A 288,358-nucleotide genomic window follows, 5' to 3' on the forward strand; every position below is an offset into this window, starting at 1 on the left:
ACGTAATCAATAAATAATGACAGAGAAAATAATTTTTTCTTAATTATACCTTCCTATTTTTTGACATTGGTAAAATGATCCAAATTAAAAAAACAAAAAAAAACACATCCTTTTCATTAACAATGAAAAAATTGTTTCTCTATTTGGAGTCTACCTTAATACAGCAGAACTATGTAGGGAAAAAAACAGCGCTTATGATCATGTGCTCAATTAGATTTATTGTACGTTTTTGTACTTTTTGGCATTAGCATGAAAGCATATTGGTTATTATTCTTTATAACCTAATTGGAGGCTTTGTATCTAGTTACGCCTCTGTTCTCTGCTTCATCTACTACCCTGTTTCCCCAAAAATAAGACCTAGCCGGACAATCAGCTCTAATGCGTCTTTTGGAGCAAAAATTAATATAAGACCCGATCTTATATTATTATATTATGTTATATTATATTATATTATATTATATTATATTATATTATATTATATTATATTATAAAGACCCAGTCTTATATTATAGTAAAATAAGACTGGGTCTTATATGAATTTTTGCTCCAAAAGATGCATTAGAGCTGATGGTTTGGCTAGGTCTTATTTTTGGGGAAACATGGCAGTTTGTTGATTGCAAACATTACGTTTCTGTGACTTTAAAGTCCTAGAACTAGGATTGTCATTGAAAGTTGGAGATTCAGCCTGGTGTTTGGAAGGCAGGGACCATGTGCCCTCGGGTGAGAGGAGGTAGGCAACTGGGAACAATTGTCTGTCCCCTGCAGGGTTCAGGGGCATTAACAGCGTGTTGGCACGATAAACTTTGCCTTCATTTCACGGGCTCAAACAATTAGTGGGATTGAATCAGAGTTCTCCTGGATCATAGTTTATTATATGTTATTAAATTCCATTATTCAAGAAGTTGCTGCTCTGATTATAAAACTTCCCAACATTTCCTACAATGCCCCCATCTCCATTCCTTATGTATTTTCTGATACGTTTATCTTGTACTTCTCTGATAGACAAGTTTTGTTTTTCGTTTTTTTCTTTTCTTTCTCCTTCCCCTTGGTACTTATTTAGAGAGCTAAGGGCTAATTTGAAAATACATCTTTGAAAGGATAACAGAAATGAGATGTGAAAAAAAAATGGATGAAGATTCTTAATTAGTCCATTATTTGACACGCACGATTTAACATGGTATGCTTAGCATTGTGCATTCCCCAAAAGAACAAGGCTCTTTTTTTTTTATCCCAAACTTTAACTCCCTCTCATTCATTATATCCCTTCTTGTCACTTTCCATTAGCTGATTGTGACATCCTTTGCTGGAAGGGCGAGCAAGCAGATTACTTCCAAACTGGTGTAAGTGACACTCAAAAGACTGGCCTAAAGGGGGTTCTGTGATAGCAACAAGCTCCTCAGCCCCTGGAGTTGGAGAATGTCATTTCAATAATATACTGGAATCTATTGTCACATCATTTTTGTAGCAACTTGTTAACTTCCCAGAACTGGCAGGAATGGGTCTTTGCTGGAACGTATGCATTATAGCATCCAATGTTATCACTGTTTCTGATAATAATAATAATTTATTGTGCCAATCCAATGCTTCTAACTAGCATCTTGCATTTTACAGATGAGGAAACTGAGGGTCAAAGTTAAACAGATTGTCTTGTGGTCACACAGCTAGCTGATAAGTAGCAGAACTAAGATTTTAATTGAGGTCTGGTGGGTGGACTCCAAGCTATGCCTCTTTCCATTAGAGCAGGCTACATGCATCGGACCAACTTCAAGGAAACTTAAGTGTGTCTCCCTAAATCTAAAGTGTAAAGAAATGATCAAAAGATTATTTAATTTAATGCATTGAAAGATATCGTCACTAGGCACTTCTAAATGGTGGTGAGGGATGACTGAATGAGTCAGCCAGGGTTCAAACACACATGGATAGATTGTGCTGACTAAGAAAAGTAGAGACTCTGATGCTCTGATCAGATCAGCCCTGGAGATGTGAACTGTTACCCAGCCATCATCCCTGTCCCCTGCTATGCCTCCCCTACTCCCAAAAGTCCATCCTTGGGAACCATCCTCCGCCTTGGAAGGGGGTTGACCTGGGAAGAGCTGAATGGTTGTGGATCAAAGATACATCCCCATCGGTCACAGACGACAGCAAACTCTGATATGAACAGCACCAGGACCAATCCTGCTGCCACTCAGACACGCAACCCAGCCTTTGGTCTCACATGGTCTTCTGCTCCTGAAAAAAACAAGTTTTCTTCATTGATTAAATTTCAGCTTCGTTCCTTCATTAAGCAAGTTTTAGCTTCTTTCCCCAGTAACGCTGGAAACTTTTTGATTATAGAGAATAGGGAAATACAGAGCAATGCATTAAATAAAAGTCACCTGTTATTCTACCACCAGGGGAAAATTGGTAGTTTCATGGTATATATCTTTCTAGTCTGGGCTACACATACGCATACTAGGCAGTAAAATGTGGTGGTTATAGGGATAGACTCTGAAATCAGACCACTCGTCTTTAAATCTAGACATGGTCACCTAACCTCTCTGGACCCGTTTTCTCAGATGTGAAGTACTCCCACATAGAGTTGTGACCATGACCTAATACATGTGAGGTAGCTGGCCCATGGGAACCACTTCATTCTACTTACCGTTACAGGTGTGACGATCCAGTTCTTGTCTCACTCGCTGTTTCTGACCATGCTCCAGGCTCCTTGATTCCAAGCCCATAGATAACTCCATCTTCAGCTGTGATTCTGTCCCTTCTCAGTCCATGTACTTTGACCAGCCTGTCCCTTACACCGCATCAGTCAGTTTCTAGGTCTCAATTCCTGTCCATTTAGCCATACTCTTATATAAGCATTGCCAGCATCTTCTACTTCTGTCTGATGGACATGTTTCTGCCTGGATGCCCTGCTTACCTTGCCTGGCACCAAGGCAAAGCCCGACCAGTCCTCTGTGTTCTCACCTGTCATGAACTCCTTGAAGGGAGCGCAGATGGAAGCAACATCAGGAGTCTGTGATGCTAAAGACAGGAGCAGTATCAACCCACAATTTTTGGACCTCTGGAATGTCAATGACACACTAGATTCCAGATATATATACACACACACACACACATATATATATATGTGTGGTTATGTGTGTGTGTGTGTATATATATACACATATACACATACACAATATATATACACAATACAAGGGCAAGTGTATTTGTTTAAACCATTTTAAACATAAAAAAGAAGGATCTTAAAAATACTTTCTTTTTAAAAGCCCTCTGTTGTCAAGTCCATTTTCTCAGAGATCTCTTTGCACCACTGAGAAAAGGAAAAAAAAAAAAATATATATATATATATAAAATTATTGTTATTATTTTTTAACTGGGAGAATGTAAGATCAGAGAGTAGATGGCCAGTGGCGAGCATGAAGGGAGGGGGATTACACTTAATGAATCTGGGAGTTCACATGGACCTTTCATCCTTAAAAAACAAAAAAAATGTTGATTTTACATGCCAAAGTCTTGAAAGGGGCTTGACGGCTCACGTCTTTGGTGTATTTTTCCAGATGGCAGATGCCATTTTGTGTTTTGCATAAACTGACTAAATTTGCTTGCTCTTTGTACTTATTTCAGAGGCAACCATTCTTTGCTTTCAATAGGACAGAAGCGCTCCTTGGCACTGGAACCCTCCTGGTCTGGTGAGGGAGGAACTACGGACTGTTCTGAGGCTACACAGGCATCACCCAACACTTCCTCCGTTCAGACTGAGGAAAGAGCTTGGGCTGGGGCTTTGGATTCCCGTTACCTAAGGAGGATTCTGACTGTGTGAACAAATCAGACGGTAAGCTATGCTGAAGAACTTTCTAGAGTTATCCTTCCAATTTGCCCTTCTTATCTTCATGGAGGACAAATAGGTTCATTATGCTCTTATTTCAATTCCTCTATATCCTGCTAATTGCCAGTTGTGTGATCCTGTACCTTAATTCCTCTGTGCCTCAGTTTCCGCAAAAAAAAAAAAAAAGGATATAATAACAAATAGCATTTATCTCTTAGGATTGTTGTGATGATTCCATGGATTCTAAATCCATGTAAAGGATTTAACATGTACTCAAGAAATGTTGGTAATTATTATTGTTGTTGTGATTAATTTCCATGGGAATTTGCATGTTTTTCTTATTTTCTGCTGATTTGACCCTGCCCTACTCCCACCATCATTATGTTAATTCTTTGGGTAGTTTTTATGGAAATAGACTGGTAATAAAGTAGTTAAGCTACAGGCTTTGCGGTCAGAATCAAGTTAAAGTTCTTAAAGTAACATTCAATAGCTCAATGAAGGACGCAATTTCTCCCAGCCTCAGTGTTCTCATCTTTAAAATAGGGATGATAGTAACAAAACCTGCCTTGTAACATTTTTGAGAGGATTAAATGAGACGATACTTGAACAGTGTCTGGCAAGTAGATAAAGCATGTTATGTACTGCTAGTATTTCTGCTCTTATCCTCAAAAGTGCCTCTAGAAGCTTGTCAAGGCTCTGGGACTCTGGCTTCATGTCAGCTCCCCCACCAGAAAAAAGGGCAAACACAGAAATAGAAAGATGCTGTGAGGCCATGACTTTACAGGGACTCTGCCAAATTACAACACAGAATTGAGAGTGTCGAGTCTTTCTCAACATGGATTTCAATTACAGTTAGGAAACTCACATTCCTGAGCAGGTGATTCCCCAACTCATGATACTGGGGGTTACCCCAAACAACAGTAGCTAATGGGATAGGAACCAAAGCCTTATTCTTCTGTTCTACACCCCCCGCCTCAAGAAGGCATAGAATGAGGTAGGTGGTGGGGAAGAAATAGTTACTTGTGCTGGTTACCAATCATAGAGGAATGTGGCATTTGCATATTGCAGAATATTCAAGTTTCACCTTTTCAAAATGTATATTTATTTCTTCCCTCAAACTGAAAATGGATGGAAGTTGCATCTGTGAGTGAAAGAAAATCCCCTAAACAGTATAATTGTGTTATCAGACAGTTAAAAACTGTCTAGATCACTTTTGCCTTCCTCATCCAACCATGACGAGTGATCTCCATTAATAAATGAATAAAGAGAAAACAACTGAACACTTGAAACTTCTAGCCCAAAGCCAGCAGGAAACCTGAAAACATGGAAGAACATGGAACAAGGAAGCGTACAAAGCATCCACGATCTTGCAAATATTTTATTTGCCCTCCTAGATTTGTTTTGAACTCCCCCTTGCACTGCCTATCACTTCTACAGTAAGAATCATATGGGCTTTGAGTTGGAAGGAAAAGGCACAGAAATGACTTCTTTCCAAATTCTGACAAGATGACAAACCCATCTTTTTCTCTTGACCTCTTGCCTAGAAATAGCTCAGAGAGTAGAATGCTACAATTAATGATCATTAACAGCAAAATAAGAGAGGAAAGTAAGGTCAAACAGACAAAAGCAAGTGCATGTCAAAGAAAAAGGAGGAAAGTTGGAAAGAACAGGAGGAAGCTATATTATTAAAGTGGGGGAAAGTATATAATAGCAAAAACCAACCCGCCCCCCAAATCCCCCAAACTTCCTAGTACTGCGACAGAGATGGCCAGCTGGTCAGTGAAGTTCATTCTTCCCTTCCACAGTGTAGAGCTCTTTAAAGGAAAGAATTGCTCAACCAGAGACCACACTTCCCAGCCTCTTTTGCAGTGATTTGGGACCATGTGATTAGTTCTTTTCAGTGGCGTATGAGCTGAATTGAAGAGATGTGTGTCACTTTTGTTCTCAGTTAAGACTGTATATAGTTTCTGTATTCTCCCCCCGCCCACCACCACCACCTCGTCCTCTCTCTCTGTCTTCTGGCTGGACAACCTTGATGTCACCCATATAGAGAAGCTGTAGAACCATTACGTGAAAGGAACCTGGATCCCTGAATGACTGTTTGAAAGAGCCCAGCCAGGACAGCTGCCCACCCAGGAATATCCACATTAGGCTCTTTCTGAGTGAGAAATAAACTAATATATTAAGCCGCTGAGCTTTTTAAGATTGCTTGTTATATCAGCAAGCATCACTTACCTTGACTAATGTAAAAATCAATACCGGAAGGGAGTTCTAGAAGCAGTTGCTTTTTCTTTTCATCTTTGCTTGAGAACCAGTTCATTTTTTCCCGATAATCCTCTTTTTCTTCTATTATCTTGTCAAAAGCAGCCAATAACCACCAACACATGCTATTTTTCACCTACAAGCTCAAGAGTGACGTGGTCGGACGTTCAAGTTACTAAAGGCAGTGGTCTTGCTGAGTGTTTTTCCACGTCATGATGTGGATCTCCCGCCATCCAGCCGAATGCATCTGCTTACAACAACTTCACTACAAAGTCAATGTCCCCTATTTTAGGGTTTTGTTACCAGACACCACATCTGGTACCAAATATAACAGTCTAGTTTAGTCAGAAAAATGGAAGCCCCTTGTGGTAGATGTAAGGCAATCTGTTCACCAAACCATTTCTTCTCTCTGGGCACATGGGAAGACCATGGTCCCCTCTCCCTTGCAATTTAACTGGGGCCACAGGACCAATTCTTTGTAATGCACTGTGAGCAGAAGTACTGTGCCACCTTTGGTCCAGGGAATTAAAAAGTGTGTGTGTTTTCTCTGTGCTCTCTCCTCTTCCACAGGGATCTTGGATGATAGGTGTTCGCTATCTAGTGTAGCTACAAGATAGAAGCCATTCAGCCTATCAAGAAATAACCTGTATGTTTTTATACTATTTTGAGTTTGGGGGTTGTTTATTACCAAATTATACCTATCCTATTCTGACTTATACACTAGAAATATTGCCATGAGAGAGGAATCTAGTGTAAGGAATTAGAAGTTTATGGAATCATTGGGAGAGCCAAGGAGTAAAGGTGAAGGAAGTTGTTACTACCTTTCAGGAAATCTGAAGTGAAGGAATCACTAGGAGGCCAAGTTGCCACTGACAAGCTCAGCGGCTTGCAGGACGGAAGGAGGTGATTCTCAGGAGGATGCTCCGAAGCGGACACCTAGTCCCATGTCTGCTGTCTACCACTGCCCACATTCCTGCTTGTAGCTACTGACAGAGAACCATGGTTTTTTACCTTCCACCTTTCAAAGCTTGCGCCTCTCAGTGGCGGATTATGCCAAGAATCGTACCAGCAAGTGTGCCTGGCAAATGCACTTTGCAGGCTCTCAGACCTTGTGGTACAGAGGGGAGCTTAGAAGGGCAAAGATGGTGTTCCCTGAGTTTCCACAAAAAAATGTCTGGTGCACTGATCCTGTCCTTCCCATAGGAAATTCACGTTGGTCATTCCTCCATAACCCATTTTCTCTTGAAAGCTACATGAGGGCAGATCTTAAACTATTCTCTCCCCTCGGTGCTAGTCAATATCAGGCAATACACCGAATTGATTTGAATGGGAGGACAACAGAATCAACAGCAAGTAAGAAAGTTCTCCCCATGTGTTTAAGTCAGATGTCAAGGACTCCGGTCCATAGAATCTGATAATTCTCCCTAATGACTGCCCTAGATTCTGCCCCAGCTTAAGCAATGTTTCTTTCTAGCCTGCTTAGAAGGACCGTGAAGAACTGCTTGTTCAACAAATGTCCTGCCGGCACAGCCAGAAAGAGGCGGGTTTGACAGTAGCCTGGTTTATTGGATCTATGGAGATTGTCAATCATATATACATATTTTTTTTGTTTTAAACTACATTCTCAATTTGTCTGTGTAGAGTTAGTCAAATTATTTCTATAGTTTGTTCATTTTGTTTGGAACATGACCTTTGTGCTCTGGCAGAGTTGGGATCTCTTTGGGAATGTGGGATTTATGAATTCACTTTGGAGCAGGGTTTGGAGTATTCTCAGTGAAGAGGAGCTGGGGTGGGTTTGGATGTTAGGAAGGACCTGTCCCGCCGTAAGGAAAGGGTCCTCAGGAAAGGGAGGGCCAGACCCTGGTGTGATTTCATCTGAAAAGGCACAACATTAAAACTCAGTGGAAGATGAAAGACATCCTCTGGATATTTATCTTCCTCACCAAACAAGGGTAAGACCATCGTGCTTATGGTAAAAATAATGGTAGAGTGACTCAGACTTATTTACAACCATCAAAGAAATGAAAGATATGGATCATGTCACTAATTAATCTTTTTATCATTATAACGTGGTGACTGTATCCAGCTGAAGAGTGCTGTGTGGATAATAGCACAATTATGGGGGATGTGATGATGTAACCGCTGCCCGTGCCCAGCATTTAGTCTCCCTTTTCCATTCCCACCCACCCTGATCTCTGGCTATATTTAGTTGTTTTACACAGTGTACCTGGACCAAAGTCTATTTTACAAAATGAAAAGAATAGAGAGAATAGTGGAGTCTTCATAGAAAAATCAGGCTTCACAAAGTCTATTTCCCATGGTTACCCATGTTCCTTCTTGGTTGATATATTTTCTCCTACTTTGTACCTAGAATCATGGCTGAAACACAATCATGAGTTTACTTTGTACAAAGGGAAGTAGGGCATTGAGCAATCATCTAATGAATACAGTCAAGATGGTTAGTGAATCTGGAAAATTCCACTCTCAAAAAAATTACTTTCTCTACTCTGTAGCAGATTTCCTCTTGGCCTTAATTATCCACAGAGTTGTCCAATTTTCTGATAGTATTTACTGCTGTTGATATCACCTTAATAATTTATTTAATGGATTTCATTGGGTTTATTTGGGAATCCTTTATTCTAAGTGGCTTCTTTTATTAATTCATTTACTTATTCAGTAAATATAGAACTCTTTTCCAGTTATCTATTGCTATATAACAAACTGGTCAGAACCTAGTGATGAAATACGATCATTTATTATCATCACTCTTGGTTCTTGAAGTTGACGGGCTGAGCTGAGCAGTTTCACTTGGAGTCTCTCGTATGGTTGCAGTCAGCTGGGAGCTGAGGCTAGAGCCATCTAAAGGTTTCTTTAATCAGATGTCTGTTATTGGGCTAGTCAGGAATCTCTCTGTCCAAGTGGGTGTTCTCAGAGCTTGTTGGTAATCAGCCTTCTGACCTTGTGACCAGCTTCCTCCAGCACAAGTGTTCTAAAAAGTTTAGGTAGGAGTTGCAAAGCCTCTCAAGACCCAGCCTTAGAAGTCATGCAGATCACTTCTATCTTCTCTTTGTCAAAGTAGTCACTAGATTCCAGGAGTTAGAGAAATAGATTCCACCTCACTAGAACGGAATTGCTTGTGCGTTCAGGAAGGAAAGAACTGATGGTTGTCATCTTAATGACAAGCTACAAAAACCACCTATTATGTGACAGACAGTAGAGTAGGTGCTGGGGAAAAGTGTTGAACAAAACAGGCACAGCCTCTGCCATTGTGGCGATTAAAATTTAGCCTAATTAACTTTAGTTTAACTTGACAATTTTTACAATCAACCGCGAAACAGTAAATCTCAATATCAAGTATATTTGGTTACGAAGCTAACAAACAGCTATTCTGATAACTTGTGGTCTGGTCATTCTGTGGATCATTTTGTGGGTATCTGATGCGTATCTTGATGACCAACTTGATCAGCTGCTTCGTCCATGTATTCCTTAAAACATGGTCTGATCAAAACGGGAATATTCATCTGTGGCTTAACATGTTGAGTCCCTGCTGTGCAAGGAGGCTGAGACTAGCTTGTTAAACCTATAAGAGGGAATATGAGAGGTGAAAAGTCAGAGTTTGTTCCTGATGAGCTTCCTCTTTTGAGCTATTATGACCCAGTGCAAGTGAAGTAACTTGTAACTATTGTAAAGCAAGAGGGGAACCCAGACAATACCGGATGAACTAGATAGGCAGCGTCTTTCAGTTTCCATCCAGAGAATTATCTTCTGGAGAGAACTATTTGATTATTTGCCTCAGTTTTCTTCTCCCTTGTGTCCTTGAAGGAAGGCGAGCTATATTTGGTAAGTAAAAGGAGATTTCAGCACAGGAATGTTGACAGAAGAATTGGTACTGTTCAGCAATTCTCAGGCCTTATCATTTTTGGCATAGGTCATGTCCATTCAGTGGTAACAGCTCGGAGGGGTTGGGGGAAGGGGCTCATGATGACACAAGAGATACCTTGACATGTCAGAAACAAAGGTCAACACGTGAAAAGGTCCAAGGGCAGGCGGTATTCCTGTGCACACTTGTCAAGTTCCCAGCCAGGAAACTAGTATCATATTGTGCCTTCTTGTGTCTATATATCTATGTTACCTCACATAGCATGAAAGGACATGATAGGGGATATTTTCAGTCAAACAACAATAATAATACATACTTTGCCTTAATTACCTGGGTGTTTCAAACAAAACTAAATTTTGGCTTCATTGTCATGTAACAAGGCTCCCCTATCAATCTATTAACTTTAACTTCATAGCTCATGTTTCATCAATATGGACACTTTTCTCACCCTAGTGAATCTCATGTCCCCTGAGTACGATTTGCTAAATTAAACTTCTTTCCATTTCTCATGCCATTTATTTATGTGTCCGAAATGCCTGTCCCTACTTTCTCTGGAAATTCATAAGAGACTTTAATTATATCCTATTCTTCTTTCGGCCAGCACACACTTACTTGATGTGTTTTGTGTTAACGTTGTTCTTTTGTGCCTACTGATAGATGTATCACTTTGTAACTTTTCATGGGCACCTGATTTACCCAACTAGATAGTAAACTGAATGGCAGGAGTGTCTCTACACACACACACACACACACACACACACATATAAAATGTATATGTAAACATACATACACAGGAGACATCTCTCAGCAGCTGATTGGTAAGCTCCATGCTGTATTTCACTTTGGTTTTATAGGTTAAAATCAAGTAAATCACTTTATAATTACCTGATAAATTAGATCAATACATATGTCTAGTGGATTATTCAGATTGTTAAAGCACCTCAACTTCATAGTCACAAAGATGGAAAAAAAAATCTAGATTGTAGCTCCTCTGGGAAAATTCTTTTCGTAAATGCCTGACAAACATAAGTTCTTGAGGTATGTAAGTACTTGTGATCAATTATTTGGAGCAAAACTGATTTTTTTTTTTCTCCTTGAACAATAGAAGTCTTACTCCTCAACTAGAGTCTGCCTACCAGGCATTTGAATTTCCATGTCAGCCCTGTGGGAGTTTATCAAGGTTTGTTTTTATTGGTCAGGAGAAAGCCACAAGCATGGCTTGGAGGACTCACATCCTTCCTCTATCACATCTAAGTATCTCCCTGCACTGATTCTGTAAATGAACATATAATTTAAGAAGAAATTTAGGGTTGGCTTCAGGAAAAATTGTAGCCAACGCATCATCACCACTCTTCCCTCTTCTAACCAATTTGCTGTCTCTAAAACTATTTTATATTCAAAATTTGGTGCTGCCCATGCCTGTTCACTAGATAAGGGACATACCCACTTGTCTGATTTCAGGGCCACCAGAAAACATTTCCATCTTCCAAATATCACGAATTGTCTTGCTATACCTGATAATGCATTAGCATGAAATAAAGCTTTCTTATCATAATTAGGTGCATACTTAAAATTTGAATCCTGCGGGAAGCACTAATATAATAATGAGTCCTTATTCACATAAGATGATAATAACTGACAGCAGAGCTTTTCTTGCAAACAGGTTTTGATTCGGGCAAGGTGGTAATTGAGTTTGAGAGAATGGCAGGTCGCTGCATTCTTAAAGCAGTGGGTTTGGAAGTAGGATATCCACACCCCATGGAGAATTCAAAATGATCCACTGTATAAAGAAGACATTAAACCTTTTATTTCTTTTAATTTTTTATTTAACCTTAAATAAAGAAATTTTGGTGTGTATATTTTTGATGCACACAATACAGTAATACATATGTAATTATGAGTAAAAATACACAAATTGAATAGGCCTTAAAATTTTTTTATGGATTAGAAGTTTAGACACCACTGCTTACAAAGGATGAATGTGGATAAAAACTTCATGATGCTACACAGAGGAGCACTAAATAGTTACAGAACAAGTGTTTGCAACCTCAGAATTCTGACTCTAGTTATTACTGATTTCAGTTATTTGATCAATAGGGAGTTTACTAACTGTCAACCTGACTCTAGGACAGTCCCTTTTAAGATGTCCAGAAATTGCTCAATTTTAGGATGTTGACCAAAGAAAGTAGATGTTAATCGTGGGTTTTTTTTTTTTTTTTCCATTTTGTTTTCTCAAGGGTCCCACGGGAACAGAAAGTTTTGAGGGAGTTGACTGTTTGTGCAAGATGACTGGTTGGGTAAAGAAGTCCAAAGTTGATTATCTGCAGAACAAATAAAGCCTGGGCAAAGGTAACTGAAATGAATGTCTCCCACCTTGTCCCTTCAGCGTGTCTAAGGGGATGTTTGCGCCAATGATTGCATAATCGAGAACCTAATCTATGCATGTGAAAAGGAGAGGAGGTGCACTGTAGACTCCTACTGGTTAAAAATGATCACTGACTTTTATTATTCTTAGTTCAGTAGGCAATTGATGGTGGTGCCTATAAAAAAATCATTTAAAAAATCTATTTGTTGATGAGATGTTTCTAAATATCCAGGTTTTGTTTGTCAGACAGCATCGGAGTGGCTGCGTTAGAATTTTCATTCTCCTTCCCCAAACGTAGACAAAACACAGCTCTAGGCCCATACTAAAATAAGTTTACTAATTCATGGCTATGTAGTCTGGACTTTCAGTGTTGTTGTTGTTGTTTTTTTAATATTTTTATTGGGGAAGGGGAACAGGACTTTACTGGGGAAGAGTGTGTACTTCCAGGACTTTTTCCAAGTCAAGTTGTTGTCCTTTCAATTTTAGTTGTGGAGGGTGCCGTTCAGCTTCAAGTTGTTGTCCTTTCAGTCTTAGTTGTGGAGGGCGCAGCTCAGCTCCAGGTCCAGTTGCCGTTGCTAGTTGCAGGGGGTGCAGCCCACCATCCCTTGCGGGAGTCGAACCGGCACCCCTGAGGTTGAGAGAGGATGCGCTCCAACCAACTGAGCCATCCGGGAATTCAACGGCAGCTCAGCTCAAGGTGCCGTGTTCAATCTCAGCCGCAGGGGGCGCTGCCCACCATCCCCTGCGGGACTTGAGGAATTGAACTGGCAGCCTTGTGGTTGAGAGCCCACTGGCCCACGTGGGAATCGAACCGGCACCCTTTGGAGTCAGGCGCATGGAGCTCCAACCACCCGAGCTACCTGCTGGGCCCTTTTAGTGTTTTTGATGATTAGAAACACTAAGGGAAATTAGATTGTTTCTGTGACTACGCCATAATTTCTGGCAAATATTCAGAATGGACAAAGATATAGTGTGGGGTTCAACTAGTCTTTTAGAAGGTAACTTTCTATGCAAAAATGTTGACGGTAAAGTAGCATGTGGTTAAGTGGTGAGGTTAAGAACTTATTCTTGGAAAAAAATGCCAATGCTTTGGGTTTCAGAGGTCCTTACTGACAAGATGTTTACTTAACTATTCTCTTTAACTCTTTGTTGTTCTTGCTTTTGTTGGGACTTGAAGTTTATAAAGTTTATAAAATATTTCTCAAAGAAATATTTAAGAAAGTGTTTAGATATTAAGAACTAAAGAATAAGAGTGAGACCCTCTGCCTAATTTTTGAAAAAATTCTCATAGGATTGGTAATGTGTTGTGGGAAAACCACTGAGAATTGTCACTGATAAGGTGAGTGGATAGTATGGATATGCATGTAGCAACTAAAACTAGTTAGTGTCCAGATTATCTCAATAACCATAACAACTACTGCTATAATTGTTTAAAAAGAAAAACATTCTTCCAGTATGGAAAGAAATTCCAATTTCTAAGCTCAAGCCCTGCTATGACCTATGGTTTGGAATTTCACTATGACCAGCTCTATTCAAGTGGAAAAACCAATTATAGTATACATTTAGCTTAGATATTTGGAAATACTTCTACGGACTGTGAGACACTGAACTAGTTGTTAATGGGGTTGGTAGATTCTGGACTCTTTCAAAAGTCCAGAGTAAACAATCATCTTTTCGAATCTGTAAATCTGTAGTTTTTCCTGAAAATAATGATCTTTGGTGGGTCTGTCAAGCTCTACGGTTCTATTGGCCCCCATCCATGTCTTACAACATTGAGTGTGTGGACTGTCTCTTCTACCTTTAAAAGGAGCTACTTGAGGAAAGCTGGTGGTGATGGTGGGAACATGTGAATCTTGACCGTGAAAGTGAACTTCATGAGTTAAGATAATGGAACAGTTTGTGATTCAAGAATGAGGTTTGAAACCTGCATTTGGTAAAGAAGATGACAGAATGGACGAGAAAAAGAAAGAGACAGAGGACAGAGATGTGAGAGTCAGAGTGAGAACACACATGAGGTGCATGGCTGGGGGGTTGGCGGTTCAGAGGGCCTGGTTTTCCAATCTGGCACTAGCCTTGATGAGTCTGTTTATTCAGCCACAGTATCAGACATTCCCTTTTCCTGCCCGAAGAAGTCCCCTTTGAAGAACTGCTCTGCTGGGGAGTAGTTTCCCCTTGGACGGGCTACTCCTGTTTGCAGACCTAAAGGAAAAGAACTGGAAAGGCCACAAGAATGTTCTTTAAAGTGATATTCCAGCGCCACGTGAGGGGAGGATGAAATAGCAGTAAAAGATTTATTTCCTGGTTGAGGTATTTTTTTCCCCTCTCAAGCGAGTTTAGCACTGAACAAAAGTGTCACATGAATGCGGCGGGGGTCAGAGGTGTTTGGGCCCCTCCAGGTTTGTGTGGTCAGGTTGAGGCTGGGGGTGGGAGAGCATTTCAAGCTTCTGTAGGCCTGGAGAGAGCGAAAGCACACCTGTGAGAGTCAGAGAGAATTCAATAGGACAACCTAGTCTTGCAAGTCTTTATCTGTAAAGGAATCAATGGTGGTGACTTATTAGAGGAGCAGCCTACACCTTCAAAGCAGAGCAGCAGAGAAAGCTTTAGTGAGCTGGAGGACAACATTCGTTAACCAAATTGGATAATTCAGAAGTTGAAAATTTTACTTTGGGGCTTTCATGTTAATTTCTTGTATTTCAGGATGACACTTTTTACTTTTCAAAGAAGTTTTTCATCCAGCCCTCACGGTAACCCTGTGAAGTAGTCAGTGTAGATGTCAGTCTCTGGCGTTTTTCTCTTTGGAAAAGGATGTGGCCAAAGAAAGAGAGATGGTTACCTAGCTCATTACTGGCAGGGGCAGAACGACAACCCAGGTCTCCTGACTCCTGGACCAGGTCTCTTTGCTCTGTGTTCTTGCAACCTGTACAAAGTGACGATGGGAGTTGCAGAAAAAAGGAAAGTGACATTCTCCATCTCCTCCCAGGCCCGTAGAAAGTTACTGTGACTTTGAAGCTGCTGCTTTGCTGTGTCCAAATTTTCTCTCCGGGACTGGCCTTAGGGAGGAGATTCAAAGTGAAACCTTCAGAGGGGAAGTCTCGTATTCTAGTCACTGTGGCTGCCCATGCCTCTGGTGGATTTGTTCAATCTATACCTGTACCACATGAAACAGGAGCTCTCCAGAATGAAAAGAGTTCTTTGTTCCATCTCTGAGAGATGCCACCTTGGTGAGGCCTGACTGTCCGGGAAAGGGGATGGGACCCACACTCTCTCCTTGATTCCTGGCTGAGACTCGATGACTCATGTCGACTGTCCAAGCCTAGGAGTGAGGTTTGTGCAGAAGGGAACACAGGGCACTAACGATGAGCGTTTGAGGTGTCAAAGTTAACCAGAGCTTTCTTCCAGGGAATATGGATTTATGTTTGTCAGGGCTCTAGGGAGAAATTCGTAAAGGTCTTACGTATGGGGTACCTTTTCTGCTTTGACACACACAGCCTTATATTTTTTCGATTTCTGGATGTTTGACTTCCTTCTACATGTAAAGCTGAAGCAGATGGACACTGAGCCGTATCTTGTCATTATTTGTATCCTTGAAGGCTTCCGAGTGCTTAAAATATCTAATGAATGAGTCCGAATCCATTTTCAGCCAACCCCTTTGCCCAGTGTTTCTCAGCCTATAGTTTGAATTCAAATCACCTGGGAAACAGGCATGTGCACTTTGAAATAAATCCTGAAATGCATCTCGTGCACCAAAGTTTGAGAATTGTTACCTTAGCCCTTTTCTTCTTGGCTTTGGGAGCGCTTGGTGACTTTAAACAAACACACTCTCAGATTTTGCAGTGTTTTCTAATTTACAAGGCTTATTTCATATTAATGGAGCTAATTTAATAATAGTCCTGTAAGGTAGGACCTTTTCCTACCCACTTCACAGATGCCAAGATAGAGGAGTGATAGTCTTTGGATCACATAGCCAATTTATGGCCAAGCCTGTACTCATAACAAGTCTTGTGATTCCATCTGCTGTGCTCTTTCCCCCACACCTTCCTGCAGCTTTATACCTACCATGTTTCACCCAAAATAAGACCTAATCGGAAAATAAGCCATAGCATGATTTTTCAGGAGGACATCCCCTGAACACAAGCCCTAATGCGTCTTTTGGAGCAAAACTTAGTATAAGACCCAGTCTTATTTTTGGGGAAACATGGTATGCTGTTGTCTGGGTAGAAGGTGACATTCCTGATAATAGCTGGGGACAGTGGCTGTGAGACATATGTGAAGCCAGGAGAAGCTAACACAGTCTGTATTCCTAATGATGTCTCCAGTGGGATAACTGGTTAAGACTAATACTGAAGTGTCCTTTTGTGCACATATTAGAAGCAAGCAAGTTCATTATCAAATTGGAAAAGCAGAGCTGGGACCCGGTGAGAGGTGAGAGTCCTTTCAGAAAAGGACAGGGCATTTGTTTGGTGACCTGTGATTGAAACTATGCTCTCCTGACTTAATTTTCCTGGACATGAAGAAGGCAGATTGAACCCCCAGGACTTGCTTTGTGACCTGGAGACCCAGGGATGACCAGGACAGCTGTGTGGAGGGTGGCTGTTTTAGAGATCAGTGATGTCACAGCAGTGTGAACATGAGGATTGCCGTGAAGGTGAGTAGTTCTCGTCTCACTTAATTTGAAAGGTTCAAAATGCTCCAAAGTTCACTTGATGCTCAAGGGAATACATAGCTATGCCTTCAATGGCAATTTAGTGGTCTCTAGAGTATTCTAAACAGAATTTCTAAACAGTAAACTGGCTGTTTACTCTTGGATTAATTGCAATGCACAGACAGGCATCAGAAACCGAGACTTGTCAACTGAAAGAGAAGGTAGGCTTGAAACTTCTGCTAATACCCACTTCTCTTTCACTTTGCTGGGAAAGGACCTCTTCTTTAATCATGGAGGAATAGATGATTGATATGTCTGTACCCTGATTAGAAAAGGTTTCATTTTACTTGTGCACTGTACATGGAATTAGTTAAGGGTTGCATAGGAAAAGAAGTGACGGACTATTGTTCACATTAAATTATAATGACAGCCTTCCCAACCACTGTGTATTTATTAGGTGAGAAAAGAAAATGTCTGGTAAAATTCTGTATAGGTTAATAACACCTTCATAATATACTCCTTCTTTTCTGTTGACTTGAATAGCCCTCCTACTGACTTTTAATGGATTATTAGAGTTAATTACATCAATTGCAATATAATTGATTCTTAAATACTATGTAGAAACCTCATACAATTATAGAAAAACAAAAGTTATCTAGACATCTCAGATAAAAAAAGATTTGGAATTCCTGCACATTTAATTTCTGATAATCACTAGTCAGTTTGGACGTTAAGATTGCATGGTGTCCTGTTTTCTCTTTGCTAGGTTTTGACAGAATTGATAGTTTTACAACATTTAACTCAATACGCATGGAAATATAAGATTAAAGCTGTGAATGCATTTTTTTTTCCTGAAAAAAAAAAGATCACTTCATGGCTTAAAAGCTGAAATGTGTTACCTGCCTAACATTGACAGAAACAAACTCAGGGGAAAATCAAAAGTGGATTTGATGTTGAGTTTTAGAAATCTCTTCTCCACAGGTGTAAAGATTCCTGTGGGTCTTAGAGTTTGTTACCTGAGGGCTTTAAATGTGACGAGGGGATGAAATGCCTAAAGGGGCAAAAAAAATTCCTCCCATTTTATTACCTAGACACAGGCTATGTGTTCTAATGTCAAAACTACTGGTTGAAAAGTGAAACATCATTAATATCTGTTATTTGATGTCATATAGATCAAAAGAAATCCTTGCAATAGAGTTGTTTGAATGCAACCTTTTCATTTTAACTGATTTGGGGGAACTAGTTTGTAGGTATTGACACAGTTAGAAACGTTAGAGTTTTCTAAAGGACTCTTCTGCTTCACAGATACAGATTTCTAGATCATTCTAAAATAGTCTACAAATAAACGTGTAAAGGAGTGACAGCTGGATGCAGCGGACAGGTCATTTGAATGAGCTTCAGCAGACCTGATGTTTTCTGTTACTGCTTCGCTCCAGGACTTAACCTGACTTAATGTTCTCGTCTGCAAAATAAGAGAGGGAGAGACCCTCTAGGCCCTGACTATGAATCTCCTGCTGTTGAACTTGTGGTGCTTTTATTGTCTACAGTAACTCATCTGATTCTTAATATAAGCTGCCTGATATCAATATGTATATTGTGTATATCAATATGCCTTATATCTGTAAAATGTCTTAGCTAGTTAATTAGGTTTTAAGTTTCCAAGGACAGGGACCATGCTGCATACATCTCATAACATATACTATAGTTTTATAGCATAGGATTGCTACAGTTAGGTTGCATGAGCAGCCAATCCAAAGGAAGTGTTCCCGTTTATCCCCTGAAAGTCTTCATATAACAAGAATAATGACAAAACACCCCATTATATTATAAAGGGTTAACTTTCAAAAGCACTGTAAAATATTTTATTTTTATGAAACTGTAATTGTGCTTTAAATCAGATGCATTTAATATGTAACATTTCATCCAGTTTTTCCATAAGTTGAAATGCAGTCTCATTTTCAACGGTATTTTTAATGGAACTTGAGCAACCTCTTCTGAAGTTCATCTGGAAGGGCAATGCATAACAATAGCCACGAAAAGTAAACAAATAAAATATTAAAATGAGTGGGGACTTACCCAAGCAGTTATCAAAATAAACTATTCATCTCAAACAATATATGACTGTAGCGATGAAATTAATATACAAACGTAGTGATAGAGAAATCAACTAACCAAAAAAAATAGAGTCTGGAAACAGACCTAAGAATATAGAGGAATTTAACAGATAATATTGAGGCATTTCAAATCAGTGGCTGATATATAGACTGTTCAGCAAATGGTATTGAGACAAATGGCTCTCCATCTGGACTCATACCATACACAAAAGTAAATTCCAGATGGAATAAAGCTCTAAACATAGAAATCAAATCTATACAAGCATTAGAAGGAACTATGAATGAACCTTTAAAAAAAAAAATCTTGGATGAGAAGGTCTTTGTAAACAAGATGGGAAATTCAGAGACCATTAAGAAAAACCTGACAGAGTTGACTTTATTAAAAAAATCATAAACAAAGTTAAAAGAGAAATGACAGATTGGGACAAAATATTTAAATTATACATTACAAAAAAAAAAAAGGTTACTACCCATTATTCAAAGAGTGTCCACAAGTTAATGAGAAAAATATAAATCACTCATAAAAATGGGCAAATGATATAAAGTAAGCAATTCCCAGGTGAAATTGCAAATGGCTAGAAAACATTTGAAAAACATGCTCAACCTCATTAGTTGAAATGAATTAGTTGTAAAAGAAATGTAAAACAAAAAAATGTGAGTTGCCTCATTAGTTGTAAAAGAAATGTAAAACAAAAAAATGTGAGTTGCCATTTTCTACCTATCACATTGGCAAAAAATTGAGGGAGTTGATTGGATATATCAGTTAAAATGAATGAATATACTATATAGACTGTGAGGAACAGATGCCAGTATGTTGTTAGGTGAAAGAAGCAAGTTGTATGTAGAATATTGTACAGTATGCCATTTTTTAAGTACTTTCAAAAAGCATGTATATAAAATATATTTTAATAATTGTTAATTATGTATGCATTACAAGTTATGGCATTATCTTGTATATCTCTTGGGATGGCATTAAGATGACTAAGTATACATCTCTATCTTTTGGATTACTTTTCAGCTGGAAGACATTCCTTTTATTGTGCTTTATTTAACCTTCATCAAGGTGAATAATTGATCTTTAGGACACAGATACAAGTCATTAGTTCAGGGGGTGTAATTGAATTAAGTATTATGATATAGAGCAGTATTTTATGGAATCTCAGTCAACTCTGATTAAATTCTTCAAGTCAGTCTTGTTGAATTGGGTCAATTAAATAGGATTCTGGGCCTAACCCATGTCTTTGGTCAAATCTTGTCAAGACCCTTTCAGTCTTTAGGCCTAGTTCTGAGCAAGGGCTGAGGTAGATCTGCCTCCTCTGTCAGCTGTAATTATTCCATATGACATCTGTCCCTGAGTATTAACTGAAGAATAACATTCTGGAACCCAGGTCATCAGCGGGGTTAAACAAGTCAAAGTAAATAAAGTCTTGTGATTAGTCTGAACTTGTATCTAAGTTATTTGTTAGCAAGGAATTAAAAAGTTCAGACCTTTGGTCATATGGGTCTTTAAGGAAAGCTTTTTTCCCCATTCCAATGACTTCCTGTTCATGAGAAAATGAGAGGAAATGAACCTCTGACAGGAGGATGGACCCACCCCTTTCCAGTCGTGTGGCTAATTTGTCAGGTGTACTATTGGCACCTGGTGGCTTGTGTTGGCTTCCTGCCCACCCTTGCTGGGGAAGTATCCAAATACTTGCAATAGGCGGTAGAAGACTTCAAAGCCATTTTGAAGAGAAAGGATATTGTCATTAAAGAACTTAATGGTGAATACTCCCAATCATTTAGTGATGTCAAGATAAAAGGAAAATTTTAAAAACACATTATCTAGAGTTTTTTTCTGATGTATCATATGACCTGTTAAAACAATGTATTTATTTAGTAATAATACATTTTTCAAGGATGTATAACTATTGATTGAATGTCTAGTTTTCCTGTTTTTGAACAATTAGAAAAGAAATCAATTATTTATAAGAAGATTATGAATTGGTTCTTTAAAGATGTTCTTTTTGCTCAGATTCACCTTTAAATAGGTACTCTTTTTGTGTCTGCCAATGGAATTGTTTCCATTGAATCAAAAGAGAAAACTACAAAAATATCAAGTGGATCTGATAAATAAAAAAGGACGATACAGGTTTTCAGAATTTATTAGGTATTTTGGATGGACTCAGCTGGTTCAATTCCACACCTCTCAATTTTCTGCTAGAAATAATTACTACCTTTTGAACAATGGTATATATAATTGTCCAGCAATTCAAGGTAAATTTGTCCATGAATGGGAATTAAGCAAACTATAATCAGTAGTCATTAAATCTTAATAAATTCTATACAACAATGAAACTTCTTTTATAGTTTTTATAATTAATGGAAGCTATATTGGCTCAGTGTACCTAAAACTCACATGGCGTAGTCAGAATTCACAGATGTGGAAAACAGGAATGTTTACTCTTCCTAAAGTATAAATTCATGGTGTCATCGCTTATAAACCTCAATCAGTTAATTGTCATCAAATGATCAAGATTTTATGGAGTTTTTATTGACCTAACACTATCAAAAAGTTTCATAAATTGTTAGTTGAATATCTACTCTGTTCAAGGGTAAATAGTTGGATTGGCTCTGGCAGAGACTAAGGCATAGAGGTCCCTCAATACCAAGAGTTGATGGCAAATTGTTCAACTTTCCAGAGATCTTACTCTTTTACAATTTACCTGTCTGGCTACCTTGAAATACATAAACAATTAGAAATAATACCTTGTGTAATATAAACTGTAAATGGGGTGGGGATCCAGAAAAGGGGAGATCAATGTCTCTTTGTGGAAGAGGATAGCACACTGAATATTAAAAATGAATAGTATTTAGACAACCAAAAAAGGAGAACAGTGGGCATTTGGAGTCAGTGGGAACTAGGAATGAATTTAGAGCTGAGGTAGGTTCTTTGAGAGGTCCAGTTGACTATAGCACTGGTTGCAGTTCCTGGGTGGTGGGAAATAAGGTAGATGGGTCCGGTGGAATTAACATGAAAGATCTTTTAAGCTCAGCAGAGGGATATAGGTTCTCAAAGTGTGAGTTGGGGACAGAGCAATGTGACTTAAATAGTAATTTCAGAAGATTTTTCTGGCAGTGATTTATAGGATGAGTACAGCATGGAGAAGCTGTCAGGAGGGAGATTTGTTAGGGGGCTCTTGCAGGAGATCTGGTTAAAAGACAACCACTGATGGTGATGGTGGAAATGGATGGAGAGAAATGAATTCAAGAGACATTTTGAAGAAAGGAAGGGTGGGACTACATGGCATTAGATATAAGACTTGGGAGAGGAAAAATAAGTCAAAGTTAACTTCAAAATATCTATACTAGAAGGCAGGATGATTGATAACACCAGTGATCACTTGATGAAGAAAAACAATGAATTCTATTGTCAGACAAGTTCTACCTGGGATCAGTTGGGATGTCTGGTGGAACAACCTTATGGGCAATTAAAAACTTGGGACTAGAGAGTAGCTAGGGGGCCAGGGAAAGACACAAATAAACGATGATTGACAGCTATACACCACCTGCAAATCCAAATTCCACAACTTGATTTTTCAAGGCCCTGTCGCCCAGCCCCATCCTACTTATTCAAATACATGTTCAGCTACCCCACAGCCTGTAGCCATCCTCCTGTACAGTCAGTCAGCAAACTACACTCCTCCTCTTCTAATTGTTAACATCTCCCTGTGTGTTAGAGCCCGCTCAGGTCCTTTCCACATGAAGATGTTTTGCAAAACCTCCAGTGCACACCCTTCATTCTCTATTTTGAAGCATTTACAGCTTGCACTGTTTATAAAGTACTCCCTCATATAAAAGCCAGTGCTGGTGTTTAACCAGGTCAGACATAAATGCCTATCTTGTTTTGTCAGCAAAACTATCAGCGTCTTGAGGGTCAGGATCCATGTTCCTCTTCTATCAGTTAGGAATTATACTTGACTGCGAAGAGCAGAGGCTTCTAAACAGTGGTTTAAAAAAAGTAGGAGTTCAGTTTTTCTTGTATATGAGAATTATGGAGGCAGATGTTCCAATGGTGATTTGGCAAATCTTGGTGAGAGCAGAGACCCAGCCTCCCTCTCCCTTTCTACTTAGCCATCCTTAGCATGGATTTGTCACTTCAGAATCACAAACTGGTTGATTCTGTTCAAGTATAGCATCAGTGCTCCAGACAGAGAGAAGTGGACCAGCAAGGGGCAAGTGGGCTTGCCCCCCAATCAGCCCTGCTTCTCACGTGCTACCCTGGAAGCTCCACCTACCAATTCTTACTTCTCATGTTAGCAGTTAGATATGTAGCCACTCCTATTTGCAAGTAATACTGCACATACGGTGTATTTAGTTGGATGTATTGCCGTCCCCCAACAAACCTGGTTATTTTAGTGAAGAGAAGGGCTATTGACAACTCATAAGCAATTATTTGTCTACTCTGAGCCTCTCTCTATCTCTCTGTCTGTCTGTCTGTCTCTCTATATATATTTAAACATTCATATATATTCTTGTTCTGATATGTACACATACATATATAAAATATATGTGGAGAGAGACAGATCATGCTATATGTCTATATTTTTATCTCTACTTGAACAATAATATATAAAAATATATACGAGTATTTAGTATATATGTAGAGAGAGACAGATTTGCTATATCAATCTCTCTATTTGAGCATACATACACAAGCAAGACTGTTAAAATTGAGCAAAGTCAAATATTATAATAAGTATTATAATAAAAATAATCTGATATACGTAATTATTATGCAAATTACTATGCCTATTATAGTTAGGTACAAGTGGAGATATTTTTACATGAATAACTATTGGCATTATTTATGCAAAATTGCGCCAAGTTTTTTTTTCTATTGTTATAGTTGCTTTGATTACTTTTCTTGTGTCTATAGTAACATTACTATTGACAGGAATCTCTGAAAACATTCATAGCCTCACATTTCTGAGAACTTAAAAGTATTCACTTAGTGATTTGGGGTTTAGTTACCCTAACTTTCCCCTTCTGTTCCCTTCCACTTCCGTGATTAAAACCAGTGATCCTCAAACTGCGTTTGTGACATATATTTGAATATTAGAACTATTATCAGCACACATGAAAAGATGACAATACAATGAAAAAGAAATTGGTGATAACTCCACATAGTGATGGCTATTCTAACAGAGTCTCACAGAGCCTGTAGAAGCATCCCCAAATAGTGTGTCTTCCACTTGGCACTGTTTATGCTATGTCACTGTTGACCATCCTAATCTGCTCTCTTATGCATCCCAAGGCAATGACTCAATCAATTTATGAGGAGAGCTGTGATTAGGACTCAGGCAACTTAACTCCTGGTTCAAAGCTCTTTCTATTCTGTTATAACAACAGCAGTTTACGTTTGTGTAGAACTGTACAGAGTGCCTCACCAATCATGCACTATAGACAGAACAAATATTATTGGTCCTTTTTATATAAGGAAATCTTATGCAAAAATCATGACAGCATAGCAGAAAATCAGCAACTGGGACACTGTCTCATACTGGTTTGCCATTGGAGGAGCTTTCCCCACAGATTACACATACTCAACTGGTAGCTGTTAGGCCAACAGATAAGAATGCCCTATCTGAATCTCTTGGATTAATCTGCTGGGATAAAGTGATATTTGCTCATGGGGCCATTTCCTAGCCACTCTTCCTATTATGTAGTGTTAGCCAATGTTCTTATGTCTTGATAGTGAAACAGCCAAATCAATTAAGAAAAATTTACTAAACTATTGTCTATGTCGATGAGTTTTTATTTCTTTATTTGTTTGTCTTATTCCTTCAGTTTTATATCCCACATATGAGTGAAGTCATATGGTTCTTGACTTTTTCCGTCTGACTTATTTCACTTAAAGTAAGGGGGGAGAGGGATGATAGAAGAGGGCAAAGGGCCTTAAATATATGGTGATGGAAGGAGAACTGACTCTGGGTGGTGAGCACATAGTGCAATATATAGATGATGTATTATAGAATTCTACACTTGAAACCTATGTAGTTTTATTGACCGTTGTCACCCTAATAAATTGTAATTTAAAAAAATTTACTGTACTCTCTTGCCATATATCATGTCCTTCGATATGGTATTTGAGCTTTTAATTTTCTAAGACAACATTATTGCTTAGGGCTTTGGCACATCTTAATCTGCTGACTGATGGAGTGTGTGGCAGGTATTTTCACACCAGGACTAAATGTGACATAATTACCTAAGCATCACAAAAGAGATAGGTATAGTACTCGCTGCATCTCTATTAAGCGGATGACAATGCTTAGGATAATAAATGGTAGCACAGATTTGTGGCTGCGAAATAGTTAAGGACAATCAACATTAATTGGAACTCCCTTGTTTGTTTTCTTTTGAAACCTTAAAGTTATCCAAATGGAGTGTGAATTTAAAAAAAAAAAAGAAAGAAATGTTTTCTTGGGAGAAGACAATATTTTGAAATGTTTTTAATTTATAAGAGCCCATTTCCTTCAGTCTCCCATTGCTGCATGAGGTTGAACAAATGTTAGCTGCAACTAATTAATTAAGTTTGCAGAAAGTAGCAGCAGGGGATTGGAAACTTGAAGTGGAAGTGAACATTTTGACTGTAAACATGTTGCCTGCCTGAGAAGCTATATCTGGATTGAGTGGTTGCTGAGTTATCCAAAGAAATGCAGTATCTCTGGGAAAATCAGACTTGGCAAGGAGAAAAAATAACAATGTTTCTTGCTGGCAAATTCATTCTTTCATTTCCTGGGTTCATCTCGTGTTTTGCTTGGTTCCAGCCACACACCATTACTGTGCTATCCTCTCTGTGTATGAAGGTGACATCACAGACTTGCCCTCAGAGGAAAAGGAACTAATATTTGTTCAGTACTTTTTCTGTGTCAGGCTCTTCATATATCTATTAGGTCATTTCTTTCTGTAAGGCAGCTATAACTCTCTCATTTAACAGATAAGGAAACTAAGACTCAGAGAGAATTTAGGAACTCACTCAGGATAAGTTTATAGGAGGTAGAACTGGTATTTGAACCCAGACTGGAACTTTCTTAGGTACATCAGAATGCTTACTTGTGGTACAGGGTGGGGAAGGGCCACTGGGAGCCCTGGGAGCCTCTTGCCTGATTTCCCACATGGTTGAGGGAAATACATAGGGCTGTAGAATGTAGACAAGTGATTCTTAGACCTGAAGGTGGTCTGCAGATCACACTGAGAAAAACTGGGTTAGAGACATTCCTGAGAAGATTTCCTGAACTTGGATCCTTATAGCCTTCAGACTACATTGGGCTAGTCACATTTCCTCTCTCAGGATTTGGAACCCAGACATCATATCAAAAAGAGTGAGGGAATTAAAGCAGGAACATCGTGATACAGGGAGAGGGGCCAAACCAGCCATAATGGACTCTTAAAGATCTAAGGTTATGAGGGAGTAGAATACTCATGATTGATCACAGGAAGCTTATTTTAGAGAGAGGAGGCAATAGCAGAGGTGTAGAGAGAAGCAAGGACAGAGCAAGTTGGGATGGAGTCAACTCTAGACCTTAGAGTTGTTTCATATCCCAGGATCTTTGTGTTCTGATCATGACACAAGGCATGTTGGTCTTGCTATTAAAAGCCTACCACTCCCATTTTGTCACTTTGCTCTTTGCACTGCTGTTTGCATTTCTATAGACATTAGTAACTTGTAGAAGAAATTTGTTAGAAATGCAATAGACCAATTTAGGACACTGGAAAATTCTGGAATATCTGGAGAGATACACACAATTTTCTTAGAAATTAAATAAGACTTAAGTACATATCATCAGTCTTTTATTGAGATTATGATGGACATTCCTGGGGAAAATAGTCATTACAAAGTAAAAATTACAGTATCTAAAACTGTACTTGCTAAACTATATTAGAGTCTAAAAGTTGACTGAAGAATGGAATCTTCTTAACTAAGTTTAGACGTGTAAAATTTGAATGGGTAAAATTAAACTTGGTAGAAACTATGATCACAGATGAAAACTCACAATGGCAGATGCTATGAATGATGTAATTTCCTATGGTTAAAAATACTGATCAATAAATCAAATCTTGGTTGTAAAATTACATGGAAAAACTGAACATGTCAGTAAAATAATAATAAAATGGAAAAATATTGAGGAAAGCTTACTTATTCTATACAGAAAATTATCTGTGAAATTAATTTGGGCTAATGGGAACTTCTGCTTCTCAATAGTATGTTGTGTCAGGCTACTGGCTTCTGCTGTAATAACTAGAAGAAATGAGATAAATTACCATATATATATGTGTGTGTGTGTATATGTATACATACACACACACACACACACACACACACACACACACACACACACACACATATATATATATATTTAAAGACATTGGAGAGCTAGGAAGCAAAAAGTATTAGATAAATTTAAGTTCCAAGGGTTAGTCCCCTTCCTTGGTTAGCTGAGTTTACTGGCCATTTTCTTTCCTGGAGACAATTGCAAATGTGCTCACAGGCTGAGGTTCAGTCAGGCATGGCCTAGACAGAGGGACTAAACTAGAGAAAGACAAAACAGGCAGAGGAACCTGACAAGCTGGGATCTGGAAGAGCTCTAAATATCTTAACCAAGTTTTCCCAAGGGACATTTGCTAAATGCTGGAGTGGCTCAAGAGGCTAAGAGGCTGGGCTGGTAAAGCAGAGTGAAGTGTTTCACTGTCATAGAGTACTTGGAAAACCCTCTGTATAGGTCTACAGAAAACACACAACTCTCCTTGAGCTATTTGAAAACAGAGGTGGACTGTTTTGTTTTGTTTTTTAACTTAATTTACTTTTTAATTTTTTATTATATTAGTTTCAGATGTACAAAAAAACATAATGATTAGATATCTTTACACTCCTCACAAAGTGATAACCCCCCACTCCCAAGTCTACTACCCCTCTGACATTGTATATAGCTATTACTGTTTTTAACTGAAGTTGCAATCTAGCTCCAGTTCAACTCAATTCCTGATTGGATTGAGGTGATCAGTCCCTCTCCCTATCTGCCTTTTAGAGGAAAGTGCAAATCCTCTGGGGGGAAATAAAAGCTTCAGGCACTAAGACTCTTTACACATGATGTTCACTATACAATACAATTTTATAAGGCATGTGAAGAAGCAGAAAAACATGACTAACAATCAAGAGAAAAAGCAAGCAATAGAAGCACACCCATGGATGATCCAGATGTTGTAGTTAGTACAAAGGCTTAAAATAACTATTATAATATATTAAATAAAATGGAGGAAAAGATGTACAAAAGAGATGACAAGATGGAGATGATCGACTGAAAATTTGAATCTACATAAAGGAATCAACCAGATATCCTATAACCTAAAAATATCATATCTGATAATAAGAATACATTGGTTAGGTTTAAGAGCATACTGGATGTAGCAGTATACAGGATTAGTATAGCTAAAGATAGCCCCCCAAAAATAGCTAAACTGAATCACAGAAAGAAAAAGAAAATCAAAAGAACTGGACAGAACAAAAGAGATATGTGGGACACAATCAAATGTTTTAACATATGTGGAACGGGATCCCAGAGGATAGCAGAGAGACAATGAGAAGCAGCAATATTTGAAAATATAATTGTTAAGTACTTTCCGAAAACTGATGAAAGACATCAACCCACAGATTCAAGAGGTTCAGCAAACTCCAAACAGGATAAACACAAAGAAAGTGAAACTTAAGTACATCATAGTGAAACTGTTAAAAACCAGAGATACACAGAACCAGTAAAGTTTGCTCTGGAAAATTGTTTCTCAATGAAAATTTATTGATGTTAGTATTACTCTGATTAAAATGTTTACAGTTACAAATATAAAGGCAACAATTTCTAAATGTAAATAAATTGTTTATTGCCAAATTTCCTCATTAACATTATACACATTTTTAAAAAAACACTGGAATTTCAAATAATTGTTGAGAGTCCAACAGTTAATCATATTTTATTTAAAAAAATACAAAATGACATTAGAAATATTTTGTGAGGAAAAGTGTGTCATCTAACAGCAAAGAAATATGAATCCAGGTAATGACTGGCACAAATACAGCATTTAAAATGCTACTCAGTCACCACCCAGAAATCATTGTCTGAGTTATGAGATAGATTCAGTTCAGGAATTTACACATTCAATTTGTTTCTGAATTAGCCTGTCTTGGTTTTGCCTCTCTTTTAAGAAAAGAGCTAGGTTTTTACTGCTGTTGGGACAAAATGGTGTCCATGAAGTGGACAACAAGGAGGGATTGCCCTTCTCCCCTAGTCCTTGAGGTCAAATTGCAAAAAACCAAACCAAAACAAAAGGCAAGGTTGAAACATCACCTTTTTTTTTCTGGCATGAGTGTGAGTTTGTTCCTTGAAACTGAAAAACCTAACTGAAATCCCATTCTGGGTATTTGTACTTTACCAAGCCTCATCTTCCCTTACCTGATCATTCTAGTTTTTTTGGCTGAAGGTAGGGCTTTTAGTTCTGCTTTTTTTTTTTTTTTTTTTTTTTTTTCCAAATTGAGATCTCTAATTCTGGAATTTCTAGATTTTTAAAGTTGCATTTCTTTGACCATTGCTGCTTTCCAAAGTGAGAGAGCAGCCTGAAGGTTCTGATGAGAGAACCATCTTAGTTCCTGAGCCTGAAAAGCAGGGTCCAGCACCCAATCACTTTTGCCTTTGGGGCTTGTTTGCTTTGGCGGGACCAAGCAATCAGAAGGCAACAATACAGTACATTGTACTCACTTTTCTGTATTTGCTCAAGTGGTTTTTAAAAATAGATGCTACTTATATAGTACAAAATAGGCTGTCCTGAATTTAGGGACACATGGGTAATGGAAGCATACCAAAACACCTGGGGATTGATAGATTTCAACCAGTATCCTATCGTTCATGCAGATGAAGGGATAGCTACGTCTTACCTAATTTGAATATTTGTTAGTGCCTATATTTTTCCAGCTATGTTTTTGCAGGTCTTAAGTTTGCCCTATGCGCCCATAGCCTCCCTTATTATCCGAGCTCTCCCACGGAGTCTGGAGCACTGTTAGGTCTGTGGCCCTTTTATTTGGGGCTTAGATTTCCTTCCTAGTTCTTGACATTTTCTCTCCCGGGAGACAGATGCTGATCTCATGTAACTGGCTTATCTGGGGTTCAGTGCTGCGTATGATGAGTATCATTCATTCAGCATTTCTTTTTTTTTGTTAATTTTATTTTCATTTAAGAAGTTTTTTTTTAATCAGTCATTTACTATGTGCCTGCCACCATGTTAGGTGCAAAAATGCAGTGGTGAACAAAATGGTATAAACCTTATTCTCAGAGACTATGTTTAAGTATATATAAACATATATACTTAAATATATATATATATATATGTATATATATATGTATTTAAACACATATATATTTAAACATATATGTTTCAACATATATATTTAAACATACATCTATATCTATCTATCTATCTATCTATCTATCTATCTATCTATCTATCTTAAATTAACTTCAGTTTGAACTACAAACCAACCTTAGAAGTAGGCCTAGAATTAGGGAAACATGTTAGAAGCCTGTACCCTCTGGAACTCACTATTGTTTCAGCCATGAAAGGGGATTTTTTTTCTTTCTCACCTATCTATGAAAATATTGATTTATTTCAGTGAATATACTTCGGGAAAAATAGGTATTTGGCCTGTCCATATCCCCATGTTTATCAACAGCTTTGGCCATAAGGACAAACATAGCCTTACAACCACGTTGGCATGTCCCTTGGGAGTTATGAGAATGACCATGTAATTTGCTGAGAATTTGATAATCTGAGGAAAAGAGCCAATTTTAGAGAGTTCCTATAAAGCCTCAGTTGCTATTTACTCGTAGATTGACATTTTCAAATGCCAGTTTGAGGGAAATTCTCAAGCCCAACTCACCATTGGGCCATTAGGGACCAATTTGAGGGCAGCCATCTTTGCTTTCACAAATCACTAGGTTGTCTCTGGGGAGGTAAAGATGCAATGATCTCACTTTGGAGGCTGAGGTCTTTTCATGAGCAGATTTACTATTAAGTTGGTGCAAAAGTAATTGCGGTTTAAAAGATCAAAAATAATTGCAAAAACCTCAATTTTTGCACCAACTTTTGCACCAACCTAATAATAGGCTTCATCCACAAGGGCATGACAGTAATACCTGGAAAGTGTAGGTTGTGTTTTTAAGTACGGGAAATATTTAACTGGAATGGGTCCAAGGTCTATGTAGCATCATCCTTCTGATTTTGTGTAACAGCATCTTTAACACAGGGCCACATTCGGTTTCTTACTCCTTATTGCTGGCAATCACCTCATCTGGGGCTGGACATCATGAAAAGATTCAATGAAAACCTAGTGCTTCTTTTGGGAAATCATTCTACCTTCTTTCTCCCTTCCCCCATACCTACCTTCTTGTTGTTTCCATAATTACATGAACCAGGCTATTTCATATCACTTGGTAAAAACACTAAAATGTGTCTGTTTACTAGAGACCTCCCTTTCATTTAAGTACACTTTCATTTATAGAGGCAGGGTGATGGTGTTTTTTCTTGGGTGCTAAGCATGCTCAGTGCTCCAAAAAAGGCTTGAATTTATCATGGCCTCCCTTTCAGAACCCCTTTTTTACATACCCTTCTTTTTCCAAAATCGCAGTTGCATGTCCTGTGAATATCTTGCCTTTTCTCTTGATTATCCCGTCTAAGGGGAAATCCATGAATCACCTGATAATCACAGGTAAGACCTTTATTATCTAGGAAATGGTTTGATTATATCACCTCTAACAAAATGATGGACTTCAGAGTATTCACCCAAGGAGAAAGGATGGAGGGATTAGAATTACTGCCTCCACCATCCCCATGTGGGGTAAAGTACTGAAAACAGTCTCACTCTCAAGCATAAATTCCCCTCTTTCTCCAAAGAGCAGCGAAGTCCGAGCTGTTGGCATGCAAATACTTGCAAAGTGAAAATGGATACACTTCCACAATTCCTCCTCGCTAGCCTCTGGAGCAAGCCTGCCAACCGTGCATGCATGTTGGTTTGGCACTGAGACAAATGTTCCCTGGAGCATAGACTGAAACCACCAACCTGATATCACATGGGACACCAGCCAAATCCTGACCTTGCTCTCTGTAGGTGAGCAGCTGTGGAATTAACCTGTGATGGTCTCCTGCTCCTGCCTGGTTGGTGGTCTGGGTTTGTGTGTGTGTGTTTTTTTTAATACCACATTTGAATCTTGTTGCTCTCCCCAGTCCGCTGGTATCTACCAGCCACAAAGCCACCCTTCTGGTCTCAGTTTGTGAACAGTGGGCAGCTACTTGGCTCCAAGAAATGGGCAAGCCACACAATTTCTTCTTGCCTGGTGTCTTCTTGCCTTTTGTGAGGGAAGGGCCACTAACGGACTGTTCCAAAATCGTGCCTAAGAGGTAGGGTCTGGGGGCTGGCCTCGCTGCCTTCTGTGATTTCTGTCTGCTCCTTTTGCATCCTCCTCTTCTACATTGCCTCCCATGGCTCCAACTCCTCCTAGCCCCTTTTTTGTTTCTAACCCTGATTTATTCAGAGCTTCCAATATTCTAAGTTTTTCATGAATTCAGAGCTTTAATTTAGCATGTGGGGTGCTGGCTCTTCCAGCAAGCTGCTTTGGTCATTATTTCCAACTTGAGGGAATAAAGAGGCAGCAGGGTGTAGTGGAAGGAGTGGGGGCTCAAAGCCAGAAGGCCTGCTATAATCTCAGCTCTGCTTCTAAGTAGCTGTGGGACTGTGGCTGGGACACTCCCTCACCTATGGCAGGGAGAGTTTAGACGAGATGATTCCTAAGGCTCTTCTCGTGCCTGTCATTCTCTGGCGCTCAGTAGCTATGCGAAATCCATATGGGGTTGTGCCAGTCTCACTTTTTCTTTTGAGAAACTTTATTGTTAAATGAATGAATGAGGAGATGTGAGCAGAGTCCCTAAGCTAGATCTCTCAAATGCAGAATAGCGAGGGGAAACTCTTTCTTTAAAGCAGTGTCCAGAGGCTTATAGCTCAGAAGGAAAATTGTCCTTCCCGTCTTGAAATGGAGAACAATGTTTGCCATCATGGTAAGAAAATGATTCAAGTGATATTTTGTTGTTTTCTAAGGATCCTATTTCTGTACTGTAGCGTAAGCGCATAGAATAGTTCAAGTAAAATTGTACATTTGGAAGGAAAAGGTTAAAGTTGGCTACTGATATTCATCAGGAGATGGATATTTAATCTTTAATCTCTTGTCCTAGGCCTCTACTTTGGATCAACTCATTATCCCGAATAAACGATGTGTCATTCCTATTATTTATGTTTCACTGCAGCCAAAGTATCTGGACCTCGGTTTAGTAAGCGCCATTCATTTTGACCCATTCAGTATTAATCTCCCTGCTAACATCTTTCCTGTTCTATGTTCTGTCCCCTATTTGCTTTTATGTTTTCTGCAGAGTGTTTATAAAAGGATAATCTTTTACAAAGCAGACAGAATTTTTGTGTATAAACTGCTCTGTTTGAATGCCTCATTGATATACCATCTAAAAACTGAAGTGTTCAGCAAGATTAGCAAAGCCCTGAGCTACTGAGCTGGGGAAAACATTAGAACAAGTCCCTTCTCGACGGAGGCAAAGGTGACGAAAAGATGCCTTTGCTTCCGCAGTAATAGCAAAAGCAGAGCCATTGCCCACACAGGCCCCCATAGGCCTGGTTGCCTGGAAATGAAAGGGGCACAGAACTCAACAGACCAGAAATCACCTGGAAAGGGGTGAGGGGCATCATGGTCCTATGACTTATTTTCTGGAATTTTCTCAGAAAATGTCATGGATCTACAAACATGGAATTTACATGCTAGTCCCCACTTCAGCTAAACCCTTTTATACTTCCATGAGGTATCTGTGTGCTGTTGCTTGGTTTTTCTTTGAGGTTAAATTGTTTGTGTCATTCTGGTCTACTTTGTAGATAGGACAGTAGGAACTAAGCAAGAATCCATGGAGAGGGACAGTCTCTTTCTGCCGCCTCCATGTCCTGTCTCCAGGGATTGGGACCTCATCCAAACAGCTCTCTTGTACAGAAAGGAGGGAGAAAAGAGATCACTTCATTTTACAATGGACAAAGAAGTTTCCTTTGTGGAATTTTGCATGGCATGGGGTCCCAAATGTGCCACCGATGAAAAGGCCTAACAGATGGACTCTGAGAATAGGAATACGTTCAAGAAAAAAAAAAAATTTTTAAATCAGTGCAAGGAGGTTGCGAGTCTGGCCACTGTGGGAGCTGAGACAGGAAGCCGCGCTGAGCAAATGCTTTGTACCTTAGACAGGGTGAGTTCAGCTGGTAGAAATACATGGGAGCATCTGAAACACAAACTGTGCTTGGGTTTTCAGTTGGCAATGCTGTGGGGGGAAAAATCCCAAGATGCACAGTGCCAAAAACTATACGTGCCTTCAAAGAGTATTTTTTTCCAACAAACTGATCACTTTGATTGCTCAATAGCAAGGCTTGATATTTTCGAAGGAGTGTCCTTTGTATAGATGAGAATTTTTGCCTACATTTTCACATCTATCAGGGAAAAGTTCAAAATAGACCTGTGGCTGTGCCTTTCTCATGGTGTAAACCCTTAAATACAAAGGGCCTGCCAAATCTCTTCTGAAGACCTAAGCTAAAAAAAAAAAAAAAAACACTCACAATTTACCCATCAAGATTCTATCAACAGTAAGCACTGTTCAGGATTTTGTTTTAACTCAAAGCCGTCATTGTCGGCCATGCATTATAGCATTAACAAGGATAGGTGCCCTTGCCGTAATCTGCAATCCATACCGAGATGAGGGCTGATAAACATTGGGAAGAACTTGAATCCAGTGCTTTAGGGCACTCTGTGTGTCCTCTGGGAAAAATGACAACCAAATGACAGCTCTTCCTCAGCACTTGGCAAGAAAGCTGTGTACTCGGGGATAGTGAAGGGGTGGGAAGAAACTGGGAGAGTCTTACAGTGAGCCTGAGTCAACGGTGGTGACCAAAAGAACAGAGACTAGGTTCTCATGACTAGAGGGAAATTCACGGTGTTGTCTCCTTTCACTTTGAAGAGTCACCTTAAGAATATGCAAAATAAGCTCCTCCCGGGAGGGGCTGCTTCCGTTATTCCGGAGGTGTGGATCTCAGTGGTGCCTCGTCTTGAACCTGATTTCGGCTATTTTTCTATTCTTTTCTTCTGTACTTTTATTTTTCTCTTCCCTTCTTTCTCCTTAATTTTCTTTACTTCCCTCCCTTGTTTCTTCCCTCCCTCTCTTTTTCTTTCTCTCTCTGTCATTTCCTGTTTTCATCTTGGAACTATTGGGGGCTATCAGGTATAAAAAAATATAATCCTTGCTTCAAAAGGGTTACAATATAAAGAGGTGAATATGGGCACACAGAGACATGTCTACTATAAGGATGACCGCTCAGGCTCATTTTGCATTTCGGCACCTATCACTTATTAGCAGCTGCCTGGAGCCCTGTGTTGAGAGGAGTCTGAGTTCAGAATTGGGCTCAGAGGGAATGAATGCCCTGATCAACTAGATGTGACAGCAAAGGACATGGGGAGAGTGGGGAGGAGGAGCATTCGTGGCAGAAACTTGCCATCCTGGGTCTAAATCACAGTTTATCAACTGTGGCACTATTGACATTTGGACTGGATAATGCTTTGCTGTGGAGGCTGTCCTCTGCATTGCAGGATGGTTAGCAACATCCCTGGCTTCTACCCACTAGATGCCAGTAGCACCCCCATAGTTGTGACAACAAAAACTGTCCCTACCCATTGCCAAATGTACCCTAGGGGGTAAAATTGCCCCTGTTTTAAAACCATTGGTCTAAATAATTACCACAGGACTAAATATAGGGAAGCAAATGAGAAAGGCAAAGGGGCACAAAGGATACAGAGCTTTTAGGGGGAGGGGAGGCCGTGTGGGAAGTGTAGGATGTGTGACGGCAGAGAAGAAATTCTCAGGCACTGCTGTTGCCTGATAGGCTGCTCACTGGGCTCTGTTTCCACAGTTCTAGGGTCAGAGTCACCACTAGACCAGGACCCTGGGGAATAGAGCCTTGCATCACAGCAGGACGGATTGAAGTTACACTAGTGTATCCGTTGTAAGACTGGTGGAACTCTGGATCATTTTATCAACACAGGTGACGTTTTCTGTGCTGGAGATTTCAATAAACAAGGATGATGACTCTCCTTAAGTCTCATTGGAAAGTGGATTGGCCCAGCGGCAGGGGGACAGGAAGAAAGTTCCCTGGGTGGCCCTGGGAATCTTTGATAGGCAGTGGGCCCTGCGACTCTAGGAGATGAGGGAAATCGGAGTCATATCCGTTATAAATCCCCTTTATGGGAGGTGGGTTTATTCACCCTCAGTTTTGTGACTTGACCCAAGTACTATTGGTAAACAGTGAACAAATGCTAATATATTTGATCAAATAAACTAGTGGCTTCAGGACACATTCAAAGTGACCAAATCAATCCCAGACTCTGTTCCTCATGGAACTGGATTTTAGCACAGGTCGTTTTAGGGGATGAGTGATACAGTGAGAAGGACCGGGTTTGACTTTGAGCTCTGCTCCTTGCTTAGAATCTGTGAAAACAAGGAGAAAGTCATCTCACCTCTTTGACCCCCAGATTGGTTAAGTGGGCATAGTATTTTCTGTCTAACAGGTTGTCATGAGGACTAAATGAAATGATATAAATCAGGGATTGGCACAAATTCGGGGTCTCAAAAAGTGTTGGTTACCTTCAGCACCCTTTTCTGAGTCTTGCGATCATTCTTCTCCAGTAGGTTAAGAAAGTGGGTAAGAACAGAGTCTTCTGGTTTCTCAGAAAGGTTTCCTAGAAGCTGCCTTCTGCCGCACTTCACCCGCTTCCAGAACACTAGTAAAATATGTGTAGGCCTCAGATTGGACTGAAGATTTGGGTGAGTGTGTGTAACCTTTTCTTGAGGCAATAGGTTCTCTGGGCATCACTGGCATTTTGTAGGCAAAATCTCTTTCCTCATCCTGTTCACGTGTAATCAGAAGGCATGTTCTGCAACCATTTCTCTAACACAGTACAGTCTGTGACCGTGAATTAAAAAACAAAAGTCATTTCAACGAACCAAAAGAGAGGACATATCTATCATCTTAGATAATCTCCTCCCAGAAGCTCATAGAACTGAATCACGAAAGCCTCAATATTTAGACAGGGAGGAACTTCACTGAAGGCCTGAAGTTCAGCTCACTCTCTGCCCAGAGGAGGACCTGGGGGGCGTGAGGGGCAGGGACTTGCTCCACGAGCATGCTGTTCTGATAGGAGCAGCCTTGGGACTGGAGCCTCGGCCTCCCACATCTTTTTACCTGAGCGCTCAGCCTGAGCTCACAGTCCATCCTCTCTGCTCGTTCCCTGCTTGGGCTCTGCTTGTTCTCCCCTGGACCAAATGAAAGTTGTGTACGGGCTTCCACCCTGCTTTATGGACTTTGTTCCTGCCTTCCTAACCAGGCCAGGTTCACACATTTATTCAACACTATTTCAGCCATTTCTAGGTAAACATCTACTATATTTATATCACAACTTAACCACATACAAGCTCTGAGATGCTGGGCAAGTTACTTAACCTATAGAGCTTTGTGTTAGTCAACATTCTCCAAAGAAACACTACCAATAGGAGATTATCTGTTTATCTGTCTATCTATCTATCTATCTATCTATCTATCTATCTATCTATCTATCTATCTATCTCTCTATCTATCTATCATCTATCTATCTAGGAATTGGGATTGGCTCACAAGTTCCAAGATTGGCAGTTGGCAAGATGGAGACCCAGGAAGAACTGATATTTTAGTTTGAATCTGAAGGCAGGAAAGACCGATGTCCCAGCTCAAAGGCAGACAGGTAGGGGGAGTTATCCCTTATTCCTCTGAGGCAGGACCAGCTTTTTTGTTCTATTCAGTTCTTCAATTGATGGGATGAGGCCCACTCACATTAGGGAGGGCAATCTACTCTACTCAGTCTAACAATTCAAATGTTAACCTCATCCAGAAACACCCTCACCAACACACCCAGAATAATGTGTGATCAAATATCTGGGCATCCCATATATTTGGCCCAGCGAAGTTGACACAAAAAAATTAACCATCATAAGCTTCAATCTCATTTGTAGAATAGGGGTAATAACTGTACTTACAGGGTTAATGAGAAAAACCTTCTCTTGATCTCGTCAGTGAATGAAAATAAAAGTTAATGAAAATAGAGTGCCTTGGTAGTATCTCAAGAAATGCAATTATTATTATTATTGTTGTTGTTTTTTTATTGAAAGCACCTGCAGATAGAGACTAAGTTCCAGATGGAAAGAGATGAGTGTGGGAAGGTCAGAGAGAGGCAGGCTGTGTGACTTATGCCGTCACACAGGGCCCCATGTGTGGAAAGGCCGCATGTTTGGTTTAATGTACTACTGTTGCTATCTCAAAATGCTTAATAATTTTTAAACAAGGGGACCTGCGTTTTCATTTTGCACTGGGCCTCACAAATTATGTAATGGGTGCTAGACTGAGGAATAAGGAATGTTTAAAAATTGCCCAAAGAGGTGTCAGTGAGCTCTCTGGGCTCTGCCACATGCTAGATTCCCCTCCTTCCACCGCTGAATTCTGCAGGCATGAAAACTGCCACAAGACATTCATTTTTAATGACTTGTTATGGGCTTCTTAGCAATATATCTTTGGGCATTAAGGTGTGGAGTCAGAGACTTAAAATGATTGATGTCTACTCCACACTAGGGTCTCACACACTTACCTAGTGCCAGATATCCACTTGGGAAATTTATGGGCACTCTTGGCAGCCTAAGCGGCCATCAAATATTAATCAAAAATATGTAATAACTAATATATACTTAAAGAATTGAGGAAAATTAATATTCAAGGGGAGCATTCAGGGACCCATAAAAATAACAAATGCTAAAGGGACTCAGTCAAGGTTGGCAGGTTCAGAGCTCACCCTGCTCTTACACTTGCTTTGAGATTCTGGGTTTGCTGGCTGCTGAGATGGCACGAAGGGGGACTTCATGCTTATTCCATTGGATCTGGACTCCCGTTAATGAAAAGAGCAAACTCCTACTTCAAACACTGCATTTGTACTCCCAAGCCTACTTCCCTCTGTACATCTTTCTCATAGCATCCCCCCTCTGCAGCCAATTCTTTGTGGGGTCCTCTTGGGACAGCCTCCTGAGGTTAGACTGTGTCTTATCTCTCTTTGTATTTTCAACACCTAGGACAGTGGTGACACAAAGTACTGGGTTGAATCAGACAATCTTTCCACTTTTATAGGTCAAAAATGCACAATGGCAATTTGACATGGCTCAACTTGAAAAATGCTAAAACTGGACGTGGCCTTTCTCATAGAACTTTCAAGTCAGAACTGAATAACCTCCACAGAGCGGGCTGGAAAAACTCCCATAATTCCCGGTTTCAAGGACTGGAACTTCAGATAATCCCATAGGCAGAAGCACGTCTCATTTTGCCTTTCCATAGCCAAAACAAAAGGGTGTAGAAATGGACCTGCCTGGGGATTGGCAACCTCAGTTCCATTGTCCCCATTTGCTGCTTTTGGTTGAGAACTTCTGTGGTCTTTTCCGCCCGCTCACGATATTGGTTTTCAGCACGTTCTCACCACCACCCTTGTCAGTTCTGATTGCTTTGGCAGCACTGGGTATGCAGAGAGGTTAAGTGATTTGTTTTTATTCACAAAATAAAAATTACTTAGTGGCAGAACTCCGACGAGCAGGGCTGCTGTGTGTGGCTCTCCCGATATTACCCACGCGAAGATGGGCACACTCAGCTTCACCAGGAAACCAGGAACAGGGATGCTCTCTGATCCCCATGGAGGAGTGGATATGGGCAGACCGCGTGTGCTTGGAAGCAAAGAGTTTGTTCGGGTGTTGGACCACCACGGCAGTTGCTGGTCTCTTCTGTTATTGTGGAAAATCAGGAGCAGAGCCTGTCACTTGTCATCTGTTCTTTGAGTGTAACCAACTTTTCTTCCATGGGCCATTTGGTGTGACTATGAATGATGGCTCTGGCTAAATGACACCATCCTGATGGCGGGGTAAACAGAAGTGATGCTGGAACAGGCGCCTTGGATCCAGCCTGTGTTTTCACAAAGCTGCTCAAAGGGCCTGTGATTGAGAGAAATGTGCAGCGTGCTTGCGGCTGAGGTCTTTATGGGCCTCCTTCCTTCTCCCTGAGCTACTGAGGCACAGGCCTGGCTGTTGGCTGGAGAATGACCCTGTACACAACTCACTGCACTAGAGTTTGTATGGAGATTTAGAACACGCCTGAAATGTTGGTATCATTTAACTCAATCCCCTCATTTTCTGATCCAGGAGATGGAGGTTAAGAGAGTCCAGGTGGCTTGTCCCAGGTCACATGGCTGGTACTGGCAAAGCCAAAGTGAGAACCAAGTTTCTTGCCTTCCAATTATGAGCTCCTTGGACTCCACTGTGCATATATCCCCGTACCATTTCCTTTGTTCTCGAGTACCATTGTTTTAATAACAATTGTTTGGATTTTTGAGCATTAGAAAGCCTTTCGCTAGCATAGTAAATGTACACATCAGTTATAAAACTTAATTTAGAAATATAAATATGGGAAAAATATGCATCGAGAGGTAGTATGGAGTACTGGGTAAAAAAGCAAGTTCTGGATTTCAGAAAGACTAGGCTTCAAGTCCAGCTCCATCTCTTACCTCTGATCTTGGGCAAGCTACTCTCCATGGCTCCTTTTTATCATCCTGGGGCTAGAAATACTACCTACTCCAAGGATTGATGCGATGAGTAATTGAGATCACACACGTCAAACACTTGCCATGGTCCTTGGCATATAGTACACAATAAATCTGGATTATTATTATTGTTTGTATATGTGTTTATGTACATATACTCTATCTGCATATGAGGAAGTTGGGGGAGGAGTACTTCAGAGGTGGTCGCAATGCAGTTTTGGGAATGATTGCCCGATTCTCTGTTTCAATTTGCTCGTGAAGATATTTTCTGAGGCAATACTAAAGTCTATCTATTAATATTAATAAGATAGGCTAGTTTTCAAATTTTTGTGTCCTTTTACAAAAGCATCCTCATTCAGAGTTTAATAAGAATTAAGGAAGATAATTCAGGCAAAGTATGATATACAACAAAGCGCACTTGGTGTGTATATATTTGCTTTGCACATATCTGGCATACAGTAACTGCTTGATAAACATCAGCGGCTATTGTTATTATGTAGATCCTATTGTGGAGTTGTATGAGAGAGAAAAGAATAGAATATAATTAATTTTACAAACAAATTTTGGTTCATCTATCTGTATGGCATACTAATTTCCTAAGCATCCTCACAACCCAGTTGGGTGAAATTAGATGTATTCTTTCCATTGTACAGATGGAGTAACCGAGAGACTAAAAAGTGACATCACCAACAGGCAGTGACCTAAGGAATCAGGGCCAGAACCAGGTCTGGAGTACAGACTTCCTGGCTCCTGACCCAGGTTCCCTTCTGCCATGCTGCTTTCACTGGGAGGCTGGAGGACCAGGGAAGGGTTTGCCTCAGGGCTCTCTCAATTGCCCTTGGAAGTTTATCATCTATCGACTGAATGTTGACCCAAAACACACTAATTCCTGAGGAGACCTTACAGGATGTCCTGTTGAGGCTTTTCTTCCTTTTTTGTCAGTGCTTTGCTGGCAGATTAAAATTCAGTGGACCCCATTTGTAGGAAGTCTGATAAAATATTCTCATTGCAATTGCAAACAATTTCTCCATCTGCCACTTGGCTTAGAGGATCAGACTCAAACACCCTCATGAGAGGGGGGAGTAATACCAGGCAGACGAAGGTACAGGAAACAGCAAGGATTTGTGTCTGGACACGATGTCTACCTGGTTTTTATTATCTGATGGAGTCAATTAGTCAGCTCTGTTAAGCAGCTGATTTTCCTTCACCGAAGTGATGAATCTGCCTAAAATTACTTTTGCCTATTATTTGGTATCTTGAAGATGCAGCTCTACATATGCAGTGCATAGATCTAAGAGAAACAACACGTTTGGGTTTTGGCTGTGGGGCATAGATGGGCTAGAGAGGGAAAGGATTGCAGGATTTGGAAAGCAAGATCAAAAAAGCTGATTTGGGAAAGGTGATGGGGTTTGCAAATAACATGGAAAGGAGTCAATGTGTTCCACCTAAGAAGGCATTTATAATTCCTACCATTTGCAAAGAAGTGTTTTGGGCTGCATAGAAAATGAAAAAAGCATGATCGTAGATTGGAATCGGTGAGAGAAACATTTTTTCATTTAATAATCCTTGTAGGTGCCTATTATGTGCCAAGCACCTTGCTGGATGCTGCAGATTACGGGTGAACAAGAAAAACGTGGAGCCTACCCTCTTGGAACTCACATCTTAGTGGGAGAGAGCAACAAGGAAAACGTGACCACAATTTGGGATAAATCCTAAGAAGGGGATAAAGAGGGTGTCGTGATAGAGAGTTTTAGGGTAGGGGAAGGTGGTGCTAGTTTAGATCAAAGAAGCCCTAAAGAAGAGCATTATAGGCAAAGGAAATTTAAAATGTGAAGATTTGAGAAGAGAAATCTTGGCACATTCTAGAAAATACCAGAAAGACTACAGAGTTGGGCTGTAGTAGGGAGAAAGATGACAAAGCCAAAACAGGAATCTAGATGAGAAAATTTATGTGGCACTAGGATGGAGACAAGAGGATAAATTCAAGATCTTTGGGGTGAAGTGTGGAGGGTGGTAAGATCAATGGCCTTGGCTGAGGAATGAGAAATGGGAGTAAAAGACAAACACCCAGATTTCTGGATGAAGAACTGGGTGGTGCCACCTGCCATGACAGAAAGCCCAAAGAGGTGATATCTTTGCAAAGGGTGGAATAAAGAATTCCATTTGGAGGCTGCATAGTTTGAGGGGAATGTCCAAGTAGACATGCTAAGTATAAGTTGTTAGATATGTTGGTCTGGAGCTCAAGAAGAGGTCTGGATTGAAGACATGTAACTGTTAATAGAGAAAGAAAGAGACAAGTGAAATGTCATGCATATTTAGAGAATGAAGCAATTAATCCAGACTAGGGATATATACATGACTTTAGGGGCATGTCATGTTCAGCAAAGACCATAAGCAAAGGAACAGAGAGTGGATAGAGAAAGAATTAGACAAATTCCTTTCTTTGTATAATGCAAAGAAAAGGTTGATGATTAGTGATATCGAAAGGACAATACTTCTAAATCCTTCCCCAAAAGTTATCTGGGTGAAAGAATCAAGTGTGTTCTGCTCCATAATTAAGAAAATGAATATTCAAGCCACAGACTGAGAAAACATATTTATATATATATATGTTTGAGAAAACATATATATATATATATATATGTTTGAGGAAATATATATATATATATATATATATATATATATATATATATAATATGACAAAGATCTCATATCCATAATATTTAAAAACTCCTACAAATCAACAATAAGAACACAATCCAAAAAAAAGGCAAAAATGATAAAGTGATATTTTATAAGAGATCATGTACAAATAGCAAGAAGCAGATGGAAAGCCATTAGTCATTAGGGAAATGCAAATTGAAACCATAGTGAACTACTATTTCACACACATGAAAATGACCAACACCAAAAAGACAGTCAATGCCACATGTGTGGATGTGGGGCAACCAGAACTTTGATATATTTGTTAGTAGGAGTGTAAAATGACCCGACCACTTTGGACAACTATTTGGTAGTTTCTTAAAAAGTTAAATATGTTTCTACTCTATGATCCAGAAATAATAATTCTAGGTATTTATTCAAGAAAAATGAAAACATACATGCATAAAATGACTTGTACAGAAATGATCATAGCAATCTTAGTCATAACAGCTGAAGACTGGGAGGCAACCCAAATTCCCACTGACAAGAGAATGGATAAACGGTAGCCTGTCCATTCAATGGAATATTATTCAGCAATACAAAGGAACCAACCACTATAAATGCAACAACATTTCAAAAACACTATTTGAGTGAAAGAAGCCAGACATTAAAAAGTACATGATCTATAATTCCATTTACATGAAGTTCCAAAACAGACAAAATTACTCTATAGTAATAGAAATCAGAAAGTGCCTGCTAAGGCACGTGGGTAAAGTTTCTGGAGTGAAGGAAATGGTTTATATCTTAATTTAAGTGGTGGTTACATGGGTGTGTACAATTGCTGAAACACATCGCACTGCATGTTCAAAATCTTAAGATCTTGCATTTTATCGTAATATTTTAACTTATACCTCAATTTTAAAAAAATCTGTATAATCTAGCTCCAAAGCCTACATTCTTAAAGTACTTCCCTATTTTAGGAGGGGAAATCAGAAAGTGACTACTTGGGGAAATTTTGTTGAAATAAGTTGGATGAATTTAAATGAGCAGGGTCTAATGGTTTGCTTTCTTGAGTAACGCACATGATCTCAGCCCACAGCTTCTCAGGTGCTCTGTATTTATGTGGACATGTTGATATGTTGCTGAATTAGAGACCTGAAGTTCTTTTGTGGGTACAGTTTAATACGACCTACATCGATGTAGCACCTACTGTAGGCTAGGTCCTGGGTGTATTGTGTTTCCTACAGTAACCCAGGCATTTTGGCGTCTATTTCTCTGGCTTCCTCCACAATATGGCTTTGCTCTTCCCTCGATTGCTCACAGGATGATGTCTGCACAGAGTGGGGGCTGAATAAATATTTGGTATCTGAATGCTTGAAGAAGTGAACGATGAGTATCAAGTGTGTGGCACTAGGTGAATGTAAGCACTCGATGTCTAATTTCTCTTTTAAAAATAAATGTTACCATATATCTGACATTAATTTTTTTTAATAAAAAGCTCAAAAATCTTTCTCTTTACTCTCTGTAAATAAAAGAGTAGAATAGGGAAGAAGATATAGAAAATGGTCTCATTTTCTGTTCCTTTTACTTCTGATACTAGAGGCCAAGCTCATGACAACTGGTCTAGTGGTTGGACTTTGGATTATTAAAAGATATTTTTCAAGAAATAAACTTGGCTTATATAAACCAACAATGAGATAACCTACTTTAGCAAGAATGACAGCAACAGTTGATATTTCTGGAGGAAAACACTAGCCAAAACAAGAACCAAAAAAATCCCTTCCGATCTCAAAGGCAATGGGATATAAAGGAGATTAAATTTAGCTGCAGATGCCAACAGAGAGAGCCTTTGGAAAATGTGTTTAGTGAGGATCTTTTATCAAAATGCCCTGTCAATATTTTTACATGGCATATAAAGTGGCAAAATAAAGCATTTAATGATTTTAAATCTAGAATATAGTATTTATAGAAATAAAACAGAATTAACCTGGGTCAAATGCTTCATCCTTTGAATGCTTCTCTTAACACTATGAATTAGCTTAGTGATAAAAGAAAAGAAATTTAAATAAGTCACTGTGTTGAAAATAGAATGTAATCAATAATTTGTGAGTCAGCAACCTTAGCCTAAAAAGAAAATCTATTCTAATTGTACACATTTGACTTTAGATGGCAGATGAAAACTGATTAAATATTTGGAAATTTAAATGACATTAAATTTTGTGTTCTGATTCAAAAATTTAAAAGCTCAGGTAATATGTATTTATTGAATAGTTTCATAAAAATTTAAAATTAGTTTATTGTAAATTTAATGAAGAAAATGGAGGATGCATTTTATTTGTCTCTTGTCTTTTCCTGGAATTTATGATTTCTTGCAAGAATAACTAGTCTATCATAAAACAGAAAACAAATATTGCTGTCTTGACAATATAAATAGGACACAGGGTGGGATGTGGTAAGAGGAAGAGTTTCAAAAGAGAGAGAATTTGCCGATACGCAGTTTGTAGCATCTTATACTGTTCAACTAACATTGAATCACAAATTTGGTTTTAAGTTTCCTGGTGGACAAATCAAAAAGGAAAACACAATTTGTCGAAATGATTTATAACAAAGTTTACATGAACTGTATTGACCTTAAGCAAAGAGAATCCTAATTAGGAAAACACCACAACTCTTAGGGCTAAAAGAGGAGTGTGTGTGTGTGTGTGTGTGTTGCTTTCAGGAGACTGAATAACAAAATGGACGATGTTCTCAACAATATCCCTTTAACAACTATAATACAGAATTTTGTTTCGAAATTTCTTATCCAATGTCCACTTGGAGGAGGTAATTTATATGAAGAAGCCAAAACAAATAAGAATGGGTTAGGCTGCAAACCATCCGCCAAGTCTTACAGAACATGCTTCTCATGTAAGTTGAGCTGTAAAGAATTGGGGGTCATATTCTCTGACATGGGTCTTCAGTAAGGATATTTGGGGTAATCAGTGAGCTTTAAACATCAACTTAGAGAAGGAGAGTATTGGCAGACTTCAGTGAAAATTGGCAAGCCAAACTAGATAAAGAGGTAGCACATGGGGAGGGTGGAAAATGGCTGATGATTGCAGTGATGATGAAGTCTTCCTGTCCCCGAGAGTCAATCTACATGGGTGACCTGGTATCCTTGGGCTTGGCAGTCGAAAGACTTGATACCACATTTTACTAATTGGGTATCAGAAGCAAAGTCTCTGAACTTCTCTCTGTGTCAGTTTCTTTGCCTCTACAATACAGGGAAGGGGCAGCTTATTCTCCTCCAAATCCTTACATCCTGGTTCAAGGGGCCTGCAGAAACCAGATAAATGCTCCTTTTTGAACAGCTGTCTTTCTGAGACTATGTATAGTGTATTGCTCCTTGGAATGACCCCATTTGTCTTGGCTACCGATGTGGCCCTATCTCAAGATCCTTCCTGATACCATCATCAGGCCAAAGCCTGATGGTGAAAAAGCTTTGTTGGCCTCAAGGTGAAAAATAGGGGTTCTTTAGAAGCAAGTGCCAATTAATACATATTAGGAATGGCCAAGTGTTAAAGATCCTGTTGCACGTGGATGCAGTGTTCAGAGGATGGCGTGGTAGGCTCCCTGGGCAGTTCTGGTTGTTGAAGAACAGGGCTGACACCAACGCCATTTCTAGAAATGTGGTTTTCCAGCATGGCTTCATGTGCCTTCTCCATCTGCTCTGGAAGCATTATTCTGGGCACCTTGACAGCAGGCCTCCAAATGAAAACGGAAAACAAAAAAGTGCATTTTTAAATCATCTCCAAATACCTACAGCTCAGGGATATGAATGAAAAACACTTATTTTGTGACCTTTCAGGCCTACTGCAGGAGGAAGACAGAAAGAGAAAAAAACTTTTGAAACAAACACAAAAGGCACCATCTTGTTTCTTTTCTGTCTTTGTTCGCTCTTTATTTAAAAGGGAAGAAAAAAGAAATCTGGTATTTAAGCCAACCTGTTGACAGACAGTTTGCTTTTATTTGATTTGCACTTCATTTGCATGAATAAAAAGTAGAGGGAGAGTGTTGTGACTTAACAGTAATATAAAAGCTATTAGAGGGGCCTTGATCATTAGCTTCTTTATCATAGGGTGATTGTAGCTTGCTTTTAATCACCAAATGCCATTTAAAACATTCCCCAAAGCTATTGAGATTGACAGAATATACAGATGCCTTCACTTTGGGATGTGCTGAGTCAACTGCAGACTGAAAATCCACCAGATCCCAAAATGAAAAGAAAAGTGACTGCTAGATAAATTAGAGCATCAACTCAGTCAAGGACAAAGGAGAAGGGCAATATCATCTGTCAGAGCCAGAGACCTGGGAGAATCAGGAGAAAGGGCACTGATTTCTGTCTTCATAGAAATCACCCTGTGCTCTGCTCCTTTTGCATGGATGGGACACAGGAAATTTGAGGGTCTCACCTGAGAATGCTGGTGATTCTGCCCCAGAGGTAGCAGCCCTGCCTGGAAAGCCCCACTCTCCTCAAACTGACAAAAGCTGATGAAACTCGCCCCAGGTGTGATTAGAGTGTTGCGACTTAAGAGGTGGATTTCCAGTCAAGATGGTGAAGTAGGTAAATGCCGTGCTCACCTCTTCTCAGGATCACATCAATTACAACTAAACCACAGAATAGCCATCATTGAGAATCACCTGATGTTTAGCTGAACTGAAGTCCTACAGCTGTGGACATACAGAAGAATCCACCATGAGACTGGTAGGAGGGGCAGAGATTCCGAATGGGCTGGTTCCCGACCCTCCTCCCCCCTCTCCCCACCACTGCCCCCGCCTGTGTGTGACCATTAACAATTGAGAGGATGTGGGGATTGAATCCCAAGAGCAGTTTCCAGGCTCTCGGCCTCATGTGGAAAGGTGCTGGCTTGGTTATTAGATGGTCATCAGCTGTAATCACATGGCCATCCACTGTGGCTGGGTGGCCATCAGCTGTTATTGTTTAGCCATTAGTAACTAATAAAACTGCTGTGGCTATACTGGTAAGTGGTTGGGTGGCAGAGAAGCAGACAGCGGGTTGCAGTTAGCAAGTGAGGTTGGTTGACAGAGAAGCGGATGGCAGATTGCAGCTCCTGCTTCCTGTATCTTCCGGTATCTCCAACCCAGCCGCCAGTGAGAAATAGTGGTATGACTCCCCTATCTATGGCTCCGTTGGTTTTCCTTTTTGGCCTCACCATATCCTCCATTCTTGTGCGGGGAGCGGGACTAGAGACCCGGCATGACAGAGGGATATATCAGCTGTGGAGGTTCCCCCCACAAGGAGTGAAGGGTCCCAACCTCTCCCCATCTCAGGGTTTCAATGCCGGGGTTTCAAATTGTGAGAGAAGTCCCCACAATTTCTGGCTGTGAAAACCAGCAGAGATTGTGGCTGAGTGGGATGGAGGGCAGCTACACTCCCAGGCTCTCCTCTTAAAGGGACCACACACAGACTTACTTGCTGATAGACTCACTCACTTCGAGCTCCAGCTCTGGGGCAGCAGCTGGAAAGGTGCCAGGGACATACAGGGAGGAACTGAATTGTCTGGCCTCAGGGTGAAGACTGGCGGGGCAGCTTTCTTCCAGATGGAGGAGCTGTTAGAAGCCAGTATTTCTTCGTTGAGCCCTCCCCCTCCTGTGTGCATACACAAGCAGAGGCCACATCTGAGGCTCCATCAAACTGCCTGTCAGTTTTTGTCTGCCCCTCCCTAGTGATTCCCTGAGACCATGTGTCGTGCGGGGTGTCAGGCAGGGTCTCTGGTCCCGCTCCCCACACAAGAACGCAGGATATGGCTAGGCCAAAAAGGAACACCCACGGAGCCATAGGTAGGGAAGTCATACCACTATGGTCTCGCTGGGTTTACACGACGTGCGTCCTGCTGTCCGCTTTGCTGCCAACCGACCGACTCTCCTCGACTCTCCTCGACTCTCCTCGACTCTCCTCGACTCTCCTCCACTCTCCTCCACTCTCCTCCACTCTCCTCCACTCTCCTCCACTCTCCTCCACTCTCCTCCACTCTCTTCCACTCTCCTCCACTCTCCTCTCTCCTCGACTTCCCTCTGTAGCCGCGGCAGTTATATTAGTGGCCAATGGCTCAATGGTTACAGCTGACGGCCAACCAGCCACAGCTGATGGCCATCTACTACCTGAGCCAGCACCTTTCCACATGAGGCCGAGAGCCTGGAAACTGCTTTCTGGGGCTCTGTCCCCACACCATGCCACATCCAACTTTCAGGCACATGCAAGCCACTTCCAGTGGCTTTTCCATATAAATGGCCTGCCTTGGCTCATGCTGTGGACATTCCTAAAATCTCTCAAAGGTTTACAAATCCTAAACAAGTAGCATCTGGCTTCAGCATGTCCCATATCTCTGGCTGAGCAGCTCTAAGCCCAGCACTAGTGACAGCCGGCCTTGGTTCCTGGCTTGGCCTCTCAAGGCACCTCCAAGCACAGCACAGGTGGCAGCCATCTCTGACTTGCTTTGTGACTCCTGCTGGGTGGCTCTGGGTGAGGCACGAGCTGTGGCTGAATTTGGCCTGCAGTGGGTACCCTCTCAGAGGGCCCCAAGGCTGGCACTCCCAGTGGCCAACTTCTGACTGGACCAGAGTATCAACTGGTCACCTCCAAGGATGGCACACCCAAAGGGCTGACTGGGCAGTTACCAGAGCCCTGAAAAAGTGAACCCTGCTCTATAGGGTCAACCTCTGCATAATAACTCCTCCACTGTAGTCACAGCCAGTCCTCACAACCAATCAACCTGAGGGTCAGTCCCTCCCATTTATGTACAAACAGGAATCAAGTCTCAACTATAACAGGATGACATATACAACCCACACAAGGGACACACCTGCAGCACCCAGCTCTGGTGAATAGGAAGACTGCATCACTGGGTCTCGTAAGACACCTTCTACAGAAGGCCACTCTACTAAGACCTGGAGGCATAGCAGCCTTAGGTAGAAACAAACACAGGGAGGAAGCCAAAATGGGAAGACAAAGAAGCATGTCCCAAATAAAAGAACAGAACAAAGCTCCAGAAAAAGAACTAAATAAAATGGAGACAAGCAATCTACCAGATGCAGAATTCCCAATACTGGTATAAGGATGCTCAATGATCTCAGGGAGAACTTCAACAAAGAGATAGGAAACATAAAAATGGAGATAGAAAACATAAAAAAAAAACAGTCAGAAATAGACTACAATAACTGAAATAAAGAGAACATTAGAGGCAATCAGCAGTAGATTCGATGAAGTAGAGGACTGAATCAATGATTTAGAAGATAAGGTAGCAGAAAACACCCAATCAGAACAGCAAATAAGTAAACAAACAAACAAATAAATAAATAAATATGAGGATTGCTTAAGGGGCCTCTGGAACATCAAGCATACCAATATTCGGGTCATAGGGGTACCAGAAGGAGAAGAGAGAAAGCAAGGAATTGAAAAGTCTATTGGAAGTGTCTTTAGTTGTGCTGTTTTGTCTGCCTTGATGTCCTGAATTGATTTAAAACGTTTACTTTTTATGCTCATTTTGACTTTGGGGAAGAGCCAGAAGATGGTTGGGATAAGTGTGTTTGAAGTGAGGGAGAGTATTTTGAGGAGGATTAATGGCAATGTGTCTTTTACTATAATACATTTTTTAAATTTAAACATTCACCATATGTTTTGATCCCACCTCCATGTTTATTAATTTTAAAAATTTAATTAAAAAAAACCCATATATAATATGATGCCAGGAGGCACCAAAAAGCCTATATATATATATATATATATATATATCTCCAAAAGTTGATTCTTTGAAAACATTAATAAACTTGATAAATATCTAGCAAGACTAATTTTTAAAAATGGATTATTAATATCAGGAATGAATGAAAAACGTGACATTACTACAGATTCTATGGACAATACATAAATAATGAAGCTATAAAAAAAAGAAAGAAAGAAAGAAAAATCTATTGGAAGAAATAATGACTGAAAACTTTCCTAACCTGGTGAAGGAAATAGACACACAAGCCCAGGAAGTGCAGAGAGTCCCAACAAGATGAACCCAAAGAGGCCAACAGCAAGATACATCATAATGAAAATGCCTAAGTTTAAAGACAAAGAGAGAATCTTAAAAGCAACAAGGGAAAAGCAGTTAGTTACCTACAAAGGCACTCCCATAAGACTGTCAGCTGATTTCTCCACAAAAACTTTGCAGGCCATGTCGTGCAGGGTGGCCTGCGGGGCCTCTGGTCCTGCTCCCCACATAAGAATGCAGGATATGGTGAGGCCAAAAAGGAACACCCACGGAGCCATAGTTAGGGGAGTCATACCACTATATTCTCTTTGGCGGCCGGGTGAGACACACAGTAGCCGCCACACGATCCGCAGTCCGCCATTCACGTCTCTGCCTGCCAACCAACCAACCAATGAACGCAGCCCCGCAGTTACATCAGTAGCTAATTGGCTAACCGGTTACAGCTGATGGCCAACCAATCACAGTTGATGGTCATTTACTACCCGAGCCAGTACGTCCCCACGTGAGCCTGAGAGCCTGGAAACTGCTCTCTGGGATTCTGTCCCCACAGGCCAGAAGGGATTGGCAAGAAATACTCAGAGTGATAAAAAAAACAAGGACCTACAACCAAGATTACTCTAACCAGTAAAGAGCTATCATTTAGAATTAAATGACAGGTAAAGACCTTCCCAGACAAGAAAAAGCTAAAGGAGTTCATCACCACTAAACCAGTATTACAAGGAATGTTAAAGGGACTTTTTTGAGACAAATAAAATAAAACAAAATAAATGAATAGTAAAATGGTAATAACTACTTATCAATAATTACTGTTAATGTAAATGGATTAAATGCTCCAATCAAAAGACAGGGTGGCTGAATGGATAAGAAAAGAAGACCCTTAAATATGCTACCTACAAGAGACTTTCAGGGCAAAAGACATATACAGACTGAAAGTAAAGGAATGGGAAAAAGATATTTCGTAAAAGTACAAAGGAAAAAAGAAAAAGTTGTGGTAGCAATACTGACACCAGACAAAACAGACTTTAAAATAAAGGCCATAATTATAAGTGACAAAAAAGGACTCAGTAATCCCACTGATGGGTAATTATCCAAAGAAACCCAAAATGCTACTTTGAGGGAACATGTGCATCCATATGTTCATTACAGCATTAATTATAATGGCCAAGATGTAGAGGCAGCCTGGGTGTTCATAGATGGATGAATGGGTAAAGAGTATGTGGTACATACATATAATGGAATATTGCTTGGCCATAGAAGGGAATGGGTTTTCACCATCTGCAGTGTCATGGATGGACCTGAAAGGTATTGTGCTGAGTGGAGTATGTCAGATAGTGAAAGACAGTTGCAATGTGATTTTGCTTATATGTGGAATCTAAAGAACAAAATAAACAAACAAACAAAACAGATACAAACTCATAGATACAGAGAACATTTTAATGGTTGCCAGATGGGAGGGGGTAGGGGGTGGGTGAAAAAGGGGAAAGTGTTAAGAAGTGCAAATTGGTAGTTGCAAAATAGTTATAGGGATGTAAAGTAAAGCATAGGGAATAGAGTCAATTGTACGGTAATATCATGTATAGTGGGTATTACCCACTATAATATATGGTAATACTCATGTATGTGGTAATTATATGGTAATACCCATGTATAGACTAGACTATAGTCTAGTACTAGACTAGTCTGGGGTATCACTTCTTAAATTATATAAATGTCTAACTACTACGCTGTACACCTGAAATTAATATAAAATAATATTGAATGTCAACTGTAATTGAAAAATTAAAAAAGAGGGGGAAAGTTGAAGGGGAATAAGAGGTTCAAACTTCCAGATATAGAACAAATAAGTCATGGGGATGTAATGTACAGCATAGGGAATATAGTCAATAATATTGTGATAACATGGTACGGTGTCAGATGGTTGCTGGACTTATCATGGTGATCACTTCTTCAGGTATACAAATGTTGAATAACTATGGTGTAAGCCTGAAACTAATATAATATTGTATGTTAGCTGTATTTTAATAAAAATCTTAAAAACAAGAAGACTTAGGAGGTATTCGCAATAAGGGGTCACTGTGCAAGTATTTCGTCTGTTTCTATCCTTAGGTTAACTTTAGGCAAATTTGTGAGGCTTATAGGTTTTCAGCGGTGCCACATTTTCATTCTAAATCTATTTTTCCTTCTTTGCAGAACAGTGTCAGTTTTGTCTTTCATGGGTACAATACCTGATAATAACATAAAGTGTTATCCCTCCTACAGGTATTTATATTTTAATTGAAGCCTTCGCTATTTTTTATTTGAGAGCAAGCCTTCAGGAATCTTCAGGACAGTGGGTGGAGAAAGGTCTGAGGCAGAAGAGACAGGTTTACCTAGAAACTGTTGAAGTCCTACCACACATAGATAATTTCCTAGCTTTCCAGGGGCCAGGAATGTATGCTGATGAGAAAAATGGCTGGATTTCAAATTTAATTGGTAACATTTGCTAGGCTATGAGTTTGGCCACATGTAACAAACTCAGAATAACGGTGTCTTAAACAAACTACAAAATGTCTTTCTCATGGAACAGTCTGGAAGGAGGTGCTCCAGTGCTCACTCATATGGGGGCTTTGCTCTTTGAGATTTTTCAGGGGCCCACATCTGCTTGATCCAAGCTGTGTCACCATCACACTAACACTGAAAGCAGCAGGAGGGAGGGAGAAAGGGAAAGGAGGAACATCTCTCTCTTCAAGGACATGGCTCAAAGTTGCACACGTGGCTTTCCGTTGGCTAAGCCTTTCTCATAAGGTTATACCTAGCTGCAAGGGAGGTTGGAAAATATCATCTTTATTTATGTAACCGTGTGCTAGGGTTTTGCTTCTGTGAGAGAGAAAGGCAGATGGTTCTTGAAGACCAAATATAAGTCATGATGAGCAGGTTTGGGGAGAAAGTGTTGGAAAGCAAAAGTTGCTTGCTTGGGAATGCAGAAAAGAGGGTTCTTTTGGTGGGTTGGGAGGTGAACCAGGCAATGAGAAGCCTGGATGCTTATTCTCCTGTGACTTCACTTCCAACAGTTTGGTTTTGTATTTTTATGATGGCTTCCCATCTAATGTATTCAGGCCCAGCTTCCCTTGGACTTCTGAGACTTGTCTTGAACTTTGGGTTAAGGAAACATAGTCACAGTCTTTAGTCAAATGATTCGATTTAGTAACCACTGAGTGAGCAAATACTACAGACACATTAGGTGTGGGAGTATAATGATGAATAAGTTGTAGTGTCTACTCTGGAAGCTTATGTAGATAGCAAGCAAATGAAGGAGTACGAGAGGAAGGATAAAGAGCATTAAATAAATCGGCCAAGAGGCCTGAAGGAGCACAACACATTAGACAAGGAAGAATGGTTCAGGTTGCTAGATTGTGAAGTCCTAAGTCAGGAAGCTCCAGGCTTTGGGACAGGAGGGGTTGGCAGGAACTTGGTCACAAGTGTCCCGACGTGGTGTGTTGGACAGTTGTCATTTTTAAGCTGCTCAAGATCTGAACCCTTTTCCAGTGTGTAGACATTACATTAGTGAATGAATCTTGGTGGGAGGCTGGGCTCATCATGCATCGGAGAAGCTGAACTTTCAGAAGCTAGCTCTCCCCTGCCTTGTGTGGCAGCTAGGTGTGGGCGTGTACCTTAGTCCTGCCAGTCAGATGCCCTCTCCCAGGCTTTGGTTCTATAGCTAATAGGAAGAGACAGCAGGGCATTCAGGCCAGGTATTGAGAGCAGTGTCTACTGTCATCTGTGGCTGTGGAATTCTGTCCAACGTGAGCAGTGCCATTCTCACCAGGTGGCTCTCCAGGCCCGACTTTGCCCATAGTCCTGGCTGTCCCTTGGTGCTTGCCCATTTTCTTACCTGATTCTTTGGCCTTTCTGGTGATTCTGTGAATTGCCTTTCAATAAATTTCTTCTCTGAATAGCTGCTCTCAGATCACCCTCAGCAGAGGAGGTTTCTGTTGCTTGCAACTAGGAATCCTGGATGTTACATGTGGGCCATGAAAAGCCTGCGCTGAAAGGATATTTACCACTCACCATGCACAAAGGGAAGTGAAATCATAACACCAATCATTCACTGAGCACATTCTATGTCAGGCAGAATATCTCTACCTAGATTATCTCTTCGTCCGAACAACCTAGATTATCTTTCCTCACAGCAACCCTTGAGCAGACACCATTATTGTCATCCTCATTTCATACGTGGAAAGCTGAGTTTTGAACCTAGGAATTCTGTCTCCAGATCCTGACAACTACGAACAAACCCCAGTCAAAGTCAAATCCCACATTTCCCTCAAGGCCTGTCTCAGCCGTCACACCCCCCACCACAAAATGAAGTCCTTCATCAATTTTGCTTTGAGTGCCAGATGACTTTTCCCATATTTTTGATTGTATCCCCATATTGTGTCTGCTCTCTGGCCCACACCATCAGGTACTTGTTTTCATTATCACCCTAGAATTATTTCATATTTCTCTGATATCGTAAGCCCCTTTGGGGTTCTAATCCTGGCTGTGCCACTCACTAAGAGATGATCACAGGCCAGATACTTTGAGAAGGTAAATACAAGTTTGCAGCATTGCTGTGGGGAGGGGTGGTCTTCAAAATACTGTATTTAACAATTGGGTCACCAGGGCACTGGCCAATCAGACTAGTCAATGGCTATAAATATCTGGAATGCCTGTACCGTGCAAACAACTGAATATTAGTTCTGGTTGTAAGAATATAATGGATGAACTTCTTTGTAAGTATACAGCATGGGAAACACCCAGGCAGTATTATTTTGCCGTATAAGTCTTAGCTGCCACAAAGCCTAGCATAGTCTTATATATTTGTTAGTTACTTAATAAATCTCTGAATCAGTGGATAAATGAGTGGATAAATCAACATGATACATTCCCCAAACCTCCCACAAGTGGATGTCAAAACTAGAAATTCCCTCTTTTGGTTGAATGACGATACCCTGGGTCATCTCTTTGATTATTTGGTGGTGAGGGAGGTACGACCTTCTCAATTCTCCCACCCTACTTAGCTTTGATTCGCAGATCTGAACACAAACTGATATGTCATACTGCACCTTCAGAAAGATGGAGACAGGAGAGTTGAAATAAAACTAAGGAAGCGGATGAGGCAAGCCCAGTGTCAACTTTCCTGGGTCACGTGGCTCAGGTGAGGTGATTGGTATTCTGCTATGCACAGGCCCAGGAGTGGTCTGGTTACATAAAGGCTCTGTGTGGCAATTCTCCAAGGCAAGCAGTACCTCCTAGTTTCACCCAGTAGATCCGCCTCGATTGCCCCAGAGCCCCTCTAGCTACCTGGCACTTGGTGCCTGTTGCTGAACGTTCTTTTTGCCCTTCTGTTTCATCTTCCACTGCGATCTTCATTGCGATCACGCGACAGCTGCATGAACACATGGAGGTTGCTTGGCAGCTGCTAGACACAGATGCTGGGCTCTGTAATGCACTTTTTTCCCCTCTGCTGCTGCTTCTGAGTGTTTCGCTGGCTCCCTGGATGTCTTCATTCCTGCCTGTGGGAGGGGTGTACTCCAAGGTGTGAGTGGGGTGTGAAACCTTGGGGAATTGGTGCTGCTGAGCAGGCAGGATGGCGGGGACCTTCAGATCGTCTTGCCTTTTTCACACTCAAGTGTCAGTTTGTAACTGTTCCGCATGCCTGAGAATGACGTCAAGCTGGCCTGGAGGCAAATAATGTTGGAGTATCTTTTTCTCTCCACCCTTGAAGCCCCTGCCTTTGTCCAGACCCTTTCTCATTATGTGCCGCTTGCTTTCATGCAGTAGTCTTCTTGTTTCACTGGCCTCTTTGCTTCTGACTTGCCCCGTTTCTTCCAACTTCTGTGGTTCTACCAGTGATTTTCTATAACCTAATCTGACCACTACATCTCTTCTCTCTCTCTCTCTTTTTTTTTGTTGGATGCCTCATAGCTTGCAAGATAAAATCTGAACTCAGTGTGACTAAATGGCCCTTCGTGACTCATCTCTGCTGCAGCCACATCTGTTTTGACTGAAACAAATCAGCTGTTTCTTAACTCTGTCTTGTACTTGTGTTCACTCAGCCTAGAAATCCTTCCTTCTTCTCCTTGTCTGTTCACCGCTTCCCTCCATATGAGCCAGAAAGATTTCTAGGGTACTGCCTTCTAGGCATAGCCTCTCCTTCGGCCAGATCCTCAATGGGCCAAACTGGAGACATTGCTGACAGAACCATCTCCATATCGACCTAACCATTCGGGGGGAGCTACTGATTGAAGAGCCTACTCTGTGTCAGGTGCTGGGACACAAACGTGAACAAAATACAGCGCTGGTCCTCAAGGAGTTTATAGGCCGTTGGACAGATGGATGATAAAGTTAAAAAAGAGAATGAAATGAGCTCTGTGATAATACAGGTAAATACAGGATGTGAGAGAAATACGACACCTTCCCCGTGTGCTCCTGTAATGTACTGAACCTCCTTCTGTTAGTGTTATCCTACTTCATGTGTTTTCAGTTAGTCTCTCTCCCCAGTGACCTCTGAGTTTCTGGAAGGCAAAGACTGTGTGTTATTGAAGTTGTATCCTTCATGCCTGCTAGACTCCAGCACAGGACTCATGAAAGTCTGTTGGACAACAGCACCCAGATGACGGCGTCCATGTGGAGATGACCCTACAAGAGGCTACGTGTGTCTTAGGGCCACCGTGTGTCTGTCCAGGCGAGAGGCAATGCTAAGCAAGTATCCTGGAATTCTCCTGGGTTGAAGGACACAGGGAAGAGCACATGGAAAATTAGGGAGCGTGCAGAAAAACAATGTCCTCCTTCGTTTTAAAACATGATCGTCTATCTTTCAATAAGGTTCTCGGGCCTGGGGATGGGGAACCACTGTCACTCTGTTTGTTCCTCATGTTTTCTCTATCCTTTGAAAACCCCTCTCCTCTGCTCTCCTTCTGCTTTTGGTCAGAGAAAGTAACATGCCATTAAAGAAAATGGCATTAGAAAACTCTGGCAAACAAGAAGGAAAAGCAAGGTGTTAAGTAACCCCACCACCCAGAATGGCTCAAGTTGCTGCTGTTGATGTGTTGGTGCATCTCCTTCCAGACTTTTCTGCACACATATGTGTAGGAAAGGGTTTGAGTGAAGACTCTGGATTTACGCTGCCTGCGTCTAAATTCTGGCTTCACCTCTTACTAGCTGGGTGGCCTGCGCCCTGTTGCTTACCCTCTCTGTGCTTCCTCATGGCTTGAGTCCACAATAAGACAGCACAGTGCTGTTGTGAGAATGAATGACATTGTATCAAATGCTTATTTACAACAGTGCCTGGTGCATCGTAAGCATGAATTCATTTAATTAACACATATTTATTGAGAGCCTATCTTATGCCAGGCACTTTTCTGGGTATCATTTCTCAGCCAAAAGACCCACTGCTGTCATGCAGCTTTTATTCTGATTTAACCATTAAATACATGAAATAGTTTTGTTATTATAAAAGAGTATCATGTTGTGTGGAACCTGCTTTTCTCATTTACAAAATTTTGCTATGTGTTATAACACTTTTCCGTGTCATACAACCTTACGTGATTACTATAATGCTGAGAAAGCATTTCTTTGACTGGATAACGTACTTTATTTAATAATCTCCTCTTGCTAGACATTTAGATAGTTCCCAAGTTTTCATGATTTTAAAGACCAATATGATAAAAATCCTTACATACACATCCTTACGCACTAACCTGTGTATTCCACCAAGATATAGTCTTAGGATTGGACTTATATAGATCAAGGGGTAGGCACATGTGTAGTGCTTTCTATACGTGGCTTCGTATGAGGTTATGCACCAAACTGGAATCCCTGCTGCTGTAGGAGAGAACGCATTTCTCTACACTCCCATCTGAACCATTACTGAACTCTTTTATTCTTTCTGAATTTTGCACATTAGGGCAAAAACGGTATCATTTTTATTTGTATTTCTTTAACTTCCCAGGAAGCTGATTAAGCACACACACACACACACACACACACACACACACAGACACACACACACACACACATTTCATGGGCTATTAGTATTTCTTATTTTCTGAGCTGACCATTTGTGTTCTTTAAATCCTCCATTCTGACTTTGTTAAGATGATCTCAGATGTTGATTTAGGTTGAATAGCCTTTTTCTGTGAAAGATCTAGGCCTGTGTTAAGCATTGTGAGATAATGGCTTCAAGGGACACATGCTCAACCTTCTCTGCTAAGAATTTGCATTTCCCACTAAAAGTGTCTAAAATGTTATAAATTTAACTTTTCTGTACTTTGGCAGTGATGCAGTTTTAATACTAATGAACCCCATTTTGTACAACATCTCAGTGAGAGCAGGGGCCACTTTTGCCTAGACTGACAGATGCTGAACGGTATCTGGTCATCCATAACGGATGTATGAACAGGTACGTGCCTGTGTTTTCCTCTAGGTGTTGGCATAGCTGAGTGCACACGTGTTTCTGTCTATGTACATGTCTCTATCTTGAGCTGAGGTCAGGAAACAATATGTGTATGTTTGGGTCTCTGTGAAGTCACACAAGTACCTTTGTATTCCTACAACCTGAATCTGTTTCCCAAGGGACATTGAGTTCAAAATTTGCTTCTTTTAGGAGGACTGTCCTAATTATCTACCCATCCTCAGATTACTGCCCTAACTTTGAACTTCCTGAGCACATGTATTTCACATCTCAGTTGCTAATGCATCGCTAAAAATGTGTCCTCAGTGTAACTCATAGATAGTTTTTCTCACATGAGAACTCTGTGCCTTTGACTATTTGGAAATGAGATATTAGGCTTTATTATATCCTCTCAAAACTGACCAACCCACAAAGCATTAATGGCTTAGTCAATGGAACTGACTACACCTTTATGAAGAAATGAAAGAGAAAGCTACATGATACGACACCTAGCAATAAATAAAGACCAAGATTTTGCCTTCTCTTGTCAAATTTTCTCTTTCGTTATGGGCTTCTGGGTGCCCCATCCCTCTCTCCAAACCTTTCCCTAAAGTAGCCACTGAATATCTTGTTTTCTTTTCAGAGAAATTTAGCTCGCTTCTGGATTTCTCAGTCAAAGGCACCAGCTGATCCTAATGCCTAAGAAGGCCAGCATTTTTTGAAAAAAAGTGAATCTCTTTTTGTGGGAGAACATACTGCTAAGAAAAGTAAGGTTTTCTTCAAGTTGTTCCACCAAGCTATTTCACGAGGATTTGTTTTATCCCTTCAACCAATTTGACGACTAGAACCGCGACTTCCATTCATTTTGTGATCTCTCTGAGCCCCCCTGTCTCCCCATGCTTTCTCCAGGACTTTGCATAAAATAGGTTCTCAATAAATGCTTGCCAACCAGTAGAGAATCTCTTGGTTCCTAAGTATATTCCCATGGCCTAGCACAGCACCTGGAACTTAGAAGGCACAAGACTACAAGGACAAATAAATGACGATACCTTGGTCTATCTACTTCAGTAATGAAGTGAGTAAGATCGCATGACCACCTGAATCCTGTACCACTGGTGTGCCCACTGCTGTCCAGGGGTTGGGCATCATCCCTGTAAGGCTCAGCCATTCACTTCACTCTACTTCTAGTACATCTCTCTCTTTACTCTAGTTGGCTGGCAGGGTCTTCCTCTCTAATTCTCTTTGTATCTTCCTTCATAAATGGTTTCCCAGAACATGACCTGCCATCAGGCTCCACCTCCTACCTCAGTCATTGCTAATGGGTTCCTCCCCGCTTCTCCGACATGGCACCTCAATTGTCCGGGGCCTGCTTCTGAGCCTCTACTCCTCCCCGTTTCTCCAGAGGCCTCCTCTGTCCACACAAAGCTCAGGAGGGCACTAAGGTAGAGATATATTGATTGCATAGAGGGCAGAAGGGGAAATATAGGCCTGTTCTACTTGGAAATAAAGAAAGACAACTGGATGATTGGGTCAAATCCATCCCTTGGATATTTTTGTATGGCTCCCTCCTCTGTGCCATGGCACTTCCTCTTGCCTTCTTTGTGTTATTTGTTTTGAAACGTGCAAAAGAAAAAAAATGGCCAAACAAGTATGAAATGCTGAGGAGTAACTGGGAGTCAGAGAGGAATTCAGGATATCATTTTATCCAACACCAAAGGAAGTCTGGAGTTCAGCCTAGAAGACGGGGTTCATTGTCCAGATAAAAGAATCAGTCTAAAATCAGTGAAGATGAAGAACTGTCCACCTCCCCCTAGCTAATTCTCACTCAGGAGACTCTGCTTTCTTTTTTTCTGCCTCTTCACCAATAGTGATACCTCATAGGATTAGAGAGGGCACGAATGAATGCTAAACGAAGATTAAGGGTGTCTTTTATAACAGTTTTTAATGACCACAGGTGTTTTTGTTTTCTTCTCCAAAGGCCTCTGATTGTAGGAACTTCGCAGCAATCTTGACACATCCACCTTAGCCTGAGTCAAACTCATAATGGACCTCTTTGGCTGGGATCCATGCATTAAAAAAAAAATTTATTTGATTGTGGTAAGAACACTTGACATGAGATCTTACTCTCTTAACAAACTTTAAGGTGTGTAAGACTGTTGTTAAACTGTAGATGTATTGATGTGCAGCAGATTTCTAGAGCTTATAATTTAACTGAAACTTTATGCCTGTTGGTTGGTAACTCTCCATTCCCCCACCCAAGCGACCATCATTCCACTTTTTGATTCTATGAATTTGACTATTTTAGATACCTCATGTAAATGGAATCATGAAGTATTTGTCCTGCTGTGACTGGTTGCTTCACTTAGCATGATGTCTTCAAGGTTCTCAACCCATGCATTAAGCCCCCACCCAGTCCTTTGTGACAGCTGTATGGAAGAACTCAAAACAGTTCTTGCCCACCTCTGCTTGTCCATATTCCAGCTCCTTCCTGATAATTCACTGTTCCCTACATCCATGGAGCTCCCCTACTCTTTTCCCTGAGACTCCTCCCCAAACCCTACTTCTGGCCTGTCTGGTCCTGTGGGCTGCACCCGCTCCTTGAAGTTTGCCTGTGTCCTGCCTGCCCAGCTCTTCTGCCTCTCCAGGCTTCCAACCCCTTGCCCCTCCTGCCAGGACCTGCCCTGCTGAGGCCCCATGCCTGGCAGGACATGGCGCCTGTGATGACTCTAAAAATAGAGTTGTATAAAAGAACGGTGGACCCAAATAAAGTGTGAAGCAGGAAATATATGATCCTCCAAACATGATTCTGGTTGCTTCCACAGGAGCTGTGTATCTGCTTCAAAGCATGTCAACTACCTTTATTTTGCATTCAAACTATCTTTTGCAGCCAGGTTTCCTTCATAACATGGCTTATTACAAAAGGATCTGAAACCCTAGGGAGTTTATCTGTAGTTAGGTGTTTTTTTTTTTTTTTTTTCTTTCCAGTCACTGTGGGTCAGAGGTATTCCAGCCATTATTAACTAAAGGACTACTCTGTTTTATGACATCTAATCAGGTGAATGTCCCACTGGGAGACAGATTGTGTCTCTTTTTTTCCCTCTGGACTGAGGAGATAAAGAGATAAAACTCATACGCTGTTTTATTTTGGTTAAAAAAATCAACAGGACAGTCCTCTGTGAGATTTTTCACGTGAGTCTGTTCTGCATGGAAGCCTAGCTTAATGGAGAGACCTAAGGGCTTGTAAGTAGAATGTTTTGTCCTCTGCATGGCTAGGCTGCATCTGGTCCAGGAAAGCTCCAATTCAGTGTCATCTGGATCCCTGGTGGTTCAAATGAAAATGACCACCTGAGTGTGCGGTCCCCAGATGTCTTCACCTTGGCTTGAGCAGCCAGGTCCATCGTTGGTTTGCAATTGGAGAAGACCCCCGTTGCTGTAAACACTGGGCCAGTAACTTCTCAGAGCTTCCTCTTCTGTTACATAAAGTGGGCCTAATAATGCCTGACTTGACAATTTTCCCGGTGGCTTGGTGAGACCCCAGGCAAGGGTGTATGGGAAACAGCCAGCTCCATTCAAAAGCAAGGTATTGTTGGGCCTCGGTACAATGCAACTGAAGCTCCCCAAACTTCCCTTTGGCATATCATATTACCTCTAGCATCCTTACCTTATGGATACAAGGTACGCTTTCACCCCGCTGTCACCTCTTGAGACGGGTTGTGTCTTGAAGTGGGATTATCTTTTATTTGTCCTGAAACTTTCTCTTTCAAACCAGGAGATATTCCCTGGGTTTAGAGCTTTGGGATTTGCAAACAAAACTGTCTTCACTCTGTGTGCACCTTTCATGATTGTGTAAGGTCCCCTCATTGTCCCTCAAAGTTTGCTTTTGCAAATTCCTTCAGGCTGTGCTCCATCCCTATGATCATTTTAGTTCCATTTGAATGTCATCTGTCCACCGGCATTTCCATGTGTATATCAGCCACTGTAGTGTGTTCCTCAATGGTAGGCCCCCAGAGGGCAGGAATCACGTTTTTAGTAATATCTCAGCCCAGTGCCTGCCATAGAGCTATGCTTTGATAAGCACTTTGAAAATTGATTTGGGATGAGGGATTTATGGCTGAGGACTTTAAGGCAAGTCAGTCCATTTCAGTGGCTCTGGCTCATCAAATCTCATAGCCCAAGGAACCTCTAGAAAGAGACTCCGGAGCTGCACAAGCTTTTGGTAAGAGAGTAGAGGAGAGATTTCAGAGTCTCCGAAAGGTACTTTGCCTAGAAGCCAACAAGTCACCACAGTTCTTTGAATTAAAACTATTACTTATGAAGAGGAGGGGACTACCTGGTGTACCGGGTCATGCACAGGCTCTGGGACTGGACCATCTAGTTTGAATCTGGGCTCTGTCAAGATTTCCTAGATGTGTGACTTGACTTCTTTGTGCCTCAGTTTTTCTGTCTGTAAAATGGGGATAGTTATAGCACCTACCTAACAGAGTTGTAGTGAGGATGAAATGGATTAATATTTCTAAAGTATTAGAAGATGCCTGGGAGAGAGTCAGCACTCAATAAACAGACAAGCAAATGTTCCTGGGAAGGACATGGACAGATTTCATTCACACTGAACAATAAATACCAACGTGTGAATGAATTGCTTCCTCCCATCTCATGCAGGAGACACTAGACAGAAGGAGCTCCTGGTATCACAGACCAGCCAAGGACAGCCAAGTACAAGAGGGCTTTCTGACTTGAGAGCCGAAGTCACCCTCTCAGAAATAAATGATAAAATAGCAAAGAATACTACCACACATTGAGCAGCTACTGTAATATCCTATACTACCCAGTTCAGTCTTACAGCAACCTTGTGAGAAAGGTGCTATTTCACTCCTCTGGATTAGAAAGCAGAGGCTTAGAGAGACTGGTTAACTTGCCCAACATCACATGGTGAGCAGGGGTCAGTGCCAGGAGTCAGTGCCTGTGTTCTTAACCAGCTGATCCTCTGTTTCCATCTATGTAGCCATCAAGGCAACTTCTGATCTTCATTTCTCAATGTGTATCATCACTAGGCTGCTTGAGTTTATATTATCAGTTAGTAATTTGGCTTATGGGAAGGGCGCTGAAGTTGGTAGAAGTCAGGAGCCCCAACTTCTGGTCTAACGCTGCCACTTACTAGGCCAGCTTGGACAAACCGGTTACCTCTGCTGGGCTACACAAGGAACAGTAATGCCTACCTGGCCTACCCCAGACACTGCGATGAGGGTCACATGAGATCATTCACCTTCAAATTCATCAAGCACTGAGTGCTCACTGGAGGCTCGGTCCTGTGCAAGCTGCATGTACATGTATTTTTATTATTGTAAAATAATTTAAGAAACACTTGAAATGCAAGATAGTATTGGTCCTGTGAGTTTGAGCCACGTGAACCAGTTTTTCTTAGGTCCTGAGTGCCTCCAGATGGACTAAACATTGAGGCTGCAGAGCTGGGAGAGCAAACCCTGCATCTCAGAGAGTGGGCCTCACTCTGGAGAGGGTCCCCAGCTTTCAGCCTGCCTCTTCCCACTATTACACGAACAATGGCATGTTTCGAAGTGCTTCAGAACCAAGTTGCCAGCAAAGTTGGAAAGCCAAATTGAAGCCTTTCACCTCCCTGCCTCCCACCCCTCCCCCACGAGGATTTGTGTGAAGATGCGGTTCTCACGAAGCACAGTAGGCACTTCTATCCCTGTGTCCATTCACGTGGTGGCATGTTGGGTTGGCTCCATGCTTCACTAAGAGGAAAGGTATCAAGATGGAGAAGAAGGATTCGAGATCTAAGGCAATAATAAAAAATAAATCCAGCGTTCATATTCAGCCAGGATGTACCAGCATGGCGGTCCTCGTCTTTCCCAGCTCGCATTTGTTCTGATTGGTCAGTGCCCATGGTGGCCAGTTGTTTAATCCAATGACTCTTGCCAATGGGAACAGCTCGCCTGCTGCTTGGTTTTGCAGAAGATCTCCTTGATTCTCTGCTCTGTCTGGTCTGCTTCCTCGGACCATAGTTGTAGCCCAGTAAATAACACGTGGTCGCGGGCCGTGCTCTGCACAGGGCTTCCACATCGGGGCTAGAGTGCCCATTGCCCCAACTTCTGGGAGGACCTGAGGGAATGGTTCCTTTCAGCTGGTTTGACTCTGAGAACAGGGCCGGATTTTTCTTCAATTCTTAATCAGCGACAGTCCTATGCTGATGTTTAGGAGGTGCTCATACGCGTTGGATGAATGAATGGATGGATCCATCAGAAAGCACCCAATGAGCACCAGTTTACGTGAGCTGCTGGGTGGGTAATTCATGGGAAAGAATGAATTAAAAGATGAAACCACAGCTCTCAGAGAACTTCCAGTTTATGGCGGATGATCCCATTTCTGTAACACATAGAAAGGACACACAGATACTAGCAGTTTTTGTGTGCAAACCATTAGATTTAATTTTTAAAAGTAAGGTTATCACTACATAAAATGAAAGAACCAAAAAAAAAAAATCGGGGAGGGTAGGAACAGAGATTTTTCTTGGACATAAAGGCCCCAGGAGAAGCAAATTCCTTTGGTAACAGCCCATTTCTCATCTCTTCCTTTTTCAAAGGCTGGTTTTGTTGGATTTTTAAGTGAGAGCCTCAGGATGGAAGGAGAAGCTATCTTCTCAGCACAGAGTTTTCTCCTCCTTTTCCAAAGGGAAGGCAGATTTGGGAAACTGGCACTGCCCCTGCCCAGATGGCAGCCAGCAGCTGGCTCTGGCAAGAAGAACTTCTCACTCTCGGCTGCTGGCTGCCCGGCCCCTCCCGTTTCCCCAGCAATGCTGGGCCGGGCCATTGGAAAGGAGAGAATGTGAAAGCCCTGTCATGCCAGCAGCTCCTCACCACCCTGACCTCGCTGCTGTGGCTCTGGCACCCAGGCCTGCAGCCCGGAGCAGGGGGAGCAGACCCAGCAGTGCCAGCCAGTAGCTTCAGCCTCCCTCTTCCTGTCTCAGCTTCTGGCTTGGCTTGCCTGAAACACACAATGGCTCCTCATGTCTACTGGGCTGCAGTGCAAGCAACAAAGGGTGGTGGTGATTTCAGAGAGTGGCCTGGCCAGGCAACCATAAGCTGATTTGGGAAACAAGGCCTCAGATGATCAGGCCGGCCTGTGGCTGCCCCCTTTCCACACCAGACACTGCCCTGTCTCTCAACAGACCCTACCTGTCCTTATGTTCTTTACCCAGGCACATTTTCCTCCCTCCCTTCCCTTCCTTTCCCTTCCCTTTAGTCTCCCTTCTGTCTGTTTCTTCCTTTCCATTCTTTTCTTTCCTTCCTTCTTTCTTTCTTTCCTTCTTTTCTTCCTTTCTTCCTCCTTCCTTCCTTCCTTCCTTCTTTCTTTTGTTCCTTCCTTCCTCCATCCTGTCTCCCTTCCTTCCTTATTTCCTCCCTTTCTTTCTTCCTTCCCTTCCTTTCTTCTTACAGTGTCTTTCTCCTACTTTCTTGCTTTCCTCTTCCTTCTTTATTTTATTTCCTAAATATTTATTGACTCCACATTCCCTATCAGTCCTTCTACTAGGCTGCGGGAGTGCACAGACATAATAATATTCGGCCCTGTCCCTGAGGAGCTCTCAAATCAGCGAGGACATTTGTGCATGAGATGGGATGAGTCTATGACAATTAATGACAATAGAATGTGTTAATTACTATAAAAGCACAGAAATTACTAGGAAAGCAGAGGAAAGAGCCATTAATTTCTATCTGACCCATTTTGGAGAAAAGTTAGCTGAGGAGCTGCCATTTTTCAATTTAGTTACTCACTCTGCTTCTTATGCTCCTGAGCAAAGGTTTTATGTCTCTAAGTCTGGTTGGAAAAATGAAAGGTTTGCCTTTTGTTTTAATTCCTGCTTATGACTCAGGCCCTGAGGCTTTGAATTTTTATTTATTTTATTCAATTTATTTATTTTTCTTTTATGGTAGTGCTTTTGCTGTTGTATCTAAGAACTTTGTGTCTAACCCAATGTTGCAAAGGTTTTCTCCTATATTTTCTTCTAGAAATTTTACAGTTTTATAATTACATGTACTTTTAGGTCTATGATTCCTTTTGAGTTAATTTTTGTATGTAATATGTATTGAGGTTCATTTTTTTGCCTATAGACATCCAATTATTCCATTACCGTTTGGAAAGGATTATTCCTTCTCTTTTGAATTGTCTTTTCATCTTTGTCAAAAGTAAGTTGACTGCGTTTGTGTGGGTGTAGTGGTAGACTCTTTGAGAGGAGTATTTTGTATTATCTCACACATTCTTTCTCTGTGTCTCTCTCTCCAAAGAAGTGCATTCCTACTGTGTAAATAGCGCCCTATGGGTGAACTAGAGTTACTACTTGACTAGGCAAAAAAAAAAAAAAAGAAGTTTTTGGCAAATCTCGATTAACTTTGCCAGTGATTTGCAGTGTGACTTCTGTGTTCGGGATTTTTTGATCTTGAAGAAATCTCAGGTGAGATTCAATAAGAAGTGTCATAAAGATTGACGAGGGCCAAGGGTGGCAGAGGACCTGGGATTTGCCTCATCAGCATCCAGATATTTGTGTAATTCCTTCTGTCCCATTTTATAGTGAAAATATTTGTGGAGGGGAGGGTGGCCACAGCGATACCTATAAGGATAAGCGTATTGGTAGCTTATAGGCGCTTTAAAGCAAGGTCTGTTGTCTTTTGTAAAAAAAGAAGCACTTCCTGTTGCCCCGACACTAGGCAGCAAACAGGTTCTCAGTATCTCTTGTTTACTTTCTGCTGCATCAGGTCAAATACAAGAATTACCCGAGACGATTTCAATGCCTTAGTCCCCGTTACATTCTTTTGGCTCTCCTTTACCAATAGGATTATTCTTTTAAAATTTTGGAAGGGAAAGCATACAAAATGGTGTCTTCATATTGCTTAAATGCTTTCCATCCATGCCACTCATTTCTAATTTTTCATGGCCTTAAACCACCATCTGCTGGAAGGGTGGGAAGGACACTTCCAAGGTTGTCATATCCTGCCCTCCAGCTTCAGGCCTGGCTGCACTTGGGCCACCAAGTGAGAAGCAGTTTTGTCTTTTCTCTGAAAGGTTTTCAGAGCTTAGTTCCCATCCTTGGAGGCTTCGTCTTCGGGGCAGGCCCAGCTCTTCCCACCAAGGACTGTACTCCCGGTTGATGGGCAAGGAGCCAAACACTCTGGCAAGTTTGTACCATGATAATCATTTTGTGTCTTTGACCAACTTTGCTTTCTTTCCTTTTATAAATCAGTCAAACATTTCAAGTCCAAACACTGACACTGGGGACAGCTTGTGATTAACCTCTCTCCACTCTAAGAAGTAGCCAGCGTCAGTGATTCTTCCTTCTAATATAGCTTAACCAGTTTTTAATACACCAAAAAGACTTTTGCCCATAGCCCCCTGGTCATCTATTTTCCTTAATAGCCTTTTATGAGGGACCTTATCAAAAGCTTGCAAGGAAATCCAAGTAAATTATGTTCCTTGGTTCACCTTTACCTACTATTTCATTAACTTTTTCAAAAACAATATGACATAGTTTTCAATATAATTAAAGGGGTTGGGAAAAAGGGAACTTTAACGACCGCTTGACAGTTTCCGTAGTTGCTTAGGAGAGCTGGGTCACTGCACATATTCTGGTTGTGCTTAAAGGACACTAATTCATTTCCCAGGCTGTCTGGTGAGGTCAGCCACTAGTTCAAGGTGGAAATGACAAGTTTTTAGGCTTTCAAGTGTACAGTACTCAGCTCTCCAGAGAGCATGAAGGAAGGAAACCACAAGTTTATCCAGGTCTGGCCCAGAGAAAGAGGAAATGATGGGAAGAACCAAGATGAGGGCAGGGGGCGGTGTCTCTGCAGAGTGGAGAGCTACCCTGCTACCCTGGGAGCGGCTCAGACTCACCCAAACAACTCTTTGTTTTTTCTATGAGAAAAGGGGGTGCTGATCATAGAACTGGGGAAAACTTGCAGTGTTCCAGGGGAGATATGGAAGGCTAGAGTGGGTAGAGGCTAGGGGAATGAGAAGGAAAGAATTACAAATTAAATAAGCTCATACAACTAGTAGTAGCAGCATTTAAAAAAGATGGTAATAATCATAATAATTGCAGGTGCATTTGTGGGATGTCTCTTATGTGCAAGTGTGTGCTAGGCATGTGTACGTGTCTGTCTCATTTAAGCCTAATACACTGGGGATATCATTACGTATCATTATCCTTAATTTATAAATGAGAAAAATCAGGCAGAGAGTTCCAAGGACCTGAAGGTCACACAGCTAATAAATTATCAGATTTGGGAGGCAACTTCCTCCTGTTAATTCTGAAGTCCATGGGTTTTCATGACGCTAGCTAGTCAATTCTTAGCCCATTTAGTACCAAATTCTCCCATAAATCAAATATTCTGATAAACTAAACGTAATACACATTCTAAATATGAATTACCAGATTGCATAAAATTAGTATCATTACTCAATGGTTAAAAAAAAAAGGCAGACACTATTTAATTTGCATTAACAATTCACAAAAGCATTTAAGGATTACAGTCCTCAAAACATCTTGATGAATCTCCATTTTCGCTGATCTGAGAATTGGGAAGGCATACTTGTTTACAAAAGACTCTGGCTGACAAAATGCTAATAAAATTGGCTTTTAATATAGAAAGGAACTAGTAAGGAAAAGCAGAAAGGCTTCCATTTCTTTCTGGCTTACTTGTTGGTTTCCACTGGCTTGATGCCTGTTTTTCCTTATGTCCTCAGAAGTGGGCCATTTTTAGCCTTTTCAGAAAGCCCACCATAATTGTCCTACCACAGCTTCATGTGTCACAGGATGTGATGTCTGCATATTAGAAAACATTTTTTGTAAGTGTCTTTTGAAGACCTGTGTCTTCTCCCAGGTGCTCCTTCAGGCGACTGTGTTCTAGTGGTCATGACACCTTACCTTCTGGCTCATGCATCCTTCTTGTGAAATATCCAGTGACTAAGGGAACAAGTAGGTACCTGAAGGCACTTGGGCCAGGCCAGGTAGCCCAGCTAATAGGCTCCCCTCTCCTGATTTGTCAAGACAATGGCCCTTCAGACCAGGAGCATGAGAAGCTGAGGAACCAGAAAAGCAACTTGGGCTTTTCCTCAAAGAATGAATGTGCTAATTGGAGAGAATGCAAATGTGGCGGCCAGAGAGAAAAATCAGTCTTTCAATTGAGCATGAAAACTGGGAACTTGGGTGAGACAGAACAAGTCCTCTGGTCTTAGGAGGGGAGATAACCTTGGGCTGCTAGTCCTCACTAAGATCAAATAAAGTCAAGGCTGACAGTTTGAAGAAATGTTCCAGTGTTCATTTCTGGAGAATAGGAGGCATCAGCCCTGTGTGTTCATCAGGCGTGCGGTCCTTAGGCAGGTCTCTGTGTGACATGCTGGGCAGAGGTGCAGAGACCCCGGGCCATGCAGGGAAGCAGAAGCGGTCGTACCAAAGCATGCAGCAGCATTGCAATTCCAGCTGTGGTACCGTCTAGCTTCAGAGACCTTGGACAAGTAGACTTTGATTTATTAATCAGAATCGCAGTTTCCTCATCTATAACATAGGAACAATGCCTGAATTACCCGGTGGCTTAACAAGTATGTAAAATAGTATAGACAAGGTGCCTGAAAACACAGATGGTTTCTTTTCCATGCATTTCTGACCTGTTATCTCTCTAAGTACCAAATATATATATTTATAGCACAAAGTACAACTGTGTGTACTTTTCCTATATTTTCTGTATTCTCTCCACTGATGGTAAAGATGTTACATTTCTTAGACAAAAATGTAGTGACAAAATTTTTCTCCCCCAATTGAAATTATGACGTGAAAAAAATTTTTTTATAGTTTAATAATAGACGAAAAGCCTTCCAAAGCTTTATAATTTAGATGACATTACATATATTTCTATCCAATCTGCATTCTACCATTTAAAGTGGGGATAGGAGATAGGGTATGTTGGCAAGTGACTTTGCATCATTAATACAATCTGGAGTTAAAAATCCCATGCACTACACTAAGCTGAGTGAAAAGCATGTAGCGTTTTACATTTTTGATATAATTTCTCATTGTGCTCTGACCCCTTGTCTCTCTTATAGGGAAATGGAGGAGAACTGGGTGGAACTTAAACTTGACAAGTCAAGGCAGCCCCTTCTGTAGACAACAGCCTCTTGGAGGTCAATGCCCCGTCTTCCAGGGGTTCTCCTCTCTCTCCCCAGCTATCAGCCAGAGGGCATTTGGGCTTGGGAGGAAGCTTATGTAACCTCATGGTGGTAGGAGGCAGGAGTTTAGTTTCTTACCTCTGATTCCTTGCTGGTCTTTGCTGCAGGATGGTTCTGGTCTATTCCCTGGGTACCCTGAGCTGTGACCACAGAGAAGTGGGTCCTTCGTCTCGTCTCTTTGGTTTGTGTTTAATCTGCCCATGGTCCTGGCCATTTGCCTCTGGTGGCGAGTCCTTGCACTCTGTGACCATCCTATTCCAACTCCAGGTCCCTGCATGTTCCCTGGACACTCAGTATCACTGTATCCTCCCACAGGGGTATATGGAAACTTCTGGATTCCATGTGTACCGAGTACAGGTCTTGGGAAGCCAGAAGCTCTACTTCAGGGCACCAAAACAACTACCGTGGCCAGGTTAAACTACCTGGCAATGGTGTCATATTGTTGAGGTTTCAATACAAATGAAGGCTTCTGGAGGAGGGGGGAGGTTGGGCCTGAAATTCTCCTGGTATGTTCACAAGAAAGCAAGGGCCAAGCTCCACTGCTCTGGGGAATTCCTAGTGTGGGTAACGTAGGAGGTCAGGGACACACATAATTGGCTAGTTTCCTTTTTCCCTGCTTTTTCCATTTCTTCCACCTCCCAGTTCCAGAACAACTTTCAACCTTCTCTCCAGGCAGGTGAAATGCCCCTTGTGTCATATTCGAAATTCTCTATACCCGTCAAATTCCATATTGTCACTCCACGTATTGCTTTGCTTATATAAAGGGAGCTTTTGAAATTTAGAAGTTTCTTTTTTTTGGTCAAAGCTTATCTTTCAAGGTTACAATTTTATTAAGCACTCAAAGTTTACTACTTTGATAATAAATGTGGAGCAATGATTTCTTTTTTTCCAGTTGGTATTTACCTATCACTTAAAGGCGGAGCAACATTGATTTGATGGATGGAAACCATAGGAATAATGACTTAAACAAAAAGGCAGGTTATATCACTTGAACTGAAAACATGACATCTGTTAGGTATGGTTTGGAGATTATCCCATGTTAGTTATTTTGTGGTCATTCAGCTACTTGAGTTGAAGCCTAGAGATAGCACTGGGGAAGGACAGCGCTTTGCTGAAGGGCCCACAAAGCTATAACCTAGTTACCGACTTGTGCTGAGGCTGGGAAAGTGGCACTTAGACAATTCTCATGCTGAAACCTCCCAAGGTGGGATTGTCCTGGGCTGTCTTGCTTTTATGGTCACTTTAGCTCATCATCAGACGCATCTGCCAATTTCCTTCTGAATGGATTCATGTAAACGCATTGGAAGAGTTGATCCACAGTCTTCTGAGTTTCAGAGAAGTTCAAATTACTTGCTCAGGACATGGAAGACAACTGATGGAAGACCCTGGATCTGTTTTCCCCAAAACTGGTGCTCTTTCCACTGTACTACTACACTAATTGTAGTGTGTAGCTACTTGTTGTGGAATCAGGTCCTATGTCCCCTTGGGTTGAGGTGTGCCTTTCAAAGAAGAGGATGTTGAGTGCCTGATGAGTCTTACTAGAGCACATGGATAATCAGCTGACTTAAACTAAGCCATCCCCATCATGGGACCTGCATGGTCACGATTGTCATTTATGGGCAATTTACACACTCATTTGCCTGCGCTATAAAGATTTCGTTAGAGATGGTTATTTTTCACAGCCAAAGGTGTGGTACCTTGTTGGATTATTCACCGTGGGACCCTACAAACCTCTCAGTGTTTCAATCTCAATCTTATCTTGTTTTTTAAGTGGGAAAAGCCTTACCTTTCTCTTAAGTAATTTTAAAGTCCTTGGAATTTGCATGTTTAATATAAAAATAAAATGGCATTATTGTCCAAGCATCTAGTTAGTGACTGAGAAAAGAAAGATAATCTCTTCTCAGTTTGGTCAGTGATCAGTAAGGAGTCAAGTAAATGATCCATTCAAATACAGGATAGAGAGCTATAAGCCCATCAATCCCATTTCCTCTTCCTGAGCATACATGAGCATTTCCTTTCCTCCTTGTTAGGTTGGGGTCATGTGACAGGGTTCTGGCCAAAAAATTAGTCCTGCCCCTTAAAAACATCATAAACAATATTTCAGCTTTTGCTGTCCCTTCCACAGGGAGTTAAGGTGCCACTGGTTTATGAATTCAGTGTCACAAAGTGATGAAAGCAGTTTGGGTTCCTGAGTCACCACTTGGAAGAGAGCCTCCAAGGAGAGGTGCCAAACTTGCGCTGGACGGTGACATGAGGGAGAAGTAAACCTAGGTGTGAGATAACTGAGGTTATTGTTACAGCAACTGGTATTTATTGCTCTCATACAGAAATTGGTATCATAAGTGGGGTATTGACATCACCAAATCCTATTCCTTGGTTGTTACACTATCCTAAATATATGTCGTTGCTTTAGTAGTGCAGCCATAGGCAGAAAGGACTCATACCAGAAAATGGAAAGATGGAAATTCAGGTTATGCAGTGACAAATCATTTGGTATAACTATTGCCTGGTCTTAATTAGAAGGCAGTCATGTACACAGTTCATATCTTTAGGGGAAATGGCTAGAAACAGGATTTTAGCAGTGTTTTTGGCTGAAGAAGGTATGTATCACAAGAAAGAGATAACTCAGGAAAGAATTCATGAGTTTGCAAGCAGAAATAAAATAGAATACAGAGCCCAGCCATTTGAGGTGTAGGAGTAGAAAAAATAAATTTATTTTAGACTCAGTAAGATGTGGTACCAAAAAAGGCTTTAAGTGACAAATATCCGGTAAAAGTTCTCCGTGGAATGCAGTTATTTGAGGCAAAAATCAAAGCAGAGGTATGGCCTTTCCACCTACTGTTTCTGATAGCCTCAGTGTGCTTAGGCAATTGCGCTGAGAGAAAGAAAGGCACGGAGGTGAAAAGGCAAACAAAAGGGGTAGATTTGATAACAATGTCTAAAAAATAACTCTCGGTGTGGTTACTGTCACATGGACCTGACTCGAAGAGATATATACCTTCTAAGTTTCTCAGAATCACATTGCCAAAGAAACCAGGGGCTTGGACTTGAAAAGTCCTTGCTTGTTCAAGGCTTAAAACAATTCTTGACTTCCCAACCCATTCCAGACTGAGCGGAAGCCGAGCTTTTACAGCTGCTCTGCTCTGAAGGAAGAGTGTTCTCCAAACCTACTTCACATGTGGCCAAAGAGAAGAATACGTAAGGGAGTCCTTCCTAGAGCTAACTTTACACGCATCCACCTGCCCAGAGCCAGAGGGGAAGGATTTCACAATGCTGACCCTGATGGGCTTCTGCATGGCTGTGGACCATGATGCTGTGTGTTGTCTATTAGTTTTCCTTGCAAATGGGAATATATTCCTGTCATTTTCCCACTATTATAAATGGACTGTGATGGTGGGGAAGTAGGGTACAGATAACTTGTCTTTTTAATAACCAATATGTAGACTACCACATCTAGAGGTACCACATCAGACTGATGGAGAAGATGGTGCATCACCCAGATATTCTGGACATTGACCTGGAAGTGGTGACTGGATGGTACCTTGCATTGTCCTCTTGGGGGGAGGTGAGTCTGCTCTGTGAGTGAAAGGAAGAGTAAAATAGGTATTGGGTGTCCAGGAGGGCAGACTACAGCAAGAAACTTTTTTTTTTAAGAAGAATGCCTTTTTTTTTTTTTTTTAATTTTTATTGGGAAATGTTGGGGAATAATGGGTTTTTCCAGGGCCCGTCAACTCCAAGTCAAGTCGTTGTCCTTCAATCTAGTTGTGGAGGGCGCAGCTCAGCTCCAAGCCCAGTCGTTGTTTTCAATCTTTAGTTGTAAGGGGCACAGCCCACCATCCCATGTGGGAATTGAACCAGCAACCCCGTTGGTAAGAGCTTGCACTCTAACCACCTGAGCCATCCGGCTGCCTCAGCAAGGAATTTTTAGTGTTTACCATTTTTGAGTCTCTTCTTGGCCACACAGGAAGATTACACCTCCCAGGCCTCTCCGCAGTTAGATGAGCCATGTGATCCTGAGCTCTGGCCAATGGAACATGAGTAGAAGTGATGCCTGTTACTTTGAAGCCAAATGTATTAAACCTGGTATGTCTTCCCTACATTTTTCTGCCATCTGAATAGCTGGAAGCAAAGGACTCCACGATGGATGAGCCACACGATGGAAGGAGCCCAACCTACACCAGATGTCCATGAGTAAGTAATAGCCTTCAATTGGGTTATAGCACTTATATTTGGAAACTGTATTTTATAGCAGCCTGCATTGATGACCTTGATTGCGATACTATTCGAAACTGAAAACTAGTTCTAGAGGCTGGAAAAGCCCTTTATTTCTCTTGAAAGGAGGGAACGCATCCTCCTAGCCCATCATCGTCATCATCATCACCGTCATCAGAATCACGTTTGGTTCAAAAACTACTTTTTGAATATCTCTAACTTGTCGAGCACTGCGGCAAAGATTGCAATGCAGAAAGGAATAAGACGCTGTTCCTGGCCTTGTCCATCATCGGGTGGGAGAAACAAGTAGATCAACAAATAATGGCATTATGAATTCTATCCTAATTGTAACACCGTTAACATGTGACACAGTCCCTTCTGTCTGGAGTTCAGGGGCAGAGGGCAGTGAGAGGTACAGGTCTCACAGAGGAGGTTACCTATGTATCAGGTTCTGAAGGAGGAAGCGGGATCGTCTAGGCAAATAGGGCAGGGAAAAGGCATTCTCAGTAGAGGAAACATTTAGTGTGAAAGCGTGCAGATATGAAAATCAGGAAGATGAAATTGATTTCTACAGTTGGAGATGAAAAACATATTTATCCCTCTCATCATTGGCATTAACTTTATCATCGTCTCATCAAAATTACTTTTCGTTTTCATACAGAGTGACCACATGGATTTCCTCACTGTTCTTCAGAGGCTCTCAGTCCAGGGAAACATAGGTAGCTGATTAAGTGCTTATCAGGTGAATTAAGCTCTGAAATTCACTGTGATACGGGCCAAGTCACTTGACTGGTCTTTATCTTACTAGCACTGAAGAAAGAACACACATTTATCCTTTCTGACTTATAGAATTGTTATGCAAATCCAGTAAGTAAAGCATGTGAACCTTGATTTGAAAAAAATATATAAATAACATAACATATACATTTATATTTTTAACAGACAGTTAACGAGGGAGGATTGGGGTGCTATGGGGGAGAGCCACAGAAGTTTGCATGTCATCACACTAAAGGACACATTTTACTTCTTTCTGGACATAGTTGATTGGCATCCGCAAACAGATCCTACCTGTGGGCTGCTGTACACCTGAGGTACAACTGGAGGGAGAGCCACTCTTGGGGGTGGGGCACACTGGCATCAAGAGATCCAGGTGTGAGATTGGACCTGCTGGGGGTGTTTACTCGTTGTACATGAAGGCAATACAGCCAGAGCAGGATCAGGGTTTAAGAGGGAAATAAACATTTTAGTCAGAGGGTGGCTGGTTTGGGAGGTAAGTGGGTAAGGCTGCAAAGCGGGAAATGAATCACCAGATTTGAAGTCAAGAGGGTGAGGAACAAGTCAGGATGTAGAATCGAAGTGAATTGGGACTCGAGGTTCAGAACTAAGGTTTCAAACAGTGAAGGCATTGAAAACCCACCTTTTACTGTGGTCCCTTTTCTATGGCCTGGATAGCACAGTTTTCTATGGCATGACAAAGAGATATAAACCTCAATCCTTAAATTGATCATCATTGTCCGGGTCTTGGGACTTGAGAGCTCGAAGTGAAATAAATAATCTGTCAGTTGTTCTCGGCCACCTACCTTCGTCCGCATTTCTAGGTGTGGAGCACACTGGAAGCTTCAGCGTGGCAATAACTCTTGATCTATCAGTGGCATCCAAGGAAACCACACAGTGTGCATGGGGATGCCATCGGCCCCCATGATTGGAAGTAAGTCCTCAAAATACCCTATTTTCTCTTGATGCTGTGATCCATGCATCTCTCTAAAACCCTTTTGAGCCTATTTAGGTGATCATAATCCATAACCTTGCAAGCGCACAAGTCCCACATAGTCAGCTACTTTGTAAAGTAGCACTTCCATTCTTTGAGACCTGAAACCTACTTCAGCAAAGCAGGAATGCTGCTAGTATTTTGAGATCGGTAAACCATTTCATTTTTATCCATTGAGATCTTAAAGATTGTGAGGTTTAGAGATTTATCTTTGTAATCTAGGCCTATGTGACATTACTTAACTAAAAGTCTTGAGTGATGCATCTGAGAAGCTCCGGCCAAACAAAACCCAGCCTAGAGACTTGGATGACATTGCAGCCCGTCCAACCCATCGATAAATCCTGGAAGCTTTTACCCTGCCCTCCTCCTCCCCCCAATTTACAATTCCCTCTCTTTGAGAAGGATGGTGGAATTACTTTGCACTGAAATTAATGGTATACAGAGCTACCTTCTCATCTGACTAATGCTAATTCATCTCCATCCCTGGCCATTCGCTACCTATTAGAAATATCCTGACAGCCCGCATCTCATTACCATTGCAGCAGGTCCAGCTCCCAAGAATAACCTTCTAAGGAGGATGAAATGTACGCCAGTACATCTAATACCAGGACATTCACATTCATATTTTTAGCAGCATATATCAGTTAGCCCAACCTTTAGTGTACTGTATGTACTTTTAATAATCTCCATAAAAGCCTGAATTTCCAATCCCTAGGCTCAAGCTGACAGTGTAAATAAAATCACCCAAATCCACAGGGTAAGGGAAATGAAAATGACAAGGATTAAAATTTGGTCAAACCTCTTTCTTTTTAAAAATTCTGCTTCCCTTCCAATTGGATCACGACCCTCTGTGTGCTCAGCTTAAGACCAGACGGTATGCTTTCACTTTTATTCCTCTCTGCAGCAGGCTTACAGTATTTAGTGAGAGTCTGTAAAGAATGTGTGCTGGGTAGAGAGTTAATACCATAATCCCCCATCGTTGGGGTCAAATGCTGAATAGAGCAAAAGAATTAGAAAACATGTTACATACAATGGCAGGAGAAAATGCATCAGCATGCTGCTCTGTGCACACCGGCATTCATCACCCAAAAGCAAAGGCCATGAGGTAAGAGAGGGTATAAAAAAATGTGTACTTGAAGTCTAGTGTGTGCACAGAGGCAGTGATGGAAGTCTTGAGCACAAGTCTTAATACCCATATACTCTGGGAGTTATTTGTCACCATTTTTAATTGCTTCGTTCCAAGTACCTGCTTGGATTTAGTTCCTAAGTAACACATTTAGCCACTAAATTGTTTCCCAGGGTTGAACCTTGAGCTATCTCTTTTCACTCTTCAGCAGTGGGTGTGAATATTGTTCTCAAAGTGCTGTAATACATCTGCCTCTGGAGAATTCTCTTAACGAACAAGTAGAAATTCGAGGCACCGCTGGCAAAAAGGGTTGAACAGCCACCTTCCATTGTATCTTGAGAAAGTCAACCGAACTCCCCTGGAGTAAGATTACAGGCAAATAAATAACTTTGTGTGGAAATTCTATAAAAAGGTGTGTGTGTGTGTGTGTGTGTGTGTGTGTGTGTGTGTGTGTGTGTATGTGTGTGTGTGTGTGTGTGTAAATGGTTTGACTATAAAATGACAAGCTGAATCTATTTATTTTTATTTTTTTTCATTCATTAACATTTGATTTTATTTTTGTATTTTTAAAACAATTTTATTCCCAGCCCCCAACCTTTCCCCTTTGGCAATCATCAGCTTGTTCTCTATATCTGTGTGTCTGTTTCTAGTTTGTTTTGTTTATTCTTTTGCTTTGTCATTATAAAATTCTACATATAAGTGAAACCATATGGTATTTGTCTTTCTCTGTCTTATTTCACTTAGCATAATGCCCTCTAGATCCATCTGTGATGTCTGAAACAGCAAGATTTCATTCTTTTTTATTGCTGAATAATATTCCATTGCATAAATTTATTTTAAACAATATCCTTCAGAGTAGTAACTATTATAGATGAGCATTTAAAATTTTCTATTTATTTCAAATTTACATATAGTAAAATTCCCTGCTTGGTGTAGAGTTCTATAGCTTTGACAAATGCAGAGTTGTGTAAGCACTACCACAATCAAGATATAGAACAATTCCATCACCCTCAATGATCCCTTTCGCTGTGTCTTTATAGTCAAACCTTTCACCCCCAAACTCTGAAAATCTTACATCTTTCTGGATATGATTTTACATATGTATAACTTGCACAATTATCAGAACGATGACTTGAAACCATATTTTATTTGTATATATAACAAAATAACAAAACAACATCATCTGTACATTTTAAACAAGGTTTTATATATACATATACTTTTATATCCATAGATAACTAGAAAGCCAGCTTTCTCTGGTCATAAAAGAATTATTTATTGCTCAATAAATTCAGTGAGTGCAGGCACAGTAATCTAACCCGCTATTGTATCAACGTGAACAAAGTGCTTGTTGAATGTATATTGAATTGAATATTGACCCACAGATAGAGAAATGATTTTAACTCAAAATTTTAAAAGCTCATGACAACTATAACTAGAGATGTGACACTCCCAACGTTGTAATTGTACCTTAAAGTAGCCAAGAAAGAGAGGTGAGGTAATAAGGAGGAGAAGATATATATGCACAAGTATATGAGATTACATCACTAATTCCCTAGCCCACTGGATTAGTGGTAGAAATTGACTTGTTTTTGCACATGACCAATTGACTTGTTTTTGTATATAACTAAATGACTGGAAGCTAAGGGTCTTCAAGAGGAAAGTATTAGGAAAATTATGAATTAGGGTTTATAATTATGTTTATGAGGATTTTTTTTTTTTTACTTAAATAAGACACCAGAATTTATATGAAAATGTTGAGTAAGGTTGTATTCTACGCAGGAAGTATAAGACATGTTATGAGAAATTCAGCATATCATCTCTTTCCTACAGGGCATATTGACTAAATCACTAAAGAAATCTTATTTCAAGCAAATAAATCATTATTGTTTAAAACAAATATTACTATGTTCTTAATTGCATACATGCTCTTATCTACATTTCTGTTAACCCAAGGTCAACTTCTGTCTCCTTTATTGGCTACTGTTCCTCTCCCTGATATTCCTTTCTTCCTACTTCACTCATTTTCATGGAAGATCATTTATACCCAATTAGATAGACTTCCAATCTACATCTCCAACCCAGGTTTCCCTCATGATTAGAGAAACATATTTCCAGCTTCCTACTCGATGTCTCTCCCTGGATACTCCACAAGTCCAAGCTTAAATGATCTAAAATGGAGCTCAATATCTGTCAAGCCAAATGGAACCCTAGAATTTCTCCTATGCTTATAGTTCTATTAGCTCATATCTCACTTCCTATTTCTTTCAGTGGAGTGAAAGCAATGAGCATGTGTCTTTTCCTTCGTGCCTGGCACAGTGCCTGGCATCTGGTAGGCATTTATTAATATTTGTGGAAGAAATTAGTGCACGTGACTCTCATATGCATATAAACGGGTTTATTTCTACCCCAAGCCCCAATGTTTATGAATGGTTTTTTAAATGGATGAGTAGTTCTGATATATAAATATAAGCCTTCATTCCCACACCAACCACCAACTACCACATCTACATAATGTCTGGAGATCAAATAATTTCTGCTTTAGGTAGCAGGGAAACTAATTCCCCCATTTCGGTTTTTTCTATTATTTTTTTCGCATGTGAAATCATTTCTTTTTTTGTTCAACATTATAACATAAGCATTTTTCTATGTCTTAAAAAGTCCCAGATATTATTTCCACTGATTAAATAACACTGTCTCAGAAAGAAGTCCTTGCTTTACACCAGAAGTTCAGTTTGAAACATCAGAAGGACCTCACATAGCACCTAGTCCTATTCAGCAGTCTATACACTACAGCAATACTTCTCAAAGTGTGGTCCCTGGGTCAGCAGCAGCACTGGTATGCAGGAACTTGTTAGAAATGAAAATCCTTGGGCTGCAGCCCACACCTTCTGAATCAGAAACTCTGGTGTGGCGCCCAACAATCTGTGCTTTAACAAGCTCCCCAGGTGATTTCAATATACAAAAAGTTTGAGAACCGCTGTTGTACACTTTCCGGTGAAAGGTCTACCTGCTGTATGGAATCTTCCTGAACTCACTCTTTTTCTACCCACCCTAGGTTAGGTCCTTCATCAGTTCCACATCATAGTCATATTAAGAAAAGCTTTCTGCATTTGACAAAGACATCTTAGAACAGGGCCTGGTCTCTTGATGTACATAAAAAATAAATATACGTATTGTATGAACAGTAGATTTTCACTTAGTTTTAGCAATAGAAATTTTCTTCAAATTAAATATGCAGAAGGCAGAAGTCCTGCACGTGCACACTCATGTGCACGTAAGACAGAGAGAGAGAGAGAGAGAGAGAGAGAGAGAGAGAGAGAGAGAGAGAGAGAGATTGGAGAGGCCGTTGGGAAATTTATTTAGCACCTCTGAGCCACATTTTTCTTATCTGAAAATGATAAGTAATCTGTAATTTCCCTTCCAGTTGGAAGTTTGTTTTCTTTTTTATTGTTTAGCTTCTGATAGACAGAGATCTGGGCCGATCTGAAAGTTCTCCCTTCCTTGGAGACACAGGAAGAAATGTTGGCTTTGCCATTTGCTGGTGCTCTGTCTTCTCCTTCAGTATTGACTTAGAAGCATTAATGAATAAACAAGACCAGGCTGCCATCATTCTGAGTGCCAATAAAGAGAAGGAACTCTTCCACTAGAGTCACATGAACATCGAACAGATTTTCAACCCCAGCATTTGACTAGGAATGTGGGCTGATGATGTGGGGATATGTGAAAAATTTTAAGATGTAGCAAAACATAGTTGTATTGGGCTTTTCTGTTGCCTCCTCCCCACTTTCTCTTTCCCCCTCCCCTCCCCTCCTCTCCGCCTCTTCCTTTCCCACCTTCTCTTATCCTCCTCTTCCTCAGAGAGCTTGCAAAGCACTGGCCTATAGTCACTCTCCCCATATCACATAATCTGACTTTCTCTGTGTGCATGATACTCTCAAGGCCAAAATCTATAATGGGCAACCCCAAGTTCCCTCGAGTATCATGAGTGTTATTTTCACACTCCCTCCTGCAGTGATCTCTGTACTTCCACCTTCTCTTCTCTCTGACCCTCCTCTTGCTCTCTCCTGCTTCCTCTCTTTCTGTTTCCAGTTCCCCTGAGGCCACGTCTTACAGACAACTCTCAGCCTCCTGGTGGCTATCAGAGTTAAGGTGGGAGATGAGCCCAGGGTTGGAACTACGGTATCCCGTTGCTATAGACTGAACGTTTGTATCCCCGCAAAATTCTTATGTTAAAACCTAATGTCCAATGTGATGGTGTTTGGAGGTGAAGCCTTTGGGAGGTGATTACTCATATGGCTGGAGCCCTCATGAATGGGAATAGTGCCCTTGTAAAGGAGGCTCCAGAGAGATCCCTTCTGCCATGTATGGACACAATGAGAAGGTGGCCATCTATGAACCAGGAAGCCAGCTCTCACCAGACACCAAGTCTGCCAGTGCTTTGATCTTGGACTTCCAGCCTCCAGAATTGTGAGAAATAAATTTCTGTTGTTTATAAGCCATCCGGTCTATGGTATTTTGTAGCCAGAACAGACTAAAACACCTATATTATATAATGTGTGTGTGTGGGGGGGGTAGTAGATCAATGGGGTAAGGTGGGCGTGATCTTGTACTCATGTAACTTTGCTCCACGTTAAGTCTCTTATGACACCGTCTGGAAAGAAGGTCATTCTGGCATTGGCTAAGCAAAAGGAAAGGGACTAATTCTCTGAGATGCAGAGAACTTGCTCTATTAGTCATTACCTGGTGTGTCAGAGGTATTGACAGAAATACCAGATGCACTTTAAATAAATTTGTGGACCCCAAATTGTCTGACAGGGTAAGCATATTGATAAAAATCTATGTTTAGCTTACATTTTACATTAGACTATACTACTTATGCACATACAATTATTTTTTTAATGGGATTTTAAAGAAGTAACATATATACAGAGGGTGCCAAAAAAAGATATGCATTTTAAGAAAGGAAAACTGTATTAAAGTTGTAATACTTGACATAGATACCGATAACAAAAGATGAATACAAGTCACGTTTGATTTCTGCAATTACAAGAGGTGCTCAAAGTGGTTACCATCAGCGTCCAGATACTTTTGATTGTGGCAAACTACTGCTTGAGCAATGTTGACCAAAGTGTCCACTTGTCTACATTTTTTTTGGGCAGATATAGATCTATGTTTTTGTTTGTTTTGATCATATGGAAAACTAAAGTACTAGACTGCTTGGTTTGGACAGCTGGCAGCCTTTTCCATCCCCTTTTCCTCTCTCTCCTGTATTTTTAGCGTCCACCAAGCTTTAGTCCCCTTTCCTTCCTCATGTCAATGGGTGGAAATCTCATCTGCCTTTTGCCTTTGTGTTCCCCTTTCATCCCTTGGTCTGCTTCTCTTTTTCTCTTAGCCAAGCTCATTGAGATAAGAATTAGCACTTAGGGTCTATAATGGTGTCCCTGCTTTCTTCCTTATGATTACTCAGGAGCTTCCACTGGCTCTGGCTTCTACTGCCCCTCTGTCCCAGAAGCCCCACTCGAATGAAACTGCTCTCGCTAAGTCACCTATCTCAGTCGTTATTACATTTGACCTCCCTAAGAAATAATGATCATTTCCTTCGTGAGTCTCTCCCCTCCTTCAGAGTCCAGTACCCGACTCTCTCCTAGTTTGCCTTATAGTTCATTAATTCATTCTTCCCAGCCTTTTCTAGTCCTCCAAATGTAAGTCCTTTGCAAGCGGTTCTGATTTTGCCCTCTGTTTTTCTATGTTATTTACTCCTCCTGGGCATAAACATCCATACCCAGATTCAACCCTCACCTACGTGCTGACAGTTTCCAAACCTAGACCTTCAGCCAGACTTACTTCTCATGGGTATCAGACATATTTATTTTAGGATGTCTCCATGAACAGGTATCTCAAAATTAGGTCTGTTAACAAATTAAAATTATTACTTTACCTTTTAAACTCTGCTCCACTTGATTGATGAATGTTGTCATCCAGCCACCCAAGTGAGAAACTCAGATACATCCTAGACTTCACTCAGTCAATCAAATCCTCCTAATACTACATTTGATATTGCTCTCCAGTCTCTCCACCAACCGTCATCACTGCTGCCTACGTTTTAGTTCAGGTTGTACTCACTTTTCATCTATGCAGGTGCTTTCGGGGCTCCCTGCCTTCAGTCACCCATACCTCCAAATCACCTTCAACCTCATTCTCTAGGTGATCTTTCTAGAACAGTGTTGTCCAGTATAGTAGCCACGACCCACATATAGCTATTGAAGTTTAAATTAATTAAAATTAAATAAAATTTAAAATTCAGTTCCTCAGTCACCCTAACCATATGTTAAGTACCCAATAGCCCATGTGTTAGGTACCTACCTACTCAACGGTGCAGATGGAGGGAGTTTTTATCCATCATTGCATAAGGTTCTATTGGCTAGTGATCTAGAACATAATCATGTTATACGCTTGCTTGCTTCCCTTATGATTCCCCCACATACTGCTAATTAAACTCCAAATTCCTTAGCTTGACATGGAAGACCCTGCCTCCATTCCACTCTCTTTTTCATTGTTCCCTCCACTTGAACCTTGTGTTTCAGTCATGTCAACCTACTGCCCCAGGTCCCCATGCCTCTATGCTTTGGGTTATGTGTTTCATTTCCTCCACTTAGAAGAACTGCCACCCTTTGTCTCTTTAGAATGCCTCTATGGTTTTCAAATTCAGCTCAAGCATCATTCCTTCTGGGAAGCTTTTCCTTGCTTTTCTAGGCAGCGTTTAGAGTCAGATTTGTTTTTTTTTTGTGTGTGTGTTTTTTGTTTTTTTTTTTAATAATTTCCCCTGGCAGCTTATACTGCTATGACACTCATTAAAAAAAAAATCTATCGATTCACTGTGGAAGGCTGAATAATAACCCCCTACCACCCCCAGACATCTGTGTATTCATCTCCAAAACTTGTGAATATGTTACCTTACATGGAAAAGAAACTTCACATATGTGATTGAGTTAGATTTTGAAATGGGGAGACTATCTTAAATTATCCAGGTGGGACCAACAATATAATCACAAAGGTCCTTATAAGAGGGATGTAGGAGTGTCAAAGTCAGATATATAGAGAGAATAAGGATATGGGACAATGGAAGGAGAGTTTGGAGTGATGTGCTTTGAAGATGGAGGAAAGGGTCACAGCCAAGGAATACAGGTGGCCTCTAGAAGCTGGAAGAGACAAGGAAACAGATTCTTTCCTGGTACCTTGGGAAGCAATGCAGCCCTGCTGACCAACTTTGGACTTCTGATTTCCAGAACTATAATATAATAACTTGCGTTGTTTAAAACCACTAAGTTTGTGGTAATTTGGTACAGCAGCCATAGGAAACAAATACATTTACTCTTTCATCAAGCCATCCATTCATTTGTGGCACATATCAGTTGATGTAAATGTACTGAGTACATGCTTTGTACCAGACTTAATATTGTATGCTAAGAATACAAAAATGAATGAGACCTAATTATTGTTGGGAGAGGTATGATAAAGGAAAGAGAGAAAGCAGGAGTCCAGGAAACTTGGAATTGTAAAGGTACTGAGGGGCCTTATGTTGCTGTCTGAAGTTGGAGCTGTTTTCTGTAGATAATGTGGAGCCATCGGAGGTCTTTGTATTATTAGTTCATAACCAGATCTTTGGCTGCCCTAGTGTGGAAATGGATTGATGCCGGAGGCAGGGAGACACATCAGGCTGTTGCAGTTTTTGGGGGTGAGAAGTGATGAGGGGCAGAAACATGGGAGGGGAGTAAGGAGGTAGGTCTGGTAATATTGGGGTGATATTTCAGAGGTAGAATTGATGGGATTTTGTGATCAAAATTTTGTGTTAGACACTGTGCATGTGAGGGCAGAATCCAAGATGACTCCGCTCCAAGATGACTCTGAGAACGGATGACTCTAAGCTCAGTGCCTGGCACACAGTGGATAAGAAACAATTGTCTTGAATTGAATTGTGTGGCAAGAAGACAATGGAGTAGATCATCACTGGGAGAGAAAGATGATGCCAGTGAATCTGAATAGTGGAGGAAAATAAATAGAAGAATAAGAGTGTGTGTGTGTGTGTGTGTGTGTGAGAGAGAGAGAGAGAGCAGGGTGCTGAGAAAAGAGGATGTGAAACATGTGCCCTGTTACCCTGTATGATTTTTTCTGCTCATTTTAAGCTTTTGCTCTTTAAGCTTGAGCCAGATTCAGAGAATGAATTTAGAAAACTGTATCACCACCTCGAAGATGCCAGGTTTCTCTCCGTGGCAAGTTTAGCTACTGTTTTGATCTCAAACAGTTTGGAGTGGGGTGGAGAGGGAGAACAAGTGGTTTGGGTTGATTTTGGGTTCTTTTGCGGTGTCATTCTGGAATGAGGGGAGTGCCTCTCTTTTCTCCCTCTACCAGCCACCTCTGCTGTGGGTTCGCCTGATGTCTAAATCTGGGCGTGGAATGTGCTCTGGGACTGTGTGGGTTATGGAGGCCTCCCTTTGCCCAACACCCTCAGCAGTAGCCACATGGGGGTGAATATTTGCTGTAGTGGAAGGACCCCTGGGATCTCTGCTCCTCAAAGTGGGATCCTGGTTCCACACAGCTATGGGAGAATTTATGCACAATTAGTTTGCAAAGGCCCTGAAGCCCTTGTTTCCCACCAACCTTGCTCTGAGGCATATTAACTGTGTTCCCAGGACAGCAGAACAGGGTCTGTGGCAGGTGGACACATCTCTTCTTGGATTTGTGTTTACACAGCACATTTTTCAACAACTGTTAATTGTGACTTTGTAAACTGAGTGAGGTAAGGGGAAAAGTCTCAGGGTCTAACAAGTTTGGGATATTCTGAGTTAAACAAATGTGCTTAAATCTTAGGGCTTCCCAGAAAATTTACCCTACAGATATGCCCTGTGGATGTCTGAGAGAGGGGTAGAGTTTCCTGAACATATTTGACTCCAGAGCACTATAAGCATTGTGTGGAAAAGCGTTCCAGGCACCAGAGTCTGGACAGTGTTGTCCTACTGAGGGAGGGGGTGTCCAGGGTGTTCTTATACGCCTGGCATACTCAGCAGGAGGCCATAATGAGGACATTTAGCCATCATCCATCTTCACAACATCTCCAATGGGCATGAATCACTACAGAGAGACTGAAATGGTAATGGGACCAATCTTTTTGTTCTGACACTTTCAGTTTGAATTTGAACTCATTTTGCTGATGAGCCAGGATACAGTTATAAATCAGGGCCACTCCTATTATCATTCCACATCTTATCACATTTGGAGTTTGATTTCCTCCCCCCACCCCCCACATAGCTTCTTATAATAAAACAATTCATTTTGGTTTCCTTCTTAAAAATTGTTTTAAGAATACTGTCAAAACACTAGGTCATTTTCTTTAGATGCTGGAGCGTAGTACTATAGTATCCGGTTATGTATTCTGTGTCTCTTAATCCCCTGTGAATACAAATACACAGTAATTTACAGTTTTCAGGGATCGTTCTCGTCTATAATCTTATTTGATCCTCAAGACAGCATTAGAAGCATGAGATGATGAAAACCCATTGTCTTAGTCTGTTTAAGCTTTCATAACAAAGTCCCACAGATTGAGTGCCTTATAAACAGCAGATATTTATTGCTCAAAGGTCTGGAGGCTAGAAGTCCGGGATTGGGGTGCCAGCCTGGTAAAGTTCTGGTGAGGGCCTTCTTCCAGGTTGCAGACTGCCAATTTCCTATTATATACTCATGGTGGAAGGGACAAGGGAGCTCCCTGGAATCCCTTTTATAAAAGCACTAATCTGATACATGAGGGCTCCCCTGTCATGAGCTAAGCACCTCCCAAAGACCCCACCTTCGAATACCATCACACTGGGCATTAGGTTTCAACATATAAACTCTGAGGGGACACAAACATTCAGTCTACAGCACCCATTTTATAGAAAGGTGAAACAAATAACAAATTTGGATGCCTAATTTGTGCCAGGTATTTGGCTAAATGTTTTTCATATATGAGCTCTTTTAGAGCTCCTATCAACTTTGTATATTAGGACATGTTATTCTCATGATAGAAATGAGGAACTTGAGGCTACGAGAGTGAAGTAACTTGCCCAAGGCCACATAACTTATAAAACAGTAAGGTCTGATGTTTAAACTCATGTCTCCTTAACCCCAAATCCATTCTCCCTCCACGATGGCACCCTTAAAGAGAAAACTGAGACAAAGGGCCACTAAAGATTCACCCAAGTTGGGGAAAGTGCTGGGATTAGGACTTAAGTCTAGTCCAAGGGCTTCTCTTCCACATCCTTTTGTCAGGTCACTGGAAGACGTTCACGAGAATAGGTAATGACCTGTGAAATATCACTGAGAGCAGCAACATTAACAAGTGTGTAAGAGTGACGGAAAAAGCAGTGGCTCCCAGGCTCCCAGCCCTCGAGTCCTCAGTGAGGCGTTGCACAGGTGATTCTGCCTTGCTGAGAAAAATACCACACAAACTTCATTTTCTTTTGTCTCGTAGGTAAGGGACTGGGACGATTTAAGGAGTTTTGGCTCTTCTCACCTCTTTTGTCATGACCAAAAGGAAAAAAGAGCAAATACTACCCACCTCTAGCGCTACCTACTGTTCCCACTAATGCGATGATTGTGATTCCGTAATACCGACCTTCTAGGGGTGAATACCCGTGCTTGTGTCATGGGGACAGCTGTGGAGGTGAGGGGGGATATTTTCTCAGCGCCTGCAGTCTAAATGGAGAGGCGGGTGTGAGAAGCACTAGTGAAGAGATACAAACTGTCAGGAAAGCAAGAGGAAGGCACTTAGGGAGATTAAGAGGGAGCCCTGGGCATTTAGCACGCAATGTTCACCGTAATCACTCAGAACAATTACTAGTGGCATCTGGCTTGCAGTTACCATGTACTTAGTTCATCAGGGACATTTACGGGGCAGTCCCTGAAACACTGCAAAAGTAAGGCAAATTTTTATTGCCAGTTTCCCAAAGCCCACAGGCCTTTTCATGCACTCCTTAAAACGAGGTTGGAACAAAACCCCCCTTAACTGAGGTTTCACTTTCCCCAGTTTCAGTTATCCACAGTCAACTGCGGTCTGAAAATATTAAATGGAAAATTCCAGAAATGAACAATTCATAAGTTTTAAATAAGTGCGCCGTTCTAAGTCACATAATGAAATCTCGCGCGTCTGGCTCCATCCTGCCCCAAACGTGAATCATCCCTTTGTCCAGAGTCTCCACGCTGTAGACGTCACCCACCTATTAGTCACTTAGCCTGTTACTCCCTTAGTATCACTGTGCTTGTGTTTAAGCAACCCTTATTTTACTTAACAATGGCCCCAAAGGGCAAGAGTAGTGATGCTGGCAATTCAGATATGCCCAGGAAAAGCCATAAAGTGCTCCCTTTAAATGAAAAGGGTAAGTTCTTAACTTAATAAATAAAGAAAAAAATCATATGCTGAGATTGCTAAAATCTATGGTAAGAATGAATCTTCTTTCTGTGAAATTGTGAAGGGAAAAGAAATTCCTGCTAGTTTGCTGAGGACGAGGGAGAGAGACACACACACAGAGAGAGAGAACATGCACAGAACTTTTATTACAGTATGTAGTTGTTTTATTTTATTATTAGTCATTGTTAATCTCTTACTGAGTCTAATTTATAAAATAAACTTTATCATAGGCACGTGTGGTATGTATAGGAAAAAACATAGTATATGTAGGGTTTGGTATTATTTGTACTTTCAGGCATCCACGGGGGGCCTTGGAACACATCCTCCACAGATAAGGGGGACTGCTGTATGACTCTATCTCCTGGTTCTACCCTGATTGCTCCTTGACCCACACAAGATAGGAGAGTGAAGTGAAAGAGAGGAGTGCTGTGGTCTTCTTTGCTAAGTTCCAGCCTTTCTCTTGGGGGCTGAGAGTGGCTGCATTCATCTTCTGCTATTTCCCAACTGTCCGTTCCCCTCTCTTTAATGCAGCGGTGGGCAGAGTCTGAGTTTAGAGCCTGTGCAGGTTTATTACTTGTGGGCATGATGTGGGAAATCATTCTGATTCTTTTCTTGCTCATTCAGGCTCTGAGTATTGGGCAGAAAGAGAATAGTCCAAAGGGGAAATCTAATGAATGAGCAAAGGCTGGAGTCACAGTAGCAGAATTTTCCCAACTTCTTTCAGATTATTTTATTATTCACATATTAGTTCCTTCAGCTATTGAATGAGGATCTATAGGTCAGGCCTTCTGTGATTAATAAAAGCTTTGAGGATAAAGATTTGAGGATAAAGAGAGAAGGGGGGAATGGGTTTACAGGCTTCTCACAGTTAAAAAAGGCACTTTATCAAATCTGAGGCAGTTACAGCCTCTTGGGTTAAAAATTCCAATGGGCTCATTCACATTGGCCACGCTATGTGTGCTGGTGCCCAATAATTTTCCCTCTTGGACATTTAGGCTTCCAGATCGTTAGGCTGGGAGAAGCAAGTACTTCCCTTAGGAAATACAGAGTTACTACACCACTGTTCTCCCAACCCTGCCATAGACTCAGGGAATCTCTGAGAATCTCTGGAAGGGACTTTAAAAGCCATTTAGTTCAGCTGTCAGTATATTCGCTCGATAAGCAGACAAGTGGGAATATAAAGTAAAAGTGCAGTTAATTCCCAATTATTTGGATGTAGAATGTCCATAGACATAGAGTGAAAGATGTGTGTATTTGGAGACAGCAATCGGGTTTTTTCTTATCTGTTCCTTCTCCAAGCGAAACAACCACAAATCATTTCAGTGTTCCTTAGAGGACTGATTTCAAACTCTGAAATGACATACATGGAAGCCATCTTCATCTAACTAGGTGGAGGCTGCCCTCATTTTCATTCCAGAAACTTTTGGCTATTCCCCATTCAGAAGGGATTGACTGAATTTGAAATCAGATGACAGAGGAATTACTCTCCCTGAGATTAGTCTTCTGCTAACATCTCAGTACCGAGAGACTCTGCTAACTGCTATTGCCTTAATGACTAGCAATCACTGCACAATCACGGAAATGAATTAAATTATTAATTTCAATAGCACCCCACGGTGCATTTATAAATTCCACCATCTGGGGAACATAAATATGGAGGTTCACATTCTAAACTTGGAGGCATGGTGCTCGGTGCCAAGGGCTATATCTTTGAAGGCAGTAAACATTTTTCAAGATGCTATATGTGGAGCGGCAAGCTGTGCATTTGGGAGAAGGCTCTGTCCCTGGGTCTTTATTAGCGTTACCGTTTATTTACGTCTCTTTTTTTCCCCTTATTTTTTAACCAGTTCTTATCGATAGACCCAATGTGTCAAAAGTTTGGTTTAGGAAGGGGACAGGATGAAAAATAAAATGAGACTCTGACTTGAAGTATTTAGTTAATCACCCCCCCTTGCTCTTCATTGAATTTCCTTTCCTCCTCCCCCAAAGCCTCTTTTCTTATTTACTAGCTTCATATATGTAAATCTCTGTGTTAATAAGCTCTTCATACCGCAACAGCTATTCTTGGGTTTTGAATGTTTTCAAAATCTGTCTAAAACTTTAAGATATTTGTTCCTGAACCAGAGGGGATGGAGGTCCTGGGGTGGTGTGTAACCTACTCTAATGAAAGAGATTTAACCTTCCTTCCTTATGTGGAAACATTTGACCAGATGTTGGGGTTCAGCGAGCCTTCCCCGTCTGCCATCTGTGACATCCCCATGGGCTGGAGAGAGAGGTGCCCTTCTAAAGAGCATATGTAAATGACTTTCACGGAGCCCTGCAGAGGCACCACAGGCCACCTTCTTCCTACTATGGCTTTCCAACCCAAAGCCAAGAAATAACCCTGCCTGTGTCGCGATACCTCAATGTCCTAAAATCCAGGACAACCAGATTTCTAAGGCATGAGTTCACGGTAAGATACGGAAGAGAAATGCATAGCTTTCTGCAGGATAAATCATTCTGTGGCGTTGGGGATATTGTGTAGCTCTTGATCTTCTTGTTCTCCATGCGTCCCGGGCTTTGATGCAATTTGTCTGTCTTGACTGGCTGCCGAGGAAGATGACTGTTGAGCGGCAGAGCTGCTCCTTTCAGTGCCTAGACGTGTATACGTTTAATGAGATGTAGCTTAGTCAGACTTGGAAGTTAATGTGATCTTGCAAGCTAGTGTGGTTTCTAATTGAGATTGGGGCACACTAAACGGTCCCCCCCAACCCCCCATGCTGCCACCACCAGTGGCTGATGTTCACTGGCCAGTCAATGAAACATAGCTTTGGTATGTGAGGCTAAGCAAAAATATTTGGGGTGGCATAATTTTAGCAATTGTCTTTTAGGTTGAGTCCCTTCAATTCCCTGGAGAGCCAAACAGGGTAGCTTGAGATCTGGTGATCTGAAGATTTGGGACTAGGTGGTTTGTTCCTAATTAGAATTTCATTTTTTCATTGTTTTAGATGCCATTCCATAACTCAGCCATATTAGCTTATTATTAGCGATTTGTAACAAGAGAATAAACAGCACTTGCAAGCACAATGGATTTAAATGAAACTTCTGATCTTCATGGCAAGGTCCTTGCCAACAGCTTTCCTTTCTGTCCTTGGATTGTAAACATAAATGTTCATCAAATTTGAGGAGCTGGACCTCTAGGGACTCCCATGTCCTGAGTTTATTAATGATAACGAAGGACCCAAAATCAGTGATTTATGCAATTTAACCACAGTATCCCCAACCTTGGTGGGAGTTAGTAGACTGGAATAATTACAAACTAAATAGTGATGATAAGAAGGAAATGTACTGTAGTTGGAGTTAGTGGGCTGAGAAAACAAATGTTTCCAGTCTCAGGAGAGGCTCTTTGCTATTATAAAGGAGAAGAGTAGAAGCAAAGAGACCTGGCCCTGATCTGTATGAGTTCAGTAGCTGGGAGAGACGATGTAGTTACCATAAAAAACACGAGGTGATAAACACAAAAGATCCTTCAGCATCCTGCTCCCTGCTCAGCCTGCCACCCGCAGTGGGAAGACAAACAGTCGACATTGTTTTTGAGGTGAACATCTTGAACAGTCACTGCTTTGCTCTCAGAGCCAATGCTGGTGAGCCTGGAGGAACCAGTGTAACTGCTTTGGGTTTGCTTCTGACTCCAACAGCGGAGAAAACTTCTCTCACACAAAGAATCGAGAAACTTCCAGTTCTGAGGTGAACCTGTCACCACAGCTGCTCTTGGTAAGTGCAAGGCTTCTTTTCTCTTTGGGTGACCTGGTAGCTCACCCTAAACCACCAGCATCTTGACATTAATGAGCTGAATCTCTCTGAGACTTAGGCCAAGTGGTCTGCCCAAGGCCACGAGGGAGGGCCCAGTAGACCGCAAGCCCAGTAAGTATGGCTTCCTGCCAGAAACAGTGCCTGTCCCCTCCAGTCTCCTTGAATCTCGCTACCTGGATAGACACTGTCTGACACTACCCGGCAGTGAATAAAAGGAAAGAAGAAAACCAGCGTTTCTTTCTGAGATGAAAGCATATGGTGCCACCAAGGCAGGGGGTGAGGAGGTAGGAGAAAGATTCCTGGGAAGATTCAAAAGTATGTTGGTTATACGTTCAAGGACAAATAGTAAAAGAGAGAAAATGTTTTCCTCTTGAGCAATATCTAAACAGCCCTTCACCTCAGAAAGGGAGAATGCGTGCCTAAGTGAGGGACAGCTCTGAATTGACTCAACACTTCCTGTTTAAGGGTAATTACTTCCCCAAGTGACACCCTTTTAGGTGAATTTTTCTTTATGGTAAGATTTGATTGGCCCCAGGGACCACAGGATGGAGAAACAATACAGCTCTGTGGAGAATTATTCAAGGAAATCTAAACAAAATCCAGAGAATTCACACACTGATTCCTTCTCATATGGCCTCTTGCCCCCTGACTCTTTCAGGTGGGGTTTTCTAGGGGACAGACTCTGAGACAAAGATTTATGTGTATGTGGTTTATTGCTGAGTGCTCTCAGAAACAATATCCTATAAGGGACCACGGGAAGGAAGTTGGGCAGAGGAGGAAGTGGAATCGTGGTCAAGTTGTTAACAGAAGCTTGGCCAACTTCACAGTGAGCTCTCAAGTTACGATGGCCCTTCAGAGTTGTCCTGAATTGAAACAAGTGTGCCAGGAGTTTTGTATTTTCTGGTCCTGGGGGAGCTGGAGGAGTTCGGCATGAGCCCGTCAATAGGCAGCTCTTGGCAACAGATGGATGAAGGGGTGTGTCTTCAGTGACGTGGCTCCCTTCAGTTGAGGACAATTCCCAGAGAGGAACTCGGCTGTAAACAAACGATCAGACGCAAACTCACAATTGCTGGAGGAATAAGTGTCTTGATTATTTGAGAGAGAGAGAGAGTGTGTGTGTTTGTAAGGCTCGGTGGCACATCGTGGCAAACTCTGTAGTCCTCCTCTTGAGCCACTCCGATACACTTCATTTTGCCCGATCTGGGAATAGCTTCTCCAGGATTCTAGGTGGCCTCTATGGGAAAATTTTCAAGATTAGGAGTAATGGGACCCACTGTTTGCTGTAGTTGGTCTTGACGCCACAGATGATACTCATCATCTCTATCTTTTACTACCCATTTCATACCTTCCCTTATGTTAGCACCTCTACCCTTAGTTGTCACCTAAGTCTCGGGGGCTTACCTGATAGAACGACCTAGACCATCATTCCTGAGGAGTCTGGGCACCTTGTCGCCATGTCCTTCTCAGACGAGGACTGCTGCCCTTGTCTTTTTGTTATTAAAAGTCGTCAGTAGAGTAAGAAAAAGTGGTCCAGTGGATCAACTGGGTGATAGATATATTCTTTCCTGCCCCCATGTAAGAGTCCTACCTCCTCCTCCTGATCAGTGTTAATTATCCTTACCAGTACCGTGACCCCTTTCCTTCCTGCTTGTCTCTGGGCACAAGCATCCTGAAGTGACCAGGTGGCAACTGTAGCTGAAAGTTAAATGACATTCTTACTGTGCCCTTAATGCAAACATCCCCTTTTGGGGAACCAGCACCTCTAAACCCACAGAGACTAAAGTTGTGGGGATGGAAAACTCAGGTTTCTCAAGTGGGTGAGATGGTGGGAGTGGTGATGGGCAGGGTCACTCTTATTCCACTTGTTGGTCCCCGTTCCCGTGAACTCTCCCTATCAGGCCACAGCAAAATATGATGGTTGTTGATTTAAGACGTACTGTACATCTCATCCTGGAGGATGGTGCACCAAACTTGGTGTATGGTTACTATGATTACCCTTAGTCAGAGGTGACATTAAGTGGAATATGAAGTGACATATTAAGTAGATGTTAGTAGATTAGACACCTATAATCCAGCTGGCCAAAGCCTTGCAAGCAGGATATATGTTGATTTCAGTCAAGAATTGCTGTCCCTTCCATGGTGAAAGGGATTCAGTTTGATCTACGATTTACCACCAAATGGCTGGTTGGTCTCATTGAGGGATAATGTCAGGTAGGGGGTTCAGCATTAGTTTTTGTGAGTGTCAAGTGGGACGTTTGTCAGTGACAATAACTAAGTTGGCTTTGGTGAGTGGGAGCCCATACTTTAGGGCCCATGTATGGCCTCTGTTCCCGTCAAAATGGCTATCCCATTCATGAACCCATCACACCAGGATTAGGATGGCTAATGACAGAGGCTGGCTGACATGGACTGGCCTAGTTATTGTGTTTCAGTTGGTTATATAGTTGGCTGTTTATTCCGTGGTGTTTACTCTATGATAGGCATTAATATACTATAAAAAGATTTTCATGTGTCATGCCTACTTTTATAGATTCATCAACATGCTTCTTTTCCAGATTTTCTTATCTCTGATCTTCCAAACGTTTTCATTCGAGGTTCCTGTGCAACCAAGCCATTCATTATTATACATTCATTATTACTCACAAGTCTAGGTATATTCTTACCTTGGGTGACTTCTCTTTCTATATAGTTAATGATCAGATATATCACCTAAAGCTCTGCCTATTGGGAGGATTTCCCCTCGTTGTTGTAGGCCACCACTGAATGGGGCTGTAGTTCAGCAGGAGTCCATTTTCAGCTTGTACCCACATACTGAACCATCCATAAACCAGGTTTGGCCTTTCCCCATCTCCACCAGGTGGTCATAAGAGGCCTCCCATGTGGTCACAGATGTGAGCTGAGGGCGAGTGCAATAGTGGTAAGTAACATGGGCTTCTGGGCCACCTGCTTCTGGTCCTGCTCATGCCTGATCCTGGATATTCTACTTCCACCTTACATTCACGGCTTTTGTGCCTGACCAAACGTATGACTTGGTGGGTCTAATAAACCTCCATGATGGGTAGATCTAGCTCCTTGCTTACTTGAAGTCTTACGGTCAAATGCTCCATCTCTACCAAGGTCCAGTGCATGTGAGGAACGTTTTTTTTTAGCTTTCAGAAACAAATCTTTTATTTCAACCTTGTCAGTTCTTGCTCATGCAGGTGGATTGGGAACATATTATGGATGGACATATATATTCTATAGACTGCCCAGATGGTCCTGGTCTCTTCAGGTTATTGAGGCAGAGGGTGGGAGAGTTCATTTCAACTTGGGTCAAGACCTTAAATGTATACTGTTGTCAGTCCCATTTGAATTGCTTCTAATTCTCCTTTCTGATAGGGATGGAAAGAGTCAACTCATTAGGTCAATGCCCTTTTACCAGGTACCTGAAGCTGTGTTAATCTTCTCTGGAAAGATACTGCTTCTGGTGCAACAGTTCCAACGGGGATGTGACTTGGTTGAGTTTGTGGGAGCTCACATAATCCAACATGATCACTCTGCTTTTTGTGGGGGCCATAAATGGGGATATGATGGGGACCAACACCTATGCCTGCTTTAAGTTTCAGAGGTGGCTTTAATCTTTGCTGTTCCCACATAGGGAGCCATACTATCTTTTATCTACTACCTTGGCCTGGGGCAAGAACAGTTTTAGAGTCTTCCACATTGTCTTTTCCACTACAATAGCTCTTACTCCAAAGGAGCTTTCATAGGGGTCCTTCTAACTATCAAGTGTGTCCATTCCAATCGTATAATCAATAGTCAAGGAAATGACCGCAGGTGGACCCACTGTGAGCCAGACCATTAATTATCTGGCTGCCATAGGTTCCCACTCTAACAGGGGCCATGATGACACTCCGGGCGTCCAGATATCGATACCACCTCAGACTTTGTGTCTGACAGTCTTCAAATATCTGGGTATTCCCCTTTTCCTAATGTACAGTTACCTGAATCGATGGCTATAGGCACCTTTAGGGAAGGAGTGGGGGAATAAAATTGTAAACCTGTGCCATGGTGTTGCAGGGTCCTTCCTCATGGGATCTGGCCTTTCTTTCAGGCTATGGGCTCAGGTCCAGAAACTGGGCAAGTAATCATGATTTTTATGGGGGCAGCTGCCCTCAATCTCTTGATTGTCCATCCAAGATCCCTTTGGTTGTATAAACTAGTAAGTAGTACCCTGCTGGCTGCTCATACAGTGTGCCCTAGGAACACTATATGTCCTATTAGTCGTCTCACAGCTCTTTGTCTCTTGTTGCCTTATTGACCTGGAGGCTCATTATTATAATTTGACCCACTTTGCTTCTGACAGTCACATGCAACCACATGACTTCTATCCTACAGCCATTGCATCATCCCCACTGCTGTCTGAGAGCCCAGTCTTATAACAGCAAATGCTATCATCTCCTCTGGTCAACGGGGTACAGCCACTACTGAGTTTCTCAATGACACTGGTGCCCCTCTCACTAATGTCTTACTTATCATTTGGATAAATGGAATATGCTCTGGGTTCTTCCACTAACTAGATATTTTACACTTACCTAGTTTGGGAAGCTGGGATCTTCAGGAAACAGACTCCGAGATGGAGTTTAGTGCCTAGGAAATTTATTCACCCTGCTCTTGGGATCAACAGCTGGAAGAAAGGAGACAAGAGGGAGAAGTTGGGTTCTGATGCAGTTTCCAAACAGGTCTCTTCTGTCTCTTCATAAGGCCCTGAGGTGGGGCCAGTCTTTCTGAGCCCTAAGTTAAAGCAAGTGGACCAACATGTACACTCCTACCTCAAATAGTCACTGTATGCAGACGGCCCCTGGGGAGATGCCATGGCCTTGGGAAAGGCAGCTCTGTTCAATTGATGGCAATTCCAGAGAGAGCAGTCAGTGGATGGTACTCCACCCCCTGGGAAATAAGGCCTTCATTCCTAAAGAGAAATCAGGGAGGTGCATCACAGCATCCATGACACTTAGTACAGCCACTCTAACATGGCCAGCTCCCTGAGCCATTTTGTCCCTTGGTCTGCCATCTGCCATGATAGTCTGGGATTTCTACTTCACCAATTTGCAGAAAAATTTGGATTAAAGACATTTCATAAAAATATTCAGATATTTGCAAACTGGTAAAGACTAACTAGCTAAGTTGGTCTTTACCAGTTTGCAAATAACTGAACTGATTGATTTTTCCACTTTAACTTTTAAACTGAATTACATGATGTCTATCATATAAAGAGTTCATGAATTCTAGAATTTAGATTTGTATGTTTTAGAGACCACAGATACTCAAGTCAACAAACAAACAACAAACAAAAAACAACTACAAATTGAAACAGATTTCTTCTTGGAAAGTCCCAGGGCTTCTTGAGGAGGGGGTCCAAATCTTCCTACAATTTTGGTAGGCACACAGCTAGTTCTTGGTGAACACTAGAACTAGTTGTGTGCCTGCCACACTTGGTGGATGGAGTTATTCTCTCCTTATCCCTCAACCCAAATCATCTAAGCTAGTAACACTACCCCACACATACCCTGGGGTCTGAGCATATACTAACGTCCACATTTCTCACCCTTTTACCCAACCCTAAAATGTTCTATGTATTGAAAAACTTGTCAATATTTGTGCAAGACCATGAATTGTTAGTTGTCCCATCAAATTATTTCAATTTGGAAATTTGGTTCCCTGCCTTTCACAGTGGTCTGACCATGGTGCCAATATGCTTCACTTATAAAGATTGTCAGATCTGTGCCTGGTTCTCAGCCTCTTTGCCTCATGTCAAGTGTTCTTAACTCCACTTCTCCCAAACTCCAGGACAAGCCATAAGTGTACCTATGGAAAATTTACAGCAGTTCTTTGTGATTCAAATCCCCCAGATCTTGGGCTAAAAATCTAGGGGGATAGTTGACCTTGGCCTTATTTCTGAGATTTAGGTTCCACATTTGCCCTGGGTCTGAGAGCCAGATCCATTTGTATTCCCTGTCTCAGAAATGCAACCAGTACTCTGGGATCTGTCTTTTGGAGAGGTTGTGTGGTCTCGCACACTTCCATGATTCTGCCTGCCTCTCTGGACCTCCTGATGTTGACCTCAACAGGATTTCCCAATACAACTTCCCTTTTCAAGCTATTGTGAGTCGCTTGACACCAATCTTTTGCCCCAGTCCATGCTCTTCCTTTTGGATTAGACTTTGTCCAAGCCTGTTGTAGAATCTGGTCCCTGCCTGCTCTAGTGTAGGAGTAGAATTTGCTCTGGATTTCATCCTCCTCAGGTTGCCCTGGCCTCTTACACATAACTTAACCATATCCTGAGACACGATAAGAGCAAGTGTCTTCAAACCTCAGGTGGGTTCACCATGAGGTGCATTGGCAACTTGACAACCAAGACCTGAAATGGGAGGACAGGCAGGGAGAGGGGCAGCCTGTGGCTGAACCCTGGGAGAGCAGCGTTCTCCCAGGGTTCACCCAGATATGCCAGGGAGTATGGGAAACCAGGACTGGTTCAGATGGGTCTAAACTCAAGCCAGGTGGCAGGAGATCATGTCAGAGTGCAGCTAAAGGCAGGAGATAACCTAAAGGTACATTGATAGTGATGTTATGGAGGGCTGGCTAGAGTAGGGTCAAGTACCTACTCAGAAGGGAAACTGAGGCATAAACCCAGTTACATAGTCTAGGCCAGTATTATAGGGAGGGCCTTGGTGAGCACTTAGGTTCCTAGGAGTTTTGCCAAGACTGCAGATACATGATCCCCACTCCCTGAAAGGCTGAGATGCTGAAATACTTTCTTCTCTGGTGAGGCTGCCAGAATAGGCTGGGGAGAGAAACAACCCCACACTCTTTATGACGTAAAACAATGAAGTTTGGTTTTCTGCAAACTCTATCATCTAGAGGTGGTGGTGTCGGGTCAGCGTCACCTAAAGGTCACTCAGGATCCCAGGCTGATGAACTGTCATCATTTCTAGTGCTGAAATCTCACCAGGAGGCTCAGGTTTGCCTCTGGGTTTGTTGCTGCAAAGTCTATCCCTGGAATTAGAGAATGGGATGTTGCGACACTAGCAATGCCTATCAAACTGACGCGTAAACTGGACTTTGCTATGGCTGTAAATTGCATGCCTATCCTGGTGGAAGGCGGGAGGGAGGGCCCACTCCATTGTTGTCTCATGATGGGAAGAGTAGAGTAGAGGGGAAGAAAGGGTTAGCAGCTGCACCTATAGGGTCAAAAAATCTTCTATAGAGTAAAGTATAGAAGTAAAGTATTCTGAAATATAGCCACGTTCTGGAATCTGTGATTCACCTTTGGAGGGGCCAACTTTAGCTTCCGGGCATTTGTCTTCTCATTCATTAATTAGTGCTGCCCTTAGTACATGAGGACAATATAAAGCTAAATCACTGCCCTCAGAATTGACTTCTTTTTTTTTTTTTTTTACAGTAGAGAAGACGTTTCTACAATGAATTGTCCATGCTCTGTATCTCATTCTCATTATGTAAACTACTTCATGTGTGAGCCGGTTGGCCCCGCCCAAGGTTGTGGTCCATGGCTATAGAAAAGCCCTCTAACAGCAGGTCTGGGAATTGGTCTATCTTCTTTGGTTTGATTGCCTTCATGGACTGACTGACTCAGTCATTGCATTTCAGGAGCTTCTTGAAATAACTTTGGTTTTCAAAAAAAAAGGAGTACAAATAATTAGATGCACTTCAACTTATACTTTTTCTAAAAAAATTCCTAAACAATTATATACACACATGTACTCGTGCACACAAGAGACACAAATCATACAAATTCGCTACCTTTCAGAAAAAGGAAGTTGTACTTAACAGTTTAAGAACCACTTTGAAGAACTTCCATACTGTTATAGAGTAACAAGTGTCATCTCCATTGTAAAACCCGTTGTGGAAATATCTCTGCCATAGATCCCTCAGCAGACACTCACAAGAAGTGAGTTCTGCTCATAGGCAGAGCTTCCAGTGTCAGGACTCCCAGTGTGGAAGGGTTTCAAAGAGGGGGCTAGGAATGGGGGATCACTACTGCAGAAGGTTCAAGCTGGCTCAGACCCAAGAGGCTGTGAGAAGGCAAATTGTAGCAGACTCCAGCACATCCGCTCAGGGTGATGCCCCCAAAACTTCGTCACCTTCCAGAGTAGAAACCACACTGAGAACAGTTCTTATTAGACTGAGCAAGGAGGGAAGAATCTTAGAAATCGCTTATGGATGTTCACACAATAGTGTGGTTATTTGTCTGGAGAAGCATTCTCTTAACAACCAGCAGTCGTAGGCTTTTCTTGGCTCCAGGTGAAGAGGTGACTTCCCTCTTTGATTCGGTGTTCATAATTGGGCTGTCTGTTAGTGGAGGTGGCGAGAAAACAATGCTAATGAGGTCGGGGTTCAGTGCCCACGTGGGTCATTTAACTTCACTTTGTTCTTTGGCCAAAAGTCTATATCCTCTAACTGTGTCCAGCCACTGTGATGACAATAGAGACTGGGAGAGCGGGAGGGAATAGGACTTTCTAATCCTATTCTTCCTACAGTGGGAAACAACTGCAAGTTCATGTCCTCTGGCAACAAAGTCATCTTCAGGGTTGAAGCACTGCCCATTAAGAAGCAGAAAGGAAAATGAAAGGTCCAGTTCACTATGAGATTAAGGAGGCTGAAGTTACAGGATCAGCGCTCATAGCTAGAGCGTCAGCTTGGTCATTTATGCTAATGAGAAGACAGCAGCGGCAAAGATAATTATTATCCTTGGCCAATTTGCAATTTATTAGCCAAAGTTTCAAGATTTTCGAGAGATTTGTATAAGGAGTAAAGTGGTTTGGTTGGAGTTTTATGTCTTCTTTTTTTTTAGCCACTGTCTATTGGAGATTCTAATGAGTAATGAAATGCCCATAGCCAGAAATAGGAAGCCTGAATATTCCCACAAGTAGGGCTCAGCCCAGGAGTGACTTAGATCTGGCTTTTGAATCACAATGCATGATTCCCCATGCTACGCACTATTTTCTCAGTATTACTCTATCTTCTGTAATGCTGTGTAGCAATGTATACCAGAGTAGACATTAACGAAGCATGATGGAAAAACTACGGGCTTCTAAGTTGATCTTATGACACCCTTGCTGTGTGTTGGGGGAGGGAGAGTGGTGTGTGTGCCCACGCCATGTGCATGCTTGGGAAAGCTACTTAACTACTTACAAGTCTCAGTTTCCCTGCTTGTAAAATGAAGATATTAATGTTTATCTCATAGGGCTGTTGGAAGAATTACATGATAGGATATGAAGAAGGCTGGCAATTCTACTGTGGCCACTAGCATATTGTGAAACACTCCCCCTAATGACTAGCGTTCTTACTACCAACATTGCACATATTTGTTTTAATTATTTGGTAAATGTCCTCCACTTTATTACAAAAACAAAATGTGCAGAGCATCCATCACTAACAGTTCATTAGCGGATGCTGTTACCTTCCCATACTCCCAGCCCACCTCAATTCACCAGCAGCTGCAATAGACAGTTGAACATGTTCTCACCTCAAGGAACTGGATCTTTTCTCTTCTTTGCCTGAGGACTTTCAAAGGCACTTGCAAAACCTAGAAGCACAAGAGTTTAGGCTCCTAGGGGCAACTTCATCCTCAACCAAATGAAAGCTGCTTACAGGTGGAGGGATTCTAAGACATATTCCCATGGTTTCTCAGAAGATTCTTAGCAGAATTGAGCCGAAGTTGTCCACAATGGAAACCTATTCATTAATGCACCTTTTCTGATTTTTTTCCATTCTCGTTTCCCCCCTTTCTTCATTTGTGATTCCTGGATTCACTTTGCAAATAAATCCCTCCCCCACATTTTCTTATCTCAAGATTTGCTTTTGGGGGAACCCAAACTAAAGCATGTACCTCATGGAATTTTTGTTTTTTAATTTGTATGCAGTAAAATTGACTTCCTATTTGGGTGTGTAGTTCTCTGAGGCTTAAAAATGTATGTGTTCATGTCACCACCACCGCAATCAGGATACAGAACAATTTCCTCACCCTAAAAATTCCCTCGCATGGTCCCTTTGTAGTCAAACCATCCCCCACCCCTAATCCATGGCAGCCATCCCTATCTGGGTCCTTTTTCAGAATGTCATCCAGTGTGTAACCTTTTGAGACTGGGTTCTTTCCTCAGCATAAGCTTTTGAGATTTAGCCACGCTGTGTGTATCACTAGTTCATTTCTTTCCATGTCTGAGCAGTATGCCACTGTATGGATGGAAGACTGTCAGTTCATTTGTTGAAGGACTTTTGGATGGTTTCCAGTTTTCAAAGATTATGAATACATAGTCACATAGGTATTAATTTCTCTAGGGTAAATACTGAGGAGTGGGTTTGTTGGGTCATATGGTAAATGTATGTGTAATTTTATTAAAAACTGCCAAACTTTTTCAGAGTGGCTGTACAATCTTGCACTCCCACCAGCAATATGTGACAGTTCCAGTTGCTCCATATCCTTGCTAGCACTTGGTGTTGTCATTATTTTTATTATTTTAGCCATTCCAACAGGGATATAAATGGTAGTTCTATGTGCTTTTAATTTGCATTTCCCTAATGGCTAATGAGGTTGGACATGTTTTTTCATGCATTTATTTGCCATTTTATTTCTTCTTTGATGAAGTGTCTGCTCAAATCTTTTGCTCACTTAATTGGGTGATTTATTTTCTTACTGTTGAGAGTTTCGAGTGTTCTTTGTATGTTCTGGATACAATTCTTTTATCAGATATGTCATTTGTAAATATCTTCTTCCGGTCTCTAGCTTGTGTTTTCTTTCTCTTAATCATAGGGTGTTTATAAGGACTAATGAGTTTATACACTAAGTTCTTTGAAAACTAAATAGACATGATATATACATGTTAATTGGGGAATGCAATAGGGAGAAAAGTTTGACCTGGGACTGACACAACTTGAGTTTTGGTCCTGGTTTAGTCTCCCCCTAACTGTTCTGCCTTCGTCTATCCTGTTAGTTTCCTATCTGTAACTAGATAATAATAGTACTTACCATATAGGTTTGCTGTGAGGATTAATTAAATGGCATAATATCTGCCAAAGGTTTCGCCCACTGTCAGGCCACTACATATTCAATAAATGTAAACACTATATTCATATTATAATGAATATAATCTCCAAGCCTTTGCATAAGTTATTCCTTCTGTTTGAATTCTTCTGCCCCACGCTTTACCCTGGCTCCTTCGTTTCCTAGCTGCCTAAGACGATTCCTGTTCAGGGGGGTTTGCTTCTTAGTTCCAGTTTGGGCCAGGCCCCCCTTTTTGGTGCTGCCACAGCACCATTTAATCACCTTCCATCACCCTGTGTTTTAAGCACCGTAAGCTGTGAGCAACTCAAGGGCCAGGCTAATGTCTTTATTATCTAAAATAATTCCAGGTCGTGTTTGATGAATGAATGAATAAATAAATGAATGAATTCATCTCATGCTTTGTCTGAGAGTCCCAATTAGACATCCCTCTGAGTATTGCCAAATTCAGTCCCTTTAAAACAGCCTTAAACACCCCAAATGAATGTCTGTGACTTACAGCAGGACCCTGCTTGCCATCAGCCAAACAGACACTGCATCTTTGACAAGTTGGATGTCGAGTGGAAAAACTTGAATGCTTTGCATCTATTTACTTTTACCACATGCCATAAAAATTAAAAATACATTGTACCACAAGTGCAGTATTTAGTGTCTCACTTTAATTACATTCAAGTGTGTTGCTAAATAGTCTTGAGGAAACCTTAATGACCAGCTGTCCTACCCTTTTCCCATATGTCAGAAATGGTTTCTGAAATCACATTCTGGGACAGTAAGGTTGTATAATTAGACAGTGTATAGTTAACACTTCTAGATTTTCTCCTTAAACTGTGGACCCTTTACACTAACATATTGTGTGATTCTGCCGGTTTGGCCCAATATGATTAAATGACGTGCCAAACAGCAACTGAGATATGCAAACTCCGTCAGACTTGTTACCATTGCATCGTTATTTCTTCATATCTTTTTCATCGTCAGGATGGCATGCTTTTGTGTGTGTGCTATGCAATATTCAGCATGTTCGGCTGACAAATAAACTTAGTAAAGAGGGCTGTAAATTTTTAATAATCCCTTCATAATGCCATTTATCTCATTAGAATTAGATGTGAGAGTGGCTTTTGCATCCTTTTGAACAAAGAGCTTTCACTCAAATGCACAACAACCATTTAAGGAAACAAAACAAAACTAAAATTCCCCAACATCATAATGGAAACCAATAATTTACTTTGCTTCTTGTGAGGAAATGGGGATTTTTGTCTTCCCCCACACTGGAATTGGGAAATAAAAGAAGTTGAATTTAGACAATTGGTTATTGTGAAAATAAGTCATTAGTTATTTACAGTTGCTTGACTCTGAGCTTAATGAGTTGTTTTGAAATCACAGTAATGTTTTATTTGATTAAATTCGGTTAATTCTTTGATTTTTTTTTTTTTTTTTTTAGTGTAGACAAGAGCCTGAAATAGTAATAGAAATTAAGGAAGTGGGAAAATTCTATCAACTAATTTAGTGTTCTTTGGCTCTCCTTCTCTTTCTCTCCCAAAAGAAAATGTCCTTGATGTTGTCCCAAATTACAAGTCAAAAACGTAACTCTGATTTCTGATCGAGAATTAGCCATATAAATATGTTAAGACCAAGTCTCAGCTGAAGCTTTCTCGAGTCCTAAAGCATCAAATTCATTTTTGAAAAAGGCTACGAGAGAGCTTCGCTGTTCTAAGACTCGGTTACAACATTGTTTACTTCTAAGCTTGTATTTTCAATGACTTATTTAGATGTAAGCACTGACAGCTGTAATCATGTTTTAAATCTTGCTTTGTACGTTTGGTTATAATATTGTTCAATTAATATTCAGAATAATGGAAGTGATGTGCTGTTTTGAAAAAGACTTGAATACAGTCCAATGCTTTGGAAAACTGACTCTCAAGAGGATTAATCAGCATTTAAAACTTGCATTAATAAAGGTCTGATCTTCCACCATGCGGCACACATAATACTTTTCATTTTTAAATATTTTAGTTTAATAATACGGCATCCTTTGTCCCAATTTTTAAAGGAATTTTAAAATTGAGCTCCTTCAGATCAATTCTGCCTTGACCTTTGTACATAATTGAACACTTGCTTAAAAACATAAGAATGCTCTCTTGCAGGATACACTAAACTCTATTTCCATGATTAAAGATAAGGGCAATAGTGGACTACAACTTAGCACTTAACATTTCAGTTTTTTGCCCCAATTTATATCCAATGAGTTTTTAATCTTTCTTCAAATCTCAATTACCCAAACCCAGTCCTCGAGAGAAAAAGAGCTAAGAACTATGTTTAAATAATGAAAAACGATCAATAGTAATAGGATCGATTGCCACAAATGGTATATGTCGAACACTATTGATAATTAGTGGTCTCTTTTTATTTGTTTTTAAATAAGTGTAAATAACACTAAGTGTTTTATATGTAAACAAGGATTTTGGTTCTAGATTTAAAATAAAATGTATTGGGGAACAGTGGCCTGAGAGCTCTCTGTTCGGCTTATAGCCAAATGGGAATGTAATCAGTTTTAGGAACAGGGGAGAAAGACGACTGTGAAGGCAGACTAGGAAAACATTGCTGTTTTATCCTAGGATAGTAATTGGTTGCCTTATGACCAGAAATAAAAAGTCAAGTGAGCATGTGCTCAAGTCGGTTTTCTCTCTCCTTAGACGTGCAGCTTGCTACCTGGCCTGGGGCAGCTGCTTTTCCTCTGCTGAGACCCGGTCGGACACTGCTGACCATCAGGAGAGAGAAAGGTCTCCTTCGTGGTGCTAAAGTGGCCTGGAAGGATTTTATTCTTCCCCTTGCATGATCTGAGAAACCTAGTTTCCAAAAAGGGGAGCCACAAAACCATTCTCGGAATTTTCCTGATAAAACAGTAGAAACTGTAGAGCAACTGCTTATCCCTGCTGGGCCCTTATAAGAGTTTTGGAGCACGTGCAGCAAATGGTCACTACACGCTCATTGAAAGAATCCCTTTAGGGGTCCTTATGAAGCATCTGCCTGTCTGCCAGATGCGTGGTTTCCACGCAGGAGAGCTTAGCTCACCTGTCTAGCAGAAGGGTTCCTATGTTTTCTAGAGGAGCAGCCTGTTTGGGGCTCCTTGTAGTCCCGTGACTGCTCTGAGATGGACAGTGAGGGAAGTGCAAAGAGGGCAACTGAGGCCCTCAGAAAGATGCAGGTCTGCTACCCTGCTGAAGGAGCAATAGTGTGTGGCAAGGAAGTGGATGGGATGGCAGCTGCTGACAGGACAGAATAGTCAGAGAACAAAAGCGTCTATTTAAGATACAACTGGACAGTGAAGTGTTTGCGTCACATGTAAAGCTAAGGGCATGTGATATTAATGAGGATGTTAAAAACCTAAAGCTCCAAAGACAGGGAAGCCTGATGGAAGCAGGGGTGGCGAATGCATTTTTAGCCACAAACAGTACATTTGTGGAGGCGGTTGGGAATGGGTTTGAATGGAGAGAGAGTGAGGACCACAGCTTCTGTCTTTCTAATAGGAGAGAGTCTTATGTTTAAAAGTGTCTTTCTCAGACTGATGGAAAGTTTTTTGTGAGTTGGTTTGTTTTCCTGAATCCACAACATTATTTTTTCTTTACGTGTGCCCAAAGTTGGCCATAGGGAGGCAGGTGACAGAGCTGGGCCCTAGGCCCGATTGGGTATCCTGCCTTCTCCCAAGGGATTGGGGCGATGAGGGCCTACTCCCTGGATACACTTTCTCAGGATCCTGGCATTTGGGGAATTTGCTTAGCTTTCTGGGGAAAGAGTGTACCATCCCTGTTTGGGGGACAAATTAGGAGCATTTTCACAGGCTCAAGGCCCACTCTGTTCTTAGCCCAATATTATCTTTCTAAAAGTCAGATAAGATTAGGTCAGTTCCTTGCTTTAAAAGTTGAATGGTTTCCCTTTGCCTATTAAAAGAAATCCCAAAGCTTTAGCATAACCAACTGTGCCTTTGCTATCTGACCCCAGACAACCCCTCAGGCTGCATCTTCTTTTTACCTACGGTCCGCAGACACACTGTACTCAAGTCATAGTAGCCTAGACATCACTTCTTAAACATTAGTGCTTTTCCTGACTTTATGCCCTTGTTCAAAGAACACCCCCTCTTTCACCTTTTGCCTGCATGGAGAACTCCTACTCATCCTTCAGTGCCCAGCTCAAATGCCACCTCCTCTCTATGGCTCTTTCTGAACTCCCATGACACTCTCTTCTCCTTCCAACTCCTCCACCTTCTCCCCACTCAAGAAGAATTAATCTCTCCTATAGTTGTGCTTCCTCTACCATAGCATTTATCATTTATGCTAGAGGTATGTTTTATTGTTGTTTTCCCCACAAAATTGTTATACAAGTGTTGGAATGCTAGCTCCAAAGTTGTTATTGCAAAAATATTTGTTAAAGTAAATTTGTCTTTCAATAAGAACTAAGTATATTTCAAAATCTTAGAGCTGAAAAGAATATCAAAGAGTTTATAGTCAAGAGTTGGTTTGTTTTTCTTAAGTCTATTAAGTATAATATATAAATTAGGATGTTAGACCCACTCTTGAAATTTAAGAACTTTCTTCTTAAAGAAATATATTTCTCTTTTTTCTACACCAGACCATTATATGCAGTGAAACGTTTAATAACCACAGAAATACCTACTTTTTCTGATCTTAGAAAAACTTAGAATGTAAGTAGATTGGTTTCTTGGTTTAGAGTGTATATCTAGTAAAACTCCCTGCCTCCAGTGAGAATGGCACTTACCTATGGTCTCTGAAAAATATTTGATCATATTCAATGTAAGTATACATAGATTGCATTAAAGGAATGATAAAAAATATAATTTTCTGTATTATCACGTGGATGGGAAGAGCAACATTGTTCCACTTTATGTCTATGGTGGTGTCTGTCACACATCCTCCAAAGTCACAATATTTTTTAGACAAACAAATCTCAAGCCTAGCTGCCCATAAGAATCATCTAGAACAAGAGGTGGAAAACTATAGCCCACAGGTTAAGTGCAGCATGCTGCCTGTTTTTGTTAATAATAAAGTTCTATCGGAACACAGCCTCACCCTCTTATTTTCAAACTGCCTATGGCTGCTTTCATGCTACAATGGCAGGAGTGAATAGTTGCAACAAAAACCGTATGACCCACAAAAGTGAAAATATTTACTGTCCGGCTCTTTACAGACAATGTTTGCTGACCCTTCACCTAGAAGTTTCCTTTTGTTTTTTAAATAATACAGATGCCTGAGCCCTACCTTAGATCTATTAGTAATTGAAGTAATAAATCCTAGTCATTTGCATTTTTAAGGAGCCCCACATGTGATTCTGATTACAGACACTTAATTTTTATTTTTCATAAATCATGCCAAGCGAATTCTCACAGCACAAGGAATGGCCTTCTAAGGCAAGCATATTTTACTTAACTTGGCATCCATAACACCTAACACAGCTCCCAACATAATTAGATGCTAATCGTGCTTTTGCTAAGTGAATGAGTGCATGGGGAAGGTGAGGAGGCTTAGTTTGCCGATATAACTAGAACCCCTAAAAAATCACAATAAATTGCCAGTACCCTCTCAAGCCCTGGACATGTGCCCTGTCACTTTCTAGTGAGATTTCTTTTTTCCAACTTCCACCTAACCGAGAAAAACACAAATGCCACTGATTCTCTGTGGGTCTGAAATTTTTTTAAAAATTCCAAGAGTGTCAAATGATGCCTGCCTCAGTCTGCATAAACATGGTCATCTTCTCATTGCTTGGGACATGCAGGAAAAAATTCGGCTCATCATGAGAAATGGTGCAGATGGCATATTTGGCATCGCCAGCCTGCATAGATCAGAGATGCATTTATTTACGTGACTTTGTTTGCATTGTGACCATTTATCTGGGCCCCTGCTCACATTTAACCTTTTGAAGGGTCGGGAGGGAGGGAGCCATTTGGCCCTTGGGATTAGATAGAGTGAGCCCCCTGTAGCAATGATGTTTGCATTTCCTCCTACCTGAAAAACACTCATTTCTTACAGCATCAGAAAACATTTGGTTATGTTATCTCGTGGGTCCAGGAGGAGTGTGGAGTGTGCCAAATTCAAGAGCCATTGCCAAATGCCATGGTTTGCATTATGTAGACAGCACGCCAGTGGAACTGGCGCTAACTAGTTGTAGACTAGAGCTCTCTCTCGCCTCAGAAGTGCAGAATCCCTGTTAGTTATTTCCATCTGGGATCATGCCCTGTGCCTTTGGTTATGACATGTCTTTGTATATGTGCCCAAACCATGGCTTGCAGGCACGCTGATTGACCACTGTGACTGACCTCTTCCAGGCTGGGACAGTGAGCCCCCAAAGCAACACCAAACGGTCTCAGACCCCATGGGTGACTTGGAGATGGAGATGCTGAAAAACAGCATGGTGCCTTAGAAAGGGCCTTGGAGAGCCTGGGTCTATACCCAGGAATACCCCTTGCTGGGGTTCGTCACTGGAGCTCTCATCTCTCAAATGGGGACAAGTTACTTAACCTCTCTGAGCTTTGGTTTCCTCATCTTCCAACAGGGATAATCGGAGTTGTTATGACAATCAAGCTAATCCATACAGACCATTTGGCACAGTAACTGGCCCAAGCAAGCTCTCCCTAAAAGTCTTTGTTATTACTGTTATCATTATCATTGTTATTGATATACATGCACATGGTAAATCAGTGAGGAGGTAGCTGACCTGCTGGTTTCTGAGCAGAGCCAGGTGGGGCCCTGATGTTGTCTGGACTGTCCTTCCTGCTGCCTATTGAGGTGGTCACTGAGGAAATGCAAAAGGGTTCTACCAGAGAAGGAGTGTGAGATGGCAGCAAGCATGTGAGCCATCTGCCCGGAGGAGCATCCGGACAGAGCAGCGATTCCCTAGTGTGTTTGAAAATGTGTTTGTTAGCAGAACAGTTTCATTCAACGGGCATTGATTGCTTTCCTATGGTCCCTAGACCTGTGCAAAAGGGACTATGTTTTGAGGAGGCTGGGTGAGTTGTCTTCCCCCCGTTGTAACATGAAAGATGGAAGGAATCAAGGCTACCCTTGAAAATAATGGGAAAGTGTAGATATAGTAAAGGCCATTATTTTTTTATAAGGACATTGCAATGTTGCTTTATGAGGAAAGATTATTGCATGTGTTTTCTACCAGGTTTTCATAAGGAGTCGTAAGTGCTATTGGAAGAAATCCCAGATGCTCAAAATGACAGCCACTTGTCATGACGGTGGTGTCTCGAAACTCTGGGATCACATGTCTCACAGATGGGAGGCCCACAGGTATCCTGCAAGGCCTTTTCATACCATTCTGAAGCACTCACCTGGGCAATCAATGCAGTAAGAGGTCAGTCAATGATAACTAGCTTGTTCCCATACCTTCACCTGCCCAGCTAATTCTAGGCACAATCATAGGTATTCAATAAAAGCTTACGACTAAAATAATAATGATATGTATTTGTTAAACACGAGATGCCAGACCCTTTTATAAGTGCTTTACATGTGTTGATTAATATTAGCCTCATAATAGCCTAATAAGATAGCACCATTATTATCACCAGTTTTAGCGGTGAAAAAACGTAGCCTTTGATGACCTAAGTTAACTTGTTCTAGGTCACACAGTTACAAGTGGTGGCACTGGGATTCCACCCAGGCCGACAGACTGCAAAACCATTAAACCATATGCTGGCACTACAGACATGATCTAAAAGTCACACGCGGCTTTAAAATGAACCAAAATGTTGAATTAGAGACGTCCACTTACGGTGTTTCTTTAACTGATTGTATTTGAATTCTTGGCTCAACACTTAGATTTTGTATGGGTATAACTTTAGTGAAAACTTAGCAATAGTGATGCAAAACAAGTAGATTATAGTATGTAGAACAAGCACTTGGTAATAAGCCTGTGACCACGGAAGGAAGAGAGGAAGGAAGGAAGGAAGGAAGGAAGGAAGGAAGGGAAGGAAGGAAGGAAGGAAAGGAGGAAGGAAGGAGGGAGGGGAGAGGAGGGAGGGAGGAGGGAAGAGAGGAGAGAGAAAGAAGAGAGAGGAAGGAAAGAAGAAAGGAAGGAAGAAGGCGAGGGAGGTAAAGAAGAAAGGGAGGGAGGGGGGAGGAAGGGAGGGAGGGACAGAGCGAGGGAGGTAAAGAGAGAGAGAGAAAGAAAGGTAAGGAGGGAAGGACGGAGGAAAGGAAGGAAGGAAAGAATTAAGAAGAAGGAAGAAGGAAGGAAGGAAGGAAGAAGGAAGGAAGGAAGGAAGGAAGGAAGGAAGGAAGAAAGGAAGAAAGGAAGGGAGAGAGGGAGGAGGGAGGGAGGGAAGAGAGAGAGAGAAAGAAAGAAAGGAAGGAAAGAAGAAAGGAAGGAGGGAAGGAAGGAAGGACGGAAGGAAAACTATGAGACTAATTTGATGGTGTAGATAGAAACTGTGTGTGTCATTGCAAGTTCTCATATTTTCTTTCTTCATGTTTCCTTCTCCTTTGTACTGTGCTTTTCTCAGAGAAGTGTCTAACAGTGACTCAACACATTCTAACTACTATATCCTGAGCATGGTTTTATACCTTCCAGTACAGAGGGGTGGGGGCACAGAATTATAGTAAAAAAGAACTGATGACAGTGTTCCCCCTGTGAACAACTCCACTGCAGGCAACAGAAGGAAAGCTCCACCAGGAAGTTCCCTGAAGCCTGGGAAAAGGAGTGAATGACAGCCAGACTCTCTCATCGGCCAATCACATCTCAGTGGTTTGGATTTTTTTAGATTTTTTTTGGATTTTTCCTTGCGGGCAGAAGACATGGAGAAGATCAGGCGTTTGCAGACCTCCAGTGGTACTGCCTCTATCCACTCACACCAGCTCCCGCTGCTCTCAGGTAGTCATGGATATGGAAGATTCCACCAAGAAAGCCCCTCCTAAACCCAAGTCTTGTTGCAGCTCTGCCTGCAAGGCAGACCACGCAGGGGGAGGCAAGGCTGCCCCGCTGCCAGCAGAGGCTGGTGATGGATGTGAGAGGCCACACAGAGCTGAGAGGCCACGGCGCGATGATCTGTAGGTAGCCAGCTCTTAGGTAGCACTTTGCAGAGGGACCGAATGGCCTGTAGCATCTAAAGGGTAGCAAGAGAGATGAAAGGGGAGATTTCCTCCAGAGAGGAAGAAGCATGACACGCACAGACCCCCAGAGAAGAGAGAAAAAGATGGAAGGCACCTAAGGACAGCTGCATATCGTATGAAGAGGTTTTTTAGCTGTTCCAGTGGAGATGGAGGTGTACATTGTGAGCAGAAGTAGCACATCTAATCCATCCTAAAGTTCCCAGGCAGTGTCACGTGCCACGGTAGCAGATTTAGACTCAATGCAACAAACGAACTCCCTTCAAGTGCTTTGAAATGCAAGAGAAAGTATTATCACCTCCCAAGTCGTAGAAGGTGTAGTGCTGGGTGATACAACTTGCTAAGTTTTTACATAGTTAATTTCTGCCACTGGGTAATTGACTTAAAGAAATGGACACCTACCGTGAGTTTTTTCCTATTTTGACTTCGTAGTACAATTTTTTCCAGGGTGCTATGGACTGAATTGTGTCCCCCTCAAACTCATATGCTGAAGCCTTTTACCCCCAACACGACTGTGTTTAGAGGAAGGAATTATTTAAGGTTAAATAATGTTGAAAAGCTGGAGCCCTGATCCGATACAGTTACGATCTTCATATGAAGACACCAGAAAGTTCCTTGTCTCTCCCTGTCATATGAGAACACAGTGAGAAGGCAGCATGTACAAGCCAGGAGACAGCTGTCATCAGAAACGGAATTGGCTGGCACCTTGGACTGCCCAGTCTCCAGAAGTATAAGAAAATAAATTCTTGTTGTTGAAGCCACACAGTCTGGGGCAGTTTGTTATGGGAGCTCAAGAAGACTAAGAAAGAAAATACTTTAACTATCTGCAAGCCTGATCTCCTGTAACTTGTGCTCAGAGAAGACCGTAAAGCCAGAGGCTGTTCATAAAGACTTTCGCTTTCTGTATGTGGCTGCAGAGTTATCCCCCAATAGTCCCATCTGAGTCCCAGAGTTTGTATTTGAGGGAACCACCATTTATTTTGAAAAGTCTGTAAACCTTTTGAAGATGAAAAGTGCTATGTGGAAAGCAGCACCATTAAAGCAGAGGGTGAATAAATGATGAGAGAGACAACTCAAGAAGGAAAGAAAAAAATGCTTATATTGGCCTACAGAGAATAGGATGCTCAGACCAACTTTAGTACTTGCATCTTTCCTTTAAAAAAAAATTGTGGCTCCGCAAACCAACTCCAAATAGAGTCATATAAACCCAAACACTAGAATCAGGGAAAATTTCCAGTGAGGGAGAACATTTTGGTAATATTAGTAATTTAGTTTTCTCATAAGAATTAAAAAGAAAATTAAGTCGACGATTTGTTAGGAATAGTTACAAAAATGTAGTCTCAGAGATGAATTGGGGAATCCAGTTCCTGCTGGAAGCAGCAATTCTCTGATCTCCCAGAGATGACTGCTATCTTATTTGTGTCTGAGATCGGGGCTGGGAATGGAAAGCTCTCTGCTCCTGTCCCCTTGTCCTGGAAAAGGTACAGAATTATTGAGAATATATCTCCCGCTTTCTTGCCTTATTGATTTTCTGTTTTCTTTTTTCCTTTGTTCATAGTTGCTTGAATTTTTTTCCATCTTTATTGAGATATAATCGACATATATCATTGTATAGGTTTAAAGTGTACAACATGATGATTTGATATATGTGTATATTGCAAAATGACTATAACAATAAGGTTGGTTAACACATCTATCCTCTCATATAGTTATCTTTTGTGTGTGTGTGTGTGATGAGAAATGTTAAGATCTACTCTCTCAGCCACTTTCAATTATACAATACAGTACGGTTAACCGTTGTCAACATGCTGTACATTAGGTCCCCAGAAATCATTCATCTCAAAACTGGAAGTTTGTACCCTTTAATCACCTTCATCCATTCTCCTACCTCAGGCCCCCGCCATTGGCAATCACCAATCTACTCTGTGTTTCTGTGAATTCGGCTTTTTTAGATTCTACACATAAGTGAATTCTTATCATATGTCTCTCTCTTACTTATTTCACTTAGCATAATGCCGTCAATTTTCATCCATGTTGTTGCAAGTGGCAGGATTTCCATCTTTTTTATGGCTAAATAATATTCCATTATATATATATATATATATATATATATATATATATATGTATATATATATACACACACACACACATATATATGTATATATATACACATCACATGTTCTTCATCCATTCATCCATTAACAGACACTTAGTAGGTTGTTTCCGTATCTTGGCTATTGTAAATGATGCTGCAATGAACATGGGGTGCAAAATCTCTTCAAGATCGTGATTTTATTTCCTTTGGGTATATACCCAGAATTAGAATTGCTAGATCATATAGTAGTTTTATTTTTAATTTTGGATATTATGATACATCCAATATATGATTTGCAAATGTTTTTTCCCCATTCCATAGGTTGCCTTTCATTGTATTGATAGTTTCCTTGCTATACAGAAGATTTTAGTTTGATGTGATTCCATTTATTTATTTATATGTGTATCCAAGAACAAATTATAGAGGGGGTGGTGCAGCCTCACCCCCAAGTCTGGATTTTTACAGTGGGGTCTTGTCCATGGATAGTTGCTAGTTGGTCTGAAGTTGGGAACAACCTATGTCACCATCTTGATAACATCACCTCCTGATTTTCTGTTTTCACATTATCCCTTCCAGAGAAGATTGGGAGTCATCTTGGCTCCTGTGGGTTTTGATGGGTGAGAGATGCTTAACAGGATGCAGGAGGGGATGCAGTTACCACACTGGGCCCCACCATGAAGCTGAGGCCCTGGATTGATTAGTTATTTCTTACCACACATCTCCTGGCCGCAGTTTCAAGCAAGGGAGTTGAGTCACCAGCTGAGGCAGAGCTAGAAGGAACTTCTGTAAACTTATTGGCAAGTAGCTGCTCAAATCTTTGGCAATTGCCTTGAGCCCCTCACACTCCCAGAAAGGATAGTCCAGGTGCAAAACTGAGTGAATACAAAAGTACAGATTTGCGGGAAAACGGTCTGAGCCAATGGGGAGCTTCACTTGGGTCATTCCATGAGCTGGCTGCTCACTCCTTTTCTCCTTCCCAATAAGCCCATAACATGCTCCATAAGCTGTACACATCTACTGAGGAAATGTGTTGGGCACAGTTTGAGGTGCTAACTGAATTAGATGTTCTTCACGGTGCCCCTGAGATAAATACATGGTGCATATCACTACTGGGGTACTTCCTATGCTGTATATGTACATTTGTCTCTCTGTGTTTTCTCCACGTGTGCTTACTGGAAGCAAAGAGTCTATGGTGAATAAGGGAAAGAGTATAACAAGTTTATGTATTATTATAGGGAGACAGATAGACTTGAAACAAGTATATCCATTAAAGACACTCTAATAGAAGTCTACACAGGAGTGCAAAAAAGAAAGGGGAGCAGTGCTAAGTAATGGGCGGTTGCATGAAAAAAAGATTCAAAGAGTAGGTGATTTTTTAGATCATTTGAAAAAAAATAGATGTTGGCTTGCTAGATAGGATGGGGTGGAGGAATTAGAAGCGTCGCAAGTAGCAAAATGAAGTTGAGCAAAAATATGGATCCTGCTGGCATAGGATATCATCGTGAACGACATATGTGAAAATTTGCTGTGATGGAAACATAAGGAGTAGGCAGAAATTTGGTAAGAGAAAAGAGTGGAGAAGAGAACCTGTATGTCATGCTAAGGCGTTCGAACTTTATCTCAACGGCAATGGAGGCCTACTAGAGGGTTTTAAGCACAAAAGTGATTTAAATAGAACTACATTTTTGTTGTTGTTAAGGAAGATCTCAGTTGATGATTGTGTTCAGAAATGTTTGGCAAGGTTAAGATCAGAGTAGACAAAGTGTTTAACGGAGATGGAACAGCAGGGAGAATGTGGAAAACTAGAGATCAGAAAAGGCTTGGCTCACAGGGAAAAGAAATTCAGAGCAGAGAGACTATACCAGGTGTTTCCAAAGAGAACTAATTATGGTCAAGCTGCAGCAGGGGACACGGAAGAGAGAATGACCCTGGAAGAACTTAAATAGAAAAGACAGAACCTAGGCACTGACTGGCTATCCTGATGAGGGAGGGTCTCGGAGACTCCCCAGTTTGGCTTGGGTGACAGGTGGACAGTGACACCACTTGTGACAATGAAAGAGATGGTAGATAAAGCAGACTTGGGGGAGAGGTTGACAGTGGAATTTTGTATATATTGTTGGAGGTACTTGTGGAACACCAGATTGAAATGGTTCAGTAGGCACTGTACAATTTAAGAGTGAAGCTTCAATAGAAATGAAAATAATGGAAACAGCAGCATATAGACCAGTTCAGGACATGAAAGAGATTACCTAGGGGCAATCTCATCAATGTACGGTGAATAAAACAGCACTAAAATAAAACCCTGGAGTAGAAGAAGGGTGTTAATAGTTAAGGAACCGCCACAGAAGGAACTGATAAGTCTCTGTATTTCTGACTGGAAGGAGAGAGATAAAGTATAAAAGTAAGAAACTAGAGAGATTCAAAACCAAAGTGAAAACTGAAGGAATTTAGAGTTTACAAACCAACAAGAGGAAGCGATTGAAAATATGTCATAACAGAGGTAAATACTGTATCTGAAAACAGATGATGGGATTGGATGACGAATAGATGAAGGGATTGATCTCATACTGAAGGGCAGATGGTTCTTCCCATGAAAACTGGAGGAAACTGGGGAGAGAGTAGGGAGGACTCCAGAATTACTTACAGATTCAAAGATGGGAATTCTCTTCTCTGCTAACTTTGATTTTCTCCGTCAAGTAAGAGGCAAGTTCATTTGCTAAAGGGGTGGGGGGGTGGTTGATGCTGGGAAAGACATAAGAAATTTTATAAACAAATAAAATAGAACTTTGGGACTGGGATAAGAACTTGAACTAGGTATAAGCATAATAGACAGTGGAGGGATCCAATGGAGTCCTGTGCGTCTCCCAAAGTCCTTCAGGGAAAACAAGCTATCAGAAAAAGGAATTGAAATTTCCAAAGTACACGAAATTGGCTAAATAAACTGTGATACAGAAGTCATATTCTATTTTTAATGGAGTATGAAACTACAAATTTTTTATATCACAATAAAAAAATAAAAGCCAAGCAAACTAAGCATTGTGATACGTTGGGACTGGAATCACTAGTGTCCAAAGGTCAAAGATGTGAGAAACAGTATGAACTATGGGTAAAAGTCAATGTTATGGTGCTCCCCTAACTAACAAACAAATAAACAATATTCCAAGCCTACGTGTAAATAGATTGCACTGCTATGCTGGTAGCAAAGATAGGTTTGAAGGCCATAACTCTGAGGTGACACAAATTTCAACAGTTGTGTGAGTGCTTAGCAGCTCAGTCACTGTGTGGTGTCAGATGGTAGATGGCTGGTCTGACCCAAAGCAAAGGGGTTTTGTGTCCTATGCAGCAGAAGGACAGAGCAGAGGGTCCTTCCCTGGAGAAGCAGCTAAGGACTAAGTGGAAGGCTAGTGTCCAACTAAGAAGCGTGTTGGATTGAAAGCTTCAGCCTCCTTTTCCCAATAAACTGGGAAATGTTCTGGTCAGTCTAATCAAGACACAAAGATGTAAATTAAACCTCAACTATCAATTTAAAAAACGCTTCATAATCTAGTAATAGAAATGTACTAACTTGATATCATTTCAAATATCTTTCAAACCAACACAATATGTAAAAGTAAAATAGCAGAAACATTCTTATTAAAATAAAAGCAAGATAAAGATGACATCATAAGTATTTCTTTTCGCTAGTCTGAAGTTACAGTCAATGAAAAAGGGCTGTAAAGAGAAATAAGAATATAATTATTGGAGAAGAAAGAAATTATAATTATTTATAGACAATATGATTGTCTATCTAGAAAACTCATGAGAATAAATTTAAAAATCATTTGAGCTAGTTAGACAGTTTAGAAAGCTGATCACTTACAAAATTAATATATAAAATTTTACTACATGGCTAAAATTATCAATTAAAAAGTATAATAACACCATGGTAACATAATTTAAATTATCTAGGAATAAATACAAGTTCTGTGAGAGCAGCATGAAAGACAATTAGAAAATTTTACTCAGGATATTTAAAAAAAAAACTTAAGTTGACGCTACTGCTGTATTTATGAATGGTAAGCTACAGGAGTATAAAAATATTGATAGTCCCCAAACAGATGTATTAATTTAATGTGATTTATATACAAATCCCCAATTATTTTATGAAATTAGTTAAAATTATTATGACTTTACCTACTACACACACAAGCTTATTTTCATAAGAACCAAGAAAAAACTGAAAAATAAAAAAGAGAAAGGGAATTTGTACCACCTGAGAGCTAAAAGCTATTATAAATGTACATTTGTATATTCATAGATAGAGACAGAACCAGAAATAAACTAGTGTAATTAAGGACGTAGACTGTGGTAAATTTGAAATTTAAATTGGTGGGAAAATAATTGATATGAAGCCAAGATAAATGGTTCACTATTAAAGTCGCATCCTCTACTAGAGCAGTGAAAGTATCTGCCTGGATCTGCCAGGTTTCCACCTCCTCCTGAGCACTGTCCCTCATCTCCTAACAGCCCTACTCCCCCAGCCTCCCAGCACAGTCTCCATCATTCCTGTCGGTCACACAGCAGCAGTTCTAGCACCCAGGTCTGACCCCGCTGGTTCCAGGGATCCCAGACTTCCTTAGCAGCTGCCTGGAGTGTTTGGGTAACACAACTCAGAAGCATAAACCCTGACCATTAAAAGGAGACAGAGAGTTGACAGATCAATTCCTCTGTCCTCATCCCCACTCTGCTCCGTTGGACTTATGCATGGGTTCTGTCAGCTTTTCTGTTGACAGGTCTGCATGACTGAGCAATGACTGTGTTTTCCTGTGAAGCCGTGGCCAGCCTGGTAAGGATGCGCCATCTTTGATTTTCTCTCCTCCTGCCCTTCCTCATTTTCCCTTTGCCCTTACTCTTCATGCCTTGGGATCCCCCTCCTCCCATCTTCTAACATGCAAGCTGTTCCTCAGGCTCTGCTTTGCAAGGACCTGGGGCTCGACACATTCTTACTTCACACTTTATACTAAAATACATCATACATGGATTAAAGCATTTTGATGTAAAAACAATGCATAAAAGATAAAAAAAATATTAGTTTATCTAATCTATCTATAAACATGTATGTTATTTTTTTTTTACTATTAGCCCTAGGTTATTACTACCCTTTATGTTTCCCCCTACAGCCTGCCCTTAGATTTCTAAGTAACCCTTCTATAATCCCTCCTAGATTTATCCAAATGTATGTTATTGAGGTAGAGAAAATCTTTCTAAATCAAGAATTTGATAGATTGGAATATACAAATCTTAAACCTCTGCAGAATAGAAATATCATAATCAAAATTACATAACACATATTACACAAGAAAATATTTGAAATGCCTTTGGCAAAAATAAGTTAACATATTAATAGATTGGTATACATTAATATATAAAAAGTTTTTTATAATTCAATAAAAAATAATATCTTGTTAGAAAAAAATAGACTAAGGAACTTGAACAAGTAATCCACAAAGAAAAACACAAATGATCAAAAACCATGTGGAAAAAAAAATTCAGTCTTACTAAAGTCAAGAAAATACTAATGAAATGACAATAATTTATTATTTTTTCCTAACAGATTTGCTAAGATTAAACTAACGGTGATTCCCCAGATTGGGGAGGTTGCAGTTATGCTTTTTACAAACTACTAGAAAGTCTGTATTTGGTACATTCTTCTGGCAATAAGTATCAAAAGCTTTAAATTTGTCTTATCCTTTAAACTAACTAAATCCACAATAAAAATTTATCTGAAGAAATAATCAGAGATTCAAGATTTATGTCACAATACATTGAGAACAAAATTGTTTATAATAGTAAACAATTGGAACAAGATAAATACCAAAGAAGGGACTGGCTAAAAAGATTTTTTCATATTAATAAAAATGGGATTCTCTGCAACTATTTCATATTATGATTTTGAAAATATAAAAGTTGTTGGTAAAATGTTCTCAACATACGCTGGAATATAAAAAGCTGCTTATAAAGTTTTTGTAAAATAAAATTCTAAGTAAAAAAAACCCAAACAAACCCAAAAAACCAAAGGATTCACACAATATATGCAATTCTTCTCTTCTCTTCTTTCACACTTTCTCAATCCAAAACTAAACTCAACAAGAGCTGGAAGCACAAATATTAAAAAATTAATTATAAGTCACTCAGTGGTTTTGTTCTAGATAACTTTTGCTAATTTTCTAATCATAAAATATTATTTTTAAATGATTTTGGACCATAGACCTAAATGTACAAGATGATGAAACTATAAAAATTCTTAGATAAAATGTAGGATTAAAATCTTTAGGACCTTGAAGCAGGCAAAGATTTCTTAGGGCATAAAAAATTCAAATTGTTTTATGGTTTTTAGAAAAAAAGTGAAAACTGGACTTGTCAAAATTTAAAACTTTTGCTCTTCAACGATATCATTAAGAAATAAAGGAAAAGCCAAATGAAAGAAAATATTTGCAATGCATGTATTTAACAAAGAAATTTTATCTAGAATATATGAAGAAGACTTATAACTCAATAAGAAAACAACCTGATTTTGAAAATGGAGGAAGTTTTGAACACACAGTTTACAAAAGGAGCTCTACAAATAGCCAATAAGCACATGAAAAGAAGGTCAAAATCATTAGTTATCAAGGAAATGCAAATTAAAACCACAATAAGATACCACTACATACACACTAGAATGAATGAAATTTAAAATACTGATCATACTAAATGTTGACAGAGATGTGAAACAACCACAACTCTCATATATTTCTATGGGAATGGAAATGGTGCTACCACTTTGGAAAACTGTCAGTTTCTTAAAAAGTAAACATATACCTACCATACTAGCAGCTGTTCTGCTTCTAGGCATTTACTCAAACAAATAAAAATATATGCCCCACACATAGTACTGTGCACAATGTTCATGGTAATTTATTTGAAATAGCCCTCAACTGGAAAGAATCCAAATGTCCGTCAACAAGTGAATAAATGAGCAAATTGTATACAAATCTATACAATAGATATCACTCAGCAATAAAAAAGAATGAATTTCTGATATACACACTGAATGGGAAATCAAGGGGCACAAGGTAATCTGCAGGTATTATGAAAATGTGCTATATCTTGGTGGCTGTTTCATGGATCCATACATTTGTCAAAAACTCACTGAATTGTATACTCTAAATGGATGTCATTAATAATATGTAAGTTACACATCATAAAGTTTAAAAAAATTATTTTATTCCTGTGTGCCTCGCTGGTAAGATCTATCCAATCCTGATTACTCCTATGCTTATTGTCTCTTTTTCTACTTAATATTGTATTTCATAACAGACTTAGGGACACAACTATAATTGTGTGTGTGTCTGTGTGTGTGTGTGGGGGGGGGAGAGAGAGGGGGAGAGAGAGAGAGAGAGAGAGAGAGAGAGAGAGAGAGAGAGAGAGAGAGAGAGAGAGAGAGAATACTGAGGAAGAAGAAATTGAAGACCCCATACTGCTAGGCGATTTTTGGTGGAAAGTTCCAGAAGCATGGAATCCAGAATACAGATGGAGTATGGGGCTTGGAGATGAGTAAGCACAAACATTGGAAATAGTGAGGTGGACACCTGAGAATCTGAGGTTGTTCATGTCCAATGACCTCCAATGTTCCACAAACAAAATGACATTTTCGGAGAGAAGGTCCTGGATGGGCTGGTAGGGGAGGAGGTGGGCTGTACTATAGAAGTCAACAAGAGAAAAATAAAGGACTCAGTTGACACAGGGGAGAGTCAGGGATGAGCAGAAAATTCCAAGACCAGAGAAACCCTCTCGGTGCTCTTCAGACCTCACCTTCCCCAATGATGTGCGTGAAGGACCACACTGCTAACCATTGACTATCATCCTCACTTCAGTTCCTCATCCAAACCTCACAAATATTTGGCAACTGTCTAGTCTTTCAGTGTGGAGAAATTAGGGAATGGAGATGCGTATGCTCTGATTATTGATAGGTGTTTGGTTTTGTTAAGCATCACCAGATCTGATCTCTCTCCAGCTGATGGAAGCATGATACTCATAATGTAGATCCATTCCAACAAGCAACACTCCCAGTCTTCCCTTGCTAAAAGGATTGTACTATTTTGCATATAATATGTCCATTCAAGATCCTTGCTTTCTACCGGCATAGTGAAAATGTAGCCTACTAAGTGGGTCGTGAAGTTGAGCTGTGGCTGAGAAGATCTATGCCAAATAAATTTGTTATAATGACTTTGTTCTGTATCATCAGTCTTAGATAATTGTGCTGCAGCAGACATGACTTTCTTCCAGAGGCAGACTGTTAGAATGCATGACCTAATAATGCCATGATTAATCTGACCTCGCCCTCACTGGCGGGTCAAGAGGTGCAAACTCATAGGCTCCTGGAACTACTGCAAAATGATATATCAACACAGCATTTGGGGGTGAGGCATCAATTTTGAAATATATCGTTAAAAATAACACCTAATGAAAACAAACCCTCGGGACTCTGGACCCCTTATAAGCAGGGCAATTACAGGATTATAAATGGAGTACTCTTCTAATATTTTAATTTGGGGTTTCAGGATTTAAAATTAGGTTGCTGATGCTCGTTCTTACATCATTATTGAGACTACGGAAACCTTTCCCTTCTCACCTTACCCTTACTGCTATTTTTCAAAAAACAGGTAGAATATTTGTATATGATATTGCTGAATGATTCTTTGCTAATATTAGTAACTGATCTCTATGTGGTCACTTGATTAACTTAATTGTCAAGAACGCAAACAAGAACAGACTCACTATTTTTTGATGTTTTGGTTTTGTTCGTGGTGGTGGAAGAACTAAAAAAAAAAAAAAAAGGTAGTTTCATGAGAGAGGGTCCTGGATGGGCCGGTAGGTGAGGAGAGTGGGCTGGACTATAGAAGTCAACAAGAGACAAATAAGGGACTCAGTTGACACAGGGGAGCATCAGGGATGAGCAGAAAATCCCAGACCAAGATAAACCCTGGGTAAGGTAATTAATTAAGGTCTGTTTATGTTTTTATTTTCAAGCCATTTATTGGTCTCTATTTTCATTCAAGATAGTAGGACCCACACAGGGGCAGTGAGGCCATCAAGTAGGAGCACAATTTGTTAGCTCAGAGAGCAGGAAGTGTGGGGTGCTGCAGAGTTGGCTGGACTCTGTTCTCTCTCTCTCTCTCTCTCTCTCTCTCTCTCTCTCTCCTCTCTCTCTCTCTCTCTGTAAGAATGAGATTGAAAACTCCAAAATACTAGAGGTTACTAGATGGAGAGAAATATCCCAGGGGCCCCTAGAGGCATAGGATGCAGGATACACAGGGAGAAAATGTACTTGACACACGCTGTCCTGATAGTTTTACGTGCAGCCCGTGTAATCCTCACAACCACCCTATGAGGTAGGTACTATTATTGTCCCTATTTCTCAGATGAGAAAAGAGGCACAGAGAGTAATATGTGCATATTTTCATAGCTAGTAAGTAAGGGAACAAGGATTTTTAGCCCTAAAACGTGGGCTGAAACTCTTTATGTGAATTTTAATTACGTAGTATATCAAAGGTAACTAGTATGGTGTCCTTTATATACATGTAACAGATGCTTAACAAGTGCCAGAAAATGTTAGATAGTATTACCTTTTTGTTTGTTTTTGTTTTTAGAGTGAGACAAAGTCAGTTGTTGTCTACAGATTTTAAGGTCTCAGACCAATAACAAATGATAACAGCTAAATTCGATGTAAGCAGGGAATTAACAAACATGCTTTCTGTTCTTCCGTGCTAGTCAGTGTGGTTGGTACAGGACCCTCCTCTGCAAACCCACGTTACATCCGTGTGTGTGGTGGTGAATGCCACATGGTGAGGTGGGGAGGGAGGGGGGACTGCTTCCAGCCATCAAGGACACGTGGAACCTCCGATCTTTGGTTTGCCTTCACAATTTCAGAAGAACCAGTGAAATCAGTAACTGTGGAACAGGAGTAGGGAGCTTCATGTTTTTTAGGCAACACATAGGAAAAACAACCAAATCATTTGGTGGCTGGCCTCCAATCAATGCTTGCAAAATTAAGAAAGGAATTCTAAGTGGTTACTTATTTTCTTGCAGACCCTAAGCTCCCAGCTATTTTGCTAAAGGAGTTTGATGCAAGGACAAACTCTAAGGCTCAGCCCACTGATTTTTCTGTTTGGGGTGAAGAGCGAGATGGTGGAGGGGGTTGCATGTGGAGGTGGGTGAGGCACACGCCTGCTTGCGTAATTTTTCGTGTTTTCAAGGTGCATCTTGCTGCACTAATCTCTAAAGAGCCATGTTTAGTGGTGTATTTGCTTAAGGAACTCTAGCAAATTGATATCCTTTCTCCATTCACATAATATTGAAAGATTTTTAGCCATTCTCTTATTTGAATTTAATGCCTAATATACCATCATTACATAAAGTTCTGTAATATTTAAGCAGATTTCATTTTTAATTGTTTTTATTTTTAGCAGTTTTTTTCTCTTGCTTGTAACTTTGGGAGGATTGTATCAGGGTTTATATAGTTAATAAAAGCAAACTAAAGCAAATAATCACCTTCTAGTCCTTCTTTCAGCATATTCTAATTTTTTAATGGAGAAAATGCATTCTTAAATTAAATATGCATAATAAGAAATACTAATAATAAGAATAAAGTGGAATATGTGAGAATGAATCTAGTGTTGTAAGCAAAATGCATTTGATTTGCTAAGGATAAAAGCTGGCTTGAATCAGTAAGAATCAGTGCAAAAAAGAAAAGCTTCATAATGTTCATAAATTATCCATAATTGTATGGATTTTAAATATAAAAGTTGGCAGTGGGAAAAGCTAAAAGCCATTAGGAGAGATACTATTGTGCAATGCAGTAGGAGCAGCAAGTCACAGTCTTATGGGGGGAAAAAAAACCCACAACAACCCTAGCTAGAGTTTCTAAAATTTTGATAACCATACTTGAAACTTATCTTGATGTATACTACAATGCGTGCATTGTTCAGCATGTCATGGCCTAATGCATATATGAATCATATTTGAAAGAACTACTAATTAACATGAATAGTCTTCTTCCGTGAAGGTCGTTTATTGCGAAGTTCTTTTTATTCCTTTTTTTCCCCTCGCTGAATATCGCTAAAGGAGCCCTCAACAACAGCCATTAGTTTAAGAGATTAGTCTGTTTTCTCCCTGACATTGGGTCATAGTTTTAAAGAGTCTTTTTCTCCTGCCAAGAAGCCATAAAAAAAATAATATTTAAACGCAACAGAGGAGAGAAGAGAAAATAACCGTTCTCTCATTGAGCAGTACATCCACTCATTACGTTTTATTCTGTCATCAACTTTATTCTCTCATCAACTTCTTATTATAGTATTTAAGAAGTATTTAGCTAAATTGTTGGACTTTATTTCAAATGGAATAGATTAGGAGTTTTTCATTGAAAACTGGGTTAGCCAAGTTTCAATGCTTTTCTAAGTTTCATTGGGATGGCCCCTGAAATGTTCTCCAGATAACTACCACAGAAACGTATTTCCTTATAGCTATGGAGACGGGGAAGTTCAAGATCAAAGTCTAGCAGGGTTCAGTTTCCAGTGAGGACTCTCTTCCTAGCTTACAGAGGACTGCCTTTTTGCTCTGTCCTCACATGGCCTTTTTTCAGTGCGTGTGTGTGTGTGTGTGTGTGTGTGTGTGTGTGTGGTGTGTGGTGTGTATGTGTGTGGAAACACACCCCACCCTTATGATCTCGTTTTACCTTAATTACCTCCTAACAGACATGTCTCCAAATATAGTCACATTGGGGGGTTAGGGCTTTCACACATGCATTGCGGCAGGGAGGGGCTTACAATTCAGTTCATAGCAACAAGACATTCAAGACATTTCTTTATTGGGTACTTTCCTGGAGACTGCAATGTTGTAGGGATTTTGGGCAAGTGTCCAAATGTCTATAAGTGAAGCAGAATGTGCTAAAAGTTAAAAGCACACGTCTACAGGACTGGAAGGGATGGAGCGGTTCCATCAAGCTGAATGATCACCAGAGCCTCCAGAAGAAGAACCCCTTGTGTTTGGCATTGAATTGAGGGGAAGTAGGCTTTTGGTCAGGGGCAGGATGGAGAGGGGATTTGCAGTGTAAAGACTGACAGAGAGAGCAGCACGGGAAGAACATGAGGAGGAGGAAATGACAGGCAGGGGAAGATGGGCTGATCTAAGTTGCCTGGAGCCCCCTGAAGCGTGGCAGTGATTGTACTAAGAAGAAGAGACCATAGAGGGACTGAAAGTCCAAGGGACTTGTTGGAAGGGCATTGGAGAGTCACTGACAACTTCTAGGGTGGCGCTGGTTATTTTATAAAACAATATACAGATTTAATGCAATCCCCATCAAAATCCCAAAGGCATTTTTTAAAGAAATAGAACAAAAAATCATCGAATTTGTTTGGAACCACAAAAGACCCCGAGTAGCCAAAGCAATCCTAAGAAAAAAGAACAATGCTGAAGGTATCACACTCCCTGACTTTCGCTTGTACTTCAGGGCAACAATAATTAAAACAGCATGGTATTGGCAGAAATACAGACACGCAGACCAATGGAATAAAATTGAGAACCCAGAAATAATCCCACATAAATATGGACAGATAACTTTTGACAAAGAAGCAAAAAACATACAATGGAGAAAAGACAGCCTCTTCAATAAATGGTGCTGGGAGAGCTGGAAAGCCACGTGCAAAAGAATGAAACGGGACTGCTATCTGTCACCATGTACCATTTAACTCAAAATGGATCAAAGACTTAAGCATAAGACCTGAAACAATAAAATGCGTAGAAGAAAAAATTGGTACTAAACTTATGGACCTTGGGTTCAAAGAGCGTTTTATGAATTTGACTCCAAAGGCAAGGGAAGTAAAAACTAAAATAAATGAATGGGACTATATGAAACTTAAAAGCTTCTGCACAGCAAAAGAAACCATCGACAAAATAAAGAGGCAACCAACTGAATGGGAGAAGATTTTTGCAAACAGTGCCTCCAATAAGGGGCTAATATCCAAAATATACAAGGAACCCATACAATTCAACAACAAAAAAATAAACAACCCAATTGAAAAATGGGCAGAGGACCTGAAGAGACATTTCTCCAAAGAGGACATACAAATGGCAAATAGACATATGAAAAAATGCTCAACTTCACTAATCATCAGAGAAATGCAAATAAAAACCACAATGAGATATCACCTCACCCCAGTTAGAATGGCTACCATCAACAAGACAAATAGTAACAAGTGTTGGAGAGGCTGTGGAGAAAAAGGAACCCTCATACACTGTTGGTGGGAATGCAGATTGGTGCAGCCGCTATGGAAGGCAGTGCGGAGGTTCCTCAAAAAATTACGAATGGAATTCCCATATGACCCAGCAATCCCTCTCCTGGGTATCTACCCAAAAATCTGAAAACATTTATACATCAAGACACGTGTGCTCCAATGCTCATTGCAGCTTTGTTTACGGTGGCCAAGACATGGAAACACCCAAAATGTCCTTCGATAGATGAATGGATAAAGAAGTTGTGGTATATGTACACAATGGAATACTATTCAGCAGTAAGAAAAGATGAAATAGTACCATTTGTGACAACATGGATGGATCTTGAGATTATAATGCTAAGCGAAATTAGTCAGACAGAAAAAGTAGAGAACCATATGATTTCACTGATATGTGGTATATAAAACAGAAAACAACAAAAGAACAAGACAAACAAATGAAGGAACAAAAGCTCATAGACACAGACAATAGTTTAGGGGTCACCAAAGGGGAAGGGGGAAGGGAGGCTCTAGAAGAGGGTAAACGGAGTCTATTATATGGTGATGGAAAGAGAGCTGACTCTGGGTGGTGAATACACAATGTGAGATACAGATAATGTAATACAGAATTGTACTCCTGAAGTCTATGTAACTTTACTAACAATTGTCACCCCAATAAACTTTAATTTAAAAACAAAACCAAAAAACAACAAAACCTTTCACTGCTACTGAACACACTGCTAAAACACGTTTACTGGAAAAGCCTGATTTTGTCATTACGAAACTGATTCCTTCAAAATTGGATCATTCCCTCTCCAAGTGGAATCTTGCCCTGTACAGAAACATGTCCATGAGGGATAAACCTGACGGAGGCTGGGAAGGAAGTGAAGAGTCTCTGAATGAAGGCGTTTCTTCAAATGAATAGCAGCAAGAATGTTGCAGTGTGTTTTCCTGTTTGGGAAGTTTAATTCTTCATGGTTTGCTTGGCTGTCAGAACGCTTCACATTTTTTTGTGAACATACATGGTGATCATCCTTAAGACAAACAATCTGATGGCAGGTCCCTGGGTGCTCTTGTTCAGAGCAGATGTTGCAGCCAGAGCTGGGCTCTCAGTGCTCCCCTTTGAGATGTTGTAAAGCATATAAAGAAGCATTTCTCCTACACTCTTCACATTTCACCTACGACTCGTCAAGGTGATATTGGAGGAAAGAAGTTGAAACAGACAAGTCAACAGATTTATAGATCACTAAGCTAGAGCCATCATCAGCAGCGATGCAATTACAACTCATGGAACAATCAAAATATATAAACTCAACAGGGGAATCAGAAAGAGATGCACACAGTTCATCAACACGGAACAGCTGTGTGGATCTATCGGGTTCCAAAAAATGTAAACGTGGCTTTTTGTGTTGGGGGTCCATAGATAGGTGATAAAAGCAGAGAGGGACAGCCCCAAGGCAGCGTCTTCATTTAGAGAAAATAGTAGGACTCCAAGGATTATGGATCCTGAGCTGAGAAAAGAAAGTTTTCTCTTAGTAGGAAATGAATATCTCTTGTCCCCCTTCTCACGAAGGCTAGATCTTCTCTCCAGCATCCCTGACTTGGGGCCATCTCAGCTCTCCTTGAACTCTTCTACAGGCTGAGTTTGTGCATTCCAACTTATTGGGCTCTGTCGGACATAACCTAAGTCTGGATGGCAGGGTGAAATTGGATAAACAGCCACACTGACTCCAGGGAGATTTTTTTTTTTTTTTAATGCAAACATCTGTTTCTTAAATTTGGCCATGGTAGGCCTAGGGGAAGGGAGAGTTTCGATTGATGAAATAAGTTCAAGAAGATGCTGCCTCTTCTTTTTCTTTTTTCTCTTTCAGGGAAGTAAAAAGCCTGTCTCCCTCCAGCATTACAGAGGGAAGAAACCCTTTCCAAGTTTCCTCTGATACTGGATTTATGCCCAATTCTAGTTTAGGTGAGATCATGTGGATATTTTTTCTGGTAGTTTGCTGGACTACAGATGTAAACTGCTTTGAAAGAAACTCCATGCATGCATGCATGCATATAAAAAAAAAAAACTTAGAGTACAGATGAGTAGAGCAATCAACAAATATTAATTAAGCACTTCCCACATGCCCGTCACTGGGCAACATACTAAAGTGTGTTAAGAAGTGTGGAGGAATGAATTCTTGCACATAGGAAGCTTAAAGTTTTAATAGGAAATTGAAGTGACAAAGGACAATGAGAGGAAACCTATGATTTGATACTAAATTGCAAAGTATCAATATTAAGGTTATTTGTAATAGAAGAACACAGGGCAGACTACTGAGGCTGGAGAAGTCTCTAAAATGGACATTTGCATTATGTGGGGTCTAAGGTGCTGAGAAACTCTGAGCAAAGACATAGCCCAGGCAAGAAGCATTTCCAGCGTGGGCTGTTGCACAAGCTAGCAACAACAGTTATTGTGTCAATTGATTGTCTACAGAGGGTGCCAAAACATGTATACACATTTTAAGAAAGGAAAAAACTGTGTTAAAATTGTAATACTCAAAATATACTGATAATAAAAGATGACTACAAGTCACGTTTGACTTCTGCAATTACAAGAGGTGCTCAAAGTGGTTACCATCAGTGTCCAGACACTTTTGATTACTGCGAACCACTGCTTGAGCAATGTTGACCAGTGTCCACTTGTATACATTTTTTTTGGCACTCTCAGTATTTGCTAAGAGCTAACTGTATGCGGAATTGTTATCTCCATTTATCAGTGGGGAGATGAAAGTTGATAACAGATAATAGCTAATACTGATTTAGCACTTACTATGTTCCAGGAACTGTGCTAGGCACTTTGCATATTTTAAATTATTTCAGCCTCCTAACAACCCTACCAGGTAGGTACTATTCTTATACCCCTTTTAGGCATGAGGAAACTAAAGCACAGAGAAGTTACGTGACTAGCCCAAGTTCACTCACTCAGGCTGACCTGGGATGAAACCCAAACCTCTCTAGTTCGAAAGCCCACACTCTAAGATACTGAATGTATGAAGAGAGTGGAAACATGGTGAGAAAAATAACACTGACCTTGCAAGAGGAATGACCTTTCAAGGTGCGGGAGTATGTGCATGTGAGAGGTGAGTCTGGGTGGACAAGCAGTATTCTCATTCTCAAACAATTCTTCATTTTAACTTGTGAAAGCCCATAATGAATTTGAACTGCGAGTGTGAACACCCAAATGCAGGGTATGCAAACCATTTCAGGACACCACCATTACATAAAACGTGTTTCAAACTCTTTCAGTACAGAAGGAAACTCATCGGAATGTTGGTCCCAAGAACTTGTCAACAATTCCAGCCTTGCCCCAGGGCCAGGGCCACTGGAAAAGAGAGATACAAAAGCACATTGATGGCTCCCCACCTCTGTGCAGCTTCTTCTCTTAACAGTACCTGTTATTAATTTTTAAAACATTCCTTAGGTCTCTATATTTACCTCCTACATAGGCTTGGATCCCTGGAATTCAGTGAAGACGTAGGATTATGTGGGCCCTCTTTGCATCTTTTGGTAGAACAACCCACGAACCTAATTAGAAAAAAATTTCCAACATCAGGCTGGCACTCAGAACAGGCCACGTGGGGAGAGAAAGTGATGTGATCAGAGAAGATCCAGCCTAGTTTTTCCATATAAAAATGCCTTCCTCTTATAGACACTATATTGCTAAAATCCCATTAGTAATGATTCATTTCTTTGGGCTTCTTTCTGTTAAAAAGCCGATATATTTTCAGATGGAAAAAGTATATGATTCAGTTTTTTTAAACATAGAGTCTTAAACAGAAGAATTTATTTTTTAAATGAATTCTAAATTATAATCCCAATATTCAAGATAAAAGGTGAGCTAGTCCCAGGAAATCAGGTGCCAGTCGGGTGGGGGGAATTTCTCCTGCTGGCTTAGCCTTTGCCTTGTTCTCCATAGTAGCCATTGAGGAACCCCCACAGGGTTTTCAGTCTATAGGAAAATTTCATGAATTACAGGATGTAAGTAACAGAATACCCAACTAACCACTGGCTTAAATAAATAAGATTTCATTTTTCTCATAAAATAGAAGTCTGAAGGTAGTGGGCTGCCAGTATTGGTTCACTGGTTCAGAGATATCAGAATTAATGTCTTTGTGATATTCTTGCTGTTTGCCTCATGATCTAAAGAAGGCTGCTTCAACTCCAGACATCACATTTTGCTGAGGGTAAGAAGAAGATGGCAGGCAGTGCCAGCTGTATCTGTTCCCTAAATTCAAGAAAAATAAAAGCATTCCTGAAACTTTCTAGTAGACTTCTGTTTAGGTCTTTTCCTGAAATATGTCACGTGGTCACCCCAAGCTGCAAGGATTCTGGGAAAACAAATATTTCAATAGCCATATTATCATTCCAAAGAATATTGGAGTTTGTTCTCAAGGAAGACTATAGGTATGGCTGTTGAATAGAACTGGTGTAAGCCACAGCCTGATTGTTCTCATCAGGTACTTCATGAAGGAGCACATTACATTGTAAGTTGTCCTGATAGAAATTCCATATAAAGTTACTTATACTGGGAAATTAGTGACTTCCCTTTTGATGGGAGCAAGAGAGTATAGGTTTTTGTAGGCTGTTGATGGAGAAAGGGTGCTGAAAGGGGACAAAGGTGTGAAGAAAATGATAGAAAAACATTAAAGATAAATTACTGGCATTTCATAGGGTACTCCGAGCAGTTTTGACTGCGTGTACATAATTTGTCTAGTAGGATATCAGATATTCTGGAATAATAAAACTAATCTGATGCAGCTTCTTAAAAAATAGCATTTTTGTCTCAAGTATAAGCAATATGGCTTGTTCCACCAAATACATTCACGTGATTATCCAGAAAGCTGATTTGTTGAGGCAAAACTGAACTTATTAGGTATGTATAATAATAGAACAAAGGTAAAAGTTAACTCCGTCAAACATGTTTACACACACACACACACACCTGTAAAGATAAAAACCAGTATAGGATACCTGCTCTATCAGTACCTTTCTGCTGAAAAGGGAATTTTGTTCCCAGGTCTTGCCCTTCCTGTTAAATAACCAGGGAAAGTTTTTCATATCTGTCTTTGGGTATAGTTATAAAACATTTTCAGTGGCGAGCATGAATGAATAGGGACTCGACCTGAAAAGCAGAACAAAATAGCAATTATTAATCGTGTTTTCCTTTGTCTATTTACTGTTTTGCTTCTGAAGGGAGTATTAGTCCGCTATGAGAGGCATAATTAGGAGATATGCCAGGATGGGTAATCAATGTGATTTTAAATTTTTATAGAACAGAGTTGTAGCTTGGACTTCTTTTTTTAGAAGGTATTTTAGTTCTGTGCAGTTAAAAAAAGTATCTTGCATTAAAAGGTTCCTGTCTTCCGTGCAATCATGGTATGTTCTTCGATCCCCCTTCCATTGTTCAAAAAACTGGCCTGATGGAATAGAAGAGCGGAAGGGGCTACTAAATGGATGAGAAAAAACTCCCCAAGAGATGGAAGCCTGCAAGGAATGGCTGAAAGCTTATTTAATCATAATCACTATTATATTTTAAAAAACCAAATTTCCATTTCCCTTGCTTGTTTCCCAATCAATTAAGATTTGCTTGTTCTCTCCATTCTGGGACTAGAAGGAAATCTAAAGGCAGTGCTTTCTCATATTGAAATCTCATATTTAAGCAAAGTGAGTGAGATCTGCCACCAAAGGGGCTGCCGCTTGACCTGAAAGATGGGCTTGGTGATGAGATCACCTCAGATAGAGGACAAGGGAGCAGAACAGATGCCCCAAGGACAGTGTTTTTAAAACTGGATCCTGATACATTAGGGAGCCATGAAATCAATTAAGAGGGTTCTGACTGCATATTGTTTCTTAACCAAATAGAGTTGCACAGAATAGAAGAAATAGAATCAACAATATAAATGTGAGTCACATGTAGTGAGGGTAAATTTTGCTTCAATCATATTTACGTGTCCTTATATAATCCTATTCTGTGCATGGGTCATGGTCAGGAAAGGTGGAAAAATACTGCTGCAGGGCTAAGTGTGAGAGAGCAGTTGCTCCTTTGCTTACAACCTCAGCTGGAAGGAGAAGAGAGAGATGGGGAAATGGGAGGCGAGTAGAGTCTCTGGGCTCCTCGTGTCTCTGTAAATATATGCCATGGCTAGTGACACATTTGACTGCGGGTGTGTGCATCTTCATTATTTTTCATAGATATTCTTTCACACTAAGTTGAGAAAATTTTTGCCAAGCAACTCATCCAAAAAAAGCAGATCATTTGGAATTCAAATGAAATTGCATTACATTTATAAAACAATTTGGGTGAGAATTGACATCTTCACTTGGTTGAACCTGCCAATCCAAGTGTGTGGGGCTTGTGTGCACTTACTCTAGTCTTTTTCTATATCCCTTAGCTCTGTTTATACTATTTAAAAAAAAAAACTTTTCATTTTTACTTTCTTGTTGACGCCTAAGTGTTTGGCATGTTTTGGTTCTATTATTCCATTTCCTTCTGTTTTTTTGCTTTGTTTTTGTTTTGTTTTTTACCCTACGTTGTTTACCATGCTTCCATGTGAATCAATTTTATGTTTATAATTATAGGCACAGAATCCCCTCTGAAATAGAGAGATCTTATGTTGAATGGATGTGGAAATCTCAGAGCCAAGAGGTGGAAGATGTGGGGAATAGACACAAAGAGAAGCCCTTCCAAGCAGCATGAGTGAGCCATTACCTCAGGACCTCGCCACTGGTTGAGGTCTATTAGAAGCCTAGTAAATGTTAGTCTAACAAATGAAGGAATGATTCCAGATTTGAGTAGGAATCATCTGAAATGATTTTCATATTCCCAGGAGGGAGAATGAAGTTATCACATGTGGCTTGCTGGAGACTGGGTAAGACCACTCTGCTCTGGCTGTCAACACGTCTCAATAATTATTAATCGGGTGCCGTTTTCTGGCCCCAGCCCTCAGTACCACTTCCTAAAGTTCATTTCAAGACCATTGCCATGAAGATGTGATTATATAAGGAGTGTCTTGATTTGCTAATTAAGCGTTATATATTTAGTGGGAGAGTGGAGGGCCTGCTGTGACTCCATCACAGAGGGAAAAAAAACGGTTATGACTTGCCTTTTCTAGGCCACAATTTCTAATTCTGGGGTTCTGTGAATCTAACATATAGCTCTGAACTGTGTCCACCTAGTTGTCCCTCTTCCTCTCAGCCCTCCCTAAAGTTTGTCTGAAAAAGGTTGGAGAGCTATTTCCGCTCCCCTCCCTAACTCGAATACTTCTCATTAGCTTTCTGTCAAGCAGTAGCCAAGTTAGGAGTTCCCAGGAAGAGGGGGTCAATGAAACGGCCTGACTTTGTGGTGGGCTATACCGTGGCACTGCAGGTCAGGTCCCTGAACATAATATTCTACCAGACTGTGTAAACCTAACTCCAAAAGTATCGGTAAAAAATCACTCTAATGCAAACAAGAATAACCTGGGACCCTTGATCCTTATCTGTGGTGGGGTTTTCAAGTGTCCCGTTTGTGTGGTGGTGCCAATGTCCCCAGGAATTCTTTGATAGGTTTTTATCAGAGAACCTTCACTATATACCGTGTTTCCCCCAAAATAAGACCTAGCTGGACAATCAGCTCTAATGCATCTTTTGGAGCAAAAGTTAATATAAGACCCAGTACTATATTATATTATATTATATTATATTATATTATATTATATTATATTATATTATATTATATTAATTATATAAGACCCAGTCTTATAGTAAAATAAGTTTCCACTCACTGTCTACTTAGCCCTAACTGTATTATGTACTAGCATACCAGATTATCAAAATAGCTGATATACTAAACAACTCACACGAAGGTATAAATACATGTCTGGTTGTAAATTTATGTGGTATCTCTCCAATATGGCATACTTGAAATTTTATTAAACCCTCCAAAGCTTAATTAAGGAGAACGTTGAATAATGGGAATTTCAGCTACTAAGAGAGGGCCACTATAGGTATTGCCTAGAGCACACTGTTTAGGACAGTATTTACCTGCAATTATGTATACAGATCTTACCATTTTTATTTGTAAGCCATTCAAACCCTTAAAAAAGGTTTAAAATGGAGCTGTATAGGGTTTTCATGAATTGTCTTTGGCAAAGCTTCTAAGTGGTGATTAGAGAAATTTTGGTGCTAAGTCAGGGAGGATAGACTTAAAGGAAAGTTTGTTAATAAGATAGCTGTGTGTATCTGTGTTTCTCACCTCACATACCTGGGCCACACTCACATAGCCCCAAAGCAGAGAAGGAAGATCATAATTCTTATTGGATTTCAACAACTAAAGGCAGACAACTCTGCGACAGGGGTTTTATATTAACAAGCAACAAAGCCAGATAAAGAGGAGCTCTAAGTTTGCAAATATTACACTAATTACATCACTTTTGTTAATTTCAGTTCTTGCTTTCTCTTATAGGAATGTTGAATTTGACCTCTATAATGTCTAAGGGAAGTCCATAGGGGTTAGTTTCACTGACAAGTTTCCAAGTAATTCAACTAATAGTATCCTATTCTACTATCAAGCAACATTATATTAAGCTAAACCATATGAAAGTGCTGTTTTGGTAGGTCAAAAACAGTTGAGTGTCAGCAATTTCATATTAACCTAGTCTGTTGTTGCACACCCTCAGAATAAGCATGAGTCTTGTTGAGCCAGAAGAAGCTACTCAGTTACAGTGCATGTCACGTTTCCGAAATAAAACAGAATAGTGTTAAAGAAATGAATATTATTCTTCTAAATATGGCTTTTTAATAAATCTCTCTAATGAAATGAGTTTCTTAGTCAATCTTCTAAGCCATGGTCCAAGTTTTAATTTAGGCTTTTTCTGTAATTATTAGAACACAGAGCCGCCATTACAGCATGCTGTTGGCAACCTAGACCATGAAGAGAGGAGTATTCAGGGTGGGAACTTGCTGATCTGGGAGAAATCTGCTACCCAAGGAGGTATGGAGAGGACAATTCAGTGGTCCAGGAGCACCGATTGGGTAGAAGAACCTTTGTCCTAATTCTGAATAATGGTGGCCCCAAGGTATCTGATCAGCATTAATGCATGGGTCAAATCCTACGAGTTAAGCAAGCTTTGGTTTTCACCCAGGAATCTTCCCAAGGGTGACTAATGTATACGGTTAAATCAAGGGTGGAAGGGAAGGATATAAGTCCAGAAAAAAGATGGGTAAGTGCTAGGTGGGGTCTTAGGTCCTATTCTGTGGGTTGAGTTGATGATGTGGCTTCTGGTCCTAGAACCAGAGTTCTCAGCAGGATAAGCAAGTAGAATTAGGTTGAAGTGCTTAGGCAGATGCCCGACCCCAAGATGAAACCAACAGTCGGCAAGTTTAGCCACAGCTTCAGAGCTGCTAAAGTACCAGAATCTCCCAATACATTGGGGCCCAGATAATTTGGGGCTGCTAAAAGATACCTGGACGTAAGACCAGAGACCAAAAAAGTGGGTCTGAGTCACAGGATTCAGAGCCTAAGAGAGTTGGTCAAGTTCAAGTCCACTGAACAGAAACTATTATTTCCTGCCATTGAGGAACAGAGGGGCTAGAACCTACATGTGGAGACCATCAGTAGATCCAGTGTGAGGAGCTGGGGATGAAAAACACAGAGAAAACCAGGCAGGGGCTGACACTCTTGGTTCACATTTACACTAAAACTCAGTTTTGAGCTGTATTTTGTCAACTTTTTATTGAGTATCTACTATGTTCCACATATCAAATTAGGATCTTTAATTCTCATAACAATGTTATGAGGATAGTTTATGATTTCAATTTTAGAGATGAGAAAACAGAGCATAATAATTTATTCAAGATAAATTATTGGAATAATTATTTTTATTGGAATAATAATTATTGGAACACAATCCCAAATCTTCGTCTTTCCATAGAAGAAAGTGTATTTGTTTCCTTTTTCTGCTGTAACAAATTACCACAAATTGAGTGGCTTAAAACAACACACATTTATTCTCTGATAGTTCTGGAGGTCAGAAGTCTAAAATTCATGATGTTGGCAGGCCTGGTTCCTTCTGGAGACAGGGAAGCATTAGTTGCTTGGCCTTTTTCAGCTTCAAGAGGTCACCAGCATTCCTTGGTTTCAGCCCCTCCCGCTTCACTACATGAAGCATCACTACAACCTGTTGCTTACGTCTTCACATCTGCTACTATTGATTCTTTTTTATTAGTAGTATTATTAGTTTAAGGTGTACAAAACAATGTAATAATTAGACATTTACACCACTCACAAAGAATAACTCCCTTCCCCCAATCTAGTACCCCTCTGACATCATATATAGCTGTTACCGTTCCATTGACTCTATTCCTTATGCTGTACTCCACATCCTGTGACTATATATATATATATATATATATATATATATATACATATATATATGTATATATATATATGTATATGTATATATATATATATTAAATTATAATTGACATTCAATATTATTCAGCTTCAGGTATACACCGCAGGGGTCAGGCACCTAGCATCCATGAAGTGGTCTCCCTCATAAGACAAGTGCTGCTACTACTATGGGGTCTACTAACCCTCCTGCCTCAGTCTTAGAAGGACTCTTGTGATTAGGTTGGGCCCATCTAGATATCTCCACGTCTCAAGGTCTTTAACTTATCACATCTGCAAATTCCCTTCTACCATGTAAGATAACGTAGTCACAGGTTCTGGGGATTCAGAGGTAGACACTGGGGGCATGGAGGGGGCACTATTCTGCCTACCACGGGAAGGAATGGCGGGCAGTGTTTTGAGGTGGGGAGGTGAAAGTGGCCAGACAGAAGGGTGAGTTTAAACTTTCTCTGTGGCTGGTGCAGAGCAGGGACAGGGAGCAGAGACAGGAGTCCCTCCGCGTGCAGGAATTTCAGTGGAGGACGACTGCAGGAGGCTGGTCCTCAGTGGGGAAGGACCCCTGGCAGAGGGATCTCTGCTCCAGGCAGCAGCAGGGATTCCAGACAGATAGCAGGACCAGCTTTCAGCAGCAGCATATTGAAGCTAAAGAAAAAGCCATCAAAGTGATAAGCATCATGCAGAAATGCCTACATCCTCCTCTGACTTTCTGGAAACATAAGCCAGCATTCATGTCATTTCATAGAGCAGAGGAAAGCGTCCCCCTAAATGACTGAGATTGAATATCCGGTTGAGCTGACCAGTGAGGACTGAAACAAGATTGACTATCAATTCAAGAGTTTTTAAGGGAAGGTGACATTGGACCTTAGTATTGTGGTTTAAAAGTCATACCTCCTGGAGTTATAAACTTTTGCAATAGCCATAGAAGGTAGAGGCGCAGGCGAGGGCAGAGAACAAGAGTTTTCTGCCAGTGTGCTCCAAGTAATTTCTATAGTTGAAGGACACCTCACCTCCAAATGCTCTTACTTGGGGGTCTAAACCTAAACCAAACACCTGCTAGTTAGTCTGGCTCCTTGGATGGCAGATATTATTATCTGAATAACAATAACCATATTAATAAGTATATCGAGCAAGGGGGATAAAAAGGTGGTAGGGTATTCCCAAGAGGAAAATTAATTTCCTTTTATAATCTGCTGTAGTTTATTTCACATATTCATGACCCTCCCAGTATGTTTTTTTCTTTATGATGAGCCATAAAAATGACAAAATACATTAGCCAAGTTCTTCGTTTCTGCTAAAACGACCGTATTCAAAAATAATAACAGAGACTTGTATCAGCGATGCAAAAGATGCATGAAGTAATTGGGACTTAATTTGTACACAAACTGTCAAGGCAGTTTTCCTCATGGCCTCCATCTTCTGAATTCATTAGTCTCTAATTACGGCCAGTGGGGACCAGCAGTTAGAAGGTTAAAGAGGTTCTGACAAGCCTAATCATTGCTCAGGAAGCTGAAAATGTATGCAAAGTCTCGGCAGATGGGGTGAGAGCAGTTTCTGCCAAGTGATAACTGTTATTCCTTTGCACCTCCAAAGCTGTCATCCTAATAGGCACATTTTAAATTTATTAATGCTCTAGTTACAGTGCATACACAGTCTCTAATGGTATGTCATTCTGAGTATATAAACTGAGCAATTAACACATATTACCTGATAATGGTAAAATTATTTGTTGCCTATTTTATTTATTTATTTATTTATTTTTTGGTTGTCTCCTATTCCAGTAAGAATTGTCCCAGGCAAAGCTTCCCTTTGTTAAAATAGAATCAGAGCTACACTGTCCATGGATTTCCCTCTTTCCTCTGATACGACAACTAGTCTGAATGCCTCTGTCCATGTTTTACGCCACCCATCTCTTCCATCATTAATTCCTGGCCTCTCACATCACATCGAAATCTAGTAGGTAAAAACAATTTGGGTGAGATGCTTAGTCAGACTTTTGGGAAGAGGCAGAGAACTCCAAGCTTTGATGAAAGGACCCTGTATTCCTCATTTGTGACTTTTTACTAACTCATAAAGTAGAGGTAAGTGTGTACTTTGCAATTTCCAGTTCAAAGTCATCAATATCTTCTCCTTTGGTGGCCTTTCTGACTTCAATCCTGATCGCTTTAAAGCTAACTAATCACCACAAGAGGTGTTCTGTTTTGTTTTGTTTTACCAAACGAAGCCTCTTGTCTTTCCTGTGACTATCTCCATGACATGGGAAAGGGCTTAAATGCAGCACTTAGTGTAACACTTGTTTGCATGTAGAAGGCTGGAGAAATGGAGACAGCTTGAATAGTTAGTCCCTGAATTGTAGGCTTCATCGGGACTACAAGATTCATAAACAGTCCTAATAGCATGATAAGGTGTTAATCTCAGGAACGGAGCAATTATCTGTCCAATGACTGACTGCCACTCTGCACTCACCTGCCCATTTTGGCTAATTGATTTAAACTGTATGGAAGTAATATAACAACAACGAAAAAAGTCACAGAGACTTCATGTTAATTAAAAACTGTGATTATATCTCCCTAGTAGGTGATCTGTTTGAGATTTTTATACCATACAGAAAAGGTATCAAACTAGTAAGTAACATGTTTTCTTTGCCTGAGACCAAATAACGCAGTAATTTCAGTCCCTTCAGTGGCTGGAAGACTAGCCCAGGTTGATTAGCAGACATGAGCTGTGTGACCACAGGCAAGTGCTCTCATTTCTTTGAGCCTCGGTTTCATCATTCCCAAAGTGAGAAGTTGGCCTAAACCATCTCTGACCTCTAGGATCTTTCTCAGTTCTGAAAGTCCACGATTCTGTGAATTCAGGTGCTGTGAGGCCAAAAGCAGATTATACAATTGAGCCAGAGCCATTGTTAGGAGTAGCTCAGGTCTTTTACTTTCCACTTCCCATTTTCAACTTGGAAGTTTAATCTGGTTTTTGACCATCCTGTTTATTTATAACTTTTTAAAAATACTTGCACAGTAGATTTTTCCGGCCTCTTTGCTGTATTTTTGCTATATGATATATCCATTCATTTCCAAAGATTAAAAAAAAAAAAACTGTTTCAGCATCTCTTTAATGGGAAATCCAGTGAAGAGAGTCTAGACATATCCTGCAGTGTCAGCTTACTTGGCATGATGTGACACTGTAGAGAGAAGGGACATCCCATGGACCCTATGAACTGTGAGTATGTGGGGTCAGCTCACGTGGCCTCATTTGTACCTGTAAGAGTGGACCCCACTCTATGTCACTAGTGAGCCACATGGCCTCCTTGGGCCCTTATTTCCCTGTTCATAGAGTGGAAGTACTGGGCTGCCTGCTTCCTATGATCTGTTTCAGCAACAATGTTCGATGACTCTCATTCATTCTGAGAAAAAGTAATTTCTTCAAAATTAGAGCACTAGAAGCCACATGCTATTTAGAGGAACAGAGAGTTAGAGAGAGAAAGAGGGGTCCAAAAAGCCATTTATAGGAGAAAAGTTTGCCTGAGAAAGCCTCATCATTTTTGTGGATAGCAAGTCACGATGTGGGGCGTTTTGTATCTTGTCAAATGCTTTTTCTGCATCAATTGATATAATCATATAATTTTTGACCTTTATTTTGTTTCTGTGATGTATTACATTGATGGATTTGCGGATGTTGAACCATCCTTGTGCCCCTGGGATGAACCCCACTTGGTCATGATGAATAATCTTTTTAATGCATTGTTGCATTTGATTTGCTAGAATTTTGTTTAGGATTTTTGCATCTGTATTCATCAGAGATACTGGTCTGCAGTTTTCTTTTTTTGTGTTGTCCTTACCAGGTTTTGATATCAGGGTAATGTTGGCCTCATAAAATGAATTGGGGAGTACTATCTCTTCTTCAATTTTTTGGAAGAGTTTGAGCAGGATTGGTATTAGATCCTCTTTGAAGGTTTGGTAGAATTCACTAGTGAAGCCATCTGGTCCTGGACTTTTGCTTTTGGGAAGGTTTTGGATGGCTGATTTAATTTTGTTACTGGTGATGGGTCTGTTTAGATTTTCTAGTTCTTCATAGTTCAGCCTAGGAAGGCCAGATGTTTCTAAGAACTTGTCCATTTCTTCTAGGTTATTGAATTTGGTGGCATATAGTCCTTCATCGTATTCTTGGATGATCCTTTGTATTTCTGTGACATCCGTTATCACTTCTCCTTTTTCATTTCTGATTTTGTTTATTAGTGTCTTCTCTCTTTTTATTTTAGTGAGTCTAGCCAACGGTTTGTCAATTTTGTTAATCTTTTCAAAGAACCAGCGCTTTGTCACATTAATTTTTTCTATTGTCTTTTTGTTCTCTATTTCATTTAGTTCTGCTCTGATTTTTATTATTTCCTTTCTTAGGCTGACCTTGGGTTTCACTTGTTTTTCTTTTTGTAGTTCTTTAAGGTGTAACATGAGGTTATTTATTTGGGATTTTTCTTGTTTCTTGAGATAGGCCTGTAATGATATAAATTTCCCTCTTAACACTGCTTTCGCTGCATCCCAAAAATTTTGGTAGGATGTAGTTTCATTGTCATTTGTTTCTATGTATCTTTTGATCTCTCCTGTAATTTCTTCTTTGACCTGGTCGTTCTTTAACAGTGTGTTGTTTAATCTCCATGTATTTGTGGTTTTTCATGCTTTCTTTTTGCAGTTGATATCCAATTTCAAAGCCTTGTGATCAGAGAATATGCTTGGTATGATTTCAATCTTCCTAAATTTGCTGTTTTATGTACCAACATAAGGTCTATCCTTGAGAATGTTCCATGTACACTAGAAAAAATGTATAGTCTGATGTTTTCGGATGAAGTGCTCTATAAATGTCAATTACGTCCATTTCATCTAGTGCAGGGGTGTCCAAACTTTTTTCAATGTTTTTCACCAATGGCCATATGTGGTAAAATACACAAATAGCCGGCCCACTCACTCGAGGTGAGGTACGTATTGCCTCACCTGGTTTATTTAAGTAAACTAAATATATTTTTGGAATTTGCTGCAGGCCGATAAAAAATGGATTATGGGCCGCAGTTTGGACCCCTGATCTAATGTGTCATTTAGGGCTGCTGTTTCGTTATTTATTTTCTGCTTGGATGATCTATCCATAGCTGTCAATGATGTATTTAGGTCCCCTAGTATAATTGTGTTTTGGTCAATTTCTCCCTTTAATACTGTTAGTAGTTGCTTGATATATTTCGGTGCTCCCTTATTGGGAGCATAAATATTGATGACTGTTATGTCTTCTTGTTGTATAGTCCCCTTTACCATTATGAAATGTCCATCTTAGTCTCTTGTTACCTTTTTCACCCTGAAATCTGTTTCATCTGATATCACTATGGCTACACCTGATTTTCTCTGGATACCATTTAATTGGAGTGTCAATTTCCACCCTTTCACTTTGAGTCTATGCTTGTCCTTGTAGCTGAGATGCGTCTCTTGGAGACAGCATATGGTTGGGTTTAGTTTTTTGATCCAATCTGCTACTCTGTGCCTTTTTATTGGTGAGTTCAGTCCACTTACATTTAGGGTGATTATTGATATGTGAGGATTTCCTATCATTCTATGTTTAATTTTCTGGTAAGGCTGTGTCTCCATTGTTTCTTTGCCTTTTTGTTGTTGTCTATTATTTCTGTGTTGTGGTATTCTATGATGTTTCCCTCTGTTTCTTCATTTATTACAATATATATTTCAGTTCTGGATTTTTTTTTTGAGTGGTTACTGTTAAATTTATGCAAAAGAAAGTTTAATATTTAGAGTATTCCATTTTCTTCAGCATGCTTACTTTCTCCATTCCCATATTCCGGTTCAGGCCTTTACTCTCCCCCTTTTTATGTTTTGGTTGCCACAAATTGTCCCTGTTGATGGGTCAAATAGCCTCCTTTATTATTTCTTGTAGTGGAGGTCGTGTGTTAGAAAATTCCCTCAGCTTCTGTATGTCTGGAAAGATATTTATTCCTCCTTTATATCTAAAGGATATCTTTCCTGGGTATATTATTCTTGGCTCATAATCTCTCTCTTTCAGTAGTTTGAATATTTGGTTCCACTCCCTTCTGACTTGTAGAGTATCTGCTGAAAAATCTGATGATAATCTAATGGGCTTTCCTTTGTAGGTTACTGTCTTCTTTTCTCTGGCTACCTTGAGGATTCTTTCTTTGTCATTGATTTTTGACAGCTTCAATACAATGTGCCTTGGAGAAGGCCTGTTGGGGTTGAGGTAATTAGGTGTTCTATTTGCTTTTTGGATTCGAGGATCCAGTTCTTTCCACAAGTTTGGGAAGTTCTCATCAACTATTTGTTTGAATAAACTCTCTGTTCCCTTCTCTCTTTTTTCTCCTTCTGCTATGCCCATTATTCTTATATTGCTCTTTCTGATGGAGTCAGAAAGTTCTTGTAGAGTTCTTTCATTTCTTTTAAGTCTCAAGTCTCTTTCTTCTTCCATCTGTGTCATTTCCAGGTTTCTATCATCGATGTCACTGATTCTTTCCTCCATCTGGTCAACTCTACTACCTAAGCTGGCTATTTCATTCTTAATTTCTTCTATTGAGTTCTTAATCTCCAGAAATTCTATTTGGTTCCTTTTTAAAATTTCAATCTCTTTCGTAAAATGCTCATGTTGTTCTTTGATTGTGTTTCTGAGTTCATGAAACTGCCTTTCTGTATTTTCTTGCATCTCATTGAGTTTTTTCAGAACTGCAATCTTGAATTCTCTGTCATTTGAGTCACATATTTCCATATCTTTAAGTTCATTTTCTGGAGACTTTTCACTTTCTTTCTGAGCTGTCTTGTTGCTTTGGTTATTCATGGCAATTTATGATTTATTATTTCTCTTCCTAGAGATCTACAGGAGTGGGTTCTGCAACAGGTTGATAGGTCGAGGTCTTTCTTTTGTTTTCCAGTACTTGTTGTAGAATGTTTTATTTTCTGTCCAACTCAGCCTTTTTTCTCTCTCACTCTGTAGTGTTATCTTTTCTCTGCACTATTCCAGCTTCTCACACAATGGGGGGATTCCCTGGAAGGCAGGCTTCTTCTCTGTTAACAGTTCACCTGGGTCATAGGGCTCCATATCCATGTGGGGATGCGGAGAGCTTTTGAAGTTCCAAAGCTCTTCCTATACCAGATTCAGAGCCCATGTCTTTCAGCAGTTCTGTTTACTCCTTCAGGGATCTGCCCAGATAGATGGGGACAGGGGCGGGTGAGTTGTGAGAATTGGCTCAGGGCAATGGCGGTGACCACCACCACAGCCAGTCCTGCTTCCACAGCTCCCTCCCCTTTGCCAGAACGAGTTGGGCTGTGAATCTGTGTCTGCTGTCCACAGTTCTCAGAACTGCAAATATTCTGTTCTTCTGATCTGACACTGCTACTGTTCCACTTCTAGCACTGGGCAGGTGGGGACGGGGCGAGCTCTGGGAGGGTAGGGAGGGGGCGGCTAGTGTCAGTGCCTAAGGCTTCATTCTCTGCTCGGCAGTGAGGGCTTAAACCACCGTTTTCAGCCTTCTTCCCTCAGTCTTTTCTCCGAGGTCTCTGCCATGAGTGTTGGGTTCAACCGTGTCATATGCTGCCCCCTCAGCCCTGTAGGCCATAAGTTGAGCCCTAGCAGTCCAAGTTCTTCCCTCTCCCGCAGCTGTGGTAGTTCCGGGATGCAGTGAGCTCAGAGCACTGAACTAAGTCTGTGTCCTGTGCCCGCGCGGCTCCGTCACCGCACTTCTCCCTTCCTTCCTTCCCTGCTTGCGCAATTTGCCCACCTTTAGGTGAATTCAGTAGTGAGCCTCCTCATCTTGCCTGTCTGCTGTGCAGGGAGTACTTTGTAGAGTTACAGTTTTTCAATTTGTTGTAAATTCCAGGGGAGATTTCCAGAGGCTCACCTCATGCCACCATTTTGATGACGTCACTTCAAAGTCTATACAATGTTGACTTAAATGACCAACCTTAGCATTATCTTATCAAGAAAGATCAGATTTTCCGTAAGGAGAATTTGTTTCTATAGTTGGTCAACATTAAAATGAGCAGGTCTCAGATATTAAACCTTGAAAATTATAGTATGATTCTAAATTTCTTTTATTAATTTCTAGTTGCTTGTTTTACAGATTCATCTTTTTTTCCCTAAAGATGGAGATAATATTAGTTTCCTGCATTCTCCAAAGTGCCCATCATAGTCCTGGGCAACTAGTGATTGGTTAGTAAATAATTTTCAAGACAAGCAATAAGATTATTTCTCCCCTCATGAGGGATGGTGAAAACATCTGGGTAACAGTGTACTTAATATTCAATCAGCCACTTCTGCCATTACATATTTTGACTGTGCTTAGTTCAAGGTCTTTGATTAAAATTTAAGAGCCAGGTTATATGGGGGATGCTACTGCTTCTTCTTGTAGAAATTGCTAGCAACCATTCCACAAAGAGCAAAGGATCTTCTTTGAATATTTTACTGTAGGCCATTATTAAATTCCAGAAGATTGCAGCTGCATGGGGCCTCAGAAATCACTTTCTCAGTGCCTCATTTTGCAGTCAAGGACACTGCTACTCACAAAGGTAGTGATTTTTTGAAAGTCACACAGGTCACTAGTGCTTAGCGAGGGGTTCACTGATGTCCTAGGTCACCGAACAAGTGAGGCTCCTTGTGGCAGGGCAGAGTCCTGGGGCACAGATGAGTGATTCTAACCTGGACAATCCAGTGATAATGGGCTGGGTGCAGTACAAAGGGCTGGCACTGCCTATCTTACAGGACAGCAATAAGGACACCTCAGTCCCAACTTAGCTTCCATCCAAGCCCTGGGGAACTCACTGGGGAAGAAGCTTGGGATTTCTTAAGCTAATGTTTTCTCTCCTGGCTCATGTCTTCATGTAATCCACACGTTCTCTTGGAGACCTGCACTGCGAGCACACCTTCAAATTCTTCTGTGTCTACATTTAGATGGGCAGCTTTTGCACATGATATTTAAGAATTGGCAGTCTTTGTTTCTGGTGTTGTGAAAGGGGAGCCTGTCCAGATGTGAGGAAGGGACTTGGAGGTACCCCTGAAAGCTCTTGGTGAGTCCAGGAGAAGAGCAGTGTGGATGTGAGGCACTTTATTGATGCTTCAGAGCCCTATCTATAGTCCAGGAGTCTTGCTTCTCCCAATGGCCTGTAACCCCTTTAGAAATTTATTTAAAGGGGTTCCATTTATCTTTCCACTTGCTCTCTCACTTAGAGAGGCACCCCTCCCTCTCCCCCACTCCTTTTTCTCTGTCCTGGAACTGCCGCCGAGGTGGCAGAGGCCTGCTGGGAGCAGGCTCTGGTGTCACATGTCAGTCATTCCTATGAGAAAAGCCACAAGCCTCCAAGAAACCCGTTGGTACTGCTCCCAGGATGGTGGGAGCTAGGCATCCACCTGGGGGCCTGGGGCTTCTCTGTTTTTTGCCAGTGCAAATGCTGCATTTCTTTCTAAAGGCATTTTGCTTTAGGTGCTGCCTGTCAGGTGAGAGGGTTGAGAACCTGGGGCATCAGAACTTCTATTTACCAGATGGAGCTGAGCTAACAAGGGAGGTTGGGGGTAAATTAATTGCTGGTTGTTCACTTGAGGGTGTGAGGAAAACACAGCCCTTCAACTGGGCTGGGGAAGAAGGTCAGCTGTGAGGGGTGCAGAGGTCCTTACAGTATTAAATGAGGGGCCAGACCCTCATTGTGCCACCGACTCAGTTATACTTTTGCTGGAATCACACCGCCTTCGTAGGTGTGGGCACCTAGGATCTTTGTCACCGCCATATAGGATGTCCTTCATGTTTGTGCTCCTTGACTGTATGGAATTCTTCAGAGTTTGAACAATCGGAGCTAAATCTGAACAGGAGTGAGGGGGAGAGGGGAAGGCTTTCTATGGACAGTAGCTCATAAGAGACCTCAGCATCTCAGAGACATTTGCCCTTTTCTCTTACTGGCTGTGGAAACTTTGAAAAGCTACTTCATCCATTTTGTACCTCAGTTTCTTCATTTGAATGTGGAGATTAAATTCATACCTGCTTTATAGGGTTGTTAAGTCATCTAAATGAGATAATATACATGAAAAGTTAGAATAGTGCTTGGTACATAAGATCTCAATAAAAGTCTGTGATTGATTTTTAATTATTATCAGTGTGTGTGTGTCTGAGAGAGAGAGAGAGAGAGAGAGAGAGAGAGAGAGAGAGAGAGAGAGAGAGAGATTGTGATAGCCAGCATCAAGATGTCATAGTCAATGAATAAAGAAAAAAATCTCAATGTTTTGGATAAATGGAATGGAAGGAGATAACATGACCCCTTACTCTGGGATCCTCCTTTGTGATCAGAGGAGGAAGTAGAATGGGTCATATTTAAGGAAAATATCCCAAGAATTACAAACTGACATGGTAGCACAATCCTACATCAATATTGAATTGTTGGCCCAGGTTATCAGTCATTAAGTGTACGTTGAGCCTCCCAAGCTTATACAACTGTGGACCTGGAACATTCACCCGCTAATTCATTCATTCATGTAGCAAATATTTTTTGAGCACCTACTATGTGCCAGACACTAGGATAGGGGCACTTACGAAGCCATCCAAAATCCTTGCTCTCAGAAATTTAGATTCTTGTTGGCAGATATATGATGAACACATAAACACATGGTTATATAAGATACTATCATGTGGTAAATATATGAAATAATGCAGGGTGTAGAGATAAGTGCTACCCTAGAATAGGATGGTCTGGGAAAGCCTTTCCAGAGGACGTGACAACTGAATAGAAACTTGAATGAGTGGAGTGAGAGTATTAGAGGCAGAAAAAATAGGAGGTACAAAGGCCTTGATTTACAGCTGAGTGAGGAAGGCAAAGGACACAGAGATCAGAAAGACAGGCAGGGGCCAGAAAATGGGCAGGACAAGGAGTTTAGATTTTATCCTGAATGTGGTGGGAAGACATTGAAGGATTTGGGGCATGGTATGACTTATGCTTTAGAAAGATCTCGGTGACTGCTATACACAGAACAGATTATAGAGGGTCGTAAGGTCAAAGCAGGAACCAGTGAGGACACTGTTACACTAATCTAGGCTACACTTCCAGTATGATAGGAGTGGAGATGTGAGAAGTAAGGTTAAAGCTAACAGACTTACTTCTGTAGCATTTGAGAGAAACAGAAGAAGCAATGAGGATGACAGGATTTGGGGTCTGTACAATTGAAAGAGTGAAATTGTCCTTAGCTGAGACGGGGAGACGGGAGAGCAGCAAACCTGGCAGGGAGGCTAGATTGCTGCTCTGAACTGCCTGGGTTAATTTGGAGATGCTTATTAGACATCCAGGCGGAGGTGTCAAGTAGGGAGTTGGATAAGTGATTCTGGAGCTCAAGGAGAGACCAGGGGATGGAGATACGGATTTGGGAGTTAGCATAGATATATATAGCTTTAGGTGGAAGCTTTGAAATTGCTATTTTCGCAGGTAAAAAAGATGGAATATCAGATGTTTCTAAACAGTCAACCTGACATTTAAATCCATGAGTGAGAGAGATGACAAAGGGAGGTAGAGGAATAGAGAAGAAGTCCAAGGACTGAGTCCCAGGTTTCTCCAACTATCAGGAAGAGGTGGAAGACCAAGCAAAAGAGAGTCCTTGGATATAGGAAGAAAACCAGGAGCTTGTGGTCCCTGGATACTTAATAAAGAAGGTGCTTCGAGAAGGACAGTCAGAGTGTATACTGTGTCAGTTGCAACTGAGTGGGCATGGGGGGACACAGAGGGCATCACCAGACATTGGCCCCTGGGTCACCCAGTGCAAGTCCCTGACCATGGGGAACTGTCAGACCTACTTCCTGGAAACAGCAGTTCTTTTGGGCCTAAATGCAACCCTTATGCTTTCATTTTGGAGGATGGCAACTCTTTCAGAGCCCTAGGAACCTATCACGAAGGGGCTCCTTCTTGAGGGAAATGAAGAGTGGTATTGTCCTATTTTCCCCAAATGAAACTATTGAAACAAAACGCCCCCATCGAGGGCAACCTCTTCCCACATCTTTGCTTTGAGTGAAGTGGGTGACCTGCATTCCTGCTCACCCGTGTGTCCCACACCACATTTTCCCAGCAGTCTCATGTATGCATTTCCTGTTCTTGGTAATTTTGTCTCCTAGGAGATGAATCATAAAGAAAAGGAGACCTGAGTGGCCACAGGGACTGTGGCCTCTCTAGCCTACAGCCTGGAGGACTAGTTGGAGAAGGAGAAGGTGGGGAAGAGGAGGGGCTCGTGTCTTTACTGGGTATCAAGATGACGGAGTAGTTGGTTAAGTTGTTTGGATGTTAAATTGTTTGGCCATGAGAGAAGGGGATGACAGAAATGGATACAGAAAGAGGGAGAGAAAATATGGACTAACGTCTTGAATATTTTTACCTAAAAGGCAGCAGGTTTCCAGGCAAATATGTGATTTTACTACATTTACGGTCACCAGTTAGCACAAACAAAGAACATTACTGTGGAGCTGGACTTTAGGTAAAAGAGTACCAGTTTTGTTCTCTGCAGTGTTTCCTTCTGGACTTCCAGAGGAGGAAATGGAGGACTGGAATGGAGATGCCTGGTCCCTTCACCCTGATGGTTCTGCCATGCCTCTCTGTGTTGTCTTTCATTCGTTAGTCATTCTTCAGGCATAGATTGAGCCCACTGTGTGCCCAGCACTGAGCTGGCATTGCGTGGGATTCAGAGACGCAAAAAGCCACAGAGAAGACATCAGAGGATTTGGGGTGAGCATGATATGACTTATGCTTTCGAAAAATCACGGTGACTGCTGTACAGAGAACAGATCATAGGAGCAAGTGATAGAGACAAATGAAGGTCATGAATGATAGCAGAATAAGAAGGGAAGGTTAAAGGAGGAGGATTCTAGAGAAAATGTTAGAGTGAGACTGACCCGAATCTCTTTCCAAAGGAAGGGATTCACTTTCCAAAGGAAGGGCTAAAGCGTGACTTCTCACCTCAGCACTATGTACACCTGTCCCCAGCCTATTGGGTTGTGGAGATGCTAAGATTCCTCTCTCAGAACACATTTCCCAAGATTCCAAAATGCACCCAAGAATGTCTCTGGGCCTTCTTTAATCAGAAATTTGGTTTCCTGTGTCTAGTTGGCCACAATAAAGCATGGGATGGAGGTGGCCTGGGTGAAATGATCAATTTCTAAGAGGCTCTATGACAAAATCCAGGTCCCTGGCCCCAGACAAGGGAGCCTGTATAGTCCTTGCTAGCACAGTGAATTCACACCTCACCAGGAGTCTGTGTCAAATTCTGATGCAGAGAGAGAAAGAGAGAGAGAGAGAGAGAGAGAGAGAGAGAGAGAGAGAGAGAGAGAGAGAGAGAGAGGGAGAGAGAGAGAGAGATTAGTCTGTAGGCCATCTACTTAGCTCCATCTATTTTCCTCTTCTAATATTTCTCCTTCCCTTTCCCCAGGGAGACCAGGGGAAGCAGTCCTAGAGCAGCCTCAGGGCAAACTTTTTGCAGGAAAAAGGCAGAGTCCCCTCCACCCAGACACCAGACCTGTGGGAGGCTGTCCGGGGTCCCGGATGCACTTGCCCAAGTGCCAGGAGGGTGGAGGAGAGTTAGGAAGTATCTGGGCGTGACTGGGCATAGGGTCAAGGTCCTTGCTACATCATTGCTGTCTGCTGTTGATTTTTTGTGCAGATTGCATCAATTTAAAGCCAGTTCTCAAGAAGCCCCTTTCAGTATACCAGCCAAAGGCCTCCCTTTCCTACTGTTAACCAGTGTCTGCCAATTAAAGAACCAACTCCTGTTGGACCAAATGGCTGCTTATCTACCAACAGCCCCACACGAAGGCAGCTAAATAAGTATAAATGAGTCACTCATTAAAAAATTATTTAAGTTTATCAAATCATAGGTATGACTCTTTTATATCCCAATTTTCTAAAGATGTAATGACTCCAAAGGATAAGGCATTACCTATAGTTCTTTACCCTTGAGTAACACAGGGCTTGGCTATGTCTCAATATTAATGACGTCAGCAGCAGTAAGGCTAACAATGACTAAAATTATTGAACACTTTTTATTGTGCTCAGCACCTTCGGTGCATTATCTCATTTAATGCTCACAAAACCCCGTGAAGGTCAATATCATTACCTTCCTTCACGTTTAAAGAAGCTGACATTCAGAAAGTTTAAGGCGATTAACCGAGGTCACACAGGTATTTCAGAGACCTCCACTATACATTCTAAGTTCTCTTAGTTCGTGATTCTCAGAGTGTGATCCTTGAACCACTGAAACCAGAAACACCTGAGGGCTTTGTTAAACTTCAGGTTCCTGGATCCCCTCTTAGACTCGGGGAATCAGAACCCTTGGGAATCTGGCCCTAGAATCTGTATCTTAAAAACACATTTTCAAGAAACTTGTATGCACACCAAATTTTGAGAACCCTATCTCTGGCTTTTGAGATGTTTTAAACACACCGTGATGTCAACGGCCAAGGGTCCAGACACTGCGAAGGAGTGTGTGGTTAACTCTGGGAGCCGAATTGGCCTCCTTCCTGTGGAGCAATGGGGAAAACTAGAGGCAGGAGGGCTGTGTTTCAGGCCTTGGTTGAGCGTATGTGATTCATTTAATCTCTCTTGGCCTCCATTTCCTCATTTGTAAACCAGGAGCGATACTTTTCTTTTCCGGTTGGTTGCAAGGATTGAAGGAGATAATGGACAGAATGTGGACTAAAATGAGAATGTAGAAAGGATGCACGTTCAGAATGTAGAACGTGCCCTTCAAATGTATGTGACATTAATCATGGGTTTCCCCGGGGCCCGGGGAGGTAACCAGGGTGGAGTGCATACTTTGGCACTTTGTGCGATGAACCCTTCCAGAGACTAGATATCTTGGGGATCCGTGCAACCTTCTTGGGAGGGGCCAGTTCCTCTACAAGTCAAAGAAAATTACGCCTTTTAAGCCAAGCAGGCACCCTTTTACCTGGTGCTGGCCCTCGCTTACCAACCTGTTTCACATAGGACTGAGGTGTGCTTTCTGCCTCAATCCCCTCCATCTCATCAGGGAAGACAAAAGTACCTCTCCTTCCATGGAATACCCTCTGAGGGTACCAGTTCCTTAAGCCCGAAGTGTTCAATGTTTTCTGTGTGATAGGATTAGTATCGTTTATTTAATCCTCACAATAGTGCTATGAAGTCTATACTTCAATTAGACCCATTTTAGAGACAGGGGGGCACTTAGGGAGTTAGGTAATCCGCCCAAGCTAGTAAGTAGTGGAACTCCAGGACCTGCATTTGTATCCTCTATACCACACCCCGGGAAAGGATGCTAGGAAAAAGGTGAGTTACGGCCTCTAAAGGAACATCCAATTTGAAAGCAGCCTCCCCCTTTCCCTACCCCTCTACAATGTGGCCTAAGTTATTCAATTAGAGAGGGAAATAATTGGCAGTAGAGAACGCCTCTAGCAGTGGTAATTACCTCCAGCGCCTTGTTGGAATAGTCAAGCTACATTTCAGTTTATGCTGTAAAACCTTAATTATAATATAAACAGCTGCCCTTCAGCCCTGTGGGGCAGCCTTCCCCCGCCTCCCTTCTCTGGCCTCCGCACCATGCCTCCCTCCTGAGTGGTCAGAGAGATCCGGGAGCAGAAAGGGGCTTGGGGGAGGAGGGGAGCTAATGCCTGTGTGTGCTGTGGAGTTTGGAAGACTGAGCTACAGGGAGTCCCTGTCAGGGCCCCATCTTCGAATGAAGAAGTCAAAGGCGGCATCTCCATCTTGGTACCACTCACCCAGAGCCTCTTGGGGGCAGAAGGTCCCAGAAGTTAACAGCCAGCCGAGTGCCATTCAGCTTGGATGGGGTGTAGCAGGATGTGGTGTAGTTTTAGGTTAATATCTCTTGTCATTTACTCCCCTGTAAGGGGGAGCAGTGTCTTTCCTTCTAGATTCAGACTCCACGGCCTTGTTGCATGCCAGGACTCTCTAGGTACCATGCTAGGCATGGCCATAAAGCGATTCCCCATTGAAACTTCACAGCACTTGTATACACGGGGAAGTATCATCCCCATTTGGCTGTTGAGGAAACCAAACCTTTGAAAATTTAATCAGACATAAGGCTTAAAGTGAAAATGACGGTGTGAGAGAATTAAGCACAGATAGACTGATGGAAATTAGGTATTTTTGTTCAAGTGGGGGAGGCAGAAGAAGGGGTGGTCACCACCGAGCATCTGAGAGGACCAGGAGCAGCGGGCTGATGGGGGGAGGGGGACATAGAAACAAGAGACTGAAGATGCTGCTTTTCTGGGCTCCCCGATTTGCCTGTGATGGATCCTGCTGCCCCACAAGGGATCTATCTAGCTTAAAACCTGGACCGAAAGGATGAGAAGTCAGTCAGGTGGGGTCATCTGATGGTCACGGCTCTCTCTTCCATCTTCGTGGGCCAGATGCGACAACGTGAGCTTCTCAGTGGTCTTCAAAGGAGAGGGAGCAAGACCATTTCCTTAAGAGCAGAGGCAATTATTTGTACTTCTGGTTTGTTTGTTTTTTTATCATTTATTCTTTTTAATTTCTGATTTCTATGTTTTATAATGGGCATTGTACAATAGGACAGTCGTCTACAGTATATACAAATCAATCTCTCATTTAATCCTGCAGAAGCAAGGTAAAGTGGTGTCCAGAGCATGGATGCTAGAGCCAGACCACCTGGATTCAAATCCCTGCTTGGTCAAGTGCTAGTGGTGTGACTTGGGATAAATTACTCAGCTTTTCTGGGTCTCCGTGTCTTCATTTGTGGAATGGAGCTCACAGACTCTAGTCTACATCACAGGGTAGTTGCGAGGTTGACGTGAGTTAATGCATATAAAGTTCTTATAACAGGCTTGACCCCTAGTAACCACTCAGTAAACGTCGGTTAGCAAGGTGGGATAAAGGAAGATAAGGAGACGGAGGTTTAAGGACATGAGCGGAGGAATTGGCATGCCAGCTTGGGCCTAGTTGGTTCTAAAGCCCATGTATTGGGACCCATGATGGAAACTATGTTAAGTCCTTACCAACAACCAGAAGTGGCTGAGGAGATATACCTGCTTCTATTACTAATGTTCTATGATTCTATCCTCCTATCTGGACCCACCCTTTCCATTTCCGCAGCCAGCATGGGAGAAGGACAATGGCATATCTCCCTGTTAGCTGGAAGGAGCCCTGCTAGTTGGCCCTGGCTGCCATCAACCCTGTCCATCTCTCGAGGGTTCTCCAGAAGTCTCCTTAATCCCTCAGGGGGTCTTTGCTCTAGGAGGGATTCTAGAGCCTTCTGGAACCACAGTCAATACAAGCAGGAGTGTTATAGAGAGGAAGGTACTGAAAGGAGTCAGGTAGCACAGAGTTAGCTTCCCCTGGGCACCCTGTGGGAAAGATGTCAGGGAGGAAGGGACTGGTCTGGGACTCATCCAAGAGCCTCTTGGCTCTGGGTTCCTTGACAGCCCTTGAGTGTGACACCCACATGTTCTAATTCTGTATGAAATCCTGGAGCAAGATGTCCTTGCTGTACAGACCTTGAACCCTTTGGGGAGGTTTTATCAATTTAATAGGAATCTCAGGTTGCTCCAACCCCAGATTTCTGCCCTGATAGCAGCTGCTGGGTGAGTTTGAGGTTCATCCGATCTGTAGACAGCTTCAGATCTAGGACTTGGGAGTGGGGAGAAGTGACCACCATGGAGAGAGTAGGAAACTGTGGTGAGCTAGAGCATTGTTTGCTGTAGATGTTTAGAGACAAACTTGCTGCTCGCACACCAACTCTTCTCCCCTAGGATTGGCATTTCTGTTTGCCTGCTTCCAGCCCCATCAATGGCTCCATCTCCCATAAACACCACAGAACAGATTCCATGTCCCTATACCCCTAAAGAACATAGCCTTTGGGGGATTTCTAAAGGATCTCGGTATAAGTACCGTGTTTCCCCAAAAATAAGACTTAGCCAGACAATCAGCTCTAATGCATCTTTGAGCAAAAATTAATATAAGACCTAACATAATATAAAACATAAGACATAACATAATATATTATGTTAGATAAGACCCAGTCTTATATTATAGTAAAATAAGACCGGGTCTTATATTAATTTGTGCTCCAAAATACGCATTAGAGCTGATGGTCCGGCTAGGTCTTTTTTTGGGGGAAACATGGTAGCAGTCAGGAGCTAACAGTAACTAAAATTTCCAGAAATAACGAGAAGCTTGCAATGTTTCAGGACAATTTAAACAATGCATTCAAGACAAGAGGCTTACATTAAGATTTAAATTAAAGTCCTTGAGTGGCTTTTTATATTTTTATTTCAAGTTAACCTGACGACAAACAACTTTATCTTCTCCATTCACTGCCAACAAGTCCTTTAATGAAGAGTTGAATGAAGAGTTTACCCAACGTGGGTAACTCTTCATCTTGTCTGTTATCTCTCGGTGGCTGATAGGACCAGCGAAGCTGCTCAAGAGACAATTAAAGTGTGCTTTCAGAAATCCTCAGCCAATAAAAAGTTGCTTACAGAGTTATAAAACCTCCCTGTGTGTCAGTTTTATTAACTTCCTAATCTCAACTGTCCAATTATGGGTGTACAAGCCCTTGGGAACTGCTGTATTAAGTAAATTAAGAGGAATGGTCGCATTCAGTGTGAGCTAAAATAGTCAGGGAAAAGGAGCTAACCATTAGGTCTTTCACAAAATAAAGTAGAAAGAAGAGTTCCCTCAAGACTTGTCCTATGGACTGCCTTTCACGGGCTAGTTCATATTTATAAGCCAATTTGCCTGGAAATACATCTCTTTTACACACTCAAGTAACTCCAAGAGGTGTGTCCCATGGGAACCAATCTTCCTAAATGAACTGTCTCAAGAAAGGTCTTAACAGCAGCGTTGTCAATTCTGGAATTTCCACCTTCAGGAAAAAAAAATATATGTATATATCAGTGATAGACCAGAGTTTAAGAAGCTGCCAAGTTGAATACAGACACCGAAAAAAACATCTTCATGTACCTGGTTAAGGAGACAGTATTGGAAAGAAATAGATTTTTGTTATATAAGCCAAGAGCTCAATAATGGTCTATCTGACGTGAGATTAATTTGGACAGCAATTGGGCTTTTTGTTCACTATAATTTCTTCCCACAGGGCCAGAAAATCCTGAAAATCTGAGGGTTTTTTTTTTCCTTTTTTTCCTCCCTTCTTTCCTTCCTTCCTTCCTTCCTTCCTTCCTTCCTTCCTTCCTTCCTTCCTTCCTTCCTTCCTTTTTCTGTCTTCCTGTCTTTCCATATCTTGAGGGTAAAAAGGGTATCCCACAATAGTTAAAATGTAGCTTTAGAAGAGGACTATTTTTGGTTGCTTATTTTTTGGGTGACAACTTACACAACCTCATCTAAAAAAAAAAAAGCAACAAATGGAGGTGGTTTTATCATATATTTTATTAAGATATAATTAACGTACAATAAAACTACTTAATTTACAGAGTTCTTTTGAGTCATTAGTTAAATAAGATTAAAAGAACACATGTGGAATTGCCTTCGTACAATGCTCAATGTTGATTGAATTATACCTATGACATAATCGTTGCTGCCACTTTTTTATTTAAAAAACCCTCATTTCCTATAGATCAGTCTAAACTGTAAAGCTCAAAAATTGAAGGCTCTTCATAATTCAACTGCACTCTCCTTTCTCGTCTTATCTACCACTACCATCTCTTAATACACATCGCTGTTCAGATAAAACCAGATTACTGGGAACTTTCACGTCTCTCAAATGTCCTGCCACATTTCTGTCTATCATTCAAGCTCAGAAGCCAACTCTTCCATGGAGCCCTCCTGATCATTCCAGCTGGTTTTCCTTTCCTTTCTGTGACCTGTCTCCTTATGCCCTATTGCTTCTAGGGTATTTGCCAATTTTTTTTTATGTGTTAACTACTTAAAATGACTAGCTGCCTTCTTTCCTATATTTTTGATCAACATTCATTAAGTGTCTATAATACGTGGGCAGTGAGCTGGGCATGGGGAGGAGCTGGGCAGAGGGTACAGGGATGAATGACAGTGTGTTTGCTCTGGAAGTACTCATGGCCCCATGGGGAGCCTTGAGTTTGCAAGCCCCACCACGTTTAATTCTGTATCTCCAGCAGTGTCTAAAATGTCTCATGCATAACCAGATATAGATGCCAAAAAAGCCAAGAGTGTTAAAGGTAAAAAATATCAGAGTGTTAAATGTAATTGCCTCATCTAGCAAAAGAGGAAATTCAGGCTTGAACAAGTTAAATATAGCCAAGATCACCCACTACTCCAGAGTTATAAGTGGAGTGCTATAAATAACCATGGACCAAACTGGGGAAAGTCCAGCTGGGAATATCAGACTTGGGGACTGTTTGTTTGTTCGTTTTCCCCCTAAAATCCAGAATGGTCCTCGATCACAATTAGTCCATTATTGCCATTGGAAATAAACACCATTTTCTATAAGGTGCCACTGTGTAGCTCCAGTAGAACCTGAGTTTGAATGGTACATCAGCCACTTGCCAGCTGGATTCCCTGGGATGAGATACTTAGTATTTCTGAACATCATTTTCCTTGTCAATGAAATGAAGATGGTGATATTTATTTCATAGAATCATTATGAAGATTACATTAATATTGAGTCAAATTAACACATGAAAAGGAAATGAATTCAGATTCTGCACTCTGGTAAGTGTTGGTAACAGTGGTAGTGATGGTGAGTGGGAGTAGATGGTGTAGTTCAAATACATGTGCAAGTTAGAATGAATTTTCTATGAATGGTGCTTATATCCTGAAGCAGTCATTTGCTAGCTTAATTCCTTCGTGATTTGGGAAGCGTCTGCATTTTTAGCTTCCAGAGTTCCCACTCCCATATTTATCAACCAACCCTTTGAAGTGTTTTGATCTGTCAGAAAGAAATTTGTTTCCTCTTAGTTTTCTGGTTCTTCTATTTTCTATTCAGCCATGCTCTCTTTCTTTAGACCCAGGTGATCCATTGCAAGGCCAAGCATGCAGTAAGGAATAAAAGTGATGCTCCTATAATATGAATAATTTTGACGTTTCTCACTCCATCCTACCTAACCTATTTTTTTCTGCAGGCTCCCGGTATCCCCGGAAACTAGTCCTCCTCTCCGGATTGCTGGCCACATCTTCTCACTGATTCCTCAAGGTGAACTGCCATTATTGCTTTGCTAATTCAGGCCCTCCTCTTTCTTAGCCATGCTTCATACTCCTTCTGGGCCTCAGTTAACTGCTCCAGGGAACAACCTGACTAATTTTGTCTTGATCCTTAATCAGCCAGGCCATCCAAGTTTTTTCTCAGTTCCAACTATAATAAATCAAATAGTGAGGGTAGGAGATGGAAGTGCTTGGTGTGCACGGGGGAAGTGCACCGAGGCTGACTGCAGTGTATTTACATCCTCCTCACTCCAATACTCATAATGTAACTATCTTCAGTTAAGCTAGCAGCTAAAACGTAAAACTACTCTCCACTCTCCTTTTATTAAGGGAGATAGAAAAGACAAGGGATTATACCGGTACTCTGTCTTAAGAAAAATTACTTCTACAGAATGTGTTAGGGTGACAGCAGATTCAGACCCATCTTGTTTTTCCTCTCTGTTTAGAGCTTTACTACACCATGATCTCAAATGTACAGATTCCTGTCTTATTATTGAAAGATTTCCTAGGTGCCTTCTGAATCATCAAAAAGCACAAAAGGTTATATTGCAATGAATATAGTTTTCATATTGAAAATATTGTACTTATCTCCAGTTCCTTGACAATCCGTTATTTGTGAAGGCATATATGGTAAATTTTAGCCAACTAAAATATTCACTGGAGAAGAATACTTGCACAATTCAACACAGTAAGAGTTTATTGAGCATCTATTCTATGCCAACTCTTTGTTAGACATTCTGGAGTAGCAATTCTTAACCCACGTCTGTGGAATTCTGAGAGGTTTATGAATGGACTTTGGGAATATGTGGACCCACTGAGTTTGTGTGCAAAATTTGGTATCTGTATATTTATGTTCATTTTTCTACAACAGAGAGTCCATAGGATTCATTAGCCCTCTTGTGAGTTGCAATTAGACCTTAGGTGAGGACCCTTTATGAACAGGTGTTTCTCCATGGCGTGCTTGGGAAAGGACGCTTTAGTGTGAGGGTGTCACAGATTTTAAAAACGTTACCAAGCATCTGCTAGATTTCTCCCAGAAAATAGTTAATCCAAGACTGAATTTCTGGCTCTAAGAAAATCGCTCTGAAGGTGATTCAGTTGTTTTTGTCGTTGTTTTGTTTTATTCTGTTTGAATGGAACCCCGCTCAGACCCAGGAATAGTAGACCGTCTCTCCCCATTCTCTACCATGAAAATTCCTTTTCTCATTTATTTCTTCCACCACCTTAATTTTTCCTTTCCTACTCTTTCACTCTTTTGCTCCAAATTCTTCACCCTGCCTGTTCCCTCTTGTGCTTCTCTCATTCCCTCTCAGTTCCTTTCGTCTGCCCTTGGCTGCAAACCTGCTCTGCAATTCACAACAGAGCAGCTGGCGTTGGCTGGCAGAACCAGGTTCCTTGGTTTTAGACAGCCCCGGAACAAGGCAATGACTTTGGTCTCTGGGCTCCTCAATAGACTGTACAACAAAGCTGTGGTGAAAGAAGGTGTCTTCTAAGAAGTTCACATTACTGCCCATAGTAAAAGAAAATGGTGATATTGTTACAGCTGCCAGTTTCTTCCCATTGTGTTCCTTGTCAAAAACATGCCCCCTCCAAAGGGATGGGATGTGTTTCAGTACAATTTGAGAATGTTCAGTAACCCAATATTATCTTCATTTCCCTCCTTGTTTCATGTTACTTTCTGATCCTTGAGTTCTCCCAAGTTCACAGCGGTCCATGACATTACGGTGACTCGCTAACTTTCCCATTATCCTTACAGTCAATGGGAGAACAATAGATTGTGTTATTCTGTATTTCGCTTCCCTGTCACTCAGTGTTTTATCTCCGTTGATACCCCGGTACCAGACACAGAAACCAAAGTAGGTTGTCTTGTCTTCGGCGAATCTTGAATGCCTTTTGTTCAGAGAGGCGTTTTGTATTCATCAGTCAACTGAGGACTCATCCTGAAGAAGCCCTCAGTCAGCACACAGCCCCAAGTGAAAAAGGGATACTCAGGCTGTGAAATATTCATAGCGAAAGGTACCTCAATCATGTTCACCTTTTGCCCCCCTGAGCCAGAAAGGATCACCAACAGCAACCCGCAAATCTTGCAGACGTGAACAATTTCTGGATGGAATAACGTGCCATGTCTCATATCCAGTTTTGATATTAAACCTATTCACACAGGCCCATTTATCTTCCTACTCAATCTGCCAACACCGCTGTGTCAAACAGTTTTAATAAAAGTCCAAAGGTGAAATGATAGTGATCAAAGTTTAACCCGATGTCTTCCCCCTCGTCTTCCAAAGAAGTAATAGATAACCTTTCTGCCCCTCCCAGGCCCTGCCTCTTTAAACGCTTCTCCTGTGGAGCTTAGCAACCGTCCTGAGGCCGAATTAAATGGCATGTTGTTTATGTTTCTGAAGAATAAAATCTTAGCAGATCAATAAACAGAAAGGAACTGAAGGATATAATGGCTGTTAATTGGATGCAATTAACTGATGGCTATTAGGTGTCAAAGTCTACCAGAAAATAGTCACCAGAATCCATGACAATGCACAGAGACAGAGGGAAAGAGGAAGAAACAGGGAGGGAGACATAAAATACCACTTTCAATAAGATTTACTCTCTCAGAGTTTCTGATAAAATAAGAATTAAATATTCAAGATTCCAGGAAAGCTCTGTTTTTATGTAGATCTAGATTTCAATGACAAGGAGGACCTACTTGCATGGTAAAGAATGTAGGTGGGTTATAACAAGGGGAATAAAAAAAAAAGTGGCAAATGAAACCCATGCTCATCACAGCTAATTTACACCTAATTTATTTAGTGTCTATTATATGTCAGAGGCTGCACTAGACATTTTACATGCAAACACGGGAGGGTTACAAGAAAGTCTAAGGGACATATTCACAGATTTAACTTTCGGGTGCACTTTATCACATACACTCTCAAGACCCTCTCTAGAGTATGGGCATCCAAAGTAGACCCTGGCCAAGTTTCTACTCCACAAGAAAGGTCTAAGAAAGGGTTTGCTACCACTTCCCAGTACCTGTGGAAATAGGAAGGATTGAGAGGAAGAATGGTAAAGAGAACCCAACTCAAACAATATCTTGGATAGATCATAATTGCTGCCTTGAACACTATATTAGGAAGAATTCCGAGACTGTGTCCAGACTTAGAAGAAAAAAAAAACAAAATCTATACCGAAATAGCAACTTCTTCCAACAGTGTGGGTGGAAAAGTTGGTATGCTTTTGTCACCCTGAGCTTACACCTAAATGTTCTTGATCCCAATCTGTTTAAACCTCAGAACACAAGAAAGGCTGCAAACAATTCCAGAGCAGTTGACTTTGTTGGAAAATGCAGATGCTAATTTCATATTCGTCACCTACAGCTCTCTGGAGAGAAGGCCTCTGCCAATCTAATGAATAAATAAAACACAAATAAAGCCTCACGTTCAAGCATTGGTGCCCCAGGGAGATAGTCTCTTGGAATTCAGTAATGAAGATGCCTGGAACTCTACTAGATGCATCAGGGAGACCAGGCTGCATCAGTGCCCAGACTCTCGGTGCCTATCAGCTGCAAAGCTGGCCCCAAAGAAAGCAAATAATTAAGCAGGTCATTAGGAAGCCTATAAAAGTACGGATATGCAGCTACGCCCTGCCGTTAACTTCAAAAGGTGACCAAAAGGCAGAGATGCTTTGTCGCAAAGGAAACAGCAATGGAAAAAATGAAGTCTCATGACACCCACGGACGACTGGGGTAGGAGTTTATTCCACAAAAATCTGCTCCAGCCCCAGCAGGCCACGTGGCTTCCCCATTTGCTTGGTCTGTGCTCTCAGAATCCACCCAGGGTTAGGCTGTCGCTGAGGTCTGCTCTGCCCCATATCATAGCAGGACATGGAGATGGACAGGTTTGGCCCCAGGAGGCCAGCAGATCTGGGAGTCCCAGAGCCTGTCCTCTGGCCTTGGCTGCTGCAAGGCTGTGAAGTAGGCCTCTCCGTTTCCTTCCTTCAAAGCCCTCCCCACGTACATGCCCTGCGACCTCTAATTACCCAGGGTCTTGTTTGGGCAGGGGAGGAGAATCAATTAAACTCACTGACATTCAAATATAAATGACCCACATATCCTTATCTAGGTTTATTTGAATTTTCATCAGTTCTCCAAAAAGAGGATGATATTTAATGGTGGAATTTTAGGCCTCTGTGGCCCTGCTGTGGGGATAATGTTGTAGACTCTTAGAAGGCTGTTTTTTCTTGTCCCAAATCATATTTCCTATTCAAGTAGAGGTAAAGCCATTCCTATCTGCCCTGATGTAACAGAGCCACAGCACCAGGTGATTCTTTGGGCTTCTATGTTCTAGGCTTATAACAGACTCTTATGGTTGGACCAGAGCATACTGGTTTCAAAGGCATCTTCCAGTCTCTCCCAACTCTAATCTGACCCCAACTGGTTTGAAGATGGTAAAAAAAAAAAAAAAAAGTTAGGAATGCAAATAATGGTGAATTCATTTGGCTGGAGTAAAGCCGCTCTAAGCATTCATCTGGGAAAGTCATCAGAATATTTTCATTAATTCTTCCTTTCCCTCTGTCCACCCTCCTGCCATCAACTAGAAATAACGTTTCATTGGGTACAGTTTTTTATTTTTAGAAGACCTGTGTTCTTTTACTCAATTAATTTATCTAGTGGAGCCCTGATGTGATGCAATTTTGAAGAAGGACAACACTGAGTTGGTGTAATTATTTCTTAATATTTAAAAGCTCCCTGGGTTAATGTGTTTTCAGCAACAAGCTGTTAAATCATTAGGGAGGGTGTTTTGTGGACTTTTGAAAGCAGCAGCTGATGGTGACTTGAGTTGTTGGGCTTCAAGACCACCCCAGCCCGAATGTCCCATTAGCACGCTGGTAGTAGGCTGACTGACCACCACCTCACAGACCTGATCATTAGAAAACTATACGTGATGGGTGTGGTCATAATTGAACGTTTTTATTTAAAAAAGAAAACTAAGAGGAGTTGTCTTGCTAAACTTTATGGTGCACTCTAGTTGTTGAGGGAAGGAGAAGAAACTTCCAGAAGCTGGAATCCACAGAGGACTTAAGGGCTCCTTCAGATCTGCTCAGTGGTTGCAAAGAAATAAATGGTGCGGGGAGAGCAGTTGGAGAGAACAGGATAAAAATGGTTTTGCTGTGGTTCCAGAGAAGAGAACCAGGAAGAAGGAATGAAAGACACAGTGAGGGGAGCTTGGCTCCATTTAAAGATGCCTTTTCTATAATAATAGATGGGCCTACCAAAGGGCGGAAGGAGGTGCTCCTGCAATAAGAATTCCACGTCATTGGTCGTGTTCAAGAAGAGACAGGAAAAACACAGCTGTTGTAGAAGAAATTCACACAGAGAATAGGAATTTAGAATGATTTACCTCCAAGTTCTTTTCCTAAACTAATGTTCCCTTAATTATTCTGTGATTCAGTGTAGACCTGGGAAAAGTAGGAGCCAAGAATTCAGGTTGAGTTATTGGTGGGGTTTTGCTAACGTGGACAATTCGTGGCCAAGAATAGTAGATACATTGGACAAATCTGTTGGCGGGAATGGGAATCACAGCCTCACTGTGTTCTCCACGGGTGGGTCCTCTGGTTACTGTGAACAAAGAAGAGTTTCCCGATGTACTCGAACGAGTGAAGAAGAGAGGAGCCACAAGCCTGGAAGTGACACTGCCCTGGTCAGAAGTGTCATCGGTCTTTCTTATCAGACACTAAGAAATTTCATAGTCTTCATCCTTTCGTCTTCCCATTGAAGCAGCAGCTATTTCAAAAATTCAGTACCTGTGATGGGCTGAAGTGATTTCAACTTTTATTAAAGCTTTACTTGTTGAGCATCTCATTTTGATTAGAATTGAACTCATTTCCTTTTACACCAGGGAGAGTCGACCTCAGCTGATGGGACGTGATGGTTTCATGAAACTCACATTGAAAACTTTCTAAGAGAAGGTGGCCAGCTCAGCCTGGCTACTGTTGCCCAGGGCTCTTCCCCTCATGGGTCTGGGGTCCCAGCAGCCTCAATCTCCACTCTCGTGTCCTGAGGAGCTAATGTGGGGTGCAGAGGGACTTCTGTTGAGTTGGATCTCTCTTCATCACCTGGTTTCTCTCTTGAAATTGCTGTCATTTTGTTATTTTAGTGACATCTTAATGCGGCCCCATCTGCATGGACTGGTGACAGTGATGTGCTTCTGATACTCTTCCAAGAGGTTCAATCACATCCAGGAGAGAAAGAAGGACAGTCTTCCTCTTAAAGTGATACACACATACTCATTCACACATACGAAGCAAATTTCTTAAATTTTAGTTTCTTTCCCCTTTACCTCTTTTCCAACACTTAATTGTGTTTCTGGTTCTTTTTCCAGGTAATGTTTTGAATGAAACTTGGATAAATTTATGACTATGTGTACACATATCAATTTATGATGATATATGTTACAAATTGAACATATGTAAATACAGAGGAAAAAAGAAAAATGAAAAGATAAAACGTACTAGAAATAACTTGCTTTGTTGAAGAGAAGGAGACGGCAGAGGCAGGGGGATTGCTGCTGTGCATTTGGGATCCTCATGTGGGACAGTCTCTTCTGAGCTGAGCCTTCAGGAAAAGAATGGTACAAATTGGAGAGGGGCCGTGGCTGGTGAAAGGTCAAATGGCTAAAGCACCTTGTGTAAGAAAGTGTGTACTGGAGACAACTGCCCACTAGATTATATATCCCAAATTCGGTTTTCAAACAAGACCACGGTATATGCCATGAATGAAAATGCCATGTGTTCAACACCTTTTGTGATACTGGGAGCCCCAGTTATTGAACCAGTCGGTGCCACGCCACAAACTGGGAATTTGAATACAGAATAAGCAAGGGTGCTGTTTAATTTATAGTTTATGACAATTCTTCTACTGTAAAGAAGGACCTGTTATGCCTTCTAACACATGCTAAGAAATATAAATAGGCAAATGAATGGGAGAGACCAGCTGTGTGCCAACTGCAGACGGAATGGCACTAATAGAATTGAGTATGCCAGCTATGGGCCAGGAACCACCAAATGAATTTAACTCCATTTAACTGCTGTCACTCTTTACATATTTTGTAATCATCTCCTACTGGAAAAAGTCAATCCAATGAACTTAGAATGAGAGTGCTAAGAATTCCAATCTGCTGTGGCTGCTTTGTGAATCTAAAAATAAATGATTTTTAAACTATTGACTGCTGGAGATTATCTGTGCCAGGAAGACCTCCAATAGTATTGCAATTAAAAAAATGAATTCACTCACGGGTAACATGTGAACACTCACCTTCCTGGCTGGCAGATCTGTATCTCATTTTTATGGTACCGATATTTGTGTTTTTGTGTGGATTATTATTTGACATTTTTTAGGTGCAAATCTTTGTCATGACGATCTAGGAAAAGAAGGCATTTCTGCATTATTCATAGTAATGTGACACTTTCCCTCGGAAGGCCTTAAAAACATCTCATTGATTATTATGAAACTTCCACTTTAAAAACAGGATTGACTTTGATACACAGAAGATTGAAAGTGCTAGTTGGCCCGCCCTGGCCTCTGACTCCTGTGATGCTTGCAGTGAGGGAGGTGACCCAACCTCTGGTCACTGGTACAATACCTGCAGTTCATAGTCGACATTTATGGTGGAAAGAACTGGGGATATTTAGCCTGGAGAAGAGAGGAGTCCAAGGAGACGTGGTCAGTATTTCCACTTGTGAAAGGAATTGTGGAAAACGACAGGAATAAGAGCTAACTTCTGCTACCTATAACTTAACAGGCACTCTGCTAGGCATTTTGTGATACCTTGTATAATCCTCATAACAACCTTATGAAGCAGATCAGTTAGATAATGAAATGAAAAATCAGAGTTGTAGTAATTGCCCAGCTAGTAATTGACAAGGCCAGACTGAATTGTAGATGACTGAAAATCCTGATGTTCTTTCATAGTCCATGATTGTTCTATACGGTCCCACAGGTAAAACTAGGGTCTACAGACAGAAATGACAAGGCAGTGGATTTTATTCCACTCAAAAGAAAGAGGCTATTCCAAATTTCCATGTAGTCCAGAAATGGCAGGATTGGGGGCTGGGGTGGAGAGTTGTCTTTCCAGAGGCTGCCGGATGCCAGCTCAGCATGGGTCGTCATTTCTCAATGTACATTCTATAGAACGTTCTGTTTGAGGAGTGACAAAGGTGCAAGGGGGAAATGGGAATGGGAAGAAGAAAGGGGCTGTGTGGTTGAGTAGGTTCACAAAATGCTAAGTTACAATGTCGTTTCCTGGAGAATTTCTCTGAGACTTTCAAACAGTAACTGTGATTTGTAAATCTACTAAATGAGGGCTTATTTGACTTTGGAACCCTTTTCTCCTGAAATACCTTCAGGAACTAACGTTCCAAAGAACACAATAAGAAAATACTGCAGAGTAGTATGCCAAAACATCATATGCAAGTTGTGTCAGAGGATCTTCCAAACTTTGCCATTTTATTCATTTATTCACCAAACAAGAAAGAATCTCTGAGAATTTTCCAGGTGACAGCCTCTGAGCTAGGGATTGGAGATACCCAGATAAGTAAGATCTCATCTTGTGTCTCTCCTCCCAATCCTGGTCACCTCCTCCTTCCCCACCCTGCATCCATCATCTCTCCACTCCAGCCACAGGGGCCTCTTTTCTATTCTGAAAACACTCCAGACATTCTCAGGCTTTCGCACGGCTGTTCTACTTCGCAGAGGCTCCTCTCCCACATCCCCGTGTGGCTAACTTAGACTCCCCTTGTAAGGCTGAGCTCGATGTTGGTTTCTCAGTGCAGTCTGCCTGATCTCCCCTCTCCTCTGGGCATCTGATTCCTCTTATTCTATTCTAGTATTCTTTCCGCAGCACTTCCCATCTTCTACCATACTATGGAGTTAACTTTGTTATTTTGTTGTTGTCTGTCTCTTCTACTAAAATCTAAGCTTCATAAGGTCAAGGGTCTTACTCTGTTTTGTTCATTGATAAAGCCCAAGCATTTGAAATTGCTTTTGTGACAGAATACATGCATAATATTGGTTGAACGAATGAGTGAAACACACGGTTCCAATCCTCGTGGAGGTGATTCTATGAACACCCAAGAAAACAGAAAACTTGTGAGATTCATGATCTGAGACTATATATATATATATATATATATATATATATATATATACACATATATATAATTTCATATATGTGTATATATATGAAATTATCTGTATCTATGTATATATGTAGATACACGTATATATACATATATTGAGTTGAATATCAAAATAATTTCAAAAATTTAGATAATGTTCTAGGTAAAAGATTTTAAAAATCAGAATATCAGATACTGAGGACAACTCATGTGCTTTGGGGGCATCCCTAAACGTTAACTATGATGCCCGTCATGCCCAAACCTTGTTGATGTCACCACCAGAGGTCTGAAGATCCAGTCTGATCCTGAAGTGCATTTATCACCTATTTACATTTTTATATCTGGGAGGTCAAAATCAGGTGTCAGTGATTTCAATCCTAAGAATTTCAGGATGCTCCTTACTCACAGGTTTCCATTAAATAGGGGAAAGTTCACTATGGCATGACTGTTATTTATACCTTTATATATGGACATGGACACTTTAGAGGCTTCTAGATCTATTCTTCCCCGGCAAAACAATCGAATGTCATCTTCCAGGTGTTGAAAGCACCCTGAGAAAGTGTCATCAGACACAGGTTAGCCTCTACCGAGACTTTTTACTGACAGAGCCACCTGCTTATACATTTCAGAACTCCACCATTGTCAGCAGACAAGCAAAAGGAGTGACTTTTTTAATGGAATTTTTATTTAGACCAGCCTGGGTTTCGATGCTGGAAAACTTTATCTCCCCCTTATTTAAGGAGGAGTAAAGCGGTGGCTTGAGTTCCAAAATGGCTATCACTCCTTAACTCCCCCCAGCAGGAGGCTGACCACCGTCCAAACCCAATTCTGCTTGAGCTTCCTGATACATGTCCTTCTGGTTATTGTTCTCAGCTTCTGAGAAGAGAAAGGGCAGAAAGGTGTAGGTTTAATTCCAGTTCTGGGGGAAAGTCATGCATCATGAGAAACAACCATCTCATTGTTATTTTCCCATTTTTATTTATGAAACGGTTATATTTTGTTTTATGTATATAGGTGGCAATTTTTTTAAAAACAAAATAAGTAACAGGCGTTAAGCGAATTAGAATTCTTAATATGGGTTTTGAACTTCTGCCAGGAGTCGGCTCCAAAGCCAGTTCTTCCTATTTGTATTGTTGCATTTATCCATTTCCAAACATTAGAAGATCCATCTATCAGATTCTGTGTAAATCCAGCACACAGATAATTTGTAAAAAAGCTTTCTTTCAAAATGTTCTGCGGTTTTTCTAATCTCGCCGCTTTTCTAATTTTCTAATCACATAACCTTGAAGTCGAAAGACACAGCCTGTGATAATCTGTGTACACTGTCTTCATTATTATCACAGACATTTCTGGAAAAAAAAAAAGAAAACATACACACATAAAACACACACACACACACACACACACACACACACACACACAAAACCCTTTCCGCCCCCTACACATTCAAAGCTGCCTTTAAAGTCCTACTTTAGTCACAGTTCAATCAGATCCACATTAGTCCTACTCATCAGACAGAAAAGTGTTCATGAGCATAAGGGGGATATTGACTTTAAAAATTTACTGGCGAGGCGTTCAGAGCCTGCAGGAATGTCAAAACTCCAACCTGCATTTTGATGTTTTTGCCTCCGGTTAGTCTTGACTGACATGCTTGGAGCACTTTGGTCTGTGCTCTGGCATCCATTAACTGTCCTTGACTCAATGTTATCCAGGCTGTTATGCGCAGCTCAGTGCCTAATGGTTGCAGTGGATTAGACGCCCCAAGGTGTAAGGAAACTCACACCCTGTTTTAAGGGATCACATTGGCTATTCTTGGCTTCATTGTGGGGGGGGGCATTGTTTGATCCGAAATAATGAGAGCCTGTTAATTATTATTCTGATAATTGGGCCTCATGTGGGAGCCTGGCAGAGCGCGAGGTGTTTTAAAAGGAAGCAAGTTTGGAAAAGGGAGAAAGAAATGTCAAGGTTGAGGTGTCTTTGAGAGGAGTTTGTTTATATGCAGTGTTTCACCTAAGAGGGGACGTGAGGCTGGATGGAGGAGAAAGGAGGTTGGAGCAAGCTTAGGTCTATACTTACTTCAGCTATGGTGGATTACAAAATTGCTACCTTGGGCAAGCCATTCAAAAAGGCTCACCAACCCCATGACTGAACCTATAATTCCATATGAAGAGATTGGGAATTGGTTTCTCTTGGAGGAGGGAGACATCGTACGGAGAATAAGGCTCCTTAGTTGCATCGCATCTGCTTTCTGGGGAAAAGTGTGAACTTTGTTTCTTTACGTGCTGTTGTTTTGCTATTTTTCCCATCTTTAAAATGACAACCAAGTCCATTAGGGGTGTTATGTAAGACTGCTGCCTGGTCAGATGAAAGGAGTGGCTGTCTATCCAGGATGCACAAATGTTTCTCAGGTGACAGGGAGCAGAGGACCTTTGTGTGGAAGGCGGTGGTGGTGGTTGGGGGAACTCCCTTGGGTACCTCAGCCCCACATGAACCTCTGAGATGCTACGAAAACTCTGCTTTTGCAGACTATCCAGATGATAAAAGGACTGCTTTACAGCATTAAACCTGGACTTGGTCTCTTTCTCCTTTGTGAATGCTGTGTGTCGTGCAGGGGACCCTGCTTGCTGCGCCATGTGTCATGCAGGGGATCCTGCCGACTACGCCATGTGTTGTGCGGGGTGGCCTGCGGGGTCTCTGGTCCCGCTCCCCACACAAGAACACAGGATATGGTGAGGCCAAAAAAGGAACACCCACGGAGCCATAGGTAGGGGAGTCACACCACTATACTCTCACTGGCAGCTGGGTTGGAGACACAGGAACCAGGAGCAACACAATTCTCAACCCTCACTGTGCCGCTTGCAGGCTCAGCCACCATCTTCTTGCTAGCTCCCCTTTTTTCTTGCTAGCCTAGCCACGGCAGTTATATTCATGGCCAATGGCTCACTGGTTACAGCTGACGGCCAACTAGCCACAGCTGCTGGCCATTTGATCACAGTCGATGGCCATTTACTACCTGAGCCAGCACCTTTCTATGTGAGGCCGAGAGACTGGAAACTGCTTTTTGGGGCTCTGTCCCCACACTGTGTCATAGTATTCACATTCATTTTTAATTATATGTATGCTAGTCATGTAATTGTGAGAGAAAATTCCAGAACATATGAGTCCACACAATGTTGTCTCTTTCCTGGAATCCAAATAAGAGCCTACAGTATCTCTATCTACTTGAAGGAAGGGTTGGATTTAAACAAATGTCTCAATTTGAAAGGAGGAGGGAAAGTTTGGGGGAAGGTAAACTTGCATTTGAAGCTTTCACCCAGGTTTTTGTCAGACCTACATATACTTCAGGTACAGCTGGCCAGCTGAGATGAGAGCTGGCCTGCCTATAGACCAGGTGACCGTGACGGACAGGAAGAGAAGAAATAGAGAGAAGGACCATACTCATTTTGAGTTCCAGTGCTAGTTCACATGACTTTGCTTGGTTCTAAATCTCACTCTTCCAATTAAACTGGAGAGACTATCAAAAGTTTGTGTTCAAAACGGTTACATAGCCTGGAGTTTTGGACTTGCCTGAGCCTTCTTCATAGGGCTCTGTGATTCTCTTTTGTATGTGTGAATGTTCTTTGAGATGCACCGTGGGAGGTAGAGCAGGAGGAAAGGGTGGGAGGACCAGGGCACAGTGTTGGGGAATTGAAGAGTTAGTGGCCAAAACAGGTGATCTTGTCTGTGATCTCCCAGCTGTTCCTAACAGCTTCAATGCATCTCATAGGTTCATCAAAATGACACTGCGTTTCACTAGAACATGGCATACTAAGTGCAGTTATTCGAAAGCACAGCACAGGGAAGAAGTAAAGTCAGAGATGGCCAACAGGCAAGTGGAGACCTAGATCTCAATGGACCACTCATTCCTTAGGTGACCTTGAGCTTAACGAACTGTTCTTGGTCTGACTCCTCATCTGAGAAAGGAGATTATAGGTCTGCCTTCAAAGCTGACAGAGATGTTATGAAACTAGAGTAAGGTTATAATCATCAAACAATTTGTAAAACTGAAATAAGGTAATATTATTTACTGACAAATGAGGACAGTAGGGATCCCCAAGACTATCCTTCCTGCCCTCTACGTCCCATCTTGCATCCTTATCTTTTCGTTACCGAGTGTATCGGCCTCCTATTGAAATTCCCATAGGAATATAAGAAATTTCTTCCACTGCAATAGACTAGTGACTCTTTAGAAATAGTACCTAGCACAGGGACCCACATGCAAATATTTGTTAGATTTAATGCAAATCATTGAAGCTAATGTTTTGTCAGTGTCTGGAATACAAGGAGTTGGTGAGCAAAGAATACGTCACTTTTCTGCTCAAGGTCTTGCCCTCAGAGGTGAAGAACATATGACTGACTACTCCAATGCCCTTTAAACAAAATTCTATGAGTTTTTTAAATTATTATTATTAGTTTCAGGTATACAAAACAACATAGTGAGTAGACATTTCTTTACTTCACAAAGTGATAAACCCAATAAGTCTATTACCCATCTGACACTGTACATAGTTATTTTAAAACTCTTTCTCTATTTCTTTATATTTTCAGCCTACATCATTTCTTGGATTTCAAGTTCTGGCTTTCATTTAGCCGTTTTCTTTTTATCTGTCCTGGAAAAGCTGCTTCATGCTTCTCTGAGGGACAATGAACCATGTCTTCCTGGGATTATTAAATAGGTGTGACCTTATTCTATCCAGATCCTTGTATTTTATAGATGTACCACCATGGTACTCCAAGGCCTTGACTTTCCCAACTAAGGAGTCCTAATCTTTTTAGCCTGTTTTCATACAGAAGCCTCTCTCTCTTTCTTTTTCCTGAAGAAAGCCAACTGCCACGTGTACAAGATGTTTTACCACCTTATAACTATTACAGAAACCACCATCTCTCTCTGGAGAGCTCACAATTTGCTATATTAGACAGATGATGTCTCATCAAGAGTCATGTGTCAGAGACACTCCTGGATGAACACACTATCTCAAAGAAGGAATAAAGCTCTGTTTCTCCCCAGAGATTTCCTATTCCAAATAGGAACTCTTCCTCAGCTTTACCAGCTTACAGTGATGTCATCTTATGTCTTGACATGCACCAAGGTCTTTGGTGCCTTTGAACTTGTACAAATAGTTCCACATCAGTGATGGTGACTCAGAAGCCAATCTTTACAGCTGCTGCTCTGTGCTCCGGATGGCAGGGTAAGTGTTTCCTGAATGAACCCTGGGTAGTGAATGTATAGCAAGCCTATATTCATTCTCTCTCTCTCTCTCTCTCTCTCTCTCTCTCTCTCTCTCTCTCTCTTTCTCTCTCCCACTTCCCCTCTCCCTCTCCCTTTCCCTCTCATTCTCCCTCTCTCCTCCCTTCTTCCTTCCCTCCCTCCTTCTCAAAAAACGGTTATGGAGTGCTTCCTTTCATTTTTAGCTGAGGTTATATTGACAACTCTTCTAAACTTAGCATTTCCTGTTGCACACAAAATATCTGTAATTCAAAATAGCATGCTCCTTTCTGACTGCTTTCTCGCTAAGAAAAAAAACTTTGTCTTTTCTTTCAGGCCTCTATTTCATCTCCCTATACCTTGCTCGCTAAAGATGATTAAGAGAAAGTCATAACTACCATTGATTATCGGCTCTGTTAAGATACAGATCACCCAACTGATCAAGTGACCACGGGATAAATTATAAACTGAAGTAAATACTTATAATTAGGCATTTGAGCTGAACAGGGATCTAGGATAAGCCAATTTGGAATGTGGTTTGTAATCCTGCACAAACTTCCCCACTTCCCCCCATTATCCAGTTGTGGGCTCACTGTTAGGTAAATAATCTGTGGTGACTTTGGAATGCTGCGACCGCCAATTCGCCCCTTACTAGAAAACTTCCTCTTCTCTGCTTGGTGTCCTAAGGAAAAGTGATTCGGTTGGTTGCCTGAAGAAGGAACCCACTCCAGAGCTTTCAGGTTATTATGTTCTAGATCATGCATATCATCAAGTTCTTGTTACGTTATAGATAATTAAAAGTTGTTAGTTTAAGAGAAAATAATTTTTTTCTGACCTTGAACAAAGATAAACTCATTTAATAGTCACAAGTAACAAAAGCCTATCTAAATTTGACTTGTTCAAAAATTTCCTGTAGGAAATGGTGTGGAGGCTAATGTGGATGGCATGAGGCAAATTTGTGGAAACACTATCATGAATTCTTTTCTCATTTTTCTTGTCACTGGTTTCTTCTCACTGTTCTGGTAGATAGAAGACTTAAAAAAATCATCGGTCACACTGCACTATCAAACAGACTTGACAGAATAGTTTATCATTTTATGGGAAACATTTTTATCCCATCACCTGGGTCAGGATGGTTTTCCAAAGCTCCTGTGATTTGTGAACAAATATGTTCAAGATTAGGAAAGGCAGGACCAGCACAGCAGGCTGTGTGCTCAGCACATGGTGACATAGTTACTAGTCAAGACAGCGCACCTGAGCTACAACTGTTAAACCATACTGATGGCCTTTGGTTCAATTTGAGTTACCTCAGCATTTCATGAAACAGCTCAGACTTACTTCTGGAGAATTCTGTAACACTGAATTCTTTCAGAAGCTGTGCCTACATGCACAGATGTTTTTGTTAATTCAACACATATTTTGCATCAGATTAGAATAGTGCCAGGCACTATCATAGGTGCTGGACATGGGTGGTTGAACAATATAGACACAGTCTCTGCCCTTTTTGGTTCTTCTAGTCTAGAAGGGAAGGAAGACATGATTAATAACGTGCAACGGAAGAAAAAATACATAATTGTTATTGACTAAATTCAAACTTTCCTGTCTCAAGTAAATTAGTTCAACTGAATTCTACTTTTCCCTCTTCATTATCTATTTTATCTCCCACTCCATCATTCCTTTGCACGGCAGCTATAATATGGCCAAGTGACTACCCCAAAGGAGACTGGCCGAGGCTCAGCCTCCCAGCTTCTCTAGAGCGGTGCTTGTCAACCCCTACTACTTTCTTTCCTTCCACTCCAAAAAGTTATTTGAGACAGAGAAAGTTTTAACATCTACCCCGCAAAAGGAAATCTTTGTGTGTCTGTATGTCTACACAGTCATGCACCGCTTAACGATGGGGATACGTTTTGCAAAATGCGTCATTAGGCGATTTCATCATCATTTCCATCATAGAGTGTACTTACACAAACCTAGATGGCATAGACTACTACTGTAAGTGTATGTGCTCTGCTTTTATACGACTGGCAACACAGTAGGTTTGTTTACACCAGCATCACCACAAACACATGAGTAATGCCTTGTGCTAGGACTTTCCAATTGCTCCGACGTCACTGGGTGATAGGAATCTTTCAACTCCATTATAATTTTGTGGGACTTCTGTCATATATGTGGTTTGTCATTGACCAAATGGTCATGATGTGGCACGTGACTGTATATGGAGAATGGAAATCTTACAGATTATCTGTACAAACTCTATTTTCCAAATTGAGGCACTTCAATTGTCCAACTGTAGCCAAAATACCTACATCCCCAAACTCAGAAGGTTCTCTAGCAGATTAGTTAGGGTGTCAGACCCAGGAATATAAGAGAGAGTTTGTAGCTTGGGCCATCTGTGTGGTGTCAGATGAACGACCAGCATCACCCTCCCCTGAGTATTTGTCACCATTTAACATGATTAACTCTAAGTTTCCTATAGTTCTCATTTCCATCACAGCTGCTGTATGGCTCTGATAAGTGTGGGCACAGGGGTGTGGGAAGGGAGTCAAGGAGAGGAATGGAATTTCCATGGCTTTAGATTTGGTTTGCTTGACTGTTTTCAAACTCAGAAGAAATGTACAATAGGAAGTAGGTCGATTTTAGCAAAACTTTCTAGTGGACCTGGAAAGCAGTGGCCTTTGACATTCATCTAAGTAAATGGTAAATAGTTGCTTCTAAAATTGTTCATTGGCATAGCTGGTTGATAAAAGAAATTTTTGGCATAGATTTACTTCACCCCGGTAGAATAGAATCCATTCTCTCTCGGTAAGATGCATTTTGCCCTTGTTTACAACAGGCACATCCCCCAGGCTGTATGAACAGCATCAAATCAGGGCAAATTTGGTGGCTGCTACACATCTTTTCTACATCCTGAGTCAAGGCAATGTTTACATGACCCCTAAAGTGCTATTAAGTCATTCAATTCAAAAAGAAAATAAAAACCAATCTTTTTACAGAATGGACCGATTGATCTGGTAGCCCCTTGCAAATAGCCCCCTGTTTTTCACCATGCCACATAGGACAGATCGAATGCAGAATTGTGAAGCATGCAAGCCATGTCTTCAGTCTCCTCTTGCTTCTCCTTCCTAAACCTGAAACCCTTCTACTGGTCTTCTGGCCTCCACTCTGTCATTCTAGTTTCTTGACTGGACGAAGACTACCTTGCTACACAACTTGATCTGACATTTCTGCTCATTGTCCTATGTAAGTACAATTTACTGAACACTCGCTCCCTGTCAGATCCTCTACTAGACCCTTTCTATGATTGTCTCAAACACCATTAGGTAGGTACTGTTGTGATCTCTATTCGTCAGATTTTCTAAATGTTACAAACATTTTACAAATGCGTTACATAGAAAGCAGAACTCTTGCAACGCCGCCCCCAACCTCATCCACCTTGTTCTCAAACCAACCTCCCAGAGTCATCTTTGACTCTTCTCTTTCCCTCATTTCCACATCCAGTCCAATAAGAAGCACTGCCAACTCCACTTTTAATATCTGTCTCAAATCTGACCATTTCTTAGGACCTCCATTGTTATTCCCTAAATTTAAGGGAAACTTTGCATGGATATTTTCTCTCCCTTGACTATTCCTCTCTCAGACTTTCCCCTGGCTCATGCCATCTCTTCATTAAGATTTAGGTAAAATGTCCACCTCCTCAAAGCTCTTTCTGTGCCTACCGTATCTCTCCTCACTATCTCTTTATCTTCATTTAATTATTTTTATGGTAGCTTTTGCTACTTTTTCTTAATGCTCATTCTACTGTGTTTTTCTGTTTATATTCTACCATCCCTGGTAAAATGTAAGCTTCATGAGGGTAAGAAATTTGACGGTCTTATTGCCCAGAACAGGACCTGACACAGAGTAGACACTTCATAATACTTATGAATGAATAAACCAACAAGGAAACACAAGCCAGCAGAAATGAAGTCACTTGCCCAAGATTACACAGCTAGCACTTGGTAGAGCCAGGATTGGAGCCTTTGTCATTCTCTCTTAATTGCTATGCTACACTAAATGTCACTCTTTTTTCCTCCTTATCAAATTTCCCTTGCATCCTGGCCTCTTCATTCTGATTTCTCAAGAAATCCGGTGTCTAGTTTAATTCTCTATAAGTAAACGTCTTACTTCTTATAGGACGGCAGACCTCTTTTAAAAGGATGCCTGAGGATGGTAATTTGGCAATCCAAACAGATAAATCCTAACTCCAGTTAGAATCTCACTCACTAAGGAGGAAGAATTAGGACAGATTTTAGAGGGCTTTGGGGGAGGGAGACATGGGGACAACGAAGACTATGCTTCCATCAAATCAGATTAGGAAGGTGGATCCATCTATGCAAAGACCAGACTAATATCATCATCCCTTCACACATACCTCAAATACACAGTTGACCAAGATGTTTCATGCATATTATCTCCTATCCATTCTCAAAATTACCCTTCAAAATTAGTCTGTGAGATTCCTTATTCCTACTTCACAAAAGAAGAAAAGGAGTCTCAGAATGGGCACATGACTTTGTCCAAGGACGTCTGGCCAGCATGACAGAGCAGGAGATGTCTGCAGGTCTCTACTCACTGTACTGTGACAGAATTCCGTTTCCATCTTGTCCCTTTACCAGTGTGAAGCATGGAGATAAGGAATTATATATTAGCAAAGGGGAACAACTATGACATGTAGTTTATTGGGGGGGTGGGCGGTAAGAATCATCTTTTAATCCACAATAGAACAATTTTGTTATAGACTTGAATGCTGGTGCTATGGCTAAAAGAAAAGAAAAAAAAAGAACTTTTTATGCTTCAGAATTTCTGATAGTTTTCCCCAGTCCTAGTTTCCCCTGCTGAACGCCCTGTTTTCTCTGTGCAACTTCTATTTCATTGTGGATTCTTTTGTTCCTCCCTCCCTCACACCTATTCTCCTTCCCTCCTCCTCACTACTCCTCTTTCCTTCCTTCCTCCTTCCTTTCCTCCCTTCTTTTTTCCTTCTTTTTTAAATTGTTGGGCTAAAGTGGAGACAAAGGTAGAAATATTTTCTTGGCTCAAAGTTCTTTGGTCTCATCTCTTAGAGAATGATCCCAATTACTTGGGTTGCCAGTCCATATAGACTCAACCTCAGGCTAGTACTAGGTTTGTTCCTTCCCTAATAATGATAAGAACTTCCGTTTTATTTAGCACCTACTATATGGCATGCAGTGTGCTGATGGCTTTACATTTATTATGTCATTCAAATCTCAAAATACAGAATGAGGTATTATACCCATTTTACAGATAAGAAAACTAAATCTAAGTAATTTGTCCAAGCTCATACGTCTAGTAATTAACAGAACTAGATAATAAACTCATGGATGATCTGAAGGGGAATATAGTCAAAACTTGTTTAAACCACCTATCAGGTGTTGAAATTACACACATATATGTATCCCCATCTATCTCAGACATTGCTAATCATTCATGGTAACTTTACTGAGCCCAGAATCTTTCTTAGTCCAGCCTTTCAGGCCACCATTAATACTTGTTTAGAGTTGGCATGGAGATAAAACTGTTTGTCATCACTCCATTGTTTCATATCATCCAACTAGTCCTGATCTGTAAGACTAGAGATCTCATGATTCTGTTTTGGGTTTATTTTCTTGTTTTATAGTGTCATCGTAGTCTCAATATTTCAAGAACAGACCCACTGATAACTCCAAAGATGCTCTTCTTCATTTTCAGATTCACGCTGCCTTTCTAGTTTGAAGATCTGTGAGGTTCCCAGGAGCCACCCTCTTTGGTGGTATGTAAGCAGACCACTCAGCGTCCAAGGGTTGAAACTCCAGGCTATTTGGCAATCATCCATATGGCTAATTTGACATAACTGCCTTTGTAAAAAGAGCTATAGTGCATAGGATTTTGGATGCTACACCTGACAATGCTACATAATAAAGTAGCAAGTTTTTATGCCACTAGATCATAAAAGAGAAACAGATGGTCAAATATGTTTGACTGGTTTCAAAGAGGTGGCGTATCAGATCAAGCCACAAATGAAATATTTTGCACTTGATAACATCTAAATGAACAGCTTCACCTTTTTCATAATGTTCACTTCCACGAAGTGTGTCAGGGATTGTCAATTATTTCCTCCACACTTAGTATTTCAAGGCCCTTGAGGGGATAAGAAAGAAGGAGGATGGGAGAAATCCATCACAGATTGTAGCAGAAAGTTTATGAAGAGTTGTGCTGAATTAGGATCGGGAAGCAGATGGGAAAAAGGAAAGTGGGCCATAGCAGGAATGTCTATGACTCTGACTCCACCGTTGGCAGAAACTGCTCTGCTGTCTACCTGTTGAAAAACACTGTCCAGCCATCACTTTCCAGATTTCATCTATGGGTCTGCCACAGAGGCCTGAGCACTGCTCAGGGCTCCCCTCCCTGCACCTCAGTCCAGCTCCACCACATACCTGATGTGCAGTCTTCAACAAGTGATTGAAGTCCTCTGATTCTCATCTGTAAAGGGTTGATCCTCAACCCTCTTTGGAAATCAGAATCATCCAGAGAACTTTTTAAAATAGAGGGGCCCCTAGCCCACCCTGATGCAGATGATGTGGAAAGGACCTGAGCGAGGCATCAATATTTTGACAGAGGTCCTCAGGAGAGAATGAAAACAACCGGACCGGGTGATCTTAAGGTCCCTTGTGGCTCTGACCAACTTCGTGTCTCTGAGGTTCCAAGCCAACAGAAGGGTTAAGCAATGGGCTTACTGGGTGGACTCAGCTTTAACATACACACGTAGGGTCCTGTTGGGTCCTAAGGGTTTGGCTGGACAGCTCAGAGCTGCAGGTCCTTAAGAAAAAGCAAACCATGGAACGACCTCCTTGGTAAGAGTTCAAAATGTTTATCTGGCTGTCAGCATCAAGTGGGAGCTCAAAGTATTAGCAAGTCGCTGAAAGTGAGCTGTTAATTAGCGGAACGGCTGTACTTCATAGCAGAGGTCATTTCAGCCGTTTCATGATATTATAGCAGAGCTTCCTCTTGTACCTGGAGTTGTGGAGCCTTGTAGCCTGAGGTTTTTAACTTCCCACCAGCTCTCACAGCAAAAAGGAACTTCTCAAGGAAACTCTACAATGGCATTCCAAAGGAACAATAGAATTGGATTTGATTTGTTTAATTCTGAAATCAAGGTCACTAGAAAGTACCACAGCTCTTATTTGTGTGGTTTTGTTTTTTTGTGTTTTTTTGTGTTTTCTTTTTTTTTTTTATGTGCAACATCTTTCTTTTCATTTGATGGTCCTGTCATCCCCAGAACTGTGTATGTTACTGATCCTGCCTGTATTCAAAGCTGTTATTAAGTGGAGTCTTTTAGATTTTAGAGAAATGATAATGGTTCCAAAGATGACAGAAAGTGGCAGCTGGTGACAAAAAAACCCCTTGATAAGACGACAACAGTAAATCAAACTACCGCCACTTTTTCGTTTCATGTTTGTTAATACCACCTCGCCTTTTGAAGTTTAAAGCAAGGTTCAAAAAAGCCAGGTGCTGAATCATAATATTAAAGCAAGTAAGGAGCTCCATGAAAGCCAAGAGATCTGAGGGGGGAAAGCAACAAACACAGCTTTCAACTGCCTTTTGTCGGCCTTTCTGCAGATGTCACCAGTGGTTATCCCAGCAGAGGGTTCGGCTTGTAGCACTGCCTCTGGCTGATTCCCGCGCTGCGTTTCAAGTGTCAATCAAAAAGGAAGGACGCAGCTTAGGTCCTGGTCATTGTCCTGTGAAAAGAGCCAAGCATTTAACATTGATTTAGCTCCCTCAATATACAAAGATAGAGCCAGCTTTGTGCATCGAAAAGGGCCTTTGGCAAGGTTGCTTGTAGAGCAATTCCATTGCATCGGATGCGCCTTGGTTTAGCTGTCATACTGCGGTGTCTGGAGCCCTCTGAAAAGTTATTCAGGACTGAGCGAACAAATTAAAAAGAAATAACACGTTCCCTGCAACAGCGATGCCAGTGGTAGAAAAGGCCTGTTCGCATCTCTTGGTGTTGAAAACATTTTCGGTAATAACAATAAATATGCAGTGGTTTTGAAATGGTGAGGTAGAGCAAGAGAGAAAGGAAGCCGGAGGAGACCCGTGCTGAGCTGTCGGAGGGGGCAGCTTGCTTTGCAACATTTCTTCCTCCAGCTTCATTCTAGCCTGCTTGTGTCCCACGTGGCTTTCAGAGCAGAAAGTTTAAACCAGTTCCCTTTGTGCCTTACCTTGATTTATGTTTCTATTTCCTGTGAGCAGACTCCAGTTTGGCCAAATTTAGTGGGGCGGAAAATGTTTATAGCAGCATTTAAGTTTCACCAAATGGCCTTGTTGCTCTCGTTGCTCTTTTTCTTCATCTTTCCTTCTGTCTCCCTCTCCTCCTCCTTTTCCTTCTTCTTCCCCTTTCCTCCTTCATCTGTTTTTCTCCTCCTCCTCTTCATTCTTTGTCTTGCCTTTGTTGTTCTACACAATATTCAATGACAGAATTACAGCTTAGCTTGTGTTTTTCCTTTTCAACTGCTGGTCTGGCACCGTGTATGGACAGTCAGTCCCAAGCGATGTTACACTTCCCACTTTCCAACTCTTTTCTTCCTTTGCCACAAGAGTCACACTCCCTGAAATAGTATTACTAAGTACAGGTTTTGGGCTACTTGGTGGTTGACTCAGTTTAACAGCTGTGAGTGATGCTTCCCGAACGTCCATACACGCTCCTGCATTTCTCAGCTTTCTTTGCAGTTGGATGGCAGTCTTGGGATGAGATTGAGCTCATAAGAATGCGAACAAAGTGTTATACCTCTTCTGAGGTACTAACAATCAGTATATACCTAGTCCATTCTTTCTGACCCTTTAGAGGCTATGTGTTGAGATGGCCAAGAGCTAAGATAGAAGCAACTTCTATCTCTGAGTGAAGGCAAGCTACCCTGGAGAGACATCTGACCCCACTGGATTTTGCATGAGCAAGAAATAAACCTTTATTGGGTTAAACCACTGAACTACAGTTTCACCCATCCTGTCTGATAAACCGAGTTTAGCTAGAAGTATCCTGATTAGGCACTCATTTAAAAGGGGGTAGTTTTGAAATTGTGGGTAGGCATAGAGCATTTTCTAGCAGCCGGGCTAACCTATGTAAATATAGCAAGATGATAAATGGAAACACAACAACACAAAAATGGTTTGTTTTCCATTTAGCCAATTTTCTGAGTCCTCAACAATGAATAGGCTGTCATACTGAGATGTTACCTCTTCATTTATGCCCACCCCATCTTCAATTCCCTTGCCAAATTGTCCTTTAGTTGCGACCACCTGGCAACACCTTGTCTAAGAATTAACCACCATCGGCCTCTTTCATTCTTGAACCCAGGCTAGTGAGTAACTTACAGGAACTAAATCAACCGCCCTGATGAGTGCCACTGCTGATTTTTGATCTCTAGCCTCAGCTGCCCCTCACTACCAATTGGAAATTCCATCACATGTCCTTCTTCTACCATCTTCTTAGAAGATTGTATTACTTTCAATTTCACAGTGAAGCAATAAGATAATTGACATGGTTCCCTTAAAATACCATACATCTCCCACAACCTATTCTGTGCCTCTTTCCCCCGTCTCAAAGGAGTCCTCCTCTCATCCAAGGATGAGCCACATACCTGTCTTCTGGAACTTACCTCCTAGAGCTTTGCTCTATAAATCACCTCTTTTATTCCTGGAATTTCCATCATCAATGGCTCCATCTTCCCAGCACATAAACCAAGCGCTCTCTGTAGGCCTTTGGACAGAATGGCCTACGTTGGCATTTCCTTTTTCTCATTCCCCGGCTCTTACTTGACCCATAACAATCTGCCTCCTGGCTTCTCTATTTAAACTGCTCTGGCAAAGGCCACCAATGACCTCTGTGTTATCGCACAGACACATTTTGATCATCACCTTGCCTGCACCTGTCTATACCATGTAAACTTTTAACTGCTACATTCTCACCTCTTTCTCCAAACTTTGTTTCCCTGATGTTATTTTCTCCTGGCTTGTTACTCTCTTTGCTGGCATCTCCTTTTCAATCTCTTTTGCTAGACTCCTGCCCCTTTGAACACCATCCCTCCCCTGAATGCCGTCTCTCAAGCTCCAATTGTGGCCCTTTTCTTTGCCGACTCATGGTTTTTGAAATAGCCTTTATGGTGGTGGTTGGAATCTGGAAAAGATCCCGGTTAAAAAACTCAAAATCTTCTATTTATTAATAGCGGAATCTTCTTGACCTAAATTGTGGCTCCATGATAGAGTAGTAAGTTCCCCCAATACAATTGGGTTGTATAGTCTTGAAACAGAAATGACTCAGATTACACCAAGGAGTGGATCGCCACCTGTTTTTAATGGTGCTGGGCGTCTGTACAGAGCTTCTATAGAAGAAGTCTCTTAGATTTGTAAGAGACTTCCCTTTGCTGTCCAATGGTTACAGGAGTAGAGCTGGGGTTAGATGGAAAGTTGAGCAACTGGCTGCTGCTTCTTGCCCTAACACATTTGAAAATGCACTTGTTCCCTGTGAACTTGTGGACTCTAATGTTTATCTGGGGTTCAAGCTCAAGGCAATTCTGTGAGAGGTAAAACTATATACCTTCTTTTGCTTTGTTCCAGAGATGCATCCCTAAAGACTATCTTGCCTGACTCTTCTTTCTGCTTTATAGCTTTCCAACAGAAAAATCCTTTACTCCACTACCTCTCAATGCTTATTAACATTAGTTCGTAATTTTATGTGTGAATTTTTGGCTTCGGTTTGACTATAAACTCCCTGAGTCTGAGAGCATGCTCTGTTCCTTGTAGCTCTGACACTCCCATTCCCAGACACCCACACTTATGGACATATACCCACACTTATGTTGAATAAAGACGCAGGGAGAGTTTCCTCCTCAACTTTCTCCTTCCTGCTGTGTATGAGAAATACTTCTTTACTACAGGGATGATCCAATGCCTATATCCTTGAAAGAAAAGAAAGCATGTTGGTTTTCTCAGAAGCTGAACTTCCCTGGACATCTCCATGTGGCAACTAGTTGAACCCTTTTGACTGAAATTGCTAGTCTGGTAAACCGAGTCATAAACTTAAACTGATTGCTTCTCATAGTCCAAATGGGAACATGGGTTACATGCAGATACACATTGATTTTGTGACTTCCTCCCAGCCGTGATGACAATTCAGCTTTGATTCTTATGTTGTGAGTTATTTTCAAGCATTAACCAAGTTTTTCATCCACAACAGACAGCAAAGGCAATAAGTCTATAGCCTGGGAAAGGTGAAGTCACCGACCATTAAAAAAGAAAGAAGGAAAAATACCACAAATCCATGGTCCAACCAAAGAAAATGCCATATAACACGTGACTTTGCTTACCTGACTGGGTGTGTCAGCTCTGAGCCCTGGGAGCGTGCTGTGGGAGACTCGTTCAGAGATAGGAGACATCTACACATTGAGTTTATTAAAGATTTAAGGGGCCCTTTGGGTCTTTCCATCCAAAGACTATTGTCTTCTCCTAGCTGCTCTGCTATTGTGCCTCCTTAGGGCACTCCGTGTCACAGTGTAATGGAAGTCTGATGTAACCACATCTCTGGGCTTTGGTTACAACTTCTCATCCCTCCATTGTGCTCCGGAAATGGGGACCATTTATTGGGATTTTTAGGGGCGATTGATCATATCCCTACTCTCTCTCCTCCACATTCCTTCCTCAGATGTTCAGAGTGAAGCCTCTCAGACCCCAAGGAAGGTGGATCAAGAAAAGAATGGAGATCACTGCTCCCTTGACTCCTCCAAGGACCTGAACTTGAGAAGGTGCCTGAAGCCTCCAGAACTCTCGATAAGGTGCTAAAGCTCACGCAGAATGAATGGGGTAGCCCCACATGGATGCTCTCACTGTGGGCATCTCAGGTACTACAAATGGAGTCTGACCCTGGTACCTTCCCTCAGAATGACCCCTTTGCTCAGAAACCCTGGTACCTTCCCTCAGGACAACGACCCCTTTGCTCAGAAGACCAAGCCATAGCAAAGGGATCATGGACACTGCGTGGCCTTCTCATAGTTGGCCAGCACTGGCTCTGCTTTTGTCTGAGCCACACTTCTTGGATCTCTCTAATGATTGCTGGTAGCACTCACCTCACTCTGTGTCTCTAGCATGTGTAGGTTTTGTGCTCCTTTGATTCACGGACAACCAGGAAGGTTGTGTTTACCTGTCACCCAAACAACCAAAGGAATATAAAGGGGGAGGAAAATGAATCAGATCACATAGTCACATAAAATCAAAACCAATCTAAATCTTCCTCTAGCATTCTGATTGAATCCAGTCTTTAGTGTCTTCTGAAAGGAAATTTACGCAGGGGTGGAGAAGTAGGATGTGAAGGGAGCAGAAGGGAGAGTGGTGCATTTCAATACAGCCTGTGTGAGCTGTGTCCACTCATACCAAGACCTGGCCTTGCTCCTATTTGATTTATTGCAATTCATCACAGCCGTCAAAATTGGTATGAAAATCTGCATTCCACCTGGTCTGGAATAAACTAGCCACTAGGGAGGTGGGCAGATCAAATACTTTCATTCTGGTTCCATTTGGTCTTTGCTAGATCAATAGCAGAGACAGATATGTTATTGAGGTTATTCTCTTGATAATACATCGATGCCTTCTTCTGCTTTCCACCTCTGAAAATCAACTAAAAATGAAGAGGTTACCTTGGCCTTCCAAAAAGGCAGAAGAGGCACAGCTTTACAGGCAGAACTATGGATCCAAACTGCCAGGGAGCAACCTTGGCTCCACTACCCACTAGCCGAGTGGCCTTGGGCAATCTTAACCTCGCATACCTCAGCTGTAGAAGAAAGATGGCAGTAATGATAGCACCTGCCTCTGGTGCTGTGTGAGGATTAAGATAATGCACATAGAGCACCTGAAACAGTACCTGGCACCTGGCATCTACCAGCTGGTCATTGATATCACTATTACTATTATTTTACTATTTGCAGTAGCCGGGATATAGAGTCAGCCTGGGTGTCCGTCAATGGATGAGTGAAAGGAGAAGGAGTGGGGCATGTGTACGGTAGAATATTGCTCAGCCATAAAAAAGAATGAACTCTTGCCATCTGCAGCAACATGGATGGACCTGGAGGGTACTGTGCTGTGTGGAGTGGGTCAGACAGAGGATAGGTGCCGCATGATTTCATGTGTATGTGGAATCTAAAGAACAGAACAGACAAACAGGCAGAAAAGAAGCAAACTCGTGGATGCAGAGAACATTTTGATGGTTGCCAGCGTGGGAGGGGAGTTGGTTTGGGGAGGTGACACAGGGGAAGGAATGAAGACGTACAAATTGGTAGTTACATAATAGTCATGGGGATGTAAAGTATAGTATAAGGAATATAGTCAATAATATTGTAATAACTATGTATGATGTCAAGTGGATACTAGATTTATTGGAATGATCACTTCTTAAGTTATATAACAGTCTAGTTACTATGTTGTACAACTGAAACTAATATAATATTGTATGTCAACTGTAATTGAAAAATAAAACAATTCTTAAAAAAATAAAAATAAGATATTAATTATGAATTGTTTCCAGGAGATGAGATCTTGATGTCACCTCCACAGGACATAGGGAGCAGTGGGGAGGGGGGAACGGGGAGCGGGGAGGGATTTCAAAGGCAAGATGTGTGCATCTGGAGAAAGAGCATGAAAGTAAATACCAAACAAGAGAAAAGGGAGCAAACCATACATCTCCTGATAGTGTGGAATGAGCACCTGCTCACAAAACTTTACCCAAGAAATGGGCTTAGGGAATCATCCAAAGAAAGTTGGTGTGCTGGTTGGCTTTATGTGTCAACTTGGCTAAGCTATAGTACCCAGTTCCTTAATCAAATGTCAGTATAAGAGTTGCTGTGAAGGTATTTTTAAAATGTGGTTAACATCTACCATCAGCGGACTTGAAGTAAAGTCCTCAGTAATGTGGGTGGGCCTGGTCCAATCAGTTGAAGGTTTTAAGAGCAAAACTGAGATTTTCTAGAGAAGAGGAAACTCTAGTTTATGATTACAGGAAATCCTATCTGAGCTGCCAGCCTGCCAGCCAGCTCTATGAATTTTGGACTTGCCAGTCTTCACAATTGTAAATGACTCCCATTGGTTCTGTTTCTCGGGAGAACTCTGGCCGATACAGTTGGGAAGCAGGATCTGCTCAGAAGAAGGAGAATAATGTAGGGACAGCGTGCTGAGGAAAAAGGGGACGGGATGCGAAGACATTCCCTCATCCTCTGTGTCAAGGTAGACTGACCAGTAAGGCCCACCAGATGTGCTTTACGCTTCCCAAAGCTGTCCCTGTGTTTTCTTGTTTGGTTCCCACACCAACCCTGCAAGTTGGCAAGGGCCAGGGTTAACATGTCTGTTTCACAGATCAGAAAATAAAGAGCCACAAGGTTGGGGGCTCCAGGAGGTTTTACCTTGAATATTCAGACAATGGTGTTTTGAGCCCAGTCAAGCTGAGGCCAGTCAGGGGATTGGGGCCAACCTGTTCTGCATCCTCCCTGGCTGAAACGGCTCCCCATACAGATAAAAGACATCCTGCACAGTAGAAGTTATCTACTTGAGAACAGTCCTAAAGAGAGGCCCTGGGGACGAGGAGACGTCTCACAGGCGAACGAAAGGGAAAAGGCTTTAGAGGACAGGCTTTTCAAGGGGACATTGAGTGGTGGCAACAAAAGTTACCCATCGGCAAAAACAGCTGGGGTGCCATCTGTCTGGGAGAAGCCTCGGGACTGTTTCATCACCCCCCTTCCTGCATTGTGAGAAGCCTGGCCACTGATGGGAGGCGGTTTATAGCAGAGGGAACAGAAGGAAACCAGTTGGCCCTTGTGTAACCTTGGCCTCATTAGCATCCAACCAAAGCTCACTGCGCTATTGACTTCTAGTAAATATCCACCCACCAAGAAGATTTCCCCCAGCCGGGCCTCAGGGGTGTTCAGACACCAGACAGGGCCTTCTTGCTCCTGCATCCCTGGCTTTGTCATCCAGGAGAGGCTCCGCCCCGCCCACAACCATCCGGAGCTCAGAAACCACTCCATCTTCCTTCCGGGAGGGGAAAAGTGGGGGGAAGGAAGGAAACCTCCCTCCGTGGTCACCTCTCTGAAAGTCTCCCATTCTCTCGCGCCAAAGGGCCAAACAAATGAACCTTAGAAAGGCGATGCAGCAAGTGAAGTGTACACAATTATATTTCCAACTGCTTTGAAAACTTTTATTTCTGTACAGCACATGACACATTATCTTTCCGGAGGTGAGGGAATAATGCAGTCGGATTCTTGCGACATTGTGAGAGTTAATGTTTCTATTTGCCATTGTGTCCTGTGCAAAGAAAGGCAGCCGGTCACCTGGGGTTACCACAACACAGCTCGGAGATGGTGGAATCCACCAGAAGTGCTTTGATAACGTTGGACACTATTGTGCAGCCGGCCTCCTTCCTGGCCTGTGCTGCATAATGGGCCTGTGAGAGCTAAGGAGATAAACGATAGGATCCTTGGAGTGTCAGAGGTAGAACTCTCCAGAAGCCGCATTCATAATTTCCTCGAACGTAAGGACTTCGATTTGTTAATAGTAATTGAAACATATAATTCAATAGAAGTGTCACTCTAATATAATAATTGCCAAGGAAATTGAACCACAAAGAAGTACCATCCATCGCAATTTACCTTTATTGGAGTACTTAGAGCTGGTAACGGTTTCTCATCAAGAAAGCCACCCCCCGCCCCATAGCTTCCCTACCATCTTTCGAAATGTTCGTCCTCACTTATGCTGCCCTTTTCAGCAATACCTTCTCTGCTTCTTAGGTTTCCAATTGGTGTATTTGGCCCTCTTAAAATGTTTATCATTGCAAAGTGTTTACATTAATTGTTCTGGTGAAAGCTTCCTACTGTAAACTTCAGCTAAACTCTTCATTGTCAAATGTCAGCTTCCTTCCATTCTACCTAGAACGTTTTCTTTGCTTTTGTGGGTTTAAGTGATATAATGGTACTTTGTATATTTAAAGGAGGGTGTGAGTATCTGCTCCTGTTCCTGTGATTCTACACATTTTCTTAAAATGAAACAATCTTTACATAGATTGTATTATCACACCACTGAACTAATCCAGGACTTAGAGTAGAACAAAACAAGAAGCCATCTCTCCCGCCTCAGGAGGCCTTGCTTGGAACCATCTGGGTTATTATTATCAGTATTATTTATGATTGTTGATAGAAAGTGAAACGCTTCACCCTACACTGTGGAAATGCACAGCCTGCTCACTTCATATCCCACGCCCACAATCACTCAGCCACTCTGTCACCTTTTTGCTTGCCCTGGACTCTGATCCATTGTTATGACCACTGCTTAATTTCTTTGCACTCACCTACCCTGATTTACTTCTAGGGAACACCTGGCGTGAGACTTACCCAAGACAGGAGACCACTTGGAACTTGATTCATGCACGTCTGGAAAAGAAAGCATGTGGGGACTTAGTCAGAACTTAGCAGCGTCCTTATTCCCAGGAATCCTAGGAACAAGTTTTAGATTCAATTAGGGAGGAAAACAGAGCGGAGAGAGAAAGAGACTAAGTGACAAAGGAAGAACTGGGGATTGAATTTAAAAAAGGGAGAGAAGCACTGGGAAAGGAAACAAGAGAGGCTAACCATGTACCTCTTGGACAAAATCTGTGACCTGGAGTGAAGTGTGTGTGTGGGCGGGGGGAAGCAAGATACAAAGTACGTGCCCATTATGACTGTAACTATATAAAATCTATATTCATAAAGACGGAATGAGAATAGAATTCACCAAAATGAAAATAGATATATGTTAGGTTGGCAGAATCATAAGTAGTATTTTCTCTATCTTCTAGACTTGCAATTATGCACCATCTTCATAACAGAAAAGTGGAAGCAATGAGGTGTTAAGGAGGGAGTTTGGCACAGGCCAAAACACAGCTGCCCCTTCCAAGCCCATCCCACCCCCAACCAAAACCAGTGTTGGGTTGGAGTCCACAGCCTGGGAGCAGGGAAAGGAAGTCTGCAGCTCTACCCCCAGATGGGTGTCTCCTGCTATCTCCACGCATAGCCCAGTGCTCCTAAAGGGTGAGCTGAAGAAAAACGGAAGCCAGTGAAGAGCTTTACGTAGGGATGTGCTGATCCCCAAGGACCTGTTTAGAGTTCCGTGTAAGTCAAGGATTGCAGGACCAGCCCATGACAGCTCTTCAGTGACTCCTCCTGGATATTTGAATTCAGCTTTCTTTTAATTGAAGTTTTTCTCATGTTCTCTCTCTCTCTCTCTCTCTCTCTCTCTCTCTCTCTCTCTCTCTCTCTCTCTGTATCTCTCTCTCTCTCCCTCCATATATATATATACAGCCACCTTCCCCCCCATGGCAGCACGTGTATTGGAATTGGTAACACACAAAGGAAGTGAAGAAGTGAGTCTGGTCCTGCAAAAGGATGACATGAAGAGCCAAATGCATCCCATTGTTGGGAGGACAATGTAACTACTTACAAAAAGCTTGGGCTCTGTAGTCACCCAGGCTTGAGTTGTCATCCCCATCTGACAATTGAGTTAACCCTGCTGGGCCTCAGTCATCTCCATGGATTTGAAGGAGGGTAATTTATCTGGCTTCGTTGGGTTGCTATGAGAATGAGAGGGTGTAGAGTTTGTAACGTGTATGTGCAACGTGCTCTGATCATTTTAAGGAGTAAACAGATGTAGTTCCCACTTCCTTCTGACCTGAGGAGGCCTATACATTCCTTATCATTTCATTGGACCTCTTCTACTTCAAAAGAATGTAGACTAACACTCTAGGGGGACCTTATTCATTATTACATGTGGTTAGATATGCCAGGGATTAAATCATGACCCTTAAAATGTTCTTTCCACATATAATACCAAAGCCTTGTAAAACACACTTGCTTGACAAGTTCCAGTGTCTAAGGGGGGTGTCGAGGTGCTCTGGAGGCATACTTGCTAGACTAGGAACAAGGGGTTCCACGCCTATGTCCAAATTGCCACAAACATGTTGAGTGATTTTGGGCAGGACGCTGCTTCATAGGACCTCAGTTTTCTCATCTGTAAAATGAGGGGACATGGTCAGAAGCAGGAATTTAAAAACACATTTAATGAGTACTTTTCTGTTCATATTGAATCTTACCCATAACAGAGATACTCTGGTTATGGCGGGGGCGGTGCCCAGCGACCCCCTCCCAACTTGGTGGCACTCACTCCCCAGTTGTTAACCATAAGGCCCATCTTCAAGGCCACAGAGCAGAGCTGGAAACCACAGACTGTTATACTCCCCTGAGCCATTTGCAAACCAACAGTCCACAATTTTACCTATTTCTCTTCTACTTTATCGATACCTAGTCACAAGACATGACTTTGTTTTTTTTAATATTATTAGTATATATTAATAAGCATATTATCATATTGCTCTGTTCACCTCCATGTCTGGACATTTGAAGAATATTCAACTCATTATTTTGCTTTCCTGATATCTGACATTTTCTTTTTCTTCCTTTTTTTTTTTCTGGTTTTTTTTTCTTTTTTTACTTTCATTCATTCCTGCCCGTTTTCCAGAAGGAATTCCTTATCTTACTGATACCCTCCATTACTGAATGCCTCAGCCGACTTCCTTCCCTGAATTGCCTTGTATATTTAAGAGTGAGGAAAGGGGCAGGACGCTTGCCATTTGGGAACATTTTTCTCTCTTTCTCCCAGGTTGTGCTTCTCTAACAGATTTCTGTCCCAAGCTCTTCTTCCTCCAGACATCCTCTAAATGGGTCCGAGGACCAGTGGCAACAGCATCACCTTGGACGCTCTTGAAAAATGCTGATTCCTAGGTGACATCCCATATCAACTGAATCAAAACCTCAGAAATTTGAGGTTAGGAAAGTACATGGTAAAATTAGCTCCCAAAGTGAATTTTCATCTCCTTAAATTTTGAAAACCTTTCAAATCCCGATCCTCAGTTTTCCCCCATTTCTTGCTTCTCAGCTTCATTGCCCTCAGTTTTCATCCTAATTGCCAGCTAACTGGTGGATGTCACGCTACTTAAATGTGCTCCCACTCTGGATCCCTAATCATGCTCATTGTGCTCCTCAAAGCTAAGTCAAGAATTGCTGCCTTTTTATTTCCCTCTCTCTATATATTGTAGAAGGAAGCAGGTCCCTGGGCTTTTGTTGTCCCTACTTCTGGGCTGAGCTCCATTTGCTGGCGAATGGAGTTATCTTCACTCTCCCCTTCTAAATACTGTAACATTCAGCATCCTTTCATGTCTGTGCTTTTAAAGTAAATCTTTGGACAATTAAAGATATGAAATGGCTAAATAGAGTTCTGCAGGCGTTGTTCTCTTCTTTTTAAAGGTTTAATCACACTTAATGGCTCTCTTCAAAAGTTGAATTTTCCATTTTGGTGTTTTGACTCCATTGAAAGAGTTTACTAATATTCTTTCAAAAGTATTCTCTGCTCAAATGAGCTATTCAATAAAGTTTTATGCCATGCTATAGGATTTATGCTAAATGGAAAATAATTTAAAGGGAGATCAGCATTGGGGATGCCATTTCTCTCTAAAGGTTTTGTTAGTTAAACCATAATCATCAATATGGAATCCATTAGAAGTTGGTGTGCACGAACAAGAATTATCATTTACATATAAGGGAATATTTCAAATCCTGTTTTAAATGCAATTTAAATACACCCTTTTCCTTGAAAATACTTTATTGTTCAGCTTTGTAATTCCATAAATAGAATCTTGTGATAACTTCTTCTTTCTTCCCTCCCTTTTCTAGTCTCTTCCTCTCTATGCTTCTCTTCCTCGAAAGCAGTGGACAAAGGAGTAAGAGAGGGTAAAAGGAACCCATTATTTTAGTGACCAATCATTTGTCACAGATTGCTTTAAATAAATTGTCTCGACTCTTCCCGATCTTGGTTCTGCTGAGCTATATCTTGTTCTGACTTGTCATCGTCAGGAGTAAGAAGCCAGCTGGACACAGAGTGCCCCCTAGGTCATACTCACAGTCCAAATGATAGAATTTGCTACTTGCAAAGGAAATTTAGTGGAAAAGAAACGCTGGTACTCCCTGACAGCATCTTTATTGACCCCTAGACTCTCCGGTGGGCTAAGTGATATGGATAATGTATGTAATAATAATGAAATACATGGGCTCAAATAAGGAAATTTAATGCTACGTGTCTGTGACCTAATAGGGACAACCCATATCCCTGCTGCCTTCTGGCTTGCCTGGCTTCTGCTTTCCTTAATCCTTTCTTCCGCCTGCAAGTCACTGGTGAGTACTTGCAACATGCCCGGTAGTAGCTAAGAGCTAGGGCAAGTTTGAGAGTATTATGACTTGACCTTGAGAAGTTGAACATTTAGCCAAAGAAACAAGAAGTAATGAAAAGAACCCAGAGCACGTGATCTGTGATCCAGACATAGTCATTCACTAACGACATGATTCACTAACTTCTCTGAGACTCTGTTTCTCTTCCATGGATGGGGTTGCTGACATCAAGTAGCATTTATTGCTATCTGAAAGTACTCATTATTTATTTGTCATTTTATGTCTCCCCTGTTGCCCCAGAGAAGCTCCATGAGAGCAGGGACCTTGGCTGGTTCTTTACCTCCATATTCCCTGTGGCTATACCAGTGGTTCACTTAGAGCCAGATACTCAATAAATAGTTGCTGAATGGACACATGTGTTATAGTTTAAGAAATCTTCATGAAGACTGAACTGCTGACCTTGATCTGGGTGTGTAGGCTTTGTAGGATTTCCATCCGGAAGAGGAAGGGATGTGTATTTCAAAAAAGACAGCAGCAGAGGGAACAAAATGGGGTAAAGTAAGTTCTGTTTCGAAGATACTGAAGAGACCAGCTTGCACACAGGAGTAATGGCGTGCTCTGAGAAAAGTATATTTGGGCCAGATTTTAGAAGGCCTTAAATACCAGGATTAGCCAATGGAGAGATAGTGAAGAGCTTGGATCAGGGGTATTACTGGAAGCTAGTGATGTTATAGGAAGTCATCAGGTGACAAGACCTGAATTAGAATCGTGGAACTAGGAATCTAAAGGAAGGGAGAATTAGAAGTTCTGACAAAGCAAAAATCAGTGGAACTGGGTCACTGAGGTGTTATGATGAGATGCAGCAGAAGAGAGTATTTAAGATATGAAGACTAGAGTTCTGGTAGAATTAATAGAAATAGAGAAATGGGAAGGGGAGGCCATTTTTGAGAGAAATATAATGAAAGCGTTTTTAGTTATTTTGAGGTGTTGGTGGAACACCCAAGTGGAAATGTCCAGCCGGCAGCAAAAAATGTGGGGCCAGAGAAAGGAACATGGGTGAGAGCCAAAGATAACAGATGTAGAAGTCATTCCCTTGGAGGTGACAGAGAAAACCAAAGGGAGGAGATGGCTTCTTTGAAGAAGAGAAGAGCAGAGGCCCGAGGGCAGGACCTGAGTGAATGAGTCAGTTAGGGAAAAGAGGAAGAAGATTAGAGGCAGAACAGGAGTTCTCAGGATGGGACAGAACTAGGACAAGAGAGGGAAGACTCCGAGTCATTTCAAACAAATGAAATGGGACATTTGAAATGCATATCACTATGCCCAGGTCACGATATACAATTAGTATAGGGATCGTTGTGATGAAAATCCTTAAGTGGAAGAGAATGGTCAAGCACATCAAGTGCTACAGAGAAGATGTCAAGGAAAATGAAAAATTAGAAAATGACATTGGATCTGCCCATTAGGAGGTCACCGAGAAGAACAGGAGAGAGAATGAAAGATTTTCCTACATGGGAACTTACTTCCAAAGGTAATTTTACACATTTTCAGCCTTCCCGTCAGAGCACATGCTGGAAAATCCTACGTTCCCTTATCATCTCCAATCCACAAGGAATGTCACATGGGGAAGTCTTTATAAGCCATGTGATAGCAGCCCAGTTTGTGTTCTCCAGGTCAACAGTTACTGATTAATTTCACCCACTATAAGAGAAGTGACCGATTTTTTATCCCTGACACCTGCCATCACCATTTCTTGGTTTTGCCTTCTTCTGGAACCAGGCGCTTGCAAATAGCATGTTTTCAAGACTGGTGGGGGTGGGGGTGGGGGGAGCAGCGGGAAGTAATAAAAGATTAAACAAGCCTTGGTCAAGTGTTGGGCGTCTACAAATTTACTTTCATTTCAGAAAGACATGCTGGGCAGTTGGGTGCCATTAGCTACAGAGATGATCTAACACATATGCGAGGTTGGGGCTGGTGGCTTGCTAACATTTGGGGTTGCATTGTAAAAATGTTCCCATCTCTAAGATGTTTTTCCCAATCTGTCCATTTAGGCATGTAATTCCTTTAAAGGGACAAAGCGATGAATCTACAAGAAGTCAAGCTTCAAATAGAGAACTTATACTGTCCCCCTATCTTGTTTTAAATTAATCCTAAAGAGCAAATAACTTACAACAAAGAATTCACTTTATAAGATTTATCATAGAGTCCCGAAAATCTGGTGATAGGGACCAGTTTCAAGTTCTCTTGGCATCGCAGACTTGGGTTACCTGTTCTGATAAAGGACTGGGGGTTGGGGGTTGAGGGTTGGAGTTAAGTGCTTAAGGTTCATTTGCTTGTTTAGTTAAGTTTCTTCAATTCAACAAACATTAAGAATCTATGACAGGCTTGTACTGGAGGCTAGAGACACAGTGATGAGAGCAATACCTCTGCCCTCAAGAGACTCTAGGTCAGTGGCTTGGGCAGACTCATAGGTTGATCATTACAGAACAGAGCCAAGTGCTAGGAAAGAGAAGAGCTGGTGACGCATTCAAGGGGACTGGATGTGCCAGGAGGAATCCCTAGCTCTGACCAGAGCGCGGGAATGTCACAGAGACTTTTTGCAGGTGAGTTAAAGGGACCTTAGAGATGAGATACCTCTCTTCTATCTTGAAGAGGGATTTGAGCTGAGATGCCTTCTCAGGGTCTCTGCAGGAATGCTCTGTTTTGGTCTCTCCCCACCCCCATTCTGTCTTCTCTGAGGAGGAGTGGAGAAAAACCAGTCACTGTCAGAGAGGCCACCTCTCCCATCTAGACTACACAGAGGACAGATTAGGACCTTCCAGGGGATGGGATCCACCAGCTCTGTAGCAGGAGCCTGGTGCATCAGAATGACAGCTTCCACAGGGAGGCAGGAGAGTAGGATGTCCAAGGGCTGGTGGCTCAGAGAAGGACAATGGAAAGCAAGGGGTAAGAGGGACCCTGCCCACAAGGGGCTTTCACAGAAGCAAATGGCCTCCTTCCTATTGGGCTTGAGGAAAGCACCAAAGCGGTGGAAATGGCAAGCTTGACTTTACCAGGAACTCACTCACCGCACCTGTGATTTTCCACAGCTTTATTGGAGAGGCAGGGTTTTCAGCTCATGGCTTCACTTGGGTCCCATCCACTTGCTTGCTCTGGTGTGTGACCTTGGGAGGAATCAAAACTCCAGCATGTACCTAGGGTTGCAATTTGCAAGGCTATGCATTGACTCCCCAGATAGCCCGCCCCTCAAGAATGTTCACTGCAAAGCGATCAGAGGGACCCATGCATGGGGGAAACTGGAGGCTAAGGTGAGCTTGCAGAGAGCATGGTAGATCCAGAGCTCCTAAGTTTCCTGGGGATCATGAGACATTGCGAAAAGGTAGAAAGGGTCACTGAGCCTCCTGTGAATTGATCACGCTTTTGCTTTCTATTTCTCAAACTCTGATGATCAGAGACTCGCCAATAAGAGGATTTAATAGGAGACAGCAAGCAGGCAACCCTGAACACTTGAATGTGGGAGGAGGAGGCACCCCAGAATGGGAGGGAGAAAAACCAGTGAGGGAAGAGTGCTGGAAACAAACCTGGCTGACCGCATCGCGATGGCCCCAGGTCAGCCTTTCTTGGCTCCAGGAGATTCCAAGTCCAAGTCCAAAGAACTCCCTTCCCCCAGGTCCCCCCCTCACTGCCCCACAAAGTTTTCATTTTCAAGAAAAAGAGCTTCTCTCTGCATGTTTCCTTCGACTCTCAGCAAGACCCAAACAAGCTCATGAAGGTTATAAACCTGCTGCTTCACTAGGGCTGTTTATTTCCAGTCGACAAATATTGTGCCAATGTTCACTTCAATTAGGAGACATACTTGACAATCTGACTACTCCATCTGATGCCTCAAGGGCAAATTTCAGCTCTTTCAGGAAGGGATGGGCCAATAACGGATCCATATGAATAAAATATACAGACAAGGAACATTCACAGCAGTTTGGGGAAACCGCCTTCTGCAGTGAGGAGAGTAAAATGTCTACATGAAAAAAACAATATTCACATAAATAAAGCATGGGGCTTAAGCTGGAGGGAGGCTGGAAATTCAGAGTGAAAGCTACAGGGCCTGCTTGCCCTTCACCTGCCTGGAGTGAAGCATTCAGAAGTGAGAATCCACACCGCCCATGAAGTGGTCTCCCTATAAGACAAGTGTCCATCGGACACCCTACAAAATCTTTACAATGTTATTGATTATATTCCCCAAACTGTCTTTTGTGTCCCCGTGGCATCTTGTGATGACAAATCTGTGCTGTCTAATCCCCTCACCTTCTCCCTCATCCCCACCCCCCTCCCACCTAGCAACCCTCAGTTTTTTCTCTATATCTCTGAGACTGTTTCTGATTAGTTTGCTCATTTATTCTTTTTTTTTTTAAGTTTATTGGGGTGACAATTGTTAGTAAAGTTACATAGATTTCAGGTGTACAATTCTGTAAGACGTCATCTATATATATCACATTGCGTGTTCACCACCCAGTCAATTCTGTTTCCATCACCATATATTTGATGTCATTTATTCTATTTTTTAGATTCCACATGTAAGTGAGATCATATGGTATCTTTCTCCATCTGACTTATTTCACTTAGCATAATGTTCTCTAGGTCCATCCGTATCGTTACAAATGGTAAGATTTCTTTCTTCTTTATGGCCAAGTAATACTCCATTGTATAAATGTACCACAGTTTCCTAATCCAGTTGTCTACTGATGGACATTAAGAAATACACTTTACGGATGGTGTAGATGCCTGACCACTGCAGTGTACACCTGAAGCTGAAGCTGAATAAAAATGAATGTCAACTATAATTATATATACATATAGTCACAGGATGTGGAGTACAGCAGAGGGAATAGAGTCAATGGAACTGTAACAGCTGTATAGATGTCAGAGGGGTAGTAGATTGGGGGAGGGGGATTATCACTTTGTGAGGGTTGTAAATATCTAACTATTACATTGTTCTGTACGCCTGTTACTAAAAAAAAAAAAAAGTGAAAATCCACACTAAGGAGCCTAAGACATTTGTGATTGTATGAAGACATCATAGCAGCAGAGTTAAACTCACTGAGAATATTCCTAGTTTATTTTAGCTTTAAAATCATCCCAGCAACCGGAAGTTCTTGTTGGTGTCTAATTTCAATCCTTCCGTGTAATCCCCTCTCTTCATTATATCTCTGGAAACAGTCAGAAAAGCAGCTCAACATCCTCCTTTACACAGCTTTCTGTGTCCTAGAAGAGGAAGGCAAGGACCAGGTCCCACTGAGAGAACTCTTCCCGCCCCACACTGACTGTGGATCCCCGTTACTCGTTTCCTGGCAGGAGCAGACTGGAGGAAAGGTCGGACCACTGCCCAGCTGCTTTGGGTGTTGCTTGCCATCAGCTCTCCAGGCTCCTGTGCCCCCATCAGGGAAGGGGGAAGTCAGTTCCTTCCTCATCTTACATGGGTCTCCTGGGAATAAAGTCAGGTGATAAGAGTGGCAGGAAGTGAAAGTTTGATAGAAAGGGCGGGACCCACGTATTTAGTTATTCGGCTCCTGTTTTCTGAGCTGACCTGATCCCAGGTGCAAAGAACGCCCAGGGACAGCTGAGTCACTGAGATTAGAAATGAAAACCAAAACTGCCTTGAAGTCAGGGTCTCTCAGAGTTTACATTCGTCTAGTTCCCTGAATAGTTAAATCTGGGTTATCTTAAATACGTATATGTGTGTTTGTTTAAAAAAGGACCTCACTCAGTTTCTACATAACCTAATTATTAATACAATATGATTCCTTTTATATTTTAATATTAATGACAGGTATATTCTGTTTTTAAAATGGCATTGTAAATGACTGTTAGAATAGAAAGAAATCTCTCAAGAGTGACCATCAATACCGTTTGTTATTAGCAAACGGCTATAATAGCCTCTGATTAAATTTCCTTATCATGGGAGAATTCTTGGACTTACACTAGTAGTATTTGATAAATCTCTACTTATTCCCTAAATCTCTCATATTCATTCATTCATTCATTCATTCATTCATTCATTCATTCATTCAGCAAACATTTATAAAAGCCTAGGATGGGGCAGGATGCTGGTACAACTACGAAAGAAATGAAGCAGATGGGAAAGAGTGCACTCAGGTCAGAGCTGAGGGCCAGGCAGGCTTGGCCTGAGACTCAGAATGTGAGTAGGAGGTTGCCGTGTACAAAAGGGTAAAAAGGACATTACAGGGAGGGCCATGCCTATGCAAAGGCACAGAGTCCTGGCTGAGACCACGCAGACCTGGGTTTGAGAACCGGGCTCGATTTTCTTCATCCTTGCCCCTCCTTCCCTCCCTCCCTTCCTTTCCTCCTTTTTCCCTTCTTTCTCTCCTCCCCTTTCCCTCTCTCTTTCCCCCTGCCACCATTTTCCTCTTCATTCCCTCCCTTTCCTTCATCCCCATGACTCTAAAATAATTTGATCACATGCCAATCCAGATATATCTGAAATCAAATATCTAAACGGCCGGCATCTCTCTCGCAGGCATGGTTTCATTCCTCTAATAACCCCCACTCTGAGAAAGGAGGACATACAGCAGCCAGATGCCGGGAGCCGACACCCCCACCCCTCTATGATCAGCTCTGAGACACCCCTTCCTCCCACTTGGTCTCCCCAGGGAACTGACTGGACCCATCATTCTTGCCTTCATCCCTGCCACTGGCTGCATTTTTTTTCTACACACTTGAAAAACTCATTTGAAAAACCCAGGCACTTGACCAGACCTGGAGAGGATGGTTGGGTGAACAAAGGGGGCACTGAGCCATTGGAAGTTCATCAAGGGCCCCAAGGCAGGGACGTGTGGGCAGAAGCATATACGTGTGCCCTACTCCCAGCATTAACAAGAAAGTGTATGGACAGTCCAATCATTGCAATAGCCTTTGCACAATACAAGAATATCACTTTGTAAGTCTTATTAGGACAAAGTCCCATTTCAATTATTGGGATTCTTTTCCATCTGATGCAGCCTTGGATAGCAGAGTATTAAAACTATACCCTGTTGCTCTGGTTTTCAAAAGTTTGTAAAAGAGAAATGGCCCCGATATTGGCCGTGGTGGCCATGCCATGCAGCCTTTCCTCCCACCCAAATTCATCTGGCTGTGCTTTTGAGCTAAACAACAGGCATCCTCTGACTTCATAAATTGTCACTTCTCTGCCCATCCAGAGACAGAAATTCATGACTTGAGCTCAATCAAACAGTGTAAAAACCCAAACAAAACTACATCTGGACAGACAAACGGGATGCCAGGTTTTGGTTTGATGAGAAGGGAAATAGCTCAACCCTGGCCTCTTGAAATAAAGGCTTTCTCTCAAAAAATGTTCATAGAACCTTAACAGAGTCACCGAGACCAGCTTCCCTTATAATATACAACATAAACTGGATATGGAGCTCATTTTGCTCTGTGCTTTGTGACCTGGAAAACATTTTGTTGGAGCCTTAAAAAAAAATTAGTCTATGTTCCCATGTTCATTTTGTTTCCCCCCAAATACAATGATCATGTTTCTGTCCCTTTTGCCCAGGTGAACAGCAGCCAGTGAGCTGGGACCAAAAAAAAGTAAAAAAGAAAGAAGGAAAAGTAGACTCCCAATTTCCTGACACAATTAACAGGCTGTTAAAATTCTGTCCTGCTCAAAATTAATATCTGTGTTCGGAGAATCAGAAGGCGACAACTACAAGAGCAAAATAGGTGCTCATCACACAGGCTGGGACCAGTGCACAAAGTAGATTGAGGAATGAACAATAAATCACTGCCTACCGGTCAGTGAAATATTCCATCGTCCACAAAACTGGTTACTAATGCAAAGTGTGTCTGAATTTTCCTAAAAAAAAATTATGTCGCCTTGTGTCGGTAGATAGAAGTGTGGTGTATTTTTTAATAGAGGGAGATCGGTCTGGCATCTCTCCTTGGAAAGCAAAAGCCAAAACAAGTTTACTTGAGCTGAGATCCTGTCAGACCAAGAGGGGCATCTCAAATGGTTGGTATATATTCCTCCCTGCTTATGCTCCCACAATCCCTCTCTCCAGGACTGACCTGGGGGACCATGTCTCTGGGCAGGAGCAGCAGCCGGCTCTATGCAAATGTTCCCTTCATTTCTGTCCCAGCCATTACTTCATTGTAGAGGCTTTTAAGATAATTTATTAATATTATCTTTAACCACTGTTGATGAAGCAGTGGGCTGTGGGGCTTTATGGTGTGTGTGTGTGTGTGTGTGTGTGTGTGTGTGTGCACGCGCGCGTGTGTGATTTCTTCCTGAGTTATTTATTTGATCATGATATTAAATATTAGAAACTCTAACAGCTGGTGTGTTTATCCTGACTTGAGTGTATTAACCTCTTTAGCCCTTTTTTCCAGAAGAAGGATTCGGCATCACAGATTTGACTGTCAGCTGTGGTGCCTGGCGGCCCAGCCGATTGGCATTCTGACAGAATCTAAAGTCCAGAGCAGCAAGTAAACATGGATGACATCGCAGTGAGCGAGGGGGAAGAGAGCACATGATGACTTGAGGCACCTGCAGCTGCTTGCACCCAAATCAAAGTAAAGGCTGAGCTCACTGGAATGGAAAACCACTGAATTTACAGGGAGTGAGTTGGCTTTGTGCGGGGTGAGGGAGGAGCGGGCTTGGTGGAGGACACGGGAGGGAGAGATGGAGCCCTGAACGCTGGCATTTTGCCCACTGACAATACTAACGCACCTTGGGGGAAATCCCCGGGTCCTAAGGCCTATTGTCGCCCATATGGCAGGTAAGGATTGGCAGCAGCCGACACTGGGTTGACAGGTCAGTAAGACGAAGGACAAGCCGGGTAGGCTGTGTGCTACTGGGTAGGACAAAGGGGATGGTCACTTCACAAACATGGCCTTTGCCCCAGAACTACATTGTACTGGCCACGTGACATTCAGTAAGTTATTTGACCTCTCGGCCTCAGTTTCCACATCTGTTAACATGGAAATAATTATCCACAGTCCTGGTCATAGTGAGCCGTATGGTCAAATGACATAATGGGTGGATGAAACACAAATATCAAGAAACCCTAGTTTCCTGTCTCTCCTTGGCCCGCAAGACTTGACTTTGGGCTGACGGCCCCCAAATTTTAAGACACTGAGGCATTTCCAAGCTTCTGCAGCTTGCTTTCCTCCTGGAGTTGGAGTTAACAGTGTAGGACCCCATTCTGGAGCCCTGGAGCTCCCACCCAAGTTCTGGGCCTGAGTGTGCCTGGAACGCTGATACAGGGAGGGCGGATAAGTAGTGGTCCAGTGTTCCGGTTCACAAGCAAGATGTCCTCCTTGGGAGAGACACATTCTTTTCTTCGGCCACTTACAGCTTTAGGGCCCTGCAGTGTGAGATTTGTGGGTGACTCAACACTAAAGGTATGATCGGTCCAAGCAGCGGGTGCAGAGTCTAGGGGGGTGGGGAGCCAAGTAGGGAGGCTGGGTTTGCTTTAGAGTGGTAGATGAGGTGCTTCCATTGCTCCAGAAAGTCACGATTATTCCCATTTATTGCAGTGTTTGGCCTAGAGAGAGTGTGTAACTAATGTTAATGAACTAATGAAGAAATGAATTGGTGAATAAAAATAAAATTTGTGTCGGTGATCGTGCAGGCATAGAAAGTACATTTTGATGCATTGTGATACTCATGGCACAGTTTTAGTATACTGGACAACTCTGTCCCATCTCAGATCCTCTTGCCCCTCTTGTACCCAAGTCCTCGGACCCCTAGTTCCACAGTGCAGGGACCAACAAAAGCACAGCCTGACCATGTCCCCCAGGGCCTACACTGTGCCCCTCTCACATTTGCCTTGGGTCTCCCTGGTTGGCCCTGAAGCATGTCAGTCACACTGTGGGAACTTTTTCATGCCCACACTCGTGCGACTAACTGTAAAGTGTAGGGGAGTTAGTGCCTCGTGGGGGACAAGATCTGATGGATTAATTCTTCTGCCCTCCTTCTGTGGTGGATTCTCCTGAGACAGCACCTCATAGGGCCTGTGGGAAGCGAGTCCTGAGACCTAGCAGGTTCAGGTGTACGTTACTCTGAGCAGTGGCCATTGTGGTAACGCCCCTCATTTAGGCTCTCCATCCTTCCCAGCCTCACCTTCCTTGCTCCTCATTCCTGATTCCCAGTGATCATACTTCTTCAGGAAGAAGTATTCCTTAATAAAGACTTTCACCTTACAGGAAATGAAAGACTCCTAGAATATTTTCCCATCGCTTAACTTGGGTACACGAGGGTTAATGCATTCCTCTATGGATTACAAAGTTAAGCAAACAACAGTGGAAGTAGATTTGTTGTATCATCTCCACTTCTATTTAAACCAAGTTGAAAGGTTAGATGGGTTTCTAAGCTACACAGGCTGGGGCAGCAGTGAGTAAGGGGAAAAGGGTGTTGCAGAAGGATTCAGAGCTCTCCAGAGGATTGATGCATGTGGACTTGACCCTGCTCTCGGCATTCACTACCTTCACAGAGCTGGGGGTGGGTGGGGCAGGGAGGCATTAGAACTTGGTACAGCCTTCTTCCTGGCCTCATCCGATGCTAGACCCCACCCCATCCATTAGCACAGAACATCATTCCCATGATATAAGCATGAAAGTTATTCATAGTGAACTGATTCTACAAACATTAATTGAGTACCTATGAATGCTTTTGGATTGGGTAATATTCTGGGGTGATGGGAGTTGTGGTGGGAGAAGAGTGGATTCATGGAGGGGTATGTGTTCTCCAGCTGCTTAAGGCCCCTGGAAAGAGGCATAGATGCAAGTGCTGGAGGGCCTCAGAGAAGAAGCTACCCCAAAGGGCCAGGTGGTCCTGGGAAGGTGAGTGTAAGGGGAGACGGCAGATGTAGATACCCAGAGAGCACCCGACATTGGGAAACATAGTAAGTGACAGTTCTGTGATAGGATGAAAGTGGGACCATCTGAGGGACAGAAGGCAGAGCTCTCTAGTGGGATCCTCGGAATGGCTTTCTTATTCTGGATCCCCAGGATTTTGTCTGTAGTTGCCCTTGCGAAGTGAAGATTATAGCTTCTTAGACCAAGCGCTCTCCACAGATAGATACATTTGCTAGCCCATCACCCAGACTGAGGATGTCTCCACTGCCCACTCTTTCTCATATTTCAAGGATTAATCCACAACCAATAGCCCTCACTGGATCCACAAATTTATATTTTGTCCCTAACATAATATTGACCTTACACTAAGATAGACTTTGCTGCCAACCCTACCCTGAATTCTGATTCTTCCTCCATACTTTTGGGAAGAAGTGTGCTTCTGCTGGGGGCAGGAGGATGGGGTGGGGCTGGAGACTGGAAAGAAAAGAGAAGGATCTCCATACCAGCATCAACATTTTTCTGTGTACCGCACCTGGAATACAGCGAGACAGCTGTTCCCTTGCGCGTCTATTCTAAGAGATGAAAAAATTGGAAACTGGGGAGTCAGCCTTGAAGGATTGTTGAAAGCAGTCACCCACCGTCTCAGAAAGAAGCAATGAGCCATCCACTCTTCTGGCTTGCTCTCTGAGATGAAGAAACCTTGGCTGGGAAGGGGGCAGGTGTGGAATGTGGAAGGGGAAGCAGTCTAAGGGGAGAGGTTTCATCTGGAAGACCCAAGAGAAATTTGTAATAAAATCTGTTCCCGTTTGCCTTTTATCTACTCATTTTTTAATTCTCCTCCCTCCAGGTGCTTGGTGGCTCCCAGCAAAGTCCAGGCCAGTCAGTACAAAAGGTATATAAAATTTCAACTCAAATTAAAATTTAATCTTTATCTATTATCCCTTTTATTTGCATTTTGACTAGCATCTCTCCTTTCTCCATGAATCAATGCTTAGTCCAAAGGAATGACCTTCTAACAGTGGAATTTCTAGTATTTGACATCTCGTGGAGGATGGGAGTTGAGGCATGAAGTCCTTTCCTATGTGTATATCTAAGTCAGGAGTCAGCAAACTATGACCACAGGCTTAATTGGGCCAACTGCCTGTTTCTGTAAATCAAGTTTCATTGGACCACAGCCATGCCCATTTGTTTACGTATTGTTTATGGCTGCTTCGTGGTCCAATGGTAGAGTTGAGGAGTTGGGACAGAGACTTTGTGACCCACAAAGCCTAAAATATTTACTCTCTGGCCCTTTGCAGAAAAGATTTGCCAAGCCCAGTGTAGGTTAACATGTAGCTTAGACTCACTGTAGTTTAGAAAACTGGATATGGTCCAATCTGAACCTGCTTTTGACCCTAGCAAAGGGTATCTTCTCTGGAAATATGAAGCATGGAAAGAACCCTATGGTCAGATAATTACAAAAAAAAAAAAAAAATACTAATGCTGCCATTAATTAAAGCCTTTTAGTTACTTTATCTGATCACCAAACCCTCAGATATTGTTAACCCAGTTTTAGAGGTAGTAAAACTGTAACTCTGGGAAGTTAATTAACACTCCCTATGTCTTGTAGCTGGTAAGGCATGGACCTGGGATTCAAACCCTGGGCTGAGGGGTGACCTTCACCTCTCCTCTATACTCCTCAAATGGTGATCATTACTACCACATATTAAGCATTTATTAAATATCAGTTACTATGCAGGGTGACTTCCCACATTTGCTCATTTAACCTTCAAACCAACTCCATCAGGTGGGAATTTGCAGCCCTATTTCATATACAAACTGTCCATAGCTTTTATAAAGAGTTCCCCAAACTCATAACCACAACAGCAGTGATCAGTGATGACCCTTTATCAACCGTTTCGGTCTCTGAGAGGGGGTAGAGTTCCTAGTTAATCCTGCCCCCCTCTGGGGAACTCAGCAGCCCTTTTATGTTCTCCCAGGCTGGGAGAGCTCAGGCTTCACCATCCCTCTCCCACATCAGGGCAGCTGGACTTGTCTTGACGAGTGGCAGGTGGTAGAGGGACTCTGGGTGCCTAATGGGGAGATGGCAGTGACAGAATGCACCAAAGCGTGGTTTGGCTAAAAAGACAGCAAAGTGTGGTTCCTCGGCTGCTGGCGTGCTCTTGCTCAGGCAAGGAATTGACACTGGTGTTTCCAGCTTTCCAGCTTCCCCAGCCGTTAAAGCCACTGGGTCACACAGAAGCACCACTCCGGGCAACTGCACCACCAATGCCGCACACTCTGCATGGCTCTCTCTCCTTCCCAACCCATCCTCTCTGCCAGGACAATTTTATCATCTCTCAAATGACTCTGCTGTTAACTCATTAAACCACGACAGGCACTTTGGGCTAGATGCATTATGATAATCTGTTGTCTGTGTAAAAAAATTACCATCGTGTGATAAGTTCCTAAAATTGCTATCTGTCTACTTCTTCCAAGACCTTCAAGATATGCAGTTCTGCCAGAGGCTCTACTAGAACAAAGAACTATTCTGAGTGGTTCTGGCACTCAGCAGTGTGGATTTGTTATCACTTGGTTCCTTTGTGTACTTTAGTTCTTCCAGTTTTAGGTTCTTAGTCTGTTTCTGGAAGACAAAGTGATTGAGAAATCAAAATAAACATGTTTCCTTGGTTACTGATGTGACATTGCAAACTTTTGGTGGGGACGTAATGGGTTGGAACTCTCTGTATATGGATGTAATCACACCTTTGCCCTACCTGTCATTCTCACTCCTGAACTCCAGAGCTCCTTCAACAGTTGTATATTATATCTCCACCTGGATGCTCTACAGACTTTCAACCCAGCAGATTGGAAAGAGAGCTCCTTCTCCTGCATTGGTTATGGGCCTCCAAGTTAGCAACTTGGGAGGGAGCCAGACATTTCCTTTTCTAGCCTGTATAACCATTCCCATTCTCAGTGTCCTGGCTTGGGACCTCATCTTCTCTCCTGGACCTCCCAAAATCCTTCCAGCTTGTAGTAAACTGTACACTCTTCATCAAGCAAGAACAAACAGAGATAAAGATGTCAATCAAGAAAATGAATCAACAGAAGGGATAACGTCATCAAAATGGAGGCATAGGTTGAGTCTCTGGAAATATCCCCTGGAATTTACAACAAATTGAACAACTGTAACTCCACAAAGGATTCCCTGCACAGCAGACAGGCAAGACGAAGAGTCTCACCACTGAATTCACCTAGAGGTGGGCAAATTATGTGAGCAGGGTAGGTGGGAAGGGAGAAGTGAAGAGATGGAGCCCCACGGGTTCAGGACGCAGACCTAGCTCAGTGATCCAAGCTCGCTGCATCCCGGAACTACCACAGCTGCAGGAGAGGGAAGAACTTGGACTGCTAGGGCTCCACTTATGGCCCACAGGGCTGAGGGGACAGCATATAATACAGCTGGACCCAACGCTCACGGCAGAGACCTTGGAGCAAAGACTGGGGGAAGAAGGCTGAAAACAGTGTTTTAATCCCTCACTGCCGCAGAGAACAGAAGCCTTAGGCACTGAGACTAGCCACCCCCTCACTCCCTTCCCAGAGCTTGCCCCGCTCCCACCTGCCCAGTGCTAGAAAGGAACAGTAACAGTGTCAGATCAAAAGAACAGAATATTTGCAGTTCTGAGAACTGTGGTCCGCAGACACAGATTCGCAGCCCAACTAGTTCCGGCAAAGGGGAAGGAGCTGTGGAAGCAGGATCGGCTATGGTGGTGGTCGCCGCCATTGCTCTGGACCAATTCTCACAACTCACCACGCCCCTGTCCCCACCTATCTGGTTAGATCCCTGCAGGAGTAAACAGAACTGCTGAAAGACACCGGCTCTGAATCTGGTGCAGAAAGAGTTTTGGAACTTCAAAAGCTCTCTGCATCCCCACAAGGACACGGTGCCCTATGACCCAGGTGAACTGTTAACAGAGGAGAAGTCTGCCTTCCAGGGAATCCCCCCATTGTGTGAGAAGCTGGAATAGTGCAGAGAAAACATAACACTACAGTGTGAGAGAGAAAAAAAGGCTGCAGTCGGAGAGAAAATAAAACATTCTACAAACACATTCTGGAAAACAAAAGAAAGACCTCTTCCTATCAACCTGTTGCAGAAGCCACTCCTGTAGATGTCTAGGAAGAGAAATAATAAATCATTAATTGCCATGAATAACCAAGGCAACAAGACAGCTCAGAAAGAAAGTAAAAATCTCCCAGAAAAGGAACTTAAAGATATGGAAATATGTGACTCAAATAACAGAGAATTCAAGATTGCAGTTCTGAAAAAACTCAATGAGATGCAAGAAAATACAGAAAGGCAGTTTCATGAACTCAGAATCACAAGCAAAGAACAACATGAACATTTTACCAAAGAGATTGAAATTTTAAAAAGGATCCAAATAGAATTTGTGGAGATTAAGAACTCAATAGAAGAAATTAAGAATGAAATAGCCAGCTTAGGTAGTAGAGTTGACCAGATGGAGGAAAGAATCAGTGACATCGAAGATAGAAACCTGGAAATGACACAGATGGAAGAAGAAAGAGACTTGAGACTTAAAAGAAATGAAAGAACTCTACGAGAACTTTCTGACTCCATCAGAAAGAGCAATATAAGAATAATGGGCATACTAGAAGGAGAAGAAAGAGAGAAGGGAACAGAGAGTCTATTCAAACAAATAGTCGATGAGAACTTCCCAAACTTGTGGAAAGAACTGGATCCTCAAATCCAAGAAGCAAATAGAACACCTAATTACCTCAACCACAACAGGCCTTCTCCAAGGCACTTTGTATTGAAGCTGTCAAAAATCAATGACAAAGAAAGAATCCTCAAGGCAGGCAGGAAAAGAAGACAGTAACCTACAAAGGAAAGCCCATTAGATTACCATCAGATTTCTCAGCAGAAACTCTACAAGCCAGGAGGGAGTGGAAGCAAATATTCAAACTACTGAAAGAGAGAAATTATGAGCCAAGAATAATATACCCAGGAAAGATATCCTTTAGATATGAAGGACGAATAAAGACCTTTCCAGACATACAGAAGCTGAGGAAATTTTCTAATACACGACCTGCACTACAAGGAATCTAAAGGAGGCTATTCGACCACCATCAACAGGGACAATTTGTGGCAACCAAAACATAAAAAGGGGGAGAGTAAGGCCTGAATTGGAACATGGGAATGGAGAAAGTAAGCGTGCTGAAGAAAATGGAATACTCTAAATATCAAACTTTCTTTTACATAAACTTAAGGGTAACCACTGAAAAAAAAAAATCCAGAACTGAAATATATACTGTAATAAATGAAGAAACAGAGGGAAACATCATAGAATACCACCACACAGAAATAATAGACAACAACAAAAAGGCAAAGAAACAATGGAGACAGTCTTACCAGAAAACTAAAGATAGAATGATAGGAAATCCTCACATATCAATAATCACCCTAAATGTAAATGAACTGAACTCACCAATAAAAGGGCACAGAGTAGCAGATTGGATCAAAAAACTAAACCCAACCATATGTGTCTCCAAGAGACGCATCTCAGCTACAAGGACAAGCATAGACTCAAAGTGAAAGGGTGGAAATTGACACTCCAATTAAATGGTATCCAGAGAAAATCAGGTGTAGCCATACTGATATCAGATGAAAAAGACTTCAGGGTGAAAAAGGTAACAAGAGACAAAGATGGACATTTCATAATGGTAAAGGAGGACTATACAACAAAAAGACATAACAGTCATCGATATTTATGCCCCCAATCAGGGAGCAACAAAATACACCAAGCAACTACTAACAGAACTAAAGGGAGAAATTGACCAAAACACAATTATACTAGGGGACCTAAATACGTCATTGACAGCTATGGATGGATCATCCAAACAGAAAACAATTAATGAAATAGCAGCCCTAAATGACACATTGGATGAAATGGACATAATTGACATATATAGAGCACTTCATCTTAAAACATCAGACTATACCTTTTTTTCTAGTGTACATGGAACATTCTCAAAGATAGACCACATATTGGGACATAAAACTAACCTCAGCAAATTTAAAAAGCTTGAAATCATATCAAACATATTCTCTGATCTCAAGGCTTTGAAATTGGATATCAACTGTAAAAAGAAAACAGGAAAAACCACAAATACATGGCAATTAAACAACATACTTTTAAAGAACGACCGGGTCAAAGAAGAAATTAGAGGAGAGATCAAAAGATACATAGAAATAAATGACAATGAAAATACATCCTATCAAAATTTTGGGGATGCAGCGAAAGCAGTTTTAAGAGAGAAATTTATATCATTCCAAGCCTATCTCAAGAAACAAGAAAAATCCCAAATAAATAACCTGACATTACACCTTAAAGAACTAGAAAAAGAAGAACAAATGAAACCCAAGATCAGCAGAAAAGGAAATAATAAAAATCAGAGCAGAACTAAATGAAATAGAGAACAAAAAGACAATAGAAAAAATTAATGTGACAAAGAGCTGGTTCTTTGAAAAGATTAACAAAATTGACAAACCCTTGGCTAGGCTCACTAAGATAAAAAGAGAGAAGACACTAATAAACAAAATCAGAAATAAAAAAGGGGAAGTTATCATAGATGCCACAGAAATACAAAGAATCATCCAAGAATACTATGAAGGACTATATGCCACCAAATTCAATAACCTAGAAGAAATGGACAAGTTCTTAGAAACATATAGCCTTCCTAGGCTGAACTATGAAGAACTGGAAAATCTAAACAGACCCATCACCAGTAACGAAATTGAATCAGTCATCCAAAACCTTCCCAAAAGCCAAAGTCTGGGACCAGATGGCTTCACTAGTGAATTCTACCAAACCTTCAAAGAGGATCTAATACCAATCCTGCTCAAACTCTTCCAAAAAATTGAAGAGGCAGTACTTCCTAACTCATTTTATGAAGCCAACATTACCCTGATACCAACACCTGGTAAGGACAACACAAAAAAAAGAGAACTACAGACCAATATCTCTGATGAATACAGATGCAAAAATCCTAAACAAAATTATAGCAAATCGAATGCAACAATGCATTAAAAAGATTATTCATCACGACCAAGTGGGGTTCATTCCAGGGCACAAGGATGGTGGTTCAACATCCGCAAATCCATCAATGTGATACATCACATAAACAAACTAAAGGACAAAAATCATATGATTATATCAATTGATGCAGAAAAAGCATTTGACAAGATACAACATCCATTTATGACTGAAACACTTAATAAAATAGGTATAGAAGGAAAATACCTTAACATTATAAAGGCCATGTATGACAAACCCTCAGCTAATCTCATAATTAACGGTGAAAAACTGAAGCCCTTTGCTCTACGTTCAGCAACACAACAGGGCTGTCCCCTATCACCACTGATTTTCAACATAGTGTTGGAAGTCCTCGCCAGAGCAATCAGGCAAGAGAAAGAAATAAAAGGCATCCAAATTGGGAATGAGGAAGATAAATTGTCACTCTTTGCAGATGACATGATGCTATATATAGAAAACCCTAAAGACTCCACCAAAAAGCTATTAGAAACAATCAAGGAATACAGTAAAGTTGCCGGCTACAAAATCAACGTACAAAAGTCCACTGCATTCCTATATACTAACAATGACATCTCAGAAAAAAAAATGAAAAAAAAATTTCCTTTTGTAATTGCAACAAAAAGAATAAAATACCTAGGAATAAACTTAACCAAGGATGTGAAAGCCCCATATGCTGAAAATTACAAGACATTTTAAAAAGAAATTGAGGAAGACACAAAGAAATGGAAAGACATTCTGTGCTCATGGATTAGAAGAATCAACATAGTTAAAATGGCCATGTTACCCAAAGAAATATACAGATTTAATGCAATCCCCATCAAAATCCCAATGGCATTTTTTAAAGAAATAGAACAAAAAATCATCAGGTTTGTTTGGCACCACAAAAGACCCCAAATAGCCAAGGCAATCTTAAGAAAAAAGAACAATGCTGGAGGTATCACACTGCCTGACTTTAGCTTGTACTACAGGGCTACAATAATCAAAACAGCATGGTATTGGCAGAAAAACAGACACGTAGCCAATGGAATAGACTTGAAAACTCAGAAATAAAACCACATAAATATGGACACATAATTTTTGACAAAGAAGCAAAAAACATACAATGGAGAAAAGACAGCCTCTTCAATAAATGGTGCTGGGAGAATTGGAAAGCCACGTGCAAAAGAATGAAACTGGACTGCTATCTGTCACCATGTACCATTTAACTCAAAATGGATCAAAGACTTAAGCATAAGACCTGACACAATAAACTGCATACAACAAAACATAGGTACTAAACTTATGGACCTTGGTTTCAAAGAGTGTTTTATGAATTTGACTCCAAAGGCAAGGGAAGTAAAAGCTAAAATAAATGAATGGGACTATATCAAACTTAAAAGCTTCTGTACAGCAAAAGAAACCATCGACAAAATAAAGAGGCAACCAACTGAATGGGAGAAGATTTTTGCAAACAGTGCCTCCGATAAGGGGCTAATATCAAAAATATAAAAGGAACTCATACAACTCAACAACAAAAAAACAAACAACCCAATTGAAAAATGGGCAGAGGACCTGAAGAGACATTTCTCCAAAGAGGACATACAAATGGTAAATAGACATATGAAAAAAGGTTAACATCACTAATCATCAGAGAAATGCAAATAAAAACCACAATGAGATATCACCTCACCCCAGTCAGAATGGCTATCATCAACAAGACAAATAGTAACAAGTGTTGGAGAGGCTGTAGAGAAAAAGGAACCCTCATACACTGTTGGTGGGAATGCAGACTGGTGCAGCCGTTATGGAAGGCAGTGTGGAGGTTCCTCAAAAACTTACGAATAGAATTACCATATGACCCAGCAATCCCTCTCCTGGGTATCTACCCCAAAAATCTGAAAACATTTATACATAAAGACACGTGTACTCCAATGTTCATTGCAGCTTTGTTTACAGTGGCCAAGATATGGAAACAACCAAAATGTCCTTTGATAGATGAATGGATAAAGAAGTTGTGGTATATATACACAATGGAATACTATTCAGCGGTAAGAAAAGATGAAATAGGACCATTTGTGACAACATGGATGGATCTTCAGATTATAATGCTAAGCGAAATTAGTCAGACAGAAAAAGTAGAGAACCATATGATTTCACTGATATGTGGTATACAAACCAAAAACAACAAAAAAACAAGACAAGCAAATGAGAAACAAAAACTCATAGACACAGACAATAGTTTAGTGGTTACCAGAGGGTAAGCGGGGGAGGGATCAAATATATGGTGATGGAAGGAGAACTGACTCTGGATGGTGAACACACAGTGGGGTTTATAGATGATGCAATACAGAATTGTCACCTGAAATCTATGTAACCTTACTAACAATTGTCACCCCAATAAAGTTTAATTAAAAAAAAAAAAACAGAGAGAAGGGCAGTGCCAACAAAGAACTGAAAACAAAGATTTGCTGTCCCACTAAAGTGAATGTTTGAAAACTGACCCGTGTATGGGGCAGAAGACTCAGAAGCTGGAAAAGTGTAAAATATTGCTCCTCTGGGGCGAGAAAGTATGCCAGGTATTAGCTATGCTATATTTCCTTGCAGTCAAGACAGATGTTTGTTACAAAATAGTCATTGGCGAATTGTCCCTAACCTCCAAACAAAATAAACCAAAACCAGGAAGTAGGTTTTGAATGTTACGGAGTCTGTCACATTTTTTAAAATACTGGCTGTGACTAGAAAGGCTATTTGATTCTGACATGTGTCTTACCAAGCATTTCATGTTTGAAAAGATAAAGCTGGCTTCGCCTATGAAGTTCCCAAAGAATTTTGAATTTAGGTAAACAAATAAATGGTGTCTGTGGGGATGTCCATCCTTATTTTCACCCACAATCCAGTCCTCCAACATCAGTCACTCAACTCCCCAGTTCATTGCATTCATTTACTCTCCTCATAACACCATAATGAGTCCAACAACAAGTTCGGAGATGTTAGCAGACTCCTCTCCTGACTATGTCCCCTGAATAGAGATGATGGCAATTAAAGTGGTGCTGACACTAGCTGCCACGCTAGACACTGGACATGTTGTGCAGAGTGGGCTGGTGAGGGGAGTTGAGGGAGCCGATGATGCCCCCAGAGAAAGTGGGGCTCTTGGGCATGTCCTTTTTCATTGTGGGGATGCAAGCGTTGCCCAAACACAACTCTGATTTGTCTCTACCACAGCTTCTCATCTACAGAACACCTGGCAAGTGGGTAAAGAGCCCAGAGACAACCCATTGCATGCCCAGGGGCGCATGCCTGGTGGATGGTTGTAGGCTGCTGTCTTTGGTAATGTCTCCCTTTAACTGGAATTCCCGTTCCCCTCAATGACCAAGCCCTCTTCCTCATGGTCTGGACCCAGAAATCTCCTACTCACCTTCCATGTCTCAACTCCCATGTTTCCTCCCTGCCCTAACTAAGACAGACTTGACTGGAGGCTCCTTGGCTCTCCTGCCTCATCCTCCATGCATACCCTGACACCTCAAACACTCTCTTACAGATGCTTATTTATGAATCTGAACCCCTGTCTAGACCAACCATTTATGTGATAAATTCTCAGGTATGCACCACTGCATTTTTATCCCTGCTTGTATCCCAAACACTTTGCACAGTGCTCAGCATCCAGTAAAGACTTCCTTCTGGTTTATGAAAAAGTGGATTCTGTGAAATGTCCCAGCAGCAGAGGACTGTAGTGTTTGTATTTTTCTAGGGGAGAAAGAAAAATCTTGAAAATTCTGCAGGTTGGACATTTTTATGGCCAATACGTGGAGGTCGTGGCTTATTCTCTGGACAATAACTAAAGCCACTGATGACCTGAGGTGTTCAAAGGGATTCTCTCAGAGATCCCAAACCAAGGATGTTGCAGCAAACGTGTTAGTCAGAAGGAAAAGGGGAGAAGTTCTGCCTAGGCTGGTGTTAAGCATCAATCTTAAAGGGTGAAACGTCTCTACTAGAACAGACAGTAGAGAATTGTGGAGATGTTATTAGGAAAATGGACATTTCTTCAAAACTGCTGGAGCTGGCCTTTATGTCACAGCGTCATTACTTGATTTCCTCTTTTTTGAGTCTAAAATAGCAAATCAACTAATTTTCACCACCAACCCCGAGATACATCCCCAGGGTCCAACAGAAATAACTGACTTATCTGTATTTGGGATTACTTGTACTTTTCTCCACCAGGATAGACCATCAAGAGATTTCCATTACGATGGACATACCAGAGGGCTGAAGAGAATTGTAGTTAACATGCCAGCTAGAGAATTATTCTGGCCATAGTGGTTTATAGTGCATATTCATCCAAAGTATATTCTGGATAATATCTAGTAGACCCCACCCCAGTCCAAGCTCTCATAAGCCCCCCAAAATACAATCCTTCACATCTATTTCTTCACTAATTTGAATTGTGTCTGGATACAAGCTCAAAGGGGCAAAGAGAACCTAGAAAGACCATGGTACTTTGGAGGATGTCCCTCTCTTGGGATAACTAGGGGAAAAGGTAAGAGCGAAGGTCTGACTGGAAGCTGAGGGAGGGGAAGAAGGGTACAGGAGGCCAGTTTTTCCTGCCCTGGGTCTCCCAGCCCTGGGAGTGCCCATCTGTGAGCATTTTCAGCATCACTGATGCCTTGTCTTGGTTTTCCTACTAGACTGTAAAGGAAAGAGATGGATTTAGGCATCTTTATAACCCACATGGCTCCTCACACACAGTAGTAGGTGCCCAATCAACAGACCAGAATTAATTAATATCTCATGACCCGGACAATGAAGATGCATGTGGAACCATGGAAGCTCTCCAATGAGGTTACAATATAATCCATAATACAACTAAGTGTTTACTATAGACCAGACCCAGGAATCTAAGGATAAAGAAGATTCATGCCTTCCAGGAGCTCAGAAACTAGCAAGGCAATTAGCCAGGTAAACAAATCACTTCAATATGATGCTGTCAAGGCTAGAATACTAACAATACGATTTCAGAAAATAATTCATGGAGGGGTGCTTACCATGTTCCTAGCAGGTGCCTTATCTCCTACAATTATTGTCCCCATTTTAGAGTTCCCATAAGTGAGGTAACCTTGAATGGGACTGAATGTGGCAGAGCTGGCCAGCAGTCTGATTTTGGGCCTGAGCCCTTCCTGCACTGTCCTGCCATGATGGAGGCGTCACTGGGAGCCAGGTGGCACAGATGACAGACATTTATTTAGGGCACCAGTTACAATGTTAGATACTTAGTAGTTAACAACTACCTTCCACTGAATTTGACGAAATGTCATCTCCATTTTCTTTGTTCTGAACTCCTAGCCGTCTACACCACCCACTTTCACATCCATCTATGAGCCTTTCTATTGCGTATGTCAGTAGCTCCCTGACTTTATTTTCTAAATGATGTCTACCCCTAACTGGGCTGTAAAACCCTGGAGGGCAAGGATTTAGTTTACATTTCTATTTCTCCTTGGGCACCTAGCAGTGTTGACATATGGTAAGTATATATTGGCTAATTGCTATATTTTCCTCATGGTAAATGTAAACCAAAACCACTCCCATGTTCTTTTAAGCACTATTCGCAAGAGTTAAGATATGCAAACAACCTAAATGTTCAGAGATAGATGGATGGATTTTTTTTAATGTGGTACATACATACAGTAGAATATTATTCAGCCTTAAAACCGATGGAAATCGCATAATATACAACAACCTAGATGAACCCTGACGACACTACGCTAACTGAAATAAGGCAGTCACAGAACTGACACTGTGTGACACCACTTCTAGGTGAGGTGTCTAAGATAGTCAAATTCATAAAAATAAAGAATAAAATGGTAATTACCAGTGGCTTGGGTTAGAGGGAAATGGGAGTTGCTAATCGGGGGATAAAAAATTTCAGTTATGCGAGGTGAATGCATTCCAGAGATCGACTGTACAAATCTGTACTCATGGATATCCATACTGTATTGTACACCTAAAAGTCGAAAGGGGTAGATCTCATGTTAAGTGTTCTTTACACACTCACACACACACAATCCCTAATACCTTTAAATATTAAAAAAGAAAAAACACCTAAATTAATGCAAACCAAACCAAATGCAAATTGACCTTGGCCCTGCTTCTGCTTAATTGCTGCTCAATTTCTTTGCTCTCCTCGGCAACTCAAAGGAGGTTTTTTCCCCCCAGTTTTATTGAGATGCAATTGACATATAACATATTAGTTAAGGGTGTAGAACATGATAATTTGATATAAGTGTATATTGTGAAATGATTACCACAATAAGCTTAGTTAACATCTATCACCTCACATAGTTACATTTTTTTTCTTGTGATGAGAACTCTTAAGATTTATTCTCTTAGCAACTTTCAAATGTGTGATACAGTATTGTTAACTATAGTTACTTTGATTATATCTCCCAGAACTTTCTTTTACTACCTTCACTTATATCAGTCATCCCTCAACCCCCAACCCCCACCTCTGGCAACCACCAATCTGCTCTGCTTCTGTGAGTTTGGTTTTTATTTTTTTTTTAGATTCCACATATATGTAAAATTGTACAGCATTTGTCTTTCTCTGTCTGACTTATTTCACTTAGCATAATGTCCTCAAGTTCCATCCATATTGTTGCAAATGTCAGGACTTCCTTATAGCTGAATAATATTCATATGTGTATATATATATATATATATATATATATATATATATGTAATTCATGTATGTATATATGGAAACAACCTAAGTGTTCATTGATAGATAAATGGATAAAGAAGTTGAGGTATATATACCCATTTATTCATTTATCATTAATGAATATGTAGGTTATTTCCATATCTTGGCTATTGTGAATAAGGCTACAATGAACATAGGAGTGTAGCTATCTTTTTGAGATAGTGATCTTGTTTCTTTTGGATAGATACCCAGATGTTGGATTGCTAGATCATATCATAGTTCTATTTTTAATTTCTTGAGGACCTCCATACTGTTTTTCACAGTGGCTGCACCAATTTATATTCCCACAAGGGTTCCCTTTTCTCGACATTTTTATCTCTTGTCTCTTAAATGATGGCCATTCTAACAGGTGTGAAGTAACATCTCATTGTGGTTTTGAATTGCCTTTCCCTGAAAATTAGTGAGGCTGAGCACCTTTTCACATACCTGTTGGCTGTTTTTTTATCTTCTTTTGAAAAATGTCCATTCAATTCCTCTGACCATTTTTAAAATTAGATTGTTTGCTTTTTTGCTATTCAGTTGTATGAGCATGTGATATATTTTGGATATTAACTCCATATCAGATATATGACTTGCAAATATTTTCTCCCATTTCGTGGATTGCCGTTTGTTGATGGCTTCCTTTGCTCTGCAGAAGCTTTTTAGTTTGATGTAGTTCTACTTAATTATTTTTGCTTTTGTTGTCATATCCAAAAAAAAAAAAAAATCATTGCCAAGACAGATATTAAGGAGTTTATTATCCCCTGTTTTCTTCTAAGAGTTTTATTTAGGCCTAACAGTCAAGTCTTTAATCCATTCTGAGTTGATTTTGCGTAAAGCCATTTTCTCCGTTGTTAGCAATGCCTGTCCTCTTATTTTCTCTTAGACCTGATCCAGTTGAGCGTTTGCCTCCACTAGTCCTCCAAACCCACTCTTGGTCAGGTCACTGGAGACCTCCATGTTGCTAAAAGGAAGGATAACATCTCGGTCCTCCTCTTTCTTGACCTCCCCACGGGATTGGAACCAGTTGATTGTGATGCTTCTTTACCTGCCTCTGAGAACTCCATGACTCCTACTTCACAAGTAGCTCTCTCAGCCTCCTTTGCTGGTCTCCTCCTCTCCCCAGACTCTTAATATTAAAGTGCCCTCGGGTTCTGTTCCCAAGAATGCCGTTGGTCCTATTCTCTTCTCCATCTTCACCCACTCCCTTGGTGCTCACATCCAGTCTCATGGCATTTAAAGCTCATGCATATGAAAATAACTTCCAATTTTTTATTTAAAGCTCAGAGAGCTCCCTCCAGGATAACCTCAGACATATTTGCAATTGCGTACTCAACATTTCCACGTGGATATCTATAACAGACATCTCACATTCAACATGATTGACATGAAACTCCTGGTTGAAAACCCTCCGTTCCATCTGAGTTGTGAGGAACTCAGCTATAGTGCTAAGCCCCACTCCTCATCCTACCACCAACCAGGAAACCTCCTTGGCTCCATCTCCAAACTATATTTGGAAATAGACCACCTCTCACCATCTCCACCTCTGCTGCCTCTACCGTCTCTCTCCTCCTTTTAGCCATCTCCATTCTCTACTCTTGCCCTCTATTCCAAACCCAACAACCAGAGTGATCTCGAACAAATCTAAGTCAGATCATGCCATTCCTCTGCTTAAAATTCTCATGTGGCTCCCCATTTATCAGAGAATAAAAGCCAAAGATCTTACAATGATCAATAATGCCTTACAGGATTTAGACCCTAGGACCTCTCCACCCTCACTTTTGGCTACCCCCAAAAACCTGGATCTAGACGCACTGTCTTTCTTGGTACTCCATGGACACCCCAGCTACTCTGCCACCTTGGAGCCATTGCACTTAGCAGTTTCCTCTGCCTGGAGGCTCTAGCTCTGGATATCTGACCAGTTGATTTTCTCCCCTTCCTGCAGTCTTTGCTTAGGTGTCACCTTCTCAAAGAGGTACAGCCTGACCCCCCGACTCTGTCCTCCCAATTTCTCCTTCTCAGTTCTATTTTGCCTGTTCTATAGCTTTCGTCACCATAGAACATACAATAATTTGCTATTTATTATTTTTATTATTTAGTATCCATCTTCCCCCACTGGCATATCAGCCTCACGAGGACAGAGATCTGTGTCTGTTTCATTCACTGAGTCATCCTAAGCGCCTGACACATAGTAGGCACTCAACGAATATTTGTCAAATAAATTAATAATTCATGTCCATCACTCTAGAACCAAGTAGGCAGCGTGAGGTCCCACATTGGGTCCTCTTATACCAAGAAACCTAGTGGGTACAAGGTTCTGGGTATAGGAAGGATGGAGGATTAATCATTTATCCACATGCCCCTCTCCTGGTGGTGCTGTAAATAGAGATTCAACCCGAGCATCCTTCAAAGCACTAAGCCTTCCCAGGAGAAAAGTGTTGACAAAGTATGTGTGGGGGGTGGCGGGGAAGAGAGGGATGGTAGTCGCTAAGGGTGAGACTTTGATTTGCAGGATTTCAGTTTATTGAAAGAGTATGTTGGGGTCCTTCCCTCCTCATGGGACTGGCCCCCTTTGTCCTTCCTCTTTCATTCCAGCCTCACAGCTGCACCCTCTGATCAATCCTCTTCCCCTGGGGGACAAGGCAGGACTTGGCGCTCAGACACAATCATCAACACAACCCCAATCAATGTTGAGATCAATGTTGGTGTTTGAAATCCAGACCCGCAGTATTCACTTCATCCAGCGGCATTTTCCTCAGCCGAGATGGGTCTCCAGGAGCTGTAGCCTTTTCTCCCTCTAAATTGAAAGTGTTGTGTATTTTTTTTTTTTTTTTTTTTTTAGTCACAGTGGTGGGTTTCAGAACTGCAAACCAGAGAGGTGTTTTGATTCCACAAACAGCCCCCAGAGGAAAACCATTTCAAGCCCAACATTTTTCTTCTTTAGCCAGGGGACCCAATAGCAGCATCTCAAAACTCTCCTTCCCTCATGCCTCCCCCATGCCTTGTGTGTGTGTGTGTGTGTGTGTGTGTGTGTGTGTGTGAGTGTGCGCGCGTGCGTTTGCGCATACAGACACACAAAGAAAAAAATCTGCCTTCCGTTGAACTAACTTAAATGGGAAATAAAATCAGTTCCTCAACCTATTTTGACTCCATCAGAATGAGGAGGGAAAATCTGTGTGATGAAGAAGGGTTCTAATGATCTTACCTGCTTAGCGCTACAAACACCGGAGCGTCATGTTAGCTGAAAAGTCTCTTTTGTGTTCGCATCTGTCTAGGTAGGGACACTACTGTCACATGGCTGTGTTTGGACAGGGCCACCCAGCCTCCTAACGTCCTGCGGAGAGAAACACCTAGATGTGCTTCATGCCAATGTCACAGAGCCCTAGGTCTGCTTATCTGGGTCAGCAGAGAGCCTGCTCCCCGCAGGAAGCTGAGCACTTCTGGAGAAAGTGAGGATTTGTTAAAAACTGTCTGTTTGTTCTTGTGCTTTTGTGAAGCCTCCACCTGGGTAAGCAACTCTCGCTTTCCCTTCCCTAGAAAAACAGAGAAATCTATCTGGACAGGAGAAGGGGAATCTCTGAGTCAAAAGACATGCCTCTCACCCCCTTCTTGCCAGTCTTGCCTGGTGGAAACTGGGGATGTCCTAGAACATTCCTCACTTTTGGAAAACATGGAATCCAGGGAAGTAAGAGCTCGAAGGGATATTAGAGGTCAATCGGTCCATCCTCTTCTCCACTCAATTTTACAGATGAACAAACTAAGGAACAAAGCAAAAAGGCTATACAGCAAATAAGGAACAGAGCTAGGCCTAACTAGAGAGGTAATTTGCTTAAGAATTTCCACGTTGAAAGGCTCATGGGGGGCAGTGTTTTGGAGGCAGCAACTAGGAGACATACTTTGAAGCTGCTTTTGCTTGCAATATACTGTTTTGTTGTGTTTTGTTTTTTTCAAACCTAAGCTGCATGTTTATTTGGGAGTCCTTGCTACAGGCTGATAGAGTTTACATGGGACACCAAAGAACCTCTCTCCCCAAGTAGTCTTTGGCCCTCCATAGAATCCAGAAATTCTGATGCCTGATCTAGAGCTTTGTCTACTACTCCTCACTGCCTTTCCAGGGATGTTGCCATAGAAGATAATCACCTGCTCCTACCACAGAGCCACGGTCACAGACTCCACCATGGTACAGGCTGGGTGACACCTCTCCTATCCTAGCATGCGTGGTTTGGAGGTCTATAGCCCTTCAAGATGCTAGGCTTCAAGGAAATAAATATCGTTCAGATCAGCCTTGCTCAGAAATTTCAAAACCTGTGGCCCAGAGAGTCCTCACGTCTTGGTTCATTCTGACCAGTCCATCCTGGCACTTTCTATGCATACCGCCCTCCCAGACTCCTGCTACCTGAAATCCCTCTGAGCTGCTTTGCATGTGCCTCAACCCGTACAGCTCACTTCCTGAGTAAGAGCCCTGCATGGGCCTGGCAGCTGTGCCCAAATCTATACCAACCACCTAACCCTACACACATTGCTAATACGACGAGCCATTGAGGGCATGCCAATAAGTTAGAGTTACCTGTCCCTTCCCCTGAGAAAAGAACTATGCGTTCTCACCTCAGTGATGGGAAATTAAGAGTCTTGATAAGCAAACGAAGATATTCCTTATCATGGTTTCCTTCCACTGAGAAGTTCTTTTCCCTTCTTCCTGCCCAAAAGAATGGTGTACCTTTCGAAATGTTCTGCGTTCCTTAAAGAATGTTTCATAGAACACATATCCTGTGAAACACTCTGAATAAGGAAAAAAGGAAAGATGCTAAATCAAATCAGGTGCACACAGTATCCCTCTCTGTCTACATCAGCTGAGCAGAGCAATAGCAGCAAAATCGTCTGTGGATCTTTTTCAAAATACAAGTTCTTGGCCCCACCAGAATCAGAAATTCTTAGTACTTGTAGAACCGTGGAGTGGTATAAGAACATTTTTTTCTCAAGTTGTTTATTGTTATTTTCATGATATTAACATGTGCATTTGGTTAAAAAAAAAGTTAAATAAACTAGAAGGGCTTATGAAGAAAAACAGCACTCCCTTGATCTCCTCCCTGCCTTCCTTGCACTTCTTCTAGGCTTTTATCCCAAAGATAACCAGCCTTCACTGTTTCCTCTATCGCATGATTTTGATGATTAAAATCATGTGTCATATAAGACATTTCTGTCATTTTTATTTCGGTTATCAACCTTAGATGTAGTCTATAAGGGATGAGGATTTGGCTCAATTACACCACTTCTCTCCCATCCATCCCTCCCAAAATGAAGAGAGCCTTGCTCTCCTCAATCACCCAGCTCTGCATCAGGCAGGACCATGCTTAAGCTTCCACTTCTGGTGTTTCCCCCAGACACATTATCTGCAGACGCTTCAGTCTTAGGATGGAGTTAGTGCTGGTGAGTAGGCTTGGGGGCACTATGCTTGTCAGTATGTTGATTTGAAAAGTTGAAAACCAGAAAACAGTATTTATACTGTGATGTCCACGTCAGGGTTGTTCTCTGCAACAAACAGTTGTTCACGGTTTGTTCTGCTGCATATGCAACTTGTAACTAGAGGACAATGTCAGGACAGGGAAGGTGTATTAGCTCACAGATGACTCCCCACCCTCTCCCTCAGCATATTCATGTTTGAAGCCATCAAGTACACATTTTCTCACAATTAGGGAGAAATCCATAGACATTATATAAAGATCTTAAGAAAACAAACATTCTGAAGTAACACCTTCCATCCATTCAGGAGAGGTCGGTGTAGCAGCTTCTATATTAAGTGATTGAGGGAAGTTGCAAATGCAGATGTCGCTATTGCAAACGTCCCTGTGTTAATACAGAACCAGATTAATGAAGAAAGTTGTCCCTAGTGTGTGCATTTTAATTTTGATGACCCGGGCCTCCATTAGATATGAATGTCTTCAAGGACTAACATATCCAAGGAGGAAGCAGGACCCCAGGGTACAAGGGAAAACTGTGGTTCTAGCTGAAAATGCCAGCAGAGTTAACTGTGCTAATATTTTTCTCAGTATTGTCCCTGTTTTTGTTAATGTTTTAGTCACAAAATTCCACAAGTTGTGAGTCACCAGCCAAACCCTATTTTTCCCATAAGCCCTATTATTTTTATGGTGGAAGTTTGTTGATCATGAACTATTTCAGGGGTGACTATATGATGTTATAGCAAAAATGTCTAATAGTGTTGAGTTTTTATTTCCTTCTCAGCATTCTTGATATGACCACTGTGATACTCAAAAGAAAATCTTCCTAGAGACAATTTTGAATGAATTATTCCTTTGTATATTTCACCTCTGTAATTTCTTCAACTTTATTCAAGCTCTCAATCATCATCTCTAGTTTATTAATTAGAAACTTATCTTCAGTTTTCTCATTTTGTGCCAGCCTGGACTGGTTGCTCTCTGGCCGAGTTATAGCTGTTGTCCTCAGACACAATCCATTTCAATCCATTTTCTCTTGGGTGCCACATTTTCCTCTTCCTTTAACTACGTTATTTACTGGCTTATATTCTGAAGAAACATCCTATAAAAGAGTGCAAGGGTCATACTTTTGAATATTTACATATCTGAAAAGGCTCTGTTTCTGGCACTTAATTGAAGATTTGGCTGGGTATAGAAATCTAGGTTCAAAATATTTGCCTCTAAATTTTAAAGGCATTGATCCATTGTCTTCTAGCATCTAGTGTTTCTGGTAAGTGTGATGCCAATATGATTCTTATTTCTGATTATTTTTTTCCCAAAAGGTTTGAGGATATTTTCTATATGATTACTATTCTGGAATCTCACATTAGTGTCTAGTTGAGAGTATCTTACTCCTTATGCCCGGTATTTGGTGTTTTTTCCATTTTAAGAATCTAGGAACTCCTTTTGCATTAATTCTTTGATAAGTTCTCACTTCTATTTTCACTATTATCTATTTTGGTGACTCCTATTAATCAGATGTTGAATTTCCTGAGTTAATATTTGATCTCTTATATTTTCTTCCATTGTAAAAAATGTTTCTGAGAAACTTCTTCGGCTTTTTCTCTTGAGCCTTTTATAGAGATTTTTTATTTTAGCAATCATATTTTTAAATTCCAAGAGCTTTCTCTTGTCCTCTGGTCATTTATTTTATGTATCATCCTGTTCTCAAGTGTAAAGACAATATAGTCTCCAAATTTTCTGAATATATTTACAAATTTTTAAATTTCTGTTCCATGGAATACATGCTGCCTTCAGATAAGACACAAGACTCGCTCTGCCCTCCTCAGCTTCTCTGGCCACTGACAGGCTTATTAGCTCCTTCTTCATGGCACCTTCTCTAGTCAGAGGTTTCCTTCTGCTTGTCATCAATTGTCACTCCTATATTCACTTTCTCTCATCTAAACCTTTGTGGAAAACTCTTGTCTGTTTCTGTTTTTCCTTTGCATGGTCTTTCTTGATGTGGTTTTATATACATTATTTACTTTAATGAGATCTCCTCATGGAGAATATGCATCTGTGATCAATTCAACATCTTGTGAGAGAAGGTTGGCACCTAGAAGTTTTAAAGGCTCTGCAGAATATCATATGACCCAGCAATTGTACTCCTGTGCATTTATCCCAGAAAAAAATGAAAATTTTTGTTCACATAAAAATATGGACACAAAATTCAGAGGGGCTTTATTTGTAATAGCCAAAAAAAAACCCCCAAAACTAGAAACAACCCAAATATTCTCCAACTAATAACTACATAAACAAATTATGGCATAGCTATACAATAGAACACTACTCAGCAATAAAAAGAAATAAACTACTGTTACACTCAACAACTTGGCTGGATCTCAAGGTCATAATGCTAAGTAAAAAAAGCCAATCAGGAAAGGTTACATACTGCACAATTCCATTTTATATATATCATTCTCAAGATGACAAAATGGTAGAGATGTAGAAGACATCTGCTGCTGCCAGAGGCTAGCACTGGGGGAACAGTGTGACTATTACAGGGTGAGGTGAGGGAGTTTCTCTGTGGTGATGGAGCAGTTCTGTAACCTGATTGTGGGGTTGGTTATCAAATATACACATGTGATTAAATTTCATAGAACTATACACACATATTGAAGAAGAAGAAGAAAAGAAGAGGAAGAAGAGGAGGAGGAAGAAGAAGAAGAAGAAGAAGAAGAAGAAGAAGAAGAAGAAGAAGAAGAAGAAGAAGAAGAAGAAGAAAGAAGGAGAAGAAGGAGAAGAAATAGTGCACGTAAAAAACTGATGAAATCTGAATAAAGTTTGCATGTGAGTTGTCAGTATTGTTTGTATCCACATCAGTTTCCTGGTTTTGACCATGTACAGTGTTTATGTAAAATATCTTTATTCAGAGAAGTTGGGGGAAGAGTATAGGGAACTCTACTCCTTGATGTGGGTTTATTCTTGTTGTTTACTTTAAAAACCTACTGTACTGGTGAGTCTTTAATAATTCCAAAATAAAGTGATTTAAAAAAAATAACGATTTCACAAGAAATAGAAAAAAAGCTCTGCAGGTGATTCCAATTATGGATCAGTGTTGAGTTTCACTACATTAAACTATGCTCTGAAAAGTTCTACGACAAATTCATACCAATGAGTGCTGATCAGGCCAGCATTTACCAGACTTATTTGGCTGAGGAACCTCTTTGTTACATGATATTTATAAGTATTCTATGCAAAACTCAGTGAGCAATGATGATCAAAGAAATGCCAATATTTATGCAAACAGGCATTTCCTTGAACGTTTATAAAAGAGAGTTCAGAGTGCTCTATCTCCACCTGCCAATCCACAAAGTTGGCTGCCTGATGTCTTTCGTACATATTTTTATAACTGAGGTTCCAGAGCTATCCTAAACAGTGGGGCTGCTCTTGGGACCCACATATGGGTCAAGGACTTTGGGGGACATAAGGTCACATCGCAAAGCTCTTTCACTGAGTATCCTTGGACAAATAGCTTCACACCTCTGGAAGTGTTATGCCCACCATTCTACGTACAGGACCCCCAGTTCAGTTTGAGGTTAATGAGGAAATGATGCTAAAACAAATCAAACAGCTCTGGTATTAGCTCCAAGACTTGAGACCTTTTCAACAGCCAGCCTAGACTGTGTGGTGTCAGATGACAGAACTCTGCCTGGCTGGGCAGGTGGGGAAGTACATTATTGCCCCGGACCTTTTGCTCGTCCATAGATAAGAGTTGCTACTTGATTTGAATTGATTTATAGGATGGGGGCTGGGCTGCAGCAGGCAGAGCTGTGCTTATTAGTAAATTGGACCACCTTCCCTAATGCAATCTGAAACCACCACTCTGCTTGCCCAATTAACCTTGCCTTGAACTTTTCAGGAGTTGCATAACCTTGCCTCCCCTCAGTGCTTATGAAGTCTGTTTCCAGAAGGTAAATGTGCGCGGGCTTGTGTTTTATGCTAGAAAGACTGGAAAGTCGCTGTCATGGGCTTAAGTTGTGTACTCAACCTTGGGGATTCACACTTACCCTCATGTTGTTTTGAAATAACATGTAACTCTAAGGTAAATCTACCTGTTTTTCAGGTAGCTCAGATCACCATTCAGACTCCTTAGTAACTAGTCAATTCAGATAAAGCTGTCAAGCTAAGTATGTCCTAGCCCTCACCTAGGTCTTCACCAAGGGGATTGGAAATTTCTTATGAGGAGGATTTGGTCTTTTCTTAAAAAACAAAACTAACAAGTAATAACAATAACAAACCCCCCAAACTCTCCTTTACCAAGTCGAAAGCTGTGCACACAGCAGATGGCCACAAAATGCTTGCATGGTGGAAAGTCTGTCTTATCAGTCAAGAGGCTGGATCCTGCCTCTAACTCCTCTGGAGACCTGCAACTGTTCATATGTGACATGCAAGTGTTAAGGCATCAACATTTGGAAATCACACTTCACACAGCAAATTACGCAGAATTCGACATGTGTGAGCAAGTTGGGAGCAGGTTAGCTTGGTGGTAGCACCCAGTCAGCTCTACCTTGCCACCTCCTTCTTCTCTGGGCCTGCAAGGGCTGCTACGGGAATAGTTCAGCCACTCTGGAGAAAAGCTTTCACTTTCTCTCTCACCCCTATTACTGGTCAAAGAGAAATGAAAGTCTGTGATCTGCGTAGGGTGCCCAGCTGTCCTGGTTTGCCTGAGGCCGAGGGGTTGCCCAGAGTGAGGAACTTTCAGTGCTAAAACGATGACAGTCCTGGGCAAACTGAACTGGCATGGTTGGTCACACTACTGAAGATCATTAGAGAACACAGATTTATCTGCTTTGGGAGAGAATTCCAATAAGGTCACTGCTGAGAGAGGGGAGAAGAGATTCCTGATATGTGGCAGACAAACCCTAAGCTGACTCCCAATAACCCTCACCCCCCTGGTATTCATGTCTTTATGTAATCTCCTCCTTTTTTTGTGCAGACAGGACCTGTGACTTCCTTCAAACCCACAAAGTATGGAAAAGCTGGCAGACATCATTCCCGTGATTATGGCACATTATACAAGACACCACACCAGCAGACTGAAGCTAGAGCATTGCTTGCAGGCTTGATGAAGCAGCAACAGTGTCAGAGAATCCTGAGTGGCGAGGACCTGTGGGTGACCTCCGCTGAGGGCCAGCAGCTAGTGAGCGCTCTCAGCCCTACAGCTGCAAGGGAACAAATTCTGCAATCAACCTGACAGGCTTGGAAATGGATTCTTCTCCAGCGGAGCCCCCAGATGAGAACACAGCCAGGCTGAAACCTTAGTTGCAGCCTTGGGAGATGCCGACCAGAGCATCCAGTGAAGCTGTGCCTGGACTTCTGACCCCTGGAGACAGAGGTCATACATGCATATGGTTCCTAGCTGCTGAGTTCGTTGTAACTTGTTCCACAGCCATAGCGAATGAATACAAGGTGTTTGCAAACATTTTGCTAAGCCGGTGAGAGTTAGCTCACATAGGAAAAGGTTAATGTCCCCACTGTTCTGTGGTGTGGTCTGCTCCTGGGACCCCTCCTGAGAAGGTGGCACAGCTAGGTGGGCGTGACGGCCCATCCCGGTCCTGATCCTCTGTGCTCTGAGCCATCGCCTCCTTAAGTCACACTCAGTGCCCCACAGAGAAATTACATGGAATCTGTGGGGACTTCCTTGTTCACAGACTAAGATTCTCAGCATCAGAGACCCAAGGTTTTAAAACCAGGTCACTGCCGACTAGAATCACCCTCCTTGCACAGCAACAACCAGCTTTCATTATGATGTTACATTCACTCTGAACGCATCGTCAAGTCAGGAGTTAAAAATCCGTCTTCAAAATGATTCTCATCCTTCCTTTCTATCTCCTTTTCTTCCTTCCCTCCCTCCCTGTCCTCCCCATTCATTTGCACTCATTTCTCCTGTTCTAACAAAATGGTAAAAGGGTGAGAGCATGCCGTATTGAACCAAATTGGTCTAATGGAAATGAGGACCCCGCTACTAGAAATGTAGGTAGGACATAAAATAGGATAATTGACAGTTTTCACTTTGCAGGCCAACCTCAGAGTTCCTTTGTTTGACTGGCCTGACCCCATCTCAGGGTGATTATCCATTTTAGAACTTCGTGAGAGAAATGGAACATAGCCGACTCTGCCCACCTGTGGAAGCAGCCGTGCACGGGGGTTGGCGGAGCCCCTTCCTAGCACCTTGTCACCATATACTTAAGATTGAACATCCCCAGGCAATTGACTTGGTCCCGAATTAGCATATATTATCAGTCACTGTCCTGGATACTCTGAGCTTGGGAGCATCGCTGCCAGCAACTCAGGGCTGTTTCCACTTGGAGAGGATCAGGAAAGCATTCTCACAGGACAGCACGCAGAGAGCCTTCGCTTTCACATAAGAACTCACCTGACTTCTCTATTACAGGGCTGCCGGTGCCACGGCCAGCAGGAATGAGATAGCTTCAAAGCCATGGCATCTGCATTGCCGATACCAAGGTACTAGCTCTAGAGCTCAAATATTAATGATTTACTCTGAAAATTAAGAGATTTCCTTATACCTTCCATCAACCTAAACATTATTTAAGGATGAACATTCCAGTAAGTTAATCAGTGGGCCTGGTCATCCATCTTTTTTTCACAATATACTAGAGAGGAGCAATATTTGCATCTATCCAAGGGTTCAGTGTCATTACAGAGCACCATCAGGTATGTCACTGCTGCATCGCCCTTGTAAGGGAGAAGTCACACATGCACACAGTCACGCAGCAAAAATATCTCATGAGTCAGCCTGCTCCGTGGTCCACTGACAGTAGTAACTACGTGGGAATTTCTACTTTTTGAGGGTGGGGGCCTTGTGCCATATTAGTAAAAGCAAAGATTAGACTATGGGCCATTTTTCCACATACTCCATTGCCAGACACTCCTCTGTGGTCATTGTGATCACTTGAACAAACCACTGACTTAAATGATATCAGTAGAGACCGAGCCTATGTGATATCTAGGATGCTATTTCATGGAGAAGTTGAGTCATAGAACCTCCCTAAGAAAAGGTTGTGGGCTGTGGTCACTTGGCCAGCTCCTTCTTTAATCTCCAGCCTCCTTGAATATGGTGCACAAAGCTAATTCCTGAAGAGAAGTATAAATCAGCAACAATCCTTTTGTCACACACTGAAGCCTGGGCTATATATAAATAACTGATAGTCATTTTTCTTGTGTGTTCTTTTTTCCATTAGGAAGATGGGATTCTTCAAAGCAACTTGCTATTTTAAGACCTTGGACATTTCTAGTGCTTTCCCTGGGTTGCTCTTGAGCCTTGACTTATTTACAGAGAGATGCTGAGCTGAGATAAGGCTACTTGATAATCTACTAACTCTTGCTAAACACTTTCTCTCCACATCCTTGGTGAAAGCCAGCAGTAAGCACGCTCAGATGCAGCTTTAGATACCGCTACATTTTTATACTAAAGAAGGCTACTTGAACCTTGAGTTATACAGAATGGCTTCAGTGGATGGATTCTAACATTGCTAAATAGTTATTAAAAGCTTTCAGGTGAAATCTGTAAGAAGGGGTTTGAAAGAACATTTTATAATTCTCATCTTCACAGTAATCTTGCAAGATCAATAATATTATTATTCCATATTACAGAAGAGGAAATAGAGGGTCAAATTGCTCACATGTAACAGAACCAGTATTTGAAACCAGGTCAGCCTGATGCGTCACATCGATTACTCCCACTGTCACCACCATGCCACCGACCTACAGAGCCCTGGGGATCCAGATGAAAGAGAAGGAACTGGAGCTGGCCCGGTGGCTCAGGCAGTTGGAGCTCCATGCTCCTAACACTGAAGGCTGCCGTTTTGATTCCCACATGGGCCAGTGGGCTCTCAACCACAAGGTTGCCAGTTAGACTCCTCGAGTCCCGCAAGGGATGGTGGGATCCGCCCCCTGCAACTAAGATTGAACACGACACCTTGAACTGAGCTGCCGCTGAGCTCCCGGATGGCTCAGTTGGTTGGAGGGCGTCCTCTCAACCACAAGGTTGCCGGTTCGACTCCCGCAAGGGATGGTGGGCTGCGCCCCCTGCAACTAACAACGGCAAATGGACTTGGAGCTGAGCTGTGCCCTCCACAACTATGATTGAAAGGACAACAACTTGACTTGGAAAAAATCCTGGAAGTACACACTGTTCATCAATAAAGTCCTGTTCCCCTTCCCCAATAAAATCTTTAAAAAAAAAAAAAAAAGAAAAGAAAAAAGACAAGGAATTGCTTTGCCAGCAGGTACTACAAATACTTGAGGCTCAAAATTAATTCACATGTCAAATATGTATTAAGCACTTACTGTGTGTTAGGCACTGGGCTAGGACCTAAGAATAACAAGTTAAGTTACCATTTTCCTTGAAGGGTCCCTAGTCTAAATACTTAGGCAAAGAACATCAGTCAATGAGAATCTACATTTATTAACAAGGCAAAGGGGTTTACCCTTCCTATTTTAGGCTTACACACACACATACACACACACACACACACACTCACACACACACCCCACTCTCATATACACACACTAGTCAGGCCAAGTTTTTGTGATGCGTTTTCTTCTTCAAACTCACACTTGGGTTCACTGCAATCTGCATAAAATAAAATTAATAAATGGGGGGAAATATTGTCCTCTTCTCCCCTGTCAGGGATAGGTCAGAAGATGGTACCACCTCAATTTGGGAGAAGAAACCTAGACAATTCTAAACAGAGATATATGTTTTTTTAAATGTATTTATTTGTTCATTTTTTTAAAAAAATCGTATTCACTATAGAAAAAATAAAAGATAGAAGAAGAAAAATTACATCACACCTTCCCACCCCCATAAGACAACAGTATTGACATCGATTATTTACTCTCACAAATGTTTTTTAGATACATGTATGTAGACACAGGATTATACCCCAGATACTGTTTTATAACTCACTTTTCTCATAGTGTATCATAAGCATGTTGCCATGTAAATATATACACATATACATCTAAAGTATCTACATATTCTACTGTTGACTCTATCATGATGTATTTAATCAATTGCTATCGTTGAGCATTTTTAGGTTGTTTCCAATTGCTTATCACTATAAAGGATGTACTACTGAACATTCTTATCCATTCATCTTTGTGCAATGATCTGATTATCTTTCTAAAGATACATTTCTAGGCATGGAAGTTCTGCTAGGTTAAAACTGTGCACGTGTGTGAAGGATTTGGGCTCTCCAGAAAGTCTGTAGCACCTCACATTTTCACCAGCGGAAGAAGGAAGGGTCCTTTTCCCCAACTTTCTCTAACAAGCAGTGGAGCTTGACATAGTAGTAGCTGAGGCCTAATCCTAATGACTGGACAGGGTGGGAGCTGCTGCAGAAGTGGGGGCTTGGGCAGGCTTGGAATAAAGACATCATTGCCTGGAGGCTGGAGCCTGGACTTCGTGACCTGCCCATGTCTCTGTTGGTTTGAGAATTCTATGAATTGCCTGATTTTCAGAGCCAAACAGGATTCCAGGAAGCCTTCCCTCCTCCTGGTCCTTTGTTAGTAACAAAAACATAACAAATAAGAGAACCTGGGCCAGTTGAAGCCCCAGGAAGCTATTTTTGCATCGGGACACAATGAGCGGTACGGTACTTAGAAGTGCAGGTACAGTCTTGATCCCTGGTTACAAAGGACCCTCACAGCCCTAAGTGGACGGTGTAATAGGGAAGTAAGCAGATGGAAGCACTGACCCCAGGAGACCCAGCGAATGGAGCGCAAGTTAGAGGAGCTTGTTCTGTTTTACCAGAGGCAAACACTGCAAACTTAGGAATTAGAATGGTGGAAGGGACAAGGAGCAACCTGCTCACTTCTGGAGAAGCCCAGAGCCATGGTGTCTTTTCCCTGGTCCCCAGGGCAATAGTAGGTCGATGTGAAAACATGGCGGCTGTTCTGGGACCACTGGCATTGAAATGTCCCTTTGCCACTGTAGAAACTTAACTGTCGTCTTTTAAACTTTTACCTCTCACTCAGCACTCTCCTGCATATTTGACCTATGCCCTCTGTTTCAAAATGTTTTAACCCTACCTTGTGGCTAAGCGTGGGTCACTGGTAAAACCTCCCTCACTTCCCCAGGAATCAGGATGCCCCAGTTCTAGTCCTGGTTCTGTCTGTGTGACTGTCAGGCAGCTCTGGAACTTCACTGAGCCGCTGGTTCCTTAGGCAAAACCTTAAGGACAAGTAAGAGGGCCCAGGAGCGACGCTTCTAAAGTTGAGAGGCAGAAGTCATCACTGACATCACCCCTCTCCCCACTCCTTTCTCATCTCCCAAGTTCCCTTCCCTTTTTTCTTCCTAAGTGTGGGGCTCTTCCCATCAAAGCCAATGAACAGGGGTTGGCCCTGCTTGCAAATGGCCCCACCTGCACATGGCGACGCTCGTAGGTCTTGCCTCCCTTGACCTCGTAGAGGACTGTGCAGTGAGTTCTCCAATAATCCCAATTTATAGAGGAGGAAATCGAGGCACAGAAAGGCAAAGATAGGGCTAGCCTGAAAATTTAACAAGTTGTCAAAAGCCTAAAATTACGAGGCGTTTAGAACAGGGCCTGACACACAGCAAACACTCTAAATACAAGCTCTTATTTACAATTTGTTGTGATTCTTACTTTTATCACTGTGAGCTCAGTGGGATGTGTACCTAATATACCCTGGGCTGCATTTGATTCTTAGAAAAGACCCAATAAATGGTGACTGCTTTATGATCAGCACAGCCTGAGACGAGGATTGTTTGATACCAGCAGTACATTTTTTTCATACATTTGGAGTCACAAGGCTCCCCAAAGACTCTGGCCCCCCAGATAATTTCCTCCCAGAACTCTTGGCCTCTGCTAAAGACTTCTTTATAGGGAATTTATCTCACCCTTTCCCCTGGTTTTTTTCCCCCTCTTCACTGTGCGTTCCTTATCACCCTGCTTTACTCCTCGCTCTCCACTTCCTTCTATTATCTCTTCTGTGGCCCACAATGGCTTCCACTTTGCATACAGCCACTGCATTCTGGCTCCTTCTCCCCTGTGACTTTCTTTGTCTCCACACTCAGTCTGATACACGCATCGCAGGAAGGTCAGGCATACCTCTTAGATATGCATTTTTATCTCCTGCAGTTGGAAAACAATCATTGCTCGCCTCTCCACACTTTCCTTCTCTGCTAACTTTTCCCCTTTCTCTCTACAACTTCATTTTTTTCCCCTGAAAAATCACCAGTGGTTTGTTTTCACTTTTTTTTTTTTTTTTTTTGGTCCTACATACTAACTTAATGACAGTTTTTGCAGAATGTGTAAAGACATGGGGGACTGGATAATCACTTTTTATTTTCTTTTATATGTCTTTGTCATTTGGAAAAATGCATGTGTATTTCTAGCGTGGCCCCCTCCCCTTCTTTTGTGAGCTCACCCTGACAAAGAATTGCTTTAATGATGGCGGCAACACCTTCTAGCTTGTCAATAAATCACTCTAGTGGTTTCTCAGCAACCAGTTCCTTTACAGACCTGGAGGTCCATGCACACTGGAAACATTTCTTATTATTTACGTTAAGCTTCTTGGAAGTCCTCCCATTGTCTTGCTTTGCTTTACCTCTCCATATTGACACTCCCACCTGCAAATGAGACTCCATATAATCTAAGTCATGGTTGACGTTTAATGCTTCCTCTTTCTCACCTCTGATGACTTGTACATTCTTGACTCTCTCCCTGTCCGCTCATCTCAGAAGGCAGATTTCCTAGTTGGTATTTGCATGCAGAGTATCCTGACCTGTGAGTTTTAAGCAGAACTCAAAATATCAGCTACGGTTACAGTCAATTCTTGATCATGAAGGTGCAAATTTTGTGGATGGTCTATTAGTCTCAGGCTGGCCTTCTATGATGCTTAGGAAAAGTCCATCTGTTTCCTTACACTCTCAGCCTCCTTGTAGTGAGGTGGGGTCACATGACACGGGCTGGCCAATGAGCTGTGGATGGGAGGGATGTGCCCCACTTCCAGGTCAAAGCATGGAAGAGCCAGAGCAATTCTCCAGCTATCCCTCCACCTGCCCAATGACCGAGGAGGTCTTGTGCTGATCTGGTGGAGCCATAAGACTGAAGCAGCATGGTGTGTTCTGGACCCCTGCTGAGAACAGGAAATAACTTGAGTTAAGCCTCGGGGCTTGTTGGTAGCACATGATAACCTAACCTATTCTAATATTCTAACATTCTATGCTATAGGACCAGGGTTGGCTCCTACGAGCTAACTTCAATATGCTCTGAAAACCTACATTAATTTTATTGTTAATATTGTTCCATATTTGACATAAATAGAAAATATCAGTTACCAAGACACATACACAATGTGTATAAGTGTCACAACCTAGAGAGGCGAACACGTCAATAGTTAGATTCAGATAAACGTGTAGATATGCCAAAGCATTATGGAGGGGACTAGGACGGAAAAGTTCTTAGATGCTTAAGCAATTGTAACATTAATCACTTAGGAGAGCAAGAGGAGAAAGATATAGGCTGCACCCCAAGAGAGACCTAGGTAGATTCCAGAATTAGAAACATGCACAGCCACTCAAGGCCACATCATCATCAGGAGAGAAATTCCATTCCTAAGACTCACAGTCATGTGATCCACAGGCAGATGCCTCTTTATTGTGGCACCGAATGCCCTTTGCCTTTGGAAAATATGTTTAAACACAACAATGGTAAAATCTCAAACAAAACTTTTAGAAAAACTACAGATGGGTAATTTTTGTCAGTGGAGTATGAAATGTGGAGTGGAGTCTGTACATAATGTTTACGACTTCCAGTTATTTAAAAAAAAAAAGTCTCAGGGATATATTGTACAGCACCAGGAATATAGTCAATTATATCCTAATGACAATGTACAGTGACAAATGATTACCTGACTCATTATGGTAATCACTTCATAAGGTATATAAAAGTTAAATAACTATGTTGTACACCTGAAACTAATACAATATTATATATCAACTACAATTAAAAATAAATTTTAAAAAATACCTCAAAACCACATATCATAATGGATATGTGGATAATGGAAAAATGGATAAATCCAAATTTAAAATTAAAAAGTTTATACAAGAAAGCAAAAAGATGAGTCAGAAGTTGGGAAAAGATATTTGTCCGCGTGTAATTAGCAAGGGACTCGTATCCAGAATATATAAACAAGTCTTTCAAGTAAATAAATAAAAGACCAAAAAAGTAGAAAAATGGGCAACGGATATAAACGGGAAACCCACAAATGTGAAAGCCAAATGACTAAAACTGCATGAAATATAGTCAACTTATCTGATAAGCAAAGGTATACCACCAACACTGGATTTTTAGCTAAAATCTGGTCATCCCTTAGAAAAGAGGACTTTGTCCCCAAAGCAAAGATATACTTTGAGACAAAAGAGAAGAGGCTTGGATTTCTGTGGCTGAATCAGTACCCACAGTGGCAAGTCCAGGCTTTGCCAAAACATTGACCAAGAGTTCCTTGAGAGAGCTCGAATGCCTTTGAGAAAGCAAGTGTCTTAAAGGGGGACTGCTCTAGACCATGTGATCCACTTGCTTTGAGTGGCGCCAAAGCACCAGGAGGAGTATGTGTTAAGCCTCCTTGCAGCAGATGTCCTCGAGACGACATCTGCAATTGGGACAGCCAGAGAAACTTCCTGAAACTATTGTAAAATATGTCATCCTGCTGCCACAGACCTGGCCGCTGGGCTCATGCACAGTGTCCTCATCACCCTAGACCGACTGCAGTAGTTCATTCCTTGTATGGAAGGAATGAGTTATAATTGTGGGGAAAATTTAGGTTGAAAAACTTTGCACGTTTTATTGTTGGCAGTCACTTATTGGAAATAAGATTTATTAGTCATTTGGTAAGATGTTATGCTGACAGCTTTAATCGAGGACAAAAGTGTTCGGAAGCCATTGAAAACCAACTTTCAACTCTAGTTCTCTCAGTGACCTACGCTTCCCCAGACAGCTCAGCACAGTGGCTAAGAATGAGCTCTGATGCATTTGGGGCAAGTGACATGAGCTCTCTGAGCCTCAGTTTCCCAATCTGTGAATGTGAAAAATAACAGTGCTCTTTCGGCTTTGGGGAGGGTGGATAAGAACAGGCAGGGCACAGAGCCTGGCACAGAACGAGCCTGCAGTCAATGAAGGTGCTTATTACTAATGAGAGCAATGGATTGTCCACGGGGATGGACAATTTCCATCCACGGGGGTGGTTGTGCTCCCGTCTCCTGAGCTGTAGGGTGAATGCCTTGGACTCTTTCTCCACCAGCGGCCCTCGTGTGCCAAAAACCAGTCACAGGCTTGCTCACAGATACCCTTGTGACTCTGGGCTTGTATTTGTGAGACAAATGTCCAGGGTAGGGAGAGGAAACAGCATGTCTGTGCCTATTGAAAAAAGAGTTATACTCGCAAAGGGAGGATTTCTAATCTCATCCTTTCCCCACACGTCTCTGCTGTGTGTGTTACGTGCCATTGAATTGGCTCTGACTCCTGGCCACCCTATGAATGAGTGACATCCACAGTGTCCTGTCCTCACAGCCCTGCTCAGCTCCTGTAGACTCGAGCCTATGACTTCTTTTATGGAGTCAGTCCATCTCACATTTGGTCTTCCCCTTTTCCTGCTGCCTTCTATTTTTCCCAGAATTATTGTCTTTTCCAAAGAACCTGCTTTCTCATGATGTGCCCAAAGGAGGATGACTTCAGTTTTGTCACCTTTGCCTCTAGCGATGTTTCAGGCTTAATTTGCTCTGGAACCCACATCCTTCTGGTAACCCAGGGCAACCATAGAGCTCCCCTCCAACCCCATATTTCAAATGAATGCACTTTTTTTTCCTATCAGCCTCCTTCACTGTCTAACTTTCACATCCTTACAGAGTAACCAGGAACACGAGCGTGTGGGTGATCTTAGCTTTGATCTCTACTGACACATCTTTGCTCTTTATGATCTTTCCTAATTTTTCCATTGCTGCCCTTCTGAGCCTCAGCCTTCTCTCGGTCTCCTGGCTGCACTGAACCTAAGCAAAACCTTTAACCATTCCAATATCTTCATTGTCTGTGTAGAGATAGGCATTTCCTCGATAGTCATGCACTCCCTGCCCCTCTTCAATTTGTCCACCCTCATTGGAGATTTTTTGTACCTACTCCTGTCTGAAGGTGGAGGGTAGATTAGGTGACACTCCCAATGCCCTAACCCTGATTTAATTGCTTCCAAAGCCTATAGGATTATTCAACATGCATCATATTTTTTCTTATTGTCTCTGCATCTGAATGTTTATTGTGTTCACTGCTGTATCCCCAGCATCTGAACAGGGCCTGGTGAAGGATAGGTGTGCAATACATTTTGTTGAAGACCTTGAATAAAATTCAACTGAGTAAAATCCAACCTTGCCCAAAGTCACTATTACGTGTGTCCCTCCAAAATTCATATGTTGAAGTCTGAACCACAGTATTTCAGAATCTGACTGTATTTGCAGATAGGACCTTTAAAGAGGTAATTAAGATAAAATGAGGTCACAAGGGTGGGCTCTGATCCAATATGACTGGTGTTTTTATAAGAAGAGGAGACGAGGACACAGACATGCACAGAGGGAAGGCCACGTAAAGACATTGGAGGAAGACAGCCGTCTACAAGCCAAGGAAAGGGACCTAGAATGAAACCAGCCCTTGACCCCTTGACTCTTCTGACAGACTTTGAGCCTCTAGAAATGTGAGGAAATAAATTTCTGTGGTTTAAGCTACCCAGTCTGTGGTGTTCTGTCATGGCAGCCCTAGGAAACCAATACAGTCACTGAGCGAGGTTTCTATAGCAAAACTAAGGTCTGGATTTTATTAGCTTGAAGCACTAATTCTTTAATAGTCTACTCTTTGGAAACAGAGTATCCTCTTTAAAAGTTGAGCAAATCCCCATGGGGGGGGGGGGTCCAAGGAGTTGAAAGAGTTTTCAGAGGACCCAATCACAGCTTTGCTCTTCCTTCACTGGAAATGTCAGAAAGCACAATTGCACACTAAGGCTCCCTCCCTGACAAGTCCTGCTCTCCCCCTGGCAGGCCAGACACCTCAAACAGCTGTTTTGGGCTCCTGACGAGGTCTTGTGTGGGACTGCTTACTGCACAGACAGTATCTCTTGTTTACTCTGGGTTTTGCTCCAATGGCGAAGGGAGATGACCGTCATCTAATTGACCTTCTTATTTCCCAGTTATGAGATGGCAGCAGTGCTATTAGTGTTTTCTGTGTTCAGGGCTCTGAGCTGGGCACTGGGAGGAGATAGGGAATACAGCTGAGCTTATTTCCCTAGGGAAACCTATATTCTGGGAGGAAGAATAAGATTTACAATCTTGAAACAAAGACACAGACACACCCAAAGCAGAATCTAGTAAACCTCACCTTAAACTGTAGGTAAACAAATGTTACAGTAATTCAGAGAAGAGAGAAGGCTCTGAAGCTGGAGTGGAGGGGAAAAGTGGCCAGGAGCAGAGTCTCCTATAATTGCAATATTGGGGCATATAGTTGTAATGGAATATTACAATATTGGGACTGGTAATGGAGTAAGAATGAGGTGAAGCATCCCAACCCTGGAGAAGAGCAGAAGTCAATGTCCACAGGAGGATTTGAGCATGAGATGTGTTTGTCCTGTCTCGTTGAAGAGATTTGAGACATAGCAAGATGAGCCACCCACTTCCACACTGAATTCCTGGAGGAAATGTGCACTTCCTACTTTGTTTCTGACTACAGGTCTTCTGCCCAAAACCTCAGGTAGCCTTCTGGTGACTTAGGGGAGACCGCATGGAGCTGCCTTGTTTTTGCCCTGTTCCTTGAAGACCCTAGTCCTGCCACACTGGCACCACATCCAAACCTTGGCCCTTGAGATCCCAACCCTTAGCAGCATGCACAGGTAATCCAACAGAAAGAAAGTGGGCATGACGGGGAGAAACTTTTCTCATTAGAGAGTGAAATAGCAAAACTACTCAGTCACTCATCCTAAGTCTTCCCAGACAGGATAGAGCCTCAGGTTGGCCTTAAAACCAGTGGTATATCAAAGGTGGGATGGGAGAGGGGAGAAGAATTCCAAGAGCTAACGCATAGCATGGATTTAAAAGCACCGCTAATAATGTCCTTGGGTTTTTCCCAGCCTCATCAAAACTCCTCTCCTGGGTGTGTTGTAAGAGGAGACAGGGTGGGCAAAGATCTCTGAGATGCTCCTGAGCTGTGGTAGGCAGGACTGAGCTGGTCTTCTTGGAGTAGAAATGTGAGGGTCATGTGAAGTGATGACGTGATGATGGATGAGGCACAGGAAGCCAAATCAAGTTTTAATATTTGCCTCTAATACCAAGGACTAAGCTTCACCATCAGTACCTGTCCCCTCCCCTCTTCTTCCCAGTCATGCACAGGTCTGGCAGAGCAGGCAGGAAGTGAGACGGGGTTTGCCTTTCTAATGAGTGTATTTCCATTATCCACAATTCCTTTGCCCGACTGCCATGGATAAAATGTTATTACTATTATTCCTACTGCTCAAATATTTGCTCAGAAGCTTTATAGAATTTTCTCCTCTGAAACCAGTGTTAAATTAACTCATTTACATATATACTTTGGAGCTGCATTGGAACATCACCCTGTACTTTGACGCACGGTATTCTCTTTCCTACTGGTGGCAATAAAGAATGGAGGCTGAGAAAGGTCAGTCGATTTGCATAAGATTCACAGTGCGGTCTCATGGCATCAGAATACAGGACTTGTAGTAGTGGTCTCTCAATTTTTCTTTTGCAAATGAGGTCTGAGATGTAAGCAGGTGCAACTACAAACTAAAACTAATGGCATTGTCACAGCCCTTAGCCATTTCAGGTGAGGTCTTTCTGTGGGTCACCATCTCTATGAACCCATCTCCTAGTTCTCGTATCTATAACAAGTTCTCGTATCTATAACAAGTTCTCTGTCAGTTTGTTCTTTATTGCTGTGAGGAATGGTTGAAAATGTGAATTTATTTGAGTTACTTACTTCTTTCTAGCTGTAATCAAGCTGCAAGATGTGTGTTAAAATTCCAATCAAGAACCTTAGAAACTTTTTTTTTTTTAATTCCCTTAAGCCAATTTTTCCAACGTCAAGAAAAATTTGTGACGAGCCTTCAGGCTATCCTCTGTTGAGTGCTTCAATTCTAATGATAGATGGTTTTACTAGATCTTAAACACTCCCCGACTTCTCTTAATTGACTGGATTTGGCTCAGTTCCTAGAATCAGCTCCTTGGTAGCCTCTGACCATGTAAATTGTTCAATATGTGGAAGGAAGGTGGTAATTTCATGTGACTTTGAGCAACACATTCCCTCCTTATGTCCACTTTGCTCCAGCCCGAGCAACATACTAGGAAATAAGATCCCCCATGATTCTCACTTAAAACGGTTGATCATCAAACCTTCACACTACCCTTTTATGAAAAATTAAGCTCATGCTTCTTCCTGGGGTATGGTATTTCTCAATCATTTGCATTTCTCAGCTTTTACAGATTAGTAAAGATTTAAATGCAAGGATTGTGGAGAGAGATATGGGTAGATGAAACACACTGGTGGAAAAAGTGAAGATGCAGAAGAGAGAAGGGAACAGAAAAGCAGGAATAACAAGAGGGAAGAAGAAAGAGAGAGAGAGAGAACAAAATAAAGGCAGTTATCATAGACCTGCCTCCCAACACTCCTTATGAGAAAACTAAAAGGAGGATAGTAATTGGCTCTACATTTAACACTTTTTGATTTTGCACCAAGGGGTTAGGTATCTGTGACACTCTGACCAAGGGTGTTTGGCCACAGGTGGCAGCTTTAGCAATTTAAGGACCTCAATATAAAAATGCTTTGGGTTTTCCCCAAAATTGTCTTTCTCCAGACAGTCCTAGTGGAAGTTCTAATACCTTGGTCTTCTGTGTTTAATTTGACCTTAAATAATTATTGGTATTTACCTGAGCTGTCACAATAATTGCCAGGTCAATGTTTTCTGTCTCTGGATTTATTTTTGTGGGGAATATCCATCTTGAAAGCAAGTATGTACTGGATATTGTATGTAACCAGAAATATGAGAAGGAGGGAAGATGGGCTGAAAAATAAGGAAGAGCCAAGCTGGCCACTGAGCTCCTGTGGGAGTGACGCTGATTACTCAGCGATCAGCATGACCAAAGCCATTCACTGGCAGACTTTATTCTTCCCTGACTTATGAAGAAGACAGGCATTAAGAAACCATCCTAGCATTTCAGTCCTGTGTCCTCAGTACTCTGCACATTATGTCACGTAGTTTGTGAGCTCCTACAGGAGGTGACATCTCTGCCCACTCCGTATGTTCAAAGACTCTCTTCACTAGTTTTCTTCTCACATGGCTTGTCCCCCTTGATTTTTTTTTTTTAACCACCGACCACAATATGTGCCAACCTTTTTCTCCTAATCCCTGACTGTCTTATAGAAAGTATCTTTTCCTCATTGGCTCTTCCCAATTCCAACTGCTCTTCCTCTCTGTACGGCCTCTTCATTTCACCAGTCCTGCAGGAGCAGGCTGCTCAGAGCAGCTTCCAAACCTGCTCAGAGACTGAAGTGAGACGTGCAAGGATGCTGCTTTTCCCACTCTCTGGTGGCTGGCTTCTGTAGCCCTCCTTCCACCTCACTGAGCCTGCAGTAGTACATAACATTCACCTGGGGGGGAGGGGAACACTTAGTTAGAGCTTACTTCACATAGAGTCTGACCATCTGTGGGTTTACCACACATTTGCCATTGTGCTACCAGGAAATTCTTGTGGGCCTGACCCAAATCGGACATGTGCATGCTGAGGTCTACAATGACAGACCCTCTTTGGGGGAACTTTATTCTGGACATCTCCAAATCTCACTGAGAAATAGTTTCCAATTTTTGATTCATTTGAAGTCCTCATAGCTCTGAATACTTACACCCAGATAGAAGAAGATGGTAAAGATCAATAATGATAAACACAGACTGAAACCCTTCGTTATAAACTCTAATCTTTGAGTCATTCAAATCCCCACAGCGCATCTGAGTATCTCTGTTGTACCTGTCACACATGGCCTGTACTGGAAAGATGTTTGGCTAGGTCCTTCTTTCCCAATCTCACAGCAAACTCTTAGATCATTGGTGGCAAATAATTGGCATGTGGATTGCCACTCTCTACCACTAAACCAATTGTAGGCCTGACTAATAAATCACCCTTTCTTTGCCAACACGCCTGGTTTCAATCTCAGAATCTTCTTTTTAACATACCGTGTTTCTCCGAAACTAAGACCTAACCTGAAAATAAGCCCTAGCATGATTTTTCAGGATGACATCCCCTGAACATAAGCCCTAATGCGTCTTTTGGAGCAAAAATTAATATAAGACCTGGTCTTATTTTCGGGGAAACATGGTAGTGTTTCAGTTTATCATTGTCAGTTAATGGAAGTTTGTACCAAAGATAAAACACTTTTGCTTTATTTATCCCAGACCAACGTTCTTAAAACTGCAAGTTACAACCCATTGATGAGTATGTTAATTTAATTAGAAACAAGGAGCATTTAGGAAGGAAGGAAGCACAGAAAGAAGGAAGGAAGGGAGAAAGGTACCTCTCCAGGTGATTCATATTCAAATGAAAGTCAGTGAGGAACCTCTCCAAAGACCTGTCTGTGCTGGATAAGGAATGGATGTTAAAGAAATGGAGGTTGATTGACGGAGCAGCTTTTAAGACTTAAGATGATAGTTACCAGCAGATGGGACCCTTGGAACCCCCACTTCCCTGAGGCCTTGGGGACCCACAGGTTCTCTGGGCCTTAGTCTTGCTTAGGAAGAACAATAGAAATCAGTCATTGCTTTCCAGACATCTCTCTCGTTTGGTAGCCTCTTATGGTAATAAAAATGCAGGCTTGAAAATTTCTCAAGGGAGGGGCTGCTATGTTTCCCGTAGTGCAGGTGAAGAGGGCATCGTGTAACCGGAAGGGAACCGGACCAGGACTGGAAGAGGCTGGAGTGACTCACCCTCACAGGGCTCAGTTTTCTCATCTGTAAGAGGAGGATAATCACTGCTATCCTGACCACTAGTTGTGGAGTTCGAATAAAGTCCTAGGTGTGAAGAGGTGTGAAGAGCAGCAGCCTCATTATCTGGACAGTCACAGCTGCTGGGTGGGGTGGGGTTGGAGCAGTGCGACCATTTTGCCATGAGTACCTGCAAGTACAACAAAGGATTTTAAAGCCCTTTACAAAATTATAAAGTTTATCTTAAATGGAGAATGAGGTAATTAAGCTCATTAGCAGAAAATAATTTGCTCAGCTTGTTGAAGGTCAGTGGCTTGAGTCTGCCTGCAGAGCACAAAAGGCAATGGAGAAAGAGGTGGAGTTGGAACAGCCAGTCCAGCCCTGCCCAGACTCTCTTTTTTTGTTTTCACTGGCAGCACTGCAGAGTCTGGTGATTTTGAAAAGATGGCAGTGGGGCCCCATAATGAAATAATGGTGGACGAGTAGGGTCTCTGAGGAATCTATCTGCATGACCATTAATGTAGGGAAAGTGGGGCTGTGATAGTCTCAGGTAGAAGCTCACATAGAGGCAGAATTCGATCTAAAAACTGTTTCTGCAGATAAAAAGACTGGCCCTGAAAAAACATCTCTCTCTAACCTATGCTCACTCATTTAATCAATAGGTATTGAGTGCGCACTCTGTGCCATGTATCACAAGTCAGACAATGTTGTGGAAGAAAACACATTTCCTGCCTTTAAAGAGCATACCTAATTATGAAGAGCATACCTAAGTTCCTCTCTTAAAGCCCTCGAGGACTCCCATGACTTAGAAAATGACATCTAAGTAAAAAAGATGTGTAATTGCAAGCAGTTAGGAGGGAGCACAGGGACTTTTTAGGGAAGTGAAACTATTCTGTATGATACTATAATGGTGGATACATGTCCTTATAAATTTGTCCAAACCCATAGAATGTACAGCACCAAGAGTGAACCCTATGTAAACTAGGGATGTTGGCTGATTATGATTTTTCAGAGTAGGTTCATCAATTATAACAAATGTACCACTCTGGTGAGGGACGTTGATAAGGGGGAGGGTGTGCATGGGGTGGGGACACTGGGAGGGCATGAGGTATGTAGGATCTCTCTGGTACCTTCCTCTCAATTTTGCTGTGAACCTAAAACTGCTCTTAAAAAATAAAGTCTATTGAATAGAAGAAAAAAAAAAGAGCAAGGATTCCCACTCTTACCAGTTTTATTCAACATAGTACTGCAAGTCCTAGCCAGAGCAATTAGACAAGAAAAAGAAATAAAAGGTGTCCAAATCGAAAAGGAAGACATAAAATTGTTTGCAGACGACATGATATTGTATATAGGAAATCCTAAAGACGCCACCTCCTTAAGGATACCCAGGGGGAAGGGTATCAGTTATAGGCATGTTAGTTCCATGGTAAACAGCCACTGTGCTGAGTTTTCAGGAGATTAAATGTTCTGAAGCAAGCTTCTCTTCAGGGGCATCGGAGAAGCTTCTCTCAGGATTAGGCAGAGAGCCCACAAGTCCTGGCCAGCTGTGCCCTCAGCACCATCACATGGCCATGGCCATGGGCATTAGAATGAAACAAAGCCTTCCCCATGTGCAATCCATGCATGCTGGGAATTATACAGAATAAAAGCACCCATGTTTGGGAAACTCTTATCAAAACAAATTATACTTTTATGTTGTAGAACTTCTCAGCTTCTTTAACATATTAAGGTGCGTTAGAAATGTTGAAAAGAAAAATAAATAAAGCAGTATTTCCCAAATGCATTAGACTATAAAACCTTACATTTTACGAAGCATTTCAGGGAACTTATGTTGCACAGAATATTTTGGAAAACACTGAAGAAAAAAGAAGAAATCTAAAACTTACCAGTTGCCGCACACATGTTTGCATTTTTGTGATGAGCATGTAAGCATTCGAGAGGGGAGTTTGGAGACAATGGACCCTCCCTTCCTGTAAAAAAGGGGAAATGAATGCCTAATTTTTAAACCTCAAATGTCTTGCCGGGCTTTCTTATATTTTTCCTTCTTATAAATGCCAATAATGATGGAAACAGATGATGGACTAATCTTTCTGATCCAATGATATTACTGAGATCCAGACTGATTTTGAGCAATTCAAAAAAATGCTCACTTCACAGAGTTTACTTCTTAGGAGGAAAAGATCTTTGTCATTAAAGCGCTCTGTGAATTTTCAAACAGCTAGGATCTGAACCATGACTGTCAACTAGAATTCTTTGGGGACCTAGTACTTATCTTATTCTGTTGGCTTCTCACTTACCTGAAAGACCTGAACCAAATGTAAGGCGACAATGTGTTGTGCATTTAGATCTATCAATAGATATTTTAAACATTTAACCATCTCCCCATTTAACCAACATGTACAGAAAACTATCTGGGACCCAACATTGTTTCAAAGGGATAGAAAGACGGTCTTGTCCACATATGAAGATAAGTGTATATAGAAGTGTTCCATCTACCGGCTGTTTTAAGCTCTTGGATCTTTCTGTCTCTGACTCTTACCCACATCAGAGATAGTCAGTTCTACATAAAAATAAAAAATGAGTACCTGACACTTTCATAACATTTATAGCCACTTTCTTGAACCACGACACATACGGCTTTTAACTTCCTTCCAATTGTTTATATTCTGATACCCTGCCCTGTCTTCCCTTTCTCAATCTTGCCTCACCATTTAGATCTAACTGAGAATCTCAGCTCTCCAGCATTGGTCTTTTCCTTTTCTATTTGGCCATGATCTGAACAGTCTCTCTGGTTCTGCTGCTCCTCCCACTCCCATTTTCAGCCCCTGCTGCCTTTGAGAGGCTCCCTTCTGTACCTTCTTGCCCTACTGCCCCCTCCCTAAAAGGAAGCCTGCAGATTGATGGCCCTGCCCTCCCACTAACACAGAGCTTGCAGTTAGCCCTGCTTGGAGGTGATTGGCAAAAAGCCTGTGAATGGCTACACTGTTGGCCTCCTCCACCCCCACCAGCAGTGCAACATTTATCTCCAGGTTGAATGGTGGAATACAGGAAATACTCTCCAAAGAAATCAAGCCAATCTGCTTAGAAGGGCCTAGAGTTCCCAGAGTGGAAGTTGATGCCCGAGAATAGGGCCCTCCTTGTTTTGGCAATGGTCAGAGAATGGATTCAAATTTCTGAGAGAAATGGTTTGAACCCAGACTTCCACAGCTCACAATACATTCTAAAGGGAAGCCTACAGTATGTCATGCACTGCACACCTGCCCAGACAGGTAGTCAGGATTCTTAGGATGGAGAAAAGCCAGAAATGGCAGAAGTAACCCATATGAGCCATCTATATTAATCAGTTGAATTTTTCATTCTTAAATATGAGTGGACAAGCAAGGATCGATAGCCATTGAGGAAAATAAGCAGCACAAAAAGGGAAGGTAATCTGCTGGTATGAGGATGGCTATTTAAGTCAACGCTTTCTTCTTTCTAGAAATCATCCAAAAGCAACAAAATTTTTTAAATCCAACAAATGATATTTTTGGTGAAAATAACAACAATTATAGTTAGCATTTATATAACAATTACTATGTACCAAGTACTGTTTTAAAAACTTTACATATACTAACTCATTTAACACTGCACTAAGTAGTAGATCCAACTATTATACCCATTTTCTGAAGAGGTTAGCGAGGCACAAAAAGTTCAGTAATCTGCATAAGATCATAGAGATAACAAATTAAGAACTAGAATTAAAACTAGTTTGATTCTAGAGTTCATGGCTTTAAACTGCATACATTGTTAGTATCCTCCAAGACAGATAGAACATGCACATTCTGAAGTATGTGCAAAGTTTAGTAAAATCAAGCACAAGGCAGAAATGAAGAAAAGAAATACAAAGAATGAGGAAAGGGCTCAATATTGGCATATCTCAGAAAGCACCAGCAAAAGCACACTATGAAAAGTAAACAATGCACACTGAAATGCAAAATATATCTATAAATTCCAACAATTAGTGGTTCTAAGGTAAACAGTTCTGGTGGTAAACAGAGGCTCTCCCGTATCTGGTTGGTTCAGAGATGCAGAGGAGTTTGGGTTAGAAAAAAATCACACTTTGCAAGTTATATTTTCAGGGAGCAACCTTCTCTGTGGCATCAGGGAAGACTTGGGGTTGTGAAAAAATAGCTAGTCTTGGTGACTTGCAAACACACACCCCACCCCACTCCACCCACAGAGACCTAATGTCTTTAGGAAAGTTAAACTTATTAAAAGGCAAAAATTAAACAAGAACTTACAAAGCATTCAAACAAAGATATCCAAGAATAAGAGCAACAAAATTTGATAAGAAATGAACAATAGTTACTAAAAAATTATTTCCATGAAACAGATGAAAGTTGTGAATAAGCATTTCTCCAGGAATTAAAAATAATTCATTGAAGCAATTGCTTCTGTAAAGCAATATCACAAACTAATAGTGTAAAAACTCAAGGAGGAAAAGTGGTAGGGTGACAGGAAAACATAAAATATGAGCTGGCTGAATTCAGAGAAAAAGTGTTAGGTTGAACTATATGAAATGTTTGTATTTAAAAAATAGTTAGAACTTGGCTTTTGCATATGGTTAACATAGTAGAAGAAAAAAGATAAAATGAAACCGAACCATCTTAGAATAAAAATAAAGTTGGAAAAGCATCACACATTATCTAGACTGTGGAAAAAATATTAAGGACAAAGAGAATATTAATAAGAAAAATGAACAAAATGAAATGGAAATAAAAGATCAAGAACAAATAAAGAAAAATATGATACATACAGAAGAGATAGAAAGGAAATTCAATGTTCACATAATTGCAGACCCCCCAAAAACGAAAAGGAAAACCAAGGAACAGAGAAATATTTAAAAATATAACATAGTTAAAAATTTCCTGAAAACAAAACAAAAACTGTGAATCTTTATATTGAAGGGCACAAACGGTTGCCAGAGAAAAATTGATCAAGGCAGTCAACACTGAGTCACTCTAGTAAAACTTCTTTTGTCCACAAAAAAAGAAGATCAAGTCACTTTTAAGTGGGTAAAACTAAGAATAGCTCCATATTTGTCTGCAGCAATGTTCAATGCCAGGAGATAATGGAGCAACACTTACATGAGACTCAAGAAAAGAATGACTCAAAAGTTTTATATCCAGCTAAACTATGTTTATCTACATATAAGCAATTTGAATGCACAAATGAGCCCTTCTTGAGGAAACCACTAGAAATGAACTTTGGCCAATTAAGTGAAGACATCACAATAAAATGATGTGCTGTGAGAATACAATATATTTACCTATATAATCAAGATATAATCAAAGGTGGGAATTACAGTGACACACCAAAATGTAGATACTTTGGTCTGGCCATGTAGAAAAGTTTCAACTAATAAAATTAAAAGGGGAGGAAAAAAGAAAATGGGAGGCAAATTAATTTTGTTGATTGAAAAAGGCAAATTAAAAAGCTTCAACAATATATGGGAGTCAAAATATATCATTTAATAGTATAAAGGTAAATATGAAAAGATATTATTGACCAATATCAAGTACAGTGGTACCTTGGTTTTCAAACGTAATCCATTCCGAAGACTTCTTGAATTGTGAAACATTGGAAAACAGCTGACAGCTAGGCCTTAGGATCTTGCACTCAGCGGAAGCCTCGTGACATGTTTGACTTCCAAGGTATATTCAAAAATCGAAGCATTTACTTCTGGGTTTACGGCATTTGTGAACCAAAATGTTCGTTAATAGAGACGTTTGAAAACAAGGGACCACTGTAATAGTAGAGAAAGAAAGGGGTGAAAAAGAAAAGGAAACACATTAATTTTGTCATTGCTCATAAGGAACTAAAAAATAGAGGGCCAAAGGTATATCCAAAGTTATAATTATGAAGGTAACCACTATAGTATAACATAAACCTCTTTAAATATCAAAGAAATAATATTCCCTTTTTAATTCCTTTTTTCTAACTAAACAAAACAAAATTACTATTATTCAGGGAATCTACGTTCCTCCATAGGACCATGTGTTGCCCTAATCCCAAATTATCCAAATGATAGAGAATTTGTACCAGGACTGGGGTGATGCAAGAAACAGACCCTACAATTAGGCTGAATGGAAGAGAGAAAGGTTGAAAGCAGGGAAGACCCCAGAATTCCTTGTGTGGAAGTTGGTGATTCTTGTTAGATGGTGGTAAAATAGATAGTCAGATTGCCACCTGCCATATGCTTACAAAGACTGGAGTATCAGGGGAAATGCTAGGGAAATTCAGAATTTTGGCATCTCTTTTATTTCTTGTACTCTTCTGTCAGGTTATACATGAATGGGATCAGCTCAGACTAAAGGTGACCTATCTGAACACAGCTTTGAAAAAGTGAGGTGCTTTCTGTCTGTCTATGCTCTGAGATCTAAATTGATTTTGACTAAGAGTCCCAAAACTTGAAGCCTTTCAGGGTTGAAAAGCAGAATTCTTTACTTTTAGATTAAAGTCAGTGGGAGTAGAAGCAAAGAGGCAGGAGATTAAGCAGGAGATAAGATTGAGCCAAACTATAATCTGGATCCCCAGGCCTCTCCCAGCACCTCCTGTTAAGCATTCTCCATTAGACAAAGGAGACACTCATGCTTATTGTGAAGATGCTGGCTGGGAAAAATCAGATTATGGGTGGTATCTCCCTGCCAAGCTATTGTTTCAAACTGCCTCAAGGCAGAAGCCATTGAACTGAAGGCCAGGGTGATGGACAGAACCCAGAGGCCAGATGGGGGCTAGGAATTCTCAGACTCAAGGACTATGAGTAGACAAGGTCTTTTCCCCATGGAATTGAATGGGCACAAATTGATTAGAAGCCAGCCTAGTTTTTAAAAGAAATATATTATTGGCTGTTTAACACAGAAGGCAATACCCAGACCCTAAACTCACACCAACAGAAAGTGAGCTGCTAAGTTTCTCTAGCCCCCCAGAAGGAGTATTCTCAGTGTGCGTCTCTGTTTTGGCTTTGAAGGACACTGAACAGCAGCGATTCTCCAAAGAGCAGGACCAGGAGCTGCCTGACACCACTGGGTCGCTCCCTCAGCCAGAACACAATCATCTGGTTCCTGTTCTGTGACCCAGTGACTCCTGGGTGTTATTTCCCATTCTTCCCATGTTAGAATAAGAGGTTTGAGTGCAACTGTTCGGTTCTTTCTCAACGACTGAATGCTGGGTGTTGCATGCTAGGAACACATCCTTTACAAAAAAGTCCTGCCTTCAAGGAGTTTGTAGTCTCCATGGGAATGCAGACACATAAAAGGTCATTGCCATACTGCACACACAGGGTGAACCATAAGCTCAGTATGAGGTGGGTGGGAGGCATTAATCAAGGCTTCCCAACTAATGTGAACCCTACATTGAGATTTGAAGGATGAAAAGGTGTTAGTCAGAAAGGAGGCCAGGAGCCAGGAGGGTGCAGCCAAAGGGCACTCTTAGAAAGCCCTCCCTAGCAGATGAGAATGGATTGAAGAGAGGCAAGAGGCCAGTTGGGTTGCAGCTGACAGAATCCAGCCCTGAATGCCAGACTTTGCGTTTTATTCTTACTTGTCTTTGTGGGCATATCCTGACGTCCCTGGGCCTTTGGTCTGTACCAGAACTAGAGCCTCAGGGAAAGTGAAAGCAAGTCTTCTGCAGATGCGTAGTTCCCTTCTGTGTCATTTGTCCTTGAGCCTTCCTGGCCTTTCCGGAAAGCTCTCCAGCCAGGAGGTCAGTGCCTCCTGCTTGCAGAAGATTCATTCTGATAAAAACTTGAGTCCTGATAAGCTTACTTCCTCACACCTCTGATGAAATAACCGTGAAAATTCTTTCCCCTGTGCACTTTCAATACCCAGCTACCTCCCAGACTAACATCTCCACTAGCCAAATACTACAAGAAAACACAATTTCCCTAGGGCCATTTTGTTCCCTGGATCTTTTCCATCAGGAGAACACAGAGTAATTTCATTTGAGCTCCTTGGTCATCCACACTATTTAGAAGGGACTTGGGAATCAGAGGCACTTCTCTGAGACTGATTTCAACTAAAAGGAAGTATATTCTTGAAAAACTGGCTACACAGATAGCAGCAGAAGTTTCTGTAAAATGGAATCTAATAGAAAACCCTGCTTGAAATATTTATAAAATCTGTTCTAAGGGCACTTTCCAACCCACTAAGGAGTCCCTTCGCACAAATGTGTAATTTACGATTGCAAAGAGGCCTCTTTACTGGGACCCCAAGGTCTCACAAGAGGAGTTTGCTTCAGACAGGAAAGAAAAGTGGGAGATAAGAAGACCACACATCCGCTCAAGTATTTGCATTTGGAGGTTTACATTACAGAATCTCTTTGCACTGTCCCGATTGGGGATTTTCAATTAAAGCTGAGTCCACCAGTTTTAACTTGTTGGTCAGAGTCGAGCAGAAGATGGTATGCCTCAGGGGTGGCCCCGAGCCATGGAGGCTGCCATTGGAGGAGCTGACCAGAAGAAAGGAAGGGGAAATTGCCTATTTCCTGGTGTTTGCAGGCTCAGTTTTCAAGAAAAATGTGTGGGCAGCTCTTGGAGTGGAGGCCCCTCCAAGGAGAGACAAAGGGTCCCTCTCACACTCTCTCTCGCTCTTCTGACTATGTCCACCAACAGATGGAGGGACAAGTAAAGCAGTCAAGGGGCAATTGGCAGGATAATAAAGCCAGGAGTGCCTTGACTTTCACGAAAGTGGAAAGCCCTGACAGTGCTCCCTCAATGGCTGACATTTTGGAGCGCCCACTCTGTGCTGGTCTCTGGGTAAAGTGTTTCCATTGCTATATTTCATTTATTCATTTATCCATTCCCCCTACTGCCAACAAACCTATGAAATAGATACTCTATTTTTATTCCCAATTTCTAGCTGAGAAAACTGAAGCTTATTGAGATTGAGAAATTCATGAAAAGTAAGACAGCTGTCTAAAGGTAAAGCCAAAATTAAAATTCACATCTGCTTGACTTCAAAGCCCAGGTTCTAAACCACTAGGGCAGATAAGTATCCCTTTTAAAGGAAAATGAGATCACCTTGTCTTACAGCTCAGTCTACCCTACTCCCAACTCCAGGAGACCAAGTTCGAAACTCCATTTAATTGGCTAGTCAGTGAACTTGGTGGCCATATTACAGGGAGGGTCCCCCAGATAAACAGTTATATGTCTAGAGACTGATTTATGAGATGGTGCAGTCTAGAGGAAAGTGGGAGGACATGCAGCATTTGGTTCTCTGCTCATTCTCTCTCTCCATCCCAGAAAAATCTACCTATTTACCTGCCATCAGGTAAATGGCCTGCTAGGTAGAAGTAGGGATCACTTGGTCAGCAGACAAACAAACACATAGCAATGTCTTTCCTGAGCATTGTACCAAGCACTGTGGGAAGAAACAAAAGAGAAGAAACAGATGACCTCAAGGACTTTTCTGTCTAGTTGGAGAGACAAGATAAACATACAGGGTGAACCATCCAAGTGCCTTTCAATGCAACAGACAAACATGAGCCATTCCAACCAGTGCAAAGGAAACAAGAGCACAAGAGCAAACCAGTATGTGTGGTGAAAAGGGGGATGAGAAATGAGGGAGCATTCCTAGAAGAGTCTTGCAGGATGGGTGCTTAGAAATGGGTGAAGGGTTTAAGAAGTACAAATTGGTAGTTACAAAATAGTCACAGGGATATAAAGTACAGCATAGGGAATATAGTCGATAATATTGTAATAACTATGTATGGTGCCGGGTGGGTACTAGACTTACCACGGGGATCACTTCACAAATTAGGTAAACGTCTAACCACTACACTGTACACCTGCAACTAATATAATATAATATTGAAAGTCAACTATAATTGAAAAACAAAAGTGTGTCCTGTGGGTGGGGAAAGAAATGGTGACCTGGAGCAGAGGAGGGAGAAACTTCTGGAAAGTCTAACTGTGACCACACTCTGTTTGACTGCTCTTCTGCCCTGGGCCACACAGCAAGGGGTGAGACTAGGCTCCAATTTGGGAACTTCCACTCTCAGCAATCCCCTCAGTGCTCGGCTGGCTTGACCCCTTTGTTCCACATGTCTAACCCCATGGTTTTGTAAACCGAAGCCTGTGCCTCCCGGGGGCCTTAGGGGCTTTGCACAGAGCAGGTATTGCCAGTGTTCTTCTCCCAAAACCTCATCTTGTGGCTGCCATCACAGCTGTTCAGTTATATTGACTGACCATGTATTCCAGAAGAATTTGAATTGTACTATGAGGAGTCTTGAAGGCTTCAAAAATTAGAAGACTAATACATAACAGTGTTTCGGGGAGGGACTGGCTATCAGCACACAGGATTTCACACCTGCTGGTAGCCGCCCACCCTGGCTATGTGTTAAATTCATTCTCCACGTTGCCTCTCCCTTTGAGGGAAAATGACTAAATGAAAACCCAACCCCCTTTTCCTGTAGGGCTAACAGTCAGGCTCTTGGGAGTCTCTGACCTGAAGAGGACAGGAAGGGCTCCTGTACATTGATTCATAGACGTCCAGCGTTTCTCAAAAGATGTTCCCCAGGTGATCTGCACCAAAATCGGGAGGTGAGTTTAAAATGCCGACTCCTGGGACTTACTGCAAAACCATGGCAACAGAATCCCTGGGATCTGGGATGGCTTTTCAATGGCTCTCCAGCAATTCCCATGTGCAGAGGAATCTGAGAACCTCTGATCTAGTCCACAGTTTGCAAATGAGAAAAACAAAGCTCTAAGTTCAGTTCTTGCCTTATACTGCACATCATTACATAGACCCGATAAATGTGACCCTGAGTTTAATGGAGTGAAATGGAATTGAACTGTGGCATCGTGGTAGCCCAGGGTGAGAAGCCGGACCTTCAAATACCCTATGGGGAGGAGACCTAAGAGGCAGAAACCTGCTTCCTGGTAGCACCAGGCGTATGTTTAGAGCTTGCCCATTTAGCCGGACAGCGGATCCTGTGAAAGCACCACCATAACTAGTTCTGGGGCTGAGGGTGAAGCATGCTGAGGAGCCACTGAAGCCATAAGGGAGGCAAAAGAGAAGGGACCTTTTGGGGACACAGAGATTGATCATTCCTCTGTTCCAGCCACCTGCGCGGGGATTGACCAAGCTCTACCTCTAAAATCCAGACAGAGGAAGGAGAGGAGCTCCAGGCTGGTGGGGGAGCACTCCTCCTTGCAGGTGTCCAGAAGAGGAAGATGAACATTCAATGAGAAATCTTCAACACAAAAGGTAGCATTTCCATGAAGCATTATTTGGATTCACTGTCACGGTGAGGAATCCACTGTTATCCCCTTCTCTCTCTCTCTCTCTCTCTCTCTCTCTCTCTCTCTCTCTCTCTCTCTCTTCCCCACAAATGAAAAAAAAAAAAAGGAATAACATTACTTAGAGGGAAAGTAGACCATAGTCTTGGGAAAATTCCCAGCTTTCTGAAAATATGTTTTCTATAAGAGGCTGGAGAGACTCACTACAGAGCAGATGGTAATTGTGTTTTGGTGCCTGGATCATTGAGTGTGTGGAATGGGGGTGTGGGGGGTCAGAAGGGGGAGGCAAGGGGCTGCCAAGAAGACTCTATCTGCTTCTCCATTATGCCTGGGGCTGGATCCTGAATCAACAGAATCACATATAATACACACATGCCTTCAAGAAAGAGAGAAGGACAACAAGATGGTGAGTTTAAGGGAGTTTAATCTGAGAAGTTGGGATAATTCTCTTAGGAAAAGGGCAACATCACAGTGCAGCCACCTTCACCCATCAGGTCTGGCAACATGCCTGTTTTCCAGAAAGTTCTGGAAGCACAGACAGTTAAGTTATTCGGTCCTACTTGCTCCTTATCTGAGAGAAGGAAAATTGATTTACCTCTGGGCATGTTAGCAGCACCTCCTGGGAGGTTCCCAGCTGTGGAGACTGAAACATCAGAGATAGTGCAAGGAGGGTGGGAGAGAGGAAGAAATAGTTCAATCAGGCCAATAAAATGACAGAAGTGATACGATTACTATTTACGACACCTGGGACACTGCGGACGATCCCAGGTAGGATATAGCAACGGCTACTAGAGGTGACCTTGGATAGAGCTCGGACAGGCGGAAGTGGGAGGAAACAGGGCAATCACACTTAGGCAGAGGAAGAACTTCTTCTCTGACCTTGGCCTCCACATTCTACAGGTGGGAACTAGAAAAACATTTCTTAGAAGCAACAAGAGCTTGCTTTCCCTGGGAGGAGCTGAAGAAAAGGGGAAGCTAGTAAATGAAAATTGAGGAAGCTCAGGGACACACGCTGGCTGAATGGTCATCAATCATCGTAAACTCGTGCTTACTCAGCATCTTCCCCCGTCAAGGGCATGTAGTAAGGGCTCTAGATGCCACTGAGGCCACTGCATCCCAGGAACTTCTTTGGAGCCTGAGAAGAATGAGTGAAATAAAGAGTCAGGACTAAAAACCTCAAACAGCCATGTTCTAGTGTGAACCGGCCCAAAGACATCCATCTCTCTGTGAGAACTGCAGACCCAAGAAGAAAGATCCACTTGATGTGAATCCCTACAAGGAATTTATCTGCTGAGATGGCCTCCCCAAGGTCAACTGAGAGCCCAAATTTTATAAATACTACCAGGCTAGAGGCCATTTCCTGACAGGAGCTCCTCACGTACTTTGTATACCAGGAAGGACCTCAGACTGAACTCTCGGCTTCCCACAGTGCACCTCGCTTGTTTATGTATCTGAGTCAACCTCTGCAGGGACGCCCTTATTTCCTCTTTCCACCAATGAACTGAGACCTGCTTCGTCCAGTCAGAACTATACAAATTGTATTCTCATTTGCATCTATACCAACCAATCAGAACAGTACAATTTGGACATCTCATTTGCATAAAACAGACCTAACTGGTAACCTGGGTGGGAACTTTGACTATAAGATAATAGAAATAATAGAACCTCCTTCAGAGAGACAAGTTGAGAATTAAATGACGTAATGTATGGTCATGAGCTCATTACAGGGTCTAGCACAGATACGTGCTCAAAATTAGTAGCAAAAAATAAAAATAAAAAAAGGAAGTTCATGACACGACACCAAGACATTCACTTCTGATTCTCCACACAAAATGATTTAACAAACAACTATTTCCTCGGGGCATTTTCAAATTCTCTGAGTGAAGTTCATCTGGGTGAGTGGCCAGGAATCTAAAAAAGGCAAAGAGACCAGGGGCTTGCTTTTGAACTGCACTGACCTCAGTTTCCAACTCAGGAGTTCTTTCTCAGCTGGAACCAACAAGAAATGAAAGACACTACACATCCCCTCAAATGTGCATGCCAAAGCTTTGTGGCCACCAAAGAAGGTCTGCAAAAAGGCTATTGAAACACATAGGTGTTCCCCAGAGCGCATAGTCCTAAATTAATCTCTCTTCTGTGTTTCACCTTTTTTCTTGATGGGGAGGCCTGGTAAATGGTTGAAACTATGGGACTAAAGTGAGCAGTTGTGGCCTAAGATGTTAGAAACGCCCTAGTTTTACTCTCCTCCAACACCAGCTCCCACTCAAGGGATAGTGCTCAAGCCACCCTTGTGTGTGGTCTCAATGCAAATGGAAGATGAAGGGATGTCTTACATCTTCTTACCATGCCCAGAGATGACACCTTCTCTCACCTGGTGATGATGCTCAACTAATGAGGACCTTTTGTCACAAGTTTGCAATAAAAATAAATAAAAAAATCACTGGACCATATCCATGTTCTTTTCTCAATTTGACATTAACCTGCTCATAAAGAATTCAAGCAATGGATGGCAACACACAAAAGCTGAATTCAACAATCATTTTTATTTCTTTTCCAATTTAACAGATACTTTGACGGTGCAGGCTATTTGCTACACACTGTTCTAAGTAATCTCTTACAGTGGAATGACATTTTAAAGTTCGAAAAGGACTTTTATGTACATTACCTCATTTGATAATCATAATAAGCATGAAAGGTTAAGTTTGTTGTTTTAAGTCTTAACTTACAGAATTTTTTTTAAACAAATTTCAGGATAATGAGGTTATCCATTTAAGACCATTCAGCTTGTGGTAGAGGCAGGACTCTAGTAGGTGCTCCGATTCCAAAACCTGTGCTCTTTCCACTGCACAAATAAGAGAAAAGAGAAGTTCCTGTCCTAAAACTGCTTGTAATAGAGTAGGGGAAAGACTGAAGCAGATAATATTAACCTTTTAATCCAGGGCAACAGGTAATTGAACCATATAGGGGGATATTGAAGCAAGGAATAAAAAGAGGATTTACAAAGAGTGTGGGGGTAGGGAGTTGTATCAATCAAGGCGCTGGTTTTTGATACAGGTGACCAAAAAAAAAACCAACTCAAACCAGCTTCAGGCAACAGGCTCAAACTGGCTTGGCACGGTGGAATCCATTGACTTGAGCCGTGTCTTCAGGACTTGGCTTCCTTGGGTCCCCTCTTTGCTTTACGTTCCTCTTTGTCAGCTTCATTGTCAGGCAGGCATCTCCGAGTTGTGTCCCCACAACTCCATGTTACATTCTACAGATTTAGAAATCTCAGCAGAAGGAGTCTCTTCCCAGACAACTCCAGCAGAAGACTTAGGATTGCATTTCACTGTGTTGGCTTTGGTCACATGTTCTTCTCTCAACCAATCACTCTGGCCAGGGGTGTGCACTGTTCAGATTGACCAGCTCTGATCATGTGGTTAGCCTCAAAGCCAAGGGATGAGGTTAGTTCCACCAAAATCACATGAGCTGAGGGGGTGGGGATGGTTCCTCAAGGGAAAATTGGGGTACTCTAACCCAGGCAAAAATAATCCCAAGGGCTCAGTGGAGGCAGCTCCTGGAGGCTCCTAGGTAAGTGTTTTAGTGATGAAAGGGACACAGCGAGGGGCAGTGAAGAAGCCCCAGGAGGGGGAGTCACAAAATCATTGTTCTAATTCCAGCTCTTTCTGTAACTACTGACGTGACTTTGAACAAGTCATTGAGCCTCTCTGGGCCTCAGTTCCTCAAACATTACAGGGAATAATAATTTAAATAATAGTAATAACAAAAAACCCTGGGGTTGCTGTGAGGTTCAAGATATGATCCAATTGGATGAGATCATAGACATGAAAGCCTTTTGAAATGCTAAGTGAAAAAGATTTATGAATATCAGAGTGTATTTGAGGCAAGGGACTAACATCAGCCGAGACAGGAAACAGGAATAAGTAGGGTGTGTACCAGGAATAATAAGCAGATTGGACCCCTTGGACAGAAAAGCCAGGGCGAGAAACGCAAAATATTACGTGCACTGAGAGACCCCACACACGTCAAGGCGGAAACTTGGTCTCAGTAAGTCGAGGTTTTTTCCTTTGGATGGTACTGGGAAAAGGGCTCTTTCTTGTGATTGTAAGTTGGTGCCTGGAAAGGAGCCCCAGGTAGTTCCAGTTAGGAACTTTCCCATGTGCGAGGGGGGGCGGGGGGGAAGGTGTGAGGGGAGGAGAGAGGCTGGCTCTGCCCCCGGCCAGTGTTTGGTTTCTGGGAGGCCCCTTCCCCTGCCCACCACCAAAGAAATCCCAGCAACAGGTGGGGAATGGAGCATTGGAGAGGGCCGGGCCAAGGTCCCCAGAGGGTGGGGCGCGGGGGTGGGGGCATTAGAAGGCAGCAGGTGGAACTCGGACAGTTACAGTTCTCACGTGTGACCAGCCCTGATTAAGGAAATCACTTTTGTTTACTAACCAGTTTGCTGGGCCCTTCCAAGCTGAGCTAAATTGCCGCCTTATCCCAGCTGAGCTTTTCTCAGTCCATGGGAACCTGTGAGGGTGCTGGTCAGGGGTGGGGACAGGACGGCACATTTCCAGATTTGTGTATATTTTGGAAAGAGCACTGGCCTAGAGAACTCGAGATAGGGATTTGTCATAACAGTGAGGGGTTGGTTGGTCTGTTCCTCTCTAACATCCTTAGGATAAATACTGGACAATGGAGAACAGCGCTCATCCAGAAAAGCATGAGGGGTACTTAATGAGGAGATTCTGTTCCTGGCTCAGCTTGGCGACAAAGTAGAGAGACCTCCTCCAATCCCAGGCCGACTCACATGAGATTCCAGAGAGAAGTAAGAATGAAGATAAATAACTACTTCTTGTTGACGCCCTTAGCACTTTACAAAGCAATTTCAAATAATTTACCTTATTCAATATTCCCTATGACACAGGCAGACAGGCTTTATTACAGAGGTTCTTCAGAAAGTCTGTGTCATTTGTTCAAGATTCCAACTGCCGATACCTGGAAGAGCCAAGATCAGAATCCACTTCTAACTCCCTATGGGGACAGAGCCAGGAGTGCAGTTTCCAGGCTCTCGGCCTCACATGGAAAGGTGCTGGCTCAGGTAGTAAATGGCCATCAACTGTGATTGGATGGCCATCAGCTGTGGCTAGTTGGCCGTCAGCTGTAACCATGAGCCATTGGCCACTAATATAACTGCCGTGGCTACGCTAGCGGAGAATGGGGGCTAGCAAGAAGATGGTGGCTGAGCTAGCAAGCGCGGATTGCAGTTAGCACGGTGGATTGCAGCTAGCAAGTGGGGTTGGGTGGTTGGCAAAGAAGTGGATGGCGGGTTGCAGATAGCGTGGCTCCTGCTTCCTGTGTCTCCAACTCAGCCGCCAGCGAGAACATAGTGGTATGACTCCCCTATCTATGGCTCTGTGGGTGTTCCTGTTTGGCCTCACCGTGTCCTGCGTCCTTATACTGGGAGCAGGACCAGAGACCCTGCATGACACTCCCACATTCAGTGCTCTGTTTCTTGTCAAGTCTGAAACCCTATAAGGATGGCACTCTTCTCTGCCCTGGCAAGCCTGTTTGGGGTCCTCCAGCTCTCCCTAAAGAGCCTTTGTAATGGTTAATGGGTACAGGGTAAGGAGCCTGAAGATGTGTGTGACAATCCTAGATCTGCCCAATTTGAAATTGCTCAGAGGACTTGCTCCAGGTTTCAGTTTTGTCATCTGCAAAGTACAGGTGGCATTATCCCCCCCACACCGCCCCAGCCCACTGTTGAAACCTCAGTGGTGGAGGGCTACAAGAGCTTTGAAGGGTTTCCTGTGCTGTTCATACCGGTAAAGAAGGTTTCCCAGTTTCCATTACTCCGACTCTTCTGCCCTTGACAGTGGATGCTCCCTCGGCTCCAAGCTGAGGGAGGGGCGGTGTCAGCCTATGCTCTGCGCTGCCTCTTGCTCATTCATTCACTCAGGAGGTCTCTGGGGCAGTCTGTTTTCACTGACTCTGTCCTGGGCAGGCTGCCCAGGGGCCCGTTTTGCTGCAAGGAGGAGCCGTGGGGGGAAGAGCTCCTCCACAGGTGAGCAAAAGAGACAGTCAGCTCTGAACCTTTAAAATGTTCTCTTGGGAGTGTGCAAAGACCTGATGTGTGAGAGATCAAAGTCGGGACCGCACAGCTACTCCGGAATCAAAGGATCCTTGCTCTCAGGAACAGACACCAAAGATTCCCCCCACAAGAAGAGCCAAGCATAACAATGGAGAGCGACTGGCTGCCACCACCACCCCCTTCCCCAGGATGGGAGGGGACCTGGCTGCATTTGCAAACATCTGCACCTGGGCTGCACCTGCCAGGCAAGGACTGACCTGGAAGCAGCGGAGTGCACCTGCTCTTCTGAGTTCCCGTTGTTCGTCAGTGGTGAGGATGGTCCCACTGAATCGTGCACATTTCTCCTGCCCTCCTGCTTGTGGGTTGGCTGAGGGATGGGCCAGGGAGAGCAGCTTCCAGTTCCAGCACTTCTACTCATTCCCTCTGTGACCTTGGACAGGTCCCTAGCTCAGCTAGGTTTATTCAGCTGTACCGTGGATGCAAACCTTCTGTCCTGTTCACTCTCAGGGAGCTGTGGGATTCAGGGAGGACAATGGACGGGGCTTTGCTCTGTGGTCAGGAATGAGCCATTCAGGTGTGGTTGTTGGCGGCTTTGACTGGAGAGCACAGAGAAGGAGAGAGAAAACCCGAACCTTCCACAGCACTCAGTTCCAGGATGTTTTTATTCAAGAAAATGGAGGCTAGCAAGAGGGATGGTCCTCAGCTTTCCACCCCCAAAGATTTCTGTATAGATGCTGATTAAGCACACCCATCCTAGTGTCAAAGGATGAGGCATCCCAATTCTTCTTCAAGGCTTATCAGAATGCCCTTGACTTTATCCTATCCCACGTATTCAAGACCTTGCTGGTGGCATTCAACTTCTTCCTCTATGGACAAGCCTTCCTTTTCGCCTACGAACATGCTCACCATATCTCATCCTATAAAATAAGCAAACTAAAACCTTCTCCACACCCCTCTTGGGCCATGACCCAATCTCTTTCCTCCCTTTCTCATCCACTTCTTGAAAAAATTGGCTGTACTGTGGGCCTCCGTTTCTGTACCTCCCTCTCATTCTCAAACTAATTTCAGTCTGGCTGCAGCCTTCACTACTCTCCTGAAACTTCTCTTATCAAAGTCGTTGGAAAATTGTAATTGCCAAATGCAAATCTTTATCATACCTCTTTAGTGAAGTGACACATTGGAAAGGCCATTCTTCTTAACTTTCTGGATCACCTTAGCTTCTTTTAGATTCCTTTGGGCTTCTTCATATCTCTCTGATTTATTACTCTTTTACCTCTTGTGCGGGGACCTCTTTTTCTACCCACCCATGAAGTATACAAGCATTCCAGAATTTATCTTAGACTCGTATCTTCTAATTTTATCTACTCTTTCTGTGTATTTCAACACACACATATATAAACAGATAACTCTCAAATCAATGTCTCGTATAGCCCAAAACTTTCTCCTGAGCTTCACATTTGTATAATCAACAGTGGGCTAGATGTTTTTATCTGGATGGACCACTCATCGTATCCAATAATAAACTCATCAGCTCATCCCCAAACAGTATTAATTCCATCATTTTCAATCTCAGTTGCCGGCATTTCCATCTGTTCGGTCACCAGGACAGAAACTTGAGAACCTCTGCCCCTTCACCCAAATGCCATCGAGCTTTAAGTCCTATCAGTTGTACCTTCTAAAAACTTTTTTCAAAATCTGTCCCATTCTCTCTACCTTTCCTACTCCAGTTCTAGTTCAGGTCCTTAACCCCTTCCCCATAAACACAAAACAACCTCCCAATTGATCTCCTTGCCTCTAATCCTATCCCTCTCAAATCTATCCTCTTATAGACACACACACACACACACACACACACACACACACACACACACACACACAAATCTATTTAAATGCAAATCTGACTATGGCACTTCTCTAGTTGAAGGCTTTCATTATCTTTTCATAACCCGATCCAGGGTCCTGTGGACCTCTAAGACTACTCTCTTGCATACAATTTCAGTCTCATTTCTTACAGATTTCTGCCTTGCACTTCCATGGGCCCTTGCTCATTCTAATTTCTTTACCTAGAATATTTCCATCATGATGTTAGAAAGAGGATATCAACAACGCCAGAGTCAGTTTCGAGTTAGGTTATACCAGGGAAAACTCAGGAGCCTGCCCAAATTCCAGGTTATATATTTATTTCCCCTCTGTCTCTATTTACTTAAAACAGAAAAATAGAAATTTCATTTTCTAAGATGCAATACTTTTTATTCCATCAGCACCCAGCCATCTGGTATAGAGGAAAGAGAAATGTCTAACTTTTCGTTGAGAGGGTTATCTATAATACATAGAGAACTGGTCAACTTCCATAGATGCTGGATTGACTGGGGCAGGTCTCCAAACTCACAACCATTCAGCTAAAAGGTACCCTATTGAAAGTGCCTCAGTGACTAGGAGCCAGTCTCTATATGAGAGACAAAACGACTCATATAGAATTAGTGTTTCTAGCCTTTTCTCTGGCTTGGTTCATCCAGTCTTTTTCCTCTCTTACTTTCTAAGGCAAGGGCCAGGGATGGAATTTGGGGTAAAATTCCTAGGAGGAGCTATTTTGTATATGTGGAAGTGGACGCAAGCAAGCAAAAAAAAGAGGGATAAATTGGTATGGTCAATGTATTCATTTATCAATTTAACAAGAAGTTTATTGTGCATTTAGTACATGTCATTATCTTAGATGTTGGAGATGCAACAGTGAATGAAAAAGATAATACAAGGAGAGAACTCAAGTTATATTGAAACGCTTGTTGATGTTTTTTAAACAGCAGTAACCCAATGGGACTAGACCACATGATTTATAATAATATAAAATTACAATTTTGGGAAATGCTGTCTAGAATTTTGGACTTAGGGGGGTACCCCAAATTAGAATGATCACCCCAGGTTAGCGCTGAGAATGTGTGAATCCTTCGATGCTGGACTTATGGGTTAAAGGTATAAATGTGGCCCAGTTTTGAGCCATGATGGCTTTTGAGAAAATCATAGGAACACTGAAGAGACCACATTAAGACTGAAATTATAGTTTGGGGGAAAATACAGTTAGGTAAAGAATTTTTCAGGAAAAGAACTAGACTTGTGCATCACATAAGTCCATAAAATCTAAGGGATAAAAAAGACTTCCTAAGAAATAACTGCTCAGAGTTGATCCTATAGATAATCAATTTCTTAATAAGACCTTTCAGATTGAAAGGTGTTGGTGCTGAGTATGCTCAGACCACGTCAAGACATTCTTTTTATTCTCTTGGTTGACGATAGACCTGGTTCCTAGGTAGTCAAACATTCAGGCTGTGGAAGTACTGACACAGACAAAACATAATATCTTGTACCAGAGTCTGGAGAAATCTATGAGAATGGGAGAAAAGGACCTCCACAGAGACTGTACAGGGCAAGCTCTGGGCAGAGAGATAGGGTTATACATGGGAGATCCTGCAAAGCTCCATACTAAGAATTGTTCATGGGCCTGGAGCCATAAAGACTGAAGTCTCTGTGTGATTCTGATTGAGAACTCTTGCACAGGATTGACAGCAACTGGGATTCGTGTGCTAGATTCATAATCATGGATCAGTGGCCCAGTGAAATGGGCTGTACTATTAATTAGTACTGATTAGAAAAAGGGCTTCAACTTCTCATCTGCCAGGGGACTGTAAAACAAGGCAGGAGTAGCTAAGTCAAGTTTTCCCTGGGGAATACACAGTCGGACACTGTGTGTCTAAACGACACTGGATTCACAATGACACTGGATTCCATTGCTTCTCCAGGAAGCCACCTAGATTTTCACTGTTGGTAAACCTAATCAGTGCTGGAGATGCCAGAGAGGTGCGGCTGTCAGCCAGCTGGAAACAAGACTGACTAACAAAGCTCAGCCTAGAGATATTGCAGTGGATGTTAGAAGCTGTAAGTAATCAGTGTTTGACTCTACAATTTGAAGACATATCCCTGGCAGGTGTGGTCCCCAACCAAAGTTGGGCAGTCTCATAAGCACCATCTATGGAAATTCTGAGACCAGAGTGTCTACTCCATGACCAGACCTAGAAGCTCAAGGGGAGGGAAGGATTCTTAGTACAAAGGGAAACTGTCTCCCTATGTCACATGGTCTCAGAATGCCCTGGAAAAACATCTCCCTCTTTAGGCTGTAGCTCCATTTAGGCTGTAGCTCTCTACATTTTAATGTGAAGTCGGTTTCTTTTTTCCTTTCACCAATCTTCTCCCTTTCTAATGTATCCTGCATATTGCTCCTGAAGTAATCTTTCTGAAATATATATCTAATGTCATATTCTTCTCGAAAGCCTTTTTTTAATTTTATTTTTTTAATTTTTAATTTTCTTTTTTTATTTATTTTTAAATTTATTGGGGTGACAATTGTTAGTAAAATTACATAGATTTCAGGTGTACAATCATCTATAAATTACATTGTGTGTTCACCACCCAGAGTCAGTTCTTCCATCACCATATATTTGATCCCCCTTACCTTCATCTCCAACCCCCCAACCTCCTTACCCTCTGGTAACCACTAAACTATTGTCTGTATCTATGAGGTTTTTTTTTTTTTTGGTTTGGTTGGGGTTTTTTTTTTTTTTTTTTTTTTTTTTTTTTTACTTAGACGTTTATCACTTATATCCCACATTTACAATAGGCAGAGTACAGCACAGAGAGATAGTCGAAAGCCTTTTAATGACTCCTTTTAGCTTTCAGATAAAGTTCTCACTCAACTAAACCTATGATATCCTTCATGATCTGGCTTCTGTCTTCCTCTCTAGCTCCCTTCCACTTCTCTTCCAGTTATATTGAAACACATGAAGTTCTCTGAATGCAACATGCAAACTTGGGGCCCCATGCCTTTGTTCTCTTTTTTCTGGAATAACTTCCTTCTCCCTGATGTAAAAAATCAGCTTAACCATCTCTCTTTACTCTTCCAGGTCATGAATGTTCCGTGTGCCCAGTGTTCCAAGTTCTTTCCCCTTAATATTGGTCATGTGCTACTTTATTTTTTGGTTACCATTCTGTCTCCTAGAGTCCTTAGAGTCTGTGGGAGAGTATCAATCATTCATCTTTGTGTCCCCAGTGCAGAGGATGGTACCTGTCATAGTTGGTGCTCTACAAGTACCTTACAGCAAGTTTTGTCTGAGAAGAAAGAAAGGAACTGCATGTGTGGGAAGTGAGGTCCTCACGTGGGAGAGGGAGAGGTGGGACAGCATTGAGATACTTTGCTTGAAGTTGTGTTGAGTGTTGAGCTGTAATTTGGTGATGGACGGATGGCCACACCCCTCTGCCCCACTGGCCCTCAGTCAGACCTTCACACCACCCAAAGTCGCCTCCTTATTGCCCAGACTACCATTTTTTTCTTTGTCCTTTTTGTACTGGGTTTGGCCTGTGTAGAGTTAACCTCTAAAAAAAAAAAAAAAATGGAGCCATGTCACTACTTCTCTAATGAGACTTCTTTCTTATATTGAGACCATGTCCCCTGTACACCTGTTCATCTCACTGTGATCAAGTTTTAAAATGCATCAGTAAACTATTCTTCAACCTGAGCTGAGCCTTCTGCTAATACAAAGTGGCACCTTTTAAATAGGGTAGACTCCATTTGTCACTTTCAATCATAGGCTCTGCTGAGGGAGCCTTAGAATGACTTAATTGTCTTAAGAAAACCAACAGAGGCCCTCTGCCATGGAGCAGCATGCTGACAGATAGACAGGAGAGAGGACAGAAGTTGGCATGCCCAAGATCCTTCCTGTGATCCACCAGTGCTGTTCTAGCACTTACAGCCCAGGTCCCTGCAAGTGCAACTGACAACTCGACATGTCCCTTATCCTCTCCAATTAGCATCCAGCTCCTGTTCTTTCCCTTTTTGCTGTCTGCCTCCCTCTGTGCATCTGGCCCTTGCAAAGGAACCAGGTCTCTGCTGTTATTCCCCACTGACTCTCCCTCTTCATCTGAGCTGACCTCAGCCGGTAAAAACTTAGAATGTGACAGCTGAAAATAGAGAGACTAGTTCACAAGAGATCTAGTCCAACATCCTCATTTTCCAGGAGTGAAAGGAAGCTCCACCAGGGAGAGCCACTCAAAAATGGTCACGTAGGCTAGAGTTGAGCCCAGGTCTCCTCCCAATTCTTAGGCCAGTTCTCTTCTGCTGCACCAGCAGTTCTCAACTGGCTACACGTTAGAATCGCCTAGGGATCTTTAAAGAGCAAAACAAAACATTTGCCCAGATCCCACTCCCCCGAATTCTGATTTCACTGGACACTCCACTCAGGGACCCAGGCATTTATATATGTAGTTTAGGAAGCCCCCCTGTAATGCTAATGTGGAACTAGAGTTCAGAATCACTGCAAGGACTATACTGCTTCTCAGCCACTTTCCCAGCCTCGGTCCAAATTCATTGGGTATGAGGGGGTGATGTAATTAGAAGGAAGAAGGCTGTATTGTTATATATTGAAAGATAGAAAAGAACACTGGTAAGAAGTTCTGTGGGCCAGACCAGAGATCCCTAACTAGTGGTTTAATTCTTTCTGAAGAAGGGGTTTCCATTTTGTCCAGACCCATGACATCCACCATTTTTAATGGCCATAGAGCCAGATAGTAGGTATCATTAATTTATACGGGGCATTGTGAAAACACAGATAAAAGGAGAATGCCCTTGATTTCTGGGCACAAGAAATACATGCAAAAACTTGAAATCTTACAAGGAAACAAGCTTCCAGAAGCTTGCATACACACCAACCCCCAGGGGTCTTAAGTTGAACACAGCTTAAGCTATGAACACAGCAGGCTCAGAGGCCTTGAGTTATTGGTCTCTTAGACCCAGTGTGTCCTGCTTACAATAGGCACTCCATAAATATTTGATGTATAAACTGAAACTCTGAGCCTGAAGCTAGGAAAGGCACCAGAACTAAAAGTGGCCTCATAGGACAAAGAAGTAGTGAATTAACCCATCTGCAAGGTAGGACACTGGGCATGTGTCCTAAAGCTGATGTCCCACACCTGGCTGATCGTAAGACTCACCTGAGGGTTTTCAAAATACAGATTCTTGGTCTCCACCCAGACCTACTGAATCAGAGTCTCCAAGGCTGGTACCTAGGAATCTGCATTATTTTATAAGCATCTCAGGCAGTTCTGATGATCAGTCAAGTATGGTCATTTTTGCTCGAGGTGAAACCTTAAACCTGAACTTGAATCACCACATAGTGAAGTGATTTAAAGTGCTACATGGAGGCAAACTGACTAAATTAATTGATTACGGTCACGAGGGGACAATTTGCTAGCTAGCCCCTAGCCCCCTTCTTCTCCCCGCCTAGTCCATCATTTGTAAAATCTGCAGAGGGTACAACATTTAACATAAACTCTGGCAAAAAGTAAGCCCTCATTAATCAGAAGCTATTACCATGTAAGCAACCTTTCCATGTTGGAGAAGGGACAGCTGTAGCCTAGACCTCAGGCTAGGGAGGTCTGACATCTAGGGAGCGTGAGGCTGGCTCCTTCTCTCTCCGGTCCTGGTCAGTTCATGATGGATAACTGGATGCTGAGGAAGGAAGTGAGGACTTTCTTTTTATGCCATGATGCCCAGTGTGCAAGCGGTAAGGTAAAGTGTGGCAATCCTTGAGCTCTTGGAAATTACTGGCCTGTTTCACTCATTATGTGATCTGGCAAGACCTTGAATCTCTTTGGGTTCCAATGTCCTCTCTGCAAAATGGAGATAATAATGTCCCATGTTCTGCCCTCCTTACGGAGAGGCTGGGAAGATCAAAACAGACCAAACCACAGTCTACCTTGCTTAAGCTAGTAGTTATTGAATGCTTGTGCTGGCCGGGGGTCTTGCTAAGTGGCTTATGTGCATTACCTCATCTAACCCTCATAACAGCATTATAGGTAAGTTACCAGAGGCAAAGAGGGCTGACGGGAGGATGAAAAGGGTAAAGGGGGTCAAATACAAGGTGACCGAAGGAGACTAGACTTCGGGTATAAGGTGAGCACACCATATACAGATGTTGTATTATAAAGTTGTATACCTGAAATTTATATAATGTTATTAACCAATGTTACCCCCAAAAAATCTAATAAAAAATATTTGTAAAATGTAAACTCAGGTAAATACAAAAAATTAAAATGTAAAATTATTTTTCATATATATTGTCAAATTATATCTCTTCTAAAATATTCAAAAACATCTATTAAAATTAAATGAAAAAATGTACCAAAAAATCATTTTATTTTATACCCATTTTACAGTTAGGAAAGTGAGGTGTGGAGAAGTAACTCAAAGTCCCACAGCTGTTACAAGGTAGAGCTGGTGTTCACACCCAAGCATGTAGGACTTTACGTCACTACAGTCTGGCACAGTGTCACAATCCTTTATGTTCCTTATTTACTTCATTCCTTTCACTGGCCAGGACAGCTAAATGTTATTTTCTTCAGTGTCTGAGTATCATATTTGAACCGAGTGTTTGACTCAGAGGCTCGAGTCTTTCCACTATCCCACTGCTTTCCCCCAAGGCAGGACTCCAACAAAACGAAGCTCAGTATATAAGACAGACCTTGCTAAATAAGACTGTACTTTAAAGAATGCAGTCCTCATTAAATCAAACTTCCTGAATTTAGCTTTATACATTTGTTAAGAAATAAAAACAGTCCGCTGTTTTGACTTGCTGGGGTACTTACTTGCAGATGTACTGTTATTTGGGAAAATTTGGAATATCAGAATCTATAGTGACCAAATAGATATATTAATGTATGAATATTCACACATTATAAAAGGGTTTGCTTTAGCGTTCTTTTACATTGTTCTTTTCTGAATTTGTTTCTTTTTCTTTCATTAAGCATTTGACAAAGTGACTGGGGTAGGGCAAGGGAGGCAGGAAAAGGTTCACTTTAAAGAAACAGTAATGCAGAATGTCTCTCCATAGTGAGAGTCGCGAGAAACACAGGCTTACGTTTACCCAAAGAAATCATATTATCTACAACTTTTCAGGAACACGAGCATTGCACAAAGAGAAGTGCACCTGAAGCTTCTTGATGTTGAATCGGAGGTTACAACTAAGACTCAAAGGGCTGGATTTGTGCCTAGTAAGTGAAAAACAGCACGAGATGTGAATCAGTCGATATCCCTCTCATGCTGAATGCTGCCTTCTGAATCCCAGCCTGGCTCTCCTGGTCCAGAGATCTGTTTCACAGGAACCTGAAAACCTGCCAAATCCATCACTTGTGACGAGCAGGTGAGCGGAGGAGGCCCTGATTTATGTCAAACCATCCTAGGGGCAGAGCTGCCTTGCAAAAGGACTGTCAGAACTGATCAATGAGAAAACGAAGTCACTGGCCATGGGGACAGCTCACTCTCTTTACTTTTAGGGATTTGTAATGAGAGGAATCACTAAGATTCGTTTCGAAGCATGACAATATTAGCATAAAGCCCCTTTTTTATACTTTTCTTGGGGCTAGGGAGGGGAGGACAGGGAAGGATGTCTGGCGAGGGATTTTTGAGTGGTGGTTCCAAGGGAAGATATATTCTTCACCCAGTTGACTGGAGTAGGTTTGAGATGCTGCTCAGGGACTTTTTGAAGTTGCAAGGCCCTGATCTGCATGGGAAAAGACCAGACACGTTGTACCGACACTCATTTGTCAACTTCCACTGTGACTGAGCTCAAAATGGCTGTGTAAATAACTCAGCCAGGGAGGATGGCAGAGCAAAGCACTGGCAGTTATTGTGCTATGAAATATGCATTCACTGCATTAAACATTCAGTCTGACACTCAGCAGTGAGGCCCTTTTTGTCAGTTTTTATAGTGCACAGAGAGACCAGGACGTGGATGGCAATGGCCTTCTGGGTAAACCCCGATGCTGTAACACCCCCAGCTTCTCCTCAGATGTTCCAGGAATGGCCTGTGGCTCCCCGCTCAGCAGCACGGTGCTAATGAGACCAGGGTCACTCCCCAGAAGCCCCCCACCTCTGCTCTGCTCCCCAGACACCGCCGACTGGCTGGCCACGTCTTGAATTTCAGCCAGGCCATCTCTCACACATGCAGCTGGTCACAAGGGAGCTGGGTGTGAAGATGGAGGGCTCAGCAGAGTCTGTCCTCACCGGTGGGAAACGACTTCCCTCTAACAAGAAAAGGTGGGTCTCAGTTGGATTTGACTACTGTGACATTTGAAAATTTGAGGTGTGTTTTAGTAGGGGAAGCAACCATGTCAAAGAAAAGAGCCAAAAGTGCAAGACCGCCTTTGAAGAGAGAGAGAGAGAGATTGAGAGAGAGTTTAAAGTGTGCTGGAAAAGTCACGCCTTAGGATTCAAAGTGCCTCTGGTCTTACAACCTGCACAAAATGAAGTCCAAGAGTCACACTTCGGCATCCAGGGCCGTCTTCAATAAATCCCAACCTTCCTAGCCTTACTCCGAAGCCATGCTCTAGCCACACCGGATGACATGTTCCCCAAATTTGCTTTTCTATCTTCCTGCCTTTGCCTGCACTGTTCCACCATTGTCAAGTGATCATCGCTCCAGTTGGCCAAGGACTATTCGGGTTTCAGCCCTGAAAGGCCCGCATCCCAGGCTAGATAGTCCCCCTGCTGTCCTCTCTGTTCCCTCCGCCTGCAATCGATGGCCTCCCTCTCTGCATTTTTGCCTGGATAAATCCTTCACGTTCACGTCAAATACCATCTTCTCCACGGCCTAGTCCCTACTTGTTCACATTGATTCGTCTCCCTCCATAAACCTCTAACAAACATACTTCACTTATGCCTCTCCCTCTGTCATTCATTCCACCAACATTTATGGAGAGCCTGTATGGTGCCACATCCTCTGCCCTGCGCCCTGCCCACCAGCTCAAGGGAGAAAGGGTGGGGGACGGGGGGAAGAAGCGTATGTGCAAATTCCATTGTCTAAGGACTAAAAACAGAGAAGCTGTCAAAGAGCGGAGATTTAGAAGTAGGGAAATTGCTGAAAAGGGATGTAAAGTTCTGAAAATTCTACAGATTCACTTGCAGGACAGTAATTCCTGGTAGATCTAAGGTCTTTGTTACCGACATCCCCTCATCAGTATTGATACAATAAATAGAAATTCTTTTGCGTTTATGCATTTGATCTTTATGAAAAAATATAAAATCTCATAATTCTATATTTAAAAAAATACATGTTTTTTCTTAGGTGTAATAGTAATATGTGGTCATTTTGGAAAATTCAGGATAGATAGATGATTGATAGATAGATAGATAGATAGATAGATAGATAGATAGATAGATAGATGTGTATACATGTATATATATATATATATATATATATATATATATATATCTCCATATGTGTGTGTTTATTCTATATCATCATCCTGTGATAACCACTGTTCACATTTTGGCATATAAGCTTTCAGACTTCATATAGAAATGATGCAGATTTTAAAACAAAATAAGATTTTACTACATATTTTGTTTTATAAGCCAATTTTAACATCAGACAACCTCTCCATATGTTTGTGTATATGAATGATATATCTGCCACATTTTTAAGAATTGTATATATTTTGTTTGTGGGTATGCCTTTGTTTATTTAACTAATCTCCTATTTATTGGACAATGAGATCAGTTCTCATTTCTGTCATTATATTAGGTTGGTGCAAAAATAATTGAAGTTTAAAAGGTTAAAAATTGCAAAAACTACAATTACTTTTGCACCAACCTAACACATGATACTGCAATAAACCTTAAAAATGCATATTTTCAAGTTATCCAATATTATCTGGAAAATAAACCCCTCATAATAGAATTACTAGCACTAAGGATGAACTGATTTTAAGGCATTTGATACATACTGATATTTATCCATCTACTTATATTTTATAAAAATTTGTTTCTCTGTACATTTTGCCAGCCAACATATATTCTGTCAAGTGACCATATCTGGAGTTCCCAAAGAGCATTTTTCTAAGCGAATGCCAACTTCCATGATCGCCAAATACAGAAAAGCAGGAGAAATAAATCCAGGGGAGGCGTAAGCTAAGGAAAAACCAAATCTAGCCTACTCTTGCGGCAAAGTAGTTAAGCTGTCTTCTTAAGCTCACTCCATCAGAGTTATTGCTGCTTATTCATAAAGGCGCCCAGCAACAGCTGTTCACCTGGCCAAGCACACTCTCCAAAGAAAGATCTCCATATGTTGCAGGGAAAGGCACGTGAGCTGGTTCTTAGAGAGAAAATGTCCTTGTTTCCTGGTTCTGTGTGATGATGCTTCGATCAGGGAGATGGGAAGAACAAAGCCCAGATCTATGTTCAGTGGAAGAGAAACTGGCTGTCTTCCTTATTTTATAGGGTTCAAAGGGCTCACCCATCTCTGATTTCATCGGGAGGTGGACAAACAAAGCAGGTTTTTACCGTTGGGCTTGCCCGTTGCCCACAAGCAGCAAGTGACAGAACCGGGTCTGGAATCCAGGGCTTCTCCAAGGATCTTATCACTGTAAAGATTGAATAAGATACATAGGAAGAAAAACAAAAGTCCTCTGAAGTTACAGCAGAGAGAAAATAGAAGGGAGTAGAACTCTCCTTTTTGCAAATTTTCATATATGTAATTAGAATATGTCTGGTTTTTGGGTTTTTTTTTTCACATTTCTCTAGGTCTATCTAGATAGATGGGTGAATTTTAATTTTTTTCTTTAACGTGAGGGGAGGTGATAGGCCACTACTGCCAGAGACATGTGGATGGGTGTGGAAGTTGTGACATTCTGGTTGTCTGAAGACTATGAGGAAATGATTGGCCATGGACTTATTAGCACCACCTGGTGTTTCTACAAGATGAATAGATGAGTCTCAGTTTAGTCATCTGAGAAATGGGGAGCTACGTTTACTACTCAGGGTTTTTGTGAGCATGAAAATACTTCATCCAGCAAGCAGCCAACAATACTGTATCCTATACTGTCTATTCTTTGTGACCAGCCAGTGTCATCTCCTCTCCTAGGCAGTAAGCTCTTTGAGAGCACGGGTAATGTGTTGCTACCTTATAATGTTCCTTATATGAGCACAAAAGTATGCAAAATACATGCTATCTTATAACATAACCTATTTGATATTGCTATACATAATGTTTAATAAACATTAACTAATATATAATACAGGAAAGTTTTTACGTAAATGGGTTCATAATATAATTTTAACTTTCGTTTCATTTAACAATATAACTTGGACACCTTTCCATGTGGGTGCCTATAGTTCTTCCTTATTCTTTGTATTGGCTATATATATATATATCATCGAGTGGACTAAAGTACCATAAATTTACTGAACTTTTCTTCTACTGATAGCTTTTTGGACATTTCAAATCAGTGACTACTACAAGCAAAATAGTACAATGAAACATTCTATACATACACCATCGTCCACATAGTGGACCTTCAAACAGGCTGTTCCAAAATATCTTCATAAGCATGTGAGTATTCCTGTCTCATTTAATATAGACCAGCCCTGTTTATCACTCTTTTGTAACTTTGCCAACTTAGAAAAAAATTATATCTGTTGTCCTTTAAATTTCTTTGTAAAATAGTGAAGTTGAGCATTTTAGTGGCAATTTGTATTCTTTTTGTGTGAATTATGTATTCACGACTGTTGTCAATTTTCCTATTGACTTTTTCCCTTATTAGTTTATTTGACTGCTTTATACATTAAGGGTGTTAACCCTTTTATCTACAAGTGTTAGGCATTTTTGTTAGATTTTTAATTCTTCTTTTTTATTTTGATACAGACAAATGTGTATGTGGGGTTGTTCATTTGCTTTGGTAGTTTTATTTATTAAGATGTCAGCAGAGAACTGAATGTAGGCCAAGGAGGGTCGGGCTCCTGTGACCTGTGGCATCTAGAGATGGGGTGGGTTGACAGCCGTCCCTGCCACCGTGAGGCTGGCACACCACAGCTCATTTGGTAGGCAATTCAATGGAGCAAGTCTCTCAGCCTCCCCCATCCAGGTATCCAGTGCCTCTTCACAGGAGGAGGTTGCAAACCAATGAGCCTTGGGGATTGCAGGTCTGCCCTGGATTGGGGCGGTGAGGTCATAGGAAGGGGGATGCCTGGCTCAACTTCTCCACCCCTCCCTTTGGCATGGCACTCCCATCTGGTGCATGGCGGGGCAGGGGAACCTAACTGTGGGTGTAAAGTCAAGGGCTTGGCCTCCAGGCAATGGCCTGCACTGCCCTGCAAGTATCTCCATGCCTGAAGAAGAACAATATTAAATAGCAAATATAAAAATACCACACAGGTGGAGACAGAAAGATACAAAGAGAGAGAGAAAGAAGAGGCCTCGGAAGAAAGCAAAAAGCTTAATATTTTAGTACACATTTCACAGTACTATTTTCCTGCTTTTTAAACAAGGGACCCCTCGTTTCATTTTGCAATGAACCGAGCAAATTATATAGAGGTTCCTGAGTCCACATCAGCCACAGAAGCCACTAGTAGGATACAGAACAGAATAGATGCAGAGAGAGGAAATGACACATGATGAGAGGAGGAGCCACCCCAGGGATCTGACGAGTCCTCGATTCCAGCCCAGAGACTTCTGGTCTTGACGTAACTTAAAGGGCGCTCTGCATCTTGCAACCAAATGAACCCAATTAAATGAGTAAAGCAAACACTGTCTGAAAGAAGGTTCTAGAGAGGATACAGAGATCATAAGTCACAGCCCGTGTTTCAAGGAGAATGAAATGGAGTATAGTAACACAATACATAATAATAGTAAGAATGGTAACAGCTCATCCCAAGGGAACTGACACTAGGCCAAGCTCTCTGCATGCATTATCACATTTAATTCTCACAACACCCCAAGAGAAAGGAACTATTTCTCCACGGGGTGGGGAACAGAGGTTTAGACCATGTAAGTGGCAGACCCAGACCCGGACTTGCAGCATAGGAGAAATCTTCTCAGAGTGGTATAAATCCCTAAAATACTACTGAGGGGAAACAGACTCCTTCCAGTTAGGGAAATCAGGGAACGCTTCTCAGAGGCTGTGCCCAACAATTGGTGGGTACTTGGTAAAAGTTGGTTGAATGAACACGCTTGAATAAATGACTACATGAAATGAATGAAAGTGAATTGGATTTACAGGAAAGACTTTGGGAGGCAAAAATTGAGGCAGATCATTGCCTCAGTGATCTGTAAAAGGGCTATGACGGGAACGGGTGACGAGAGCTTGGACATTGGGAAGCAGACCAGTTTGGCTGGCGTTGAATGCACTTAAAGGGAGCGGAAGGCAGAGTAGACCAGATGTTGAGAGCCCCAGGCTGAATTACACTGTATTTGGTAGGTAATCTTGAGCCACTGAACATTTATAAGCAGAAGAGATATGATCAAAGTCATGCTTTAGAAAAGTTAATTAGTTGATAGTGAGTAGAATGGATCGGAGGGAGCAGAAACAGAGGGCAAAGAGATATTAGAAAACTGCTACAATAGACCAGATGGATGGTAATGAAAGTTGCAAGAAAATGAAGTAAAGGGATTGATAAGACACACTTCCCAGGAATAAACAGGAGTTGTGTAGGTGTGTGAGAAGGGTAAAGGGTAAATAAAAAAGAAATTGTTCTCAAGTGTCTAGCCTATGTACATGGGAGGAAAAAAAAAGGAGCCATATCAGAAATACTGAAGTCAAACAGTGGGTCTATTTCTTACATTGAGAGGGGATGAAGGGGAATGAAAAGAGATTCTGGAAAGATCTTGAAAACACCAGGTTCTCCCTGCATTTAACCTTATACCAGTCATGAATTAGGTAAAGGCTTTCTTCAACATTTCGGTCCAGTCCCAACCACAGGAATATGAATTCAGTAGGATCTATATTATAGGAGTTTTCTGAAGATAGCTAGTCAGAATCCTAACATAAAAACAGTGATACCTGATTCATTCAATTTCCACTAATTTAGACTTTGTGATTCTTCCATCCAGTAAGGCAAACACTGACACTTATTTAAGCAAATTCATGCTTCATAAACTAGGACAAATTGCAAGTTTAAATATTTTAAGGGGGTATGGCTCACATTTCAGAGAGTAAAATATTTTCCTGTAGTCCTCCCTCTCCCCCCCAACCCCCACTTTCAAGCATCATTGACATAAAATGGCTGATGTGGTGTCATTTATAATAAACCCTGCTTGTTGTTTCACTAAAGGGGAACTTTTTCATACTAAGCAGGACTCGGTCCACGTGCTTGAGTTATCAAATGCTCTCAGAAGTAATAAAAGCACATTTCTTACACTCCTCCTCCGTTTCAGACTTTTTTCCTGATTCAGACTGACCTTTACCATACATCACTGTAAGAAATCCCCGCGGGGTTAGTTATCATGGTGAGCTGCTAGTCATCTGAAAGGCGAGGTCAGTGCCTCTGTGTAAGGTCTGCTTGCTCTCTGAAAAGGGCCATTGGAGGCATGACAACGAGTCTCGCCCAGGCCGTTCCACCTCGCTGACTTCTCGATCCCCCCAGCACACGGCCCAGTCTATTGCTTTTCATTTCCCTCTACCTGAGATCCTGCCATCACCGCCAAGTCGATTGCTTTCCATTTCCCTCTTCCTTTGACACTGGACCCCGTTCCATACTCGGACATGGCTCAGGCTCACCCAGTTCACGCACCAGTAATCAGGTCAGTCCTCTAGTTATCGACTTGTTTGTAATTTCAAAAAGGCTGCCTGTCTGGGAAAGGATTCCCCATTTGCGAGGGCAGAAAGAAGGGGGTGGCCTCAGCTCTCGGATCTGGAAGCAGGGACAAAATTAACCAGTCATCTGAGGGACTTCAACCATACGTAAAGAATTTCCTTAAGATGGAAATCGTTCCAGACTGGAATAGACAAGCAGAGAAGGCTGGGAAATTTTCTCCTCTCAAGGTTCAAAATATAGAACAGAGCCTCACTGCTCTAGGCTGCTGTCTAAAGAGAAAATAACCTCAGAAGTCTTGCCGCAGGACTCAAATACTGTTAATTTGCACATCGGGTAAATATGCCACATGACTATAATCAATGAGAATGATTTTTCCCACCCCTCAAATAAAACCAGTTGCAGTATTGCAGCGCCCTACTATGTTCATGGAGGAGAAATGCCTGGGTTTCCCTACATAGTTATTCCCTGATATTTTAGGTACAGTATGATATCGGTGTGCCATAGAATGACGCAGAAATAGAGGGATAAATAAACCACAATCAGAGGACATGAATCTTTCACTCCATTCTCCCATTACATTCACTATTACAGCCTTAGGCATGTTTGAGTTATTTATATTTGCCTCTGTCTTCCTAAGTGCCTGCAAATGAGTCACCTAGAATCTTCCACAATCTTTTTTGCTAGTTGGGTTTGTACATAGTAGGTACTCCGTAAACGAGTGATAAATTGGCCCAGCGAGCAATAACTGATTTTGTTTTGTTTTCAAATGGACTTTTGTTCTCTAAATGGAAATCCTGGGGCCTCACTCAGGGGTGAGGTGTACCACTTTCTTCCTTTTCGCATTGCAGACGTGTCCAGGGGCCTTCAGATGAAGGTGGGGAGAGCCCAAACTGAGCTCACTGGCGTCCAAATCCCCTGAGGCTTCTGCACTGGGAACTGGACATTCTTCACATTCTAGAGCTATTGGCTTACATTTAAACTTCAGTCCCTTCTCATTCTTCCTCCCTGTCACTCGAGCTAAATGAATTATCTTCACATGTCCCTCACACAGCCAACCATGTCAAAATCAACTCACCTCTTGGAGAGAGGGTAACTTTGGGGGCTCCCCTAGCCACGCTGATGTGCTCAGAACTAACATTAAACCAATGACCCTGGATCTCCCAGAGAGCACACGGGAACCTCCACACCCGAGACGGAGTGTTCTCTGAGCCAAGACACACACCTGCCGTAGGTATAAAGTGGATTTCCCATGTGAAATTGTCCCTGACGCCCCAACTTGAACTGACTCCTTTGCAACCTGACCTTAAAGAAATAAGTTAAATGCTTAATTGGTGGCTGTATTATCAGGTGTACACAAGGGATGGGGAGATAGCCTGCCCGAAGTTAAATAAACTACTTCCCTTTTCTCTATCACTTTCTTTCTTTCTTTTTTTTTTTTTGAAACTTGATTGATCCAAAAATATTTATTTCTAAGTGATGTTGTGAAAAATATGCATGTACAGGCACATTTTTTTTTTTAGAATAAAGGTTAAGAGAGCTTCATTGTAACAAATTCAAACCTGAACATGTCTGCGAGTGAGCATTCAAAAACCCCTGAAGAGAAGAAAAATTCTGAAATCAATAAAGTCATTAGTTTCTATTTGACTTTAAAGAGTGCAGCAACTTGGCTTTTGATCGTTAATAATATAGTTGCACCGGGTGATAACTAATTTATCTTTCTGCGAAACAATTCTTTGGTACCTGATAGTCACAGACGAGAGTCTGAGAAGAAATCAATAATTGGTTTCTTGAATCTCTCTCTAATATTGTCGGAAAGGGTTCTAAAGGAAGGAGGTACTAGCTCCTAGGAAAGCAGAAGGGAATCACAAAGGTTGGAGGACGATTCAAATGATACAAGTTTGCATCCCATTCTCACCCCAGTCCTGCCTCTCTACGAGAACACCAGCAGAATGCACAACGGCAGGGCTGAGAACAATGTAGAAAACCATAGTCAAGGTTCAATTTAGTGAACAAAAGTGATGAGAAGAGTGACACAGAATGGGGCAATCTTAGCACATATTCCCCTCAGTTTCCTTGGTGAAACCCTACTCACCATTCCTTTTTATAACTCTGAGCTAATTACCTCAGACTTGTTCAATCCTTCTAGTTATGCGATCCAGAATAACGTTTGATTCCTTCTACGGCTCCAGATCTCGGTGCCAAAGAAATTAAAATTTTATCTGCCTCTGCACTCGGATTCTTCCTCTCAAGTCTACTGCCTGTGGCTGTGGAGGATCTGTTTACCTCTAAATTTCTTGTCCCTAGCCTCATTACCTTATTTGTCACTACACTGAATTGGATAATCAAATTACCAGCCTCTCCTGGTGGAACACTTAGAGTTTTATTGTCCTTACGGACCACCCTTGTTCCTGCCTCAGACACTTCAGTGCTCTTCAGTTCCCACGGGGTTTTCCCTCACTCTGTGTGGGGGATGGAGGGTCCCCTGAGACAAGGTGCTCTCAGCTCAGCCTCCACACCCTTTCCCTATGGGCCGAACACTCACCCCTGCCCTAGACACCAGGATCAACAACAAAATCAGTCCCTAGCCTCATCCACAAGCAGATACCCCAAGCGTGTGCAGAAGTTACCCCACACCATATAATGTAAGGGGCTCCTAGAATAGCTCCCCCTAAATACCCCACCCCACTGACAGTTGCCTTTATGGGAACCCTTTTAAAATGATACAGAAACAAAACAAAACCAAAAAGTCTGGGATGATTGTTCTTCATTAGTCTAATAAGCTTTACTGTTTTTCATTTCCTCCATAAAGGTGGAATTTTGTGGTCCTAATCCAAGATGACCTCACAAGGGTCTTTTTTCCTGTACCACTCAGCTCTCTCACAGCTCTGCAGCATATGGCTGCCTCATACAACCATTTACAGAGCGTAGCCACTCTACCCAAACATAAACTCGCTGAGTCAGGGACATAGACAATATTTTATTCATCTGTGTACTTTCCAAAGTAGAGCTTAATGCCTAGCATTTAGCGGATTTCCAATATATATTGTGGAAGAGAGGAGAAAGAGAAGTAGAGGAAAAGGAACATCCAATGTTACATGTTATATAAGATAGCGGGGAAAGCACCACCAATCATTTGCTCGTGGGACTTTTTTTCCTTAAAAAAAAAAACACTTCTCTTCTTCAAATTCTCACTTCTTAAGTTCCTGTTATTTATTATTCAAGTGTGTTTGCCATGGACTGAAGTCTCTACTGCTTTTTTTCTACTTTCTATTCTTAATTTCCGAATCTCAATATTTCCTTGGTTTCCCTTAGGAAATGTATGTCCATTTCTAACATTTGTCCACCATCCTCCTGAGAGTTCCAAGGCAAAACAATTTATTTGATATATTTTAGCCATATCTACCTCTTTTTTCAATAAATGACTCTTCCCCATGTCTTACCCATCCAACTGTCTCCTTCGGTGACCCCTGTGTTCCTTACGCACCTGGAAAAATTTCCCGTGATTTCTTTCAACCTTCAGTGCAATCTCTTTTGCATTCACTAGCTTTGTCTTTCTTATCTTTTTTTTGCACTCTCTCGACTCTGTTCGGTAATCCTCCCCGGCTGCCTCTGTACCTGATGCTTAATGCTTCACATATGCCTCTTTCTTATTTTTGATTACTTTTTTTTCACGTGCTCATCCACACTATGGGTTCTTATTGCCAGGACTCCATGCAAGATGACCCCTGGGTTTATTTTAATTTATATTTGAATACTTTTCATTTCCAACCATGTTCTTTGTTTCTTCCCTCACTTCAGCCCATATGGTTTCACCTGGCTGCTCCAATGCTCTTCAGAAATGCACGTCTTTATGAAATGGGAGAGTGACAATGAACCCTGCTTCTAGCCTCAGCTGTATTGCCTGCTCCCCAAAAGTAACACGAGCTAGAGAAGATGGTTCTCTTGTCTTCCCAGAAAATATGTCCATAAGGAAATGATCCTTGTAAATAGTAGGATGAAAATTCTCGTCTATGTTTTGTTGTCTAATCATATGCCACCTAGAAAGCAACCATTTTACAAGGAGAACTACAGAATGAAAAGGCTCCGTTCTGCGGAGCTTCCTCTAGCTCCCTCGGACATTCAGGGCCCCCCAAGGCTGCTTTCGGAGGAGTGGGCCTGCACCCAGAATCAGGGTAGTGGAGCCCCAGTCCTAGCTGTGCTGCTAATAGCTGTGAAATCTCAGTACTTTCCTTTCCCTTGTCCTCAGTCTGCTCTCTCAGCCTCAGTTTCCCTGATCTGTAAAATGAGGAATCAAACTCCATCGTTAAGGGTTCCGCCTGCAATTCCATGGGTGTCTGTCCATTGTGACGATTTTCTTTCAGCTGCTGCCGTAATCGAGACATATGCAGACTTTGTTCTCATTATTCACAGCCTTCCTTTTGTCCTTTTCACCCTCGTTTAGGCCTCCCTTCCTCCCGACCCCACTTCATTCTCACCAGTGCTATCACGTTTTGTACTGTGCATCCACCTTCACCCTCTCCCATCTTTCCATAAGGAGAAAAGGTCCTAAAGTCACATGGGCACGCGTGGCACACAGTGTAAAGCCAGCCCTGGAGAAACTTCCTGAAGTTTCATACCAGACTTCCTGGTATGACTCTATAACCTCTGACATGTTGCTTGGCCTCTCCATGCCTCTGTTTCTCATCTGCAAAATGGGGACAACATTCATACCTAAGGCAGAAGATCCCTGAGAGGATTCAGTAAGTTAATACTCATAAAGCATTAGATGACCACCTGGCAGGAAGTAAGCACCTTATGAATGTAAGCCAAAGAAAAAAGAAGAATTTTTGTTTTGGAAGTCTCCAAATCTTAAAATAAAAGACAGAATTCTAATGCTTCTTCAGAAACAGTAAACTAACTGAAAAGTTTAGAGGCTGGGGGGAACTGTTGTGTTTCCCTAAAAACCACAACGCAGAGGCTGGCATCCCCTAAAAGCACACACATGGGTCCTATGGGGACCTATTTTAGAGCTCAGATGTTAGATTTTAACCCAGCTGTATTATTTTATATCAAAACTTCAGTTTCCTTAGAAATATATTTTTTATGTTGAGTGTAACAAACCAATTAAAGAATGTTTCACAGTCAGTCTTTTCGGGGTTCCCAACCGGAGAATGTGTATGATCTCTGAGACCTTTTAGTGTCCCTGATAGACATGACTTGTAACCATGAGGTGACCTAATTTTACATTTCTTTCTGCCACTGGAAACTGAAATGTATGTTCTCCAGCAGGTATTCAGTCAACTCATAAAATCTAGCATGTTTTAGAATATCTCCTCTCCAGGTAAGGCAATAATAGATGAGGGAGATGTCTACCAATAATAAGATGCTTGGGATGCCCACGGAGCTTATTGTTGGATGTCTGGACACAGGAGGGACACAGTAACTGTTGGGGTCTTAGGTGTAACACATCTATGTTTAAGGAACACTTGTAAACATACCATAGTCTTCAAACATGAGACACCTTACCCAGCAAGGCTGTCAAACTCGGGCCATTTGTTGCAGCTTTTGCCCCATGAAACGTGATCTTTTGTAAGACTTGGTTAAAACTACTCAGTGAGTAAAAAATTGTCTCTGGAAAAGAAGTTGATATGAAGATCAGTGTTACAGTGAAAGCATTTCAAAATGATCTTGTCCTTCCAAAACCTAAATATCAATGTTCGGAAAGCTATAGGCTGATGCTTTGAAAGAATAGAGCTGCGACCTAAGGAAACAACAATGAGAAAGATCAGAGAGGCAGCAAAGATTGGGGACACAGTTTAAGGCTCACTGTTATTAGAAATATGACTTTTCTCAAATATTAAAACTAAATCTCTAATTCTCCTCATGCCATCCAGTCTTATCTACAAACATCTGGATAAAGGAATCACGTCAAATCTATGGTGTTTGAGACATTCCTGGAGCATAAATGTTCTTGAGATTATGCTTTTGGATTACTTGAACAGAAATAATAAATACTTTCAGTACTTAAAGCTGTAATGCTTTGGGTTGGATTTGGATTTTTGTTTCATTTTAGTAAAAGGTAGAGATTCAAAGTCAGCTCCTTAACCAGAAGGATATATCGGATGTGAATATAGTTTATTACTTTCTGACCTGCATTTCCCCCTTTTTTTCATCATTTGAAAAGTCACTTTACAAGTTAAGTGCCTGCAGCTCAGTATTTCCAAACATCTGTCTTGAAGGAAATTTGCTACAGATTTTCACACGGCGATCAAAAGTGGGTTTGACTTTCTCAGGTTAAATGGGAATAAGGGCAATGGTCTGACAAGGATAGAAATATATTTGAGAGCAACACGAAAAGAAAAAAATGCTTGGGGCTGTTAGAAGTTTCACCCTAGACCCAGGAAGATAGCCTGCAGCTGAGAGATGAGTAATCTGTGGTCTGGTGCGAGTTCAGCCCCAGTTTGCCCATCTGTACAATGGGGACTTCAGAGTCTACCCATTTGGAAAAATATAGTCAGTACTTGATGAAGACGTGACCTCAAGTCCTGCTTGAGTCTGCTACAAACTAGCTGTGTGACACTGGGACAGCATGCCAGCCTTCAAATTTCATTTTCCTGTAAAAGAAGTCCCTACCACCTTTGGCATTCTATAATTTGGAAGTTCAAAAGAAAACTCCAAAATGAAAATTAGAGCTTGATATCAGCCTAAGGAAACTGGAAATTAATATAAATAAATTCACATTTTAAATTCAATCCATTCAACAATATATTTTGAACCCCTGGCATGAGCCAGAACAAGACCTATAAC

At 41.6% G+C, this 288,358-nt stretch overlaps 1 long non-coding RNA gene across 3 annotated transcripts; it reads left to right on the forward strand.

Moving 5' to 3' along the window:
• Positions 1–3,653: 3,653 nt before the first annotated feature.
• Positions 3,654–188,123, forward strand: LOC117014623 (uncharacterized). 3 transcript variants are annotated; one of them, XR_004421554.1, is made up of 6 exons: positions 3,654–3,829; positions 12,203–12,314; positions 75,671–75,792; positions 76,347–76,418; positions 161,621–161,691; positions 187,847–188,123. It is a non-coding gene; the product is annotated as an uncharacterized LOC117014623 (long non-coding RNA). The 3 variants fall into 3 exon arrangements; XR_004421556.1 differs by lacking the exon at positions 161,621–161,691; XR_004421557.1 differs by lacking the exons at positions 161,621–161,691; positions 187,847–188,123 and adding an exon at positions 78,038–78,148.
• Positions 188,124–288,358: the final 100,235 nt, after the last annotated feature.

Source organism: Rhinolophus ferrumequinum, chromosome 22, assembly GCF_004115265.2.
Source record: "Rhinolophus ferrumequinum isolate MPI-CBG mRhiFer1 chromosome 22, mRhiFer1_v1.p, whole genome shotgun sequence".
NCBI lineage: Eukaryota > Metazoa > Chordata > Mammalia > Chiroptera > Rhinolophidae > Rhinolophus > Rhinolophus ferrumequinum.